The 288,358-nt window shown below is 46.0% G+C and overlaps 1 protein-coding gene across 2 annotated transcripts; it reads left to right on the top strand.

The window, feature by feature from the left end:
* The first annotated feature begins 49,928 nt into the window (after window positions 1-49,928).
* Window positions 49,929-195,986, top strand: LOC147701744 (beta-2-glycoprotein 1-like). 2 transcript variants are annotated; one of them, XM_086930364.1, is made up of 8 exons: window positions 49,929-50,043; window positions 126,327-126,476; window positions 135,721-135,906; window positions 137,835-137,946; window positions 138,783-138,859; window positions 145,749-145,928; window positions 168,624-168,821; window positions 195,009-195,986. In XM_086930364.1, exons 1-8 carry the CDS (start codon window positions 49,971-49,973, stop codon window positions 195,881-195,883), a joined length of 1,851 nt encoding a protein of 616 aa, XP_086786490.1. In that variant the 5' UTR covers window positions 49,929-49,970; the 3' UTR covers window positions 195,884-195,986. The 2 variants fall into 2 exon arrangements, with proteins under 2 accessions (XP_086786490.1, XP_086786491.1); XM_086930365.1 differs by lacking the exon at window positions 195,009-195,986 and adding an exon at window positions 173,149-176,521.
* The last annotated feature ends 92,372 nt before the right edge of the window (window positions 195,987-288,358 follow it).

Genomic DNA, 288,358 nt, shown 5'->3' with positions numbered 1-288,358 from the left:
CCCTGACCTGCTAACCCAGGTCTTCTCTGAACCGGAAACAAGCATCCTGGGACCAGTTTCGGGGTAACACCCCCATTCAGCCAGGCTAAATAGAATCCAGGGGCAAAGTGAGCAAGGGACCCACTTTTGGGCATACCCTGCCAACTTAGGGTGAACAAAGCAAACACAAGGAGATGATGGACGGGGTGCTGAGACTTTTCAGACACTCACCCCCCAGTCACAGATCTGGGTTGAATCAATCTTCATTCTTTAGCTCACTTCGCAACCCAAGTTTAGACCCAGCCATTTGCAAATCAATCTTAACCCTGTGCCTTATAGGAACAGTCCAGTCCAAACTGCCAAACCAGGTCTTCCCTGGAACGGAAACAAGCATCCTGGGACTGGCTTTGGGTTAACACCTCTCATCAGCCAGGCTAGCTTGAATCCAGATCTGGGCATACCCTGCCAACTGAGGGCGAACAAGGCATACAGAAGGAAGCCTGTAACAATTGCCAACGCGAAGCTCTGGTGAATCTGCTATTCATGCTACAGCAACAACCAGCAATGCAAGTTCAGCACATCATGCTGCAGCAATGACAGCCAGTGGAGACATCAATGTGAGGCTTTAAACAACCAACACCCGGCTGAATCTTCGTAGTACAGCAACTACCACCTGCAATACTCCTTCATCCTCGTTGCCTCCTCCACCGTGAACTGGACTCTTTGCGCCGGACTTTGAGAAGGTAACTTTTTCAGAAGGACTAACAGGTCCTTGTATCCAACCCTTGCACCATCATGGTCAGGCTGAATTTGTAACTTTGACCCGGTCTAGCACGACCAGATGACATTGAGAGGCGCTTTGTGCCAATAAGTGCTATATCTACTTCAAATATTAAAATTGCATATCTCTAGTTCTACTAACTGGATGTTTATCATTCTGGGATCATTTTTCATTAACATTTTATTCCATATATTTTTCTCTGTTTGTTTATATTGGTGTGCGGTTTTATTTGTGTTAGTTTTCACTTTATTACTTTTTGTGTGCTGCATAAATGCTTTACACAGGGGTTCCAAGTTAAGGCTGACTGCTTTTGTGCCAAGCTACTGGAAGGTTAAGTTCAGGTTCATTTAGTGAATTTTGTGGTTCACCCCGACAAGGATTGCGGTGGTTGCTTGAGTATGGTTTCCACCCGTCCCTTAACCAATAACTTGATTTCTTACACTTGTGTATATGTCTATGCATCTTTATTATGCATTTCCATTTCATTTTGTCATCAATTATCATTTAGCATTTTTGTCAATTTGCATTTATCTTTTATTCTATTTTTCCATGAATCCATATTGTAATTTTCTTCATGTTTCTTTGTAATTAAAGTTTCTTTATATTTGCTGTCATTGTGCATGCATATTTATTGGTTATGTCAGTTCACATCTGCTGCTAGTGCACCTATAGATTTATTATCAATTATCAATTATTCCAAAACATCAGTGTCATCTATTTATATTTATTCCTGTAGTCAATCAGGATGCATCTCAGTAAGCAATTTTGGGGCATATCTACAAAACAAATTTGGACTGCGAAGCTGCGCCAAATTTGGCAGTGCCATGCTCCGACATTTTCAAAATGCAGGGATGCGCTGTATTCACAAGAATATGGCACACCCTGTGTTTCCCCCTAGCTTGTGCAAAAAAAAGCTGCCTAGCGCCAGCGCAGGCACCCTGCCGCCAAGTTGCAAGGGTGCTTGCGCTGCAGGGACAATTGTTTATGTGCAGGAAGGAAGACCTTCCTGCACATAAACAATTAATAATGGCGATTTATACCTTCTGTGTGTGCTGCAGAATGCAGCACACTTGGAAGAGCAAAAAACGAGGAGAAATTAATAACTTCTCCTTGTATTGCCATTCTCATGCCTGGTATTCCATGGCATTCGTTTTTGGCACTGCCTCAGCCTTGTAAATCTGGGGCAGTGTCAAAAAGCAATGGGTGTTGCGGTGGAATGCTCACAGCAGCACCCATTGCACTAACCTTTGCCACAGTGGAAAGGGGCATATTTACGATGGGGCGTTAATCCACGCAAAGTGGTTAGCACCACCTTCTAAAATCGGAGCATAAGAAAAGTGACGCTCGGGTGGTGGTGAGGACTTGTAATTATGCCCCCCATGTTATCTTTGCCATTAATATCAATGTATCTTTGTCATTTACTCATATTTATTTTTCATTTCATTTTATCCCATGCTTATTTCACTCCGTCTAGAGATGCTTGAAATCTCTTGTCGGTGATGGCTGGACCAATGGTTCTAGGACTGTAATCTCACACACCTGCTCTAAGCAATTGCCCTCCATCGCCAGCTAACATCGGACTGGCGTCAGCTTACGCTGCGCGGAGAAACAGAGATCAAGAAGGAGTGATTGTATGTCAAAATATTGAGGAAAAAATATTAAGGGAAAAAAGATCAAGGCCTAATTATCAAGAACCAAAATACTGTGAAGGTAATTACACATATGTAGTTCCTCAGTATTTTGGCCGCATGATGTTTTTGTCCTCCATATTCTGGTGAAACACTGATGGGAAACTCATCTTGGTTAGGATGTGCCCAAACCACCTCCAATTTGGTCTGTGTTTGGCAAGGGGCAGTGAGCAAATCCTAGAATTTTGGTGCAGTAATTATCTTTGCTATTTGACATTTGCATAGCTCCCATGCTGTGGCATCTTGGCGCTCCATATTGTCTATCTTATTGCACGCTGAGTCATGCATTCAGAGGGGGTGATTAGGATGGTGGGTGAACTTAGTCCGCCCGCCACACTAGCGGAAATGTGAGCGCCCGCCAGCCATGAGGCAGTCTCGCCACCCAAATCATGATGCGACCAACACAGCGGCTGTCGCATCAGGCATTCTCAACATTGCAGTTAAACAAAAATAGGGTGACCCTGTGTCTCTCAGAACCTGGGTATGAATAAATATACAAAAAGTGGTTCTGTCGGGTATGAACCAATTGCTTTGCAGTGCACTTGATGTCACACAACTATGAAGATTACAACTTTCCATAAGTATCTCAACCACCTGAATAGAACAGACAATAAAAGTCTTGACTCAAGGGTAGTAACTACTGTTTATGTCATATCAGAATTAATTTATATACAGAGTGATCAGGGTTTATATACATAGGAGAAGGGGATAAAAACATGATGGTTTCTCCCCCCCCCAGTCCACTGACTTGATGAAGCGACCTTGCAGGACGGATGCCTGCTTGTCCCCCACAGTTCTACTTACTAGGAAATCACTACGCCAGGGCCCCCAATGATTCTACTGGCAGGTGCCCGCCACTCTAGCCAAGATGCTTTCTGACTGACAGAGGGCTGTCTTTGTACCCCCCCCACCCGTCCTGATGAAGACCCACGTGACTACCTAACAGAGCACACCACGGGTTGAAACGTCGACAATTGCATAAGGCCAAGACTGAACAAGGCTCTGCACACCCAGGGAAACAGATGTACCTACAGAGTCTTTTGTCTAGCACACCTGCCTGGCTAAACCCTCATGTTTTTCTTCCCTCCTCCTATGTATATAAACCCTGATAACTCTGTATATACTGTACACTCATTGAGCACAGAGCACAACTGTCACATACTTCACATTTTATGTATATATTGTATTGTCTTGTCACATTTCAGGAATGAACTGAAAACTAGACTGTTTCCTAGATATTAGATCTCTAATTATCTTGCTCTGTCCTCGCTGGTTGGTAATTTAAGCACCAGGATACCCTTGGGGTGACAGCCGCGCTATACAAGTGTACATTACACTGTATTTTGACAGCTGTAATCTACTACATGTGTAAATATTGACAAATGAATTAATTCTGATATGACATTCTCAACATTGCGGCGGGTACTGCTGGCTGCCGCACCGGCTGCAATGGTGAAATGCCAGGTTGTGCATTGCCATGCACAACGTGGCAGGCACAGCGGGGTGCCTGCCACCTTGTGCAGGGCAATGTAGGGCGATACCATAGGTACCCCCCAAGTGCAGCCCCCAATAGGGGCCCGCAACAGGACCTCAAAGATAATCCCTGCCAGCCTTTCCATAGTGGCATCACTGCCATGGAAAGGTCTTGATTTCCACACATCCTGATATGGATTGCGGTGCCTGCTAGGCACCGCCACCATATTGTGGCACAAGTCCGCCCGGCCGGCAATCGGAACGATTGCTGACCGGCAGAAAAGCGGCTGAGGCACTTTTCGTCTGCCGCGATACCGCCCATCATTATAATATGGCGGGGGTAAATCAGGTTGCGATGGCGGGGGGATCGCCACCGCTGGGGCGGCGGGGGGGATCGTCACCGCCGGCACGATCCTAATCAATCCCACATGCATAGAATGTACTCAGATCACACTCATGCCAACTAAACACATATAAAGGATCAGCTGGTCGTAACCTTCACAGGGACCAGTCCTGCTGCTTGCTCCTGTTATGGCTCCCATACCCACCATGTTTTCATTCCAGAACTGAGAAGGAGAGGGCTCCCTATAAGTATTATTATTAAGAAAGTTTATAAAGCGCACAGCTACTCCATGGAGGTTTCCCAGTACCAGCATCAAATAGGGACTTCAGAACAGCAGGGTTTTTAGCTTTCTTCAAAAGATTGTGAGTGAGGGACATTGTCTCAGCTGATCTGGGAAGGAGTTCCACAGCTTGGGGCACTGATATATAAACAAAAGCCCTCCCGTACATGACCGTTTTACTGTTTTATGTTTTACCTAAATAAGGGGAAAAGGCAGTGTTGCAGGGATCCTGCACAAACACAGAACTATGCACAGGATTATGGGGCCTTGGTGTATAGGGACTGTGTCTTCCTACTACCTGAGTGCCCATGAGCCAGGACTGACTAGCTATAGTGCCTCATTTGCTCTCCTACTCACTCACAGAGAAGCAACTGATTAGGCGAACCAGCACACAACACTCCCAGATGGGGAACAGCCATTAAAACGCAGGTTTTACCACGCATTGCTTTTATATCGCATGTGTTACAACGCATGCGATGTTACAACATGTGGTAAAACCACGCATACCATTACATTGCATGCGCTTTTACAATGCATGCAATGTAATGTGTAATGGCGGAGGAGGAGGGGCGGCTATCCAAGTCGTTGTGAGGAAACTTAGGCTGTTTCCTCACAACGAAGTCAACCAAGCAGGAAGGAGGAAGCAGGATCCTACGGCGACGCTGGAGAGGAGAGAGATAAGGGGGTATGCACATGGGGTGGGGGTTACTTTTGTAGTCTTTAGGGTAGTGTAAAAGTAGTGTGGCAATGTTTGTGTTGTGTGTGTTTTAAAAAAAACGTTTTAGTGTGTTTTGTAGTGTTGTCGTGTTTGTTTAGTGTAGTGTATTAGGGAGGGTAGTGTAGTGTAGTAGTGTTTATGTAGTGTAGTGTAGTGTTTGTTTAGTGTAGTGTATTAGGGTTTAGGGTAGTTTTGTATTTATGTAGTGTTTATGTGTTTATGTAGTGTAGTGATTTAGGTTTTAGGGTAGTGTAGTGTATTAGGGTTTAGGGTAGTGTAGTAGTGTTTATGTAGTTTAGTGATTTAGGTTTTAGGGTAGTGTAGTAGTGTCTGTGTAGCAATTTAGGTTTTAAGGTGGTGTAGTCGTGTTTGTGTAGTGTAGTGTTTTAGGGTTTAGGGTAGTGTAGTAGTGTTTGTGTAGTGATTTAGGTTTTAGGGTAGTGTAGTAGTGTTTGTGTAGTGAGTTAGGTTTTAGGGTAGGGGTGGGGGTAGTGTGATAGTGTTTTTGGGTTAGGGGTAGTGTAGGGGTGGGAGTAGTGTGTTGTGTAGGTGTAGGGGTAGTGTTGTAGTGTTGTAGTGTGGTAGTGTTTTTGGGTTAGGGGTAGTGTAGAGGTGGGAGTAGTGTGTTGTGTAAGTGTAGGGGTAGGGATTTTACTTACCTTGCAAACTTTTACTGCGAGAATGGCTTTACCACGCATGCCTTTGCGTTGTAATGGCATGCGTGGTAAAGGCATACTCGTTGTAAAAGTATGCGATGTAAATGTATGCAATGTCATTGACATCGCGTAGTAATACCCGCGTTGTAATATCCGCGTTGTAATGGCATGCATGATATTAGAATGCGATATATTGACATAGATCCCTCCCAGATCTCTCAGGAATCGCGGTAACAAGACACACCCTTTCGCTCACAATGTGTATTTGTCCACAATAAGATCTGACAGAGACTCGAAACAGTTCAAAATATTTATTTTAACTAACATGCCTTAACATGCAGTATACGTGCAACAACAAGCAGGAAAATGTATAGTACAAATATAGTCAACATAGCAGCCATTCCATAAATCGATGAAGGGAGATGTCATCATAACAAGACAATGCAGCCTAACTTCCCTCCTCTTGCTAAGAAGAAGTATCATTATACGTTATAAGCTTTGTCAGCAGACCTTATACCTTAGCCTATATATGGTGGATCTACAACATAGGTGCTGTCTCGCCCTTCTTCCTGAAAAGGTACCTCTCCAAGGGTGTCCCACCTAATTTGTGCACCCCACTAAAAACCAAAGTATGTTGTCCAAACAAAAGCTGCATCGGTATGTTTTGTCTAAAAGCCAAGGTCTGGTCAGAACAAAATAACAGGGGGCATTGTTGTTCGACCTTGCACATAATGGTCAGTCAAAATCCCAGGAACATGTAGAGTGTGAACACAGCGATGAGTTCTCATGTGAAAGCAGTCATTGAAATATTGCAAAAATAAAGACGTGTAGTAACGTGCGAAAAAGCAGCAGGCAAGCTGCAACGTGCTCATGCGAAGTTAGTGGATAAAAACAATGTCCTTATGGGCCTCTTGACACCAGAAGAACCAACCTCTAACAGGAGAGTGTTCAATCAAGAACACAGACAACCCTGGAGGAGCTGGAGGTCTAGACTCAGGGCAGGCAAGAAGATGGCTGAGTGGTGGGAACATGAAGTCCTGATGCCCTCCTTTTCTTCTCCCCAGGCAAGTACTTCCATGAAAACTATGAGGATTTTCTGGATGGTGAGAGGCCAAAGAGGGAGGGCAAGGGGAAAGGAGGCAGGTTGAAGAGGGTATGGAGTCATTATGTCCTCCTTTTTCTCTTTCTCTGGTACAATTCAGGGAATACCCTGACGTGCTAAAGACTCATACAGAATCATGAAAGTCTACGTCCTAAACTAGATGATAGGGTCCCAGCAACCAAAAAGAGATTGTGACGATGTATGGAACGTGATAAGGTGGACTTATTGTCATGCATGAGGGTAACTATGTGATGTATTCCAAATCCGAAATGTTGATGTCTAAAATCTCTACAATCAAAGCAAGATCAAGAAGTTGTGAACCAAATGGAAAGGTTTTCCCACTAAATGTCATGTTTGTTGAGTTGATAAGATAATTCCCTGCAGCAGAAGACAGAAGGTTTTTCCAGAACATGGGACCTATCTATGAGAATGACATGAAGTGCAGCGCAGCAAGTCACTTTGCTGCACTGCATGACAGGGCAGAAATACACCATACTTAAGGCAATGCAGCGCCTTCCTGCCTTTTCCTCTGTGATGGTGCCCTTTTGGCAGCCTAGAACCAACACAGGCACCCTTGCGCCTTGGTGCAAGCTGCCTGCTTTGCATGTAAGATTGTTTTTGTGTAGGAAGGGGCACCTTCCTGTACATAAATAATCCTGAGAGGTATATTCCTCTATCTTTGTGTGCTGCAGAATGCAGCACACATAGAAAAAGGAAGTAACAACGAGAAATAAAGATTTTTTTCCACGTAACACCTCTCCTAGGAAGGCATATCTTTTGAGCATATTCCCAAGTCTATCAGTTATGGTAAATCTGGGAGTGTGTCAAAAACCATGAGAGCTGCATGGGAACCCCCACGCAGTGCCCAAGGAATGCCTTCCCACGGCAGAGTGCGACAACACAACAATATCTGCTGCGTTGTCTTACTCCAGAGTTATGGCGCCACTGAGGGCCATGCAAGGTGGCCTTGAGTGGCTTACTAAATCAAATGTAAGGTTTGTGTTGCTCTTGCACCATGTGGCGTGGTGCAAGAGCAAAGCAAACCTGCTCATAAATAGGCCCCCATGTCTCTTCTGAGATTTGCTCAATGGAACTGGTTATCAGTGCTGATTCCAGCATTTTGGGGAAGGCATAACAGTGACAAACGTTGAGCTTAAATATAGATTCTCTGCTGGACCATTGCTAAAGTAACCAGCTACTTAGAGAAGTCTGCCTGGTTACATTTCATTGACCCAATTTATTCAAAAAAATCCAAAATGTAAACCTGTACCCTTTGTATGGGTTGAGGTTTACCACATTTGTCAAGTCACAAGCATTCCAGTAGTACATCTGGAAAGTTGCACCAGCCACAGTTTTTGGGCATGCTCCTAGAAGTTGTATACACTAGGTAGTTGCGCACGGGGAAAGGCGGAGTAGTGATTTACCTTCTGGGCCCACTTTGTTCACCCTTAGTTTGACCTTTTAGACATTTTAGGCTGCATCTGCTAGCGCTGCATAGGCACACATAAAATATTTGTTTTTGTAACATTATTTTGAGAATACGCTGTATATGTTGGTTTTTTTCAGGGACTTTTCTTGGGATTCTGTCTACACACTTTGTACAAAGTTGCAGGGAATACATAACAACATATAGTGTACTGTATTCTTTGCACATTCAGCAACAGCTCCTAAAGTTCAGACAGAACACGAGCGCACAGCTGCATCTCCAGCACAATAGTTTTCTCATATAAACTGTGTCCCTCCCCTTTGGGGGCTAGAGACGAGGATTCCAGCACAAACAACTGTTCTAGAATTGCAGCAGTGCCTGACATGTAGCCCTGCGTAAACTAAGTTTACACTCATGATGTGGACCACATAACTGCATACACCAGTTATGAGGTGCTAGGCCAATCCCAGAGATTGCAAATATAGCCCAGTGCTCTCACAGTAAGGGTATACCTAGACAGATATATAATTTGCCATGGTGGGGTGTTTGTCCTGTGTAGTCTGTTAGTAATGCTAATTACTTTGTTTAGTTGCATCTGCCTAATGATAACAGAACAATTACCTCACAGTAGACTACAGTAGTTTCAATAAACATATTGTAAACTTTCTCTGTGTCTTTCTTATGTTTCCTACGGGCATACATAAGTAATAAGTGAGTAATGAAAGGGAGGATCTGTTTCTACGGTTCCCTTCGGCACTAAAGGGTCATATTCGAGATTGCCAAAATCACTTGTTCTCCTGGGAAGGTTAGGAGTTCAGATGAGGCACTGTGAGCAAGCCAGGATTGGGCCAACAGGCATTGACACGGTAGAAAGAGACCCAGTCCTTAAACTCTGACGTCCTGTCATCCTAACACACAATTCTCCTTACTGCAGAATCACTGCAACAGTGGCAAAGCTGTGCAATTGCACCTTTTTTCTTTTTTATTTGCTTATCTATATTCTCTTTCTTGTAGGTGGGGCTGTTCCATTCCCCTTCCCAATGTGGGAAGTGATTACTGTAGTCCTTTAATAGTGCAGATCTTTGACCATCTCCAGGATGGGAATAGTTGGACAGGTTTTTGTGTAGGATCGCACACTGATGTGTTTGTGGGTGTTCCCAAACTTTCAGGCAAACTACACTTTTATTGTGATATTATTCAACCACTGGATAATATTATGTGGAAGTAACTGGATCTACGCCTGCAAGGTTATCTTTTAAGAATGTCTTGCAGGCATAAAAGTACTTTTACAAAAAATATCTTTGAGATTTGGGCCCATTAAGGATTGCACTTCTGTGTCACATTTACTGAGTGCAACTTGTCATTGTTGCCCCTGGAAGGGGAAATGATTTACAAACAAAGGGATCTAGGATACAGTACCGCAGTTATTCATGGAGTGGGAAGGTTTGTAACCATGTGATGCATTGACCAAAGTAAACCAGACCCTTTTAACTTCCTATGTTGTGAAACCTTTCACAACAGACAAATACAGACAATATTTTGGTCCACACACAACAACCAAGGAGTCCGTTCACAAAAGAAGATAGTTCATACAGGTCTTTATTCCTTGAATCTTTATTTTCTTTTTAATTCTTCCCAGGAGCCAACACGTTTCGTCCTATTGAAGCACTTCTTCTGAGCTACAAAACCTAGATAATATACAACAAATTATTTTAAATTCTTTTAAAAGCATATTTAAAACAACATTTTCTAAGTTTAACTCATCTATTTACATATTTACATTATTCACAGAACCAAACATTCAACTAAGTTTGAGGCCATATTCATTCTGCAAATACAACAGTAAAGCTTATCTGTACAATCCGTGGCGATGTTATAACAATCAATCTCTGTTAGTTCAATACCTTACACACCCAATAGATGACAGAAAGACAGTATGGGAAACTTATTATATAAGTACTGTCTTTTACTACTGACATGACCTATCTGCACATTCATGTTTAAAGTTCATTTTCATTGAGAGAGGATATTTAATCATTCAAACTTTAAATACTGAATCATTCCACATAGAATTCATAATAAGAAGACAGGAAAACACCTATTACATCAACCATGTCTTATAATGATGACAACTCTTTGCCTTTATCATATAAGCACATAAACCAACATATTCGGTATTAAGTATCTGATAAAGCCAGAGGGACTTTTACACTATGAGTCAAAATGTCAATAATGGAGAGCATTAAAATAATTTCATAACGTTATAATGATATAAGCATGTTAGATCCTAGGCCTCTTTGGACATCCAAGAATGTAGCTATTTATATTCTACCCTTATTAGGTCATCAACTAACAGCCATATTCGATATTGAATATCTGATAAAACCAGAGGGACTCTTACATTAATAATCACAGTGTCAATGAAAAAAGGCATTGGGATAATTTAAACAGATTATGATGTTTAGGGCATGTAATTCCAGGCCTCTTTGACCATCTAAGAAAGCTGCTAATTGTGTTCTAACCTCATTCCGTAATCAATTAGTGGCCATACCCAGTATCTTATCCAAGTTGTGATTATATCAATTAAATCACAGCAATGCGTAATTACCTTGTTTGTCTACATATATCTTCCAATGAGTGTCCCCTCCTCTTTAGTTCAAGCAGACCACTCGGTCCTTTTTCTAGGAGACAATAAGATAATATCACCACATGGCTAACATCATATATCTTTCTGACATCTACTGGGCTTGTAAGGTTTTGAACTAATAGAGATTGATTGTTATAACATTGCCACGGATTGTCTAGATAAGCTTTGCTGTTGTATTTGCAGAATGAGTATGCCCTCGTACTTAATTGAATGTTTGTTTCTGTGAATAATGTAAATATGTAAATAGATGTGTTAAACTGAGAAAATGGATGCCTCACTCAAAGGTGACAGTTAAGACTGGGATCAAACAGCTTCTAATCTTTAATGTGCATGTAGTAATCAAGCTGGCACACACAAATGTCAGGTAAGTATGTTAGCGGCACGCACAAATGTCAGGTAAGTGCTTTAATGTAAAGAGCTGCACCTAAAGGCAGGCAGACCGCAAGAACCAACTGATACAATACAAAAAATAATTTAACAGCAGAGAATACAGGGATACAGAATGTAACAGGACATTACAATAGGAAACATTCTACTTACAGACTGCAGGTGACAATTCTGTAGGTTCAACACTTTCCCTCACCTATAACATGAAAAAGAATACATCATTATTGATTGTCCATGACAAAATCTTGACATTTACTAGGTAGCACACGCTTCCTCGAGCAGCAGCGACTGCTTTCTACAACAGATTAAGGTGAAGTCAAGGCAGAATAACCTTGACTAACAATAGAAGAATTTGCACACCTGAGTTTGATTCTTAAGTAATTAAACCTGAAGTAGATACATGAATACTGTAGGGTGCTTCTTGAGTAAACAGACAATAATCATTTGACCTGGTGAAACTGACAGCATTAACAGAATCTTGACCTGCATCAGCATAGCCATGTTTGTCACAAACCAGAGAACAAAAATCTTGAACATTACTTCTAAAGCTGGCTAGGCTGGACAACCTCCAGCAGGTACCATGGTTTACCAAAAGAGATGGTTTACCTAAACGGACAGTTTTAACAAGTCTAAAAAATGTTGATTGCCTTTTCCTCACAAAGTGAATTTTTTGTACAACAGCAACTGTATATGTCTGATTTTATTTTTGATTATAAGCCGGACGCTGTATTCCTCACAGAAACTTGGCTGCATGAGCATTCTATGCCTGACATTAAATCTACCCTCCCTACGGGCTATTGCATAACCATGCAAGACGAAAACTGGAAAAGGGGTTGTAGGCTTGCCATTATCTTCAATTCTAACTTTTCAAGCCAGATTGTTAACCTGGCCTTTCAGATTGTGAAGAGGTTTTCTTCTCCCTAGGCATTTCTAAGAACTTGACTTTTTCTGGCTCCTTAATCTATCGTGCCCAGACCTAGATGGTAGCTGGAATGTAAAGATGGAAGAGGTAATATCCCATTATATTCTTAAATGCGCTGAATTCACCATTTTAAGGGCCAGATGTATCAAAGGTTTTTACCCTTTCTGAGTCTATGGGAAATGTGTTCATACATACCGCCCTAAATGGTTTAAATATTCATCTCGATAGCTCAAACTGCACCATTGCTACCCTCATCGGAGATTTCAGTGCTCTGGGCCTTCAACATATAGTTAACGGACCCATTCATGAAGCAATGTATGCCCTCCTGCCCCTTGGATCACAGAGGTTACTCTAGTTGTAAAGAAAAAGCATAAGCCTCTTCAGCGTGTTTGGCAGCATTACGCAGCAGAAGATAAAATGAGGCTGATGGAGGCCACAAGAATATATCACAGGGCTCGTAAGTCTGCATGTGCTGCTTAGTATTCAGTGAAAATAGCTACTGCTAGTAATGCCCAAAAAGACATTTTTAAGATTGAAAAGTCCTTATTAGCTCCAGCAAATGTATCTACACTGCTCCTTAACAACATGATTGCAATGAATTGGCTGACGTTTTTGCAATTGGGTGGCTTCCATGTAGTCCAGCTTCGATAATTCTGCCATAGATGGCATACAAAGTGCACTCACCCCCATCACCATTTTCTCTCACTCTCAATAGAGGCACCTGAGTCTTGTTTGGTTTTCAAAGTGTGTACATTTTTATTAAATTACAGTTCTAGGCCAATTGCTCCATCAGCCTCTTTTATTTATTGTAACTTCTTTAAAACTTTGTTTATCAACATCACAGTATTCAGATACTCACACGTATATACATAGTCATTCTATTTACAGCCCGTTCTCTAGCGGGCCTTGCTTGACCTTCATGCTGTGCCAGCAGGCCACAACCAAGTTACCCTGCTCTCCTTAAGTTAACCGCCCTCAGGTCAACAGAGCCGCAGGTAAATAATCTGACACCACTTGTGGCAACCAACGGCTTCCAGGATAGGGCTAGAGAATCCAGGGCCACCAGCAGGTCAGCCCCAAATCTCCCGCCAGGCCAGAGCCCATGATGATTTTTAAGACCTGTTCTGGGGTAAAAAATGGCACTGACCAACGGAGTCCCTGTGATACCTCTTGTCCAGGACCCCGCCACAGGGCGAGGCGCTTACTGGCGGACTCGACCTCTCCCCCTGCCCTCAAGAGCTTCCGAGATGGCCACTAGTATGGTTTGTATGAAAAGTTCATTGCCCGCATCAGACAGGTGTACTCCATCCGAAGCGTATAGCTGCAGCCTAGACGTCTGTATTAATTTGTGCCTAATGGTACGAATGCTCGATTTCTGAAGTATTTCTGCAACTGACTGATTCAACCTTTTCACAGACATATTCACCGCTTTTGCAGGCGCGCCCCATGCCCATACCTGCCTCGGAATGACTTCGGACCATAGCAAGATCGTATTCGGCAACATATTCTTGATTGCTGCTAACGCAGTGAACAGTGACTCTTTTATGCCCCTTCTTCCCGCCGGGATCATGTCGTTGCCTTCAGAGTGCAGCACTAATAGGTCGGGGGGAGGCATACCTATGTTCATGGCCGCCCGCAAATCGTTAGGAGCGTCGGCTAAATGTTGTCCACCTATCCCCACCCAATGGTGGTCCCATCGATTAGCCTCCCCCGCTTTTCCCGCGTGTGATTTCGTGAAGGCCAACCCCGCCCTGCGAATAAAGGAGTGGCCGCACCAGCATATTTGGGGTCTTTGAGATGTGGTACCTAGAGCAAATTTGAAATGAAAAATAGTCAACACTACCAGTGTACGATAGGGGAGGCACACTGCGACACTCAAACTAATTGCGGGCGAACGTAACGCTCATAACACGCTGACTTCCACCGACCTAACCTCTTATTCGTTTCCTCTGGGAGCCCCAGGCCTGCCGCTGTAGTTGCTGCCCCGATACGGAATGAATGGGATGTGAAGTCGGTTGAATCTACGCCAAGGTTTGTCAATGCCAGCTTAACCACCCTTGTGAACTGAAATCTGGTGAGGGGTAAACCGTCCCTGTGCAACAGGACTCTATCATCACCCCCTTGAGGTCTCATTTGCAGGAATATCCCTGTTAATCTTACTGGACAGTATGACCCCCCCCCGCTACTCTGCCTAGTTGCAACCATGTCCCCTTGCCCAATGGATCTGTTTTTGATCTCCGGACCCTAACTCTCAGGACGTCTCCTGCCACAATCAAATCCCCGCACCTTATGCCCCCTTCTCTATCCGCCTTAGAGGCAGGGTGCAATTCCGAGATCATGAGGGCACCGCAAAAGGCTAGAACGTAGGCTACCCTGAATAACTGAGTTTCGTATGGGGAGAAGCAAATCTTGGGCAGGGCCTCCAGGATATTTACCAGCCTGCTCACGTCTATGGGTCTTCTTGAATCCTTCACCCCTGGGGTTAAACGTTCCCATCCCTTCACAGCTCTCCTCACTCTCTGGTCCTTTGTAGGGTCTGCCACCCCCTTTAAGGCAGCATAGAATGCCATTGCCGCCAATTGTCTTTTCATCATCGCCACTGATTTCCCGCTAGCACTCTGTTGCACCATAAAGCCCAAGACGCTCAAGGGTGAGAATGTCTCTACTAAACCCGCCCCTCTTAAGTAATCTTGGTAAAAATGCCACGACTTCTCATACATACTCCAAGGGCCCCATTAGGATGACGGGCGGACATTGTCCGCCCTCCACCCTATCGTAGAACAGACCGCCCGCCATAAGGGCGGGGGTCCCGTGGGGGAATTAGGATGTGCCCGCCACAGTGGCGGGCACACCCTGTAGTGTTTGCATTGTGGCGGGCAGTGCACTCTGCACCGCCCGCCACAATGTAAAAAATGCTCTTTTGCATTTGCATATGCAAAGCGGCAGGCACCGCGCGGTGCCTGCCGCTTTGCCTATGCAAATGTGGGGGGGTACCAGAGGTACCCCCCATGTGCCACCCAGACAGTGGCGCCAACCTGGGGGCCCTGCAGGGGGGCCCGGCAGCAATCACCGCATGCCTTTCCGTGGCGGCATTGCCGCCAAGGAATGGCCTCTGCTTTTTGCAATTGTAATATGGCTGGCGGTGTCCATTGGACACGCCACCATATTAATCTATTACCGCCGCAAGCCGACCGCAGCGGTAAAGTGGCGGACGGTTTTTCCGTCCGCCGCTGTCCCCTCCGCCATCCTAATCAGGCGGAGGGGAACAAGAGAGTGGTTGTCGGGCAGATTGCCTCCGCCTGGTGGAGGCAATCCGCCCGATATCATAATGGGGCCCTTAGTCTTGGGGGCCCAGGATGCCGCTATCAACTCAGGGGCTGCGGGGCCGTAGCCCCGCCAGGAAGTTCGTCATCTCTCTGTCTGCCTGCGGCCAGTGTGTGCGGAATTCTGCCAACTTAAAACGGGACAAAGCGTCAGCGGCCTGGTTGTCTACCCCGGGAACATGCTTTGCAGTAAAATGTACATTGCGATGCAGGCATTGCAACACTAATTCTTTCAATAAGCGCAGCACCCATGTGCAAGTTGCTCTCTGATTGTTGATTGCCATAACCACTGACATGCTGTCTGACCAGAAAACAATGTGCCTGTTTGCTAGCGTATCTCCCCACAGGTGCAATGCCACAACTATAGGAAACAGTTCTAAAAAAGTAACATTGCGTGTCAGACCCTGTTGTGCCCATTCCTCTGGCCAATGCTGCATGCACCACTAGTGGCCCAAGATTGCCCCGAAGCCTACACTACCTGCCACATCAGTGAACAATTCAAGCTCTGCGTTCGAGGAGCTCTGTCTTTGCCATATCACGGACCCATTGAAGTTCTCTAAGAAGTCCTTCCAAATGTTCAGGTCATTCCTCACTTACGCTGACAGCCTAACTCTGTGATGCTTAGCCCGCAGCCCTGACATTGCCCTTGCTATGCTCCTAGAAAAGGCCCTGCCCATCGGTATGACTCTCAAAGCAAAGTTCAGTTGTCCTACCAAGACTTGTAGCTGATGTAATGTGACCTTCCTTGTCTTCAAGCAGGCGTCAATAGCATCCTTGAAGGCAGACACCTTCGACCTGGGTAGCCTGCAGACCCCTTCTCTAGTATCAATTTCAATGCCTAGGAATGTTAGACAGGAAGTTGGCCCATCAGTCTTTTCAGCTGCCAGCGGTACTCCCAGGGCTTTTGCCAGGTGCTGGAAGCCCAGCAGGGCCTTCCTGCACGACTGCGAACCCTGAGGTCCCATGAATAGAAAATCGTCTAGATAGTGTACTACCGCATGGGATTTGTCTGTAGAAAGGAATTGCTCCACCGCCCATTCTAGAAACCTGGCAAAGGACTCGAATACTGCGCAAGCAATTGAACAGCCCATGGGCATGCAAAGGTCAATGAAATAATCTCCTCTGAAGGTGAAACCCAAAAACTCAGTATCCTCCGGGTGTACTGGGAGGAGCCTAAATGCCGCATCAATATCGGACTTGGCCATTAAAGCACCTTCCCCCATGTCCTGCAATTTTTTTATTGCGGTGTCAAATGTTGTATAGCGCACCGTGCAAAAGTCTGGGTCAACCTTGTCATTGACGGATAACCCTGGGGGGCTTGACAAATTAGGCTTTTTTAGGCACTAACCCTAGCGGGGAGCAGACAAGATCAGGTTTTGGCAATTGTTTGAGGGGACCCGCCACCCTCCCCAAGGCAACTTCTTTCATTATTTTCTTTTCAGCTGCTTCCATGTTCTGGAGCACTGAGCTCAGGTTGCGCGGGGGACATTGGTGGGAGTAGCTGAAGAGGGGATACGGAAACCAGACATAAAACCATTTAATAGAAACTGAGCATTTTGTAGCTTGTCGAACTTGCTAAGGAGATGTGTCAGCACATGTCTCTTAATGGGTGTTGGCAGATTTTTCAGATGTCTGAGAGGGCCGCCCTTTAGCTGGAGCCTGAGTCGGCTGTTCCTTTGGTCTTCCTGACTTCCTAAAGCATCTGACCTCTGGATGAGACGGACCTCCACAGAAGGAGCAGCAATGTTTGAATCTACACGTAGTCCCTCTGGTACACTCATTCTTGTTATACAGCCAACAGGCCTGCTTCTTATCTCCTGCCCCCTTGTCACTCCGAAAGGACTGATTGTGAGAAGGGCAACTAGTCTTAGACACAGGTGCGGAGGAACACCGCATGCCATATATTAATCTCGCGTTGGTCCCATGCTATCTCGGGATGTACTGCCTTCATTTGCCAGAACTTGGTGTCGTATTGCAACCAGCCTGTGCCTGGGAACTCAGAGGCCGCCCCATGTATCAAAGATATGTAACTGATTATCTGAGGGGCCACTGCGGGATACCTTTCTACCATGATGGCAGCGTAAATGGCGAATCCTGTAATCCAATTCCTTATAAACCATTCTACATACACCTTCTTCTGTTTGTACGCGCCTTCCTTGCCTACCCTAGTCTTACCTGGAACCACCCCTGCATTAATGAGATCGAATACGTCAATATATTCTCCCTTTAGAATCTTTTCTTTGGTGTCCGAGGGTATATGCCATGTGATCTCTGCGGATGGCGATTAAGTCATGGACGAGGAACCGTAAATTAAAGGGCTGAAAGCTAAAGACGGCTGCCCCGTCTGCACCGGCCCTCCCTGAATCTGATTAACTGCTGGGCCTGCCAAATTTGCGCCGGTGTTTGCTGTTTGCCCCCGCGGGCACAAGTCTACTACATTCGGGGATGGACCCCCCATAACAACTGGTCCTACCAATCCCGGGTAAGCTGTGGAGAGTACCATTGCGCTAGCAGGGCAATTACTAATTGCCTGCCCGTGTGAAGTTGATGCTAATACACCTGGAGATTGCGCTACCCCCCCCAGACTGCACCCAGATTTGTGCAATTCCACTACCCGGCTGTGCGACCACTGGGGGCAAGGATGCTTGAGTACCGGGCGCCTCCTCATTAGCGACGGGCGCCGCCCCAGGCTGCGCAATCTTAAACTGAGTGTTACTTCCCCCACTTGGGCCCGCCTTCGGGATACTGTTTTCTTTGGTTGTGTTAGGAATCAAGTCTATTGTCTCGAGCACCTCCTTCTCACCTGAGGATGTTGGTTGGGGCTCCACTGCCTTGGGCCGCTGTTCTTTCGAGGCCTCTTTAAAACGTTCGGGTGTGCGACGAGCTCGCTTGCCTCGCCCTCTTTCCTCTTGGGCATCCGCTCTTGCCCCTCCTCTCATTGTCTTCAACGCCCAATCGACGCCTTTTTCCTTTGTGAACTCCAGCAGCTCCGTCAATGCCAGGTAGTCATCCTTTTTGGACGAGGCCCCTTTGCCCTTCGTTGGCCGTTTTGGCGGCATTCTGCACTTAATGAAAATAGAAATGTGTTAACTTCCTTTTATTGACAAAACACACCTTTCCGGATTGGCCACCCTTTTGTTACCTGGTGTCAAGATCCTTATTTTCATTAAGATTAAGGCAAGTTGAGCGCTCTGAGAATGCAGCTAAATGGCGCTACCTTGCTTCGTTTTCTAGTTTGCATGCAAAGCCTGAGCCCCCGGTAGCTGCCCCGTCCGTTTTTATGCAAGCATGAACTGGTGCACTTAGGGTTAAAAACGCAGCGCTAGCATAGCCCAAGATGATGGAGTAATTTTTGTTTGCTCGGGTGTATCACTATGCTCAACTGAATGCCATTTCCCTGACCAGTACTGGTATCGAAGCTGCTTGCCTGGCGTAAACAACCTCTCGCTCTAAACAAGCGCGCTAACCGGCCACTGGAGTGCATCCGATGCGGACCGTTCTGTTATCCCTATCTAAACCAGGGAGCCGCGCATCTCGCCAGCCTTCACATTGGTTTAAGCCATTAATTGCGAAGCAGTAAAGAAAAGGGGGGGCATTCGTGCAGCGCGGTTCGCTCTCCCTACTTCAAAGGATCCGAGCCGCATGCCTGGACCAGCTCAATCACCGCTGCTCCGGATCAAACCGCGTTTGCCCCCCTACTCGGCACCAACAACCAAGTCATACCGCCGATTCGTCAAGCATACCGGGACCCGATACGGGCACGCACCCCCACTCGGTGAACATTTCCTCTCATCCGCATGCCCGCTCGCATCGACCAGCCCGACGCTCCATGCAGGTCACATTCGGCAGGCATGGATCACGCATATTACATTCAGCAGACTATCGCACTGCGAGGCCCACTCACCTGCACCTAAAGTCGGGACTTTCGACGCGACCCAGCTGCCGCGACACGGTTCACGGGTCCACCAGGACTTCCTCTGCGACGTCCGACTCTTGGGAGGCGAAGTGGACAAAAGAGGGGGCGTAACTTGAGGCGCTGGCTTTTCAAGCCTCGCGCCTCCGAACTGCTTCCGGGTCACTTTGCCCCTACCTCCTGGCGTACTTCCTGCTTTCCTCTTTACTATCCCTTCCGGGTTGCGCGACCCAGAAGGGATCCCTTTCCTACACGGCCCTTTGGATGCCACTAACGCCGCCACGCCCCCTATGTGGGGGTGGCTCCCTGCATTCTCACAGTACAGCTATTGGAATGGTTGAATCTATAGAGCGTATGGCCTCCTTCCCGCCTCTGGAAGCCACCATGTTCATGGATTTATGTAAAGCTATCAAGTCAGGTTCTCCCACTAACCTTTGGCCACTGGACAAGCTAAATCTACTAAGTACTACTATCTCGCCCATCCTTATTGATCTGATGAATACATCTTTATCTTGTGATATGATCCCAAAAGCGTGGAAGTATTCTATGGTATTATCTTAAAAACCCAGAGGCATATTTACAAGGAAGTGGCTGAGCGAGGAGTTAGCCTCCTTGACTTAACACCGCACTCTGCCACTTTTGAAACACAGGGCTACACCGTATTTAGAAGAATATGATGCAGTCTCGCGTTCCCCCTGCGCTTGCGCTAATTTTGCTGCCTAGTGCCATTGCAGGCACCTGTGTTGAGGGGAATGATTATTTATGTGCAGGAAGGTGTCCCTTCTAGAACATAACAAATCTGAAATGGTGTTTTGATACTTCTATGTGTGCTGCTTAAGGCAGTAGACATAGAACTTACGAAGATTCTTTTTTTTAATGATTGTTTATGTGCAGGAAGGGACACTTCTTGCACATAAACAATCAACTGCATTTTGCTGTTTCTATGCGTGCTGCATAATACATTTCTCCTCGTTGCACCATGGTAAGACCAGGTTTTACCCATTCTTAAATTTGGCGCTGCTCCATATTTACGCCACCCTTGTAAATATGGGGCAGCGTCAAAAGTTGAATGATCAGCTCATCTCATACCTCCGTTCAGTGATATGTCTCAGCACCGGGAAACCCTTTTTGGGTAGCTGTGCGCCATACAAGTGTAAAAAAAAAATAAAAAATCAATGGATGTTGCAGTGGAACGACCACCCCAACACTCATTGCCCACCCCTCACATACTAAGTATTGCGTGAAAGGGTGCCCTATGCACAAGGCGGCATTTAGCCACGTTAAGTGACTTAACACCACCTTGTGAATAAGGCAAAGCCCCTATCACCACTGCAACATCAAAAAAAGTGAAGTTGTGTTGGCAATAGTGGTTTGTAAATATGCCCCTTATCTGAAGTCCTCAAACTGGACCAACTATTGCCCAGCTTCCCTGCTGCCCCTTTATGCTAAGATCTTAGAGAAGCTCATTAATGTCCAGCATTTTGCATTTTTGAAATCCCACTATAAGTTACACTCTTCCCACTTTGGATTTCGTGCTCAACACAGCACTGAAACGGCATTGTTAGGGGTAAGCATGGGCGAATTTTGCGAATCTCGCGTTCGCGAATTTTGCGGATTTGCGAACTCGCAATCCGCAAAATCCGCGAATTCTCGCAAATTTGCGGATTTTTTTTTGTGTTTGCGCGGGTTTCTGCCAGTTCGCGAGGATTTTGTACAATGTCGCAAATTGCGAACTTACCTGTCGGGTCGCAAGTTTCGCGAACTTGTTGTTTCTACGTGTCCAGCCTGTTTGGGACACTCTTCTTCATCACTGCCACTCTCTGTCACCACTGCCACTCTCTGACTACTCATGCCACCCTCTGGCCCACCCATGCCACCCTCTGTTTCATCACAGCACCCTCTGGTTGTCCAGTCAGTGTACATTATTGTGGCAACGCAAGCACACCTTCCCTGCCTCAAGTGACCTGAATTAATTTGGGGCTGATTAATGTGTCACAGAATATTTTTTTAGCTGGCACCTGCTTCCTTAGTGCTTCCTGATTAGTGATCTTTTGCACTTGCTAAGTGCTTTCATTGTTGCAAAATTAGTTACAACACCTGCCCTGCCCCAACTGACAATAATGAATTAGGGGCTGATTAATGGATTTGAACTTCCAGCCTGGCTCCTGCTTGTCTCCCTTAGCTGTAATTCAGGACCTTTGTGGCATATGTGTAACTATTCTGAGGTTCAGAGCAGGGTCACATAATAGTTTCAACTGGCAACTGAACTCTGGAGAGGCCCCTCAGGAAGCACTACAGGAAATGGCTACTAATGATGAGCCTGAACTTTTGAACCATGGTAAATAGTTTCAGTTTTGCTAAGATCGTATTTCCGCAATTTTGCACTTATTCGCCGGGCGCGAACTCACGCGAACAGTGCGAACAGTGCGAGCAAATCCGCTGCTCGCGGATTTGCGGATTTTGCGGGAGATTCGCAAAATCCGCGAGCGAAACGGATTTTCCGCCCATGCTTAGTTAGGGGTTACTGAACATGGTAGGTAGGAGCGGGGCACAAGAGGGTCTGTGGCCCTTCGTTATTTTGGACCTAAGCTGCGCATTTAACAACATATCTCACCAGGTGCTCCTCAAAGAGTAGCATTGGCGAATGTCAAAGGACTCGTACTGTATTGGTTTCAATCTTTTGTAGACAAGCGCTCTTTTCAGGTTATTGCTAAACCCTATGAATCATCGGTATGCAGGTTACCTCATGGAGTTCCTTAATGTTCATCATTGAGCCCAACTTTGGTTAATATTTAGGTCTGTCCTTTAGCAGACATAGTGGAAGATCATGGCCTGTCTCTTTACCCTTATGTGGATGACACTCAAACCATCATAGCATTTATCCCTTTTCAGACAATAGAACTTCCTCAGAACAGGTTCACTGTATTAAGGAAGTATTGAATTGGATGCGCAGTAATTGTCTTATATTTGTGCCGGTAATACGATGGATTGTTCCGATTGATTTACTCACGGTAGTCCTGTGAATGAGAATAGATTTGTATTGGATATTGGAATAGGTGAACGAGTGAGCTGATTGGAGCGCTCTCTCTAATAGTTGGATGTGGCACATGATTGAAGTTGGAGCCATTTACCCTTCCCCACGATTATTTCGACTTGCCTGGTGATCACCTTTGAAATATGGATTTATTTTACATAAGTATTTCCCTCACCCTTGTCCTGAGGAGGCCAAGATTGTTTTGGGGGTCGAAACGCATCCGCATCGACACATTATAATACGAGGAGTCTGATGACATTGTTTGATTGAATCTGGAAATGTATTATTCTTTTGCACAATCTTGAGATTTAGGTTCTGGAGAAAATAGAACCAATTGTGTTGATAAGACTACCTCGGAGTGTATTTCCTATACGGAATAGGTGAAAGGAGTTGATGAAGTTTTGTTTATATTTTGTGATTTGTATTGGAATGTTGTATGTTTTTAATGTTAATTGTATTGTTGTATGGCGTTTTATATTCCGAATGAGTTTTCCTGTTTCATGCCCTTATTTAGGAACAATCCATGTTGCCTTTATATAGGCATAGAAATCAAGCCCTTATTTAGGCGTAGCCCATGCTACCCAAATACAGTCATGGCTACTTCCATCCGTTCATCAACGTCACAACGATTTCTTGGAAAACCAGACTCTTAAGCAGAAGGGAATTCCCTAGCCTGGAAATTGATTTCTCTGTCAAAGCTGGCCTTCCTAAACACCTTCAAGGTATAAATATACCTTCATCTGCTATAGCAAAGCACGGTGTGGTTTGGTGCAGTTCGACGACTTACTTGCCAGACACAGCTCGCTACAGCATGTGCCGAAGGAAGCTGACTCTCCAGCTGACGCACTGACAAGAAGATGTGCTGCTCTGCCGAGAATCCAGCTTCAGTGTTTCTGACACCCCTCTTGAGCGGTGTTGGGAGATCGAGTCCCGAGACAGCGATACCAGACCTCCTTCATTCTAGTGTATGGAGCTGATTAGAACCTAGAGAAATATTTGGCAATTCTTGGCAGATCTAAAACTTATGCTAAGCAATACTTACTTCTTCCCTCGTACTAGACCTAGGTTAGGTACATTGGGGTAGGCGTATTTTAGAAGCACCAGTTGAGTATTTTTGCCTGTGTTATTTATGTATGTATTTTTATATGGCTTAGAAACCATACAATGCTATTACAGTATTATTTTATAATACTATTCTCGCTGTACACATTATACTTTGCATTCTGTCTAACGATTGTAGCAGTTCACCTTTCTTGCATGAGAAAGAAGACTGTTCAATAAACCTTTTATTGAAAACGCCCGTCTCACTATTTCTCTGCAACTCTGTAGAAACGAAGCATACACGATTGAGTAAAATAGTTATCTATTGTTTCTACGACTCTGAAGATATTTTCCAGTCCTAGGGAAACAAAGTTTTCATGTTTATGCGGTTGTCAGAAACTAATCCCTTCTTGTGTATTTGAGAAAGTTTATAGTGACCTCTGAGTTAGCTGGCACTCACAATTAAGTTTCGTATATCCGATAGAGACCTACTGACCTAAGTCCTACATCATATCTATAGGATATATTATTCCAATGCGCAAAGCCTATTGGGAATATAGGAACTACAGTATATAATTGTTGTACATGTGTGTATATATGTATATAGTGTTTTTGAAAATAATCTTTAAAAACTGGATGAAGTAATTCCGGATTACAATAATTAAAATATGTAATCTTGTGTATTGCGGTATGTGATTGTTTTTTGTTTAAACAAAAATGAACATGATTGATAGGACATTGTACTAATTATAGGAGAATTTATAGTCCCCTATTGAAGAGTATTCATATATATTGATTCCTCCTTGCCATCTTGTGAATTTACTATTAAATTAAATGGAAGTAAGACAGAACATTTACTATTAGGTAACCAGCCCAACTTGTGGGGCCCTCACTGTTGGTCAGAGGATCTAGCAACTGTCCTAAGCCAGCCAAAGCAAGTGATTCAGGATCCGGGTTTTTAGCTGGATAATGGAGAGATGTGCACGCGCCCGGACAGGCGATGTGCACGTGTACACTCTGTGCTCTCTAAGTTCAGCTCCCTGAGCCCGGAAAGGCGGTGCTCTCTGAGATCATCTCCCTTTCAGTGCCTCACGGTACCGGCCTCTATTTGCTATTTGATAACCTTCAGTTCAGTGCCTGAAAGCCTTCATTTCTGTATGCGATATTACCTTGCATGATTTTCACTGCTTTTATTCTTCTAAATCTGTGCGCTCCATAAGATCACATTCCTCAAAGCGGCTTGACAAGCCAGCTTCTATGAGGTTAGATCACATTAAATCAATTGGATCAAAGCCCCAGCGCGCTATATTTAACCATATTAATTTTCGCTGGTAGGTGCTCTATCTCTGTTTGCTATAATCAGGTTACACCAACGACGGTGCCGGGAAGCACCGGCTACTGTGCGCTTAATTTCATCACTTCTTTTCATCGCTTGATACCACTGCCTCTGCGCTAGCTGGCACACGCACACACGCACACGCGCACAGAGCTCTACTTACCTGGTAGCATGAGAGGCGCGAGAGGCACCTGTTCACACAGCGGTGTTACTGGAGGGATGTGACATTCCTTCACAGACACGAAGACAGGGGTGCGAGCTGGGTCTCTGTGCTATTGTCCTTCTGTCTCCTTCACCTCACTCACCCATTCATCCTCCTGTCTCCTTTAGCTGCCTGCTCTTTAGTATCCCCATGTCACCTCCGTGTCTTCTCTCTCTCTAAACCCCTGCTCCCCTTCCCTTCATACCGATGACATGGGTTTGTCTCTTTTCTCTCCCCCTGCACCCTGCCTCCCTGTGAGATGTCTATTTTGTCTCATGGTTCCTTGTGCACTCCTACCTTTCTCACACACCTGCTTCTTTGCCTGTGCTTTCTCTCTCATGCACTCACTCCCTCACTTCTCTCTTCCTCCTCTTTAATCTCGCTCGCATCCTCCTTGTGTCTCTTCTCGACACCCAGCACTCAGTCACTGACTCTCCTCTGCCATCCTGTCTCTCCCGCTTTCTCTCATTCTCTTCTGTTCGTGCATTTTCCTTATCTTGCTCCAAGACCCAGAGCCACCCCTTTGTACCTTCTACCTGTGCCCCAGATGTCTCTCCTTTGTCTCTCTATTTCCATCCCTCCTCCTCCCTCTTTTCCTATTTGTCCTGGCATCTTTTCCTCTGAGGCATCATAACACCCTCCTCTCTGCGCCCTTTTCTATCCCAGCCCTTCTGTCTCCCCTGCACACCGATACTTCTCATGTCCTCCCATTCTCCTCCTGTGGCTGGCCCCGTTTCTATCCCCTTCCCTCGTCCCTCTTTTAGCTGTCTTGTGAGGCACGCACTAATACCCCTGCCATGCCCCCTGCACAAGTCTGGAGCACCCGCGTGGCCCTGGAGAACACGCACCACTGGTCCACGCTCATCTCCTGTGACCACACTGTAGGTTTTTATTCCCCTAATAACAACAATACAATCTGGTGGTCTGAAAAGGCTACAGAAAAAGAAAGATAAAGCAGCTGTGATATCTTCTTAACAGGTCACATCCAATTTTGAAGAGACAGTAAGAATGAGCTGTCATTATAGAGGGAAGATAGAGATAGGATTTCCATCAACTGCCCTCCCTGGCCAGTGTCATCATTTGGAATTCCAGCTTCCCTGTCATAGTACCCCATCCACACCAGGGGTGACACCATGACCTGGGAGCAAAAGGCAGATGACCAGAACCCAATGAGGACCAGTGTTCAAGGACCAACAATTTCTAGTCCAAAAAACACAGGACAAATTAAGTGCAGTGCAAAACTGGTGAGGAATTTTAAAAAGGACATGGCAGTAATCCAAACAATTTTATTAATGTTTGCTTCCAAACCTATTAAAAGGAATGCAGATACGGCTGCCAACAAATGTGCCGTAGATCTCAGGTCTTTTTGATTCCCCCTCAGTGAGCAGGACATTGGTGTGTGCCCATTAAGGACCCTCTACGTTTATTGGCCTCAGACCCACAGCATGGCACCCAAAGTGCCCCCCTCTTTGAGAGAGTACCTGTTGTCCTTGTTGGCCATACTTTGTGGGACCGGTGATGATGTCACTGAAGCTACTAGTGAAGTGCAAATCTTTACTGTCTCATTCACTGCGCACCAGCCTTTCCTGGTTAAAAGGTTCTGGCAGCTTTCCACCCCCATAACCTTTCACCTCCATGTGTGTCAGAGGCGAACCTGTACTGAGTGTGTGGCCGCGGACAAGGGTAGGGTTGTACGCATGCCTGTCTAAGTGCAGCAGGGAATTTATTTTGGCTTCCCTGCTTTTGAAAGGCAGCAGGAGATAGTAAAAGGCCTTGGGTCTTTTTGTTGTGCTCAGGTCCTTTGTTAACCTGGGAGCCTGCACTCGAATATTTCTTCCTTGTCTTCGGTTCCTAATGTAGAGGGAGGAAGAAGAAACAAGCAGGGAACAGCACCAGCACAGGGGCTATTATCAAACGGCAGCTGTGTAAGTCACTACAGTGAGTAACTTGCACTTACTCCCTCATGGTCTCCCACATGAAGACTAATGGAAAGGTTATGCAGCATCCACTATCCACCATCAAAATGGAGGAGATGCAATCACGCAGATCATTCAAGGCTTTTATTTGATCTGCTCTACACATCCAGATTTTGAAAGGTCCCATTACCATTCAATGAAGTTTTGAGAAATAAGATTAGATGACAATTTTCTTGTTAATAAAACAATCCAACAAGCAATTGCAATACAATAGGTATTGCATGTACGCGTGTTTTAGCTATTGACATTGCAAATAACAATGCCTTTTATTTTTGTTTCAGTTTTTAAAACATAAATAAAAGGCATTGTCATTTAGAATGCCATTAGTTTAAACTTGCATAAATGCGAGACCTATTGCATTGCAAATGCTTGTTCATCTTGGGCTAAAGTTACAGAATACCTCGCCTCGCACTCTTCGCCTTTGCAACTCGTATGCGCTGTTCAGAAAGAGACTTAAGACCTTGCTCTTCTAGATGATGTCTCCTTGTTCTGTTCCTATTTCGGTAGCACTGGGATACCATATTCAGGTAGCCATGAGCTCTACATATCTAAATTAAATAGAATTTTGACCTTCTCAAAGTCACCAAAATTAAATGTTTAAGTGGTACCGGACATTGTTGCATAATCTTCTTTAACACTGCTCTTGTTTGCTAGAACCATTCAATGGATCTGGTTTATACAAGTTCTTAAGAGACATCAACTATAAAGGGTTGGTAGTCAAAGAGAACTTAAACCTGTTCAAGGCTTTTTCTCTTTAAATAATTCAAAAAGAGTAAAACCAGTAGTGGTATATGGAATGCAACGATATGACCATGTTTTGAAAATGCTGCACTGCTTCTAAAGCTTACTAAACATCTTCCACAATCTCTTTGTTAAACCTTTCCAAGATTCATTCATTGTATGACCATATAAGGTAGTACATTTATCTCTTATACCAATATTTTCAAAACAACTTTGATGATGTGAGTTCAGCCCCATTGTCAGAAGTGATAGAGCTGGGAATACCTTTGACTCGAAAATACTCATCCAAATATTCTATAACTGAATTAAGGCATTACACACATTGTTGTACAAAACAAGATATTCATCATCCTAATATGGTCAGAACACAGCCTTAACCTGATTCCTCAGAAAATACATTCCACACTTTCCAAACAATTTGTAGTTCAGGCACAAGATATTTTTCTCTAGACCAACCAACACAAACATACTCATTCACTTTATTCAGAATTACATCTTGTCGCCTGGTATCAGTCCAGAGTTTTTCACAGATATCTTCATTTGCATTATGAATGGCATCTTCAATAGTTTTGCCAATACAATCTTCCACACAATCTTGTTCAACTGATTTGAATTTGACCATAGAAAGGTTAGATAAACAATCTGCTTTTATATTAAATATTCTAGGAATATGAGATACAAAAACATTATACTCGTACAATTTAGACAAGATTTTGAGAAGTCAAATAAATGCCTTTCCTGTAACATTACATTAAGCAAGGAACATAAGTGTTTATGATTTGTTCTAGTTCTAAAATCCCAATCATAAGTATTAAAATGTTCAACACTCTGAGAACATGCTAGTGCTGCTCTATCAATGTTTGAATACTTAGACTGAGTATCAGCTAATGATCTTCAGGCAACTTCCATAGTGACTTGTTTGAGCTGATGAATGCAGAGTATGAAACCATCAAAGATAGCATTCACAACAATGATGTATCTTGCAGACTGTGAAAAGGACTAACTAGAGTATCCTCCACAATAGCATTCCTACACATGGTGAATGCAGAGTATTTCAGACTACCAAAACTTGACTCATTTATAAGTAATAAATTAAATCTTAACAGTGCAACAAATGCTGAAGATGGTTAGCAAACATTAAATAGAAGTTATGTAAGTCTAAAAAGATCTTAGCTGATCGTTGTTGTTTGGGGACTTACTCTCTCAATAGCCTGAATCAAATTCTCCTAAAAAATATCTTTATTGATAATTGTATTCCCTTGAAACTCAGCTCAGCTTTTCTACAGAATCAGCAACTCTCAAGATGGCATCATGAAATGCTACCACCCCTTTGATTTTTCCAACAGTATACACATTAGCTTTTCGAAAACTGAAGCTGCAGAGGCAAAGCAAAATAGAATTCTGGTATACCTGGATTAATAAAATATTGGTCAGTAAATTCAATTTGGTAATAAACTCGTTGGCGATCACAGGTGATAGAAAAAATTGTACTGTCCGCATCACCAACATTCATGGAGACATGGTAGGGGATGACTATCAGCTACAATTTTATTATTAACAGATCTTAGGTCCACACATGTTTTCAGATTTCCTGATTTATTCATACCAGTACAGTAACAGAAACCCATAGAGCATCATCACTATCTTGTTTACACGTTCTGAACATGTGTCGAAAATCGATTTTGACAACTCTGTTCCTGCACTATTAGGCACATGTCTGAATGTATGTTTACACTGAATGTTGTGTGAGAAGCCCACTTTTTCCAATACTTTGTGAACAAAGGACTTATGTTAAATATAGCAAACCTTCCAGGTGATCATATTCCACCATCAAACAGTATGCAAGTATTTCCGTATCCACATAAAACACAGGGGGCCTCATTTATGAGCCCTTGCGTCACTTTTACGCCGCCGGTGCATCACTTTTTGTGACACACTAGTGGCGTAAAAAATGCGCCTTGTTGCGCCATATTTACAAAGTGACGCATCTAGGTAGATGCGTCATTTTGTAAACCCATGCGCCACATTATACTTGCGCCAGGTATAATGTATGCAAGGGGGGCAGATTGATGCAAGAAAGGGTTGTAGAAGTGATGCAGTGAAATCTATGAGATTTCATTGCGTCACTTCTAGGACGCCGTTGCGTCAAAATCTTGCGCCTGCCTTACAGCAGGCGTAAGACTGACGCAGGCCCTTTCACATGGGGCTTGCACCATGTGAAAGGGCGTCAGAAATACTGACGTATCTGTAACTCCTTGCACAATGATGCGTCATAATGTAAATATGACGCATCATTGGTGTCGCAAGGAGGGTACAATGAAAAGTGACGCATCGCTATTTTCATGCAGCGATGCGTCACTTTTCATAAATGAGGCCCAGGGTTTTTAGCATTGGCATTTAATGAAAATCCCCTGTTGCCTTGAGGTTGCCACCCCAAAACATCTTGTCCATGGTGGCAATGTATAGTTTTACCTATGATGCACCTTGCTGTAAAAGAAATGGTGGTGACAAAATACTCTATAATATTTATCTTTGCCTTTACATTTGCAATCGCTAATACATCATTAGTTTCCAATATCTAATATATCAATATATAAACATCTGATGAAATAGTAAAAGAAGAACCAGAATCCACCACAATATCTTCATTCTTACCACCTACTTTAATCTCAGTCAGTCAGTCAAAGATTAACTTTGTTTAGTTTATCACAACCCTAAAGTGTACACAATAAGAAAGAGAATGGCAATCTAGATAAAAATATAAAAAATACATTTTCTTAAAATTTTGCGTTTAAAAAAAAAAATCATCTTTCCAGTCCCAGCTTTGACTATTCATTTTTTAAGAGTAAAGTCTCTACTAATGTCATGAATATTACACCACGGCATATTAGAATGTTCGAAGTGGCACCCATCCAAGTTGTTACCGCCTGTCTGCAGGTACAAATTTTTAGGTTATTTAGAACTTGTTTCAGCAGTTTTCTTCTTTCCTCTTTTACTGGAAGGTATTATGGATGTTTTCCGACAATGGGAAGCACCAAAGCAGTGTTATGTTTTCGAACTTATGTGTGCATTCCTCCATGACCAATGGATGGATGAAGTGGGTAGAGTTCCTGTAGAATTGTCCCGATTGCGTTCGGAGTTTGCCAAAGGAACGATTGTGAGTCTACCCGATGTTGGGAAAGCGGTTTCAACGTTACTGTTGCTGCAAAGCGACGTTCAATATCCGATGCGAGAGGTTCCTCCAGTATGGAGACCTGCTGATCCTAATGCCGTTCCACCGACTGATGCGCACTTCCAGCGTGTGTGGGTACATGTACCATGGAAGCGTGCAGAAGTTCTAGCGCTTAAGCAGACTTTACCAGATCCACGAAAGAACCCAGCTGGGTATTATAAAGAACTTGCCCAAACTGTGAGTTCGTGTGTCATGAATTTGGCGGACATAGATATGCTGTTTGGGAATGTTGTTCCACAGCCCATTTGGAATGTCATTCGACATATAGATCATGATAATGAATTGGGCGATACGTGGGTGAATCTCGCTGCAGCAAATGATAGACAAGTTGGAGGTGCTAAGCCTGAAGATGTTATTACTGAACTTCCTGGTAGGATTATTACTTTCATGAAGACCTTAATGCCTGAAGTCCGTGTTAATTGGGATAAATTGTCAGCCTGTAAGCAGAAGAAAGAAGAGTCTGTTTCAGACTTTTTCTCGCGTTTCGAGGAAACGTTTGTGGATCATAGTGGTCAGGATATGGCTACAGAAGGTGGCCAGAGATTGTTTGTTGATAAATTTGTGCACAATCTTCTTCCCGAGTTGTGTACTAAGTTGAAAGATTCCGAGAGTTCTTGGCCTGTTTCTACTTCGGCGCAGATTCTTGCTACGGCTCAGTACTACGAGAATAGGCGTAAGGATGAGTTAGAGAAAGCGGATAAGAAGACTAAGGAATTGAAGACTAAAGTTCTTCTACAACAAGCTTATCCACCTCGTGTTAATAATCAGCGTGACTATCAGCAGCCTCAACAGTATTCGAGGAACTCGCAAAGAAACGAGACTCCTCAACAACAGCGTATTCCATACGGGCCTAATCAGTGTGCATATTGCAGAGAAGAGGGTCATTACAAGAATAGTTGTCCCGTTCTGTTGCAACGTGCAAATAGTGCTCCTGGTATTAGAGGTAGAGGTGCTCAACAAGCGCCTAGAGGTAGAGGTCGCGGACAGAACGCGCGCCCTTTGCCTCCCCAAAATTCAATGAACAATTTTGATCAGCAACAGAGTTCTTCCGGTAGATCTACACAGTACTACGTAGACAAATTACTATGTTGAGGGCGATGGAAAGCAAGGTAATGATTATTAGGACAGCCATGGACAAAGAGAGGGAATTGTTTCAGTTCCGGTAGATCAGAGTGGACCTTACGTGGAAGTGATTGCATCAGGTGTGTCAGAGCCTTTTCTGCTAGACACTGGTGCTACGAAGAGTTCTATTATGCATTCGAAACTCCCTGGCGCACCTTTGTCTGGCTTAAATAATGTTTCTATAGGTTTTTCTGGCGCCCCCATTATGAATCCGATTTCCATTCCATTGCCTATTTCTGTTGGTCCTCGTAGACTTGAAGCACCCCTTCTTTTGACAACGGGTTGTAATGAGAACTTACTAGGCCTTGACTTGTTGAAAAGATTGTATGCGACTGTGTACTGTTCTCCGTCAGGAGTACATCTTACGTTGGGTGAGAATGTGATTTCTCCGATATATGTTTCAAAGGATTGTCTTCCATCTGAATTGTCTTCTTTACCAGACACGTTGTGGGCTACGGGTCCGAATGATGTGGGCCTGTTAGACATTCCTCCATATGTTGTGACGTTGAAGGCGAATGCTCAGTTACATCGCATTCAGCAATATCGTATTTCGAGCGATGGTGAACGAGCACTTTTAGCGATCATTTATGATCTGATTGACAAAGATGTTATTGAAGAGACTCGAGGTAATGTGTGCAATAGTCCGGTTTTGCCTGTTCTAAAGAGAAGTGATTCTTCACAGCCTCCTGTATATAGGTTTGTTATCGATCTTCGTGAAGTGAACAAAATAGTTGTTCCGCAATTCCCTGTTGTACCCGACATTACTGCGTTACTGACATTGATTCCAGCTTCTGCCACTTGGTTTTCGGTGATTGACTTGAAGAATGCTTTCTTCAGCATCCCGATTGCCATAGAGAGTAGAGATATCTTTGGATTCTCTTTAGGAGGACGAAGTTTCCGCTTCAAGCGCGCTCCTCAAGGTTATTGCGAGAGTCCATCAATTTACAGTCAAGCTCTGAAGACGCAACTTGACTTGTTGGCCTTACCGGAAGGTGCGGCCCTTATCCAGTATGTAGATGATTTGTTAGTTGCTGCCGATACTGAAGAGATATGTAAGGATGCCACTGTGTCCTTGTTGTCTCACTTGTCTGAATGCCATCATAAAGTTTCTCTTTCCAAACTACAATTTTGTCGTCAAGAAGTTACCTATCTAGGTCACCTCTTATCGAAGGAGGGAAGGAAACTGACCCTAGAAAGAATTCAGACCATTGCGAAAATGAGTGTCCCTACGACACAGAGAGAAGTACGTGCGTTTTTGGGTATTACGTCGTACTGTAGACAGTGGATCCCGAATTTTTCTCTTTTAGCGAAACCTTTGCTAGATCTTACGGTTAAGGACACTCCAACTCCGATTCCTTGGACTGAGGAATGCCAAAAGAGTTTTTCTGAACTACGAAATGCGTTGTGTTCGGCTCCTGTGTTGGGTACTCCCGACTACAGTAAGCCTTTCACATTGTATGTCCATGAAAGGGAAGGATGTGCATTGTTGGTTTTGACTCAACAATTTGGCGGGAAGCAACGCCCATGTGCGTACTTTTCATCAACTTTAGATCCTGTGGCTAGAGCGTTGCCGAGTTGCTTGAGAGCAACGGCAGCAGCGGCTGTTTAAATTCGACAATCTGCTGGTTTGGTTATGGATAATACGCTAGTGGGTATGGTTCCACATGCAGTGGATACCTTGTTGAATCGGACGAAGACACAGCACTTGACTAGTGCTCGGTTGTCAGGGTATGAGCTTACGTTGTTAGCAAGCCATGTGCACATCAAGAGGTGCAATACCCTAAATCCGGCTACATTGTTGCCGATTTCGCTTGAGACAGACGATGATAGTGAAGAGCAACATGATTGTTTCTTGAGAACTGAAGAAGAGACAAAAGGGAGGATTGATCTGAAGGATACTCCTCTCCCTGATTGTAATGATGCCTTGTGGGTCGACGGCTCGTGTTTTAAATTACCAAATGGCAATACCACTGCAGCATATGCCGTGACGACTTTATATACAGTTGTCGAAGCTGCGCGCATACCATATAATTCTGCTCAAGCGGCAGAATTGATAGCACTTACAAGAGCATGTGTGTTGTCGAAAGGGAAAAGAGTGAATGTATATACTGATAGCCAGTATGCGTTTGGAGTGGCCCATAGCTTTGGACGATTGTGGCGTGAACGTGGATTTTTGACATCGCATGGGACGAAAATCCAGCATGGGCAACTGGTGAATGAACTTCTTGAATCACTTACGTTACCTTTGCAGATCGCGATTGTGAAATGCAGTGCCCATAAAAGGGTCACAGATGATGTTGGTCGTGGTAATGCGTTTGCGGATGAGGTTGCAAAAGAAACTGCAAGGAATGTGACGAGTCGAATGTAAGTTGTGGGTCCAGCTAGATGGGTTCCGGAGAAAGGCATGTGTGAAGACACTATTGAGAGCGTGAAAATTATTCAGAGTGAGGCCACTGAGAAAGAGTTGGATGAATGGAGAGAGAGTAAGGGTAGGTTGGATTTGAATGGTTGTTGGACTGATTTGTCTGAACATCAAAGATGGTTGCTGCCGAATGCATATGTGCTTCCAGTTGTTACAATGGCACATGGATTGGCACACATTAGTGTGAAAGGGAATTGTAGCTGTTTGCTCCGGTTTGGCAGAATGTGGGAATACCTAGATGTGCAGAGAATTTGGTCAAGAATTGTATGGTGTGATTGATGCATAATCCTGGCAAGGGAACTCCAACACCAGCTGGTCATTTTGCTCCTCCTACGTATCCGTTCGAGGCTTTGCAGCTAGATTTTATCCATATGGAAAGATGCAACAACTTGAAGTATGTGTTGGTAGTTGTTTTTTCTTTTTCTAGATGGGTAGAAGCATACCTCCTTAAGGACAACACTGCTTTGTCCACTGCCAAAGTTTTGATAAAAGAATTTTTCCCTAGATTTGGATTGCCAAGAATCATTTGGAGTGATAACGGAAGTGAGTTTGTGGGACGAGTGATGAAGAGAGTGTGTGAAGGTCTCGGGATTAGGCAGAAGTTCCACGCTGCAAATCATCCCCAATCAGCTGGTTTAGTAGAGTGCTATAATGGCACTTTGAAGTTAAAGTTGGCCAAAATTCAAGAGAGCACTGGTTTACAATGGCCAGATGCGTTGCCATTAGCACTTTTGTCCACCCGAATGACTGTGCACTCGCGAATGGGTTTGAGTCCGTATGAGGTTGTGTTTGGTCGCCCGGCGAATATTTGGGGCGTACCAAGACAAACAAAGTTTAGTGATCTTGAGTATCCTGTTTTGCTTGATTACTTGCGTGAACTGACAACTAAAATGAGTGTTTTACGCCAACAGGTGCACAACTCTCTTCCACAAGCTGTCGAAGATCCAGGTCACGTTATTGAACCTGGGTCTTGGATCTTCGTGAGGAATTTTCAACGCACCAAGAACGAACAGCCCCGTTGGACCGGACCTTATCAGGTCCTCTTGTCGACGAGATCTGCGGTACGAGTTCGTGGAAAGAAACACTGGATTCACGGGTGCCACACGAAGAAGGCACCCTTACCTTTACAGTATGATAAGTGGGTTCAAGACGGTGTTGCAGACTCTGAGACAGAAACTGTTCCGAAATTTGTCGCATTCAGTGATGCCCGTTTGATTGGTACTAATTCAGAACTGGAGAGCGATCATCTTTTGCAAGCTTCAATACCTCCTGCAAAGCGGTTGGACACTTCTGAGCCACATCTTTTGTTCACTGATCAAGAAGTACCTGGAAGAGACAGATATAATTTGAGATCGAGAACTAAGGACAAATAAATCTTAAATAAAGTTGATTTTTTTATTGTTTGCAGGTTAACTCTCCACCAAGGATCTACGTATTTTTGTTTTTCTGAACTGCCATCCGGTTCCTGCTGCTAGGGTCGCGGTTGCTACCAGTCTTGGGAGTGCAAGCCTGAGACACTAGGTCTTGGGTTCTGTTGGTCTGAGGCAGTCTTCCTGGGTTCAGCGGAGGCCCTCTCAAGCAGAATCAACCAACCACCGCGGGCAGCAACTTTAGTTTAGGATGGATTTCTTTGAGTCGGAGAGACCTGTGCAGACACTGACTTTTAGAGAACGCATTTACAAAATAATGTCGAAGAAATGTTTTTTGATTCCGTGCATACTTTTACTACTGAGTTTTGCAATCTTCAAAATTGGTTATGTAGCATTTGTTTTTAAAGTGACGTCTGATTCCACTGTGCAATCTACACCTTCACCTACTATTTCCTCTCATTTTTTCCACCCTTTGCCTGAACATGAGGTAGTGCGGCGTAAGGAATTCGTTAATAATTCCTTCATACAGCTTTTACACCAGCATCAGTTAGTGATTAATACAACAAACTGTTGGATTTGTGGTTTGATGCCTCATACAGCCGATAAGGGAATTCCATATTTAGTTCTGCCCTTTAGTTTAAATGGCTCGATTCGAGCTTACAGAACCATGTTTATATATGCCCATAGTGTTGATCCTTTACATTCACCGAGAGATAACCCGAAGAATAGTCCTATAGCTAGAGGCGTAGTCGATATGTTCCAAGGGACTAATGCAGTAGAGACTATTCCGAAAGACGAGAGGCAACCATATAGTGGTTGGAGCGTAAATGGATATGGAGTAAGACTGAGTATTAACCAGCGTGCGAAAAGTCCTCTACCGTTCTGGATAGTGCCCCATAAGGGTTACTATTGTCTACAGGGCAACGGTAAGAATCCGAGAGCTCAGTTAGGGAAGAGCGTTTGTGCTGAGACTTACGTGTTTCCGTCTCGGTCTTCCCCAGCGTTCTTAGCTGCCAATGGTACTTATTTTGTTTGCTACGACAAAGCATACACATGGTTGCCCCATGATTTTTTGGGCACATGTTTTGTTTCCTTTCTGTTACCCCCCACTTTTACAGCTGCGGCAGATTATCACAAGATGAGAATCACTAGAGGTGTCTTTAGCCAAGAAGACACTGCAGGACAAGAATTGGGTGATTTCTTCAAGGGTTTTCTGCCGTTTTGGGGACCTATGGCTAACAGTAGGAATATTCGTCAGCTTACGAGAGTGGTTGAGTCCACTATAGTTGAGACTGCCGGTGCCCTTGGTAATCTGACTGCTGAGCTCCAGTCGGATAGACTTATGACACTTCAGAATAGAGTTGCTCTAGACGTTATTCTAGAAGATCGAGGGGGAGTTTGTAGATTGATTCAATCGAGCTGCTGCGTTTTTATTCCGGATAATGCTCCGTCAGTCTTCCAAGCCATTTCCAAATTTCATAAGATCTCCGATTCTGTCCATCTGGACAAAGGGGATTGGTCTTTGATGGGATGGTTATGGGGATTGATATCCACTTGGGGTTGTAAGATTTTGATGGTCGTTAGGATGGTTTTAGCGATTCTGTTCATGTTCTGTCTCTGTGTACAGTGTGCTCCGGCTATTTGTGGCCTTTGTGCTACTTTGTGCGTACGGAAGCCGGTCCGGAGAGAGATTCATAGTAATAAGATGATGCTACAGCAGCATATCGATGACCTGATGAATATAGATCCGGATTCAGATTAAATTGAGTCTGGGTTTATTGCCTATGATAGGGCAAAAGGAGGGTCTGTGGTTCCGTGATTCCGAATTGGGTTCGATAGTACTGAAACCCGATTTATAAAGATCGTCGGAAATGGACGATTTTGGTCTCTACAGACCCCAAATGACGAGTGTAGCGTGTCTGAGCGTTTTCGTATGAATCGATATAGGAGAACACTCTGTGTTTGAGGATTTAGTTTGAACCCTCGGGTTCCATTTTGTAATGTGGCAGCCATCTTGTATGGTTGCCCTAACATAGGCCCTATGATTGTGGCCGAACGAGTCCTTGACACGTACGCCTTAGCTGACTTTTGGTTGACCTGGCCGAACTGACTCCTCGCCTGGGGCGAATCCTGCTGAGCCAGTTCCTTGGTTAGCAGCTGCACTGATAAAGATCAAAGAACAGGACGTGGTCCGACTTTATGGCCCACCGTTCCCACTCCTCTATCTCCTTTCCATCTGTTTCTGCCTTTCCTTTACGACATGTTCATCGATCTGAGTTGAAGGTTTTATGATGGGTTTGTCCGGCCTGATCGAACAGGAAACTAACATATGCCCGATTGTTTTTGGTGGGCTGGACAATGGAAAGTGGGATTAACTTTGACTGTCGTGATTCGTTACTTTTTGAAATGCTACTTGTTCATTGGTTCATTTTGTATGCACCAAATGTAAATTGTGATGTTGCCAGAAGCGTAATTTTCGGCATAAAAGACCGAGTTTTGTTCATTGAGGTGGTGCAGTCTCTTTCGAACTACCCGTGTATACTTCGTAGACCTCTGTCCCTGGTTGCAACCATTAAACTTTGGTCTTTGACGTCATCGAGAAGTATCCCGTGTCTCTGTTTGCCAAAACAGGGGAATCCGGGGTCTTTGGGTGTTGCCCTGACACCGCTGGGTTCTTGTATTAGTATTGGTTCCGAGAAAACCCAGTACCTCAATACGAATTAATTACGATCCATTAATCTCATTGTTGGCTAGCTTAAATGTTTTATCATAAGTACCAGCAGAGTCAAATCACATTCCTCTAATTTACTCTTTACCACACCTATCATATTATTACACTTCAGGACAGTGGTGTAACTTTCACTATTAATAGTTGCAACATTCACTATCTCTGAGGAAGCAAATGACTATGGATCCTTCTGATAATTATTCGTAGACTTACCCACGTTTACCTGAGATAATCCCTTATCAAACAAGGAAACAACAGCCAGCACACTGCACCCCTCCAGCATGAATATTAGCAGATGCACACACATCCTGATGACACAATTTAAAACATTCTCCCCCAAACACACAGCACACAGGTATTGTTGTATTCTTCTTGCACTAATTATGCTGTCCTTGGCCATGATTTCATGTACACATTTGAATAGTACCCTATTTTGCTGTGATTCCAAGACCCACAATGGGGACCTCTACACTTGTTCTTTACGCTGGTATTATTTAATGTATACATCTTGATATCAGATGGCATTTTTGACTTGTCCAGTTTGCTTCTATCATGGAACGTTTTTGTTGAAAGAACAGCTAGTTCAATAACTGAAGAGTCTTCATTTAAGGTTTTGAAAGAAGCAACCAGTCTCTCTACACTTTTAGCAATGTAATTTATTTCTTGCGCTGTGTTAGTGTTGTTTCTTAAAATATGATCTTGTATTTTGTTTGTTAGAACAGTAAATGATAACTTGATCTTGAATGTAGAGATGAACAGTATTGCCAAACTTGCAGATGATAGCCAGAACTCTTAGAACGCCAAATACAAATGAACTGGTTCATTTAAATGTTGCTGTGGTATTTAACAAGAACATCTCTCCATCACCTGAAGGGGCTTCTGTTGATTCATGCAGAACACAATTTGGCCCATCCCAGCCTTATTTTTCCCAATGGGAGAAGATCAAGATGAGGGCAGAGTTTGACTACAGAACTGGAAAGCGTGAGTATGCATGCTAAATGGACTCTTTGCTGCAGAGAGTCAGCCAAATATATATTGTAATTCACATGCAAGTTAGTCGATCACCATTTTCTATCTTGCAGCTTTTTTACTATTATGATTTGTGAGGAAAGCATTGATTATCCTAAAAAAATTCGGTCTGTCTTGAGGAACAGGTTCCCCAAGAAATATCACTAGTGGGTGCGAAAAATATTTGATCCCAATATGAAAGTTACACTTGTCGGAAAAGCAGAGAGCAACATTTAATACGTTGGCTACGTCAAACAAAATAAATAATCTTTACAGCATATGCACAAAAAACAAAAAAAGGGCCTAATTCACATATTGTTTTTGAAGTATGCAAAGTAATACTGCTCATGAACTACAATGTGCAGTTCCCTAACCATTGGCCAGAGACCTCTGTCTCTGCCTTCCTATCTTTGCAGTACAGAGCTCCCCAGGACTGCAGCGGCAAGCTCTCCACACATTGGTATATTAATTAGAAGCAAAGGTGAGAAGGACCAGGTATAGTGGTGGGAAAATGGGGAATAGTTCCTATACTGGGAGTGGGAAGGGGTTAGGGAAATTTAAGGAGGGGTGAGAAGGGCCATGTTAATGCAAAACACACACTCCCAAAAAATAACAAGCATTTACAATGCAACGGTCTCGCCTTTTGAAAAGTTAGAGCTATCGGCATTGTAAATGACAACATTTTTATTTATGTTTTGTTTTTGAAAACAGATAAATAAATGGCATTGTCATTTACTATGCCAATAGCTTAATCTCTCGCAAATGCGAGAGCTATTGCATTGAAGTAGAGAGAAAAGAGGTGCAGATGAGGTAAAGAGATGAGGCTCATACAGAGGAAGAGCGAGGGAGAAGTAGAGAATGGTGAAATAGGGAGAGAGAGACAGAGGTAAGACAGGTGTATTAAATGAGCGAGACATTGGAAGCAGAGAGAGTGAACGGAAACAGTGAAGGGAATAGAAAGAGAGATGAAAGCAAAGGGAGTGATAGATGGAGCAGAAGAGGCAGAGAGAGCATTGTAGAGAGAAAGAAATAAAATAATGGGAAAACGTGAGGGAAAGAGGACATCAATAAATAGAGAGACATAGAAGGCCAATAGGTGAGGTAAGAGAGAGGCTAATGCAAGCAAACACTCAGGATGTGGTAAACCAATGCGTGCTTCCCAAATTATAACACGAGTAGAAAACTCATGGCTGTGCAAACATCATGCTTGACTCAGACAGACTTCCTGTAGCAAGGGTAAGAAAACAATGCAGCCACCCTGCATAGGCAATAATGCAGGTGAGCACCAAGCAAGATCAGCAGATATGCCACACCATGAAGAGTTTAAAAACACACTAACCATCCACTGCACATGAATATATCCATTTTTTGTACAAATAAACAATCTGTTGCAGCCGGGCTCATAGATCAGAAGAGTGGACAGGACATCCCTTGCAGGTGAGCACAAGCATTCCCTGGCAGCGAACACATGCACTAGGAGCATGGACAAACCATTCCTAGCAGGCAAGCACCATAACAGTTCAACCTGAATGACATCACAGAAGTTGTGCATTTAAGGCGAGGGGAAGACTGCAGTGAGGGGCCAGAGAACATCTTCCAGGGCTGTGAACATTCTCAGCTTAAAAACGGAACTTCTGTGCACGGAGACTTTATTTGGGCTAGGTGTATAGGGCACACAGAACTCTTCGACCCTGCATCTCCAGCATGAACACTGTACAAAGAGGGTGAGTGTATGAATGATAGAAGTGGCAGAGACATATCAATCCATCAGGAGTTGGTAAAGCACAACTACGCACCGGTCAGGGTCTCAAGGCACTGGGTCACCCCCTCACATGAGCTAAATGACGGGTACAGACAGGCCATGCCAATGTTAATTGCGAGTTTGTGCATCATGTCTGGGGCTTGTGTGGATATGCACATACAGCATGTAACCGATAGATCAAAGTAAGATCGACCACAAGGATGGGGATGAGATCAAGCACAATGTAGGTAAAAAATCTTTATCTGAGCAGTTAAGTATAACCATTGGAATTCAGAAAATAGGTTAAGGAGGACTACAAATGTAAGTCAATTCATCAAGGCATTTGTCACAATTATAAAACCAGAAAAGAGCTAGGATTATAAAGTCCATGGCATCGAGGAAATAAATTCTTACACAGCTAAAAACTAAAAACACATACAACAACAATTGGTGCTTACCTCCTCTGAATCCCGCTTGGATCTTCCTTCCCTGATTTTCATTGTAATATTCCAGATGAAAGATTTTCTGCACGAATGTATGCGACTGTGCAGAGTTTGGGGGACAGACAAGGCACATACACACAGTCCCCAAGCGCAATTTTTGACAGAGGGTGACCGAGACAGAAACAGGCAAAAAAGGTTATGGTGACCCTCTCACTATGAAAACCGATGAGAGAATAGAATCCGCGTGCACCGCACTATCCCCTGTTGAAGATCAGTCCAGGAAGATAGAGACGAAAAGAAGCAAGGGAAACACGGCACAACTCCCTAGCTCCTTTTAAGCAGCCCAGATATACACGGCAAGCAGACAGACAGACAGACACGAAAAGAGCCCTGAAAGCAGCGAATCTTAATCCAAAACCACCCTAAAAGTAACACAGTGACATACTGCACAGTGCGATCTGTAGACCCGGAATCTGATTTGGGAGTGAGGAAGCATGCTCAGTGATATTTTTGTTCGCAGCCCTCAGATCCTGCTCATTACCAAGATGCTGTTTATATGCGCATGCTCAGACGAGACATGAGACTGCCTGGGAAAGGTGGATGTAGTGAATACGGTGCAGCGTGTCCCACGTGCGAGGCACAATAAATTTAGCAGAGTGACAGAAACAGGCCTCAAGCCCAAAGGCAATTTGTAGTGGGTCCCCAAAAATTGACCCTGCCACCAAACACTAGGAATAAAGAAGGCCTACGGGTTAATTGGGTAACCCCTGTAGTATATTCCTGCCACCAAACACAGCACCTCCCCCGCTACCGGCCCACGCTCGCCACAACAGAAATGTAGTCTCCTATACCCCTGCCCCGGCCCCTATCCCCACTCCCACACATAAAATAATGCCTTTACCCCCGTATCCATGGGATCCCTTTTCTCTGACTCCCAAGTCGCAGGGATTTCTAAACTCTTTCTTCAGTGGTATGGTGCATCTTGCACATTATCAAGGGCTCTCTTCTTTCCCAATCCAGCGTCAATAGGTAATCCTGTTGTGTCTGTGTACTGACGAACAGATTTTATACTGGGGTACACAGGACTGCAAGTCCCAGATAGCATCAGGCTTGCCTGGTTGAGGTTCTGAAACATACGCATGGGAAACAGAAGAACTCTTCTACGAACTCAGACTACCCGCCCCCAAGCTCCCACCAGAAAGCAGGACTTTCTCTCTCACTCACCTTTCCTTTTGTTGGCTTGAACGTCATTTGTACTGTCAGAAAGGGCCGGGAACAGAGATATCGCTAGCCCTCAGTTTCAGCTACCGTAAACAGCACTCCACGTTGCGCAGAATGTATGTCAACTTGCCAGCCACGGAGCGTGAAGGGATAAGTAGTTCTAGCGGTCTCCTTCTGTCAGTGTCCGAGAAGGCAAGTAAAAAGCGGGAGTGTAATAAATAACAAGCGTCCTGCAGAATTTCGGGGATCGGGACCTAATTACGCGGCTATTCTAGTCACAAAAATAGTAGAACACAATACATGCATTTAATTATAATAAACAAATCCGGTACAGTCAAAGTTTCTTGTTTTCTGAAACACATTGCGGCGCATAAATAAAACAATTATAGATGTTTTCTCTACTGAACAAGACAAAGCTGTTTGGGGAGCTTCTTATGCGCTGTGAGTTAAACCCCTAAAGAGGCATCGAAGCGCATTAGTGATTTGCAATTATAGGGGAATTCATGCGGTCCGATGTTTTGGAATAGATTAGAGAGAGTTTCAGGAAAAAATGCAGGGGAAATTCTTTTCCTGATTGACTCGGATTGAAGAAAAACATTAATTCAGCCTGCTCTTTCCTGCAAAATCGGTTGAAAAAATATACTTTCCTGAAGGAGCCTCCTCGGTCACCTGATGCAACAAAGAAGAACTCGGTGGGATTTAAAGGAACATTGGGCAAAAAGTCAAAACAGATAAGTTCGTAAGTGTTCGAAAACAATGTGACTCCTCGTTGTAAAACGTCAATTATTATTTAACGGTTTTTATTTTATTTTATTTTACCTTAACAGTGGAGCACAGTGTCCAAGCATCAATCGGTAACAGGGTACTCGCCGTAAAGGAGGAGAGCCAAATATATGCAAGAGAGTTGTACAAACTAGTGGAGGCGGGTCTGAGAAGAGGGCAAGATCTGCCTGTCAGCAACACAGAAAAGGGACAAATAGGCAACTTCCATGCACGCATGAGAATGAAGGCGGTCCTTTCGTGTAATGATCGTCATGAAAGTGGTGCATCTTGTCTTGTGCTCGCCGGTTTAGTTCTGCGTCAAAACTGAAATGAAGCACTTATATACCCAGGTATTGTAAATGTCCGTGTAATTTTCTAATTATTGATTCTGTTGTTCAATGTAAATTTCAAGCAAACTTACAACATGTAGCAAATGCAACATGTTTTTGTTCTTGCTCATAAATTCACATTAATTGCATTAAACAGATAAACGTTGCAACGTTTGCTTTCTTACCGGTAGATCTGTATTGACTGGGCTTGGTATCTAGTTCTTCCAAGATGGTGGCTTTTGTAGCGTCCTTTCAGTTCCGATGTAAGCCAATCGGAAGGAGCACAAACGAAAGGGGTGTGTGAAAGGGGGTAGACGCACTCTCCAATGAGTGTGCAAACCTTATTTGCATATAGCCAAGGAGCATTTTGGGAATGTAGGAATTCGCTTAAAACGCGATATCTTAATACTAATTATGTGTATATACTTTTATAGGACAATTTCTTTGTCCATAATTTCAACTCTGCCCAGAAATCATTCATATATCTGATAAGTACTCACTCTAACATTACTAGTTTCCTAAACATGAACGATATATACAAAATTGGACTTCTCTACGTTCGGATGTGAGGGGGATCTGGCTGCGACATCTGTCACCCCATTGATCGCTGGCTGATCTTCTTGCAGAGGAAAGTTAGCAGCTAGCTAGGACGGGAAACGACACCGAAGAGATAGAGGAGCACCGCCGCCCACGAGACAGAGAGCGGAGCATGGAGAGGCAGGTAGGGAAAGCACCCGGAGAGAGCCTTGGCGAGAGGGAGGACAGTAAACTTCAGATGGGGAGGTGAGAGAGGCGGAGGGAAGGGGACGTGAGAGCAGCGGAGGGAACGGGATAGGCATGGCTGCGAGATATTGCAGGTTCATTCATTGAAGCGCGTGCACATTCTCTTTGAAGAGAGCGGATGTGTGCGCGCCCACGAGGTCCAATCTCGGCAGGAAAAGCGCGTGGCACTTTGCTGTCCACATTCCCCCAAAAGTAACAACATAAGTTGTCTCGCCCTAGACAGCAAAGCTTCGCTTTGCTTTCGTCTAGGCGAGACCAAAAAACTATTGGCATTTATAAAATACACTTCTAAAATTACTAGGATAGTTTAAGTTGTAAAAAAAGGATCAATTGTGTCAAGCTTCACACATGGCCAAACACTTGTACTGCAAAACACTACCATGTTCCCATTCGTTTTGCAATTTAATATTGTTTATATATACTTATTTAGCTCACACACACAGACATATATTTATACAATTTAAATTATGTTAAATTGCAAAAGGAATTAAAGCCTGGTAGTGCATACATATATTTATATATGTGTGAGTGTATTTACCTTTGTGAATAGGTCCCTTAATAATCTGGATGGGGTGCAAATTATGACCTCGTTATATAGCAATTTAAAGATTTGCTCAAAAATGAATCTTAGTCAAAGACATAAAAACGTTAAATAGTTCTTGGTTAATAACATAAAGACAAAGTATAAACACAGCGTGTGAAACAGGCAAAGGTAAATACATCCTCTATATGTTCCTAAATACTCTCAGTAATTTCAAGAAAAGATGGCAAACATTTCTGGATGCATGTAAGTGAACGTAGCTAGGAAGAGGGTGGGCGCAGGTCTGTGAGGACCATGAGATTAAATTGCTTGCCATACAGAAGGAGGCGGCCTATGAAACTGAGCCCCATAAACTTGTGAGATCACATATTACGTTGACTGGTGTGAGATTTTAATTTTGAATTTTAATTGTTTGGGTGCCTGTGGGCCCAATTGCTTAATCTCTGGTGCCCTCGTTTAATTAAATTACGTTATTGGGAGTAATTCTATTTGTTCTGAAATGGGATCACTCTAGGCAATTTTTAGGAAACATGATGGTCGTAAACCTAGACGTTATCGCTTGATAGCATGGCTCTATGCTGAAGGCAAAATATTTGCATGCTAGCTGTAGAAACACTTCAAAGGATTATCCATGCATGGCAGTAGCCCAACCGTAGTTGCAGCTTGAGAACCACGGATTCGATCCGTGTGTATGTTGATCGGTTGAATAGAAATGAAACAGTACACTACCTTTGGGGATGCTTTGGCCCCCATGCCCTATTTATTTCTCTTTCTATGTGTGCTGCATTTTGAGGCACACAAAAGCAATCCTGCATGCAGCATAGGCACCCATGGTGCAAGGGTGCCTGCCTTGGTGCTAGGCTGTCAAGAGGGCGCCAGCACAAGGGAAAGGACAGGATTGCACCATATTGACTTAAATACCGAGGGAGCATTCGTGCCACACAGTGCCGCACAGCAAGGTGACTTGCTGCAATGCGCTGCTCAGTGTCAAACCTCATAAATGAGCCCCATAGTGTTTAAGAAGCTAGATGAAATTTTGATGGTATGTGGTGAGTTAAAGATTAAGCATATTTAGGAATTCTAATTTTAGGTATCTTAAAACAAGGATAAACTCTCAAAAAGGATTTCAGGAAATGTAATTATAAATTTTAGAGATACCTCCACCATGGCGGCCTTTGACTGGTTCACCCAATGTTGGTGAAGATGGAGATTGGTCCATTGCATTCCCACTGCCAACCTAGAAAAGAGTAACCCTGAGCGTAGTTCACGGAGTTGCACTACGCGGAACTCCGCAAAGTGGCAAACTCCGTCGCACCATGTGGAGCTCCGCAAGCGGCGGAGTTCCATTGAAAAATGTTGTTCGCGGTGATTGCACAGTGCCGGATGCTTGTCCGCAATGTGCAATCATTGCGAACGGCTCCTTGCACAGCGCAAGCGGTCCCTTCTTTCCTTTTCTGCGGCTCGAGTAGATTTTTACTCGAGCTGCAGCTTTTTCAAAGCGAATGGGCAGTTTCTCAACGCGAGTGATCACGAGCATACGCGGCGACTCGCAATGAGAAACTGACCCCCCGAATTGAGAAATCTCACCGGGAGATTTATTTTCCACGGTCGCACTCCCCAACTTGATGTTGACAATCGCGAACGAGGAAAAATCTCGCCGGGAGGTGGATTTTCCTTGCTGGGGCTCCCCAGCTTGACGTTGGTGAACGCTAGCGAGGAAAAAAAACCTGCTCCGCTGCGCTAAGAGGAGTTTTTCGGAACTCTGCAAGCTCTGCGTAACGCAGAGTGCTGAAAACTCCATCTAGGGTTAGAAAAGAGGTGCCTAGGTTCAGTGAAGTGGTGCACATTGCGTACCTGAAGATATGCACCTTCGATTTCACCTCAAGTGTTGTATACCTAACTTTCTGTGGGATCAGCAAATCGGGGAATGATTGGCTGTCTCATAGCTTTGATTTAAGTCAACCATCCAGGTCAAAATGTCCTCCTCCAAATGGCTGACCACTTAGAGGTGCAGCCAGAGGAAGGAGGAGCCTGGGAAGCGAGGCGCCGCACGCATCCCTGCCTCACCGCAATTCTTGGTAACATGCTAGCTATCCCTGTGTAATAGTGGCCCAACCATGGCTTATTTCGGGCATTCATTCTGATACTTTCTGCATAATAGTAACTCAACCACGTAGGAGGTAAAACTGACTCTTAGAAACCCTAGTTTCTTTTCATTGCAGCATCTGCAGTCATGACCACCGAGAGGAGGATTACCAAAGGGTGTGATTCGAGTACCAATGTGTAAGTTAATTGCTACCCAGGGCTACATCTATTTGACTTCCAAGAAGTCCCCACGCTCTGTAAATCTCTTTAACACCTTGGGGGAAGCCTGTCCCCCCTACCTCCGTTCCGTTCATTTCACTGCTTAGATACCAGAGCAACACAGCTTGTATTTGACAAAGGGTGCACTTTACTCGTATTAGATTCTTTTTGACACAGCCAATCGAGCAATCAGTACAAAATACCTGTTTTAACTCGAGAATGTATCCCTCGCAATTGTTGAAGAGTATGATGAAAACAAAGACTTCCGCTCTGACAAATGGGGGGAAATCCGTCCAGGGGGACCCTGGAACACTGTGACCCCCTGTTCAATAAGAAAACATTGTAGCTAAAGCTGAAATGGCATTCTTGTACACTGCAGAAAAAATAAATCACCAACACGCTCCACGTTGTCTCTTTCTATGAACACAGCGTACATAAATTCTATGCAATGTAGTCCAATGGTTTACACACTTGCTGGTGTGATGAGAAGATTAAGACCCCCAGAATGGAAAACTCAACCACCTTTCCTGCTTCCATTGCTGCCCTGTAGCGTTCTATTACATTTTGTAATTAGGGAGTCAGTTACTTACAGTGCTTAGAAACTGAAAAACTGTGGTACGAAGCGCTATTAAAAAGAATGCGTTTTATTCTATACTAGAACCACAAGAAGCACAAACCCTGGGGGGCAGATTTACAATAACTGGCGCATCCCTGCGCCAGTTATTGTGCGCCAAAGCTCCGCCAGCCATGGTGCGCCGCATTTACAATGCGGCGCACCATGGGGCAAAAACGCGTAGGCCAAGCGTGACACAGCTCCAGCAATGCTCTGGGGGGCCCTATCTGTCCAATGCTGCATCAAACCTTACGCCTGCTTCAAGCAGGCGCAGGGATTTGACGCAGCATTGGCCTAAAAGTGACTGAGTGAAAACTTGTAGATTTCAGTCAGCCACTTTTAGGAGGCGTTCCTGCGTAGGAACGCCCCACCCCCTGCGCCGGAACGCCTCCTTATGGTGCAGGGCTTTACAATGTGACACATCTCCCAGATGCGTCACGTTGTAAATACCCCACACCATGGCGCATCTTTTGCGCCACCGCTGCGTCACAACAGTGATGCAACGGCAGCGTAAAAGAGGCACAAGGGGCTTGTAAATCTGCCCCTTAATCTGCACTACACCATGGTGCGTTGTGGCTGATGGACCTTTCCAACTAATGCTCATCATTAGCCATGAAGAATGTAGTGCCTCGTGCCACAAAGTGTCCAGAAAGCTCTCATATTCTCAAGTGTCTCATGAGCAGTTCCGGTTGGAAAAGGCAGCTTCCTTTGCAAAGTTAATGCCACTGCAATGATAGTTGGTGAACAGTTGCACAATTCACACAGCATGGCGGCTCCTAAAACTACACTGGGTGTTTTTATAGAGTTCAGGGGCTGCCCCGAGAGCATGGGGTCTCTGAAAGGTCATTAGGGCAGGTGAAGAGTTGCCTGGAATGTGAGTTTTACTGGAGGGAAATGTCTCTGATAAGCTGGTTATTCAATGCAGACTCTTCTGCCAGACAGGGCCCCTGTGACATCACACCAAGATAGTCCGATAGACAGCACGCCATGCAGTACACAGGTAGCCTCAAAAAGCTCAGGACAGTCCCTTTAATGGGAGAGTCCGTTCCACAGCTTACAAGAAGCCTGTGATGTTCTGTGTGACCTTCCCTCTGTACTCAGCAATGTGGCGTGGCCGCCTGTTGATGTTTCTGAACACACACTGACCAAAAACATTCCTACGTGGATCCAAGGTTCACCAGGAAACCGTAAATGTCGCCCACCTGTCAGCATGGCCTTTGGCACGTCTTCCTCCCTGTCCTGTCAATTAACCCCTCCCCAGCGCGCTCCAGCCAGCCCCCTTTGTAGTCACTCATTAACTACCCTCTGTTACAAATAATCCAGATTTCAGAGTTTGGGAATGTGAAGTCCTTCAGCTTGTTGGTCATCCAAAGAACCAGGAGGATGTCTCGTTGCGTCAGTTTTCTTCTTTCCCTTAGCTCCATCCTCCTCACCATCTCTATAACGAATGGGCAAGGTAAGGGATGCTTGTCTGGCGCTCTGAAAACCATCATCAGAGCAACATTTATATAGCGCTCACTACCTTTATGAGGGGAGCTGAAGCGCTTGCCTACATTGGTAGCACGCTACAGTGTGTAGGGTGTGTGGCTGGAAGGTTGCTGTCTTTGTTTACACCCTATGTGGGATGTGTTTCTATATCACGTGTGATGTCAACTTAGGTGCGGTTATTGGACACAGGGCTTAGCAGTGCGATGGATGAAGACGTGTAAGAGATAGGTGTGCAGTTTATGTTTTTCTATAAGTCGGCTTTTCATAGTCCATTTAGCAGGTTACTGCACTGGGTTGTCCATTCTCAGATATCTTATTCAAAGTTTGTGGTCCTGAACAGGTATATAGGTTGGGGGAAGAGATGGATCAGAGATCTGTGGTGTTGGACTTTGCAACTGTCTTCCCATAAGTGATTACCATTGTGAGCTGTCAAAAGCAGTCATAGTTTTATCGAGTTGATACCCTTGGTGGTGAACTAAATAGCCTTGCCTCCACCTGACATTTAAAGCTGGAGACTTTCCAGTGAACATGTATTGGCAGCAGGTAGGGAAATGGATGGATGGGCTTGTTTTTTGTCCTTTTTATGGTGGGTGCTGTGTGGATTTTTTTGCAGCTACAAAGGTGCACTACTTTACAGAACTCTGGGTTGACAGGTGGAAGAGGTTGTACATTGCAAAGGTCTTGTTCAACAGACGGAAGAGGTTGTACAATATATAGGCCGGTCTTCACCAAGATATGGGAGAGGCTGCCCATCGTAGAGTTCTTAGTAAACTGATGGAAGAGGCTTTCCATAATAGGAGTTGATTTTTGTCCGCAACCAGAAAAGGTTGTACATTGCGGAAGCCCTGGTTAACAGAAGACAGGAAACAGCATTGTTGTGTTCAAAGTCAACAAATAAAATAGCTTTTCTATTGCGGAGGTTGATCATAGTCAACAAAACAAAGGCTTTACATTGTAGAGGTCAATGGATCGGAGTAGCTATATGCTGCAGAGGTCTGTGTTAACAGCAAAAGGGGCTGTGGGATGATGAGATGTTGTGTACAGACGGGTGGACCCAAACTAACCAAGGGACTATGCAGGCAATATAATTCAGTCTTCTGGTCTTACTCACTAAAATGAAAACTTACAACTTATTAAAACCCACCCTACTGAACGCAAAACTCCACAAAATCTGACTCCGCTCCATGATGGAAATGTTTGTAAGGTCCTACCCTACGAAAAGGTGCAGCAATGCCATATTAGTGGCATTTTGTTCAGTGTGCATGAGCTATTTGAAAACAAGAGGCTTGACCAAGCTAAAGAGTAGTGGCATTTTACTCTGCCCCCTGGAGAAAGTGATAGTACTGGAATGAAGTGCAGGAGAAGGCCATTCCAGGAAGAGTCCCTGAAGGAACTAAAAGTAAGAATAGCAAGCAGAGAGGTACAGAGGACCCCTACTCCCCAAAGGGACGCACAGACCCCTGGAGAAGGGTTGGTCCTTTCTCTAAGGATAACTCCTATAGGCCGTACCAAATCAAAGGCTTCTTACACAGGTTAATAGAAAAGATATGGTGAAACTATCTGAATGAGTGGTGACACTGGCACAAACGCTAGGGTAACCAGGTGTCCCGGATTTGCCAGGACGGTCCCTGTTTTTCATCAGCTGTCCAGGCAGATTTCGAGAAATTTAGCTCATATCCCGGTTTTTGGAGAGGGTCGACTAAAAATGGGGGAAGGTGTTTTTTTAAAATGTTTTACGAAGCAGTTTTTCCAAGAAAGCAATTTAATTCGCAGGCAAGCCACTGGGTTTAAAAATCGGATCTTATGTATAATGTTCCTGTCTGTTTTGTAATTCTCTGCTGAGGAGAGCTGTCATTCTTTGCGCTCTCTTGATGTAAAATTATAGTCCTTCTTCTATTTTTGTGAAATGTCCCGTTTTTTTGCTTTAAAATTCTGGTCACCCTAACAAACGCTATCAGGTTCAACAGGGATGTGGAAGACAATAATGAGAGGGAACCAAAGATCCATCAGAAAACAGTCATCCTTTGCAACAAAACCAGGGTCCCTTCACACGCAAAATAGAGCAGCGAGCCACCCAGGATACCGCACCTCCTCAATCTATCCAATAATGTAATTTTACTGCATGCACCAAACCAAAGCACCTGCCACTCTCAAGGTGCGACCAGAGGGTCAAACAGAATCCAAAATACATAGATGGCGGTGCACCCCAAAAGTGAACGTTTATTCATATACAAGACCAACTCCAGGTTGTATGTAATCCAGAACAACTTTATTTTTCATTGATGATAGCATCGACAGCCAACACGTTTTGTTCCTATTCATGATGGCTAGTAGATGGAGACATAATATCCGACCCTGGCTGAATTATTCATATCAGCAGGAGATATGAGGACCGGGTTTGCAGCGTGGGGAATTTGGAAACCGAATACCATATTTGAAGGATGTGCAATTCTACTTGCCCTGATAAACTACACTATGTTGTGAACGAAACGCGTTGACTGACTTTTGCTATCATCAATGAAAAATAAAGATGTTCTGGATTATGTACAACTTGGAGTTGGACATGTATATGAATGGACTTTAACTTTTGCGGCACCCGAACACCCATGTTTTTTTAACAAAACCAGACCCATCATCATGGAAAATAGATCTCTGGCGGCTAGAGTCAAGGACCTCAGAAGCTGCTGATGCAGTTCTGGGTGACAAAGATAAGGGGTGCATCCTTTAATCAATAAAGGTGAATGCAACAATGTCTTGCATAGACAATAAAATGAACTGTAATGACCTGAAGCTAGAGATTATAAATACGTGGAGACTGATGAACAAAATAAAAAAGAGTTTAATTAAAAGAACGTATTTCAATGACTCTCCCCTCCAGAATGCATCCGGTGTCTTCCATGTAAAGGACGGAGCCAGCCACTTGCGGACCTACAGAGATGGTAGCAGGCGGTTTGCATGAGGAGTTGTGAGGTTGCCGGTGTCAGGATGGCCAACATAGCACTGTCTCCTGTATACCCTCCTGTATACCCTTGACACACACTCCTTACTTGGTCTCCACAACACTCTTTGAACATTTAATGCTCTATCACCCCATATCTTCAATTTAATATTGGTGTGTTTTTTAGAGGATCTGTCCCACGGTTCTCACGGTCTTCCAAGTAGCTTGTTTAATAAGTTACCTTCCTAAAAAGCTGGAACTTTGAGAGTAGTATATAAGATGCATCGCACATACTGCTTTGAAGTTGGTGCACTTGCTCATGGGCAGCAAATGAAGTTGACGTAAGGCCATGGGGCCAGTTGTCAAACTTCCTTAGTGTTGGGAGAATTTGTGTGCCTGTTCTCAATGTATTGAAGCTTGAAAATTCTGTTCCTTGTAAGAACAAGATAAACAAAGCTAACAAAATCTATCCCCGGCGAGCCGGGAATGCGTAAAAAAACATAGGCGGTGCAGGAAAACACCCACACAACGCCTGTGGAATGCATTCGTGGTGCAGATTAAGCAATTTGCGCTGTGTTGCTTCACTCAAGATTTATGAAGACAGTCTGGGCCACGCAAGGTGGCCATATGTGGCTTCATAAGTCTCTTTTTTGTGCTGCATTGCTCTTATACCAAGTTGCATGGTGCAAGAGCCATGCAACGGGCCTGTAAAATACCCCACTGTGTGAAACCCTTGATAATGGATGCAAATTGTGCGAAAAATGGAATGGCGCAAGTACATCCAGGGTGCCACAGAAAACGAGCTCACTAAAGTCACATACACCCGACTTGCATAGTGTATTAGAGTCAAATGAAAACAGGCACAATTATCAAAAGAAGTGTAAGGTAAGATATTTTCATACGTAATATGTGTAATGTTTGCAATAACTAATATATATGACAAAACTGACCTTTGACAATGCAAAGATTTTTGGTGTTCGCATAACATAGCATCATGTTATTTTTGACTCTTGGTAAATCCGATTTATGGTTTCTAAAGCCCTTCCAATAATCCCAACTCCCCCCCTCTACTGGTCACAGTCACTCTTCTGTTGTGCTTAAGCACATTTTAAATTTTCAGTGTAGCAGGGAACCATCAGGTGAGCTGGAAGACACCCTCCTACCTCCTTACCCTCCCGCACAAGCCCCTTCCCCGCCTCTTCTGTGTACATATGATTAGACACAGGCCTAGGGCAAGGTTAGAGCCTTTGATGATGTGGCCCCTCTGCTGTTATTCTATGATAAGGCTCGGCTCGTGTCATAGTCTTTTTTCCTTCTCTATCTAACCTCAGTGACAGGTCACAAGTGACGCATCGTCACCTGGTGATTTGTGGCTTTGATCTGTGCGGACGGGTAGCTGGTGTCTGGGACAGAGGGCAGGTACTTCCTCACACAAGCCAAAGGAACGAATAACCACAGAAAAAGTTCAATGAAATAATGGCAACCTTTTGACAATTCCGGCAAAGGGGCCAATGTCTTGCTTCATCTCACAACCACCCGAGCGGTGCTGCAGCACATAATGGCCAATCTGCTAGGCTTCTGTCATTACAACACACTTGCCGGCGCCCTTAATCCGCACGGACACGAGACCCATGATGATGAATGAATGAATGATGTATGAATGAATGTTTGCATATGTTTCAAATGACTTTCCGCAATGATTCCAAAGCTGCTAGAGGTGACTCCTCTGAGGTTGGCGCTAGATATTTGACTGACATTTCCTCAGTACGACCACCCTTGCTGAGGCAACGACTTTTGGGGATTTTAGACTGATTTCCTAAAAGGCATGGGGATACGTTTTTGCCTATTTAAATAGCATTATCCACAAAGTGACGTGGAACTTTCTTCTTCAATTTAAGGTCTTGTTATTACTCGGCTTAACTGTACTCATTTTAATAAATGTGCAAGGATAAATTAGCCCTGTTTGTGTTCGTTACTGTTACCTACACAAAGATCTCTGAAACAGGCACCGAAACCACTGAGCTATCTTACCAGCTGTAAGAGCAGAGGAAACCCGAGCCTCTGGCCTAGGCCCAAACCTAGTCAGGGGGGGATGGAACGGTGGTCTACAGAAGTGTGATACCTTAGCTGTCAATCAGAATGATATGTAGAGGATCCATGTCGTTGAGACATTAGAGGTCTGAATGAGACAGCTCATTTGTCACCTTTTGGCCACATAAGAATGATAAAATCACCCAGGAGGAGCAGTTGTGGGGTGACAAGGCCTATTAACATTCCAATGTTTGTTCACAGCAACAGCTGTGAACAAAGGCCTCAGGAAGCGCAAAGGAATTTCAACCCCCTGACTTCTTTGTTTTTGCTAATTAGAACATTCTGCTCTCTAGTGGGAGAATGTTCTAATAGCCTTAGAGCCCTCTGTAGTGGGCTCTACTGGCCATTAAAGGTCCGCTCCCTTGTCAGCGACTCTTGTCTTCGGCTCGGGCCTTTAATACTGGAGCGGAGCATTTATGGCCAGTAGAGTCCGCTACGGCAGGCTCTGATGCTATATTAGAACATTCGAATGCTGTGAGCCCCAGTGAAGACAGTGGATTTTGCTCAGGGCCAATAATGGCTGGTACAGACCTTCTGCTCCAACATTCAAATGACATATTTCTGTTTCCCCCTGTTGATTTTACAACATTTTACTCAGTAGTGAAATGCTTTAATAGCATTATAGCCCTTCAGTCTCAGGCTATAATGCTTGTCAAATGCCCTCTCATGTGTTATAGGTCCTTGCCTGCGGCTCAGGTCTACAAATCATAAAAAAGGACTCTGATAGAAGCTATAATTTTCGGCAATGGGCTATATTGCTATATTAACAATGTCTTCAGAATAAACAGTACTTCACTCAGCAGGAGTTAAGCCGTAACAGACTACCAACTGACACTGATTCACACCATCATAGTATTCCATATATGAAGCTTCCAACCTGCTTTCAAGACAAGGAGGCACAGGTTAAGACATTCTCCTCTCTCACAAATACATCAAAAGGCAAATAAATGCAGTCGTGTATAGAGTAGCCATCCGCCCCCTCCGTTCCCTACCCAACTGCTCCTCTGCAACACCCCCATCTCTCCTCTTCTTCTGCTCTCTATTTCATTTCTATCTTTGTCTCTCTTGCTCTCCACTCATCATTCTATCAACTAGGGTACCCCACACACCTGCCTCACTAACCTGGTTCACTCTCTCACCATAGAAATAACAGATAATATTACTTCATTTTCCCACACATATTCCATTAGACCTGTCCTCCGATGTTAAATGAAGCTCATTCATCATGTATTATTCTGTTGTATCCATACGACCTTTTGGTACCTGTTAGAAATGGGGTTTCTGGTTGGCTAGGGTATGCTCCTAAGCCAGGCCGAACCCCCTACTCTAGTCAGGGCACGGGAGTTACACACCGAAGATAACCCTTGCTCAACCCCTCGGTAGCTTGGCAGAGCAGTCAGGCTTATCCCAGAGGCAATGTGTAAAGCGTTTGCGCAGCACACTCACACACCAGTGACACACTAGGAACACCACAAAAGAGACTCCACACAATGATATATAAAAATATCCTTTGTATTATCCATAAAAAAACATTAACCAATCAATCAATCAGATTTTTGTGAAGCGCGCTACTCACCCATGAGGCCCTCGAGGCGCTGGGGAGGGGGGAATCGTGCAGCCCAGTCTCACCCAAAGAGCCATGTCTTGAGGCTTTTCCTGAAAGATTGCAGAGTGGGTGAATGTCTGATGCTGAGCTGGAGTTTGTTCGTTCCACATTAGATCACAACCACATATATTACTGAGCCACCAGGCACTTGTCATGAGTTCACAGGGATTACATAAATAACTTGGCCAATCAGGCCACTGTCATAAACATTACAGTTAGGGTCACCAGTAACTACTGGTATGATTGCACTTAGCGTAAAGCCTTAGGCATTAACAACATCATCAGCCGTACACTATAGTAAGTAATAGTAGATTGCACACATTATGGAAATATCATGCCCACATCAAGCATACCACCATTACAGTACACATGAAGCAGGTGATAGGTAAACCCACTAATCACCAAGACACAGTACCATATGCATATTACCCCATCCTCCTCAGGCGATAGGGCCCCTCACTCCTGGGCCTCTTGCAGGGAATTAAGTGCTTTTGTCTCTCCCCCGTAGGCTCCTGGGCCACCTGCCCACCTACACCCGGGAATGCCGTAATTCCTGGGCACCCCCTTGCACACCTACCCTTCCAAAAGCAGGATGGTGCTCTGCTTTTGTGCCCCCCTCATAGGCCACCAGCTGTCGGGCGTGTCTATCCGGGCAAATGTGGTAGGTCCCAGTAACGGGGCCACCGTCGAGGATCCGCCCCATGGTGCAGAGTCAAAAGGAACAAGAATTGCCCCCTAGGTAGCTGCCCGTGATCATGAGATGCTGTTGCCTGCCAAATGCAGGGATTGATGAGGATTCCACACCGGCCTCCTCTGGCAGGGACCTCAAGAGAATCGGATCACTCACCCGGCAACCTCGCGCTGCAGTGGCTCCAATCTGTGCTGCTGCGGTGGGACATGCAGCGAAGTCTCCGTCGACTTTGCTCTTCTCCGTAGGCAAAAGTCTGCGGCATGCCAGGGCCTGCCACCCAGACTCCTGGACCCACGGCGGCCCGCAACCATGTGGTGCAGCTGCTCCGCTTTGGAGACAAAAGGGGCAGGGCACGGAGAAAACTCTCTGTCGGGCCTGCTGTCTTCAGTTTACTTTGGGAACGCGGTCCCGCTTGGCCCCGCCTACACCCAGGCTTAGCCATGCGATTGGTTATTTCTGCCTGGTTTCCAGTGGCAGTGGGGGCTGCCTGCTGGGACTGCAGTGAGCCACAACTCCTCCCAGCTCCATTGAGGGTGTAGAGCAGCCCTTCTTCCGGCACAATAATGCAGGGTAGCACCTGCACTGACTTTGGATCTAAGGCCGCACGTTAGAGAGTGAGCCCACTTCTCGGGCTCTCTCAGCACATCCAGCCACCACCCCACACCTCTGTCTGGTCCTCACAGCACGGGCTACTTCAGCAGAGACCCCTGCTCTGTTTTAATTGGTACATGCCGCACAGTGCTGGAAAAGTAACCAGCACTGCAACTGTTTTAAAACCACAACAACAGCGCTCTCAACACATGCTGATCAGGGAGCTGAGTCAAAAACACTCCTCCCAGGTTTTTAAAGTGAAGTGCTCACCACGTGCTTGCTGTAAAAATAAAGCGCTTGCCCGGTGCTAATTTCTCCCACCCACAGGGCAGGCCAGTAAGTCTCAAGAGATCACTGGGGGGCAGAGAACAGGGCACAGGCAGGCCAGCCCACTGGGTCACCCAGCAGAGTGGCAGTCCCTTAAGCCACTCAGCAGGCAGCCGGTCAGTCTCACAAGCAGATAGTCCCAAATGGCGGTTTCTCCTGGCACACAGCAGTCCTATAGATACAGTCCACGCAGTGTCTTCTCCCTCACATGGAGTCACAGCCCTTTTACTTATAGTGCCCATGTCTTTGTTTTGTGGGCACTTTAAAACATATTTAGAAGTGCGCAATACCCCAATTCACAGTGTAGGCCCTGGCCCCAGATATACCACAGCGGGGTGGAGCCAACATTGTAGAAGGCAGACACAGCCCTATTCGGGGGCAGGTACTACTCCTCCCACCACTCCAAATGCAGCCCAGGCCTATTCAGGTGTAAGGCAAAATTCCTCCCACTACTCTAAATTCAGCTACGATCTATTCAGCCTAGCGCTGAGACACCCAGGCAGGTCAGGACACACCTCAACCCCCTCAGGGACTGGCTGGAGTGAATGCACCTCCTCTCTATATAGTGAATAAAACAGACACCATATCTCCACTGGTAAAAAAAACTATCCTCGGCACTTTGTTAAAAAAATCTGACATTAAGCGATGATGCAAATCATGTACAAGTCTAGTCATCAGTGACATCTACGTACTAAATAGATAATTAAAGCTTTATTCTAAATTGAACACATGTTATACAAAATTAGGTATGTGTAGGTATTTATCAATCTATAGTGCTTGAATGGGGAGGAAAGTGTGAATAGGATTAGGTCATTTAAGAATCGTATCTTTTAAATGAAATGAGATTTACTGCATTTTAAGTTGGATATAAATAATGAAATATAAATGTTGTTTTTTCAGCACTAAATAATGGCAAAAAAATGAGAAATAAATAATAAAAATATTTGTACACTGTAATTGCATCTGTTATCTATATTGTTGCAGATATTTTAATAGTCTACTTAATATTCTGTTTCCTAAATGTTTTTCACTCAAATGTTACTTCCGCCCTGATTTTCAGGGGTACCCCTTTTTTGCTCAAAACAAGGGACTAATAGGTTAATTAAATATGCCAAACAGGTGTAGACCAATCTTACCAAGTTTACAATAGAGAGCACATGCACTTTAACACTGATCAGCAGTGATAAAGTGCCAAGAGTCATAAAATAACCAAGAACAGGTAAGAAAAAATAGAGGAGGTATGCAAAAAGTTCAGGGATGACCCTGCAAAAAGGGCCAAGTCTAACAGTACATCGCCATGGATTGCTTTTTCGAAATATTTTCAGCTGTAGTTTCCTGCTCATACAAAATCCTAATAAAAACTTATTTGAAATGAAAGAAAAAGACAAATAAACGCGAAAACAGCATACATCACAGTTTAGGTATTCAGATATAGGTTAAATGAAGTTTCGTACTGTTACTCTGACTGAAAGCGCGGTCTAGTTCTCCCGGCATGCTCAATAATCCGGCATCATCTATCTTCCCCCTCTTTCGGTGTCCTGTGGTTAGCCAGAATGAAATCGCCCAGGACAGGAAAAGGGCCGGAGTGCTCAAGTTAGCTGTTTCATCAGAAAATGCGCACCTGGAGGTATAAATTATAATACCACCATTCCAACGTCATTCAATTGTCTGGCATAAATATTGTGGCTTAAATATTTTTTACATAAATGCCAACCCACTGTAGTTAATATAATCTACACACAAAGGGATGACATTTTGATTGCCTACATGTGGGACATGTAATTTACGTCAGGCAATAAATATGTTTGTATATAAAATCCTAAATGGCGGCCAGGCAGGAGCTCAGCCCAGCTTCGGTCGTGCATCGAAATAGCCTTGCAGCTTGCAGCCGCGTTTTACTGCATGCACAGGAAGCGGCCCCCGCACAGCAGCAACAAAGCTGAGGCTCCCCCTCAAGCTGTGCAGATTATTTCCAGTTGCAGCACTTTGAATGCTCCCTTGTCTTTGAAGCACCATTAAACAGATTAAAAAGGCAAGGAGAGCTCTACAGGGGAGTCGCTGCCCCTTGGTTCTTTGTCCCTGGCAAGGCAGCGTTGTGATAGCGCCGCTGCTCTCGTCCTCCATTGCACGCACTCAGGGTCGCGCTGCCCTATAGGGCACTTAGGTTAGTGCCAGATGGGCTGGTCTGACAGGTCAGTGTGTGGGCCGGTTTGTGTTCTTTTTTATGGTCTGCTGGGCCTGTTTTTACTGTTGATTTCTCTGATATTAAAACAAACATTGCCTGCAACATGCATAATTTCGTGCATTCGTCCAGACCTTGCACAACACTTAAACAGCATGTCTTTGCAAGTTCAAAACTGCCACAGTTGGCAAACATGGCCCACTTTCGTTTTAGCTATGTAGTTCATTAATCAAGGTCACTTTTATTTTGGTGTCCAGTCCCACTTTCTGTCCCAGTCAGACCTTGAACACACCTAACAGCACTAGCAGCGCCATAGCAAGAGTGCCATGACAATCCAGGGCACCGTTCACTATTTCGTTATAAAAAACATAGGGGCATATTACCAACAACTAGCGATAATTATCGCTATGTTGGTTTAGCGGGGATATTTTTATCGCCGAGCTGCGGCGATTTTTATCGCTTAGGAACCTTGCTATTATTAAGGTTTATCTCCTAAGCGATAAAAATCGGCCGAAATGCATGAATATCGCTGAAAAGTCAGCGATATTCATGCATTACCGAGCTAATGCTCTTAGCCATGTTATCCACCTACCATTGGATAACATGGCTAAGAACTGCTCAGGGGCAGGTGTTAGCTTTTGGAAATATTCGCGCTTAGCGCGAATATCTCCAAAAGTTGGTAATAGGAGATAGCGATGTTAGCGACTGTTTCCAGTCGCTAACATCTTGGCACGCCCACTTTGCATGTCATTAGTGATAAATATCACTGACATGCAAAGCGAGGCCCAAGATGGTCGCTATCTCCTACTAGCTGTCGCTAACTGGTGTTAGCGACAGCTAGGTAATAGGGAGATAATTTTATCTCCGCTTTCTTGGCTTTTAAAGCCAAAAAAGCGGAGATAAACCCCCTTGATAATATGCCCCATAATGCTTCTTTGGTTTTAGGTATAATGTTCAAATATCATGAAATGACCATCCATGTGACGCATCAGATGGAAATAAACATTTCCACGGGCAATAGGTCTCTTCTTTTTCACCTTTTTGGCTTTGACAGTGCTTTATTCCCGATGCTATGCAGCATTTGCAAAAAACAAAAGTCAGACACATCTTGAATTGGTAAATAAAAGAGCTGTAAGTGGTAGGATTGCTGCCGGGACCACTAAATAATTTAAAAACTGATCAGAGGCGCAGAGGCTGGCAGGATGCAATATGGAGTGGGCAGGAAGGATTAGTATTGGGGGAGGGTTAAATGGGTGGCAGTGGGGAAGCACAATGGAGCGGGAGGGGACATTAAATAAAGATGAAGGTGAGTGGAGGAGAAGAGAAAAGCAGCACATGAGGGAGAGGGTAACACAGAGTGTCAGGGGATTTGTCGGCAGTTTAAGCACACAAATAGAGAACAAGCAGCACACAAGAGCGAGCAATGTGGAGCATGGGGGGGGGCAGATATTTGACTGTGGCAGAGTCACACGGGAGAGAGAGCTGGAAAACACATGCAATGTCATGGAGTGCTTACCTAAAAATAAAAAAGTAGTTCCCATTAAAGTGAATAATGGAAGGATACAAGTCAGCCATTCAAAAGGATAGTAAACAGGCCATGCTCCAGGGGAGGGCAACCACATGACGATATTGTAAAGCAATTGAATAAAAAGCAAGCAAATGAGGGTGACTATAAAGCCGGTAAGCATTGGATGGGACCTAAGTGCAGTAAGGGGATTATTAATGAGAGGATTGCGCTGCCAGAGTGTCACTTTTTTTGATGCTCCATCAGCACAGGCTCCTCAATCATATCTATGAGGCAACGCACAGCCACCCTGCATGGCTTTGCATGACCCCCAGATATGGAGTAAGACAAAGCAGCTCAAGTCACTGCCTTGCCCTACTCTGTGGCAAGGATGTGTTCCATGAGCGTTGTAGTTTGTTTTCACACGAAACACCCATGGATCAGTAGCGACTCCTCGAGGGAGGGCTGTGGGGTGGTGGGGCGGGGGAGGATCAGGGTGGGGGTAGTAAACTCCTGCACACGGCCGACCGGAGGTAAGTAAAGAAATAAATAAATAAAATAAATTACATTGCGCGCGCTACATGGCCATTTGGCGTTGCAGTGTGCGCAATGTAATTCGTTTCATTTATTTATTTCTTTACTTACCTCCGTTTGGCTGTATGCCGGAGTTTACTACCGCCCTAATCTGCCCCTCCCCTGCCCTGCTCCACTGCCCCGCAGCACTCCTTCGAGGAGTCGCTACTGCCATGGATTTGGACATTGCCACAGATTTACTTAATCGCATAAACTCGGGAGAACCAAAACCTTGCGCCTCCCCAAAGCAAGTGTAACAAAGAGAAATATTTTTATTTCTCCTCGTTTTTTCCTCTTTCCCCTTCCTGCACAAAAACAAATCCTGCATTCAACGGAAGCACCCTTGCACCATGGTGCACGGGTGCCTACTTTGAAGCTAGCCAGCAAATTGTGCGCCGCACAGGCAGAAAGGACAGGAATGCACCGTATTTCATAAATACAGTGCCTTCCTGCCCTTTCATATTGGCATAGGGCAGCGGGGCAAGAAGACGTGCCGCGCTGCCCTTTGTCAATTCCTCATGAGGCCCTAAGTTTTTGTTGAGATTATAATAGGTTTTTTGCAACCACACACCTTGTGCTGTCTGGTAGATGAAAGAGCAATAGAGAGAGGAATGAAAAACAAAAGAAAGGAAAGTTAGGTATTAGGGAAGTTAAAACGAACATAGACATCAATGTGTAATCCCTGGTGAATAGGATGTTTGGTAGTCTTTCTGAATTCTTCAGTTCATGGTAGTTTGGATTTCTGTAATGATATAGCATGTCTCACAGTTTCCGACTAAATAGTATTACATCTTCTAGCGGAATATACGTAGACCCACCTTGTGTGACATGGTACTTAATCAGAGTTTTTCCATTTGAAACACATTTATTGGAAGCTATGTTCATTTCAAGATAAATTAGGTTGATTTATATTAATTTTGGCTACTAGGGTTGACACATGACCATGCAGCCACGATCAGTAACAGTGTTTCGAAAATTAAAGTTAGTTCATTTTTGGGTTTCACTTCAATATTGGAATACTTTCGATCATCTAAACATTTGATGGGATGGTATTCCATGCGCTGGATTGTAGTGCCAGAAGTGTCGTTTTTGTGCAGACCTATGTTGAGCATTTGGTCGAAGGCCCATGGTGGGCATGTGGCTATACCGAGACTGCTTTCGTTTTGAAGATATTTTCCCTGTAAAAATGTAGAGATCCTGATTTTGCCAGTTTATTTGTAAATACATGAACACACTTTAACAGTATGTTATAAGCTTTTTAAAAGTGATGAGTGGCTATTTTTCTGTTTTATCTTTGCCATGTTTGATGTAAACATTACGAAATTGTACACTTCAGAGTTAGGAGTACTATCTTTTTTGCATATTTAGGCAAATGACAAAGTGTTACCATCTTCCCATAAATCTGCTAAGAACACTGTCCGAGTTCATCAATTGTTCCAATCATGGTCATGTGATGAAATCCTTGAAAACAAGTTTTTTTTTCCGCAGAGGGTGGGGGACATTTTAGTGAACTGAGCTATGTGTTTATTTATCTAGTTTATCCAATAAAACAACATTTTAAAGGTAATGTTTATTTTTTGGGATCCTTCTAAAGAGTTGTATTTTTTAAATCATTTAATGCCATGTGTAGTAATCTGCTTCACTTGTACAAAGGCAGGTATAGAGTTGTATATTTAATTGTTTTCAATTTCAGAGAGGAGGCGGGGAAATCTTTGATGGAGTATTGAAAGGGAATAGTTGATGGTGCGATTGTCATTTTAAAGGCTCCATCCAAATTTAATATTTTGGCCACTAAGATTCTGTCAGAACAGAAAGGTATTGAGTGGTGTGTTTAGCTTTATTGCCGATTGTGTCTTTATCATCTGATTCAAGGAGGATAACATAGGACCTCATTACGATGTTGGTCAGAGTTGCCTCCGACCGCATTGCCTCTGATGTGGAACTGACCAGCCTCCGGTCGGCGGTCTCGACAACGCAATTAGGATGCGATTGCACATGATGTGCTTGCAAGCTTTCATTTTATAATGGGAGCTCGTACCACGGTCTGAAACCGCCTGCAGCGCAAGCTCCCATTGTAGAATGGAAGTTTTTGCACATCCCTACAGGGATGTGAATTGGGACACCATAGGTGCCCCCCATGGCCACAACCATAGGGCCAGGGGAAAAGGGGCCCTGCTAGGGCCCTCCAAAGTCACTTTCCGACAGCCTTTCCATGTCGGAAAGGCTGACATGGAAAGGCTCTCGGAATCCGACATCATAGTCCCGTCGGCAGAAATGGCATCCTTAAGGGATTTTGAGCGGTTTCCGACTGGCCAACGGGCTCCTTGAGATCGTCGGAACTGAGTCAGTTTCCCTGACCCATTTACACTCCGACTCCCGATTTTGTATTTCGGTGGTTGGAATGTAAACCTTCCATGTCAGTCAGAAAGTCAGCCGGCATCGAAATAAGGCCCCAAGTCAATTGATGGGGTTTTAGCTCAACTCAAGGCTTTTTCTTCCATCATTGCTTTGATACAGCTTATATCAACAATTGTGTTATTTATTGTAATTGAATAACCAGAAACAGTAGACTATCTTGCAATAGAATTTAATATCGGTGGGTTAGGCTCTTCAACATCTGAAACAAAGAGGATGCCATATTCAGTCAGCTGCAAGTTCCTATGGTTTATGTACACTTTCAATGCTTTGAAATTATGTATTCCTTCTAAGTGATGCCAGTAGTGTTTGCAGGCAATGAGGAGCAAGTGGGATGACACTAGGACCCCCTTGTAGAGTTCTAGAAATTTGGCTTACACCTAAACCCCTAAAACTATAGATATATACATCAGTATGAAAAAGGTGTAAAACATATTTTGCATCCACATCAATTGGAGGTAGTCTGGAGTAGCAGCTGCTACCCCTTACCTACCCTATTGGCCCATGACATTGCCTTTGCTCCCTCAGACAGTGGTGGCATCGATGAAGTAGCAGGGATAGAAATAATGAAGACGGTTTACTTCTTGTGGTTCCTTTACCTCGTGCTCCAGCAGGCACCACAGAATCAAACAGGAGTTTGTACAGGACTATGGTTGACACAATAGGACGACCCAGTGATGCCCCATGCATCAAGAGGTGCTTAATGCTGCCAATAGCCTGTTAGAGCGTCTACAGGGTATCTTCCTTGATGCATAACACATAGTTGCACCTGATTTACAAATGGGTCCTTCTTCCAAGCACAAGAAGTGAGTAGTGGGATGTAGTTAAATGTGACTGTTTTACACGATGTACATTCATTTTACTATTCTACAAACCAGCCAGAGATCAAGACACCCTAACTACTTCCCTTCATAACAAGTAGGTGAGCATGTCCTTATTAAGCCTAAATAAGGTCTACATTAGCTTCCAGTGGTCGCTACTTCCTGTTTCAAGTTTAGATGAAACAACACAAAAATTGATTTCATGTTAATATCTTGTTTTAAGTGAATGTTTTTCACTACTGTTGTCTCCAGTCCAGGCCGTGTGAGCGTGCATGAAGCGTCCATTCAGGTTTTTAACAGGAGTGAACATTTTTCAGATATGGCGAGAAGGCTATTAGTTGATTAACGTGATCCCATTCTCTTTCAGCTTTTGTGCCCTTTGTTTCAAGAGTGTGGTACCTTTCAATAAAACACCTTTTCCATTTATAAAAGTATGGTTCACACTCGCACAGCATGGCCATTTCTCTCCATGTCACCAGGACACTATAGTCCACTCTTCCGTTTTCAATTCACAACCGATTGTGTTCTGGGATCTGTAGTCATGAGTTGACTCTGTTGAACCAGTTGGACTGACATACTGAGTAACAAGGATTCAGAACAGAAATGCTTATGCAGCCAGTTGGCAACCATACTCTAAAATGGCATATGCTCATGAAATACCAACACAATTACTAATCATCAGAGTCCTACAAGTGTGACAATTCAGACTATTCCTGGCCCCCAATGCTATATAAATGGCTTGTGTGGCAGTCAATAGTCATTTTTTATATATATTTTCAATACATATTGAATTTATCAACGACTGTTGTTGGGCTCATCTTCATATTAGGTAGACAGCGCCACCAAGTGGCAGACTGCTACAAGCGTTGGTGTTGACAATTAAGTGCTAGTGCCAAGCACCAGAAACCACTGGTTGAAATTAAGCACTGTTTTTTTTATCAACCACACAAGTATGTAAAACTCAATGGATCCACTAGGTTAAAACATATGACCTTAAGGTTTCACAGAGACCTGTGCAATGAAGGCATTACTATACTGCACTATCTTACTGAAAATTCTAGCAAACTTCAAGCTAGCACGAGTTTGCGCATATAGCGCACAGTTAGATCTACCTACTATAGGCGATGTGTCACACTCGGGCACAATTGCCTCATATCAACACAATATATTTGTACACTCACATTCTTCCAAGCAGTTTAGGGCTAAGTGACCTGGGGCACGAGCATTATAAAAAAAACTGAAAATGGTCTGAGCCCACCATCAAGACCGATATACTTTGCCTTCTGTTATGATTTGTGATGAAGGCAACAATCAATTTATTTCAATTGAATATGTGTGTGTTTTTGTCTGGCTTTACACTGCCAGTGGCTTGGTCCCAAGACCCGCCCTTTTGGCCACACTTAAATCTCCCCCTTTGTACATATTGACACATCCACTTCCACAAAATGACGAATTCCAATAATCCTTGCCCAATTTTAGCAATCTTAAAATCTTTTGTTCCACAAACTGGACCTTAAATCATGGCTGTTGGAAATGGCCCTTTTTGCAGGGTTATCCCCAAACTTTTTGCTTCTTCCTCCCTTGTTTTTCCTGACCTGTGGTTGTTGGCAATAGGACTCTGTGCCCTTTACCACTGCAGATCAGTGCTAAAGTGCATATTCTCTCTCTGTAAATTGGTATTGTGATTGTGCCACCCACATGAGTAGCCCTAAAATGGTGTCTCAGGCCTGCCACCGCAGCGCCTGTGCGCAGTCTGTGAACTGCCATGCTGTCCTGACCAGTGTACACACTGACCAGGCCTGACCCTTCCCTTTTCTTACACATTGGACACCCCTACGATAGGCCCAAGGTACCCCCCTGGGCAGGGTGCAGTGTATGTGAAAGGTAGGGCATGTACTAGTGTGGGTGACATGTCCTGATAATGAAATACTGCCAATTTCGTTTTTCACTATTGAACGGCCATCTTGCACATAGGATAGAACGGGGATTGCTGTGTCCCATGTTTACCTGCATATCTCCCCATAGGAGCAAGATGGGAAGCGGAAGTCTGGTATCCCTGAACTCAGAATTTGATAATGCATCTTTTAGGAAAGATGGTTTTTAGATTCCTTGTTTGAAAATAGCACTTTTAGAAAGTGGCTATTTTCCTGTTCAGCCTTTCTGTGTGCCTCTGCCTGTTTGTGTATTGACTGTCTGGTTTGTGAGTGACAGTGGCTAGGGGTGGCTGCAGGAGGCTGGGGGTCAGCACTAGGATGAATAGACCTTTCTACACTTAGAGTGGTGGGAGGAGTTGCACCTGGGCCTGAATAGGACTGCTCCTTCCTTCCACAATGCTGGCTCCACCTCCTGAGGTGCGTCTAAGAGCCCTGGCCCACACTCACAAAGGGAGAAGACCTGCCCTGGCAGAGGGCACCCAGAACTGGTTGGGACTGGATCCTGGGCCCCTCACACACGGTGAACAAAGACTACTTTGGAACCAAGGAGGAACCTCTGCCCAAGGAGATCAACTGAAGAGTCTCGAAAAGGAAGACTGCACTTGCTGTGTGTTCTGGGGCTGACTGGCAGTTTGCTGAATCTACTAAGGGTGAGGACAAGGGAATTTGCTGTGTGCTGTGTCCCCCCTCCTGCTTGAAAACCAAGGACTTTGCTGTGTGCTGTTTCCTGAGAGTCTCCAAGGGCCAGAACAGAGCTGGCCTCCTGTTAAAACTCAGGAACACAAAAGTTTGCCGAAGAAGACTTCTACCATTAGGAGGAAAGGGGACTTTGCTCTGTGCTGTGCCCCCCCACCTGCCTGAATACCAGACTTTGTGCTGTGTCTGCAACGGAGTCTCCAAGGGCCCAAGTAGAGCTAGCCTCCTGTTTAGGGAACACAGGGTTAAAAAAGTTCCCAGAAGAAAATTTGCCAGCTTTGTGCCGCCTGCTTGATGTGCACAGTAATTCCTGAGCCGGCATGAGCCCTTCGTGCTGCCTGCCTGACATGCACAGTTATCTGTGTGCCAGCGTAGAAGTGTGGAGGGCCGGCACCTTGTTCTCGCCAGCTCCCGTCTTGCCCAAAGCCTCGTGGCAAGGTTGGGATCACCGCCACTGGCCCAGGAGGTACGAGACCGTGGAAATCCTGAGATCACTGCTGCGGACCCAGAGTCCGCCTACGTCATCGTACTCCCCGCACTGTGATTGGTCCTAGCGGGAGAGGCTGCTCGGAAACCAAGGAAGCTTTCCCCGAGTTCACCGCCGCAGGTCCTGTAACCCTATGATGTCACCTATCCGCCGCGCTGGGATTGGCCCAGCGGGAGGAAGAGGTGCCTCGTGACTAGGGGCTCGACCAGCAGAGCCGCACTGGGATTGGGCCAGCCCCTAGCACTGCAATCGGAGGGGATCTGCACCGCCCGGAGTAACCAGAAAAGTGGCTGACTCCCTTCCGCGCATGCACGAGGTAACTGACTTCGGTTTTGGAAATCGAAGCCAACGCGGGGAGAGGGAGCCGTGACCAGTGCAGCGGCGACAAGTGTGGAATACAAGGGTTGGGAGTCCTTGAGAGGAGAGCATTGGCAAAGCAGGCGCCCTGCCCCTTGAGCATCCTAGTCCCTGCTTCTACCGCACAAGAAGATGGGAAGTGTTACAAGAGGCTGCGGTATTAAGATCACCATCTAGCCTGATTTATTCATATAATCCAGAAAAGGAACGTGACATTGAAACTGTGCGTTGGACTTGGCCTTCTCCCCTGAAACTTTTCACTTTTGACCCCCTTGACTAGGATGTCTCCCCATGGTAGTAAACCTGTATAGGCCATGTGTGGTAGGAGTTACCCTGTTTTAAAAATGTAATGTCATGCAATGGTGTGAGCACTTGTCAATTTCCCCCATTGTAAAATGCACCCTGGTAAAATGTTGTGTTTTTAAAATGGCTGCCATGGCTGTCCGTTGTGCCACCTGACTGCAGGAGGTCAGCCGTCTAATTGTTAGGATACCCAGCCACCCCTGCATTTGGTGGGAAAACCTGGCACCCAGTGTGCTCTAATCCTCCCTCTGAGCCAGTTAGAACTAGTTCGCCTCTCTGAGGTGGGTTAGCGGTCTACTTGTCTGGTACCCAGCAATCCCAGCATTTGGAGGGACCTTCTAGAAGCTTCCAGCCTTTCTGGTACAGGGAGAGCAGCAGAGATGTGATGAGCAGAGAAAGAGCTGGGACAGGAATGTGAGGGGACCTGCTGCAAGGGGATACCGCCACTTGGGCCTGTGTGCTGGACCCTGCACCCATCTAAAACCCCTCTCCTGTCCCCAGGGCTTGTAAAGCCCCACTTCAGGAGTTCAGGCAGCCGTGTGAGAGGAGGGCCACGCTGCAGTGGGGATGGTGAAAGCCTACCACCCTGCTTTGATGATGTCCCCGCTACCTGCTGACCTGGCCCAGTAGTGCTACTGCTCTGTCCCCCGGGCTCCTGAGGAAGGAGGGCCCCCCTAGGTACCTGGAGCTGCCGGGACCCTGCGCTACGCAAGCGCTGAGCCAAGAAGAGCCGAGAAGGGAAGGAGTGTTGTGGACTGGACCCCCCCAGGAGGTGAGAAGAGTTACCCTGGGACCCCTGGATGTGTTACTGGGACTGTCCGCCCCCCTTGCGCTGTGTGCCTGGAAGCGTTGGCCTGCAGAAGACTGCTTGCGTCCCCAGAGTGCTGTGACCAAGACTGCCCTGCTGATTGCCTGCCAAGCGCTATAATCTGGAAAGCGCTGTGCTGCAGAAGCGCTGTATGGGGAGGATTGTACCCCCAAGGAGCTGTGCTGTGAGGAGCTGCCTGTTAAGCGCTATAACTTCAAAGCGCTGGAGAAGTGCTGCTGGCCCTTTGAGCCCCAGGGCCCTGAAAGCTGTGTGGCCCGAGAGAGGAGCTCAGCGCCGTGAATAGCACTGTGGATGCCTACCCCATGTGTTCGCACCCTTTTGTGGAGCAAATAGCGCCGCGGGAGACCACCCCGCATGTAGGTGCACTTATGGCGTGTTTAAAATAATTACCAGAAGGGTGCATGGCCTACCGCAAAGGGAGGAGCCCCGGAGTAGCCCGGTGAGTGGGGCCCTATTCAAACTGTGTGAGGGGGTGGAGAGGGCAACGGGGCACAGGGTCGGTGTCCGCCCCCTCCCCACCCCCCATGACTTGGAACATTAGAGACCTTGGATGGTAAACATACCCTGAACTGGACAACAGCTTGAAGTGCGAACTGGTGTAGTCTGGTTGTCAATGCTGTGCCCCTGGGTCCCCCAAGGAATCATTAAAAGCCCAAGAGCTAGGGCCAGGACTTAGGTCAATGCTGGGTTGATGTTCAGGCCGATGGTTTCGCGCCCAGTGTGCTTATGGCCTAGTGTTAATGCCCCTGTTAAAAGTGGGCATCCCCATGCGTTATACTGCTGAGGCCGACTGCCCCTCTAGGGAAGTGTTAGTCCCCCGAAAAGATATTTAGGGTTGCCCTAATGAAATGTTTATTCCTGCCCAGTGACCCGGTTATAGGAAATGTTTGATTGGTTGTGACCGGTTATTACCGTTACTGATGCCAATGTATATTGATGTTTCACGCCTGCTAGGTGATCCTACGCTGATTCCAGGCGGTTATACAAATAAGGTTGTGGGTCCCTGCGGATGTTAATTACCTACCTAAGTGAGCCGAATGTACGCACTGGTGAGGTGCGCAATGTGTTGGATGCCTAGGGTATTGCTCAGGAATAATGCGCCAGTGCTGATATGCTTATGGTTAAATGCCTAATGTCACAGCGTAATGTGTATGCCTAAGGTTCTATTGCATACAAGGTGCCTACTACCCTGATGAGATGGTCATCTCCCTGGCCTAAGGTGATGAGACCGATATCTAATGTTGATGTGGCCGTTTACTACAGGTGTCCTGCCCCTGTGCTGGCCTGACGTGTCATTCCAGGCCCCGGTTTACATCCCATGCTTATGAGAAAACCTGCTGCTTTATTACAGGTGCTCCTGTCTGTTGGGATTTGCTGCGATGCCATGAAGTTTTTTTCCTTTACAGGGGTCGTGTTGGAGTTATTCTGCATGGGGTATCCTGATGCTAATGTTGTATTTTGTAGTTACAGTCTACTGCTAAGGATGAGAGCCTGAGTTGGCCACGCCATAGTGACCCCAGGTTTAATGACAAGTTTAATCACCTTCTTTATTTCAGCTACGGACTTAAAGACTCAGCCCTTACTTCCCATGTAAATAATCCCCCTTGATACACCTGGCTCTGGTGCCAGTTGGCGCCGTGTTGTGATACCGCTGTTGATGCATTTTTTCCTTGCAGGTTGGAGATACTAAACTACTTACTAATTTTCCAACTCAAACTGGTGTCCTGCCTCTTTTGTGGTGTGCCTGGTGTGTTGTCTGTGGGTACTGCGTGAGTGCTTCACATGTCCTCCGAAGTTTGGCCTGCCCGCTTGGTTCCATGCTACCCCCTGGAGATTTGGTAACCCCATTTCTTACACTATTGAAACCTTATCAAAGACATTCCTAAAGAAGAGCTGATTATGTATGTTGGATTTACGTTATTTTGGTCTTGCCTAAATTCATATAAAGATATCTATTTTTTATAGATACCTGTGTGGAGTCCATTTGTGGTGTTTCACAGTGTTATTGAGGGTGTTGGTGCAAATACTTTACACATTGCCTTGGGGATAAGCTTGTCTGCTTGTGCCAAGCTACCAAGGGGGTGAGCAGGGGTTATCAGCAGTGTGTGCTTCCCCCTTACCCTGACTAGAGTGGTGGTTTCTGCCTGGCTTTGGCTGAAGCCTCAGCCAACTAGAAATCCCATTTCTAACAATGGCCGTTTCACCAACCCAGAAGCCTCGTTCTTTTGCTCACAGTTCATTTTCATTATATTCCTTAATTTGCATTTGCTGCTCACGGCACGTGGCCTTATGTTTTACTGCTTCCTAATCTATGATAGACAGCACACCCACACTTCTGGTTTACATCGCCACTGATACAATTCGGAACCAGCCTTTCTCCCTCTTAATAGCTGAAATTATGACTATAATGTGTCTTTTGTATTTTTATTCCATGATTGCATCTTTCAAAAGTACACTACTGTAGTTGCCCAGTGGCAAGCACACCTTGAGGCCCATGTTGAATATTTCCACTTGAGCATCAGCTTTAGGGTGACCTAAACCAGTGGTTTTGTGTGTAATACAATTTCTCTGAAATCCCTTATTATTTCAGAAGATGTCAAATGGACACCTTTATCAGTTTTAGTTCTCTTTTCATCAGGCAACCTGACCTCACAAAACATATTTTAGAACTAAAATAGCCCTGCTAGTCTTGTCTATGTACAATCAATCAATCAGAACATTTGTAAAGCGCACAACTCATCCATGAAGGTCTCAAGGAGCTGTGGGTGTGGATGGCTGCTACTGCTCGAATAGCCAGGTCTTGAAGAGTCTTCGGAAGGTAAGCAGGTCCTGGGTCTGCCATAGGAGGGTGGGGAGGGTGTTCCAGGTTTTGGCGGCTAGGTGTGAGAACGATCTGCCACCAGGGGTCGCTCTTTGGATGCAGGGGACGGTGGCGAGGGCGAGGTCGGCGGAGCGGAGCTGGCAGTTGGGGGTGTAGAAGCTGAGTCGTCTGTTGAGGTATGCTGGTCCGGTGTTGTGGAGTGCCTTGTGTGCGTGGGTGAGGAGCTTGAAGGTGATCCTCTTGTTGATGGGTAGCCAGTGCAGGTCTCTCAGGTGGGGTGTGATGTGGCTGCGGTGAGGGATGTCGAGGATTAGGCGTGCAGAGGCGTTTTGAATGCTTTGAAGTCGTTTCAGGAGTTTGGCCGAGGCTCCTGTGTAGAGGGCTTTTCCGTAGTCCAACCTGCTGCTGACGAGGGCCTGGGTGACCGTTCTTCTTGTTTTGGTGGGGATCCACCTGTAGATCTTGCGGAGGGTGTTGAAGCAGGAGGACGAGACGGCATTGTCCTGCTTTGTCATGGAGAGGTTAGAATTGAGGATGAACCCCAGGTTGCGTGCGTGGTCGGCGGGTGTTAGAGCTGTTCCCAGTGCGGTCGGCCACCAGGAGTTGTCCCAGGCCGAGGGGGTGGAGCAGAGGATGAGGAATTCCGCTTTGTCCGAATTTAGCTTCAGTTGGCTGTTCTTCATCCACTCGGCGACAGCTTTCATTCCTTCGTGGAGCTTGGTTTTGGCGGTGAGGGGGTCCATGGTGAGGGAGAGGATCAGCTGGGTGTCGTTGGCATAGGAGATGATGTTAAGGTTGTGCAGTCGGGCAACGTGGGCGAGCGGTGCCATGTAGATATTGAACAATGTTGGGCTGAGGGATGAGCCCTGGGGTACACCGCAGATGATCTTGATGGCTTCGGAGCAGAAAGGGGAGAGGCGGACGCTCTGGGTTCTACCGGAGAGGAAGGAGGTGGCCCAGTCCAGAGCTTTGTCTCGTATCCCGGCGTCGTGGAGGCATGTGCGAAGGATGTGGTAGCAGACAGTGTCGAAGGCGGCTGATAGGTCCAGGAGGATGAGGGCCGAGGTTTTTCCATTGTCCAGCAGGGCCCTGATGTCATCGGTGGTGGTGATGAGGGCAGTTTTGGTGCTGTGGTTGCTGTGGAACCTGGACTGGGATGGGTCCAGGATACTGTTCTCCTCGAGGTAGCAGGTCAGTTGTCTGTTGACGGTCTTCTTGATGACCTTTGCCAGGAACGGGAGCAGGGAGATGGGCAGGAAGTTCTTGAGATCCTTGGGGCCAGCCTTGGGTTTTTTGAGTAAGGCGTTAATCTCGGTGTGCTTCCAGCTTCTTCAGGAAGGTAGCTAGCTCGAAGGAGATGTTAATGGCTTTTCGGAGATGGGGTGCGATGGAGGTGCTGGCTTTGTTGAAGATGTGGTATAGGCACGGGTCTGACAGAGATCCAGAGTGGATGGTGTTCATGATTTTGATGGTGACGTCGTCGTTTATGTTGGTCCAGGAGACCAGGGGATCGGTGCGGATGGTGGCCGTGGGACGGAGGTCTCAGTGGTTGTCCAGGAGGTTGTGACATTGAAGCTGTTGTGGATGTCTGTGATCTTGCGATGGGAGAAGGTGGCAAGGGAGTCGCACAGGTCTTGGGAAGGTGGGATGTCGTTGGTGTTTGAGCTGGGGTTGAAGAGTTCTTTCACGATGTAGAAGAGCTCTTTGCTGTTGTGTGCGTTATTTTCTAGGCGGTCTTTGACGGATCTGTTGAGGTGATGGTGTCTGCGGGTGGTGTTCTTGAGGGCTGCGTAGCTTTCTGGTGTCTGTTCCCGTGCCATTCTTCTCTAGCTTTCGGCAGGTTTGCTTTGAGGCCTGGTGGTCCTCAGTGAACCAGTTGGCTTTTTTGCTGGTGTGTCTGTTGGAGGGTTTCTTGATCGGGCGAGGGTGTTGGCGCAGTCGTCGATCCATTGTCTGCGGTTGCGTGCGGCGGTGTCAGGATCAATGGGGTCGGTGGGTGGGCTCCGGGTGAGGGTGGTGATTAGCTGGTCTTCGGTATTTTTGCTCCAGCAGTGGCGGGGAATCTGTTGGGTTTGGTGGTGCGTGGTGGGTTTCTGGAAGGTGAAGTGGATGCAGCGATGGTCAGTCCAGTGGAGTTCGGTGGTGTGATTGAAGGAGACGTGGGAGCTTGTGGAGAAGATGGGGTCAAGCATGTGGCCGGCAGAGTGGGTGGGTGTTGTGACTATTTGCCTGAGTCTGAGGTTGGCGAGGTTGGCGATCACGGTGGTGGAGTTGGTGTTGTTGTTGTTCTCGAGGTGGAAGTTCAGGTCCCCGAGAAGGATGCAGTTTGTGGAGGCGAGAGCGTGTGTACTGATGAAGTCTGCAAAGGAGTCGCTGAACTGTGGTTGGGGTCCCGGGGGGTCTGTAGACAAGGGTTCCTCTGAGGGTGGTGTTGGGATCAGTATGAATCTGGAAGTGCAGTTGTTCAGCGGTGCTAAGGCTGTCGTCAGTGTTGGTCGAGACTCTGAGAGTGTTCCTGTGGACAATGGCGATTCCTCCTCCTACTTCGTTGGTGCGGTCCCTGCGGATGATCTTGTAGCCGTCTGGGATGGCTATGGCAATGTCGGATGCCGAGGAGGGGTTCAACCAGGTCTCTGTCAGGAAGGTGACGTCTGGGGAGGGTGAGTCGAGTAGGTCCCAGAGTTCAACGGCGAGTTCGCAGGTGGAGCGAGTGTTGAGAAGAATGCATCTCCTCCCTCCCCGCTCCCCGCTTCCCGCCACCGCCGCTAACCACGCCCCCTTTTCTTTCTGTACCCTCCCCGCTCCCGCCTCCCAGCTTCTCCGCCCTCCCTCGCACTTGGCCATATATGGCGACCGTGCGACGCAGGTGAGTGTGACCTAGTCTAGGACACCCCCCGCGCCGCACGGCCACCAGCTGCTGCGTGTGCCTCCCGCCTGCCTGCCTCGCTGCCCCTGCTGCCGCCGTGTGACCACGCCCCCTGCCACCGAGCGGCGTGGTCTCCTGCATGATAGCGCTGTGCTCGCCTGCTCCACAGGCTCCTGTACCCCGTTCTCCTGCTGTGTGCCCCCCTGCCTGCTGAGTTATATTTTGTTTATTTCTGTTCTTTTTGTACATTTGTATTGTGCTTGTATTTTCGCCTGTCCCCCTGTTTCTCGGTCTCCTCCCTCCCCGATCCCCACTTCCCGCCACCGCCGCTAACCACGCCCCCTTTTCTTTCTGTACCCTCCCCGCTCCCGCCTCCCAGCTGCTCCGCCCTCCCTCGCACTTGGCCATATATGGCGACCGTGCGACGCAGGTGAGTGTGACCTAGTCTAGGACACCCCCCGCGCCGCACGGCCACCAGCTGCTGCGTGTGCCTCCCGCCTGCCTGCCTCGCTGCCCCTGCTGCCGCCGTGTGACCACGCCCCCTGCCACCGAGCGGCGTGGTCTCCTGCGTGATAGCGCTGTGCTCGCCTGCTCCACAGGCTCCTGTACCCCGTTCTCCTGCTGTGTCCCCCCCTGCCTGCTGAGTTATATTTTGTTTATTTCTGTTCTTTTTGTACATTTGTATTGTGCTTGTATTTTCGCCTGTCCCCCTGTTTCTCGGTCTCCTCCCTCCCCGCTCCCCGCTTCCCGCCACCGCCGCTAACCACGCCCCCTTTTCTTTCTGTACCCTCCCCGCTCCCGCCTCCCAGCTGCTCCGCCCTCCCTCGCACTTCGCCATATATGGCGACCGTGCGAACGCGCAGCGGTCACGCGCAGCGGTCACGCGCAGCGGTCACGCACAGCGGTCACGCGCAGCGGGCACGCCGATTGTGCGCCGAAGGCGCGCCAAAGGTAAGCCCGTCTGTGCCCGTCCGCGCCTGGACCGCGCCCAGCGCCAGGACCCCTGGCCCCCACCGACGGAAGACGACCCGACTGTCCTACAACGCCACCGAACTCAACGCACTCAACACCGGCGGGATCCCTGGATGCTACCGAGCCACCCCGAGGCGCACCCACGGACCCTTCAGCTGCCACGCCTGCAAGTTCACCTGCATCCGGACCTGCCCCACACCAGCACCCGCCAAGCCGAACACCAGCAGCAACCACCTCAAGTGCATCCTGCTCAACACCCGCTCCGTCCACAGGCACGCCATCGAACTCTGGAACCTCCTCGACACCACAGCTCCTGACGTCGCCTTCCTCACGGAAACCTGGATGAACGACTCCTCAGTGCCCGACATCGCCATCGCCATCCCAGAGGGCTACAAGATCACCCAAAGAGACCGCGTCAAACAGACTGGAGGAGGCATCGCCATCATCCACAGGGACACCATCCACATCACGACCAACACCGACGACACCCTGAAAACCGCCGAACACCTACACTTCCAGATCCGCACCGACCCGAAGACCACCCTCAGAGGCACCCTGATCTACTGACCCCCGGGACCACGCACACAATTCAGCGAGGACATCGCCGACTTCGTCAGCCCGCATGCCCTCCCCTCCGCTGACTACATCCTCCTGGGGGACCTCAACTTCCACCTGGAGAACAACAACGACCGCAACACCACCACCCTGCTCGACAACCTCGCCAACCTCGGACTCATGCAGCTGGTATCCACCCCCACCCACCTCGCCGGACACACACTCGACGCCGTCTTCTCATCCAGCAAAGACATCGCCTTCAGCCACGCCACTGGACTCCACTGGACGGACCATAGCTGCGTCCACTTCACCTTCAGAAGAACGACGATCCACCACCACCAGCAACCGGTTGCTCGAAGAAGCTGGAACAAGATCACAGCCGACCAGCTCGCCGCTTCCCTGAGCCAGCTCCCCCCCGCCAGCTCAGCGAACCTCAGCCAGGCCGCCGACAACCTCACGAAGTGGATCAACAACTGCGCGGACGAACTCGCCCCACTGAGGACCCCGCCTAGCAGACCCGGCAGCAAGAAGGCCCCATGGTTCACCGACGAACTCAAGAGCTCCAAGAAGAACTGCCGAGCCCTTGAGAAAGCCTGGAGAAGGGAACCAACACGGGACAACATGACCGCCCTCAAGCTTGCCACCCGGAAGCACCACCAACTGATCCGCGCCACTAAGAAAACTGCATTCAAGGACCGGCTGGACAACAACGCACACAATTGCAAGGAACTCTTCAACATCGTCAAAGAGCTCTCCAACCCCAACGCCGGAAACAACGACATCACCCCATCGCAAGACCTCTGCAACTCCCTCGCCTCCTACTTCCACAACAAGATCGCGGACATACACAACAGCTTCAGCACTCAACCGACGCACGCCACAACCGAACCACCGCCCCCCACCACCACCCTCCGCGCCTGGACTCCGATCAGCACCGAAGATACCATCTGCTTGATGAACTCCATCCATTCCGGATCTCCGACCGACCCCTGCCCTCACCACGTCTTCAACAAGGCCGACGCGGTCATCGCACCCCACCTGCGGGACATCATCAACACCTCCTTCGACACCGCCACCTTCCCGGAGAGCTGGAAGCACGCCGAACTCAGCGCCATACTCAAGAAACCTACAGCGGGCCCCACCGAACTCAAGAATTACCGCCCCATCTCGCTCCTCCCGTTCCCAGCCAAAGTCATCGAGAAGACCGTCAACAAGCAGCTGACCGCCTTCCTCGAGACGAATGGATCCCTCGACCCCTCACAGTCTGGCTTCCGAGCCAACCACAGCACCGAGACCACCCTCATCGCTGCCACCGATGACATCCGAGCCCTGATGGACAATGGAGAAACAGCGGCCCTCATCCTCCTAGACCTCTCCGCGGCATTCAACACTGTCTGCCACCGCACCCTAGTGCAGCGCCTCAGCAACGTCAGAATCCAGGAGAAGGCACTGGATTGGATCATCTCCTTCCTCGACGGAAGAACTCAGAGAGTCCGTCTACCACCGTACAAGTCAGAGGCCACCGAAGTCATCTGCGGCATCCCGCAAGGATCCTCGCTGAGCCCCACCCTCTTCAACGTCTACATGAGCCCCCTCGCGGCCATCGCACGCCAACACAACCTCAACATCATCTCCTACTCTGACGACACCCAGCTGATCCTCTCCCTGACCAACGACCCCGCCGCCGCCAGAGCCAACCTTCACGAAGGGATGAAAGACGTAGCCGAGTGGATGACGACCAGCCGCCTAAAACTGAACTCAGACAAGACGGAAGTCCTCATCCTGGGCTCCTCGCCCTCCGCATGGGATGACTCCTGGTGGCCTCCCGCCCTGGGCAGCGCACCCAAACCGACAGACCACGCACGCAACCTGGGCTTCATCTTGGACTCCTCCCTCACCATGACCAGACAAGTCAACGCCGTCTCCTCGTCATGCTTCAACATCCTGCGCATGCTACGGAAGATCTTCCGGTGGATCCCCATCGAGACCAGGAAGACGGTCACCCAGGCCCTCGTCACCAGCCGACTGGACTACGGCAACGCCCTCTACGCCGGAACCACCGCCAAGCTCCAGAAGAGACTCCAGCGGATCCAGAACGCCTCAGCCAGACTCATCCTCGACATCCCACGACACAGCCACATCTCCGGACATCTGAGAGACCTGCATTGGCTCCCCGTCAACAAAAGAATCACCTTCCGCCTCCTCACCCACGCACACAAAGCCCTGCACGATCAAGGCCCTAGCTACCTCAACAACCGCATCAACTTCTACGCTCCCAAACGACATCTCCGATCAGCCAGCCACGCCCTCGCCGCCGACCCCCGCATCCGAAGAACGACAATAGGAGGAAGGTCCTTCTCCTACCTGGCCGCCAAGACCTGGAACTCCCTACCGACCGACCTGCGCCTGACCAAGGACCACCTCTCCTTCAGGAAGAAGCTCAAGACCTGGCTATTCGAGCAGTAGCAGCACTCCCCCCCCCCCCTAGCGCCTTGAGACCCTCCGGGTAAGTAGTGCGCTATATAAATGCCTGTGATTGATTGATTGATTGAGGTGGTTGTGTTCTTTCCCGGTGGGTAGCTTTGCGAGTCGGATGCTGGTGAAGCTGCTGTTCCGGCAGGAGAAGGGTCCTTGTGTGTGTTTTGGGGTGGCCAGGAAGCAGGTGTGTAAGCGTCCTGCGTTGAGTACGTGGAGGGTGCTGGCATCATAGCGGTGTTGGGCGGCGTGGCGTTCGTGGAGGCTGGGGGTTCTGGAGCTGGGCGCGGTCCAAGCCCGGATGGGCTCAGACAGGCTTGCCTAAGGCGTGCCTTTGGTGCCCCAGCGGCGCGCCCGCTTCGCGCGTCCGCTCCGCCCGTCCGCTGCATGGCCACGCAGCAGCTGCCATATAAGGGGAGGTGGGAGGGAGGAGCAGCTGGGAGGGCGAGCGGGGCAGCGACTCGGCTAGCAGGGGCCGGGCCGCAGGGGATGCAGCGACGGGAAAGCAGGTGAAGGCGAGGTCACAGAAGGCAAAAACAGGGGCGCACAGGTAATGGAGGAAAAAAGCGAATGGAGACAAAAACACAGGGCAGCAATACAGTACGGGTGAAGGCAAAGGTCACAGAAGGCAAAAACACTGGGCACCTGTAATGGAGGAAAAAAACAAAAGGAGACAAAAACAAAGGGCAGTAATGCATTGCAATGCAAAATACCATAGGGCAGTAAGAACACAAACCGGCAGTACCGGCCAACCGAGGCAGAGGAGCCTTCAACCTGCGGCAGCGGCAGTGTCAAGCAGTAGACACACCGTCACACTGGTGGAGCTGTGCAGCGTGGGGGAGCAACCTGCCTGAAGGCAGGGTCAAGAGGCCACAAACTTTATTTTGGGTCAAGGGTCTTTATTTTGGGCCATTAAGTAAAGGTGGCCATCAGGTCCATCGCATATGGCTATATCTTGTCATGGTGGGCAAAGGTCGATTACTATCCAGATTGTGCCGACACCATGGGGTACAATGCTTCGGTTTCATGGAATCCACAAACATTTTTAAGTTGTTACCAGTGATTTTATGAGCCAGAACTCTTGCAATATGAATTTAGGACCCCTGTAGATTTCTGGGCACTATAATTCGGCACGAAAGTATATGATATTGCAGGAGCTTTACATGTGCACAAAAATCAAACGTCACAGTGGTACACCTGATGGGTTCAGTTGATGAAACATGATTAAACTGTTTTATAAAGCGCACAGATGCTCCTAGGAGTGACCCGGCGCTAATCCAAGAGCAAGTCAGATTACATGGTGAATAACAACGTTTTCAATCACTTCCTAAAAGTAGGTTCTGACGTTTCCGCATTCACCATCTCCTTCCAGTACTTGTCGACCAGGCAAGCCCAGACTAGATTGTGGACCGAGCACAACATGGTGCTCCTCAAACCCTTGGGTGGGGTCGCTATGAGTGTAAGAGGTCAAATACTTTATTGAGAGTATTGTGAACCAATCTAGTACTACTGCGTTTCAAGCAATTGTATTTCCATAACCACTAAATGTCATTTTATTGTAAATGTAGAGTAGAATGCGATATAACATACACAGACAGTGCATGCACGTTTTTCCTGCATCTCTAAATGTGAAGATAGGGCCTTCTTTTTGCTGGTGCCAATGAATATGGATTTCCAAGGCAAAGAAGTGACATTACCATATTTTTCGATGACTTACTAGAGACAGCTCTTTCTGTGTGTTCCTATGAGGCTACTGGCCTTGCTTTATGTTAGCAGGGCATTGAATCCATGGAGTGCCTGGCCTGGTGAAAGTATAAGATCTAAGAAACAGGCTGCTTCTTTTCTAACCAAAGTCATGCTAATTGTGCAAACGAATAAAATACGTTTATTTGGTTCGATTTCTGAGCTTTAAGTTATCAGATGAGAGAAGGGAACTTTTTCATTTTCTGAAGCTCTTTAATAAACACAGCAACTGAAACGAGGCTGAGAGTAGTATTAGCCTTGTGAGTCCCATCTTGAAGAAGAAGAGTATTACACTATGCTTCTGTGTACTTCCTAAATGTGAGCCTGACCCCTGCTTGCGCCATAGAGAACCAGGCATTAGAAAGAGTTATAAGATACTGGTATTTGGGGCAGAGTAGACACATAGGGGCATTGCTGGAGCGATGCTCAAATATGAGTTCCGATTTCAGTTCCAATGTCATGATTCTTTGCCTGCCACCAACAGGAAATGCTATGTGTGAATGGACAACATTAATGCTGTATTGTCAGCTGTTTTAGAGTTATTTTACTCGTTTTTCTTGTGATTTTAAAATTGTACTTTTTCACTCTGTGTTTGCAGACAGCATACCCCTAGGCCACCTGCACACATTTTCGCCACCATTTGAGGCTTTTAGCTGCCGTTTTTGAGCTAAATTGGGGTTAGGGAAATCTTCCCACGGCGGCCATCTTGAGTGTGCCCAGAGTGGTGTGAGCGCTCTAGTGGTACATATAAAAGGAGCCCTGTGACAGTGCTCGCGAGATTCTTTGCCTGCCACCAACAGGAAATGCTATGTGTGAATGGACAACATTAATGCTGTATTGTCAGCTGTTTTAGAGTTATTTTACTCGTTTTTCTTGTGATTTTAAAATTGTACTTTTTCACTCTGTGTTTGCAGACAGCATACTCCTAGGCCACCTGCACACAATTTCGCCACCATTTGAGGCTTTTAGCTGCCGTTTTTGAGCTAAATTGGGGTTAGGGAAATCTTCCCACGGCGGCCATCTTGAGTGTGCCCAGAGTGGTGTGAGCGCTCTAGTGGTACATATAAAAGGAGCCCTGTGACAGTGCTCGCGAGATTCTTTGCCTGCCACCAACAGGAAATGCTATGTGTGAATGGACAACATTAATGCTGTATTGTCAGCTGTTTTAGAGTTATTTTACTCGTTTTTCTTGTGATTTTAAAATTGTACTTTTTCACTCTGTGTTTGCAGACAGCATACTCCTAGGCCACCTGCACACAATTTCGCCACCATTTGAGGCTTTTAGCTGCCGTTTTTGAGCTAAATTGGGGTTAGGGAAATCTTCCCACGGCGGCCATCTTGAGTGTGCCCAGAGTGGTGATGGCGCTCTAGTGGTACATATAAAAGGATACCACCCTATCGCGCTAGCGGTCGCGTTTGCGGAAGCGCCATCCCTAGCGCCGGAGTCTCGTCTGAGTCAGCCCGTCTGCGCTCCGACGGGCTCTGGGCTCTGGCAAGTACTCTATACATCATCTGTGAGTAAGTTGTTTCTGATCTACTGTATTGCATTATGGTTCTTTCCTATTCTGCTGCGGAATTACACTCATGGCGCCGCTTTGCTAGCAAGACCTGCTCTGTATGTACATTGCCCTTCCCCAAATACAAATGTCACCAATGCGGTTTCGCTCTCGGAATACCAGCGAGCTGCAGATCGCTTAAGCGCTATGTCAGACGCAGCAGGCCTGTTAAGTCCAATACTGTCTCTTCACATTCCTCTTTACATTTTTGGAGTATTAATTGTAGATCTCTCCCACAACACAAATATAGCATCTGTGACTTCATCACTGATGAACAACCGGATGCTGTGTTTCTTACAGAAACCTGGTTGCATGACAGCTCTGGCCCCGACATTGCTGCTGCAATTCCCCCTAATTACGTCATTGTAAGAAAGGACAGAGTTCTAGGCAAAGGGGGGGGGGGATAGCCATGATCTTCAAATCTAAGTGCACCTGTAAATTTGAAGACATTCATTTCAAAGGTTGCGAGGCAGCCCTTTTTAGGCTAACTAATAACCCTCAGTTCACAATGACAGGTCTATTAATCTATCGCCCTCCTGGGAATGCTAATCCCTGGGGTTCTTCTTTGCCAGATTTCCTGGCCCCCTTGCTGCTTAGAGCAGCCAACTTTTCGATTCTAGGGGACCTAAATATCCATCTCGAAGATTCCGACAGTACGTCCACTAAACAGCTTATTTCTACTCTCGAGGTTTTTAACATTCAACTCTTGAACTCTGCCCCTACACATCTTGCTGGTCACTTATTAGATCCCATCCTGTCAAATCTACAGTTGGACTGCTCTCAGAAAGCATGCCCAATAGAATGGTCTGACCACTTTGCTGTTCCTTTTTCATTGGATATTACCAGGACAGCATTACAGATCGGAAAGGAAATAGATAAACGGACACGCAGTTGGGGGAAAATTAACATGCCAGAACTTAATAAACAATTATTAAGGACACTTCCTAACACCGACCTATCTATCTCTGCACTAAATTGTGCAGTTGGTCAGTGGTTAAATAATGCTGTTGATTCCACGCTTCCCTTGACATATAACAAAACTATGCCTCATCATCCACCTGCACCTTGGTTTTCCGACAAGCTTAAGTGCCTTCGCACTCAATGTAAGATTTTAGAAAGGAAATGGAGGCGCAATTATTCTCCTACACGCAAAGTAGCTTACAGAGAAGCTCTGAAGGGCTATCATAACAGCTGCAAAACAGCCAGATCAGACTATACTAAAAAAATAGTTTCAGATGCACAAAACTGCCCTAAGGTGCTCTTTTCAGTTGTAAAAAAAACTGACAAGAGCGGACTCTATTCCTACGCCTCCCGCGCTTGACAAGGTTCAATGCCAATCCTTAGCTTACTTTTTTGTTAAAAAAGTCGATTTGATCTATGATCTTTTTACCCCGCCACAGATGGTAACACCTTTTGCATCTGGCGCTGTGCAGTCATCTGCTAATGTTGACAACGTTGCCAAACTCTCTGTATGGCAGCCATTAGACAATAGTTCCTTTTCTTCTTGTCTAAATAGTGTGCGCTCTGGCTCTCCGTGCGATGCACTTCCGGCTAAAATACTCAAACAATTACATCCCTCCACCCATCAGATTTTTGTTAAATTATTAAACGCCTCACTTACTGAGGCATATGTACCCCAGCCATGGAAACACGCTATGGTAGTGCCCTTGTTAAAAAAGTCTGGTGCTGATATCTCAAATCTTGCCAACTTTCGTCCAATATCCCTGCTACCCATCTTCTCTAAAGTGTTAGAGAGACACATTAATACCCAGCTCACTGAACTGGTGGAAAGTTCTGGTTTCTTACATTCCTCCCAGTCGGGTTTTCGGTCCTGCCACTCGACCGAGACAGCCCTTCTTGGGGTGACAGAGTCTCCGACACGGTGTCGACCAGGGTGAAACTATGGCGCTCATCCTGTTGGATTTGAGCGCAGCTTTCGACACCGTGTCACATTCCATCCTTCTTGACTCTCTGCGGTCACTCGGCGTGACTGGTAGGGCCTTAGCCTGGGTGGCCTCCTTTCTTGGCGAGCGAACCTTTCAAGTTTTCTCCCCTAAGGCGGCATCAGCGGTCTATTCCTCAGCGCGGGGTGTCCCCCAGGGGTCCATACTCAGCCCCCTATTATTCAATCTTTATGTAAAACCCTTGGCTAACATCGCAGAGCAGGCAGGGCTGACCCTGTTCTCTTACGCTGATGACACCCAGATCGGCTTCTCCCTATCAGGGCGAGACGAGAATAAACCCTCTGCACTAAAGTCGGGCCTCATTCTTGTGGCGGACTGGATGCAGAGGAACTGTCTCAAACTGAATGGGGAGAAGACAGAGGTGGTCATTCTGGGGAAAAATAAGAACCTCTGGGGCCCTCAGCATTGGCCAAATGAGATGGGTGCACTTCCTGTACCCACACATGCTGTACGTAACTTGGGCGTTCAAATTGACGACAAGTTAACAATGAAGCAGCAGGCCACTAAGGTCGCAGCAACCTGTTTTTCTACTCTCAGGTGGCTACAAAAGATCTTATGGATGCTTCCCATTCCTTCCCGTAGAACGGTTGTCCAGGCATTGATAACATCTCGCCTGGACTATGGCAACATACTATATTTGGGTGCTGATGTAGCCACTGTTAAAGTATTGCAGGTTGTACAAAATGCAGCCGCGCGACTCTTGAAGAATGTCCCTAGAAGAACTTCTGCATTATCTGCCTTGCATGATCTTCATTGGTTGAAGATCTCCAGCCGCATACAGTTTAAGGCATTATGCTACATGTTTAGGATCAAGCAAGGCATTGCACCTACTTACTTACAAAAACTGGTGCAACTTTACAGGCCCAAACGTACCTTACGATCCTCGGAAATTGGCAATTTCTCTATACCAAGATTTAAGCTGGCAAGGATGGGGGGACGTTCCTTCTCCTATCTTGGTCCCAAATATTGGAATGCCCTGCCCACCACCCTTAAATTAGAGACAAGTCTTCTTCGTTTTCGCAGAGCACTGAAAACGCTGTTGTTCACATAAGTAGTTGGATCCTGTATGCTGGCTATCTGATATCTTCTTCTCCAGTCTGTCCCTAGCGCCGGGAAACCCACTGTGGGTAGCTGTGCGCGGTAACAGTTTAAATAAATAAATGATAAGGTGTGCAGCGAAGCGTTATACCACTTGGCATATGCAAATGAACTAATAAATATATGCTGTTACACTCTGGTTATAACTCATATAGGGATTAGGCGAATTAAGGATGTGTGATACATTATGATTGAAGCATATCTAACCTTTGCCATAATGTATATACTACTTCCTGACAATATTTACAATCATTATTATTCACATTATATTTAGATGTATAGTGTATAATAAATTGCCGTACAATGTAAAAATAAGGCAGTGTGTGCGCATGCGTGTGTGCTTTATCATTCCTTGTGGACCTCAGGAAATGTAGCCCAAAAATTTTGGGCTGTCATAAGAATGCTCAAGTTTCTCCAAAAAAACAAGCACACATATTTCTTAGACATTTTGTAAGTTTTTTCCTACTTCCCGACCAACTCTAAATGAGGGACCTAAGGTACATTTAGAGAAAACTATTATGGGGCATATTTACAAGCCTCTTGAACTGCCGGTACATCAAGTTGAGTGGCGAACCGGCGGCGCAACCTGTTGCCCGATATTTACAAGGACACGTAAAACCACCCTGCGTTGCTTTCCGCATGCTTGTAAATATCGCCCCTTCTCACGTAACACTTTGCGTCTAAGGGGCATGACATGAGTGTTATTGTGGGTGTTCCCATGCAACACCCATGTATTCTGATGCATTTCCAAATTTACGAGAAGTCGTAAATCTGGAAATGCGTCTGAATGCCCCAGTGGTGGTGTAACGAGGCGCAACGACGAGAAATGTTTATATTTCTCCTAGTTTTTTCCTCTTTTAATGCGTGCTGCATTCTACAGCATGCATGGAAAGAGGAAATCACCTCAATTGATTGTTTTTGTGGAGGAAGGGATACCTTCCTGCACAAAACAATCTCCCCACGACGCATGCATATTTGCACTATGCTGCAAGGGTGCCTGTGCTGGCGCATTGCAGCCGATTGTGCGCCAGTGCAGAGGAAAGCAGAGGATGCGTCATATTGCTGTAAATACGTCACATCCCTGTGCTTTGAAAGTGACAGTGCGGGCCGCAAGTCATTTGGCTGGGCTGCACTGAGTCACTTTCATTGTAAATATGGCCATTTGTACCCATTAAGCTCATTAGTCGCGAGGTGGAGACCGGCTGGGCCTAATGCTTAGAGATGTAAGTTTTCAAAATGGAGCTGCCCTCTGTTTTCATGAGTGTATTCACTCACCTGCTCCTTTGAATAGGCTCTCTGACCTATGGCTGTCACCAGAGCTTTTTGTAAAAGGGATAAACCTTCTTAATTAAGTTAAGTGCATAATCTGCCTCTTGGTCAAGGAGTTATGTCGGCTCAGCAGATGCAGGTGTAGGTCAGGGGTTAACCTACGTCAGCTCTGCAGGGTCAGATGTCGGGGTGTAGCGCTACAAGTGGTGCAACCGGTGTACATGCGCCAGGGCCCAGAGGAGTGAGGGGGTTCTTTAGACCTTCACAGGCTGCAATGTTATTTTATTTTATTTATTTATTTATTTATTTATTTATGTATTTATTTATTTATTTATTTCTTATTTTGTACTCACTACAAGATTTATTTATGTGTTTTTATATAGCGCGGAGTTTCCCCGAAGGTGTCAGAGTGCTTCACAATAGGAACAGAACTGATACATGAGAACATTACAAGTGAACAAATTACAAAAGCAAGCATCCACCAGCTTTCTTTATATGTGCCCGTGTTCCTGCTCTGTTTCCTCTCGGTGGAAGGTGGGGAGGCACCGGGCACGGAAATAAAAGCATCAGAGCCAGGCTCCAGCAGAGCATGGGATTCACAGGCTGGATTCCCGGCAGGAGAGGGCTCCAGGTTGTCAATGGCCAAGTTGCTCTATAATAGGATGACTGCATCATCAGTCATCCAATTAGAAAGCAGCTCCGCTCCAGCACGCGGGAAGGCTCGGTGCCACGAGGATGAGGCAGAGCTGTGACTGCAAAGAGTGCTGGTGCCTGGCCAGCGTGATCCCCTATGTGCACACGTGAGTGTCAGAGGCAGAGCTTTAAATGGGATTAGTTCTTCCAGTGTCAACACCGGCAGTAATTAAAAACGGACTTTGAAATGAGTGCTTACCGGGCGGACCCTATATTAATGTCCTTAACTTTACAAGTGAAAACACCAATCGATTTCCAGGAAATGAGTGTAAAAAATTTTGAGGAGATAATACTCGCCAGTGATGCAATCCCTGTTTACATTTCGAAATTTACACTGTATCTTGCATTCTCAATTTTTTTTGCTGTTTCGATATGTTGATGTCGGCATTTTTATTTTTCCTTCAATCATCATTCTTGTATAGTGTAAACAGTCATGGCCTGTGCAGGTAAGAGAGGTGGGGCAGGGTTTGGGCGAGGATGGGGTGTGGTGAGAGGGGCGGAGGGGTAGTCGACAAACGACAAGGGAGAATACAAAATGTAAAAAAAAGAAAACCACTTACCTTGCACCTGCTGAGTCGGCAATGCAGCGATCGCAAGGTAAGTGGGTTTCTTTTTTTAATGTTATTTTCCCTCGTCATGTTCTGGTGACTCCCCCCCACACCCTGCCCCACTGCCTCACCGCTCTTAACTGCACCGGCCGCGACTGAGTGCTAGCAGAAAACTGTATTGCCTCTAGGCACCAAGAAACCATCATGCATTGGTGTGCTTCATAAACAATATCAATATCTGGGTGTCTGGGTGGAGTCAGTTTGTGGGTGGGTGTTGTAGATGGGGCTCAATGAGTGCTCTGGCACTGAGGCTGAACGCTGTGTGAGTTTCTCACAGTCCCTGTCAGTTGCTCATGAAGGTCTTCAGAATATACTCATCCAATCCTTGGCCTCTCTACAGAGCGCACAGAGCAATGGTCCTGCGTGTGGCAATTGTAATCAGCATTCTATAGAAGAGGAAGTAAAGGAGAAATGCACAGCTGCTGAAAGATTGAAAGTGTCAATAGAAAAGAGAATGGTGTGCATGTATGTGTCGGAGAATCTATAGGGGTCTAGTGGGACCGGGGCCAAGAGGTGGGAGTGCGCCCTGCATGCTCTGGCCTCACTTCAGATTATTTAACTGCGACCCCAATCTTTACGTGTTTTTGCTAGTATCCACCTGGGGTCTGGCCCTGTGTTTACTCTTCCTGGAGCTAGTGCTTTAGTGTTATGAAGGGTGAGACTTGGAGGTGTGGTAGTAGCTTCCAAGGCTGTGATGTGTGGGGCTGCAAAATGAAACAGATTTTCCTTATTATTTTTCATTCCGTATTAAGCTGTTGGCAGCACGTTGGTCTTCTTGGAATCAGAAATGTTTAGAAGCATCTTATGCATTGATAATGATGGCAGAAGGTACTGAAAACTGCAGAAGACTGATTGTGTTCATGAACATTTCTTAGTGAAATGTATTTATATATTTGTGGAATTTTATGGTCTGACTTGACAGCGTAGCGTCGCAAGGCAATTAAGTGAGGAACACTAGAGAGGGGCTTTTGCTCCACCCATATGTTGGGAGCTAGGAGTATATTTTTTAATTTGGGCTGACGTTGCTTGCTTTCACCAAAGAAAGTGCATCCCTCCACGCAGATGTGATCATTTTGTTTATTTATCCAGCTAATTAAGTTTGAATATTTATGGGCACACAAATGACATTGCAAAACTATTCAATTGCTTAGATAACTAGAACATGGATGGTGTTTTTCTCTGCCAGCAGCACAGGTGGGAGTTGGGCAGTCATTAACCTACATAGATTTTTAGGTCTGGCTTGAAACTGCAAAGGTCACCAGACCTTTTAATCTTAAACAATATTATTTTATATTTTCTTTCACACAAATACATATCCATTCCTATGCTAACTCTTGTAATGCTTCAAATTACCATACAACACTCATTTAACTCCTTTACCGCAGCGCAAATTCTGCGGCGGAGTGGGCGGGGCCGTGTCGGCCAACGGACGTGCGCAGCACTACAGAGGTAGTGCTCGCTACGGCCGTTGGACGACGCGCACGCAAGGTGTTAAAGCCAGGCCTATTGACATTGCCAATGCTGTTTAGAGTGAAATTAGCCACATGAGTGAGGATGCACTTTGTAAACTGCAACAAAAGATGCATTAAATCAACTGATGAGAGAGCAGTTATGTTGCATTATTGAGGCAGTTAGCCCTGGGAGCAGATTTTGAAAAGGTGAGTTTTCCATTTTTTTCTGAAGGTGAGCTTGAATATTATATAACACAATGATGTGGGATATAATGTGGGGTATTGTTTTTTTTTTCTTTTAATGAAATAAACATTTACAATTTCAATCAGTAACCCAATTTGGAAAGATGATGATTTCTATCACGATGACTCATCTTTCTGTTATTTGAGCTTTTATTTCTCATCACATTAAAAAATGTCACTGTCATGGCCATTTTATCAGTTCCTTCAAATGAACACTGGCAGAGCAGAAAGTCAGTCTGAACACCAGTCTGACATGAGGCATTAGCACAATGATGGCATTGCACAATGTCTTTGATTTAGGGCAATGGCTTTGTGTCTAGGGAAATTCAGAGATTGCTTTAGAGTAAAATGCTACTTTGCCAAGATAGACATGAATCTTCACTCCAGACCTGGTGGTCACAAGAGGCACTATATCTCAGCCACCCTCCCTGGTTCTCGCACCATTCTCTTGTCTCTCAGCTCATGAAAGGCTTGAGTTCAAGATGGATGAAATCCTGCTTCATCTCTTGACAGAGGCCCCTGCAAGCATCGATACCGCAGCACTGTTGATCGCAAGATGTCTCATTCTCATGCATGCGCAGTGCAGATATTGCTTCCTTGCAAAGCTCCTTGACAGAAGGGCTCTTGTTGATAGCGGTGAATGGCTGAAATTGAACCCAGACAAGCCCGGAAATAGTGGCTGTAGAGGCAGAGTGGCACATGAAAATGATCCCCAGAGTGTGCAATCACCAGGCCCAGATTGTTTATTCGCTATTCCAAAAATAGCTGGACTCAAATATATTTGGTGACCGACCATGCTAGTGAGGGTGCAAAAGTGGGAGCAGGACTCTTGGCTGCATCCAAACTAGGACTCTTAAATTTCAATGCACTCTTACCTGCCTGCAATGGCAAATTAATGGACAATGCGTCTAAAGTGACTATGATCACAACTTATATGTGCTGCTACCTCTTGAGGAAAAGGTCCAGCTAGCTCAAGCACAGTTCCGGTGCTTCTCTCTTCACCATGATTTTGGCAAGATTGGATCTGCGCAGGTGTTCTGCATTATTTCTGATCCAATTCCAGATGGTCAGCGGGACCTAGTAAGGGTTTTGGATATAGACACTTGTAATCTTGTTTGATTTACCTAAGGCTTCCTCTGTGACCTCAGTGACGCAAATTCAGAGATGTGTAATCAGAGGAGTGATATACCATCGGATGAGGCTGAGCAGCATCCTTGGTAGTTGAGCAAGTAACTCTTGAGCCACTTGTCTTTCTCCTCAATATTCCAGTTTTTGATACTCAGAATCAAGTTTATTGTATTTTGTTTTGTACTACAGAACATCTCACGTTTTATGAACACATTTTTATGGTGCACATAAAATTAACACTCGCGATTATGCCGAAAGCAGATTAATGATTCACCAGATTGTAGATGGGTACGCGTTTGTATCATTCATGGGACTAAACCCATTCCAGTAACAGGACAAACCCTAATTTAATGTGCTATGTGTATTGTGTGTACCAGAGAAGTGTAGCACACCTGCCACATATAACAGACCTACCTTCAGTTTTTGATACTAAACGTTGGGCTAGGGTTATGTGTTTGGCTCCCATGTACTTCTCAATAAATGACAGTCAACAAATTCCCAAGGTATTCCATGTGGCTGACTCCACAGATGCTACTTTGCAATTTTTGGTCCCAATGATTAATGTCCTCAACACCAAACATGCCAGAATCAGTGTTTAAGACACATTAGACATAGTAAACCGTGGTGTTCACTTGCATTCCTCTTCATCAAGCTTTGTGTAATGTGGAAGAAGCCGGATTAGACTTTGATTAAAGAATGTTGATTTGTACTTACTGAAATGATTATAGTGAGGGTGGCCATCAAACTAAGCTTAGCCAGACTACATGCATTATTAATACTGTGCTAAATAAAAATAAAAATACGTATAGGAAAGTATATGGTGGTCCAAATGTTAGATTTGGAGATGGGTTTCCCAGAGAAAGATACCTTGTACTCTCAATATCTTTTATTTTAACCTAGGGTTGTTAATCATGGAAGTGTGCCTACATCTCAGGCTTCTGGAGAGGATATAATGGGTGTTGGTATTTGGGTCTCCTAAACCAAAAAGCTCTATCCAGACTACACAAAGTATAGCTTTTGATTCTACTGATATATTGGGATCAGTTCAGTGACTTTAGAACAGATGAGATGCAGTCCTTCTTGCCTAGTTTGAGGTGCATCTTCGCCGACTAGTGTGATTGACTTATTGCCCTGTGTATTTTTTGTCTCTGGGATGGTTTAGTTCAGGTGCCTGTGGTAGCCTGGGACATATGTCCAGAATCTGTTTCAAAGATAACACTGAATACACTCCTTAAAGTTGTAATGTTGGGGAAGGCCAGTGCTAAAATTCAAGGAAGACACTTTGGCTTGTGAGGCGCTTGCTTTATCTGAATCAAGTACACAAAGCTTTTACTCTATACAGGAGCTCTGTACAGGAGCTCTCTAGAAGTCAGGAGCAGGTGAAGATTGCAACAGAGCCACATCAGCCTGCTCTCTTGTCTCGGGATGCTCTTGTCAAGTAGCCCTTCTGGTAGGTAGGTCCCTACTCAGACTGGATGAACACTGAACAGGACACTAGCTGTTTGCCATGGTTATTTTGAAGACACCACAAATGTGTACCGCTATGGAGTGAAGTTCTGCAACCCAAGCTGGCATGGCAGGACAAAACAGCTACATGTCAACATGGGAATGGGAGGTTGGGCAACTATTACTTTGGGCTAATGATAGCCCAAACAATGATGCTCAGCAAGTCCAGTCTGTCCCACTCACATCGCTTGATAATAGAAGCCGGCTTGGGATCAGCCCACAGGGCTGTGGATTCTAGTTATGCATATGAATGCTTTTTTATTATCTTGGAAGCCAGACTTCGAATTCTAGGCACTGTCCAATGAATGAAAAGTCTTCTCTGACAAACATGAGTATTTGTGTCAAAACCTACCTGGTTGGCAATGGAAACTTAGGGTTCTAAGAAGTGTGTTCTGCCATGAACAAGAGGCAGGGAAGGCAAGAAATGAAAATGAACTTGTATAGCGCTCTTCTACCCAGAGGCATCTTGCTCCTGGCGCGTGTACTTGGGCTTTTGAAAGAAGAGTACTCAGAAAGAGAAGCCCAGAAGCAGCATCTCTTTTTAACTCCAAAGCCGTTCTGAAACTTCATAATGGTTTCTTCATTTCCTGATCCACAATAAGCTATGCCCCAAACGCACATATTAATTCCTGTTGCAATGTTCAAAGTTCAGTGTTCAAATGAATCTTTGACAAGTATGTTTAAGAACAAACCAACCATTATCTCCCCAACGGCCTCACTTGAATAGGGAACTGATGTGTTTTAAATATCAGCAAAATATTAAGGCATGGGGGTAGATCGCTTATCAGCCACCTCACCACACGACTAACCTTGGCCCCCTTAGAATATTCAAAGGGATGCACATCTGGCTTTCTAACATGAAACCCCTAAACTGCATCAATCATCTAGCAATTCATCCCCCCATCTTTATCAGTCATCTAGCAATTCATCTTGTGCTCGTCCTGGTGAGACAAGGACAAGTTGCAGTGGCTTCTGCAGGATTTTAAGTGAGGCATTCAGTATGCTTTCTTGCTTTACTTGGGGGGTCTCTGTATGTTCTAATCTAGCTAAAACCTGGGCCTACAGGGAATGGGACTTTTTCTTTATTATTAAGTTTTGTAAAGCACTGATTGTCATCTTGCGATAACTTTGGAGCTGCATCATCTTGCCATCAAGACAGCTCCATGGATCACAGCCCTCTGGATAAAAGTCAGAAATTATGCACATCAGGATAAGCACACATCAAGAACATCAGAATGAAAAAGCACGTACATCAAGATGGGTAAAAATCATGTACATCCGGATGGGGAAAAATGCAGGGGAGCTGTAAGCGTCTCAAAGCTCATAACCGTTTGAGTCACGCACCGAATGTATCTGGCTTTAGGGATGTCTTTAAGTTGAACTGGACAATTTGACATTTTCTATAAGCCACACCAAGGTTGAACTCAGACCACAGATTGACCATATATTGGGGGATTGGGTTAATGTAAGACAGTTCATTATTCCGGTGCAAATGTAGTACCAACTGTTCATGGTATTGGTCCAGACTGAGAATGCCCTCGCCAGTAGTTATAGGGGGGAAACAGCGTTTACAACGCTGTAGGTACAACACGATGCCATAACAACGCGGTCAGTACAACAACCATGTTGTCACAGCGCATCCCATTACAACGCAAGTCATTAGAACAACTTTCTGTAGGGGGCTTTAGGTGATGGATTTCAAATTCAACACCTTCCCTACTGTTGCACAGATTGGAGTTGGAATAATAAATTATTGTATTGCATTGTAATGACTTGCATTGTAATGATACGCATGGTAACAACGCAGTCATTGTACTGACCGCGTTGTATAGGCATGCGTTGTAAAGGCATGCGTTGTAAACATATGCGTGGTAAAGTCATATATTCGTTATAGGTCCAGGGGGAAATTGACTAAGTTTTCATGCAACACAGAGCAGCAACAAAAGTTGCTGTGCTACATTGCATGAAAAGAAAGAGAGCAGAACAAAGATATGGTGGTGTTTCTCTGCCTGCCTGTTCTGGCACACTTTTGGCTGCCTTGCACGAACATACCATTGTGCAAGAAAACGTGTGTGTTGTCAAACATCGGTTTTGTACTGGAAAGGGTGCCCTTCTACCACAAAATACTAGGCTTATGCAATGTTTAACACTTTCCCCACTTTATTTGTGTGCTGTACAGAGCAGCAGACATGCAAATATGGAATTGTATTGAGAAAAGAACATTTTTTTCAAACTTTAGGCAGGCCTCAAGCTCGAGGAGGTATTTATGTTTGGAATAAAGCCCTTCCTTCCTTTTTTTAGTAAGTTGGGCTTTGCATCAAAATTCACAGGTGGTTGCATAGGAACACCCATGATGCACCTACTGAACTCCTCTCTGATGCAAAGTAGCATACATCGCTAGGTGTACTTTGCAACTCAAATAAGCATTTGCACTGGAATGTTAAACCCATAACCACACATTGCACCAGAATGCGTCACTTTTGTTTGCAGACTACTGTTTTCTTAAAGGACTGATGTGCACCACATAAAATATGTTGCTATCCCCCATTTCATTTGGTCCAGTACTCCCTAGCTGTCCTTCTGAGCCCACCCCAGCATAGGCATCCTGCAAAGCGAATATAACAACAATAATAAAAAATAGAAGCATAAGTAAATTAGCTTTGTGATACAATACCACTTTGCTAGACATGCTTACTATCCTGAATTGATCATCTAAAGAGCATATCTGCTGGTGTATTCACTTTTACCCCACATCTCCTTTGATTGAACCTTTATCTCTTGAAGGTAAGATCTGTCCTCCAGCCCCTAGAAGTAACTTACCCTCGCCCTCTTCCATGGAGACACAGACCATCTCAGCAGCCACTCCGCCCCAGCCCTGATACCGCAGAGGCACAGGAAGAGTGTTCCTCTCTTTCCTTCTCTTCCCATCTGTTTGCAGGAGAGGCACTGTGCCCAGCAGTACAGGTCTCAGCCAAGATGCAGCCTCAAATAGCATGTATTAGCATGACAGAAATATGAAAAGCAGGGTGCAGCTGAGGGCACACGCATAGATGGAGTTTCTTTACAGACTACTTCTTCTGAAGGCCAAGAGGGCTGGAGCAGAGACCTGACAAGTGGTTTACTTCTGCTAAGATAGAAACAACAAATGGGGCAATCCAGTATCCCTAGGAACCTGGGTGAATATATGTTAACATGTAAAATGGCCTTTTGCTGCTAAAGAAATACAAGAAATACACTCACAGTCACTGGATGATGTCATTAGTTACGTCATTTGGCATGTCATCAGTGATTTCAACGACCATGTCATCAGTGATGTAACATGTGAGGTCATAAGCTATGCATTGCGTGGGTGCAAGTTATAGTTAGCTCAGCTACAACTGCTGATTTCAGTACAATTCAGTCTAAATATACCATCCCCTTAACTTTTGTTTTTTTAAGTGAACTTTTAAGTTCTATTTTATTCCATTTCCTAACTCTAACATCCCTGTAACCGTAGATTTTTTCAGTGAATTTCTAAGGGCGTTTTAAAGTGAAGGAAGATGCTCATTGCAATGCACAGGGGGGCGAAGTTGAACGCAGGGCCTGGCATTGTGCTGCCCCACCCAAGCTTCCTGCTCTTGCCCCCACCCCCTCCTTGCCATCCATTGTCCATGACCCTGCTCCCTCATTAGAGCACTGTGTGGCTGTTGTTCTGTCACTGCCCTTCCTGCCTGTTCTAAACAGTTAGCTTGTTGCCCCATCCACTTCCTCCTACCTGCTGTTATCTGAGTACGTGCACCAGCCCCTCCATCCTGCCCTGCATGATCCAGTGTACTGCCTCTGCCTTCCATTTAGCTTGATGTCCCTGCCCACTCCTCTTGCCCTCTGTTCACCAATTTCTTTGCAGCATCATAGTCCTCCTGCGTAGCCTCTGTGCTTAGCTTGCTATCCCTACTCTCATTTCCAATGCCCTCTGTTGTCTGTGTTCATGCCCCTGCTCCTTCCTTTAGGCTCACCATATGCTATGGGCCTGCCACCCTCCTATCTCCTCTGAGTGTTCTGTTGAGCTGCCACTGCCCTCCCACCTGCCTAGCAGTGTCAGATGGTTGCCCCTCCCATTGTCCTGCCACTAACCCTCCTGCTTACCATGCATTGTCTTCTGTGTTGCCACAGCCCCTCCCACCTGCCCTGTGTGGTTAGCTTGCTGTCCTTGACCCCCTCCCAGCTTCCCTCCATTGTCTCTGTGTTATGCTTTCAGTGCCCATCCCACCAGCCCTCCATGGTCAGCTTACTGCTCATGCCTTGCCCCCTTGCACCCTGCCCTTTGTTTTCCATGTGCAGACCCATATTGCCTCTGTCCTGCCTTGTTTGATCTGCTGTCATTCCCCTGCCTCCTCCCTCCTGCCCTTCATGGTCAATTATGCTGCAACTGTCCCTCCTGTCTATCCACTATGGTTAGCTTGCTGCCCTTGCCTCTTTTCCCTCTGCTGTCTGTTGTCCTTGTGCATAGCCCTGTTCCCTCCCTATCGTTCGCTTTCCAGGGTCTGTTTGCTGCACTGCTGCCCGCTTGCCTTGTGTGATGTATTGTCATGCTGCTAACATGGATGCCTGCCCGGTAAGATTAGTTTGGTGCCCCTGCCCTCTCTTATCTGAGTCCATGTCCCCGCCCCATTCCTCCTGCCCTCCGTGATATAATGTACCAAACTTGCTGACATTTTGAACTTGGTAAGAGGGAGATTTTGAAATAACCTGGGAATTTGATTTTCCCCATTGACTTACATTGAAAAAGACGAGATTTTAGGCAGGAGATAAATAAAATAAAGGCCCTTTGGGCTTAACAATTTTGGGAGTCTCCTGCATGAATCTGGTCTGTTGGCATGTATGGTTGTACTGTCTCTGCTCTCCATGGTCCAATTTGCTGCCACTGCCCACCCAGCCTGCACAGCGTGATCAACTTGTTGCCTCTGCACCCTCCTCCATGAGAGGGTCTTATTCCAATAGAAATCATGGTTAGTGCTTTTTTTTTTTTTTTTTTTTTTGAAAACCTTTATTGTATCTTCACAGCTTTACACAGCATGCCGCCTACAACCCGAGAGGGCCGGCCGCTAATCAGGAGTGTCAGAATGAGAACGACCTTCAGAAATACAGTCAGTGTAGGTTATTGCAAAAGTCATATCAGAGAAGGCCGCCAGCGAAAGTAGTGAAGGTCAGAAGCAAATGTTCCATGCAGGATGATCGAGGTTTTCATTTTCTATTTTCAAAACTAACTAAAGGAACAGTCGAACATAGGGAATTCACAGTACGATCATTGTCTTTGTATAATGCTAGATAGACGTGAGAGTACACCTGGAGTAAAACAACGTCTTATGCATCCACAAGTTAACATCGGGTGTAAAGGAGACATCGCCCCCTCCAACCCTTCCTGAACCCCACCCCACAATCAACCACCCTCACTCCAACCCGTCATCCTCATCCGAGTCTAATGGGTCATCCTCTGGCAGCGGGTCGCAGATGTCACCCCGGTAAGTGTTCCACGGGGACCATACCTTGTTCCACTTGCCAGGACAAGCTCGGTTTAGGTATACAGCCCTTTCAGTAACCATCCTCCTGTCCATGTTAAGGCACCACTGTGATGTTGTCGGGAGGTCGGCCACCCCCCAGCGCTGCGCAATGTCTCGCTTTGCTACCATCATACCCAGTGTCACCCAAATGCTTCCATGCCGGGACAAGTCTGTCGGCTCCCAAACATTGAGGAGGCACCGTCGTGGTTCCGGCAATACCGAGACCTCCAGCACCTGTGATACAGTGCGCAGGACCTGACGCCAGTAGTTGTGTATGCGTGGACAATCACAGAATGTATGGAAGAAGGTGCCCTCCTCCCCGCAGCCTCGCAAGCAAATGGGATCAGGGGTCCGTTGTATGCGGTGTAGTAGTGTTCTGGTGTAATATGTTCTGTGGAGAACTTTGAGCTGGAGTAGCCTCATCCTGGCCGATATGCCTGCCTCCTTGGGGAAGCCAACGCCTCGTTCCACTCATGTTCGTCAAGCGCGCCCACCTCCTGCTCCCATTTCCCCTTAAGGGACACCAGTGGATCCGGGGAGTTGTTAAGTAGCTTCCGGTATGTGAGGGAGGTCGCCTTTTCTACCATATAGTCCGTCAGGAGGCGATCTTCCAACGGGGAGGACTCAGGAAGAGTCGAACCAGTCGGGATGGCCGCTAGTAATGCATGGCGAATATGTACATACCGGTATGTTTCGTGTGGTCCCAGATCATAAAGCTCTTTCAGACGGGCGAAGGTGATGACACCCCCTCGCTCCCACATATCCCCCACTGTGGAGATTCCTATGTCATCCCATCGGGAAAACCCCTTACTGACCCGAAGATTGCCCAGGGCACGCGCGTCCCAGAGCGGAGTGAGTTTGGTGAGCGTATCTTTCCACCCCAGCGCAGCGGTGGCTGCGTGCCAAGTGGCCACTGTGAGCCTGGTGGGGCCCACCAGTGGTCTAAGTTTCCTCCGATCATAAAGCGGTGCCAGTATGGTATTGGCGCCTAGCTGAGCTCTATCTGCCTGGAATGCCGGGTCGGATTGCGATGCATGCAGCCACTGGTTAATGAGCCTGAGTTGTGCTGCCCAGTAGTATAGATGCAGGTTCGGGAGTGCAATGCCGCCCTCATACCAGCTCCTGCAGAGTTTGGCTTGGGCTATACGCGCAGGGCGGTTGCCCCACAACAGCCCAGAGACTACTGCTGCAACCTTCCTGAAGTATCCCGCTGACACTGGGAATGGAGTGTTGTCTAGGATGTATAGGAAACGGGGTAAGGACTTCATTTTAAACAAGGCAGCTCTCCCCAGCATCGTCAACGGCAATCCTGCCCAGAAGCCTGCGTCTTGTTTGAGACGATCCAGTGGTGGCAAGAGGTTCAGCCTTTCGTGTTCGGTAGGGTCTTTCGTGACATGGATGCCCAGATATTTGAAGGAGGAACCGGCCAGCTGTAGAGGGCAGTCCGGGCCAAGTGTCGGGTGGTTCCCTGTCAGGACATACAACTCTGATTTGTTCCAGTTGATGGTGTAACCTGAGGTTTCGCCGTGGTCGTTACAGAGCTGCAAAAGAGCTGGTACGCCATGCTCGGGATCCGTTAGGTATACCAGCATGTCGTCTGCATACAGAGATATGCGGTCCTCCCATCCCTCCCTCCATTTAATTCCTTTAAGTAAGGGGGTAGTTCTAATGCGGATGGCCAGAGGTTCTAGGGAGAGTGCAAAGAGAAGGGGGGAAAGAGGGCAGCCCTGCCGGGTACCACGTCCAAGCGAAAAAGAGCGTGATATGTGGCCGTTCGCCACCATGTGTGCCAATGGTGCTGTGTAAAGTAATCGTATCCATGAGATGAAGTTTGGGCCAAAACCCATGCATGAAAGGACTTCAAAGAGGTAGGCCCACTCCACTAGATCAAAGGCCATTTTCGCATCTAGCGCCAGTATAGCCGCAGTCTCGCCAATGCAGTCCGCCCTCGCCAACACCCCGTGCACCCTTCTGAGATTGAGCGCGGTGTTTCTGTGGGGCATGAATCCCGACTGGTCCGGGTGGATAAGGTCGGGCAGGTGAGGCATCAGACGGTTAGCCAGGAGTTTCGCTAGGATTTTACTCTCCGCGTTAAGCAGAGAGATAGGGCGGTAGGATGAGCATTCCTCGGGGGGTTTGCCGAGCTTAGGGATAACCACAATCGTGGCCGTCCGTTGGTCTAACGGGAGCATCCCCTTATCTCTACATTCCACATACATTTTAAGCAAGTGCGGTCAAAGAGCGTCAGTACGTGCTTGGAACCATTCTACCGGGATGCCATTCGGCCCCAGTGCCTTGCCGGTTCGGAGGGCTCCGATGGCCACCCGTAGTTCATCTGTGGTAAACGGCGCCTCTAGATCAGCTACGGCCTCCTGCTGCAGCGTTGGAATGTCTATATTGCTTAACGCGCATTGGGCCGCAATCGTAGTGACTACCCGGTCAGGGGTGTATACTTTTTCAAAGTGGGACGCCAGCGCCTCTACCACTCGATCAGGGTCGGTCAGAATCCTGCCCTCGTCGTCCCTCACCTGCTGGATACCTCTGGAGCTACCCCCTCTTTTGTCGAGCCAGGCCAACATCTTCCCCGCCTTATCCCCCACATCATACACCCGGTTCTGTGTGTCGGTGATGTGTCCCTGTGTAATGTGTCGTGCATGGTCTGCGTACAGTCGCTGTTCAAGTGCGAGGGTGTGCGCTGTATCTTCCGTGGGATCGGCTTCATGGGCAGTGGTGGCTGCGCGCAGTCGGAGCTCGAGGGCAGAGTGTTCAGCTGTCTGTTCCCTTCTGTGTGCTGTTATGGAGCCTATCGCCTGTCCCCGCAACACTGTTTTATAGGCCTCCCAGAGAACCTCAGCCAAGGCCGCGGTTGGTTCATTTTCAGTGAAATAGTGTTCCGTGGCCTTCTGCAGGGCCTTCCTGACTTTCGGGACCTTAAGATAAGAGGCGCGAATGGGGAAAATGCGGCGGCGGGATCGTGTCCGCGAGGTGACTGTGAGAGTCAGTGGTGAATGGTCTGAGATGCCCCGAGGGTGTATATTCACTTCATCTACGCGCTGTAGCCCATCCCCTAAAGCTAGGAAGTAGTCAATGCGGGATAGACTATTGTGAACGGTGGAGTGGAACGTGTATTGCCGAACCATCGGGTGAACATGGCGCCAAACGTCCACCAGCCCCAGTGCCTCTAGAAATCGCCGAAACCGGGAGGGACCCCCCGGAAGGGCGGTCGCCGGGAACTTGTCGAGCTGCGGATCTGCAGTTGCGTTGAAGTCCCCACCTATGAGCATGTCTTCCTCCGGGAGGGACAGCAAGAAGTCACCCAGGGCCGGTAGCATCACCGAGTGTAGTGATGGTGGGATGTAAACTGAAACTATTGTTAAGGGGCGTCCGTCCCACTGTCCCGCCACCGCTGCAAAGCAACCCTGTGTGTCGGTTCTAGTGCTAAGGGTAACAAAGTGGGAAGATTTTCTGATCAGTATGCCCGTGCCCCGGGAACCAGTGGAAAATTCGGAGTGGACCAACATTCTATACCCCCTTCTGTCCAAGGCCTTGGTCGCATTACCCACCAAGTGGGTCTCCTGCAGGAGTATCAGGTCTGGTTTGTAGCGTTTCACCTCGGACAGAACGAGGCCGCGTTTCACCTTATCACCCAGGCCTCGCACATTCCAGGCGAGAAGTCGGAGGTTGGAGTCGCTTACTTGCGTCCCACCCGCTCTCGTTGTATTGAGCTGCTCACCCGCCATCAATAGGGATTAGAAACAAATACCACCAGTACAGACTCCATCGCACCAGCAACATTACAATAGCTGTCAAAGTACATTGTACAATTTGAGATCGATTCTGTGAAGTTCCCTTAACGATTAACCAACCCCCCCCCAACCCACCCCACCCTGCCTCCCTGCCAAACGGACTCAGAACTGCCCGCCACCCCAACTCAGCAGAGCGCTTATCCCATGCCAAAAACAGAGTACTTGCACGTCAGGGGAGAGTGTCCCCCAGAGCAGGCGGTCCCTCTGCCGCCCTCGGGATGGCCGGGCCAGCGTCCAAGAACGACGTGATAAGCAATCTTCATGGGAGTATGTCAGAGTCCATTCAGTCCATCACGTGCGGGTTTCATTCACCCCCAGCGGCCCCAGCGTGGTCCTGTGACGGCGATTCGCTCGCGCTTCCCCTGGCTGAAGATTGTGAGCCCATCCGGCCCTCTTCATCTGTCCTGTTGCGTCGACGATTGGAAGAGCGGTCCACCGTGCGCCATCCCTCCAGCCATTCTCTTGCTGACTCGGCCGAGTCAAAAAACCAGACCTTCTTGTCGGCCACCACTCTCAAACGGGCCGGAAACAACATGGAGTACGGTAATTCCTGTTCGCGGAGTGTTTTTTTTACCTCCAAGAAAGTTCTCCTTCTGCGGGTGACCTCCGCCGTGTAGTCCGGGAAGAAGGATATCCGAGAGTTCTGGATGTGGATAGGGGGTGCCACTCTGGCCGCTTGGAGAACTGTGTCGCGGTCTCTAAAATTGAAGAGCCTCGCCAGGATGGGACGCGGGGCAGCCCCCGGCGTAGGAGTCCCGCCGGGTACTCGGTGGGCACGCTCCACCGTGAAGAAGTTGGAGAGTCCCTTCGGGGCCAAGCGGGTCTTTATGAGCTCCTCCACGTACAGGTCCATGGCCCCTTTCGTTTCCGATTCCGGAACCCCCAGAATGCGGACGTTGTTGCGCCTGGAGCGACCCTCATGGTCGTCCAACTTGCTCTTTAGGAGTTTATTGTCCGCTTGTAGTCTTTCCACAGCCACCTGCAGGTCGGAGACATCCTCTATCAGAGATTTAGTCACCACTTCCACCTGCTTCACCCTTTCGCCCATCTTCTGGAGGTCGGCTCTTATGAGGGTCACCTCGGTAGCAGTCGAACCCACTGTGGCCTGAACCTGTTCCAGAGCACGTAGGACATCGTCCAGTGTGGCCTTTTTTGTCCCATCGTTGTCTGCGCCCTTGCCAAGGGATTTGCGCTGCTCAGGTTGAGAGAGTGTCTGATTATCGTAGGCGAATTTGCCGAGTTTCGCCTGAGCGGCGGTTTGTCGTGGCCCTTTCCCCGCCATCTTGGTTCTGCGGCGAGACACTGTTTATGGTGAAGCGGGCCGATCGCCCGTAGCCGATCGTGCCGAGGCGACTGTACAGGAGGTTCAGTTCGGGAACAGGTCGGTGGTCGCTGACGATGGCAAGGCACGGCCGGTAGCCGCGGATCCGCTACAGCCTCGGCAAGTCAGGGCAAGATGGCGGTTGTTGCGTAGCAAGTTGCGAGTCTTGTCCGAGCGTCGTGAAGGGGCACCACTGTGCAGCGCCACTGGGCAGGTCGCGTCGAGGATTAAGTGTTCGTAAAGGGGGACCGCCGGTCCGGCAAGCCGCTGGTGTCGAGTGCTATCTTCAACGGTTACTTACGGTCGATCGTGCCGAGGAGGGTCGACTTCCGCTCGGCCAAGGGCTCAACTCGACACCGCGGCTGCCCTCGTGTCACCAGGCCCCTCGCCAGCGAAGGACTGAGATGAAGTTTCGTCCTGTTTCCGAGGTCTGAGTGCTCCCAATTTTCTCCTGCGGACGCCGTTCGGTCGCCGCACCCGGGGCACCCCTTCTGGAGCGATCAGTGAACGGATAGGCATGCGGATTGTTGCGGGAAGCCGCCTTGCTACGGGAGCCTCTCTAGGTTGCTGCCGCCATCATCGGCTGCTAGCCACGCCCCTTGGTTAGTGCTTTAAACAACTAATATCAGGACATATTTTCTGAGTTCTCAAATTGCAACAAAGCACTTTTAATTAATGTACTATCTTTATGTATTGTTTATCCAGTTTATCACTTGATTATATGTTACACTTAAGGGAGAGGATGTGGTGCTACGGCCAGAGCTGCAGACTTTGCACCTGGGGAGCCAAGTTTGAGTTTCTGCTTCAGCTTGACATCCTGTGATTCTGGGCAAATCACTTACTCTCCCCATGCCTAAAACTAAAATGAATATGTCCTTGTGTAATATAGCTGGTGCTCATGTAAACTCTATTACCTTTGGGTCAAGTCTGAGCTATATAAAGCTGCAAAAAAAGAAAATAATTAAGGGTTTCCCATACTTCTGTCATTGGACCACACTTAGGCTACATTTGAGTGATATTTGAGTTCTTTTTTCTCCGGTGGCCATCTTTAGAGACTTATTTGTTATGAAGCTCCCTAATTTTATCATCTACTTCAGTATCCTCAGTAGAAAGTGCTTTCTGTTTTATACTTTGATTCCATCAAGATGGCGTTCATATGTGCAACACCTTTGGCATAAATTCTGAATATTGCACTCTAGCTGCACATTAGAACACTGTAGTAAAACTGCTGATCACCAGGGAGTTAACTGTCAGTCTGCTGCTGGTGTTGACTATGCTGGGCTATATATATTGGTCCCAAGATGGCTGCCAACACTTACTGGTTGAAGTGTTGGCAGCCAATCAAATTTCAGAAGGATTTTAGCAGGAATTTGGGCTCTCAGATATCTTTAGGCCAGATGTAGGTAAGTATATTTTACTGATTCATAAATACCGAATTTTACCGATTCGGTATTTATAAATCGGTAAAATAGAAGGGGGGAGATGTAGAGAGAATCGGTAATAGAATTACCATTTCTGTAAGAATCTGTATTTACCGAATCGGTAAATACCGATTCGGTAATGCCCATTGATTCCTATGGGCATTGAAGCCCATAGGAATCACTGGGCATTACCGAATCGGTATTTACCGATTCGGTAAATACCGAATGTTGCAAGGGTGCAGGGGGTGTCACTTTGACACCCTCTAGCACCCCGATTTCAGGCATGTGTGACATGTGGCACACAGACATGCCCTAAGGGCATGCCTGTTTGTCACATGCCATAGGTGTGCATGCACACATGTGCATGCACACCTGGAATCGGTATTTTACCACCCAATTGGATTTTGTGGTACAATACCGATTTGGTAAGGCCTGTGGGACTCAGAAGTGTCCCACCTACATCTCAAAATTACCGATTCGGTAAAAATACCGATTCGGTATTTTACCGATTCGGTAAACTTACCGATTCGGTAAATTTACCGAATCGGTAAAATAGGCCACCTACATCTAGAATAGCCATTTACCGGTCGGTAACGGCCGAATCGGCCGTTACCGGTGGGTAAATGTCGACCTACATCTGGCCCTATATCTTTTAAACCTAAATATCTCTGAAACTACAGAACAGATTTACACCAACTCATCAAAAGCACACTTTCTGAACTAGCATCTTGCTTTCAGCCAAATTTACTGTAATTCCATTCAGCGGTTCGGGCTATAATCGTGTTCAAAAAATGAAAAATCCCAATAGACATAACATGGAGAAAACGTGTTCTGGGACCCCCCCTTTTTTGTCGACCACGCTAGACAAATCACCAGGAAACTTTCAACACAGCAGGTGAAATGATAAAGGACATTTTTTGAAAATTTCGTGAAGATTCATCAAGCGATGCCAATGTTATTGGCAAAACAAAAAAACGTTTTTCCTGTGGAAACTTTGGCCCTTACTATAACTTGCCAGCAGTGGCGCATTTTAAGTTGGGGGATTAACTCCCCTTAAATCCTGAGGTTCCCTGGGAGCCAACTAGCCCACCAGGTACCTCCAGTAAGCGCCACAGAGCTGCGTTGCGAGAGGTGTAAAAAGGGGAGTGACCTCCGAACACCTCTCTGCAACGCAGCTCCCTGGTGCACACTGGAGGTTCCTGGTGGGCTAGTTGGCCCCCCGGAACCCCCAGTATTCAAGGGGAATTCGTTTCCCATCTGCAAAACCACCAGGGGGCGTGTTTGCAGAGAGATGAAAGAAAGGGGCGTGGCCTCCAGCGCAATGCCGGTATTTTTTTTAAGAAGGGGGCTGCATAGCCCCCCTTCTTTTTCCCATTTTTGGGCCCTGGGGACGCCATCCACCAGGGCCTGCCCCCTATTTAAAAAAAAAACATTGGGAAGGGGGCCGCGTGGCCCCCCTCCTGAGGCCTTAATCAGCCCCGGGGACCCCATCCCCGGGGCATGGCCCTTTTTTTATATTGTTTTTTGGGAGGGGCGCTGCCTTGCCCGCTCCTAATGGCCCCGGGGACCCCATCCCCCAGGGCCGGCCTTTGTTGTTTTTCTCATTTGAGGAGGGGGCCCGTGTTGCCCCCCTCCCGGGCCACTAATAGCCAAGGGTACCCCATCCCCAGGGGCTGGCCCACTCCGTTTACGGACCGTGGGGGGTCCCCAATCCTCCCACAGTCCCGCCGGCTCCCCGCCTCCTGCGGGAACCGGCATTGCTTTTGCACACGGGGAGCTGCTAAGATGCAGCTCCCCCGATGGGAAAGCAAATTGCTTTGCTATTTGGAAGAAAGAGAAGGTTTCCTGCTCTCTCTTCCAAATAGCAAAGCAGTTTACTATGGCAGGGCGCGAGCCCCGGGACACTTCATGAGCCGGCCCTGGGTGGTGGCGGTCCCCAGTGCCCTCGAGGGCTCCAGGAGGGGGGCCCCCCTCCCACCTGTTTCAAAGCTCGCGGGGGTGTTGATCCACAGGGCTGGGGGGGTCTGTCAAGGACCCTTCAATTTACATTTTTAGAGCCCCTGTGGCATGTGGGGGGCTTAAGCCCCCACCATTCTTTAAAAAAAACTCTGGGCGTCGCAGTCCCAGGGGCTGGGTGGCCTGAGAGTCCCCCCACACAATTGAAAGAAGCCCCGGAGGGGTGGCGGTCCTCGGGGCTGGGGGGGCCTGAGAGCCCCTGCACATAATTAAATAAAGCCCCAGGGGGTGGCAGTCCCCGGGGCCCCTCTTTACATGATTATTGCCTTGGGGATTTGGCCCCCCCGGGGGCGAATTACCAAAGAAGAGCAGGAGCCCGCACTTCGTTTTTCTTTTTTATCAGCAGGATCTGCGCATTCTGCGCGGATTTTGCAGCTTTAAAAAAAAATTTGGGAGCCTTGAGGGTCAGGGTGGGACCCCCTGAAGAGGCCAAGGGGGTCAAGGTGTTTCTACCCTGCCCCCTTTTCACGTTTTACGTGTTTTGTATTTAGGTTTCTTGTGCCTTGGTTCTACCGAGGCACAAGATGGCTGCCAACACTTCCTGGTTTCGAATGTTGACAACCACTTGACAGCCAATTAGCTTTCAGCGGGCGATCAGGACGGTGCGCTTAGCGTGCGCGCAGGATGCGCGGATCCACCGTGGCCATAGATATATATGTACTTTTAAATGTCATTTTCTCAGTAACTACTGAACAGATTTACACCATTTAAGCAAAAGGCACAAGTCTGCACTAAGGACTACCTCTTTGCCAAACTTGGTGTAATTCCGTTCAGCAGTTCGGGCTGTAGCTGCGATGAACGGTTCCTATGGAAAATTGCATGGGGAAAACCCGTTTTGGGACCCCCTTTTTTCTCAGCCCCCACTTGATGAATCACCTCGAAACTTTCAGGATAGGACCGGCCCGGAGTTGGCCATTAGTTTTAAAAATTTCACAAAGATTCGTAAACCGGCACTAGAGTTATTCCAAATAGAATGTTACGGATTTCCTACGGAAAGTAGGTCCTAACTATAACTATCTTCTGGCGACCGCCAGTAGAATATATATATATATATATATATATATATATATATATATATATATATATATATATATATATATATATATATATATATATATATATATACATATATAATCACCGTACACCCTACTCCAAAGGAAGCAGGCTGGGGCCCAGAGAGGAGTCCAAAGGTAAGCTTTATTTCACAGGTACAGCAGAAAACAGTGGCGGCGTATGCATTTTGGGCGAATGGATGTGCCCTCATCAGCGCCCTTCACAGATAGAGTGCTTGTAAACCCCGCTCCCCTTCACAGATTAAAAAGAGGTGTGTCGCTCCTCCCCCGCCGGAATATCCAACACCTGTAAATTCGCTGCAGTCCAATGTTGCCTACAACTCCCAAAATGCTGTGGAATACACATTCAGGTTGGTGATGACGGAGGTCAAAAAATGTCAATTGATGGAGCAATAATTGAACTTCAAACTGGTTCACTCGTGCTGTGTCCTATGTTACAAAGTGTTCCCTCGGGTCCCCTCGGACTGTCGCAACCATTTGGCACTGGAGGAAATTTGACAGGGGCCATTTGTGCAATGAACGCGAGCCTCCCGGGGTAAATACCTCGGACCTAGTCGGTCCCTCCAAAACGTTGTGGTATATATAATCTACTGCCAGTTCCAATTCCTCATACGAATCAGAGATCCACACCGGGAAAGACACCACATCATTCCTTCGGTTTTCGCGCATACATTTTTATTATTTTTTGCTTTGATAGATAGATAGATAGATAGATAGATAGATAGATAGATAGATAGATAGATAGATAGATAGATAGATAGATAGATAGATAGATAGATATAAAATCATTAGCACTATAGAAATGCCTATGTATGTATGTGTGTCTGTTTGTGTATATACATATGCAAATATACATGTATACGTATATATACACACACATAGATATGCAAATACAGACACACACAAACACGAGGCTACACTGAAACTGGGCAGGCCAGATATACTGTGATCATAGGTAGCCTTTAGTCCTATTTCTGTGTCTGACCTGTCCAGGTTTTTGCTTCTCAGAATCCGGTCACCCTACCACAGACTTAACTCCTGCTAGACAGCTATTTGTATGCCTTTCATTTTATTACTTTTGAGCCTCATCAAAAAGTAATATCTTGTGACCCTCTGTTGTAGAATCACTCCTCTCTTGCAACATATTTTTTGTGTGCATTTTTATATAATGTGAAATCAACCCAAAGGTATTGGAGCACTTTACATGACCTCCAGCTACATTACAAAAGGACACATTCTTTTTTGTATGCACAGGAAGATTAAGTGATTTGCCCGGAATCACTGGATGTTGAGCTGACCCCAAGACCCGAACCTGGTTCTCTAGCTCCAAAGTCAGCAGCTGCCAACCGCACTGCATTTATGCCCGCATATATTCACATATATCTATCATATCTCATGCCTCCAACTCTACTGCAGGCATACCATTCTGATATCTACATATGTCTGGCATGTTCATCCTGTCCCTCCAGCGTACCGATTGTCCTGTGTTATTTTATTCTCTTTATTACATATCCTCTCATCCTCACATGAGCGTTATTTCACCTAAATGCCACATTCTTACACATACACATACACACATTCACCTTTGTAGCATATCAATATGATGTGTATTAGGACCCTGAAAGTGCAAGGCGTACTCCGGGACAGGAACTACGTAAGATATGGAGCTGGCGGTTGGGCTGTGTTTCAGTATGACGTAATGGTCACTTGGTGCATGAATGCTAGAGAATAAAGTTATGCTCAAATGAAGCTCCTGTATGCGTTGCTTAATCTATATTTCATGCGCCATGCCTGGGGAAGGCGCTACAGCTCTCAGTCTCAAGCACGAACACAACATACAAACACAACATACATTTAAAAGCATGTTTTACTTAGCTCAGGGAGGGTCGTATTCTTCTTAATTGTGCTCCATTGTTTATTACACTGATAGTAAATAATATATTATTCGTTATGAGTGTAATACAATTCTGACAGAAAATAAGGAAAGGGGAACTCCAACCGACACTCATGGGGACACGCTGTTCCGGGCACTGATTTTGCAACGCCTGAGGCCCGGGGATCACACAAGCAATGTCTGGGGTCACAAGGGGCAAGCCAGGGGTCACAGCTGTGACTCCTCGCACCCCCTAAATGACGGCCGTGCACCCCCCTTTGTAAATGTTTCCCATCCAATCTCTGATTATACCAAGTGGGCATTCATATAAACATTTCTATCACGTTTCCCTTTCTTCCTCTCTACTATATTCATAGCCCTCTTGTATTTCACTGGCCCTTCCCTATCTATCCACTTTGTCTTCTCTCCTAATCTAATTACATCTGTAATGTGCAACCGACACTTTCTTGTATCTCATCTCTCTCTCCTCGGCAGTATACCCAAGAGGGGTTTCAGTGCCTCCAAGCCCCTTCTCTCCTCTGTTCCAGACACTTTGGTCCAGGGTTTCCTTTGGCAAAAATTCTTAAGTGATGATCACAGCTCGACAAACTTTGTCTACACAGTCAGCAAAAAGTGTGTGCTTCATTATCTACCAAGTGTCCTCAAGGAATCCGCACAATTAAACCAGCTAAAAATACAGTTCTGGCTGACCTCTGAGCTGCTGCTGCCACCGTGTGGGTATTTAGGAAACTGCAGCAAAAATGTTCACCCACAGCCGATGTATGTATTTCTTTAAACTGAAGTTTGCTGTGAAGCGCTGCAACCACAAGGGAGATCGGATCAAGTTCTGGGTAATGAGGGGCAATTAAAAATTTGCGAGCATATGTGACAAGAATTTTCAATTCTATTAAGGATACGGAGACGAGGATTATGCTTTTCTCATTTCTTTACTAGAAATGTTCAGCAGCCAATCAGAAACAGTAAAGAAAAAAGACTACTACTATACCCATGAACACTCTGGGTATCACCTGATAAACCATAGAGTAACAAGCATTTGCAATGCAATAGGTCTCGCATTAGGAAAGTTTGAGCTATTGGTCTTGTAAATGACACATTTTTTTATTTATGTGTTGGTTTTGAAAATAGCGAAATTAATAGCTTTGTCATTTACAATGCCAATACTTTTAACGTTTGCAAATGTGACACCTATAGCATTTGTAATGCAACATGTTTTGTATTTACGTGACTTAGATGTATTGATATTACAAATAAGAATGGCTTAATTTTTTTTAATAATACTTAAATAAAAGTTATTGTAATTTATAATGGCAATAGCTTAAACTTTTGTAAATAACTTTTGTGAAGATTATATTCAGTGTATTTTATTGTGACGAAAGTCCAAGAACAGAAGTGAAATATTAACATCAATTCAATTCATAAAGCTTTATTCGGAGCATAAAAAACATGTCCATAAAAGCACATACAATTACAGATACAAAACATTTCATCAGTTAAAAAAGAAACACATAATACATTTATTATCCAGAAGGGGATGGAATAAATAGTTAAAATGATTAAAAACCACATACTTTTCCTGGCACCAATTGCCTTAAGCAGGAAAGTAGCCGTAAAGAAGCAAATGTCCGGATGGTGCAGATTAAAAAGCAGTTTCATATAGTCAGTAATTGTTCTTACTCCAAATCTTTTCAACATGGGCTTTAAGAAGATTTTCCGTAACTCACTATACAATTGGCATGATAAAAGAAAGTGCGTGGTGCTCTGTTCCGCATTATTATCACAAGCACAGGGTCCAGTAGGGCGCATTTTTACATTGGGACACGCGACCAGATAGTGTACTGTTCCCATCCTCATTCTGGTCAGTGCATCTTTTTGTAACATTTGTAATAAAGCTTGAAACATTGAGAGAACATATTTGAACCAGTTGTTGTTGAATGGTTGCACAGATTGATACTGAGGTGGCGCGAAGTGATGTTGTGTTGGCGACGAGGTGATGCTGTGGTGCCCCTGAGTGATGCTGTGGTGCCCCTGAGTGATGCTGTGGTGGTGCGATAGATAGAGTGAGGGCGATAGATAGATAGATAGATAGATAGATAGATAGATAGATAGATAGATAGATAGATAGATAGATAGATAGATAGATAGATAGATAGATAGATAGATAGATAGATAGATAGAGTGAGGGCGAAAGATAGAGTGAGGGCGATAGATAGATAGAGTGAAGGCGATAGATAGATAGAGTGAAGGCGATAGATAGATACAGTGAGGGCGACAGATAGATAGATAGATAGATAGATAGATAGATAGATAGATAGATAGATAGATAGATAGATAGATAGATAGATAGATAGATAGATAGATAGATAGATAGATAGATAGATAGATAGATAGATAGATAGATAGATAGAGTGAGGGCGATAGATGTGTGTGGTTGTGTGCGTGTGTGTGGTTGTGTGCGTGTGTGTGTGTGGTTGTGTGTGTGTGTGTGTGGTTGTGTGTGTGTGGTTGTGTGTGTGTGTGGTTGTGTGTGTGTGGTTGTGTGTGTGGTTGGGTGTGAGGTTGGGTGTGGTGTTGGGTGTGGGGTTGGGTGTGGGGTTGGGTGTGTGGTTGGGTGTGTGTATGGTTGTGTGTGTGTGGTTATATGTGTGGCTGTGGTTGTGGTTGTGTGTGTGGCTGTGTGTGTGGTTGTGTGTGTGGTTGGGTGTGGGGTTGGGTGTGGGGTTGGGTGTGTGTATGGTTGTGTGTGTGGTTATATGTGTGGCTGTGGTTGTGTGTGTGGCTGTGTGTGTGTGTGTGGTTGTGTGTGTGATTGAGTGTGTGGTTGTGTTTGTGGTTGTATGTGTGGTTATGTGTGTGGTTGTGTGTGGGTGTGTTTGGCTGGGTTTGGTTGTATGTGTGTCGTGGTTGTGTGTGCGGTTGTGTTTGGTTGTGTGTGGTTATGTGTGTGGTTGTTTGTGGGTGTGGGTGGTTGTGTGTGGTTGTGTTAGGCTGGGTTTGGATGTATGTGTGTCGTGGTTGTGTGTGTGGTTGTGTTTGGTTGTGTGTGTTGTGGTTGTGTGTGGTTGTGTTTGTGGTTGTGTGTGTGGTTGTGTGTGTGTGTGTGGATGTGTGTGTGTGTGGTTGTGTGTGTGGTTGTGTGTGTGTGCGTGTGTGGTTGTGTGTGGTTTTGTGTGTGTGTGGTTGTGTGTGTGTGGTTGTGTGTGTGGGTGTGTGGTTGTGTGTGTGGTTGTGTGTGTGTGGTTGTGTGTGTGTGGTTGTGTGTGTGTGGTTGTTTGTGGGGTTGGGTGTGTGGTTGTGTGTGTGTATGGTTGTATGTGTGGTTATATGTGTGGCTGTGGTTGTGGTTGTGTGTGTGGTTGTGTGTGTGGCTGTGTGTGTGGTTGTGTTTGTGTGTGGTTGTGTGTGTGTGGTTGGGTGTGTGGTTGTGGTTGTATGTGTGGTTATGTGTGTGGTTGTTTGTGGGTGTGTGGTTGTGTTTGGCTGGGTTTGGCTGGGTTTGGTTGTGTGTGAGTGTTGTGGTTGTGTGTGTGGTTGTGTTTGGTTGTGTGTGTTGTGGTTGTGTGTGTGGTTGTGTGTGTGGTTGTGTGTGTGGTTGTGTGTGTGTGGTTGTGTGTGTGTGGGGTTGTGTATGGGGGGTTGTGTGTGTGGCTGTGTGTGATTGTGTGTGATTGTGTGTGTGGTTGTGTGTGTGTGGTTGTGTGAGTGTGTGGTTGTGTGTGTGTGGTTGTGTGTGTGTGTGGTTGTGTGTGTGTGGTTGTGTGTGTGGTGTGGTTGTGTGTGTGGTGTGGTTGTATGTGTGTGTGTGGTTGTGTGTATGTGTGTGTGCAGTTAGAGAAGGATGTCTGTCGAAGAGCAGCAGATCAGCACAGCAGAAGATAACAGGTGGGTAAAGAAGGAGGCGTGTGGAAGAGAGCGGCAGGGGACACAATATTCTGGGAAAATACTCTCACCATATGGTCTAATAGCAGTTGTGTTTTGTGGACTCCACTTGATTTTTGGAACATCGCCAGAGTTCCTTTCTTTTTTTACTTCAAGCTGTAGAGTCTGGAGGAGATTGGATTCTTAACTACGCTGCAGCTTAAAAATATAATACAAGAGAAGCGCTTATTCGGCAGAGGTGTGGTTGTACAGCATGGGAGCTAAAGATAATAACTGTGTGGGAGGAAGGAATCTCACGAGTCACGAACGTGTCTCTACCACCTCTGGGTGGTGGAAAGAACACCCCGGAGCCGGGAGAGGCACAGGCAATAGTAAAAACCCACCGAATCGCCATTTAACATTTGAATGTGATCCCCCATTCACCCCGCTGTCAGCATTGCGCCCCTGAAAGTGTCACCGTAGTCTGTTGAATATTGACAGCCGAACACCACACATAAAACTGTAAAAACGACACAACAAATGTTAAGCCCCTGCTGGCCAGGGCTGAACGTGTGCCACTGCATCAGCGGCTCGCACTGCAGCCCATCAACTTGAGACCTTTATAACTGGACTGCGCATCTTCTACAAGAGGCACCAGATATTGAAGGTGTCCCTGAGCGAAGCCTCCATTCACAAGTCAGAGGCTAAACATCTATTGACCCATGCTTACCAACCAACGCTGATAAGAGGTACTCAACACCACCTTATTTGGATAATGTACACAAAAGACTGCCCTTAGTGAATGAAAGTCCTCCATTGGACGACAGGCTCTAGGTGACGTTAGGCATGGATGTTCTTCTCTCCCTTGCAGCCACAAGCACACCATGGAACATGACTCAGAGCACAGCTCACAAGGGGCATTTGGGGGGCAGCCAACCACAAGGGGTGGTGCAGTCCAAGAACTGCCATTTTGATTTGGGCTACATGTGTAGCCCAATATAGCCCAAGTAATATAAGGGGTTCAGTTGGGCTCCCTGCCACCAGTTTAGGTTCAGGCGACCTGGTGGTTGGTGACAGGGAGAGTTAAGGTGTTTTTTCAGAGCTTGTGTTTATAAAGATGTGGTGTTGGAACGCTTCATTACAGTATCCTTTCAGCATTGTTGAGAACAATGTTGGTGGCTGCCAGCAGGGTAGCAGAGGCGATGAATCTCCTTAAGGAGCACAGACGGGTTGAACTCATATGTGAGGCAGTGGTGTCCGCAGCCCATCAAGCATCAGCGCATTTGGCTGCTGCAGTGGTGGTATGTTCGCCGCAGTGCATGTGACAGGCACAAGCTACTGTGAGGCTAAGTGTGAGGGACCAAACAGTGTTCAGGAGAGCAGCTTCTCAAGGTGCAGAGAGAGGAGGAACGTCAGTGTCTGAGGCGGGCCCGAGCACACCCCAGCTACCCCAGCGACCCAAGGGTTAGTAGAGGGCATGGGGGTTTCATCGCGGCTAAAGGAGATCTGGGCGCCTGGACAGTCACAGCAGTAAAGACCGCAGCCTGAGGCACCCAGTAATTGGGTGCAGCGGCCCCTTCATGCAGTCTGCCCATCACCGGAGCCAAGGGGAGTCGGATGTCTGGGAAGTGGGCAGCATCAGAGGAGCCGCCCACAATCAGCATTGCAGACATAGCGGCACTCAAGGCAGCAAAGGATGCCGGAGTCTGTGGGAGGGTAGTGCATGCCCGGGAAGGCACGAAAGGGGGGAGAGATGTAGATGGTCGCTGGGGGAACTGATGCAGATTTAACTGCGGGCTGTGCATGGTGCACCGCCCGCTGCTATAAATCCAGCAGCAGGCAATATATTGCCAGAATTGAGGAGGGAGCACATGAGTCCTGTGAGGCAATAGGGTAGTACAGAGGCAATGCAAGGCACCACCTTTTGGGATGACTCAGAAGTTAAGGGCACGGGGTGTATGAGGGTGCGGCCGCACAAGGGGAGGTATGTCACAGATATAGATGCAGGCACAGAAAAAAAAACACATGAAAAGAAAAAGATGTGAGCACAGTGTGAGGGTGAGGGGGCAACGCAGGGGGCAGGATTACAAACGCCACGGGAGAGGGGAGCAATTGGAGTGCGGCAGAAGCATCAAAGGGCTGGGAATGCGTGGGGGGAAGGGGCGCAACACAGTGACAATGTCACATACTTAAGATCAATTAACACAAGTTGTGAATGAAAGAAGGGACAGAGAGGAGGAAAGGTGGGAGGGAACACGGCCTGGGGGAAGCTGGCTGGGGAGGGGGAGGAGAAATCCAAGTAAGGCTGTTTGCGGGGAGAGAGAGGGGAGGTGCTGGAGTGGGGAACAGATGGCCGTGAAAGTTTATGGCCCAAAAGCGTGTGCCTGTGGCCACGTGAACTCGAAGAAAACCCCACCAAAAAACCCTTGGTTTCACGAGTATTTTGAGCACTTGAATTCTCTCCATTTTCCATTCCTTCGGAATGGAAAAGGCGAGACCTAAAAACTATATAAAGTCCAATAGAAAATACCATATCCTCTTTCTTTGGTAACTTAAAACAGTTCAATTGAAGAAATTTTCAGACCAAAATGAAGAGCGTGGAGGAAAAGAAACACTGTGATAAACAGCAGACCACCGGGATGGAAGACATGATGCCCGCATCCGTAGAACAACACTGGAACTGTAGATAGCCATCAGTCAGGTCAAAGGGCCGTACAGGAAAACTTCATTAAGGATCAGAACCGGAAAAAGACATAGGGGCATATTATCAAGGGATTTATCCCCGCTTTTTTGGCTTTAAAAGCCAAGAAAGTGGAGATAAAATTAACTCCCTATCAGCAACAGGGTGCTAACACGCAAATTTGCATGTTAGCACCCTTTTTCTCTACGCTTCCCCTTGCATCTCTAACGAGAAAAATAATAGGAGAAATGTTGTCAAGGATTTCACTAACCCTGTTAGTGATAAAAAAAAGCAGCGCTAACCGCGGTTAGCACTGCTTTTTTTACACCTGGTATTTTCCTGACTTAGCCATGATATCCTATGGAAGGTGGATATCATGGCTAAGTCTGTGAGCCCCTATCATCAAGCTAACGCCAATCTTTGAGAGATTATCGTTGGTTTTCCAGCGATAATCTCTCAATTGGCAGTTAGCGTGAGGATTTTTATCACTTCTGAGATAAACCTTGCTAATAGCAAGTGATCCCTGCGATAATTTCCGGCGATGCTTAACGCAAAAAAATTTGTTGCTAAGCATCGTTAGCGATAAATATCGCTTAACGTTGGTAATATGCCCCATAGAGTCGTAATATACCCTTCCTCCATAGTAGAAATATGCAGTAGAAAAAGGGGGGGGACAATGAGTAGATATAAACAATACACAAGATGCAGTTGTAAGAAATGGCAACAATGTCAACACTTTTGAAAAGCATACATCTGGGTGGGATAATCCTCGCCTCCGTGTCCTTAATAGAATTGAAAATTCTTGTCACGTATGTTCGCAAATTTTGAACTCTATGTCAGGTCTGGAGGATCTGAATATGCTTGTTTAAAGCTGTGCCACCGCCAAAGATGCAATATCTACAATTGGTTTATAATAGAAAGATTTAAACATAGAATCAGACGACCAATCAGCGGCTTTCATAATGTCAAGTAAACTCACTCCCATAGAAAAAGCTTTGGATGCCAAAGCCCCACGTGCGGAATGTGCACCAAATTTGGACACATCAATACCTGCTTCATGCAAGAGCCATCTTACCCATCTCGCTAACGTAGCTGGGGTCACAGGATCAAAAGGCTTCTGCAGAGCAATTAACAATTGACCATGCTGATCTTGTTGAAAAGGATCAGTACTCACCTCATAATCCTTAATACATTGAACCACATAAAGCTTTGGATTATTTTGAAAAGACGGGTACGTAACCGAAGACGTATTACATTTAGTGCGTCTGGAAATAGCAAAAATAACACCTTCAGGTGAAAAACTACGACCTGCAAGATCCAGAGCACGAACATCGGAAATGCGTTTGCACGAAACTAAACACAATAACATAGAAAGTTTTGCTGAGATTTGTTTGCGGAATAATGAATTATTGGACAGCCAAGCCTCCAAAAATCGCAAAACAATGGAAACATCCCATAAACCCACATAGTTTGGACAGGGTGGTTTAACCAGCATTATACCCTTGAGTAACTTAGAAATCACAGGATGCTCACCAGCAGGTTAGCCATCGATAGTAATATGTCCCGCAGAAATGGCAGAACGAAAATTCTTCACTGTCCTATAAGCCAGACCTGACGAAGCAATAGAGGCCAGAACATTCACAATTAAAGAGACATCCGCGGAAGCAGGATCCACCTTCTGTTGACTACACCAAATACACCATAGTTTCCAAGCTGACGCATAACGGTGTGTGTGTTGGGAGACCAAGCCTCACTGATAAATCTGGTAGCCTCTCGTGAAAGGACTGGGATTTGCCAGCGCTCCCTGAAACTCGCCATGCAACCAGGAGGAGCTGACCCAATTCTATGAGGGGATGCGGGTTGTGGAGAGGGTCCAGAAACTGATTCCATCTCTGGGGAAGAAGGAGCGGCACCGCAAAACTAATTTCCAGAAGAACTGGGAACCAAGCCTAAGCCCTCCACAGAGGAGTGATCAAAATCAGCTCCGACTAACAATGCTTCATGCGAGCCAAGACCCTGGGAATCATCACAAATGGTGGAAAGGCATAACACAGGAGAGGCCGCCAGACCTGGAGAAAGGCATCTGTGGCTAGGGCTTCCGGATCCGGACACCAACTGAAAAACAGGGGAGTGTTGAGGTGAGAGGCGAACAGATTGATCAGACACTGGCCCCAAACCCGGGACAGAGACCGGAATATGCGAGGATGAAGCCTCCAATCGTTGAAATCCCAGAGATGACGAGAATGCCAGTCTGCAATCAGATTGTCGCGACCTGGGATATATTCTGCAATAACTGTGATCTGCCTCTGAAGGCAAAAGTGCCAAAAATCCTTGGCAATTTCTGCCAAAATCCTGGTCTTCGTGCCCCCTAATTTGTTGATATACTGAACCGCTGAAACATTGTCCATGTGGAGGAGTATGCAACAGTTCGTCATGCGCGGAGACAGACAACGAATCGCAAAAGACCCTGCAAGATGCTCCAGGCAATTTATATGGAGAGACAATTCCTCTTGAGACCACCGGCCTCCCGTTAACATTTGGCCGCAACGGGCTCCCCATCCCCTGGCATCTGATTCTATCACCACGTCCGGGGATGTTCCAAACAGATCGCCTGAATCAAAGAAGCCAACAGTCCGACAATCCGAGCTAAGGACCTCAATGATACACTCTGTTTGGACAAAACCAACCTCAACTCCCTCTTGATGGATCTGATCTTCCGATTGGGCAATAGGAGTTGGCAAGAGAGGGAATTGACAAGGAAACCCAGGAATTCTATCAACTGAGAGGGACTGAAAACAGACTTCTGAGGATTCACCAGAAACCCTAGTGACTGTAAAAGATTTATTGACCAATACAAATGAGTCATCAGCAGGAGAGGGCAATGAGCCAAAATGAGAATGTCTTCCAGATAAATGATCAGACAAACACCCCGGGGTTGCAGAGATTCTACAAGAGGCCTCAGAAGTTTTGTGAAGCACCAAGGTGCTGACGAGAGGACGAAAGTGAGAACTTTGTATTCAAACCAAGTCCTTTGCCACTGGAACTGCAGGAATCGTCGATGAGGACCGTAGATTGGAATCGACAAATATGCATCCTTCTGGTCGAGACGGACCATCCAGTTCCCTTCCCGAAGAAGATCCCTTAGAAGATGGATGCTCTCCATCTTGAAGTGGCGGTAAACTACGCCTCCATTGAAGTCCTTGAGATTGACAACCAACCTGGACCCGCCCCCTTTTTTTTGGACCATAAAGACGTTGATGGCGAAACCCTGAGGATGATGGGAAGTCTGAACTATGGCCCCTTTGGACAGTAGAGACTCGATTTCCGCAGAAATTACCTCTTGATCTGGAAGGGAAAAAACTAGGGGCGAAGGAGGATGGGGCTGATGCGGACAACTGTAGAATTCTATTTTGTAACCTAGGACAGTCTCCAATACACATGCATCGCTCGAGATCAGACGCCAATTTGGAAGAAAATACTGAATCCTGCCTCCCAACGTGACCTCTGAGGCCGGGATCAAGCTCACCTGAATTCGAGGAATTATGATGTCTTCCTTGATTACCACTGTAGCGTCCTTTTTTGAAGTGACCTCTTCCCTTGCGGGAGGGATAGAAGTATGACGTATTACTGTTGTAATTGGAATCCTGACCACCTCCTCGCTGGGACTGATATGCACGCTGGTTATGTTGGTCAGACCCACGGCCAAACGATCGTCCCCTGTATTGTCCGGCCCTTCCAAAAACCAGGGGAAAAGCCCGCCGAAGAGAAGATTGAGCCTTATCGAGCCGACTAAAGGTTGCAAGAAATTTTATCAACTCCTTAAGGAATGGCTGACCAAATAATAAGCCTTGAGAATGAGGGCCAGACTCAGACGTTGACAATTCAGCCGATTTGGGGTCCAGTTTCAATAAAAATAGAGCGACGGCGCTCACAGGACATTGCACAATTGGCATTCCCTAACTGGCAGATGGCCCTCTGGGACCAACCAATCAACTCGTCAGGATCAGGGACAGTTGAAGACTCTTTGGCCCGAAAGCCTAAGTCTAAAATCTTTGTGAGAGGACCCAAAAGATCCAACAACTTATCCTGACACGAGCGCCATGCCCTGTCGATACCTTTTTTAGGATCCTTGGCATATTTCTTAAGATACGTCACCATCGTTGGATCCACCTCTGGAGTATCAGCCAGCTTGTCTGCCAAATCAGGACACGGACACTCGGACCGAAGAGAAGACCGCATGTCCGACCGAAGAGGGGACCGCACCTCCTTTTCAAAGGGCTGGCGAATATGTGCCTGGACATACTCTGTCACCTCCGGGGATGGAAGCCAAGAAGAGGAGTTTGGGTGCACAATATCAGAAGGATCGAATGTAAGAAGTTGGGGGTGCGACGGCGCATCCACAAAATGCTCCTTATGAGCTTTCTTAGATGGAGGAGGAACATCCTGATCAGAGGACGAAGAAGAAAATGTGTCACCATCATCGGTCTGGAGAGCTACAGATGCCCGAGCCTCCTTGGATGATTTACCAGAAGCATGCTCAGAAGAAAGCGCCTTGGCCAGCTTAACAAAATCAGACTTGTGTGGGTTTGTTGGAGATTTCGAAGAACACCCAGAAGAGGAAGGCAACCAGCCTTGCTGCAAGATATAGTTGGAGAGATGACGCTTCAAGGGCTCAATAGCGCAAACCACCACCTTTTTAACAGAATGCTGAACACCTTGGTCCAGGGCCTCAACCAAATCCTCTTCCATGGAGCCAGAGGCTTCGTCATCGTAATAATAACCATCTGCCTCATAAGTCTTCCATAATTACACCAAGAGTAACAAATAATGCCCACTAGAGGAAGGAAAATGAAATGCCGAAGGCTAATATAAGGGGGAGTGACAAAACCCAAAGCAAGCCAATAGGAGACAGGGTGTAACCTGACTGAAATAAATACATAAAGAGTGGAGGGAGCGCATGCTGAAAACAGGCCACTCTAGGCAAGGCCTATGAGAATTATGCAGCCTAAAAGCGTAATATCTGAAATTTGGGCGTAATTGGGGACCAGAAACGCAGGCTGTGGGCAAGAGCTGAAATAAACGCTGCTCCGGCGTTAATTCTCCGTGTCAGAGCGGAGATAAACAAACAAAACGGCCGCCTGCAGGAAAACAAAGAGGGGATTGCGAGAGCAGCTCGCGTAGCCTCTCAGCTCCCAAAACTTCCGCTCCACTTAAAACAGGCTCGGGCGAACCGGGGAGGTGAGCACACGCACCCCGCAATGATGGCAAAAGTACAGAAAGAGTAAGTAAGCCGGAAATAATGCGAGGAGTGCAAAACCACCTAAATGAGCGCCGGACTGCCAGAAACGCCGCAGCAGCAATGCGCGAGCAAAGCGCAAATGAAGGCAGCACATGAAATAAGTACAAAGTGTAACACAAGCCATAAACAGTATTAACGTACAATAAATTAAAGCAGTAATGAGGTAAATGTACTTAACTGGCTGGGGAGCAGCAAAGAAAGAGGATATGGTATTCTCTATTGGACTTTAAATAGTGGTTACTCCATGGTTTATCAGGTGATACCCAGAGTGTTCATGGGTATTGTAGTAGTGTTTTTTCTTTACTGTTTCTGATTGGCTGCGGAGCATTTCTAGTAAAGACATGAGAAAAGCATAATCGGAGCTTCCGGTCCTGACATAGAATTAGTTGGCATGGTAGGCTCCATTGATAAATTGAATACGCCCATGTATAGCCTTGGAGAAAAATATACCAAACCTGATTGAACAAAAGTTAAAGGCGATTTTGAGGGCCGGATCCATGCCAGATTTTTAAAATTACTACATGTATCTCAATGGGGATATCCAAAAAATCTGGCATGAATCCGGCCCTCCAGGACCGGTTTGGGGACCCCTGAATGATGGTACCTTGGTCCAAAGTAGGAGCAAGCGCATGGAAGTCTAATTGTACGACTGCTCGAGGATATGGGGTTTCAGCAACCACCTCAGCTTAAATACATCAGATGTCATTTTGACTGCGATAGAAACACCCACAGAGAAAACCAGTGCGTCGAGAGTAGGTTTCCTTTCCTTGTAAATACAGACCCTTTTTACTCAGCACTTTGCGTGAAAGGGGCATGCCATGGGTGCTGATGTGGGTGACCTATAGATTCTGCTGTATTCCCAGATTTACAACGGTTCATAATCCTTGGAATGCATCAAAATCCTATGCCTCCCCAGGGGAGGAGTAAGGAGGCGCAACGAGAAGAAAAACTTTTATTTCACCTTGATTTTTCCACTTTCTATGTGCGCTGCATTCTGCAGCACTCATAGAACAAGGAAAACACCTCTTGTGATTGTTTTTATGCAGGAAGGTTTTCCTTCCTGCACAAAAACAATCCCCCCTAAAACACAGATACCCTTACACCATGGTGCAGCTCAGGGGAGAGCTCAGGGATACCTCATATTATTGTAAATATGACACATCCCTGTGCTTTGGAAGTGACACAGCACGGCGCAGCCAAATGGCTTGCAGTGCCGTGCTGCATTACTTTCTTGTAAATAATGCCGAGAGTCCTTTATCGGAACTTCTTGTAGCACGTCAGCAAAATAAACAGGAATCTATGAGGCATGTTTACAAGCCCCATGCACCACCGGAGTGTTTTTTGTTTAAAGCTCCAGTGGTGCTAAGTGCTGGCCCATATTTACAAGGCCACGCATGGTAATTTTGATGGCTTTAGACAGCGCTGTAAATATAGCCCTCTTTCACACAATACCGTGTCAAAGGGTTGTGAAATGGGTGTTCCTGTGGGTGTCCTCATGCAACGCCCATGACTTTATGACACTGTCCCAGATTTACAAGGATTCATAAATCTGAGGTAGCGCCAAAAATTTACATATTTTCAGGGGAGGTGTTAAAGTAGCACAAGGAGAAATACTTTTATTTCTCTTTGTTTTTTGCGCCTTCTACGTGTTCGGCATTCTGCAGCACACATAGAAGGAGCAAAATGCCATTAATTATTGTTTTTGTGTAGAAAGGTGTCCCTTCCTGCACAAACACATTTATTCCTGCAACACAGGAACCCTTGCACCATGTTGTAAGAGTGCCTGCGTTCACACACGGCTCCTGCTTGTGCACTGGCGGAGGGAAGAGAACAGGCATGTGCCGTATTCTTGTAAATACAGCACATCCCTGTATCTTTTAAATGATGCAGCTCGGTGCAGACAAATTGCTTGCGGCGCCAAGCTGAGCCATTTAATTGTAAATATGCCTCTATGTTTACCAGTTGTTAAGAATCTTGTTAGAAGATAGGGAGCAAAAACATGGGCAGTTGGTTAGCCACTTGATCATGTAAGTGTTTTTCGACAAGGCAGACTACTGGAATTTGACTCTTTCCTTTACAGCAGCCAGTGGAGACATTCCAGTGCAGGCTTGTTGTAGTTGTTTTATTTCAAGCCAAGCATGAGTTTGTGAGATGATTTGTTTGGGAGGCTGTTACAGTACTTAAGACTGGAGATAATCTGATGGGCGTGTTTTCCTAGACAGGAGGTTAACACAAATAATGCTGTTTTTCTGATACCTCTAAAAGTGACAGGTTTTCAAAGATAACATTCTGATAAATTATGTCCAATGCGCCAGAGACATTGAAAAAAATTAAGCCACATCATAGGCCTTCATCCATGGAATACAATGGCTCCTCCTGATATTTAGAAGAATTAAATGAGTACCCTGTGAGGACTTCAACCCAGTTAGTTGTTAGGAAGAAGGCACTTTAATTGCAGAGGTGGGGAACATTGGGAAGCAGCAACTGTTCCACAGTAGAGATAGGTCAGTAGATGAAAATATTGTCAGGGTGGGACAAGGGTTTTATAGGATGGGACAAGGGTAGCATGCTTCAGGGCATAAAGGTTGGACCCCATCAAAAGGCAGGGGGTGGTAAGACTGATGAATAGACGTAACAATGAATTGAAAACCAAGTTACTCCCTTTTTAATGGTAGGCCACCTATGACCGTGAAGATTTTTTGAAGGCCTCACGATTTTACATTATTTTCCTAAGTGACTAAAGTGAACTCCTGAAATGGGGTGGAAAAATGCATGAGGTGGTGCGGCAGGCAAGGCGACAATAGGTGAGCTACAGTGAAGCCTGAGGCACAGTGGTGCATATTTACAAACCCCTATTGGGGCATAGTCACAATCAATGGGTGTTGCGGTGGAACACCCAGCACAACACACATTGCCCACCCATTTCACGCTAATTATAGTATGAAAGGGTGCCTTATTTACAACAGGGCGTTAAGCCAAACAGCACTGCATTGTAAATAGGCGAAGCCCCTATCGCTACAGGAACGTCATTAAAAGAGACATTCCTGCAGTGAAAGCAGTGCTTAATTTGTGAAATAATAAGTGCCAGGGCCCTGGGCAGGAGGCCACTGAAGCTTGCACTACCCATTACCCATCATCGCTATCAATGACAGTACCAAAACTACTCTTTTGCCAGTAGGTGCGACAGTGTACATCATTCCTGGTACCAAAAACGAAAGAAATGCCTGGGGAGGCAGGTATTAGTAATTTCTAATTTATATTGTATTCATAAACAACTGTTCTTCCACTCATCTCTAAATTAGATGAGCAGCGCCACCATGTAGCAGACTGTTATAAGTGCGGTGTTAGCAATTAAGTTCCGGTGCCGAGCAAAGGTAACCAATTAAGTGCTGGTGCAGACTCTGGAAACTACTGGCTCAAATTAGACACTGGCCACTGCACCACACCCTCTCCACAATACAGTGTCAATCAAGGAGTCACTGCTTAGGAAGCTGATGGGTCCTGCTCTTGTACTATTCATATCCGAACCAGTAGCGGCTCGCAGAGGGAGTGCTACGGGGTGGTGGGGGGGGGAGGGGCAGGGTGAGGGGGTAGTGGAGTTAGACATATGACGGGAAGGAGTAAAGTAAGTAAATAAATAAATAAAAACTATTTACCTTGTGCTCGCTGCAGCAAGGTAAATAGTTGTATTTATTTACTTACTTTACTCCTTGCCATCGTATGTCTGACTCCACTACCCCCATCCTGCCCCTCCCCCGCCCGCCTCACCACCCGCAGCACTTCCTCTGTGAGCCGCCACTAATCCCAATGTTAGTGTTTTAAAAAAGTACGGGGTGTTTTCAAATTGTCAGAGGAGTAATGTGCAAAATTTGTTAATGCTGCAATTGCACGAAAGTACAGTTGTCGATTACACAGAATTTTACCTGCAGAAATAATCATCCATTTTCTAATTGTTACCTGACCTTCTGACATTAACTACAATGAAGCCTTTAACCAGATGATTCCTGTATATTATGGTTGGACTCACCGAAAGTATCTGTTTGCCCCTTACAGAGGTTCCAGAAGCTTGCCCACCACGGAGAGAGGACCTGACTGCTGGGAGAGGCCAGACATGCCTGAGGTCCTGCCTCCAGGATAGAGACTGCTCGGGGAAGAGACGCTGCATGTGCGATGGCGACTGCGGCATGAGCTGCGTTATGCCAGGTAGGACCAGAGTGGTGGACATGCCCAGCTGTCTACTCTTCTGATGGTCAAATTCTGCAACTTGACTTTCATGAACCAGAGAACTTTGGTATTTGTTTACAAACATAAAAAATATAAAAATACAGAAGCATGGCCCTTAGTGCATGTTTGTCTGACAATAATTGAGGTTGGCGTCAGTTGAGGACCACTAGGTCCTGCTCTTGGCACAAAGACAACATATAGTCCACAGATTTATTGCGTGGGTTGCATTACAGGTGTCTGTAAAGATCACTGATCAGCATCACTATTTTGGAGTAACCCATCGTGCGAACTCTGGAGTTAAGTGCTTAATTTAGAGTGGGGCAGAAGCACGTCATTCCATTGTAAATCTGAGAATGTCCAATGACACTACACACATTGGGGCATATGTACAAAAAGTTAATGTTGTGGTAGAGACCATTTTTTGACGTTACGGCAGCTTTTATTTTATCGCTTTATTTTTGGCATAAACGTGAATTTTTTAGATCGCCACTTCTGTTAGCAGGACTTATCGAAAATTAGTTGCAAGGGGGGCGTTCTGGTGCAAAAACTGCTGCTGACCCAACTTTGCGATATTTACAATTTAATTCCCATACGGCGATAACCTCCGAAACTGCTGTTTAGTCGAGCTAGAGGCAGTTTTTAAGACCAAAAAATAGCTGGTCTTAAAATTGGTGCAAACACTTGGGTCCACATATTAGATGTTTGGGGGCTGGACAGTGCTGCAAGGAACATTGCTGCGCTGCCCCACCCTGCGCCAAAACAAAATGACAGCGATGCACCCTATCAATAAGATAGGACTCATTCCTGGGCCCATTCATGAAAAGTGTTGCATCGCTGTGACAAAACAGTGTTGCAACAATTTACACTGTGCCCTCCTTGCAACACCATGAATGCGCCGTATTCAATGTACAGTGCTCCATGTCGCAATCAATGACAGATACGTCTGGAATCCTGATGTATCTGGCAGTGCTAAAGTCACACATTGTTACAGTTGTGTTGCAAGCATCACGCAACTCCAGCAATACATGGGGCCAGCTGATCCCAATGGCACTGTGTCACCCTTATGCCTGCCATGAGGCAGGTGTAATTTTATTTATTTAGTGGCGTCCTCGAATTGTCGCAGTGAAATCTGAGGGACTTCACTGCACCAATCCTACAAGGCTTTGTTCCGTGAGAATGCCCACCCTGCATACATACATACATACATGTGGCACAGGGCTCAAAAGGTCACGCATATGCTTAGATGTGTAACTTTGTAAATACAGCGCAATGTGGTGCAAGATTCACGCTGCAAGTTCGTCAAGAAAATGATGCAACAGTGGCGTTAAACTGCCGGAAGGGGCTTAGGATTAAGCCCCCCCTGTCTTTTTCCTATACAATGGCGCACACTGGCTGCCATGCACCAATGCGCCATGGTGCAAGGGTGACTGTGTTGCAGAGTTGATTGATGTTGTGGCTCCATCTCACTTCGAGTTGTCTGCAGGTGCGTCTGAAATAGTGAAGGGTGGGAGTGAAGCAGTTGGCCTTCTCGGAGTGTTGTTTGCCTGGTCTTTTCCTAAGGGGTGCCAGGGTGTCGGCGCAGTCGGAGGTCCATCGGTGGAGGTTGCGCGCTGCGGTTTTGGCGTCTATAAGCGTTGGCGCTGAGGGAGTTGACGAGAAGTTCTTCGGTGGCCTTGTTCCAGCTGTGACTGGGGTCTATGATGGCGGTGGTGTAGGGTGGGCATGTTGAAGGCATGAATTATACAATGATGGTCGGTCCACGAGGGTTCTTTGGTGTGGCTGTAGTTGAAGTTTCCGCTGGCGGAGAAGATGGGCTCAAGCGTGTGTCTAGCTGTGTGAGTTGGTGCGGTGACTAGCTGCTTGAGTCCCATGTTGGCTAGGTTCCCCAGGAGGGGGTGGTGTTCTGGTCACTGGGGTTGTTCAGGTGGAACTTGAGGTCTCAGAGTAGGATGTAGGTGGTGGATGAGAGACCCTGGGGTGCGATGAGGTGTACACTGGCATCAGTGAATGGATGTTCATGGCCTGGGGGGCCTGTAGACGAGGGTGCTGTGGAGAGTGGTGTTGGGGTTGGGTTGGATCTGGAAGTGGAGGTGCTCCATCATCGTTCTTGGGTCATTAGAGTGCGTGGTCAGTCAGAGTGTGCTTTTGTAGATGATTGCAATGCCTTCTCCTGGACAGTTGGGGTGGTCCTTGTAGGTGATTTGTAGGCATCAGGGAAGACAATGGCGATGTCTAGTCCAGAGCAGAGGTTAGTTCAGGTTTCAGTGAAGAAGGTGATGTCTGAAGAGGTGGCATTGAGGAGGTCCCAGATTTATGTGGTGTATTTGTGGAGGGATCGCATGTTGAGGAGAATGCAGTTGAGCCAGTGCAAGAGTTGCTGGTGTGCGGATGTGGCAGGAGGGGCGTTTGTAGTTTTGGCAGGTGCAGGGTGCAAGGGTATTCTTTAGTGATGCGAGATGGCAGGTAGCGTGGCATCCAGAGTTGAGGGCGATGAGGGTGCTGACATCATAGTGGTGGAGGGTTCGAGAGGTAGGGTCCCTGGTGTTGGGGGAGGTACAGGGGCAGATGGACGCAGATGGGATTGCCTGTTTCTTACCTTTGGCGCACCAGTGGCACACCCGCTGCGCATGGCCTCACAGCGGCCGCCATTAAGTAGTGCTGCAGGGCTGCTGGACAGCTGGGAGGTAGGAAATGTGAGAAATGCGGGAAAGGACACTGGAGGGGGCGGGGACCCAGGGATTACAGCGCCAATGAAGGAGAGGATAGGGAAAAAGGAACTGCAAAAAAGCACAGGAAAAACAAAGCCAAACAAAGCAAAGATTAAAAAAAGACAAAGGTAGAAAAGCAACGGAGAAGAGCAGCAATATTACCAGGAACAGCAGAAAAGAGGCACAAGAGGGCTGTTCAAGCTGCAGAGCAGTGATGCTCTACAACTGGACCACCAGGGATGAGGCGCAGGCAGGAGCCTGCGGGTGGAGGAGAGACTTGAACACCTGACCTCCGTGTCAGAGGAACCAGCATCAGCGGATTGGGACAGCAGCAGCGGCAACCAGACGGTGCAATGCTGTGGGAAGAGGAAGTCCACTAAGCGTTTGTCCCCTGTACATGCAAAAGCAGGGGGCACGGAAAGGCAGCACCACCCAGTTGCCTCTTCCGATCTAACATTGGGGGACAGATATGTGATCCCCAGTTTCCCCAGTGAGTCACAGTGAATCAAGCTGCATACTCAAGGGCCTGGGCCAGAACCAGCCCCATTGCCCCTAGCACCCACTGCCACCAATGGCTGAACTCAGCGACTTGAGCCAGTTAGTGGAGTCCCCCACCATTCTTGTGCAGTACCCTCGGTGATGTAGGTCAGCCGCAGTGTAAGGATTGCTCAGGGTATGGTGTGCGTCACCCACAGGTGCTAGGCCTGGGCCCTACTCCCCCACGGGCCTCCTCCACAACGTGTCCCACCTTCTCCTCACCTGGACATTGATAACGGGGATCAATTCATTGCACTCTCTTTAAATCTGTACCTCAGTCAGCATGAGCCTTATCCAGGTGGAATTTCACAAGCCTGGGTATTGCAGTCACCACCAAGTCTGCTGGGGAACCTCCAGATGAAGGTGATGCAACAGGGCCTCCTTAGGCATGAAGTTGCAGTGCTCCCACCACACAAGTTTTGCGCAGCTCAGGGGTCTCACCCTCCACAGCATCCGGCCAGTGCAACATCCTCGGCCTGTGATGCAGAGAGGCACGGCCCACCATTGGTAAGCTCCTTCATGCACCCCGGTGTAATGGTGGAACCTGGTATGCGATACAGACCTCCCTACATTGATGCTCAGGAGCACATGTACCATGCACAGCTCCAAGTTGCAGCAGGTTGTCTTCTCACATAGGTCAGCAACATGTCTCCATGCAACCTGCCAAACTTCACCACCATGTAAAGGTGATCGGCGATGCCTCAATGTCTACCCCCACGGCCCAGCAACTCCACAGCAACTCTGTCTCCCACTCTGGGTCACAGATGCAGGCCTAGCGAGGCCTCTGGGCCCCGGAGGCTGTACCCGCTTCCAAGGTTTTGGCTGCTGTGATGTTGCAAGGAGGGTGCTATGAGAAGTGATGCATCACTGGTGTGTCCCAGGGATGCGCCTTGTTTCATAACTGTAGCCCTGAATCTGCATTTCCTCTTCCCCTGGGACTCAGGCAGGTCCTCCTGGCTGTTAGGGGTTTTGGTGGGGTTGTTGATCTGTGCTGCACTTGGCCCTGGCTGCTCTATTCTGCATTCCATTGGTTATATTTCCTATCTTTCATTGGAGGTGGAAGTATAGTCAATTTTTGCCTCTAGAGGCAAATAAAGTCACGTTGGGCTGACTAACGTGAGTTTTCTTTTGCCACTAATGAGCCTTTCGTAACTTTTCTCTCTCTCGCTAACGTGGTGGGGGGTTCACTGCTGGGTGGGAGAGGGAGGGCACACCGAATGCCAGCAGTGTGTTGTACTGTCTGTAAGGGGCTCCTAGGTTACTGACCACAGATCCTGGAGACCTCTGCTCCCAGCTTTTCCCCTTTATCAAAATCACTTTATACTCGCAAAAATACTTAATCACTCTTTATCCAGTACCTGCCAATTTAAGTGATACACTGACCACCAGTGTAATGTCCTCTGGGATAGAATAGAACAGAATGTAAGCATCAAGAGACATGTGTCACATTATAGAAGTCTCCACACTCACTCGGTTTGGGTTTTCAGTTAATGCCAGTCACATATTTCTACCTTCAAACATCTGGGACATGGGGGCAGATCCTTGGGCGCTCCGGGCTCAAGACTCAAATCAACTAAACTCAAAACCGAGAGATGCATAAATTACACGTGATTCAGAAAACACCTGAAAACTGAACTCTTCAAACTTGATTCTAACTAAACTTCATTCTGGAGAGGGTACCTGATTGGGGTTGTACGCCAGACCTTACCCAATCAGACTCCAACCCAAACCCTGCCTGACGTTAACCTCTTTGCCATATAAACATTCATCACTCTGAAGCAAAGCAACCTGCATAGCTTTATAAAATTACTAATTAAATGATACATTGTAGGTCTAGGTTGTAATTCGCCTAGAGTGTGAGAGAGAACCCAACGAGGCCCTTTACATAATCCTTAGTTAAAGTCAGATTTTTGACAGTAGAAACACCACGGGGCATATTATCAAGGGGGTTTATCGCCGCTTTTTTGGGTTTAAAAGCCAAGAAAGCGGAGATAAAATTATCTCCCTATTACCTAGCTGTCGCTAACACCAGTTAGCGACAGCTAGTAGGAGATAGCGACCATCTTGGGCCCCACTTTGCATGTCAGTGATATTTATCACTAATGACATGCAAAGTGGGCGTGCCAAGATGTTAGCGACTGGAAACAGTCGCTAACATCGCTATCTCCTATTACCAACTTTTGGAGATATTCGCGCTAAGCGCAAATATCTCCAAAAGCTAACACCTGCCCTGAGCAGTTCTTAGCCATGTTATCCAATGGGAGGTGGATAACATGGCTAAGAGCATTAGCTCGGTAATGCATGAATATCGCTGACTTTTCAGCGATATTCATGCATTGCGGCCGATTTTTATCGCATTTGCGATAAACCTTGGTAACACCAAGGTTTATTTGTGATAAAAATCGCCGCAGCTCTGCGGTAAATTTTTGTCTCTAACCAAGCAATAGCGATAATTATCGCCATTGCTTGGTAATATGCCCCCACATTTTCCCTAATTGCCCACCCACCACACTATTCCCTCTCCCCATTTAACCCCTTCCACGCTGATGACGAGCTGGGCTCGTCATGGCGTAGCCTCCTGGCACGCTGATGACGAGCCCAGCTCGTCACGTAACATGCGTTTTAAAAAATCTCAGCGCAGGAGCGTAATTCCGCTAGCGCGCATGCGGTTAAAGCTGCTTTCCTTTAAAACATTTCTGCCACAGGATCAAAGCATGTGCACGTCCCATGAGAGTGCAGTTTTTTGTCACTGAGCAACATCCTCCTTTTAGACAGGGGATCATAATGTTGTGGTTCAAAGTAGTAGCCATTGCTATGCAATGCTACTGCTTCTAACCCTTCTGACTGATTTGGAATCCAAGTAATGTAGCCAATTTGACAACTTATCCTTTAAAAGACTACAATATCTAGGTGGGAGAACCTTCCAAGTCAAGGCAGCACAACTTTGGAACAGGCTGCCAACCTCCCTCAGAACAAATTGAAATCTGAGCTTTCGAAAGAACCTAAAATTATGGTTCTTTCAAACATAAACAAGATAGCCTATGAAGCTTTTTATCTTAAAAAAAATAAGAATGGTCACTCTCGTAGTCGACTGGTGGTTTCTGATAGTGCCAAGATGCCTGTTAGGTGAACGCTGCATTTTACAAATTGATAATAATAATCTACTTGATTTGAAGGGGTATGGGCTTGTTGATCAATCATGGGAACCTGCCTTCTTTTGTGCATGCTCCTATCTTGATTCACCGGTTTCACTGCTGATTCTATTCCAAACCCCGGGGCCATTTTGTGGGGTGGGGACACCTTCACTACTTACCAGGATAAAATAAGATAAAACATAGAGTAGCTGGGATGATCAGTATTTTTTGTTGAGCCAATCTCTCCGCATTATTTAAGATCAATACCATGAAGGAAAAATTAGCAGAGTTTGGAGATTATAGAAGTCAGGCATTCCTGAGTGTTTGAAACATTTATGCCATTAAGATCACTTTTCCAAGATGGAGGTGTCTTCAGTTTACCCCTGTAGTGAGTTCCCAATGCAAGATGGCAACAGGAAACAAAACATTTTTTCTTTCCAGTGATCACTAGAATCATTATAGAAAGAACTGGAAGGCTTACATACCTTGCCTGTCAACTGTGCATGTTGTAGGTTCTTCCCTTTGGAATGCCCTTAGTGATCTGATCAAGCACAACTCTCTTCTAGAAAGCTCCCGGCTCCTTCTTCAAGTGCCCATTTGTTGGGTTCTAGTTTTCCCCTTCGGTTCATATTGTAGTCTATGTTTTACATCCTACAATGTGCTTTGAAGACTGAGAAATCCAAACTCCTTCTCTTTTCATGAAGTTATCAAGAGCATGGCTCACCTCATGTCCTATATGGGTGATTGATTCCATGTATGTATTGGAAGTCGTCCAACTCAAGGTCACTCATAATCTTGCTGATTTGTAGGCTTAACCTCCACTCCATATTTCATTACAGTCTTAAGTGCCAGTCCTCCTTCTGTATACCAGTAGGGTGGTATATGTACATTAGTTAGTGATAAAACCTATACCAGTGTATCTCCTTTTCTTGTTTCTGCCATAGCCATTGTCAGGGTGCTATTGTGTGCTCTGACAGTCAGGTAGCAGTGTTGTGTAGTTCATATAAACCTTTATAGGATCTGTGCATTTTGACAACATAGATTGTGGGATTGGTGTCCAGACTGATTCAAGACACCCCCACAAGGTAAGTTCGCTTGTATACCAGCTAGCTCACAGTGCCACTATAAGCACATCTTACCTAGAAGAGAATAGTTCTTGGCAAATATTGAAAATGACAACTCTGTCCCATCAGGGATCGTGCAAACAATACAGTCTTTTTCGCTCAGTCACTCGTGCTCACTTTGTCTCAGAGAGATACACAAATTAAACTGTGGGGACGTTTCTCAAAAAGCATTTATTGAACCAGCGTCTACTGGTGTGAAATAGGTGCACTGCAGCAACCATAAGACAGAAGCAGATATAAATGATTATAAGCGTCAATAGAGTAAAAGGATAGTAGATTCCTACCATAGTGCTAAAACAATGAATACAGGCAGGTATATAAATACATGGCAATAAAAATGTGTACCCCTACAATGCAACCCTAACTAAATGTATCTATGTGTAACCTAGCATGTATGTAGGTGTAGAGCCAAGAATCCCCTAGGCTGAAACTAACCCCATTTCCTGAAATGAGAGACTATGGGACCCCATCTTGGTCTCGAGATGGACACCCCGCGAGCGATAGCAGACCACTGTGAGCTGGAGTATCTGCGTGCAGGAATCTCAGAGTCTTGCGTCAGTGTGTCAGCATATAAGTCTTTCTCCTCTACCATGCTAAAGGCCTTCATATTACCATAAAGCTATCTTAAAGTCAGCCGGTAGGTAGATCCAGGATTAGGAAAGTTTGAGCACTAGTGCAATGGGAGGGCCACCTGCTGGCATTACCACCACAAATTGAGTTTAAGACTTTCTGTTTTATCTTTAAATCAGTCCCATGGGGCCATTCTCCTTGTATAAGTTGTGACCTTCAAACTTCTACACGTCAGTACAGCCTTCTAAGTTCCCAGTCCAGGTTCCTAGCAATTGTTTTAGCAAGAAAATGTGCTTCAAGTCTTTTACTCTAGCCAACAGAGGAGGAATTAGGAAACATTTCTGATGCCATCTCAGAGCAAACTAAAGGCTCTGTTCTTCAGAATTTATTGAGACGACTTACTCACCACACGGACTCTTAGTACTCATTTTGGCACTGGAGGAATGTTTATTGATCTGAGAGTTGCATTGCAGTATGAACTCCAGAGACGGGGCGTTGTCGTGTGCCTTGACTGTCAAAAACATGAACTGCATCGTTCTCTTTGTATGCCTCTTGCCTTAAGCTTGATGTGGCCCTCCATGAATTCTCTTGATTGACCATGGGCAATATGCTGGGTTTAAGTTAAGTGTGCACGATAATTGCATTACTAAATAATAATCAAACAAATTATTACCTCGTCATGTTACATTATGACATCCTTTGGCACGTTTCCTCAGAATTTTGAGCAAGATATCTCAACCACCCTATTACTAGTTTCAGTCGAGTTAAGGTGGCCAGTTCCCACCTCTGCCACGGACTACAACTTGTACTACCACCTTAATCATAAAACGCATTCTGAAGATTTTGATGAATGACACCCTCGAATTTAAATGTATGAGATGGGTACTCATAACCTGAGGTGTTGGTGGCTCAAAGGCCTTCAGAAATCAATGCTTCAGCTACTGACAAATGATCTCACTTACATGCAAAATAAAGCAATATTTGTGCTGTTTGGGGTTCAGAGTCAGCCTAGGACAGCTTGCGTAATTGATTAAATGTGTGTATTGGTGGGTGGTGCAGCAGTGAACAGAAACAAACAGGCCCACAAAGGTCACTGCACAGGTGTACTTGGTAAACAGAGCCACCTACCGTGATATTCTTTGCATCTTAGGTCGCAGCTGCCAATGGCCCTTGACACTTGACAATGCGGAAACAAGTTTGGTGAACCAATCGAAGTTCTTTGGAGCTCAGATGAAAGTGGCTTGCCATGCGGGATTCAAGATGGCTGACGGTCAGGAAGCAGCACTCGTTCGCTGCCAAGGAGACAGAAAATGGAGCCAGGCAATGCCTTGTGAAGGTACGAATTTGTGTGATGCCATATTTCAATATAGACAAGTGGGAAGCGGTGATTCTTTTGTCTTCAACAGAGTAGATGCCAAGATTACTTGACATTATGACACATTCATCCTTCATGACCAATTACAACCACACCAGACTCTTGCCCCCAACTTCAAAATGGCCACACTATGATCTCTTTAGTTGCTGGAATGTCTGCATTATGATTCAATGTCTACATATTGGAGAGTCTAGGTACTTTTCATGCTACTGCTACTGGACAAGCAGATTTTCTTTACTCTTTCAAGGAGGTGCCAGATTCCAGAAAGTAATTCCTTCTAGAACACATTATTGGAACAAATCTAGCATTGCATGTGTTTCCAGGTTAATAGCCAATGTATTTGTTAAGAATATGTGATGTTATTCCGCAATCAATTACTCCGCATACCATCACTCCGCATTTTTTATGACGCAATTACAATGACCCCGCAAATTATCACAACGCAAACTTTAACAACGATCAGCCTTTACCACGCATGCCATTACAACGCAAAGGCATGCGTGGTAAAGGTATACTCATTGTAAAAGATTTAAATGTAAGTGAGAGTACCCTACCCTACCCTACACCCTAATGTAGTACTCCTGCATGACCCTCCCTCGACACCCAGTTCTTTTCCTACATTTACACTACCCAGTACGACCCCCCCAACACTACTATAAACCACTATTCTGCACTACACAAACACTACAACACTACCCTAAAACACTACCCCCAGCACAACCCTACACTATACAAACACCACAACACTATCCTAAACCCTAAAACACTACCCCAGCACGACCCAACACTACACAAACACCACAACACTACCCTAAACCCTAAACACTACCCTACACTACACAAACACTACAACATTACCCTAAATCACTAACCCCCAGCACGACCCTACACTACACAAACACTACAACACTACCCTAAACCCTAAAACACTACCCTGTACGACCCCCGATACTACCTTAAACCCTAAAACACTACCCTACCCTACACAATCACCAAAACACTACCCTAAACCCTAAAACACTACCCCCAGCACGACCACCTACACTACCCAAACACCACTGCACAACCCTAAACCATAAAACACTACCCCAGCACAACCCTACACTACACAAACACCACAAAACTACCCTAAAGCCTAAAACACTACCCCCAGCACGACCCTACACTACACAAACACTACAACACTACCCTAAACCCTAAAAAACTACCCTGTACGACCCCCGACAATTCCTTAAACCCTAAACCCCTACCCTACACTACACAATCACCACAACACTTCCCTAAACGCTAAAACACTACCCCCAGCACGACCACCTACTCTACCTAAACACCACTGCACTACCCTAAACCATAAAACACTACCCCAGCACAACCCTACACTACACAAACACCACAACACTACCATAAACCCTAAAGCACTACCCTACAGCACACAAACACTACCCTAAACCCTAAAACACTACCCCAGCACGACACGCCACCCCTAAAAAATTTACCCCAATCCCCCTTACCTCTCTCTCCTCGGGGTTCCTCTCTCCTCCTGGTTCCTTCTTCACAAAGTCTGTCATCTGTCTCTGAGGGGCGATGCACGTCGTAGTGAGGAAACAGAAGAGCCTCTGTTTCTTCACAACGACGTTTTTTGCCCAAAATGTTTTTTTCACAATTCGTTGTAAAGGCAGCGTGATAAATGCACACACGTTGTAAAAAAATGCGGAGTGATGGTATGCGCGGTCAAAGTCCTCGCGGAGTAATGGTATGCAGGGTCAAAGTCCGTGTAGAAAATGTTTTGTTGTAAACGTGGTTACCATTTGTCAAGAGTGGAAAACTATGTCTAATCTGTCCTTTGATTCAATGTCCTATGTATGATGGCGTGTGTTTTTTTCCTACAGAGGATCTAAATGTGCCCGCCTCCTGCGACCCTCCAGCGAGGGTTGAGAGTGGATTTTACACCGGCTCCTTCTTCCGGGTTGGAAGTTCAGTCCAATATTTCTGCAAGGAAGGGTGAGTGAACTCTGCGACAGGAAGTAGACAGTAGACATGGACATTGACACTGTTTTCTAGGGCAAGGAAGAAGAGGGCATTAGGAGGACCTCATATAGATGGCGCAAAGTGGAAGTAGAGTATTGGGACAACCAGCCCAAAGAAAATTGTGATGTTTCCTACTATTACTTCTCTCTGGGGTGGAAACGGAGCTAAGCAGATGTTATGAATTTTACACATTGTTGAACCGGGATCAACCAATCAGAGGCCAGGATATAGTGCATTTATTATGCAGTACTCTACATTTAATCCCAACTCTTACCCTGATGGGATGAGTCTAAAGCCCAAAAACTAATCCTGAACAGACTCCAAATAAATGATAAAGCGCAGAACAGAATCCACCCTAAATGTATATATGTGAGTTGACATTACTGTCAATTCATTTCTGCAAAGAAAAGAAGAAATATTGACCTGCCCACTCCCTTGCTCCTTAGCGATCGATTAATGAACATGACAATGTCGATGGGTGGCAGTGGTAATCAGTTGGGTGTAGAGGTTTTCTGCACATTAAAAAACAATAGGCCAGATAGATGTTGTTCAGCACATTGTATGTGCCAGAAACCAATGTGAAACCTTATACTGTTCCTCAAATGCTGAGCAGTAGTCAGTGGAGGGTGGGCGAACCAGGGCAAAGTGGAAAATAGAAGCTAGGACTTGTGTATGACCCACATGAACCGACCGTGTGGAGAGGGGGGTGGGTATTGATCAAATGTGTACAGTAACTTTCATGTCTAGCTCTGGTGTTCTGATAAGTGAAGGTACTCACTGACATATGCTACCCTTTTCACATGTCACAGGTATGCTCTGGAAGGATCTGCTGTCAGTACATGTCAAGAGAACCTGAACTGGTCCCCCGCTGCACCCACTTGTAGACGTAAGTTGCTTTGATTCTCAGTCATGTCTGCGTAAGCAGGAGTCTTGATAAGTCTCCTGTGTTTGGCTTCATGGATCCTTAGGCCTGCTCCCTTTCCCAAATGATGGCAAATATCACTATGTTAGCATCCGTCCCTCTAATGTTTCAGGAGGAGGGGCACAGCTCCCTCTAGTCGGAGAGATGAGAGGACCCTGTCCCCTTTATTGACAGCCAAGCAGTGGTGTCCCTTGGTTCTCCTCCGCAATGACTGCTATCATGCCTATCCGCTGTAAGTTGTGCGTACACTTTCAGTGGGTCCCATATTACCTGGCAGCATTCACTTCATCTCTCTCTATGAGGATCCAGGAGGAAAGGCCTCATTGGAACTCTTATCTTTATAGAGAGGGAACTTGTCAGAATATATATTTTATGTGTTGTATTCGTGCTTACATGAAGCAGGGAGGCTTTCTAATGGGATGAGGGACTTTTTGACATCATATTTAACCTCCTGTACTAATTGGTCTAAGAAACTGGGTGCCCAATAGGTCGGGCTACAAGGAGAATCTTTCTCCTGAGGTGGTTCTGATTTACAGGTGTTAATCCAGATGGTAGTGAGATAATCTTTGAACAATTTTGATGCAATACACTGTTTCGGTGCACTACTCCCTCACCACAAAATCTGGATCCCACCAGTCAAAAATGACCCAGGTCCTAGCCGTACACTTTGTCTGGTTGAGGGTGTGAATTATTGTTCCTGGTTCACATTTGAGAAAACGACTCATTTGTTTGTAATATTATATACCTGTTGCTAGAATGCTCTTTAATCCAAATTCCTTGATGATGAACATGTGTGATGCAGTTATTAAAGCTCAGCTTAACCTGGTACACGTCACCGCCCTGGGAAATATGGAAACATCAATACCCCTTGCTAGAAGCTGAACATTTGTCATTTAGGTCTACTTAGATCTAAAGAGTCAGGGGCATATTATCAACAACTAGCAATATTTATCGCTAAATAAGCTTAGCGACATTTTTTTTATCGCCGCGCATCACCGAATTGTATTGCAGAGATAACATGCTATTAGCAACGTTTATCTCCAAAGCAATAAAATATCCGGCGATAGCAGCAAAATGCGTGAATATAGCTGGAAATTCAGCGATATTCAGGCATTATCACTAATAGGAGCAAAAACAACAGTTGATGGACAGAATGCAGAACAATGTCATACATTCACCCCAGTACAGAGATCTGGTCCTAAATCCATCATTTATTTGCACTCCACACCACCCCAGTTCAGACATATGCAAATCAGCCTTGACCCTGTGCCTCATGGGAACAGTCCAGCCCGAACTGCCAAGCCATGTCTTTCCTGGACCGGAATCAAGCATCCTAGGACCGGTTTCTAGCTATCAGCCGTCTTCAGCCAGGATAGCTTGACTCCAGTGGTGTGGAGAGCATAGGACTCACGTTATGTTATGTTATGTTATGTTAGTTAAATTTTTAATGCGCACAGCTGCTCCAGCGAAGGAGCGTCCTGGCGCAGGGAAAGGTAGACACAACATAACACTAAATCCAGCAACAAAAAAGCAGAACACTTAAAACAGGGAACATTAAAACAAGAAGGTTTTCAGGGCCCTACGAAAGGATATTAAATCATCCAAGAGGCGGATTTCCAAGGGGAGCGCATTCCAGAGGGTTGCAGCTTTCACTCGGAAGGAGCGCCCCCCATCCGACTAAGTCTAAAACGGGGGACAACCACCAAGGATTGTCTAAGGGATCGGAGTGAGCGGGTAGGAACGTAGGGAGAGAGCAGTTTGTTAAGTATCACAGGTGCCGACTCTCTAAGAATTTTAAAAACCAGGCAGAGAGCCTTGAATTGAATTCGCTTGTTTATCGGGAGCCAGTGCAGGGACCGCAGAGTATTAGAGGTGGGGCAGGTCCGGGGCAAACCGACCACCGCCCTAGCCGCAGCGTTCTGGACTCGCTGTAAACGAAGGATCTCAGCTTGGTTCGCTCCTAAAAGGAGTGAACTGGCGCAGTCCAGCCGAGAGATAATCATTGCTTGAATGACCAGCTGTCTTGTAGGAGCATCAAAAAATCTGAGCAGGGGTCTTAGCCCGCGTAATACTCCAAAACAGCAGGCCGCCACTCTCTTCGTGTGGGTCACAAAGCTTAACGTGTGGTCAAGCCATACTCCCAAATTCCTGAGTTCCAGGAAGGGGGCCGGCGCTGATCCCAGCTCAGGAGGCCACCTGAGCATACCCATCCCACTCGGAGTGACAAATGCAAAAACAACAGTTGATGGACATTTTTTTTATTGCCTCGCATCGCCGGATTTTATCGCAGAGATAACGTGCTATTAGCAACGTTTATCTCCAAAGCAATAACATATCCGGCGATTAGCAGCAAAATGCATGAATATCGCTGGGCATTCCGCGATATTCAGGCATTATCGCTAATAGGGACTTAACCTGAATATCCACCTCCCATAGGATATACAGGCTATGAAGTGGTTTGAGCATGCATTAGGATCTGGCGATATTTGCGCTTAGCGCATATATTTTAATCGCTACCCCAGCGTTGATAATAGGTGATAGTGATGTTAGCGACATTTTTTTTATCGCAGCGCATCGCCGAATTGTATTGCAGAGATAACGTGCTATTAGCAACGTTTATATCCAAAGCAATAAAATATCCGGCGATAGCAGCAAAATGCGTGAATATAGCTGGAAATTCATCGATATTCAGGCATTATCACTAATAGGAGCAAAAACAACAGTTGATGGACAGAATGCAGAACAATGTCATACATTCACCCCAGTACAGAGATCTGGGCCTAAATCCATCGTTTTTTTGCACTCCACACCACCCCAGTTCAGACATGGCCATATGCAAATCAGCCTTGACCCTGTGCCTCATGGGAACAGTCCAGCCCGAACTGCCAAGCCACGTCTTTCCTGGACCGGAATCAAGCATCCTAGGACCGGTTTCTGGCTATCAGCCGTCTTCAGCCAGGATAGCTTGACTCCAGTGGTGTGGAGAGCATGGGACTCACGGCTGAGCATACCCATCCCACTCGGGGTGACAAATGCAAAAACAACAGTTGATGGACAGAATGCAGAACAATGTCATACATTCACCCCAGTACACAGATCTGAGCCTAAATCCATAGTTTTTTTGCACTCCACACCACCCCAGTTCAGACATGGCCATATGCAAATCAGCCTTAGCCCTGTGCCTCATGGGAACAGTCCAGCCCGAACTGCCAAGCCATGTCTTTTCTGGACCGGAATCAAGCATCCTAGGACCGGTTTCTGGCTATCAGCCGTCTTCAGCCAGGATAGCTTGACTCCAGTGGTGTGGAGAGCATGGGACTCACGTCTGAGCATACCCATCCCACTCGGAGTGACAAATGCAAAAACAGCAGTTGATGGACATTTTTTTTATTGCCTCGCATCGCCGGATTTTATCGCAGAGATAACGTGCTATTAGCAACGTTTATCTCCAAAGCAATAAAATATCCGGCGATTAGCAGCAAAATGCGTGAATATAGCTGGAAATTCCGCGATGTTCAGGCATTATCGATAATAGGGACTTAACCTGAATATCCACCTCCCATAGGATATACAGGCTATGAAGTGGTTTGAGCATGCATTAGGATCTGGCGATATTTGCGCTTAGCGCATATATTTTAATCGCTACCCCAGCGTTGATAATAGGCGATAGTGATGTTAGCGACTGCTTTCAGTCGCTAACAGGTTGGGTACGCCCACTTTGCATGTCATTAGCCATAAATATCGCTGACAAGCAAAGCGGGCCCCAAACAGCTTGCGCTCACCTAAAAGCTGTTGCTAACTGATGTCAGCGACAGCTTGCTAATAGGGCGAGGAAATTATCGCCGCTTTGCGGCCGAAAACGGCCGCAAAAGTGGCGATAATTTCATTTCGCCTGCCTTGGTAATATGCTCCTTAGTGTTTAATGCACTACCCGTTATTAAAGCATGTAGGTGAGCTATCCTTGCTAAAGGTCTGCCTTATTTGAAAGGAGGCCCTTCTGATGCTTTTCAGGCGGTGGTTCTGTTTGCCGTCCTGGCTGACATTTGGTACCGTCTCCTGTGCGTCTTATAGGGAGTCATTTCTTATTCAGTCACTGACTTGTGCCATACCAAGCTGTGACTGGTTCATTTCAAATATGTTTGCTATTGGCCTCGGTGCTCAGATTGGTTTCCCTGTTCTCTGTCTGTAAGCTAGGCTAGTGTGGTGAATATTGTGGTCAAGATTTTCTAGCCTGACTGCAGAGTCTGCATCATCACTGGATTCGTCTTACTCTGTAGGCTTCCTCACACTGCACACAGCTGATATTTCTAAGAGTATCTAACTAGAGTACCTTGTGTGTCCACCCTGCTGTCAGTACTGAGCAGTATAGGAGCTCTTAGAAGTGGATGGTCATAAGCGAATGTTCCAACCATATCTGGAATTGCATCGTCATGTTACGGTTTGTATGTTGTGTGTGTGCGCTTTGTTAAGAGTGTCCTTTACTGAGAATTTTCAGCCACTCATTAATTGGCAAAATTCTGGAGCTAGCATATTTTTGATCCATTGCTAATTTTGGTTACGTTTCATGGAGTCAAAAGTAAAAGTCTCCTCTGATCACAGACTGCAGTTGGAGGGTCAATTCAAGGAGTTGATCCAATAATGTAATCTTGTATCATAAAGATGGTGGATCTCCACTGAGATGAAGAAGTTGTTATGGTTGATTATGTTGTGGGCCACTAAATACTTGGGGGCATATTACCAAGGGCATTATCGCCGCATTAGCAGGACTTTTTCCCGCTAATGCAGCGATAATTTTATCGCCTTACTACCAAGCTGTCGCTAACACCAGTTAGCGACAGCTGGGAGGCGATAGCGGGCATTTAGGGGCCCACTTTGCATGTCAGCGATAATTATTGCTAATGACATGCAAAGTGGGCATGCCAAGATGTTAGCGACTGAAAACAGTCGCTAACATCTCTAACTCCTATTAACATGAATGATTTTTCAGCGATATTCATGCATTTCGCAGGATTTTTACCGCTTTTGAGATAAACCTTGATAATATCAAGGTATCTCAGCGGTAAAAATCCTAGGTGCTCGCCGATATTTTTTTCCCGCTAGCCAAGCAATAGCGATAATTATCGCTATTGCTTGGTAATATGCCCCTTGATCCCTAGATCTACTGGGATAGGTAGTTCTGTGCAGGTTAACGCAGCAGCGTAGACTAGTTTTAACGAGCCACCGCTATTAATCTTTCTATAAAATTTTTTGGATCTGTGGAGGAGGGAGTCCTAAACTATGGCAGTGTAATTGCTGAATCGTGTAAATCCAATTGTATTACTGTTAACCTTCACTCATTGTTTACCGGGTCCAGGTCGTGCTTTTGGGCAGAGAGGATGTTGATGAGATCCTGTTTTATTTGAGGGCTGCTTTCCAGGGGAGAGTTGAACTTGTTCAGATCTCTGAGGGCGTTCCAGCACTTCAGTGTGGTTACCATGGAGATAAGAGGTGATGCTTAGGGGGAGCCGAGTGTAAGTTTGCTATGAGGGTGGTTCGTAGAGAGGACTCAGGGGGTAATTTAAGGATGAGTTTGTAGGCTTTGGGTTGGCGCTAATGTAGCCTGTGTCGTGGTGATATCCGCCCGGCCGTCCCAAGACGCCATGCATAGGTTGGTGCAGGGGGGCAGCGGTGCTTTGTTTGGCTTCTTTAACAATATGGAAAGTCCATTCAAGGGCAGGCACATCTTTATCATTGGCCGGATTCACAAGTGTTCCATTGACTTTGGCTATCATAGTGAATTTTGTAAAGAGAACTTTCTGGAACATATTTTGCCACAGCTTTGGGTAATTCAAAAGAAGTATCTTGGTTTCAGACTTATTTAGGGCGAGGGTCAGGCTTTCTGTCAAAGATGTCAAAGTGGAGCTTTTCAGGCTTGCAGTCGTGTTCTTGAATATTGTAGTGAATAGGTAAGGAATTCAAAATCTCCCCAGGAAGCTGCTAAGAAGCCAGCGTGCTGTGTCACATTTTCCCTTGGAACGGGCATCCCATCTGGCTGGTGGCAAAGCAAAGAGAACGTTTTTTGCTTAAATTGTCTTTCCTAGGTCCTGTGCTGGTTTACAATAGATGAAGCAACAGAAACTGTAATGCAATTGGCTGCTTCATTCATCTTCAAAATACCCATTAGGTCTTCTATTCAATAAATGTGGTCTGTGAGGCATTGTTTTAGCACCGTTCATTTTCCCGGCATAAACAAAGGTATATGTGTTAAAATAGACCCTTTTTTCTAATTAGCCCACATGCGAATTACATGTGGTCCAATTAGAAAAAAAGTGCTTTGTACAACAATTTCACACTGCTGGCATGTCGGCACCAGTCCCCCCAATACATAATGATTGATGCAATCTTAGGCACAAGTAACTCTGCCCTATTCTGTGACAGGCTTTGTGACCCTATACCCAGTTCTTTAAATGGGCAGGTACTGTCAGGTACTGAGTACCTGCAACTGTTTTATTCGAATGGATGACTAAGAAGGGGATGTAATACTATCAATGTGAGCTTAGTACTCTGGGATGGTGAGAGCTGGCACTTTCGTATTGCAAATTCAGGCACTGCCTATGCTCTGGTAAACACTAGTAGCTAACCCGACCACTAAAGTGCCTATGGCGTATAGATCTAACTTGTACTGAATACATAGGGGTGATGGAAGCTTGAAGATAGTATAAAGGGTGCAGGCTCTATATGTGTGTGGACTAATGCAGCAAATAATGTTGGCCGCTGAGTCAGGGCTATGTTTATAACTCTATGCCGTTGGTCACAGATGTACAAATGAAAGTGTCATGGATTCGCCCTCATGCATTTCTGCGCATTGTTTTAGAGCTGTTCTGCCCCCCTCCGGGTGAGATCACCAATGGATACCTGGTAGCAGTTGAGAAGCCACAGTACAGAGTGTACGAAGTCATCTACTACTTGTGCAAGAGGAACTTCTTCCTGGACGGGGCCAACAAAGTGTACTGCCAAGCAAATGGGCAGTGGTCGGCGAGTCCTGCCTGTAGAGGTAAAAGCGGGTATTGTGTAGACAAGGGGAGTTCTAAGATTTTATTTCTGCAGCGATACATTGACCATTCTTTGGATTCTGCAGGCTGATGGCCTCTGAACTGTCTACAACCACTAGAACTGATGCGTTTGGCAGCAGCAACGGCTAAGGCAGAGAAGCATCGTCCCACTGCTTTTCAGTAATGCAAAAAAGGGAAAAAGTATTATAATAACACAATGTTATTATCGTTTTATTTTTCAGTGCAAGCCAAGTTAAGGCGGGGATGTCAGAGCAGCGGGAGGAGGAAATATGTGCACTTAATTGCGCATGAGTTTGGCCGACCGTCTTGGGCTGGCCGAACAGTCATACACCATTCGTATGTTCTCCTCCTGGCTGTATTCCACAGAATGGGTGGAGAACATGCACAGGCTCCCACTCCTTGTCTGAGCGCTGAACCAGGCTGCTCAGACCAATCACGATGCTGCTGTTATGCTGGTGACAGCAGTGTTGTGATTGGCTTAGAGGAGCCTGTGTGCTTCCTGCTTCCAGGAGTCAGCTGCTGTGTCCAGGAGTCAGAGACGGCTGCTGTGCAGATGTAAGTGTTATATTTTTCTTTTCACCCCCCTGTCCCGCCACCACCATTCCATCCCAGCCACCACTGTCTTACAGTTAAATTACATCATATAATTGTATGGCTTTTAATGACTTTAACCTCTAAAAAGGAGAGTTTTCTACATAAGCTTAACCAGAACGAGCCTCTGTAGGACAAAGCAATTGGATCTATTATAAAAGGCCTACAAGGTTGGCAAGTAAATTTAAAGAATACTTTGCTTGATAAACATGGTCAGTAATGACAGAGTTTCTGGCTTGGCCTTTAGGTCCAGGGGAGGCATTAGGAGACTCAAGGCAGCAACAACACCTGCATTAACCCCTTCGATACTGGTGACGGAACCATTCCATCATCAGACACGGTTGAGCTGTGCTGATGACGGAATGGTTCCGTCACGACCACACCCATTATTAATATCAACAGCAGCGATGAGGTTAAGTATGTTGATCCCAAAAAGCCTCTGCTAAGACTTACTGGCACATCATGGCAGAAATGTGGCAAACCCCTGAGCTTCAAAGATGGACAATTTATAGATGAACCTCTGTAAGAAACCTACAGCAAGTTACAGATTCACGTCTGCCGTGAAACATGCTCTATATGAACTAACATACAGAGAACAGAAGATTCCCTCATTGTCTCACCCCTAATTTGCTGGTGGGACTGGATGAAGATATTACTCAAGAGTTATAAGAAGGTGCCCCACATTTAGGCCGATTTGCAGTGCATAGAGCTTGGAGCTTTGCTTTAGTGAGTAAAATTACCTAAGGACTTTGGGCCATATTTCGAGTTTGGCTGACAGAGTACTACATTGGATAGGCGATGGAGCATCCTCCCGGTCAAAAGGAAGGTCTGTCCACTTCATTTAGAGTCAGGCGGATCTTAAGCATATCAGCACAATAGGCTACTCTGTCTCCACTTCTGACATACACCTCAATGGCCTGACAGACTAAGGGCTGTTGGAGGTGTTTCCATTTGCCCTCCTGCCCATTTAGAGTGGGCGGACAAATTGGCAAGTGTTCACTGCCCGTCACCGACATGTAAAACCTAGTGGTAAGTGGCAGTGCAAACTGTAAAATGACACCCATGCCATGGGAAAAAACTACAATGGCAAGGTTTTTTTTTCCCTTCATTTTCAGAATCAAAATTCCAGAAACAAAATCCAGCTTCGGGATTTTGTTTTTGAAAATAAAAAAAAACATTGAAAATTTGCCATGAAAGCGGTTCCTGCCTATGCAAGAGATGTCTGTGGAGCCTGTAGACATCTCTAAATTTGGTGGGTGGCTACTTTACTCTGTTGTCCTGATGGAGTAAATTGCATCCGCCAAACTCAAAATGAGGTCCTTAGTTATTTCTGCAATGTTTAAGCTGCACCAGTAGAGAGCCACCATAGTATATCAGATTGAGGAACACACGTTACTGCAGCAGGAAGGAGAAGGCAAATATCAGAGTCCAATGCTTAAAGCAGCATGGTTGTCACCCTCAGTCACTGTCAAAAACCCTTTCAGAGAAACACTGGGCAAGCAGGAGTATCTGGGTCCAACCGTGATGGTTGAGGCCTTTTACTCCTAAAGTTCTGGGGCCTGGTCTACTACAGGCTCTGACCAACTGAGCCAAGTACCCCTTCAGCACCTGACTCTCAGTGGTAGCATGGGTTGAGTAGTCCCAGACCTCTCAGGGAGGAGGTAGGTGTAAAGCAGATATAGATTCACAACTCGAAATGCAACCAGCCACCCCATTAAATTATTTTCACGTTAAATACTTAATTTTATGTAAAAGGAGTATTTATCTGCTACGCAAAGTGCAACACAACACGTTGCAACTAATATACTTAGCCTTCTTGAGGAAAGCCCACTCGTGTTACTAGGTTACCCACTTTTGTGCACATGGCTGATGGTTATTCCCTATTCACGTGTGGCAAGTTCACCAGGACCCAGTGGCTCAACTGTCAATCTTACTCGTACTTGAGGAAGGGCAGTTCAGAGTCCATGGGAACACCTCAACATCCTGACTGTGCTCGGATGGCAGGACCTGTGGTCGAAGTGGCTGCCATCCTCGCTGCTCCTACGATGCGGTAAGACTCTCCTGGGAGCAGGTCTTGGATGCTCCTAGACAGGGGAGTTGAAGCAGTTGCTCTCACTCTCCACGGGTCAAAGCCAGCGGTCTCTTCTCAGCTGCATGTGGATTCAGGGGAACCACACTCTTTCTCTTTCATGGCCTCCTTTCGCCTTAAACTCAGGTAGAGTCGCAGCAGCATGTACAATGTGAGAGCCCTCTCTCTCAACCACAGCCCCACCCGACATATTGGGGTTGTGGCCTACAAAAGATTTGGACAAGTGGCTGTTTTGAATCAAGCACAAACAACCTGCTTAACTTATAGCAACATACAAAATGTAATCTTTTTGAATTTTTACTTGTTTATAACACTATATTTTAGTGCATGGAAATACAAACAATTTTATATACAATATATACATTAATAACGTGAATAACAAAAAAGACATTTACACACTACATACATACTTGGCCATTCAGTCATACACAACACATTCATACAAAATGATCTAAACTAAAAAAACAACAATGGGTCCACGTATCGGTCGTGAATAAATGGAAGCAATCCCTTTGTGATTTCACAATTTTTTAGAGTCTTTGCAGATCGCAATTCAGAAAGAGTATCCACTTCTCTTGCTGATGGTGAAGAGACCGTTGTAACACAAAGAGTATGAGCCAGATACGGGACTAGGGTGGTCGACGCGTTTCGAACCCCTATTAGTGGCAGGGTTCTCCTCAGGACCAAAAAGGGTTCTGTAACAATAACAAAAAACACTACTTAGGGAGGTCTTTTTATAGGAAAAAGAGACGTAACCCCTGAGTGAGACAACAGCCGCACCCTACCTTAACCACTTGGTCAATGATCCAAACGTGAAAAGATAGAATTTCGGGCACAAAGAACCAAAGTATTTCCAACATTGAAGTACACGCGGGGGCTGCAGGAGAGAAAAACAGACAAGCGCGCTACATTTAGTCACAAACACTCTCAGTCGATCACTCTCACTTAACCAGGTATAGGGGGGGTTGTGTTGTTACCTGCTAAAGCGGTGGCTTCTAACTCGCCAAGGGTTCCATAGCTCTCCTTAATCCTGGAGGGGAGGGCTGCTCCGCCGCTGAAATGTAACGGACAAGAAACGTGAGTCTATCGGTACCATGGGGCTGGTCCTCAGACGCCTTTTTTAGGGCGAGGCCAACAGAAACCCCGGGGCCGAACCCGCTTCACCCAACCATGGGAGATGAGAACACGTCAAAAGTTCTACAAGAGTTAAATAAATCACTGATTTTCAACCTATCTGACAGGACTCTCACACCAGCTGAAACATCTATTTTAACCAAAGGGCTCAATTTTGTTCCATCTAGACCCACTGATTTTGTAAAGATGAAATTGGAGACATTGGAATTTTGTCGCAAGATCCGTTTAAAAACATTCTTCCATGAATCAGAAGAAGAACAACAAGAGGAGGCCACAGGTCTTAAAAGAAAATCGACCTTCTGTCCTAAAGGGCCAAAAATTCCCAAGGAAGTCACAACGTTCGAACGTACCGTACTATCTGGAATATCCTCAATTGAAAAAAAGAAAACCTTTGTCAAATATAATCTACCAAAAGCTGAGAAAGATGCTCTATTGACTATAAAAAATGACAACACCATTGTGGTCAAGCAGGCCGACAAAGGCGGAGCTATTGTGATCTGGGACATTACCAAATATAAACAGGAAGTCCACCGACAGTTAAATGACCAAAATTGCTACAGATGCATTGGAAAGGACCCCACCTTAGAGATAAAAAATCACATTTTTGAAGTGATCCAGGGAGGCTTTGACCAAGGATTTGTTGGGCCCAAAGAACTAGCTTTCTTACAAAATAAAAATCCTAGAACCCCAGTGTTCTATGTGCTCCCTAAAATGCACAAAGATGAGGTCAATCCGCCAGGTCGCCCTATAATCTCTGGCTGCGAGTCACTTTTTGAACCGGTAGCAAAATACATCGATTTCTTTTTGAAACCCTTCATTGACACCATCCCAGCCCATTTGCGAGACACCACTGTAAAATGTGAGTCCATACTAGTATCGATGCCCGGATGGCTGGCGCAAGTCGCCTCTTAGTTCCCATTCTGAATAGTTACCAAAATAAAGAGACGGGCGCTGGCAGCCGGAGTCACAAGAACAGGATTTATTACTCATGAGGAGAGCCTGTCATTTCGGACACGAAACACAGTGTCTTTCGGGAGGTGCTCTAACAAGTGAGCTGAAACGTCGTCTTTTATACCTTACAAAACACTTAGCATTACAATCGCGACATTGTAAAAACACGGAAAAGATATCCCCATGATCCACGTGTCAATCCTACCCCACATATGTTCACAATAGGGACCCTTGACCTGCTGATAAGAGGGGAGGGTAATCACGCAGCTGAGTGTTCCGCCAACTTTTAGGATGTGTGCGCCTGATCATAACCCAGGGGGTGGGGTGGCCAGGATCAATAGTGGGTCCTTTGAAGAGGAGTGATTCCATACAATAAGCAGTAAACAGTATCTCCTGGCTTAGGCGATGACCTCAGACATGTGTGGACAGTCAATCGCGGAGGGAGGGTTTACTAACAGAGGGGTTATTCATGACAGGAAAGGAGGTGCTGGTCAGGCGCGGCCGTGACTCCCAAGGACAGGGTCTTGTGGAAGAAAAAGGGTTTATGACTTGCCCGTGTGAGGGAGAAGGGAGGGGGGAGCCAGGGTGTGCACAGGGACAGAGTCGCATAGAGAGAGAGAGATCTTATGACCCGTACATGAGAGAGCGGGGCAGTCAGGTGCAGCTGGGGAGGGCTATGTCAGTTAAGGCGAAGGATGCCTCCTCAAGAGGGAATGGGGGGTTTGCGTGGGTCAAGCAGGAGGGTTGCCTTTCAGGGCAGGGTCGCGCAGAGGGAGAGGGTTTCATAGTCTATGCATGTGAGAGAGGGGGGGGTTCAGATACGCGCAGAAGGGAAGCCGGTGATTCTAATGAGCAGGCAAAAAGGCCAGGGTGCCTAAAGTGGCTGTCATGTACATATGGGTGCGGGTTTTTACTGGCGGAGTGATGCGGTCAATATTTTACGGTATTCATGGTGCTTACAGGGAGAGGAGCGGGAAAATGGAATAATGAACGCTGTTTATGTACATCAATTTCTCAAATTTCCACAGTCGCCCCTTTTTACATTACAGAGTTCATTTTTGTAATTGATGGGGGTACAAGTAAACAGGCGTGGTTGAAGAATTAGCATTTGTCAATACTAACATTGGCATATAATCATGGACAGTTGATGTGATGGGCAGAATGCAGCACATAGGAAATTGCATTTGTCGAGTTCCTAACATTCAAACGCACTACATAGCATAAATGTATCTGACTTAAAAATGTGACCAACGAACATTTTGACCAAGTAGTTGAGGGCGGAATTCAGTTCAATACACAAGATCTCTTCGTCACAGTGTCTTTTTAGCAGTGAGCCATCACTGGTAGGCTCTAGTCCGTATCCTTTCGTTGGCGCTGTTGAGCACCGGCGGTGGAGCTATAGGTCCAGCTCGTATTCAACCTTTCGCGTTGCAAGGTGCGGTCTGTCCTCTGCTGTTAGACCACAGTCCTGTTCCCTAACCAGTCCTTTTAGTGGCGCCTTATGCTCGGCACCTATATTTCCGTGGCAACACCCTATTCCCACCTGAATGCCGTTCTTCCTTTTGGCGTGAAGTCACATGGAAAAGAGGGTGTGTGTGGTTCAAACAGTCGATAGGAGAGAGGGCGGAGTTGGGTCAGAGTTCCTGGGACACACAAAAGGGACCAAGGGAGCAAAGGATAACAAGCAGGCAGGCCCATCAATCGGGCCCAAAGAAGGGGGACGGAGACTCCAGGCACACGTGGGTTAGCAGACGGAGGGCTTCAGGGCAGCCTGTCAAGTTTCATTTTCCACGTTTGAAATTGCTGTCTCGTCCCGTATCTCGTTGCTCTGCAGCTCCACCTTTGGTCGAGGACACATGTGTCTCAAGATCTGCAGCTAGGCTGTACGTCACGTCCGACCCTTCTCCTCCAGTGATCGTGAATCTTTGAATAGGTACAAAACAAGCTTTTAGAGAACTGGTAGACGAAGACATTTATGCATGTGAATTCCTCCCTTAAACCTACGCACTTGGGAGATACGTTCATCGGTCACAGTCAGAGGTCTATTACCAAGCAGTGCATATGTCGGCATTCCTACTGAGTTCATGCCAAGTTTATTCATCGTCCTATTTATAACTCAAGTGGGGATAAATAAGATTCCCATCAACTGTGCATTTCATCATATTCAACATTTCGGAACATTTCCCTTCAAGGCTGGCTAACCTTTTCAAACAGGGCGGGGGCGCTATCATCGAGACTCAGGTAAAACAGTTTTTCTCGATGGACGACAGTTACTCATGGTCATCATCCTTATATCCGGGACAGCAGCTGGGGTCTATCAAATGGAGCGGGGATGCTTCGGGCGCTCGCGCTTGGGTGCAAAAAGGGGGGTGGGGCAATCAGGGCATTGGGGGTCAATCTAGACGTTGGCGTTCGTCTCTGATGAACAAAACAATAAGGTGCCATGGACATACAGTTCCCCTATAAAGGCCAGATTGGGGGACCTTAGTCGTCTTACCTGTCCTTTCCTTCTCAGCCAATTCGAGTTCATTCATTTTGCAGAAAGGAGAGGTAGTAATATGGCGAGATACAATCATTTTAGTTTCGGTCAATTTCGCTGAACACCTTTGCGTTCAATAAGTATCCAATCAGACTGGTGCCAGAGAGGCACGATTTTTACCAAAAAGGAAGAGGAAATAGGGAGACTCTCAGAGAGTGAGAGTCGTCCACAATCTAAACGAGCCATTCGGTACACGTATGACATGTAGAGAGAGAGAGAGAGAGAGAGAGAGAGATAGGGAGAAAAAAAGGGGGGGGAGAGAGATAAAGAAAGAGAGAGACGTGTACAAAAATAGGTCATTTAGTACGTTCACAACACAGAACAGCAGGGGGTCAGGTAACGGAGAGACGCAAGCAAAGGGAGAACATAAACCCCTACAGTACACACACACAAACTCAGACGAAGGAAGACAGTACATGTATTACATATATAAGACATTCACAACAAAACAGAAAACAACAGTTGGCCAACAAAATCTATTTTTTATATCCTACTTATCTTTACTATCCTATTTACCTACGTGCTTAGTTCTTTTTACCTCTCCCTCCTTTTCCCTCTCGCTTGTTATCTCTTCGAGCGTTCTCAATTGCCAATACTTACACCTCGGTTAGTCGATCAGAAATTAACCTGGTCGCGCTATTTACCCATGGTTGGATCTTAAACCATTTTTCAGTTTCTTCCTATGGTGGGAAGTTCTCCAGGCTGAGGCAACGGTAAGTATTGATCGGGAGAACAGTCGGACAGCTTGGCTAGATCTATAAGAGTGTGAGAAGGGGGCAGTACATTTTGAACATCAACAACATTTCTAACTTCCCAGACGGGTGGTGCCTTGGTAACCCTTACCCGTGCACTTTTCTTTGTCCTTTCCCTATCTAGTCAAACGTCTAGTTACATTATCTAACGTGTTATTTCGAGTCAATTTTCGTCATACAGTACCCGTCAAGTCTCTATGTCAGTCCATCCTCCCAGTCGCTATGTTCTAAGGAGGAACAGTCATATTTAAGTCTACGTCTTTTAAAAACTTATCGTCATAAGGACTATGCTCATATTCCCTTCTTCCCTTGTCGTCGGTGGTTCGATCATCGCTCTCCCATACTTCAGCCGATGTTCCGACGTGACCTGCAGAAGGGAGGAGAAAGAAGGGGTGGGGGGGGCAGCATTCAAACCACATCAGCATGCAGTAATCCGAAAATGGTTTTACCTACCACATACTTGACCTATCTCCACATATTGCATTTCTTTACCATCTCGGCGTTTAAGCCCAGAGGGACCAGTAATGTCAGATAGATAATCATTGACGATCTGCGTATCTACATGAGTTACTTGGTCGCGACCCCTTTTGGTTATGTGCAAGGGTGGCGGTCAGGCGGCATTTCTGTGGTGTCGTTTTAAGGGCGTCTAAAACACTTTTCCGGCTGCCTGTGACACGTAATGTAGCTGCTAAATATCGGGTCCTTTTTAACCTTCAGCCTTCATCATACTTTCTCGTTGCTCACAGTAGTAATACATTCAAACCTCATTAATGCAACCGTTACAACTATGCTTTCTTTTTCAAAATACTTTTAATAAAAAAGAGTTGGTGTATAAATACAGGCCTACAACCCAGTGGACCGGCCACGGAGCAGATTGGAACTGTACATAAGAAGAACGAAGTTGGTGGCAGTTCATTGCATAAAGTGCGGCAGTGCAATAAAATCGTATCGAACTTTCCTACAGAGCAAGCATGATGCATGTCAAGAATTCAGTTTTTCAATTAATTCATTAATTCATTATCCAGATGCTCATTCACCGTCTAAATTACACCAATTCATTGTTCCCAATCATAATTAGTACCCACGCTAAATCAGTTCATTGTCCAAACATATGATCAATATCTGTATTGCTTTCTTCTCTAAGCACATAATCACTATCCATCTTATCGACTTTCATTGTCCAAAAATGCATACATATCTCACAGCATCAATATTCGAGCAGTCCGGGTGAACAGGGAGTTCGAAAGTTTCGTTTCGTGTATCGGCGCCGTTTTGGGCGAGGTCAGGCAGGTTCCAGTATAGTCAGAATGTCTCCAATGACTCATGGTTGGACCAGAACCTTCCGTTGGTAGTTCAAAAAGTGTTTCACAATGTGGTAACAGTCTAACAATATGGACCATCAGTCAAAGAGTGGGGAGGGCGGCAACAATTTTCCTACCGGGTCATTCTGGTGTTCCACCGGAACTGAACAAGTCTGTACCTTGGCTGTGTTTTAGCCATTTCCAAACTGAGGCTGGCGCCGGCAGGAGTGCGTCAATGTCGCGGGTCCCAGTGAGGGGGACGGGGGCGCCCATGCAGAGGGGTCGGGGGGCCCCCCGGCTCTCATAGAATCTTCAAAGTTGAGGAGAGAAGGCATGGGGCGTGTGCCCGTCCCGGGCAAAAGACCGCTTTTCGATGTGGACCCTCTTTAAGCAAGAGCGTTGGGGTGTCGCTGGAAGCCTCCACCTGGAGGGAGGTGGGGGAGGCTCGTTCGCGCCGCCTCCCCCTTCCAGCGACCCCGCGCCGATCCTCGGCTCCGCCGCTTCGGTATTGGCCGTGCCGGCTATTGAAGATGGGGGGGGGTGGTCGGTGGCTGAGGCAAGACAGCCCCCCCCCCCTTGACATGTGGCGGGACTACCTGAAACTATCCAGGGGTTGACATGTGGCGGGACTACTTGCAATTGTCCAGGCGTCGACATGTGGCGGGACTACCTGTAAGCGCCGCCGTCCTCGCCTTGGCTTCGGCCTTCTTTGCGGGCCGGATCAGGCGAGAGAGGGAGAGGGGGGGGTGGTTGGTGGCTGAGGCAAGACAGCCCCCCCCGTGGCCTGCAGGGCAGCAGAAGAGGAGAGAAGGAGAGGCCATCACGGTTTTCTGGGCCGTCCGCCCCACAGCCTCCCCTTCCGACCGAGGCCAGGCGAGCCCCGCATGCCTCGAGGCCTCGCCTTCCGGATGGGCGTAACCGCGGACCTGTGGCACTTCGGGAGTTTCCGGAATGGGGGTAGGTACCTATTGATTTGTATCTATTTCATGTGACCGTTATTTGGGCGTGGTGGGCAATGAGGCAGACATGTTTGGAGCAGGAGTAGGCAGCGGAACCTAGCTACCTCGTGGCTGTCTTGCTGTCAAATTTTTCGCCATTTTATATTTCTTATTACGAACTGTTTCTAATGTTTCTTATTTTTAGTGAAGTCAAAAGCTCATCAGGGGGTTACTGACTTAGCCTGATTTCTTTTTATTTTTATTTTTCTTTTCCTTAGCGTGTTTCGAGCTAAAGTTTCTTGTTAACAGGGTACGGTGATCACTTCATATTTTTATGTGTCCTTTTCATTAGGGGTACTCCTGGACGGACCAGACGAGTTACCTCCAATAAATGGTCCGGGGTGGAACTAGATTATCGATCAAAGGGGAACATATATTCCTTCATTAGGGTATCATCCTGGACAGACCAAACGATGTACTTCCACTTACTAGGGTAGCCTCCTGGACGGACCAGGTGGTCTACTTCCACTAAATGGCCCATGAGTGGGGAGCATATGTCCTCCATAAGGGTAGCCTCCTGGACGGACCATGCGAGCTACCCCCCAAATAAACAATCAGTGGGGAGTGGGTAGGACTGACGAATTCACAAAGGGGCATAACCTACCCTTTACTACTTGCAAAGACTAGACAGAATATTTCTATTCCACGTTGTTTGCAAATAGAAAATACCTCAAACGAAACAATTCCTGGAACAACAATGTCCAGGCAACCAATCAATCAGTGGGGAGAAAAACAGGCATGACGGATTACAACGGGGACAAACGTCTGCATTACCTGCCCTTCGCTATCCATAAAGGAAGACAGAATATTTCTATTCGTCTCTGTTTGTAGACAGGGAAGATCTCAAAGAGCAACAATCGATTATTAATCGATTCCAAACAATCAGTGGGGAGAAAAGTAGGCATGACGGATTACAACGGGGACAAAAGTCTGCATTACCTACCCTTCTCTATCTGCAAAGAGGGGCGAACGTTCCTATTCACCGCCGTTTGCAAACAGAGAATGTCTCGTTCTCAAGAAGAGAACCAATATTTCAAGTAGCATCCAAAGCTAAATGAACCAATAACAACAATATCAGTATTCAAATACCGATTCCAATACAATCAATCAGCCAATCAGGTGGATAGAACCACCCTACCAATCAGGTGTAAAAACACCCTACTTAATCTTACCCGGACCGGACCATGCGGATAGTTCTTCGTCTTCCCCTTCCAGCGCCCGATCGTTCTCTTACTCTATGCAGCATTCCTGTGGGATTCCAGTCAGGACAGTAGGTCACTCGAGAGAGGTCCGTTCAGAATCGGTGAAGTTCATTCAATCGGCAGCCGGACGAGGGCCCTCTCAAGGCAGGTATACTCCGATCATTTAGATATTCACCTCATCGTCTGGATCTCTCTTACTGGACCTCATGTCACTGATGGACCCCGCGTTGGGAAGCCAATTGTAAAATGTGAGTCCATACTAGTATCGATGCCCGGATGGCTGGCGCAAGTCGCCTCTTAGTTCCCATTCTGAATAGTTACCAAAATAAAGAGACGGGCGCTGGCAGCCGGAGTCACAAGAACAGGATTTATTACTCATGAGGAGAGCCTGTCATTTCGGACACGAAACACAGTGTCTTTCGGGAGGTGCTCTAACAAGTGAGCTGAAACGTCGTCTTTTATACCTTACAAAACACTTAGCATTACAATCGCGACATTGTAAAAACACGGAAAAGATATCCCCATGATCCACGTGTCAATCCTACCCCACATATGTTCACAATAGGGACCCTTGACCTGCTGATAAGAGGGGAGGGTAATCACGCAGCTGAGTGTTCCGCCAACTTTTAGGATGTGTGCGCCTGATCATAACCCAGGGGGTGGGGTGGCCAGGATCAATAGTGGGTCCTTTGAAGAGGAGTGATTCCATACAATAAGCCGTAAACAGTATCTCCTGGCTTAGGCGATGACCTCAGACATGTGTGGACAGTCAATCGCGGAGGGAGGGTTTACTAACAGAGGGGTTATTCATGACAGGAAAGGAGGTGCTGGTCAGGCGCGGCCGTGACTCCCAAGGACAGGGTCTTGTGGAAGAAAAAGGGTTTATGACTTGCCCGTGTGAGGGAGAAGGGAGGGGGGAGCCAGGGTGTGCACAGGGACAGAGTCGCATAGAGAGAGAGAGATCTTATGACCCGTACATGAGAGAGCGGGGGCAGTCAGGTGCAGCTGGGGAGGGCTATGTCAGTTAAGGCGAAGGATGCCTCCTCAAGAGGGAATGGGGGGTTTGTGTGGGTCAAGCAGGAGGGTTGCCTTTCAGGGCAGGGTCGCGCAGAGGGAGAGGGTTTCATAGTCTATGCATGTGAGAGAGGGGGGGGTTCAGATACGCGCAGAAGGGAAGCCGGTGATTCTAATGAGCAGGCAAAAAGGCCAGGGTGCCTAAAGTGGCTGTCATGTACATATGGGTGCGGGTTTTTACTGGCGGAGTGATGCGGTCAATATTTTACGGTATTCATGGTGCTTACAGGGAGAGGAGTGGGAAAATGGAATAATGAACGCTGTTTATGTACATCAATTTCTCAAATTTCCACACCACTGCTTTTCTGAATCGAATAGCCACTATCAACTTTGACAGCAATAGACAACTTCTAGTCACCCTAGACGTGGTGTCTCTTTACACACAAATCCCGCAAGAACAAGCTCTGGAAACTTTAACAGTTTTCCTGGAAAATCGGGAAAGACCAGTGAGGGTCCCCACGGATTTCATCCTTGACTTGGCCCGCTTTGCATTACAGAAAAATTTCTTCACCTTCGATGCAGAGTTCTTTTACCAAATAAAGGGGGTAGCGATGGGGTGCCCCTTTGCTCCAGAGCTAGCTATAATGTTCATGGGACTGTTCGAAGAAAAATTTATATATAACGACAATCCATACAGTAACTGCATTTCCAACTACATGCGTTACATAGATGATGTGTTCCTTATTTGGACAGGAGGCCATGAAGAACTGAACCAATTCGTGGGTTGGCTTAACTCAAGAACAAGTGACATCAAGTTCTCAGTTACAGCATCCAATGAATCCATCACATTCCTGGACGTGAAAGTCGAACCCCACGAAGAGGGCCTAAGTACCACCTTATTCCGTAAGCCATCTGATAGGAATAAAGCGCTGCACTTCACCAGCAACCACCCACGTAGCTTGAAACAAAACTTACCATATGGACAATTTCTTAGGATCCGTCGAAACTGCTCAGGAAAAGAGGATTATTTCAAACACGCTGGCCACTTAAAAGACCGTCTCATTCAAAGAGGTTATCCTAAAAAACTATTAAAGAACTCCCTCAAACGAGCGTGGTGGACCCACGAGAAACCCTACTTCAAAAGAAAATCAAACCAGACCTGAGGAGGATGGTGTGTGTCACCACTTTCTGTCCAGCAGCAAACCAACACAAAAAACTCATAATGTCCAATTGGCATTTATTGAAAGATCTCCATGAAGATTTCTCTGCACCCCCATTATTTGCGTATAAAAAAGAGAAAAGTGTAGCCAACCACATCGTAAGAGCTGCTCTCCCGACTGTCAAAGCTCCAACACTGAAAAGTCTATTTGGACTACCCCCCACCAAAGGACATCACAAATGCGGGACGTGTACCTGCTGTAATGAAACCATTGAGGACTCTGTGTTCACTTTTGAAAACATTCACTGGAAGCATGATACATTCACAAACTGCAAAACCAAAAATGTGGTGTATGCCATTGTTTGCCCGTGTCCTTTGGTCTACATCGGTAAAACCACGCAAGAAGTCAGGAATGGGATTACGCAACATAAATCCCGAATTCGGAGAGGGGTCGAAAATGCCCCGTTAGTCAATCATTGGACTAATTTGAAACATGAGCAAACTGACCTAAGATGGACAGTCCTCTCCAAAATTGAAAGAGACCCAAGGGGAGGCGATTTGGACGCAAAATTAGCCCAGCGTGAAGCGCTGTTAATAATGAAATTCAACACAGCACTACGGGGCTTAAATGAAATTTCTGAAATTTATAAACCCAGCTCCTGATCCCCTCCAGGTCACTGTCCGTTAACACTGCAGCAAGTAACAGTGAAGAGACCTCCAGGCATTCCACCCCACTGGTTTCTCTTTGCCAACAGCCGTTTAACTTGTACATCAAACTACAAGTCCCAGAAACGCTCTGGAGGTTTTTTAACCAGGAAGTCCCAGCCACGTTAGCAAGCAAAGGTGATTCATCCTGTGTGCCTGAGTGAAGTACGGAAGCCTTTTCTCCACCGGTATGTCTTTTATCAACTCCTTACCAGCTACGGCTCTGAGGACCAGCCCCATGGTACCGATAGACTCACGTTTCTTGTCCGTTACATTTCAGCGGCGGAGCAGCCCTCCCCTCCTGGATTAAGGAGAGCTATGGAACCCTTGGCGAGTTAGAAGCCACCGCTTTAGCAGGTAACAACACAACCCCCCCTATACCTGGTTAAGTGAGAGTGATCGACTGAGAGTGTTTGTGACTAAATGTAGCGCGCTTGTCTGTTTTTCTCTCCTGCAGCCCCCGCGTGTACTTCAATGTTGGAAATACTTTGGTTCTTCGTGCCCGAAATTCTATCTTTTCACGTTTGGATCATTGACCAAGTGGTTAAGGTAGGGTGCGGCTGTTGTCTCACTCAGGGGTTACGTCTCTTTTTCCTATAAAAAGACCTCCCTAAGTAGTGTTTTTTGTTATTGTTACAGAACCCTTTTTGGTCCTGAGGAGAACCCCGCCACTAATAGGGGTTCGAAACGCGTCGACCACCCTAGTCCCGTATCTGGCTCATACTCTTTGTGTTACAACGGTCTCTTCACCATCAGCAAGAGAAGTGGATACTCTTTCTGAATTGCGAACTGCAAAGACTCTAAAAAATTGTGAAATCACAAAGGGATTGCTTCCATTTATTCACGACCGATACGTGGACCCATTGTTGTTTTTTTAGTTTAGATCATTTTGTATGAATGTGTTGTGTATGACTGAATGGCCAAGTATGTATGAAGTGTGTAAATGTCTTTTTTGTTATTCACGTTATTAATGTATATATTGTATATAAAATTGTTTGTATTTCCATGCACTAAAATATAGTGTTATAAACAAGTAAAAATTCAAAAAGATTAAATTTTGTATGTTGCTATAAGTTAAGCAGGTTGTTTGTGCTTGATTCAAAACAGCCACCTGTCCAAATGTTTTGTAGGCCAAAGGAACTTCTCAGCAGTGGTTCTTGTTTTGTTATATAGTTCTGGTTTGACTCAGCCGCGCTGAGTTAGGAGTCAAGGCCCTTGTGTGTTTTTTGATATTGGGGTTGTGGGCAGCACAAATATAGTGACGGCCCACTTTGGGTCATATCGCTATATCTGGCACCGACTCACCTTCTCTTGCATCCCCAATGATGGTAACCCTTATTTTTCTCTGCAGCCTACACATGGCAAGTGAGTTATGGACTTTGGAACAAGGGACGCTCAAACACTGCGGGTGTCCCAACATACCATAATCTTACACTGAGGTCCACAGATCCACAAAACAGAATGCCCTCAGGATCCTGCCCCCTCCAAGTGATCTCTTTAACCTCACAGGATCCACTGGTCATGGGCCAGGCAGAAGCTGGTGCTACAGACTGCAGGTGAATGTTACTGATCACAAGATACTTGTTTCCAGTTCAGTCAAGACCTGGCTTGGCAGTTCGGGCTGGTCTGTTCCCATGAGGCATAGGGAGACTGATTTGCATATAGCTGGGTCTGAACTGAGGTGGTGAAGTGAGCCAATGAACGATGATGGATTCAACCCAGATCTGTGCATGGGGGTGAGTGTCTGAAAGGTTTCTGCGCTCCATCCATCATCTCCTTGTGTTTGCCTCGAATGTTACTGAAAATCTTGGGTGATTGACCCTAAAGCACCATGGCAGACCCATAGTCTCCAGTCCTGGTCACAACAGGCAGAACTTGTGCTAAGCTTTCCACACTGATATACAGGTGCAGTTTGACAATTTTGTAGTCTCAAGCTCCCTTATATATAATCCATTTCCAGACACAATTGTGGTTCAGTGTCTTTGAAGTTCGTCTTCTTGGGGTTGCCCACTTTGAAGTGCTCCCTTCTTTGTGGCAAATCTTCCGCTAGAGAGTAGTCCATCACAGCAGGAAAGTGTCCAATCGTGATAGTCCCAAGCACAGGCCAAGGGAGTGACTAGAGTTTTGTTCCTGGATATCAGTGATATATGCATCAAAAATGTTGCTAAAGGGTCAATGATTCTGTTATCAGCCCCACCTCCTTCCTCAGATGTGCTCAGGCCCTGTTGTGAAGTGATCTCCTTTTATAATATAAAGCACCTATCGATGTGCACCAGATAGGCTGGCTTTTCCCTCCTCCACTGTGTGTCCTACCCAGTTATTAGGAATGCAGCAATCTATAAGTCTGTCTGGGGGAAATCTCTTCCTCTCCCTGATCCTCCATGAAACCCTGGGTCTCCCAAAGTAGAACCCAGTGTCTTCCATATGTTAAGTTAATTTGCAAACACACATATACATGTGCTTAGCCTCCAATGTACTGTGTCCTTGCATAGCTATCCATGCATGCCAGCGCGCTCAGACAACACCACCCTCTATCTCCTACTTGCAGTATCAGCTCATAGGTCCACATATATCCCCAAGCACGCATGTAACCACACGTGGTACTTCCTTATGCACTATACCTTCTCAGAGGCACATGTGTCCCAACTTGCACATGCAACCATGCTCTCTATTTCCTGATGGACTGTCCTTTTTAAAGGCACACAATATCCCAGCATATTCACGTTATCATGCGATCTGTTTACTGATGCACTGTACCTTCTCACAGGCACACATAATTCCCAGCACTGCAAACAATTCAATTGCGGCCAAGGGTGAGTTAAGCACACAGCATTTGAACTTTAACCAGCTGGCCAGAAAGCGCCACTCCAGTGACACAGGTCAAAATGGCCTGTTCACTTTACTGATCATGAAAACTTAAAACACAGTATGCTGCCACCACTGTGCTCATGCTTCTTAACTCCAGTGAAGCTGTAGCCATCCACCACTTTCGACACCCCTTCCTGTCTAAGTAGAACACATTCCAGGAGACAGGCCAGGTTATGGTCTGCATGCATGACCTGTGTACGCTTATGACCAAAAGTCAATACCACGGTCCAAATATCACCACAGCTGGGACACTCAGGGGAGGTGAAGACGTCCATTACTGTGCAATGGAATTTTTTCGTCCTAACAGTCAATTCTTTTGTTGTGGCTGCTCCACCTCTTTTCCTAGACCAGCTTGAAAGGGCTGCAGGCTCATGCTGATCATGACTACTCAAGGTTAGATCAGGCTTACATGGGTTTGAAGGGAGGAATTTTTTTAGAGATGGAAAACAATCTGAGTGGAACAAACTATTAAAAATGGTCAGTGAGATTGTCTTTATTCCTGAATTGTTCAGGTACTTTGCTACAATCTTCTGAAGGGTCACACAAACAATTCCATGTTTTTGAGCATCATGATTTTACCTTTGAGCAGTGATGAACTTTGCTGACATGAGTCCCACAGTTGAAAGTTTGCAGAAGGATTTCATCTGGAAGCTGTTTGCATTATGATCAATCCTATGATGCCAGTGGACTAGTGTGTACCGTTGTCTCTCTCACTCATCTCGGAGATAGCCAGGCACTGTCCCTCAGGGCCACACAGGGCAGTGGAGGAACAGTGGCACCCCAACACACTGAGAACCTTTCACCTGAGGTGAGGGATATCCAGCCCCTGGACACAATAGCTTTGTGCCCCAACATTTCCGGCACTTTTTGGGAGAACATTTTGTGTCAGGACATCACCTGAAGGAAAGTTGAGAAGCGTATCCTGCCTCAACATATGACAATAATACCTGACATAACTCAGCTGCTTAGTGAGAGGGACATTTTAAGGTTTTACTACCACTTACCACCAGGGGTTTCCTGGCAGTGAAGGGCAGTAAAAACAGCTATATGTCAAGTGGACATATAGCAAATTCTCCAACGGCCCTTACTTTGATGGACCGTTGGAGAAGTTTGACCACGGAGAAGATAGAGTAGTCTCTGCAGCCACCTTACAAAGGTCTACCTGCTTTTAAATTTTGCGGGTGGACCATTATGTTGGCGCGATGGATACTATTGTTATAAATCAAGCCCTTAGCCTCCTCTTTAGTCAGCTGTGCCCTGTGGGAGTCAATAGTACTTCTGCTTTTTGTGTCCCTGAAGAAGGCAAACAGGAGGCCAACCACATGACCTTTGGAGAGCAGTTCTAATCTCTAATCAGGGGTTCTTGAGTCCTTGTGGGAGTTCTTCTTCCGCAGGAGCCAGAGTCAGAAGTAAGGATTCTTCTTTCAGCAGTGTCTTCTTCTTCAGATGGAGTCTTCCCAGGTCCAGAAATGTTCAGAGGAGGTGGTCATGGAAGTGCCATATTTATCATGTGCACTAGTCAATGGTTGGAGGAATAATACCATCCAGTCCTAACAAGTGTATTGCAGCACTTCCTCTTTATCTTACTTTAAAATTACTCAGATGCTCCTGTACCACCAGGAAGGCCTGTCTTCTGCTTCTTGGTGACTCCCCTCCTTGATAGGGTCGAGCCTAGTTTTCCTTTTTACTGTAGCAGGAGCTTAAGTGACTAGGATGTCCAGTCCTAGGGATGAAAGGAATAAACCTTCTCTGTATCCCCAAGTCCAAAGAGATAGTGCTAAATCTTCCCTTTGTTCTACCAACCGTTTCTGCCCACTCCCAAATAGATAGCTCGTTCTAAGTGGTCAGCAGCAAGTGATAGTGTGCTTTCTAAATACACATAATATAACACCAATTAGCCTTTCCTGGGCCCAGAGGTATGTCATTGTCCTCTCAGCCAGAGTCTTTATCTCTCCCAGCCAAAGATGTATGTTCCAGCTTTAAAAGTGTGATAGGTGGGTGGAAGAACTGGGTTTCTCTCCTATTGTGACTAGGGATGGGCAGGAGGGTCCTGGAAATTAATAGGAAAATGCCTCCCTGGCATCAACAAGTCAAAAGAGATCATGCTAAAGCTGTGCATTGTTTTTCCAACTGTTCCTGTCACAGCCAGATAGCTAGTCCCTGCTACATGGTCAGCAATTAACACCCATTGGCCTTTATATAAATTAGCATCCTTCATTGTGGGCCTAAAAGGCACATTTTAGGGATGACATAGATACATACATAAAAATAGGCATTTGCTATATGGCAAAGGCATTCCCCTGCTATATGCCGCTGCAGTGCATTGAAACTGTAGTCTAGCCAGAGTACATTGTTGCTCCTGGCAGAAATATATTTTTGTCATACATTTGGGTGGTGTAAGTACACACAGCAGCCCACATATGGCATTTAACTTTACATGCCATAGATTAACTCAAGGCACCATTTACAAGGGACTTATAGGGAAGTTTAACAGCTGAAAGAGGTAATGCCAATGTAAAGCACATTATAGAGGGGAACACACATTCACTATGCTACAATTCAGCAAAGATAAATATGCAGAGTTCCAAAGCCGACAGAAATAGTGCTCAGAAAGTAATCTGGGATGATGATGCAGAAAAGCTGGATTTGCTATAGAGAACATATGTCCCCTTCCCTCTGGGCACCACACCAGTTTTTCAACAGGAGCCAGCTCTCAAAGCTGCATGTTTGACCGAGGCGTTCTTACAGAAACACAACTCCACCATCTAAACTTCTTTGCTCTCAGGATAAGAATACTCTTATTCCTGATTCCCAGGTTTACAAATGAGAACATTGGCGGTAGAACCAAGTGTGTACAGACAGCAAGTGCTACCTCTGAAAGTCTCTCCCCATCAGGGCACACTAACCGGTGATCATCTCTCTTTGAGATACTCCCTGAAAACACTTCTCTTTAGACCCAGGTTGCATTGTCACTCCCCACTGCTGTGCTGGGTCATGCAGAATAAGTCTCCGGCAATAAAGAGGATACATTGGTGGGGAATGTTATACTCTATACATGATCCATAACATAACACAACATAACATAACATATCACTAGGCTTTCCTGTTTTCAGTTTCTATTTTTGGTCTATTCTGGTGTTTTTTTTATTACTGTTTTCATCCTTAAAAAACAGTATTATTCAGTGGTTACAAATTTTCTCTCCATTTTAAACAATAGAAACAGTGGTTTTACGGTGTTTATGGAACGTTTTGCTTTTATTATTGCTTGCTTTCTTAATTGATAGTGCATGTGTATAGACAGTGTGCATGCATGGTGTATGAGGTTCAAATGCATTTTTTAAATCAAACTTATTGTAGTGCACTATACAACATAGTGAGTCTTTGGTCATGCACACTCGCTCTTTCCTTCCCAGGTAAACATTTATCAACCTTGCTACATGAGACAGGCAATGCCTAAACAGCCCGTAAACAATTTGCTAACTCTGACCACTGACATAGCTTTCCTTGCCAATACTGGTGCTCCTGAAGATTGCAATTCTCTGGGACGGGTTCTGCACAATATGCGTTAAACTGGGCGCATGTGCCCCGAGTTATTAAAGCAGTCAAAAATTAAGCAGTTCTTTACAAAGTCTGGAGAAAATTCCCATTTACGGAAAGGATCTAGAACTTGTACAGAGTACATCAGTGAGGGTTAATTGACTTCAAATGCCACGGTTGGTGAAGGGACATTTCTATTCATCATTGCCAGCCATTTCTCATGTACTGTAAAATTAAATTTCCTGAATTCCTCCTCAACATTTCTTTGCTTACCAAGTGGCAAGAATCCTAACATGGAACATGTTGCAGTGCCAAACTCACTAAAAGTGTTGCATAGCCAACTCACAATGAGATGCTTCACAGCTACACTAATTAAACTGAATGCTTGGTAGACAAGGGTGTTTTCAGACTATAGTTGTTTATTATGTTCACTACAGCAATCATGTTTTCCTGTAAAAATCTAGCAATGCAGTAGAGTGTACTTCTTTTCACATCAGTATAAATATGCAACCAAAGAAGGTCCTCACATTTCTTGACCTTTGCCTGTGCAAAAATTCTGTAAATGTTCACCAAATGGATAATATAGCATTCATGGCCTCTAGGACTGAGAATCACTGGCTAAATTACACAGTTTGGATTACTCTTTCATTGATGCTACTCAAAGCACAAAATGAGACATATGAGCGTTTCAGTTCCCCCGCTTAATGAAACAGTGCACCAGAATGGACTACAAAGTCAATAACATTTTTCATTAACTCTGATGATTGTAAAGATGCTTTCAGCATACCATATTGCAAATGGAAAGGATCTCTTACAGCAAACTACGTCAGCTCAGGTATTGATGTTGACAGGTCATCACACACCACCTTTTCATATATACGTAGCTGAATTACTGCACATACAAACAATATCGTCCTATCTTTATTGAACTTAGTAAGAACTTTTAGCAGCAGCATTCCCAACTATACCAGATGCTCGGTGACAGCACTCCTTTCACATATACCTGTCACCCATTGAATGTTTAAAGCCTAGGGTGTTTGGCAATTCACCTACTATCAATAATGACTCGCTAGAAAAGGGGGCTGATGTATCAAAGGGTTTCACCCATTCTTTGTCAGGGGGTAAATGTGATGGTACATACTGGGAAAGATTTGTATGAACCAGCCCTTTTACCTAGCAGTGAAAGAATCAAATGTATTTCCTGATTCTCTATAGAATATAAAATAATTAAATAAGACCTAAAACATGCTTTTAAACCCTGCATCATTTGACCAAAGATCGCAAAACTGAAAAAAAACAAAAGGAAGAAGAAACATTATTTTAGTGACATCCCTAAACAACAAAACTCAAGCAGAATAATGTTAGCCCAGCCTTTGTTGCTGCTACCTTATGTAACAAAGTTACATTGTATTGACTCCTTCAGGAAGAAATAAAAATGGCTCTTTCACTCACCTTTTCCTTTCTTTGAATTGCATTTAGTTTGTGGTTGTGAAGGTGTTTTTTCAGTGTTTATATGTTTACACTGGTGAGGACTATTTTCCTTTTGGTGGGGTTTTCTCAGTTATTATAGGGTTAAACCTAAAACCTGACTGCTTAACATAGCATAACATGCTATAGCATAATATTTAGAATAACATAATGTAACATAGCATAACATGCCATAGCATAACTTTGCATAACAAAGCACCCCATAATGTTGAGATGCGCTGTCCAATTATAGGGTTAGCTAGAATGTCATATTGTGCAGTCATGCTCGGCTGGATGCTGAGTGGAGGCAGCAGTACATATTCCCAGGTGGGCTTACACTGTCCTTATTCTGCTCTCCCTTGCCCACAGACCGGTGTAAGATCACAGCTCAGCGAAGCCGGGTGCTGTACAAGGGGAAGAAGCTGTGGATCAGTGAGGTACCAGAGGGGCTGGTGCACCACCAGGAAACAGTCACGTTTTTCTGCCGCAGCCAGAACAGCAGCTGCAGCTACAAGGTGCCCTCCCAGTGCTTCGATGGCAAGCTCCCTTTGCCAGCATGCTATGATGGTAAGAGATCTGCAAAGTATGTATGGTACATGTTTATATTTCAAGAGATATTCATATTTTTAAAGACTAGGAAATGTAGTCTCTAGTAAATATTTACTGGAAAATCAAAACTCACACTATAATTTGATATTGAGTTTCAAATTGATTTGATTATGAGTTCTGAAATCATAATTCACAGTTTATGGAGCACCTAAGTAAATATATTGATGTACTTTATTAGTTTGCTTATTGTGCTCTAAACTATGACTACCCGAACATTAAATGATTGCCTGCTATTGTGTAGCAGAAAATACATTCTACATTTTATTTTTGTGGCATGGACATGTTTGCTCCACTCTCCCAGATGTAAAAACATTGCTAGCAATTTCAAAATCTAGTAGAGTATGTCTGAAGAACCAGTTACTTACCTTCGGTAATGCCTTTCCTGGTAGAGACTCTATCTAACTTCAGATTCCTCACATTGTTAATTTCCCCAGGCACCAGCCTGGATCAAGATACTCTAATTGCATTTCCATCACACACAGACAGATGGCTTAGTCTAACTCCATGTCTGGTCCGTCGGTTTCGGACGTGATGTTGGAGCCACTATACGACTGCCAATTCCTCACATTAATATCAGTTCCTTTTTATCTGCACCTACCGATGTGGTACCAGAGCGGACATTGCCTGTCTCTGACAGACTTTTTTCCCTCAGGAAACATTTCTTTGGAATGGACTTCATCAGATGTTATGCTCGGACTTTTTATTGAGTGCACAACTACAGCGGACAAACTCCACCAGCCGAGAGAGGCTCAGGAGAAAATGTTTAATAACCCACCAGATCCAGCTGCAGCACCTTCGGGTGCCAAGAATCCCAGCTGGCAGCCTGTCGGAGGTCCGTAGACAGATTCATCCTCGATGCTGACTGCCCCACTCATCCCCCATCATTGAGCAAGTTGCCACCTGCTCCTGCTTTAGCGCAATGCCCGTTGCCTTTCACGGGACTAATACTGATGCCATGGGTTTGAGCCCCACACTGGCACTGATATCACCGTCCTCAGACCCGCATCGGATAGTTTTATCCGGCCCAACCCTTCCCAGAAAACAGCTTTTCTGAAAATGGCTTATTACACTATGAAGATGATGACAATTGCACAATTGCTGTTAAAGTATCCTGATCAAGTCTGGTGCCTTGGGAAATTCACAACAAGGTGTGGAATCTGCAGTGAGAAGTCTCTATCAGAAATGTGGTCTACATTTTAGACTCTCTGTCTCTCACTATTTGACACACAGCACACATACCTATGACACCTGCCTCTCAGGTGTCTATGTTGAGGTCTGACCTGCTACTAGAAGGGCCGACAGGAACCACCACAGACATGTGGTAGGGAACTAACCCAGTGCAGTCCCATTGAGATGGCCCAGAGTCCTGGTGGTGGCTCACATGTCTCTTCCGCTTATAAATTTCCTCCAGATGTCCTGTGTGTTGCTGATCTTACAGGCGGGAGTTAGTGCAATGTTCGGAATTGTACACCAATACTGACGTAATCAGGGGTGATTTTAGCCATCCCTTCTTTTATGCACCAATTGCGGCTCAGGCTCATAATTTGGGGAAGGCCGCACTTAAAATATGATAGTTTCTGTTCTAACAGGCAACTGCACAGTGGCGGCCGGTGACATATAAAACGGTGAGCCGGTACATACAAAAAGAAAACTCATCCATTATGAAAGCACGTTACATTAAAAATGCCAAGAAGGAGAAAATCAAACTTCCACTTACCTTATTCTGCAGCATGTCCTCGATGCTCTCAGTCCCTGACTACAGACGCCTCCCACCAGCACGACTTGATGTCACACAGCCAACTACTTTATCCAATCCAGACGTTGCTCTCATGCTGTGGAGCAGCATGAATTAAAAGTGTCTCGATTGAATGGAGCAGGTTGTCTCAGTGCTCCAAAAGGCACTGGAGGCCTTTGCCTGCTCTCCAACACTGCTGTCTAGGACAGCTAGGTTGGAGTGGTTTGAATTGCGCATGTCAGGTTGGCTGTAGTAAGATAGCCGTACAAACTTACAAGCGTACTTCAAACGAAGAGGCCACTCCTCATTGCTGTCAATCAACAGCAATGATGCACTGGCCCCGCCCTGACAGTCCTTTTGGTAGAGAGTAGAAAATAAAATGGTAATAAAATCATGTATTACCTTTTTATGTTACACTTTTTCTACAGCAGTGTGGGGGGTGCTGTAACTCCACATAAGTTTCTTTTTTTGTCAGTGTCGAAAATGATGAGTATAGGATTCCTGGTGGCAGTACTTCACTTGTAACAATATAAGTGCCAGGTCCAAAAGCCTTCCACTGCAGCTGGCACCATCTACAGTAAGCATGGGCGAATTTTGCGAATCTCGCGTTCGCGAATTTTGCGGATTTGCGAACTCGCAATCCGCAAAATCCGCGAATTCTCGCGAATTTGCGGATTTTTTTTTTTTTGTGTGTTTGCGCGGGTTTCTGCCAGTTCGCGAGGGTTTTTTACAATGTCGCAAATTGTGAACTTACCTGTCGGGTCGCAAGTTTCGCGAACTTGTTGTTTCTACGTGTCCAGCCTGTTTGGGACACTCTTCTTCATCACTGCCACTCTCTGTCACCACTGCCACTCTCTGACTACTCATGCCACCCTCTGGCCCACCCATGCCACCCTCTGTTTCATCACAGCACCCTCTGGTTGTCCAGTCAGTGTACATTATTGTGGCAACGCAAGCACACCTTCCCTGCCTCAAGTGACCTGAATTAATTTGGGGCTGATTAATGTGTCACAGAATATTTTTTTAGCTGGCACCTGCTTCCTTAGTGCTTCCTGATTAGTGATCTTTTGCACTTGCTAAGTGCTTTCATTGTTGCAAAATTAGTTACAACACCAGCCCTGCCCCAACTGACAATAATGCATTAGGGGCTGATTAATGGATTTGAACTTCCAGCCTGGCTCCTGCTTGTCTCCCTTAGCTGTAATTCAGGACCTTTGTGGCATATGTGTAACTATTCTGAGGTTCAGAGCAGGGTCACATAATAGTTTCAACTGGCAACTGAACTCTGGAGGGGCCCCTCAGGAAGCACTACAGGAAATGGCTACTAATGATGAGCCTGAACTTTTGAACCTGGTAAGTAGTTACTTTCAGTTTTGCTAAGATCGTATTTCTGCAATTTTGCACTTATTCGCGGGGCGCGAACTCACACGAACAGTGCGAACAGTGCGAGCAAAATCCGCTGCTCGCGGATTTGCAGATTTTGCGGGAGATTCGCGAATCTCGCGGATTGCGAATTTACCGAAAATCCGCAAAATCCGCGAGCGAAACGGATTTTCCGCCCATGCTTAATCTACAGTTCCTGCCATTTCTGCCAAAAGCCAGTGCTGACCTCTTACGAATCGTCACACTTAAATAAGTGTGACCTCTTGGACAATTCTAGGACACTCCAAGCTCTAGGGAAGGCCTGCAAGTGATAGTTTTGTATATGTTTGCAGTATATTGAATTGTTAAACTCTCTGACAGGCATTGATCAAAAATAGGTTGGGTAAATCACAAGATGGGGTATTCAGAACAGTGTTGGCGTTTAAAAATAAGTGCTGGTGTTGAGCACTGCAAACACCGCCACAAACTAAGCACTTCCGGGTGGGCATAAATGCATTTATCAGTGCAGCTTTCTCGATCACAAGTGTGAAGAAAGCTGCAGTGGTAAATTCAACCTGATGGAATGTACAGGGGCATTCTAACGCATGATGTGACTTGAAAGTTAGGGAGCGCTTAGAAACATGTGCAATAGTGGGCATTCCTAAACTTTGATCCAACCCATTTCCACCTTGGGTATTGTTGAAGATTTGTTCCAGCCAATGGCTGAAGTCATATTTTTAAAGTATGGAGCAGAAAAGAAAGGGATCACCCACAGAACTGATGAGGATTTGACGTCCTAAAAGTGGCATAGTGAAATCTCATAATTTCACCGTGTCACTTCTACGAGGTTTTGATGCCGGGGAACGCCCACCCTGCATACATTCTACCTGAAGCAGGTATAATGTAGCGCTGGGGTTTACAAAGTGAGGCATCTACCTAGTTGCGTCAATTTGTAAATATGGCGCAGTGTGGCTCATATTTTACATCGCCTCAATGTCACGAAAAGTGAACCAACAGCGGCGTGAATGGCTCATAAAAAAGGCCCTTAGTTGCAAGTTCCGATGTTTCTAGTGCAATGACGTTGTGCAACCCAGAATATAGTCTAACGTGTGTATTTGCCTTCCCCTGGCCTCAAAACTGTGAAACACCTCTCTTTTCTCATGAACCTTCTCTTGATTTTTTTTTTAGAACCCACTGTGCTGCAGTACCATTTTTTTCCAAAGAAAGTGGTGTCAGAAATTGCTGCATGCTGAAAAACGAAGCACATTACAGTTTCTTGCTGAAAGAATGGAAACAGAGGCGGGCACCGCACATCCATCTCAGAGAGTTACGCCATTGTTTACCAGCAACACTGGGCAGCCTAACTTGAGGTTCCAGACCTCGCAAGAAGGCATTCTGCTGAGCTGGGTTCCAACTTGCTTGCAGTCTTAAAACTTTACATACCATAATGTTATACTGACATTCCATCACTGGCCTCAACTTGCCTTCTAACATGACTATTCACATACCTGGGAACTCTCAAGCTTTGTCCGCGGTGAGTCTTAGGGATTTCAGCCTAATGTTATGGTTTCAGAGACAATTTCTCAGGGTTACCAACATTCCTCATGTCATAACTGTGTTTATTACTGTTGACTTGCTTTAGTTTTACCATGCCGCTTTGCAAACCAGCCAGATGGTATTGTGTTGTAGTTGTATTACCAATTGAATCATATTGTGCATCTTTAGTCAAGACCAAAAATTATTATATTGATTAATGTCACCCAAGACCGCAATCGCCAAATCTAACAAACCACTCTATGATGTCACTCAAGACTACATCCATCACTTCTATGATGTCATTGAAGACCAGTTCCAACTATGTTAGTGATGCCACACACGACTACAACCAACTCCAATGATACAACTCTCAACTAATGGCAACCATTTGTAAGAGGCCACTCAAGATCAAAACCAACAACTTTTGTGGAGTTCCTAGGCACCACCCCCAACCATTTCTATTATATCACTTAAGAGCACAATCAACCACATCTATGACATCACAATGAGTAGCACTAACCGGTTTCATGATGCCACTCAGGACCAAGCCAACTACTGCTCTGCCATTCAATACCACAGTCAACCATTTCTACAGTGTCAATCATGACCACACACAATCAGTTCCATAATGTCATTCAAAAGCAAAGGCAACTACTTCCATGCTGTCTATCAAGGGCAGTACCTAGTACTTCAATGCAGTCTCCTGAGATCACAACCAACACATTCTAGACAGTCATTGTTGAGCACAATCAGCCACTTTTAAGATCTCTATGATATCACTAAGGGCAACAATCAACAACTTCTAGAATGTGTGTTACTCTAGTACAATCAATCATTTGATTATGTCGGTGGAGACCACACTCAAGCACTTCTGCAACATCATACAGGTCCATTAACATACTCAGTGACCTCACACACATACTCCTGAGGAATTACTGTATCACCTGCAAATGCATCAGTCAATAGTTAGAGTTCTTTTAAAGCGAATTGTATTATTATGAAACAGATTATATATATTGACATGAGTATTAGATTGTAGTGTGAATGTGTGATGGATGTCTGTAGTTAGGATGTTGAACAAATCATGGTCTCTTTAGGTCTATATCCATTATATTTTTATATTTACAATCGAATTATGAATTTTGAACAAATTGTTTTGTATTTTTCTAAATACTAGTGTCACTATTTTCATTCGACATGTTCTGATATTTTCATTATTTTGAAGTTGCCCTAGAATATTTACAACATGTATTTCCCTGTCTAGGTGAACTTCACATTATTGTATTGTATTGTATTGTGGCATACTTGTAGAGCGCAACCTGTCACCACAAAGGGCATCCTGGCGCTTAACCCGTACTCAGTTAGAAGCAATAGCTCAACCTATCCTGGGAAAAAGATAAGTTTTTAGAGCCTTTCTGAAAGGAAGAAAGTCTTCGAGGCTTCTCAAGGATAAAGGCAGAGAATTCCAGAGTTTGGATGCCGCTACTCTAAAGGAGCGGCCCCCCATCCTCACTCTCTGGAATCGCGGGACTACCAGTAGCCTGGATGACGAGGAGCGTAAAGCTCTAGCTGGACAATACCAGGCAAACATTCGCCGTAAGGGAATGGGGCCCAGATCATGAACAGCCCTAAACACAATACACGCTGCTTTGTATCGCACTCGTAGATGAACTGGCAGCCAATGGAGTTCTCGCAGTGCTGCCGTAGAAGAGCTGTGGTAGGGGCGAGAAAGGGCGAGTTTGTCAGCAATATTTTGCACCCTTTGCAACTTGCCCAGAAGTGTTACCGGGGCCTCCAGAAGTAGTGCGTTACAATAGTAGTGCGATACAAAATTACTACCTGGGGGCCCTTTTCTTTGCAGTTATATTTTGGTACAATACTTTTTCTATAAGGTTTCAGAGTGTATAGGACCCATGGGGTGCAATGAGTCGAATATATTAGAAATGGATGCTCAGCCTACAAAAATGGAGGAGCCCCAATACAGATTTGGAAAATATTACTATATCATTTTCAGCTCCCCAATTTCTCAGATGTATTGTTAAAAAGTTATTGTGGTTGATTGTAAGTAGGAAGAATGAATCAATAATCAGTTGTGCTGAAGATTGCTTTTCTGTTAAGTAATGATGTTGACGCACTGAGTAAGGCTTATCCATTCCTCAGTACATTGTATGACATTGCTCTTGAAATGAAACCAACCACACAAAACTAACACATCACAGTTTTACATGAACCTCCTGTAGAAGTGACGATTATTAGAATGTTAGAATTGTTCAGATTCAATAACTTTGATTGGTTGGGATTCACAAAACTGAACGTAGAAGAATTTCTGAACATTTTGCCCAAATTCTAGCCTAACATCTAAGTGAGTTTTTACTGAGGATGCCCTCTTTTAAAACAGTCCCACATTCTTTTTATTGCTCAACTCTAGAAGGTCACAAATATATGAAACCTTCATTAAAAATCCTTTGTTGCTGAGTGTTTCATAGCCGCAGCTGCACCAATAGGATCCCAGCTAAGGTTTGGGGGATGGATATATACAAGAATATATTTGACAGAGATTGTTTAGAAATATTTCAAAACTTCTGTGCTGCAATAGTCAATGGATTTATGAGTGTGACAGAGAAAATGTTGGTAACCCTTCTTAACTGTTAATGGACTGTGTGTATTTCACAACCAACAAATGTATTTCTTACCTTTTTGTAATTCACTTCTAACCATGGAAACTTCTTGGGATAAATTCCACCTGCTTCTCATCAAAAATACACCCAGCCATTCAGCCTCCTACCTCTGAGAAGCCTGTACTTGAAGACGCACTGAAACCCTGAAACTGATCTTGTACAAGTCTCTTCTTTTGTTCACTGGACTGTATAAAACAGGACACGTTCTCTTGCTCTGGGGGAATCAATGCAGTTTGGAGGCTCAAAGTGTAAAATAGGTAGAGTTTTTTTATTGATGTATTTATTTTTTCTTGATCTTGCAAAGAGCGACTTTTGTTGTGTACAAATAAATCGAGATGAGGACACTATATGAGTGCTGAGCTATTATTGTTTACAGTCACTGGTATTTCATAGATGCATGATCCGTGCAGGGGGCTTATCAGGATTAATTGAGCCACCTTCCAATATTTCTAATAAATGAGTACATATATTAAGCCGGGTTCCACCAATTCACATTTTCTCAGAAGCCCTTCCAACCTTCACAGCTCTGACTATTTGTTTTCTGTACAGGGCAGAGGTGAGGGGCTGCACTCCAGTTCCTAGATTTCCAGGGCACATACGCAGAACTTACTGAAACATCAACCTTGCTCTGTGCTTCTCTGAAGGTAAACTAGGGGTAAGTGACCTGGTGCTCACCAAACAAGCTGCACGAGACAAACATTACCTTTGGCAGTGAGCCGTGTCACAGGTCATATGACTCATGAAAAGGGAGAGTAACAACCCTGAAGCAATAAAAGAGTAAATGTTTTTCATATTCATTAATGCATTTATTTATTAGCATGGACTCATACCATGCAACACTCATTTATGGTCGCAAGCCCTGTGATTGGCAAAGTCATAGAGTTTGTGACTTCAAAAGGAATTTTTAGAATGTGCAAAGATCTAAAAATGACTTTTGCTATCCTTTCTGAATTGCAAATTGAAGGGGTGTAAAAGGGGTGTTCCCCTATTTCCAAATCAAAGAGAAAGCTATCATTGAGTTGTGACTGCAATTGGAAACCATTAATGAGTTACCGATCCTGAGTTGGCGTGAAAGGCCGTCAATGGGTGTTGCAGTGGACGTTCCACCGCAATATCCGTTGCTTTTTGATGCTCCCCATATTTGCAAGGGTGGGGCAACTCCAAAAACTAAAGCCCGGTAAAACCTGATCTTATGATGGTGATACAAGGAAAAATCATTAATTTCTCCTTGTATTTTCCTCTTTCTCTGTGTGCTGTATTCTTCAGCACACATAGAAACAGCAAATTGACTTTCAAGATTGTTTATGTGCAGGAAGGTAACCATTCATGCACATAAACAATCACCACTGCAGTGCAGGCACCCTTGCACCCATGACGTAAGGGTGCCTGCGCTGGCGCTTGTGCCGGTGGGAGGTACCTTTTTTAGCACCATAGCTTGCGAAATGGAGAGGTGCACCGTATTTTTGTAAATACAGTCCTTCACAGCATAAAAACATTTTTGGAGCACGGCGTTCCCAATTTTGGCATTATACCGCTCTGCAACATTTTATTGTAAATATTCCCACTGGTTTCTAGGCATCACTCAATAAAATGGAGGTGGAGGAAGTACAATTAACCAGGGAAGATAACAGCTCAAAAACACATGCAATCTCCCAGAGATTGTATTTTGCCAGGCTTAAGCAGGAGAGGGCAATGTAAGTTCATGGCGGCTGCATCCATGCCCATTTTTGGGGCTATACCCACATAAGGAACCTTTTTTATAAATATTAATTCTAAACGGAGCCTAAACACCTAGGGCCTCATGTATGAAAAGTGACGCATCACTGCGTGAAAACAGCGATGCGTCACTTTTCATTGCGCCCTCCCTGCGACACCAATGATGCATCATATTTACAGTATGACGTATCATTGCGCAAGGAGTTACAGATACGTCAGTATTTCTGACGTATCTGTATGGCGCAAAAGTGACGCATTGCTGGAGTGTGTCACAAAAGTGACGCAACTCCAGCAATGCGTCCTTTCACATGGGGCAAGCCCCATGCGAAAGGGCCTGCGTCAGTCCTACGCCTGCTGTGAGGCAGGCGTAAGATATTGACGCATTTGCATCCTAGAAGTGGCGCAGTGAAATCTTATAGATTTCACTGCGTCACTTCTACGACCCTTTCTTGCGTCAATACGCCCCCCTTGCATACATTATACCTGGCGCAGGAATAATGTGGCGCAGGGGTTTACAAAGTGACGCATCTACCTAGATGCGTCACCTTGTAAATATGGCACAACAAGGCGCATTTTTTACGCCACTGGTGCGTCACGAAAAATGACGCACCAGCGGTGTAAAAGTGACGCACAGCCTCATAAATGAGGCACCTGGAGGTTATCTAACAAACTGGTATGGAGCCGACCCTTCTAAGCCTCCATTGGAGACTCAGCCATTTTACCAATACTGGGCTCCATCAAAGATGGGCAACCTCAGACGTCCCCTTACCATGCTATTTCCCTCTTTCCCTGACGTTAACACTTTGGCAGGGACTCAAGTCATTCAGTCACCTCTGTATTTTTTTAGGCTTTGTTTAAAATAACATTTATTGAGTAGTTTTTCGGGTAGGATTTACTAAAATGTTTAGCTCATTGTTAAGCAATCATAGGAAAGTGAGACAAGGCTTTGTTAAACCTCATTTCACTAGAGTTAGTGTGTGAAAGAGGTACGTGTGAACTGGTTGGTGGTAGACTAATCATGAGGCTAGATTAGTAACCAATGTAGACCTATAAAGAGCTCAGAATGGAGGGAACTTCAAAACAAAACCCAGCGATGATGAACACAGTGTTTGCATAGATTGAAATAGAGATGCCAGGGTAAAGAAAAGGGCTACAAAGAGAGGAAAAGCTGTAAAAAAAGAGAAAGGAAATTCAATATATTTCTTGAAAAAAAGAATCTTTTTGGTTGTGCAAAATAAGGAGATATGGATGAAATGTATGTGATTAATATTGAAGATGTTAGAACAAAGTGTTTGTTAAATTAAGAAAGGATTGAAAAATCTATTTAAAAAATAGGTTTCTGAGTTGTTAATGCAATTGGTTGAATCTTGACGGATTTGGTCTCCCAGAAATTAACTGTCTCAAATTTATGAGATAACACGCTTTACAAAAATGTTCTGATTGGTACATTTTGGTCTTATGATTTAAAAAAATATGCAGCTGCTCTCTTCTTTATTCCATATTATATAGGTGCTATAATAGCGTTTCTAATGTTAATAGTAGATATGGAGATATGCAAAGGGCAACATGCTATTTAATACAATTGTTGATTCTTGGTAGGCGCCATGAATCGTGAGAGGCAAAGCCTCAAGTGAATCATGATGTCCTTCTCATCCCCTTCATATTATACACTGTGCATCTGCACACATGGTTGATGCCATGGTATGTCTTTTGTTTATTTGTGGTAAATCAACACCAGGATGCAAGGGGTTAAGACGTCTGCACTCAAGAAATATCATGACTATTAGGAGAGTTGTTTGCATCGACGGCCTTTGCAGGTAAGTGCAGTGGCGCGGTGGCGTGGTGGTGCCGGTGTGGGCCGGGTGGGAGGGGGGGGGTCAACAGACAGAATAGGTAAAATTAAATCAATAAATAAGACCTATTCCGTCATCTGTCGACTTACCCTCCGCCCCGCTCCACCACCCCCCAGGTCTTACCAGCACCGGCCTATACTGGTTGTTTCCAATGTGCAAAGTGTGAGAAGTTAGCCTGGCATATGATGTCCACTAGTTCTAGTGGGCACCTTGCACCAGTCTAATCGACCCTTATTGATGGTGGTTGTAAAGTCAACCTTATAGAAAGCTACCCTAGTGGCAGCATGGACCAGCAGTCATCAGGCTAAGACTTCAGAGAGCATATTAAGCAAGTTGTTTTACCAATTATAATCCCTTGAGTAACAAGGTATATAGCAAATATATGTGTTTATTCTAAACACAACCCCTCTGCACTCTTTATGAGGTCAGAGGTAAAAGCACAATACAAGTTACTCAATTAGCATACGATAAGTTGCACAGTATACTTTATGCCCTAGGGGCCTCACAAACCATATACTAAAATAGTGGTATAAGAACCACGTGAGAATTAGAAAGCAGGCTTGGTGCCCGTGGAAGAGCTGTTGCTACCCTAAACAACCAAAGGTTAGGAAGTAGGAGGCCCGCGGGAGCCCCGTGCAGTGACTTAACACAGCAGCAAGTTACCATTGACTTTCTACGGGAAACAAACAAGTTGCAAATTTACAATTTAAGGACACTTCTAAACAAACTACGATGGAACCCTTTTGGACTTAGACACTAGGAGGGCCAATACGCTCGAGACTTCCAGAGTACTCGTGTTACCTCACCCACGGAAGCGGGGTGCATAGTTCTCTTTTGGCGTCGGGTTTCATCGTCGATTTCAATGGAGATCTGCAAGCGACCAGAGGAATAGTGTCCAGGTGGATCCAAGGGTGGATCGAAGATCTGCAGAACCTGAAAGCAGAAGGGACAGAGTCTGGGTCACTTGCCAGTGACCAGGGTGGTGATAGAAAGATGCCACCAGATGTCGGGTGATTTCAGGTGAAGATGTGAAGCTTGTCTCTTCAGCCACGAGGACCAGAAGGCGTTAACGATGACCAGGAGCTGGATTCGAGCTGTCCCACAAAGGATCTAGTTGACTGCGGTGTCGGTATCTGGACTGGACCCAACAAGCCTTGGTAAACGCAACCCACGCAGGAAGTCGAGATTGGTTTCGGTGCAGACCAGCAAGGTCTGAGGAACTTCTCCTTTGTTGGAAAGTTGGAACAAGCCTGGAGCAACCAGGAAAGCAAATTAGATTCAAAGAAAAGTCTTCGGGGGCTCACTAGCCAACGAGCAAGGACGCGTCAAGCTGAAATGCAAAAGCGGGGCCCAGGGGTCACTCGTGGCGTAGGGGCCTCTGAGCTTCGGGGACCTGAACTTCCACCTCGAGAACAACAACAACACCAACTCCGTCACCCTGATCGACAACCTCGCCAACCTCAGCCTCAAACAACTCGTCACAGCACCCACCCACACTGCCGGCCACACGCTTGACCCCATCTTCACCACAAGTTCCCACGTCTCCTTCGAACACACCACCGAACTCCACTGGACCGACCACAGCTGCGACCACTTCATCTTCAAGAAACCCACCACACCAAACAGCTGCCCCGCTGCTGCTGGAGCAAAGTCACCGAGAACCAGCTGACTACCACCCTTTCCCAGAACCCACCCACTGACCCCACCAACCCAGATGACGCAGCACGCAACCTCAAGAAATGGATCACCGACTGCGCCAACACCCTCAGCCCGCTCAAGAGACCCTCATACAGCCACACCAGCAAGAAAGCCTCCTGGTTCACCGAAGAGCTACTGACCTCCAAACGAGCATGCCGGAAGCTGGAGAAGACATGGCTCCAGGAACCAACAACCGACAGCCACGCAGCCCACAAGAACACCACCCGCAGGCAACACCACCTCATCAGATTAGCCAAGAGATCCTCCTTCAAAACCCGCATGAACAACAACGCACCCAACAGCAAAGAGCTCTTCAGTATCGTGAAGGAACTCTCCAACCCTAGCGCCAACACCAATGACATCCCGCTCTCACAGGAATTGCGCAACTCGGTGGCTACCTTCTTCCACAGCAAGATCACTGACATCCACGGCAGCTTCAACATCTCAACCACCCCAAAAACACCAATCCTCACCCACCCGACAAACCCCACCTGCATCAACGGCCTGACCTCCTGGACCAACGTTAACAACGACAAGATACGCAAGGTCATGAACTCCACCCACTCACGATCACCATCAGAACCCTGCCAACACTACGTATTCAACAGAGCAGACACATCCATTGCACCCCAACTACGGAAGGTCATCAACATCTCCCTCGAGACTGCCACATTCCCGGAAAGCTGGAAGCACGCCAAGATCAATGCCCTTCTTAAGAAGCCCAAGGCGGACACTAAGGACCTCACGAACTTCCGGCCCATCTCCCTGCTCCCATTCACGGCGAAGGACATTGAGAAAATCGTCAACACACAACTGACCCGATACCTCGAGGACAACAACATCTTAGACCCGTCCCAGTCCGGATTCAGAAGAAACCACAGCACTGAGACAGCCCTCATTGCCGCCACAGACGACATCAGGCGCCAACTAGACAACAGCGAAACATCAGCCCTTATCCTCCTGGACCTGTCAGTCGCCTTCAACATGGTCTGCCATCGCACCCTAAAGACATGTCTCTAAGAAGCCGGAATCCAAGAGAAGGCCCTCAACTTGACTGCATCATTCATCTCCGGCAGAACACAGAGCGTCCGCCTCCCACCCTTCCGATCGAAAACCACCGACATCATCTGCGGCGTAACCCAAGGCTAATCCCTCAGCCGGACACTGTTCAGCGTCTACATGGCCCCCCTCGCACAAGTTGTCCGCCAGCATGACCTCAACAACATCTCCTAAGCCGATGACACCCAGCTCATCCTCTCTCTCACCAAGGACCCGCACACAGCCCAAACCAACCTCCACGAGGGAATGAAGGCTGTCGCCGAATGGATGAGGAGCAGCTGACTGAAGCTGAACTCAGACAAGATGGAGATCCTCACCCTCGGTCTGACCCCCTCAGTCTGGGACAACTCCTGGTGGCCGACCGCGCTGGGAACAGCACCGACACCCACTGACCATGCATGCAACCTGGGGATCATCCTCGACTCCTCCCTCTCCATGTCCAAGCAGGTCAACGCTATCTCCTCCTCCTGCTACAACACCCTCCGCATTCTCCGCAGGATCTACAAGTGGATCCCCACCAAAACAAGAAGAAAGGTGACTCAGGCCCTCGTAAGCAGCAGGCTAGACTATGGCAACGCACTCTATGCAGGAATCTCGGCCAAACACCTGCGACGACTGCAACGCATCCAAAACGCCTCCGCCCGACTGATCCTCAACGTCCCTCGCTGCAGCCACATCACCCCTCACCTGAAAGACCGGAACTGGCTCCCCGTCGACAAGAGGATCACCTTCAAGCTCCTCACCCACGCACACAAGGCACTCCACAATACCGGACCAGCCTACCTCAACTGCAGACTCAGCTTCTACACCCCCACCCGCCAGCTCCGCTTCGCCAGCCTCGCTCTCGCCGCTGTCCCCCACCTCAAACGAACGACCTCTGGTGGCAGATCCTTCTCCTTCCTCTCCGCCAAAACCTGGAACACCCTCCCTACCCACCTACGGCAGACCCAGGATCTGCTCACCTTCAGAAGACTCCTAAAGACCTGGCTCTTCGAGCAGTAGCAGCACCCCCCTTCGCACAGCGCCTTGAGACCCTCACTGGTAGGTAGTGCGTTTTACAAATTCATTGATTGATTGATTGAATGGTGCTCGGGTCTGGGGCTTCAAGCACCCCAATGCACAACTTCGAGTTACCTTGTGAAGTGGGTGCAGCTTGCAAAATGCAGGATGTCCAGGAGTTCCGGTCCCACGTCTCTCATGTCCGCCACGGGTCTCAGCTTTGCTGTGAGTGAAGGTCGGGGTCGGAGATGTCTGGCAGATTCTTTGGGATTCGGTTGGAGCCTTGAAAATGCAGACCAGCAAAGTTGCTGTTGGTGCCTGTTTGAACAGGGTGGTCACTCCTTGACCACAAGGGAGATATCTTCCGTCTTCCAGTCAAAATGGAATGTCAATGGTCCAGGATATATGTTTCAAAGTTTTGTTTAGGGTAATCCAAAGTCCCAGGGACTGGGTTCCTATAGTTATAGTAAGTTTAGGGGCTGTACTACCTTTAAGGTCCCTCCTATGGGTGGACCTGGGAAGGGGGTGGTTACACCCCTTTCCCTTTCTCCAGTTTGCCGCCAGAGCTGGGGCAGAGTGCCCCAGCAACTGGTTTGAACTGGGAAATGCATGGAGCACCTTGTGTACCCCAGGCAGTGTCTGGAAAGCATTCACTGAATGCAGCCCTCCCTGCCCCAATACACAAAAGCCTGTCTGGGGAGATGCCAGCACCTCCTTGGACAGGAGACCTATTGTCCAGGCCTCCCCTGCTGGAGTTCCATCCAGCAACAGGAGGGCAGACTCGTGTCTGTGGTAGCAGCATCCATTTTGTGATGCTGAGGCTCTGTTTAACTTTAACCGGGTAAACCAGTAACTACATGTCTTCTCCCTCTAGAAGGGTGGAATGCTACCCCCGCCGCCAGGACTGGCGGGGGGGAGGGTTAGTATTCCGAAGTGTTTGACACATTACACAACATGTTTTGATAAAGCCAAACCAAAGTTAGCACTAACCGCGAGAATTATAATGCACTTAAGAGTATATGGTATGGCTATATCATGGAACAGCTATAAGGAGATGGTTCTGAAAGCTGCAGAGGGGCTCAGCTCACATAAAACCAAGCACTCTGCCTCCAGGATTGTCAAGGCCTGCCATAGGAGTGACTTATAGGTGTATATGTGTCTATATGTATATATAGATATAGGTATACTATATCTAAGTAAGTGGGCATTACACCACCTTACCCAGGCTGTGTGAACAGACCTGTGGTGTCAGTTTGGAAGGAAAACCAGGGGTGGCACAATACATGCTGCAGCCCCTGGTAGGCCTAGGGTGCACCTATGCCCTAGGTACCTATGGTACACTATACAGGGGCTCACAAGGGTGACCCAGTAACCAATCTGGTATGCACCTAAAGTACATGGTATCCATTTAGAGAGAGAACAGCTGGGCTGTGGGCCTGATTAGCAGGTCCACAGCCACACTAAAGTTGAAAAACCAGAGAATAACAGCAAAAAGTGGGGTAACCATAGGAAGCAGACCCTATTGTCCTACACAAAGTAATTGTTACAAGAGGAAATGGAGTCTCACGCTCACGAATATTATTGAGGGGAGCTTGCTCTTAACTCTATGAAAATCCCATGCTCACATAGATCCAAATATGCATTTCTATATAACTATATACGTAAAACTATATGTGTGTGCGTGTGTGTACGTTTATGCATGACTATATTTATATGCTTAACTATTTATTTGCATAACTAGATATACATATAACTAAACATAACCGTTGATAGATAGAGAGAGAGAGAGATAGATAGATATATAGATAGATATTTTGCTTCCTTATGTGTTAATGCAATATTCTGCTTAATGTCATTATGGTAACGTTAAAAGTTAATTATTCGGTAAAACGCAAGATAGGGAATTGCTGAACTTAAGATGAACAGGGTGAATCGCATAAGCAAACAAAGTAGCTAGCCACTCGAGCTGTACTCTATATAAAACAAGATTCTGTTTATTAAACTTCAGTAGGTAATTGAACTTCTACAGTTCAAGGACGCTGTTGGACCAAACATTATTTACATCTGTGTTTTACTTGGCCAACCTCACACGTAACTCACCCTGAGATAACACTTACCTAATTAATTAACACAAATAGAACTTCTGTTGACTATATTCTCAGATTGATAACTATTCAATATTTTGGAAAACCCAACTGATGCAGTTAATGTTTACTTCAAATATTCATAATAGGTAGAGCCTGGTGTAGTTCTCTATTTTAGCTTTCGTTCGGACACAAAAGGTACCTCACACCTATATCCATAATCGCATTCATGCATCACTTTCTATCACTTTCACTTGATAGTCCTCTGACCTCTTCAGGTCCACAAGGTAATATAAAGCCTGTTGCCTGAAGACTAGTAAAACTATGAAAGCTTGGCAGCTCACCTGGAATACTATTTATCTTCGAGTCTCATTTGGCAGCCATCTTACTGAGGTATGGAGGTTGCTTCTCTGGAAACCATTTACTTCTCCATGACCCTGGGACCTCTCTCGGGATAACCTTGAGAGAAGCCCTGGGTACATCTTAAATGATGTGTTACCCAGTGGAGAACCAGGCCTTATGGGCCTGGCGGCGCAGGGCACGCCTTAAATCCCAGAGTTCACCTGCCTAGTCGGACAGAGACATGAGACACTCTGTTGTGCATAGAAAACCAGGTTTATTAGCTGCAGCTAAGCACAGTTGTCCCAGAAGCGCGGTGTATGTTCTTAGGAGACTTCCACTTTGTTCCGTGGCGTACAATCTTTTATAGCGCACACATTTACGACATATACCCCCAGTACATACAAAGCTAGCCAATAGGAAAAGTTGGAAAACAAACTATCAGGTGTCCCAAATATGCCCCTCTCTCAAACCCTGTGTGTCACCCCTCCCCACAAATTAATCAGTGCTAGTGCCTACAAACCAATTTGCAGGTGGCAGGACGTATTTGTGTGCCTCAAAGGATAGTTGTGTAACAAGAGAATACAAGGAGGGAATAGCGAAGGCCAGTCGGATAATATAATGTAAGGAAAGAATAGGGGAAACCAAATAGTCAGTCGAGACAGGGATCAATCAACCCAGACATGGATTAGTGAACTCGGCCAGACCCTGACATCGGTTTCGTAAACAAGGGCAGGGGATTACTTTTTAACAGAAGAGACACGTAGCAGCTGGAAAAGGCAAAAACACTCCGTTTGCCGTGCTGCCTGAGTTAGGGCAACACAAAATGGCGACTGGACACAAAATGGCGGCTAAATACGGGACAAAGTCAGAAACCGAAGAACCTCACCAGGGCTACCCGTACAAAGGCGTGGAGCAGGGTCACCTGTATAAATCAGTCAGAAACCGAAGAACCTCAGACCCTCCTTTTGCCATTACTCAGGCAAAACACGAAGGGCTCAAGTTACTCTGAGTCGATGTCAATGGCCATGAGATCGTCGAACTGTTGCTGCAACATCATTTTAATGTTCTCTGTTTTCTGTGACACAGGCCTTGGGACACACATGGTGGCACAAAGACCGCAGATGGCAGGGCCACACTGTAAACAAAGACAACAAGAGAAAATGATGGCCAAAACCATTACAAGGAAAGTTAATATCTTCGGCTGTCAGATTACTCAAGGCTCCAGAAGTTACATTTATGGTAGCCTCAACAACCCGAACTAACTGTTGTGATGTCTCTGCTGTTGGCTATTGGGCGCCAGAAAGGAAGTAACCCTTTGATAAAGTCACCTCCTCCTTGTCCTGCTGTGTCCTTAGAATCAATAACCCCTCTGCCATGTCTTTTTCTATGATGACCTGAAGGAGCAGTATATGTTGGAGGGAGAAGAAAAGCCACGTAACAAGTTCCTGAAAAGTAGGTAGGAAGCCACGTATAGGCTCTGTCATGACAGACAAAATATGTGCCTTGTGATGGCACTAACGGTGAAGAAATCTGGGGTGAATAAATGTACGTATGGGAACAAACACTCTTTTTCTGTTGGTTTTTAATATTTTGCCCATTTATCTGCGGACAGAAATTACCTTGATAGGGTACAGTCCAAATTGGTGGGGATATCCTTCGTCTAGCCTTATCTGTAAGGCTAGTAACATAACGAGTCACGTTCCATCCATCAAATGCTCGTTTCTCATGAACGTGAATCTTACTAATTTCAGCAATTCTAGCCATGGCCACTTTTCCCTTTTATCAAAAAACTGTGACTAAAATCTGCTCCACCACCATATGGACTACCAGGAGGATATTGAAGTTGGTTCTGATGTACATTAGAAAACATGGCCAAATAGGCCCAAGCGGAGCCTTCGTAGGAAAATGGAAGGACTAAATATGGCATCCCTCTTTCTGTGTTATGGGGCATGAGCCCACAAACCCAACAGTCAGTAGTATTGACTACCAGTTGATGCTGATGTAACAACTGGATAAATGAATTGTTGAAGTATTCTAATCTCCTAATTTGCTCATGTTCAGGGAGTGTATTGAACTGATGTGGGGAGGCAGTAGTAGGAAAGACAAGGAAACAGAAGTTGGAACTGGTGCTTTCTGTATAGTGTGAACAATCCAACTGACACAAGCCAATAGGATACATGAACATATTAAAATACATAATGTTACGCCACATGGACTAACCAACAATTTTTTTTATTTACTTTTCATTTCTTGATTCTTATCACTCTTTTCCACTTTAATATCCATTCTCTAAAGCGTTGCTCACGGCAATCTTCCTAGATCACTTAGCTGTGATTATTAGCCATCCTATGACACTGCAAGTCCTGCAGACCTACTGTCACTACTCAGGTCACAGCCTAAGACTCCTACCGTGACCCTGCAACTTGATGGATAGTGGAAAAAAGAAATGTCTCTCAAAAGTGTGATCAGAAAAGAAAAAGGAAAAAGTTCAATTGTCTTTCATCAATCTGGGTCTTAAGTTATACCGAGTCTTTTTAGGTATGTTTGCTCTCGAAACAAAGTCTCTGAATTTACTGTGTTCAATCGTAAATGTGATTGCTCAGCTTCTAGCAACACGTCGTCGTCTTCTTTTTCAGAGTTCATTCGATCCAGGCGTGCACTACTGAAAGGTACAAACCGAGGGCCCCTTTCACTTTCACTGTCACTTATACCCTTGCGGACCCACTGGTCGAAAGGCAAAGTCAGAGGTACCCTCTTGCAGTGCACGCCATGAACCCAATTCTTCTTCCCGACGACCTTTACCGCTGTACATGTTGCTAGCAGAACTTGCCGAGGTGGGCCCCAACGAGGTTCCAGATTCTTTTTCATCTGGAAATTTTTCAGACAGACCCAGTCTCCGGGTCGAATGGAATGACCTGGATCTGTAGAGGCCTCCGGCAAAGTGGTTTGAACCTGTTGGTGAAGAATATGCAATTTAGTGGTGAGATCATGTAAATAGTCAATCAACATTGGAAAAGGGATGTCAGAGTACTTTTTAGGTCGAGGGACTCCCCAGACATTAGCTGGGTGCCCAAAAACAACTTCATATGGGCTGAGTCCTAAACGAGAATGTACAGTAGTTCTTGTGGATAAAAGTGCCAAAGGTAATGCGTCAGGCCAAGCAAGACCCGTGCTGGCCTGAATCTTTGCCAGTTTAAGCTTGAGAGTGCCATTATAGCACTCTACCAAACCTGCTGACTGAGGGTGGTTTGCCGCATGGAATTTCTGCCTAATACCAAGACCCACACACACCTTCTGCATAATTTGGCCTACAAATTCACTTCCATTGTCACTCCAGACAATTCGCGGCAAACCAAACCTCGGGAAAAATTCCTTCAAAAGGACTTTGGCAGTAGACAAAGCAGTATTGTCCTTTAGGGGGTAGGCCTCTATCCATCTGGAAAAGGCACACACCACCACCAGAACATACTTGAGGTTATTACAACTTTCCATATGAATGTAATCAATTTGTAATACCTCAAAAGGGTACGTAGGGGGAGCAAAATGACCTGCTGGAGTTGGGGTTCCCTTTCCTGGATTATGCATTAAACAAACGATACAATGTTTCACCACATTCTCTGCACATTTAGGAATTCCTTCATTCTGCCATACTGGGGCCAGAAGTTTGCATATTCCTTTTGCACTGATTTGGGCTGGACCATGTGCCATAGTAACTACAGGCAGAACATAGGCGTCTGGTAACAGCCAACGCTGATGTTCTGACAAATCCGTCCAACACCCTGTCGAGTCCAACATTCCCGTACTTTCTCTCCACTTACTCAATTCCTTTTCAGTAGCCTCTTCTTGAATCATTCTCACACTTTCTATTGTGTCCTCACACATTCCTCCCTCTCGCACCCATCTTGCAGGGCCTGCAACACACATGCGACTCATAGCATCTCTCGCTGTTTCTTTTGCTACCTTATCTGCAAAAGCATTCCCGCGACCCACATCATCAATGATCTTCTTATGAGCACTACACTTCACTATCGCTATTTGGGTAGGCAAAGCAAGTGATTCGAGAAGGTCAGTTACCAACTGACCATGCTGTATCTTAGTCCCATGGGAAGTAAAGAATCCTCTTTCCTTCTACAAACGACCGAAACTATGAGCCACGCCAAAGGCGTATTGGCTATCCGTGTAAACATTCACTCTCTTTCCCTTAGCCAACACACACGCTCTCGTCAGGGCAATCAGTTCAGCTGCTTGGACTGAATTCTGTGCAATGCGTGCTGTCTCCACTACCGTATACAAGGTGGTAACAGCATAGGACGCAGTCGTCTCGCCATTGGGAAGCTTGAAACAAGACCCATCCACCCATAAGATCCCATCCGGGTCCACGAGCGGTGTGTCTTTTAAGTCTATTCTGCCTTTCGTTTCCTCCTCTGTTCGGAGAAAACAATCATGCTGTTCTTGAGTGTTTTTCTCTTCCGGAATGGGTAACAATGTTGCTGGATTCAAAGTATTACACCGCTTGATGTGTATATGGCTAGCCAAGAGCGTCAGCTCATATCCAGACAAGCGGGCACTCGTAAGATGTTGTGTTTTTGTTCTGTTCAAAAGAGTATCTACTGCATGTGGTACCATAATAACATGAGTGTTACCTAGTAACAATCCAGCAGATTGACGAATGGAAATCACTGCTGCTGCTGTAGCTCTGAGACAACTAGGCAATGCCATGGCTACTGGATCCAATGTAGCCGAAAAACAGGCACATGGCCGTTGTTTGTCTCCAAATTGCTGCGTTAAACGGACAACGCCCAACCTTCTCTTTCATGACCGTAAAGTGTAAAAGGCTTACTGTAATCTGGAGTACAACCACCAGAACATACTTGAGGTTATTACAACTTTCCATATGAATGTAATCAATTTGTAATACCTCAAAAGGGTATGTAGGGGGAGCAAAATGACCTGCTGGAGTTGGGGTTCCCTTTCCTGGATTATGCATTAAACAACCAATACAATGTATCACCACATTATCTGCATATTTAGGAATTCCTTCATTCTGTCATACTGGGGCCAGAAGTTTGCATATTCCTTTTGCACTGATGTGGGCTGGACCATGTGCCATAGTATTTACAGGCAGTACATAGGCGTCTGGTAACAGCCAACGCTGATGTTCTGACAAATCCGTCCAGAAAAACTCTTCTGACATTCGTCAGTCCAAGGAAGAGGTTGGGGTGTATCTTTCAGAGTAAGTGCCAATAGAGGTTTAGCCAACAAAAAAAAATTTGGAATCCACTGTCTACAATAAGAGGTAATGCCCAGAAAGGCACGCACCTCCCTTTGTGTGGATGGTACGGACATTTGCGCGATTGCTCGAATACGTTCTGGGGTCAATCGTCTTCCCTCCTTCAACATAAGGCCCATTCTGATCCACTGGAACTGATACGACTCCCTTACTTTGTCCATGGCTGTCCTAGCTAGTGTGAAAATCCTGAGCCTCACTCTTAATACAATAATCGTCATTGTAATATTGCGCAGACTGAGTATTCTGCTGATCAAAACAATTCAGAGAATTCTGAGGGGGAAAGGAACGCTGTCCTTGGGACAACGCACCTCGCCCTCTACCTCTAGGTGCTGATGGAAAACCACCACGGCCTCGCGGCCCAGAGAATCCACCATTACGCTGCAATAAAACTGGACAGCTATTCTTAAAATGACCTTCCTCTTTACAATAGGCACATTGATTAGGACCTAGCAAAGGTCGCGGAACTAAAGGTTCAGGTTTCTGTAACAACCTCTGAAGCTGGGGAGGCTGTTGAAACTGGTGCTGAACAGAACAAGGGGTATTATTAGCCTGTTGCAAAAGAAACTTCATTTTCAATTCCTTAGTCTTCTTCTCGATCTTATCTTTTTACTCCTTATCCCTTTTCTCATAATACTGAGCAGTAGCTAATATCTGTGCAGAGGAAGAAACAGCCCACGAACTTTCGGAGTCTTTCAATTTATGTGATAATTCTGGAAGTAAATTAAATACAAATTTATCCACGAATAATCGCTGTCCACCTTCAGTACTCATATCTTGACCACTGTGGTCGATGAAACGTCTCCTCAAAACGAGTAAAGAAATCGGAGACACTCATCTTTCTTCTGCTTACACGCAGCTAACTTATCCCAGTTAACACGTAAGGCAGGCATCATCGTTTTCATTAAAGTGATTATTCTACTAGGCAACTGTGGAATCAAATCATCTGGCTTAGCACCACCTACCTCTGCTGCATCTGCGGCAGTTATAGCAGCCCAATTACCACCTAAAGCTTGGTCATGGTCCTCCCTACGAATCTGAGCCCACAGCGCTTGTGGAACTACATTCCCCATCAACATATCAATATCGGCCAAATTCATAATACACGCATCAACAGTCTGGGACAGCTCCTTATAATACCCAGCAGGATTTTTATGAGGGTCCGGTAAAGACTGTTTGAGCGCCAAAACTTCAGATCGTTTCCAGGGGACATGTACCCATATACACTGGAAAAGAGCAGGAATACGCGGAACAACACCTGCCTGTGGAACCTCTTCTCTCCACACTGGAGGAACTTCCCTCATAGGATAATGTTTCATTTTCTGTCTAACCGCAGGATCTGGTTCAAGAATAGTCTGAGAAGAAAATAAAGACCTGAAAGCGACAAGTGTCCTAACGGCATCTTCAACTTCAGAATCCACGATAAGACCTTTATCAAACTTAGCCTGGACGTCCAACAGACCCTGAGGAGCTAGACCCAAACCCATATCCTCCCATCCTTTGACAAGATTGTCACACATAATATTAAAAACGTACCTTTGTGTGGGCGCATTCCACTGCATAAAGAAACTCAGGTTATCGGGCACGCTATACTGTGGACCACTCATGATCCATTTGTGAGCAAGAGAGTCCAACGCTACTCGCTCGTCGGAACCTGGGATTTGACTACGGGACTGCCTTCGCGACAGAGCAGGAGTCATGAAAAAAGACACAAAGAAGGGGGAGAGGAGGCCAGTAACAGTATCAACCAACCATTTACGAGCTGGAGGAGAATCTGACAGTAAAACTGGAGACAAGGTATTAAGCAAAGGAGGAGAAGGACTGATCGTTACAAGAGAAACCAAGGGTAAAGGAGACTGAGGTACAGAAGTTGGTGGGAAAGGAGGCGGGGGTGGAAATACTGGTAGAGGCAACTGTGGAAGAGCTGGATCAACTGGCTGAACAACAGGTTGCTGGACAGGTGGCAACAATGGGGGTGCCTTAGCACCAGGTACATAAGGCGGAGGCAATCTCAACAAATGGGACATTAAGGGATCTTCATCAAGATCCTTACTCTGTGGAGAAATAGGCAACACAGGGTAGCATCTATCTATTGTCATACGATGCTGTCTGTCTGAAACTTCAATCGCTCGATCAATCTCATTTTCTTTGAACTGCTGGGCAGCCTGTATAATCGTCATATCTTTCACCTTCTTGTCTCTTTTTGCCTGCTTAATTTCTCTCTGCTTGGCTTCTTTACGCCAAAGGCGGAAAGAGTCAAATATCGCCGGCCGAGCTTTTCTTTTGATCAAGATTGCTTCTAAATTGTCTAATATGTCAGGCTCAAAGCTACCATTTTGTGGCCACTGCAAAACACCATCTTTCTTCGTGTATCGGATCCATGCCTCGTTGAAGGCAATGTGGCCAACACCATGTTTGTAATAGAGCTCATAAGTGGGAGTTCCAACCGGAAGAATCGGACAAGAGTCCTCGAGCCGGGAATCCCTATTACAACCAAGACAACAAAACTTCCTAAATTTGCTAAAACCAGGCATCTTTAATTCACTGGTCCATTTACTAACTTCAAGGGGGTAAAACAAATAACACAGCACAAACGTACTCACCCCTTGGCTTCGGCTATTGCAATGGTCGAATAACAAAACCCAAAAACAAAACAAAAGAAGTGGGCACTACCCACGAATACTTAACTAACAGCCAGATTCATGAAGGTGCCATTCTGCGATTAGAAAATTGCGATTCGCATTTTGAAAATCGCAGAATGGCATTCATGTAGAAAAGCAATGCAAAAATGCAATTCGCAATCAATCGCAATTGCTAATTGCGATCTTGCCACAATCGCTCAATAATCGCAGAATCTGCATTTTTCCATGTAGAAATTGCGACCTTGCAATTAGCGAAATCGCATTTTGCGATCTCGCTAACTGCGAGATCGCAAAAATGGGGAGTCGCATTTTGAGCCCACTGATGACATCACAACCAGGAAGTAGGCTTACCACACCCACAAACTGAACACAGAGCCAGAGAGTGGAAGCAGGATACCTAAGAGCTCCAAACCTTAGACTGTGCAGCACCCCAGCAGGACAAAAATTCACCAACATGTCCCAGGATGCAGCAGTGAGCAGTGGGCAGGAGAGGAAGCGAAAACTCAAGTTTTCAGAACTTGAAATGGAGTATCTGATTGAGGGGGTCTCCAAGGACCATGCACGCCTCTTTGGCAAAGACTCCCGGAGGGTGCCAGAGGCAGAGAAGCGCAGGATCTGGCAGCGCATCCGCGCTAAAGTTAATTCGGTTGGGGTGACCCAGCGGTCAATAGATGACCTTAAAAAGCGCTGGTACGACCTGAGAGGTCATTCTAAGGAGCATATCGCCAAGAGGCTTGGGGAGCGACTGGCCACCGGTGGAGGGGAATCTGTAACCACACCAAACACCCCATTGGAGGACTTGATAGAGGACACCATTGCACCAGAAGCCTGCGTGGGGGTCATCCAGCTGGACTCGTCTCGACCCAGGCAACAATCTGAAGGTAAGTGCCATGCGACTGCGACCCTGTCCCCCAACAATGCCCATGACTCCTGAGCTAGCAATATGACATCCCCAACAATGCAGCCCATGCACACCTGAAATGCCCCATTGCTAGTTGCAGTGACATCTTATACCCCCAGTTAGCTGAACACAGCCAGAGCTGTAAAATCAAAGTAAATCCAAAAGCCAGTCAGGGAAAGCAAGCCTGCATGCATGAATCAACATTGCTTGTGCAAGATACATAACATTAATCATGCACCCTTTCACATTCCAGGTGCAGTTGAGCAACCCAGCACAGACAGCGAGGCCCTGCTCATCGCCGAGACTCAGGAGGACACTAAGGGTGAGGGCCAGTCCAACCAACGACCCGGTCCATCACAGCCACCAGCAGTTCTTCCACCACCACCACCCCGTGCGGACAGGGCCACCCCTGCAGCCACAGGTGTGCAGCCAACACCCCAACAAACAGCCACAGCAGTGGTACAGGCCCCACCACCAGCGCCTAGGAGGCAGACGAGATGCACAGCTGCAGCCAGATCACACACCGGCGCACTGAGTCGCCAGCAACATCAGGGCTCAGCAGGCACGGGCAGGGCACTCCTACTACCTGATCCTGGCCTGGCCATTGAACGCTGCATGCTGGCGGTGCACCATACACAGGTGCGTCACCTGGCAGCAATTCACACCCAGCTGCAGGCGACAGGCCAAAATTTTGCCCAGATGACCGCTGCTGTCAGAGAGAACAGCCAGCTGCTGGTAGGCCAGCAGGACATGACCCGCCGCCGCCACCGCCAACTACTGGCCCGCCTATCGGCCTACACCAGGTCAAACCACATAGTTGGGAATGCAACATCACAGCTGGCACGCAGGTCACTTGCCGTGCAGGGCAAGATGGTGCAGTGTTGCCAGGATGTGGCCAGGTCACTAGATCTGCTTACAGCAGCAGTGCTCGGCAGCCAGTCCACTGCCCATGGAGAACCAGAGGGGCCTGATGACGTGAGCGAGGTAGCCTCAACTAACAGCAGCGCATCCTTGCCACCTGTGCCTGTACGTCGCCACAGCAGCAGGCCAACAGCATCAACTAGGGCCAACACCGTCCCTCAGGACACAGATAGACGACTTGGGGCGGCTCGTCGTAACCGACAGTGACAACTCAGATACTCTCAGGGAGGCCATGCAGTACACTCCTGCAAGCCCACTACCCCAGCATGGGGAGGTATGGAGTAATACTCTCTTCATGAGACACCAAAATTAGTAAAGGCCAATTTATTGTACATGAACAATAAAGATTAATTGTCTGACTTGATTCACACTCATGTCATTATTACATTTGTCATGCATGGGTGCAGTGTTTTGTGAGGGGAATGGGTGCACTAGAAACAGTTAATAGTGATGTGGTTGCGGCGCCTGTGTCCTTCAGCAGGATTTTCTCCGCGTGCATGACGCACATGTGGAGGCGGGCGGTTGTCCCCTTCCGACTCACTGCCAGATATCTCCACTGGTATCCTGCGCTTGCTAGCAATGTTGTGGAGTATTGCACACACGGCCACGATGCGGCAGCAGACCTCAGGTGTGTATTTGATGGCCCCCACCAGTCTTGTGCAGTATGCAGAAACGACTCTTCAATAGGCCAAATGTCCTCTCAATGCAATTTCTTGTGCGTATGTGTGCAGCATTGTAATGCCGTTGCTGTGGTGTGGCAGGGTTGAGGTATGGGGTGAGGAGGTACTCACGTGGACCGTAGGCGCTGTCACCTGAGGGTAAGAAGCACAGGGTGAGTGCCTGTTCTGCGCAGATACATGATCACAGTGTACTGTTTGGGGGCATGTGTACTTACCTAGTAGGTGTCCTTCACCAAAGTCTCCCCTGGCCAGTCGTGTGTGAATGCCGCTGTGCCGGAAGATGAAGGAGTCATGTGTGCTGCCCGGATATTGTGCCACTATGTCCGTGATGTAATTCTTGGCGTTGCACACCATCTGGATATTGTGCGAGTGGTAGGACTTGGGGTTCCGTTTGTGCTGGTGGGAAGATGTGGATGTGGGTACAGTCAATGCATCCAATTACATGCGGGAATTGTGCAATGTTGTAGAATTTCAGCTTGGTGTCATTCAAGTCCTGTTGGGTGGTGGGGAATGATATGTAGTGGTGTAGCCGGGTCAGCATTGCATCCAGGAAACTCCTTAGGCAGCAGGACATGGTGGGCTGGGATATCCATCCTGCAACAGCGACTACCCCCTGGAAGCTTTCGGAGGCCAGTAGGTGCAGGCTGCACAATACCTGCACATGGGTGGGAACGGCATTGGTCCTCCTTTTTGGGTGCTGCATCAGGGGGTCTAGGTCCCGGATCAGCTTAATGATCATTGGCCCATTTAGGCGGTACTTAGCATAGATTTGCTCCCTGGTTTGACCCAGAAGGGGGACCTGCTGACGGAATATCCGCTCCTGGATCCTACGTCTGTTCCGTGCTGCTCGCTGTGGCCTTCGCCGCCTGACCACCATGTAGAGTCCTGGCATTGTGAAAGTCCTCAGGCTCCAGCTGCATGTCCTTAAGTGTGTTTGGTCAGGCCTGCACCTGTTTGTAGTTAGCTAAAGTTTTTTTTTTTTCTTTACTGGTTACCACCTGGCTTGGGTTCTCCTTAAATTGGACGTCGCAAATAGCGATTATCGGGTTGTTCGCAAACAGCGATTTTTCTTGAATGGCGATAGCGATTATTTTGCGAGTTCGCTAATAATTTCGCAGAATCCATGGTTTCTCGCTATTTCAAAATCGCTAATGGGCTTGTTCCAGGATTCTGCAATTTTATTTGCGAACTCGCAATTTTGATTTAGCGATTTTGCTTTTTTGCTATTTTCACTATCATGAATTCCTTTTACTCAAATTGCGATTGCAATTGCTAAATCGCAGCGATTGCGATCGCAATTTGGCTTCATGAATCTATCTGTAAGTGTTCTCTCACGCCAACAGAGGTCCGTCTAACGTCTCGCGATACCAGTCATCACCAAAGGGACCAAGGCAGGGTGGCAGTCAGGGCAGCAGTCGTCAGTAGCCGTCGGAAAGGAGTAGCCGCGCTGCAAAAGACCTTCGGTCCACTTCGACATACAGGGGTCGCTTCACGTGGTTCCCGAATCCTCCGGAATTTTCTTGCGAGGCTTCTCACGACCCTCGGGCTGAACCGCTACCACTGAAGCCGCCCCACGTTGGGCACCATTTGGAGAACCGGACCTTATGGGCCTGGTGGCGCAGGGCACGCCTTAAATCCCCGAGTTCACCTGCCTTGTCGGACAGAGACACAAGACACTCTGTTGTGCGTTGAAAGTCAGGTTTATTAGCTGCAGCTAAGCACAGTTGTCCCAGAAGTACGGCGTATGTTCTTAGGAGACTGCCACTTTATTCCGTGGCGTACAATCTTTTATAGCACACACATTTACGACAGATACTCCCAGTACATAAAAAGCCTGTGTGTCACCCCTCCCCACAAATTAATCAGTGCTAGTGCCTACAATCCAATTTGCAGGTGGCAGGATGTATTTGTGTGCCTCAAAGGATAGTTGTGTAACAAGAGAATACAAGGAGAGAATAGCGAAGGCCAGTCGGATAAGATAATGTAAGGAAAGAATAGGGGAAGCCAAATGGTCAGTCGAGACAAGGATTAATCAACCCAGACATGGATTAGTGAACTCGGCCAGACCCTGACATCGGTTTCGTAAACAAGGGCAGGGGGTTACTTTTTAACAGAAGAGACACGTAGCAGCTGGAAAAGGCAAAAACACTCCGTTCGCCATGCTGCCTGAGTGAGGGCAACACAAAATGGCGACTGGGCACAAAATGGCGGCTAAATACGGGACAAAGTCAGAAACCGAAGAACCTCACCAGGGCTACTCGTACAAAGGCGTGGAGCAGGGTCACCTGTATAAATTGCAACTCCTGACCTGTGGTTAACTCATGGCTCCTATTCCTTGCAATTCTCAATGGTGGCTCCAGCAATACACTCTCCCTGCTGACATTGCCAATGCTTCAACCCTGCCTGACACTGAAATAGCCGTTCCTAGAGTAGGAATACACTCCTGTTAACCCGAGAAATTATCAGTTAAAAATAGGAGCGAGGCAACTCCTAATCTGTAAACAATCCCATTCTGCTGCAAAGGCTGCCCAGACTACCTAGCACTGAAACACTGAATCATGCATCAGCAGTACTCTTTCCTATGCAGACTCATCCACATCCGAGGTGCAAATCGGTTAATGCTTTTTTTTGCACAAACAGGAAACTTTGACTTCCGTGCTTACACAAGCAGTGGCAAAGCAAATTGATCTTAGCATTGGGGGCAATTGGATTTGTCAATGAGTTTAGCCATGTTGAACAGCAGTGCGGATGTTGTGCAGCATGGCTAAAAATAAGTGCTATAATGTGGCCGCGACAGTGAGCTTTTTTAATTAAAAAATGAAGAAAGTGGGTTGGGGACAAGGATGAAGTACATAGACAACAGAGAGGGGCAGAGGGACTGAGGAAGCAAACTGACAATGAAGAGTGTGTGGGGCTGGGGAAGTAACCTGACTGAAGCAGGCAACTGAGGCTGTGCTTAGAGCCTGGGCATGCAAGCTGACAATGGACCATGGGCAAGAGGGGCTGAGGCAGCAAGCTGGCTATGGATGAAAAGCATAAAGTTGGAACTACAGATGAAGGGCAGGAATAGATGGGGAGAAAACTGACAATGGAAGGTGGGCATGAAGGGCAAAGGGGGCTCACAGACAACAAAGGGGCTGGGGCAATAAGCTGACAACTGAGGGTTGGAGGATACAGGCAACGAAGGCTTGGAGGAGGGGGAGCACATGAACATTGGAGAGTGGGGCTGGGAAATAAGCTGACATTGGAGGGTCGGTAGGAGGGGATGGAGCAGCAAGCTGACAACAGAAGGTTGGTGGTAGGGTCTGATGCATCAAGCTCACAACAGATCTGGGTCAGCAAGCTGACAACAGAGGGTTGAAGGTACAGGCAACGATTGGAGGAGGGGCAGGAGGATCACACTATCATTGGAGCATGGAGGAGTGGGGCTGGGAAGCCAGTGACAATGGAGGTTCCGTAGGAGGGGATGGAGAAGCAAGTGAACAATGGAGGGTGGACGGGAGAGGCTGGGGAAGCAATCTGGCAATTGAGGGTGGGCAGGAGGGGCTGTGACAGCAAGCTGACAACTGAGGGTGGGCATGGGGTGCTGAGGGAGCAAACGGACTATGTACAATGGAGGTCAAAGGAGGGGCCGGGGAACACACAGAGCAGATGGAGGGCGGACAGGGAATGGGAACACATAGGGGATGTAGAGTGGATGGGAGAGGTTGGGAAAGCAAGATGATAATGAATGGTGGACAGGAGGGGCTGCAAAGCAAGCTGACAATGGACCGTCAGTAGAAGGGAATTGAGGAGCAAGCTGGCAATGGAGTGTGTGTGGCAGAGGATGAGGAAGCCTATTTACCACAGATGGTGGGTGGTAGGGTATTGGGCAGCAAAAAAAATGGAGGATGGGCAGGACGTAATGAGGAGCAAGCTGTCAATGGATGGTGGGTGGGAGGGGCTGAGGAAGCAAGCTGTCAGCGTATGGTGGGTGGGAGGGTCTGGGGCAGCAAAGGCGGAAGGGAAATGGGGAAGCACACATGCAATGCACTGTGGGCAGCAGGGGTGTGGAGCAAGCTGACAACTGAGGGTGGTAGGGAGGAGTGGGGTTACCAAGGTTGGTTGAGGTTGGAGAAGCACAAGGACAACAGATGCTGGAAAAGCACACGGACAACTGAGAGTGGATAGTCAGTGCTTGAGAAGCACACAGACAACTGAAGGTGGGCGGGAGGGGCTGTGGAAACAAATTGATAACAGAGGGCGGGTGAGCCTGGGGAAGCAAATGGGCAAAGAGGTGCTAGGGAAACAAAAACAGCTAGGGAATGTGTGCAAGGAGGATGTAAACTCAGGGAGAGTGAGAAATAGACAGGAGACAGCTGGAAAACTGATTTAATGAATAAACAAAAATTTAAAAAGTAGCACCTGAAAAGCGAGCAGTGGAAGGACACACATAATGTGTCCATATGCCAGGCAGGGGCAAGCACAAGAAGAGGAAGCAAAGCCTATGGAAGCTAACGAATAATAACAAGCACTGGCGTTGCCAATAGGTCTCGCAGTAGGAAAGTTGGAGCTATTGGTTTTGTAAATGACACATTTTATATTTATGTGTTGGTTTTGAAAATCACGAAATTAATAGTTTTGTCATTTACAATGCCAATACTTTTAACTTTTGCAAATGTGACACTCATAGTATTTGTAATGCAAATGTTTTGTATTTACGTGACTTAGATGTATTGATATTACAAATAACAATGGTTATGACATTTTTTAAATAATTAATACTTAAATAAAAGTTATTGTAATTTATAATGGCAATAGCTTAAACTGTTGTAAATACCTTTTGTGAAGATTATGTTCAGTGTATTTTATTGTGAGGCAAATAAAATAACAGAAGTGAAATATTAACGTCTTTTTGTGACATTTGTGTAATGTGAGAGAGTGTGAGTGTGAGTGAGTTTGAAAAGGGTGATTGATTGTGATATGATGTGTGATGCTGATAGGGTGTGTGAGTGTGTTAGTGTGTGTGATTTTTGAGAATGTTATTGAGGGTGTGTAAGGGTCTTTGAGTGTAATTGTGTGTGAGGGTGAGTGTGTGTGAGGTGGTGTGAGGGGGAGGGTGTGTGTATTCCGATGGTGTGTGGTGTTGTGAGGATGAAGGTGTGTGCGTGTGCCTTTGTATGATGGTGACGGTGTGTGTGTGTGAGGTGAATTTCCGTTTAAAATCATGATTTGAATGTTTGTGAAAAAACACTTCTGGTTTCAGCACTGGCATAACAGTTTCAAACCATGAGATAAGATGATGTCCCTGTGCCTTAGTTGCTTAGTAGTGAAATGACAGTGTTTATAAACGTCCTCTCGTAGTAGGAAAGAAAGGGTTAAAGAAAGGTTAAACAGTTCAGTTCCCACGGTGCGCATTGACGTTGAATCGCAGTGGAATGTCCAAGGTGTGTATTTGTCATTGACGTAGGCACAATGTATTATTTGAGTCGGTTCTTTGTAGGTGTAATTTTACACCAGCATTTAATTGCATATTTACAAGAGAAATTGTGCCCACTGCATCGAGAGAGAGAGTGTGTGTGTTGGGGGGCAGGGGAGAGGGGGTAGGGGTGTGTGTGTTTTTCTCAAATCTGTCTGCTGGTTTGGTTGTCTATCAGTGAATATGCTTTGTGATGTTATCAGTGGCCATCAACGCTGCACCTTGAAACAAAGAAGGTGCGGTACTCTGACGTATGTCTGTTCCACCATTAAGAAGGATGTTGGGATAACTGTGGCCAGAAACAGATGGGGAAGCCTTTCAGAAGTGGTGATAATATTTAAATGGTCCAATTCCAGAGGTGGGCACCGACTGTGGGACAGGGCAGACTGAGCACTCTCACCGCCATTCACCCCACTTAAGCCTTGGACTGAACAAGGCAGGCTTGGCTGCATGGGCATCGGTGAATGTGTCTGGGTGCCATCAAAGCAGAGCTCTGTCTGCAGATGCAAAACTCCCCGCCAGTAGTTTGCAGAACAATTGGCCCCGTTTTGATGTCGGCACCTTGATAAGAGAGGCTGCAGTGGGAGGTGGAGTCTGATGCGTGTTGGATGGATGGGTTTCTGATGGATGATGAGGGGTAATTGGCACTCACTCACCATTTGTTGAGGCTCCCCGCAGGGTTGCAGCTTGCCTCCGCTTAGGGCCAATGTTTATGCAAAAGTCCCAGGGGGCGCTGTAGGGGGCAGAGACCGAGAGTGACTGTTGGCATTGCAGGCTGTCTCGCGAGTCCTGCTCGGATCCCTCGAGTGGCCCGAGTGCAAAATTAAGTTATGGGGCCCAGCAGCAGGTGAAGTGAACGAAGAGCCGTATGGAAGCAGGGCTCCGTGCATCAGAGGTGGGCAGTTTATTTTCAGCGACCCCTGATGTCATGGTGTGGGGTGGAGGTTTACGAAGCCTTCCTCTCCAGTTGAAGTACCAGTTTGCTGGCCATGGGGTGAAGCGAGTGGAGCACGGCGATGCCGAATACAGCTAACGTAGGAGCTGCTCTCTGGCCCAGAAGAGATGCAAAGAGCGAAGCACAAGTCACCTAGGCCGCCTGGACAAATTGTTGTTTCATATTCAGCTGTGCCGGGCGTATGGCCTTCTTCGCTTTCCATTTTAAGAGGATTATGTATGGTCGTTTGTAGCACTGAAAGAGGACGCCCTACCATAAATGACATGTTTTTAATACAGAACTTTAAACAGCACTCCTGCCATCTCTTAGCACAGCACGCAAGAGTATTAACTATTATTTAATTTACTGATAGCCAGTTTACTGATTGTAGGGGGATAAGTGGGCTGTGTTGTTTCAACATCAAGAGATTGAGATGATTAAGCCACCATGCCGACTCTGAGTGTTGGAACAGCAAAACGAACTCCAGAAACTGAAAGTACGGCCAGCCATGAATAATTAGGGGAGGAGAAGCCGCACAGCACACGCTGGGAGAAGCCCTTTGATGTGCTGTGTGGCCGTGAAAAAATGCAATGAGGAGGGAGGGAGGCTGATGCGCGTGCTTGTTTGGTCACGTGATTCACGTGAACTTAAAGAAAACCGCAGCAAGAAGCCCTTGGTTTGACGAGGATTTTGACCACTTGAATTCTCGCTCCGCTCCATGCGCTTGCACGCATTGATAGGTCGCGAGACCTAAAAAAGCAAATGAGAGTGACAATAAATCCAACCAATGGCAAGCAATGAGCAAGCTCTAATCTAACGGTAAGGTAACAATATGTCTTGCAACAGACAGTACATGCATTGTCTTATGGAAGACCTAAAAATTGGAAGATATGTGTTATCATTTACTGGCAGCCACGCCCCTATTCTTAGAATTGGCTCGTTTAAGAAAAGGGGTGCGGCCATAGTAAAAAAAGGAAACATGCTGCCGCGTTTGGCTCAGCAAATAAAGCAAAGACGGTGCCCCCACTATCAACGTGGAATGACGCTCTATGTCAAAAAAATAATAATAAAACGTTGCGAGAGAGTCACAGCAGGCGTACCCTTCCAGTACAAAATACTATCCATAGACTGACTTTAACCCGATTCCCTCTTTGTATTCGTGCTAAGTGCAGCACATGCACAAAGTAGGAAAAGGAGGGAGAAATCAAAGCATTTTTACTTCTTTTCACCTACTTCAAAAGGGAACAGTTTTATGATGCTAAACCCTGTCTACTTTATTTAGTAAATAGGGTGTAACGCCAGAAGCCTTGGGTGGCTGTATGGGAATTCCATGCTCCTCCCATTGCACGCCCCCTTGGCGCTAAGTATTGCAAAGCAGTGCTATGCACTGCTTTATGTTACTTTCTACCACCTTTTTTCCAGAAAGTAAATCAGAAAAAAGATTTTGCCCTGATTTGCGTCACTTTTGTGAAGCAAACACAGTGTAAAATCATAGTAAATCTCCCCCTTGATATCCTCAGGGGCAGACGTATAATTGGTTGTTCTCAGAAAAAAAGAGCTTTTCTTCAAAAAATGATCATTGCTCTAACAAGCATTGGCAAAGTCAATAGGTTTCGTGTATGGGAAATCTATTGGAATTGTCAAAGTTGTTTTACATGTTGCACAGCAGTTGAGCTGCTGTGCAACATGGGTTATTATAAAAATAAGAAAAGTGCTAAAAGTGCTATGGCACAGTAAAACAAGCATTGGCATAGCCAATAGGTCTCACCTTTTGGCCTTTATAAGTATTTAGTCATACAGCACATTATCCTGGGTGCTGCAAAATGTACTCTTATTTCACATGCCACTTGTAACATGCACACACACCCAAGGATGTGCCCATGCTACCTAATGAAAATGGAATTTATAATACGCCCTGACTGTCTCAACTAGTCTTGAGGTAAGGTTGCTACTTCCCGGACCAGGGTAGTGAATTCAGAGTTGTAGAGATGTGTCAACTCGATAATCGCACAGTTTCTGTGTACAATGAAAGAGCAGAATAATGTGTGAGTTTTAGAAAAGCTGTGCCCTTAGATCTAGAAGTTGTTATCACTTGGCCACGTGGTGAGGTTGTGACTCGTTCGTTTCGCCGGATGCCTATGGATGGCAAAGAGCTGCCAGTAAACAGAGACACATTTTGTGACCTTTCGGCTTTAGTTATCTAGTATTCAGAGGTGGCTACAGCTGTACTTTCTACTTAGGCAGCTATGAACATAAAGAGATTTCAACTTCAGCTCTGAAGCGACATATTAGCGGTGTATGTGCTATGTTGCAGACCACAAATAAATAATGGAGGGGTGTGGCTCATTGGTTAGAGGCGGCGGACCCGGGAGCCGAAGTCGGCCGGGACCAGGGTTCAATTCCCGACGCGGCAGGGTCGTGGACGTAGGTCAGCGGACTTGATAATTCTCGCTTCAGTGCCTACTCTAATCAGGGGTCCCACTCGGCAACTCTGGGCATTAGCTTGCCTAATCTCCACAACGGCCCCATCAACGTTGGGGATGCCTGACTCCCAGCAGGGACATCCCACAGGGAAAGCCAGGACGGGTTCCCCCGCGTTATACAGTGCTAGGAAACCTACGGGTAGCAGTGCGCTTTACAAGCTCAAACACTAAAGGTTACCACCCATGCGCTTAAACACTGCAATGCAATCAGTCTCGCATTTGTGAAAGCTAGAGCTACTGGCGTTGTGAATGACAATGTTTTTTATTTATTTTATTTTTTTGCAGTGTAGTGACGATATTTGCATAGTGCGATTGCCATTCATATTCCCTATAAAACAAGTCAAACATTACCGACATTGTAATACTCAACAAATTGTTTTCCCTTTACTATGACAGATTAAAGTTTGTGTCTTGCAGTTCCTGAAATAAGACATATAACCTGGAGGTTATGGCCAACAAAATGCGCACAAACCACTGTCTTACATATTCAAGTAAAAAATGAAAGGATATTTAGATCAAGGTTCGTACTACCTAAGCAACATTCATAGTAGGTCTGAAAAATGCATGAATAAAGAGGAGGTGATTGGTAGACTATACGTGGGTTGAGGGCATCAATACAATTCTGCTACTGTGGCACACTTTCTTTAATTCCCGAGCCAAGTGCAAATGCGCCCTTCAAAAAAATGACGTGCTATAGAGCCAAATGCATGTACAGCATTTCATGATTGCTATTAATAGTGGCTTAAAACGGAGTCGTGAAATTTGAATTTCATGATATGCTTCTGATGATGCAGAGTCAGGTGACTGCCGTGGGTGGGGGTGACCATTGACGCCCGGTCCTTGAATGCGCTTCCGTCCACAGATCACACAGTGCGCCCGTCTGCTCCCCTCACCCCCAGGCTGTGACGCGCTCTAGCAGACAGGCTGGCCTAAGTAGCGCCTAATCTGCATTCTCCCTGCCCTTCTGACAGCTTCCTGAGAGGAGGAGCTAGCTGGAGGAGGGTTTGCAGGGGGGGCACCTTGCATACAGCCACGTTCTGGGTGAGGGTTGGGGAGGAGCCAGGGGGCCCCAGCAGTGCATACAGCTATACCAGGGGGTGGGGCCCCAGCAGTGCAGCCCCCATGTAAACATGCGGTGACCAGGTGGCCGAGAGGGCCGGGAAGCCCAGCCTCTGCCTCACATCCCACATTGCATCACAGCCTCCTCCGAGGGCATCGACCTCCAGCCTGCCTTGAACTCTCACCCGGCGCCATCCATGCCCTCTGGGGCTTCGTGACGCATCTTAGAGCGGGAACTCGCCGACCTGAACTGTGTGCCAGCTAAGGACATCCAGGTGCTAAACTAGTGTCAGCCAGTGCCAGCGGCCCCAGGGAGACCCTAACTAGTGCCTACCAGGCCAACGAGCCGGGACGAGGCGCTAAGGAGTGATTTATCCGTGCCAGTCAAACCAGCTGAGGAGCTAAACTAGTGCCACTTAGCCCATTGAAACCCAAAACCATTCAGAACTGAGCGCCAGTGACCCCCATTTAAAAACCAAAACAAACCAGTGCCATCTACAAACTGCACAGAGCCGGTGATTAAAGAGTGACACGGAGGACTCTACTAGCGCCAAGAAGTGCCCAACAGAACCAACCTGCACAGAAGCCAGAGAGAGCCTACACAAGTGGACCATAGCCTTCGAAGCACCAGCCACACTGAAGGAGACGCTATGAGCTCTGAACACAGCTGGGGGAAAACAACGATCACCACTTGGTAACTCTGGCACCAATACGAGCCAGTGAGCTCAAACAGATGCACACCTAGGGCAAGGAAAGCCACACACACTGTCAAGAGACACCGCATTTCCACTGCAGTGCAGAGCAAAGAAGCCAAGCTTTGTCCTGTAACAAAATTAAGCAAATAGAAAAAAATGGCGGCCACATGCTTTTTTGTTTACTTTTCTATTACAATGATGGCACCCGCGCTTAGGCTTTGAACATCTTAAGCTAAAGCGTGGGTGCTTCAATTGCTGTAAAAGTAAAGATTTTTTTCTATTTCTTTACTTTTAAAGCTATTGCCACTCCCGCGCTTTAGCTTAAGATGTTCAAAGCCTAAGCGCCGTGCCATCATTATAAAAGAAACGTGAATAAATAGGCTGCTTCAAAAAGCACGACAGTGAAAGCTAATTTGAAACATGCGCGCGCGCGAAAGCAGCTGCAGCGTCCCGCGAGTAGTGCGCGCGCGCTCGCGAGCCACTGCTCGTAACTGCAAGCCATAGGCCGGAAGTCCAGAGCGATTCCAAGAGGTCGTTTGCCTAGTGCAGCGCATGCGTGCTGCGCTAGGCTCCACCAAAAAAAAAAAATTATGACGAAGCCAGCTTTGACTGCATCATAGCTCTTTTTTTAGTTAAAATCATGTTGCACAGCAGGTCAACTGCTGTGCAACATGTAAAAAAACATTGACAAGCCCAATAAATTTCCATAGGCGAAACCTATTGGTTTTGCCAATGCTTGTGAGTTTATTTCTAGAACACTACTTTACGAAAAACATGTTTCCCTCCTCATATTTTTGTGCTCACTCATGCTTGACTTTGAATACATATTTTTTCTCTAGACAGTAGAGATTCTACCGGTGAATGTGCAAACTGGTTGTATCTACCAGTTCCCTGTTCTTCTCGTCCTCACCCTCAACCAGCCCATTTTTTTCTGGGGCTACTGGCAGTTCTCTGGTACTGATTCAGGCTAACAAGTCCTTAACTTGGTTAACCAACTGCTGCTCATTGGTGGAATCCAGACAGTTCACCTAAAACACAGTTTATCTCAAAGTCTACCTCTCTTCTGTAGCATTACCACTGAGGAAGTGGTGGTGGTTCACTGAAACACATTTGGGATTTCATGAGCTCAGGGCCTCTTTTAGGATAAGCCTAAGAAGAGCGTCAGATATCTCTTACAATGTGAGCTGTCCAAGGGCTATCTTTACGAGAGCTTTTCACATGGTTACATGCATGAATGTGTGGCTCCTGACTCTCCCATGATCCACTCCTGACCTCTCTCTCAAGCCTCCTACTTTCACGATTCTGTTTGGAGCCGTGTGGGATGAGGGAATTCCGATGATAGTCCAACACTCTCCACCAGGAAAGAAGAGGAAATGGAGGAAAAGGGATCTCCTGCCTACTATTTGGTAATAGGCAGTGCTTATTTTGTAAAAGAATGAGTGCCAGTGCCTGATGCTGGGCTCAGAAGCCCACGCTCTATACTATTTAATGTCAGAATGCATATAGCCCTAAAGCTACCTGTTGCCTTTTTAATCCACTATCAGGCACTCCCTTCCCCTTTATCTCACTCTTGCAGGTTCCTGTTTTCTTCCTTTCTGACAATTGTTCCATCTTTCTCTTCCTCTATCTTTACTCTGTGTACATTTGTCCCTCTCTTGCTCTGGATAATGTCTGATGAAATAAAATAAGTGCTAGTCCCCCAAAATGAGTGCTGGTGGGACCTACCTTCAACCACTGGGTCTAATTAAGCAGTGGAAAAGGAGGAAATGGGAAAAATCTGTGGAACAGATATCATATCTTAACTTTAATGTTAACTGCTCAGGGTTGCGGTCTCTCCCTTGGAAATCTTATAGGAACTGCACACATCACTAGTACAGGAAGTGTGACTATAGACAAAGGCATACGGTGAGCAATAGCAGTTGTTTCAGTAGGCTAGGTACCTAACAGTCCCCAACTGTTTTTCTCCAAATGCAGGCGGTACCCCACAACCTCCCACAAGCTCTGCAGCCCCAGGAGTAGTGGCGATTGCCTCATATATCTTTCAGCAGGTGAAACTCAATTTGAATGCTAGGCTTAAGGGGCAAAGTCACAACAAGGAAGAAGCATGTGGGATGAAGGTAAAACAAAACAAAGGTGCAAGAAGACGTGAAAATGGTGATTGAACTAAGCAAGCAGAAAACATACTACTAATCACCTTGCTACTGCCACCGACCTGACTGCTTAAATTACCCGGGATGCAGTCCGATTGCACATCTGATTGGCTGTCCTTCTCTATCTGACCTGGAAGACGAAACTCCTCCCATAATCCAGTTTCCACAGTTTCCCGATCTTAACATTCTTTTTCACCAATATTATTCTCCCCAGTGTATCTAAACCTTGCCTACGCTTCCCTTTCCCTCAATCATGACAGTAGCCCACCTCACCTAGCAAGTACCCACCCAACCCTTTGGTGCTGCTCATTTATTAGGGAACTTTCTGGCGGTGGGTTTGTATAAAAGAAGTCCGCCTCTACTTCAAATTCCTGCTGACCCTATATAGTAATGATGTGAAGTGGCCTGGTCCTTTGACTGCCTTGAGCTGGCTTGAAGTTGCTGATCCTTGACCTTCACCCAAGTGCCGAATTTCGCTTTCCCTCAGTGCGGACCTGCTGCATAGCTGTGTCGCGCCGCCCGTGCAAAATCGTGTCGTTTCGTGGTTTACACACTGTTCTGTAACAATCTATCTGAATCTGCACATGATTTTTGACATTATACAATCCAATGCCTTATTACCGCGAGCCACTGCCAGCCACTTTACTGTAACGACGAGTCACGAAAGCGAGTGAGTGAAGTGAGAGTCTCTTACCAATCCTGGCGCATGCAGCGCCAGGATTGGTCAGGGGGGCACAGTTACTATCCCCCCTTTTTGACCACGGGGGCTGCGGCCCAGGCTGCTGTATTAAACAGCACCCTTGTCCCACTCTTTTTGAGGAAGGTATAGTATGCGCATGCTTGGGCTCGTGAGAGCCCAAAAATGCACATGCGCACTACTGCTGCAGCTGAGTGTGGACTGTCACTCAAGCTGCAGCAGCCCTGCCCAGCCTCACCCCTAGCGCACTCCGATTGTGTCGGGCGTGTCCCTGTGGCCGCAGCGTTCTCAGCGAAGATGTCACGCACGTGAGAGAGGATCACTATTTAATAATGTTTGTGTGCATAATATACTGACACTGCTTGAAGCGCGGTACGTCCATGGGTGGGGTTACGCCCCAATGGACGCACCGCGCCTGTTAGGTAGTGATTATATAAAGCCTTTACAGAAGGTATCTCATCCACGGAGAAACAGGAGGGCCATATTTAAGGAAGGAAACAGCATGTACGGAACAATGGGGAGAAACCAAGGGAACAATGCAATGAGTTGCTATGTACAGACTCTGCCAATGATGTTTAAAAGAATCCAATATTCCTGATGTAACGCTCTAAAGCAACTGAAATATTGCTTTATAGTCTGATTGAGTCTCTCAGACTACCCATCAGTCTGGGAGTGATAGCTGGAGGATTTAAAATGTGCCCTCCCCGTTATTTTAGCATATGTGTTCTATCAGTTATGAGAACCTTGGGCACCCAATGGATTCAAACCACTTTTTTAGGAAAGGTTTAGCCAAGTACACTACTAGAAAACATTTTCAAAATGATGCCATAAGGAAAAGGTTGGAAAAGTAATCTACAATAATTCATAGCACTGTGGGGCATATTACCAAGCAATAGCGATAATTATCGCTATTGCTTGGTTAGAGACAAAAATTTACTGCAGCGCTGCGGCGATTTGTACCGCAAATAAACCTTGGTATTACCAAGGTTTAACGCAAATGCGGTAAAAATCGCCGCAAAGCATGAATATCGCTGAAAAGTCAGCGATATTCATGCATTAGCGAGTTAATGCTCTTGGCCATGTTATCCACCTCCCATTGGATAACATGGCTAAGAACTGCTCAGGGCAGGTGTTAGCTTTTGGAGATATTCCCGCTTAGCGCGAATATCTCCAAAAGTTGGTAATAGGAGATAGCGATGTTAGCGACTGTTTTCAGTCGCTAACATCTTGGCACGCCCACTTTGCATCTCATTAGTGATAAATATCACTGACAAAGATGGTCGCTATTTCCTACTAGCTGTCGCTAACTGGTGTTAGCGGCAGCTAGGTAATAGGGAGATAATTTTATCTCCGCTTTCTTGGCTTTTAAAGCCAAAAAAGCGGAGATAAACCCCCTTGATAATATGCCCCTGTGTTTCCCTGGGGGACTGGTAACTCTACAATGAAGATCACTGATATGAAAGGCCATGGTGTCTGCAGTGTAGGGAGTGGTGCCAATAACCCTGTGGCTCTCTATTTTGCCAGTTACCTCTGTACATAAACCACACAGTTCTGAATAGAAGCCTCCCCGATTTTCTTTTAATTGGGTCACTAAAATGTTCTGGCTACTATTTCTTGGGTTCTTCTAACTCCAGGATGAACTCTCCAGGGCGATTCGTGGTAAATATAATTTTTTTGTTGTATTTCCTTCACTGGGTGAAAAAGTTGATCTTCATTGACTAATAATTTGTGAACTTTCTTTCTCGAGTTTCTCTTCTTCAGGAACCAAGTCACTTCCTCGTATTCCTGCTATTTCAGTTTAAACAGGTTCAACAATAATTCATCGGTTAATTGTAATTTTGTTTGCAAAGCAAGGATCTTAGGTCGAATCCTCAACTTGATTTTCTTTTTTGCACCTTGCCTGGATAGCACAAGAGTTTCCCTGTCTTGAACCAGCTTCATAACTAGCAAAAAACACAAGAAATCATTGGGACCACTTGGAATGCCTGGGATTAGCACACGTCATACTCTTTAGAAACTGAGGGGCATATTACCAAGCATTAGCGATAATTATCGCTATTGCTTGGTTAGAGACAAAAATTTACCGCTAAGCTGCGGCGATTTTTATCGCAAATAATCCTTGGTATTACCAAGGTTTATCGCAAATGCGCTAAAAATCGCCCGCAATGCATGAATATCGCTGAAAAGTCAGCGATATTCATGCATTACCGAGCTAATGCTCTTAGCCATGTTATCCACCTCCCATTGGATAACATGGCTAAGAACTGCTCAGGGCAGGTGTTAGCTTTTGGAGATATTCGCGCTTAGCGCGAATATCTCCAAAAGTTGGTAATAGGAGACAGCGATGTTAGCGACTGTTTCCAGTCGCTAACATCTTGGCACGCCCACTTTGCATGTCATTAGTGATAAATATCACTGACTTGCAAAGTGGGGCCCAAGATGGTCGCTATCTCCTACTAGCTGTCGCTAACTGGTGTTAGCAACAGCTAGGTAATAGGGAGATAATTTTATCTCTTCTTTCTTGGCTTTTAAAGCCAAAAAAGCAGAGATAAACCCCCTTGATAATATGCCCCTGAGTTTTTTATGATCTGTCCAAGACAGTGATTGTATGTTGTCGGCCCTCATGATAATGTCTTCAATGTGTAAATGCTTCCTTGATTGCTAATAACTCACAATTGTATATGGGACTGTTTTCCTGAAGAGCTGAATGGAAGTTTGAGTGTGGAGTTGTGCAACAAACCTACAGACTCTCAGAGTGACATAAAAAAAACTACACACACTCAGCCTGTCTACACACTCAATTTACATTCTTTAACGTGATGATGCTGTAGGAAGATGTAAGGAACAGCTGGAAACAGATTGTGGAATGACGAGGTTTATTAGACACAACTTCACAGGTCAAGCTCCAGTCAGGGAATGCCCCAAGCACCTAACAACATTCCCAACTGCAAACCTCCCCCATTTTGAAAGACAACATTCTTTCACAACAACACGAGACCGTCACGAGCTGTGACAGACAATCTTTTTTTTTATTGTAAACAAGCTGACAGAAAAAAAACATACATATATATATATCCAGGACAATGAAAATATGAGAAGAAATAATTAAATATACAGCAAATAAATAAGTAATAAGGGGCACAGAAAGTATCATTAAAGACAGCAGAAGATCCTATACATACAAGTTTATGGAGCATCCGGAAGAAACAACTAATACATTTCATGATGAGTCAAATAAAAATAGAGCGGCATATTATCAAGGGGGTTTATCTCCACTTTTTTGGCTTTAAAAGCCAAGAAAGCGGAGATAAAATTATCTCCCTATTACCTAGCTGCCACTAACACCAGTTAGCGACAGCTAGTAGGAGATAGCGACCATCTTGGCCCCCACTTTGCATGGCAGTGATATTTATCACTAATGAGATGCAAAGTGGGCGTGCCAAGATGTTAGAGACTGAAAACAGTTGCTAACATCGCTATCTCCTATTACCAACTTTTGGAGATATTCGCGGTAAGCGGGAATATCTCCAAAAGCTAACACCTGCCCTGAGCAGTTCTTAGCCATGTTATCCAATGGGAGGTGGATAACATGGCTAAGAGCATTAGCTCGCTAATGCATGAATATCGCTGACTTTTCAGCGATATTCATGCGTTGCGGCGATTTTTACCGCATTTGCGTTAAACCTTGGTAATACCAAGGTTTATTTGCGGTAAAAATCGCCGCAGCGATGCGGTAAATTTTTGTCTCTAACCAAGCAATAGCGATAATTATCGCTAATGCTTGGTAATATGCCCCAGAGTTTGGCAAAATCATATCATGTTAAGCAGCAAGTTCCCCAATTTCTTTCCAATTTGACCAGTGAGCGGCCACCTCTTATGTTTGCTAGGGCAAGTTCCATGGAGTATATTTCCATTACTAAAGCCCACCACTCCCAAACAGTAGGTGGATCCGTGGCTATCCAGGCTCTTGCGATAGTTAATTTAGCACAGGAAATTAATATGGTTGCCAAGGAGGAATGTGGGATTGGGGAAATATTGCAATCTAACAAAATTAAGGGAGCGGTAAAAATGGGCAGCCCAATCTTCTTAATTCTGCAAATATCTTGAACCTTATCCCAAAAGGTCTTAAGCTTGGGGCAGGAGAATAACATATGAACTAAATTAGCAGCTACTTCAGAGCATTTAGGGCATTTTGTACGATCTGTAAAATCAGGATTAGGGGACCACCTAGAGATTCTTGCAGGAGTGTAATAGAGCATACAAGTTGTTCTAAACCGCTGTAGCCTAAAACTAGAAGATCTAACTAACTTGTTAATATTAGACAAAGAGTTCTCTATTTGTTTCAAAGTAACATTTGAGCCGAGTTGGGCCCCCCATTTTTACGTTAATTTAGACAAGTCATTTGTTTTATATTTTAATAGTAGCTTATATGCCCCACTAATAACTGATTTGGTTTTTTTGGAATATAAACAAGTCCAAATGTCACAGTCTGTAATACTTCAAATCTTTTTTTTGTTAATTAGAAAATCATGAATCTGTAGATATTTATATCTAGCATTTTCCGGTAAATCATATGTAAATTTAAGCACATTGAAATCAGCAAATCCCTGTGGGCCATATAAATTGGCCAAAGTGTTAATTCCCTTCTCAGCCAAAATGTTATTAATATTGTCGGAAAATACTCTTGGGAGACCAGGATTGCCCCATAATAGTAGCTTTGGATGAAAAAATGAAGTCCTGCAATATGTCAGTACGTTCTTCCACATCTTTGTTATATCCCTGGCCGTCTTGAACCTTACCCTCTTGAAATAATTGGGGTCGTTTACTCTAAACAAGAACATGTTTGATTCTTGCTTCAGCATGAGATGATGAAAAAATATAGTTCCTTCCTTATGAAGTAAAGAACGTAATCGTATAAAAAATGAAGACCAAAAATACAACTTAAAATCTGGAAAATTAAGCCCTCCCTCGTTCGTAGTATTTTTCAAGTATACTTGAGCTGTGACAGACAATCACCACACTCGTGATAGCTCGTGTAATAGAACAGCAGTACCCACAGTACCCAACACACCTTCCCCCCACAAAACAAAAACAAAAAAAACCAAACAAACAAAACCTTATTATTATTATTTTTTTTAAAAATACGCCGAAATCGAAGATCCCGCCCGTCGTCAGTGTAGGAAGATGTAAGGAACAGCTGGAAACAGATTGTGGAATGACGAGGTTTATTAGACACAACTTCACAGGTCAAGCTCCAGTCAGGGAATGCCCCAAGCACCTAACAACATTCCCAACTGCAAGCCTCCCTCATTTTGAAAGACAACATTCTTTCACAACAACACGAGACCGTCACGAGCTGTGACAGACAATCACCACACTCGTGACAGCTCGTGTAATAGAACAGCAGTACCCACAGTACCCAACAGATGCGCTAGTACTCAGTTGTAAAGGAGGGACCTGAAAACATAAATAGATTGTTTCCAGAAATGCATTGAGTTTATGACAACATGCTGAATAATGATGCATTGTTAATCATCATGTGCTGGCGAAATAGGTCTGGAGTGGCATTTTTTATCAACTTGAACACTGGAATTACCATGTTGTTAAAACATTAAAGAAGGAAGAAAAACAGATTAACTTGGTTAAAAAATGGCTAAAACTGGACTAAGACTGTTTACTATGTTGGTCTATATCTTAGAGTTGTGCACTTGTGTCTGGTGCTCTTCAGGGAACCTGAGAGTGACAAAAAAACCTTTTGCCAGGCCCAAAGACATATAAGTCACCCCTTTGAAGGCCCTGAGCAGCCCAGAGGGCATGGTGCAGTGTTTTTAAAAAGTAGAACATGTACTTTTACATTTTACATGTCCAAGCAGTGAAAAACTCCTAAAGTTCATTTTTCACTACTGTTAGAAATGCACGGTTATACATATTCACACATTCAACCCAAGTATGAGAATCAAGCTTCTTTAAGTTCCTGAACTTCTCCCTTTACTTCTCCGGTGTGAGGTCATTCCTAAGGCACAAAGCCTCCTTCACGTGGGGTAGGTCAGGTTACACACCTACTCCAAAGGTGGCAGGATCTTCCACTCAGTGACCTCAAAGTGTTTCCACAGACTCACCCCCAATGCTTCTCAGGCACTTTATGCCTTCTCAAGGCTAGCTCATACGCTGTAAACCATGCATAAATATATTCACCCCCTAGTAATTCTGCACTAGGTCCTTGGGTATGTAAACCTTACCCCCTTGCACTGACTGTACCCTGCCACCATTTGAACTGGACTCCACTTGCTTGGCCTTATTGTCTAGTTCCCTCATGCTCAACTCATGAGCAAAAAGCAATTTCTTTTCCTCCAAAGCTCAAGCGGTGTTGCTCTTCTCTGCCATCTTTTCCTTCTCCATGGCAGCCTTTTAGTTCTCCATTTGTAATTGCTTCATTTTGAACCTTAAAATCTCTAATTCATGATCTCTAATCCTTTGGTTTTCCCCCAACTCCTCTGGGGGAAAACTTCTAGCGGAATGGTTGCTGCCAGCCCTAGTGGCTACTCTTGATACAGGAAGATCCTGTGACCTGAAACAATTCACTTATGCATCCTCATCCACCTCTTCATCACCTGTCTGCCCAGCCTCTTTGTCCTCCGACCATGTCCTTACGGCCTTCTGTAGCTCCTCCTTCCTGGAGCTGCTCTTCATGGGACATCCACAATCTTTGCAAAATTGCTTGAGCTGATCTACTTTGTAGGTATGAAACATTTCAATACCAAACTCCTATTCTGCCATCTTACTTGCTGGTTTACCCTTTTGAGACATAATGCTTGGATACTTTAAGGGTCACTCAAAAATAGAACCAATAACAAAACACTGTATGTGGTTGCATAGTGGTCTGCACTAAACTAGTTATGTCCACAATCAGGCCTAAATGCTGCCTGGCTTTCTTCCTGGCCACAGCGCTTGCTACGAGCAGAGTTGGAACCCCTTCCTCGGGCTCTGGAAATGCAATTTAGAAAAGGGACTATCACGCGCTGCTGGGACATGAGCCCACGCCAGGGGCTAAACACTTAGGAACCCTATCGTGTTCCAGGCCCAGGTCCAGGGCAATCACAGAACACAGCGCTCAGCCCGGTGCCTGGTTTCCAGGGTCCCACAAGGCAGGCCAGCACACAGGGCTTTCCAGGAGAGGGGGATTCCTTCCAGCACCCCCAGTAGGCAGCAGGTCAGTCAATGTGGTGGTTTCCCCCACACACTGCAGTCCACGCAGTGTCTTAGTCCCCAGCAAGTTCCAAGTAAGCACAACATTCATGGGGTCACAGCCCCAACAATTATACCCATGAAGTATTTGTTCTACCCTGACACAGGACTTTGGACCTAGTTCAAACCAGTTCTGGGGGCACTTAACAAGTGCACAACAGTCCCCATTGTTAGTGTAGGCTCTGGCCCCAGATACACCACGGGGGGAGAGCCAGCATTGTGGAAGGCAGGCACAGTCCTATTCAGGGTCAGGTGCTACTCCTCCCACTACTCCGAATGCAGATCGACCTATTCATTCTATAGCTGACTCACCCAGCGCCTCTGGAGGTCCTGCCCCTCCCAAGCCCCTGTCATCCAGAGCCAGACATGCAGTATACAACAGGCAGGCATGAAGACACACAGCACACAGGAATGCCCGCTTCTAAAAGTGGTACAAAAGGGGGCTTAAGATGGCTGGCATGCCAGAAACCGGTCCGCGGAAGCTTGTTTCCGGTCCAGGGAAGACATGGCTTGGCAGTTCGGGCTGGACTGTTCCCATGAGGCACAGGGTCAGACTGATTTGCATATAGCCATGTCTGAACTGGGGTGGCAGAGTGGGCTAAAGAACGGTGATGGATTAAACCCAGATCTTTTGACTGGGTGTGAGTGTTTGATTGATTCTGATGCTCTGTCCATCACCACCCCCTTTTGTACCGGTGCTAGATAGAAAGCAGTCCCATAAAGGAATCCTTGAATTTTAAGGGGGCAACAATATATAGTTTCAAAGCCAAAACAACATTTAATGGTCTTGAAATCTAATATTTATTAATCATTTTATTCAAGTTTTTTTTATTTCATGATTTTTCAAATTAGGTGAAAAGCATTACACACATTAAAACCTATACATGTTTTTAATAAATACAGCTAATATGGTCCCACGAAATCCACCCACATCACTCACTCAAAATCACAATAATATCAGTTAAACTGCCTATCATTCACACAATCTCTCATATACTCATACAAGAGAACAATTTTTTATAAAAAGGTACATCAATGCCTCTAAATGAAATTAATATGGTCAATAATTCATAAACAAAGAGGGGTGTGGGGCAGATAAGAGATGGAACGCAGGGTCATGAGATGCAAGGTTAATCCTTCCACCAACAAGAACCACGCCGACGCACGTTTCGGTGTACTGGCCCACACAGCCCACACCTTCGTCAGGGCGATGAGGTAATGTGGAAAATGGGGGACACAGAGGCTGAAAATACAAGAAAAATATATACATATAAAAGACAGTAGCGTTCATAGATCTTTATTGTGAAATACTTCATCAATTACATTGTGTCTTTGGCTTTAAAAACAGGGGTTGCTCCAATGGATGCAATATTCTTTTTAGAAAAAAACAAATAGGGATCAATTTGGGATACGGGAAACCAAACAAAACAGAAATGCATATAATCAAACATATTCTACATTGATTGACTCATTTATTCCTCCATATACACACAGTCTGGGGATTAAGAAACGAAGAATTAGGGAGATCACCACAAATTCTGTTTAGGTGCTAGCTGACGAAAAGAAGTTATGAATGCGAGGGGACCAGCCTGAAACCTGGCGATATCATTCCAGTACGTTATGTACCCCTAATACTTCAGGGGGGAGACGAAAAATAGGAAAAAATAAAAGGATAACTCACCAACACTAGATTTAATTTCTGCTTTATCAACCCACCCTCAAAACGGGAGGGGTAGAATCAAGGACAGGGCTCTTTTCATACACTCTCAGGAAAGATCGTATAGCGCTTGTATGATTTTCTGTACATTTCACAGGTGGGGATGGAAAAGGGCGCAACCTATAGGTGGATAAGAGAGGAAAAAAACAACACAAGTGTGAGGATATTGCAAAAACAGGGGCTCCTTAGGTTAAATTCCGGAGGACAGGGAGAGATAAATCCTACCGACCTAAAGTGTGTCACGAAAGCATATTTAAACCTACCTTAATAATGTCGTCAAGATGGAATGCAATAGCAAGACTTGGAGATTGCTGTAGTGAGGCAGTCACTAGCTTCGCGGCTTTATAGAGTCTTTATCTAATCACAGAACCTATGTGGGTTTCAACACCAAGAGGAAACATGTTAGATCTAGGCTTTAACAACGCCTGGATGCAAACAGCGGTCAAATGGCTAGTGGGGCCACGCTTAGGTTACAGAGAAAACCATTGCGCAATAATCAGGCCACACTGTTGTTAAGTGTAAAAGGCCATTTATTAGGACCAGGCTGCACAACATAAACCACAACAATAATCAACAACAACTAAATCTCCCCCCAATGCCAACACACCATCCTCATACTCTCCATTCATTCCACCTTCCGTTCTTCAACCTTACCTCCAATCTCTCTTCGCATCCTGGCACTACTCTCATGCCACCAGTCGCCCCTTCCATCATTCACTCCTCCCCCCCACAAGAGGTGGGTGCACCCGCTAGTGACTCCCCCACCACTCCCAAATACCGCCAACCCCGCAGCCCGTCCTAAACTGGCACGCTCTGCCAACCCTACCCCCAAATCCTAAAACTGTAGGGTGGGTGGGTGGCCACAGAAAAACGACTCCCCAACCAGCAATGCCAGAAAGCAGGAAGAGGAAGTCGCCTTCCTCCCCCTGCATTCTTATACCCACCCCCCAACCCCTGCCTGGCCCTTCCCTGCGCGAAAGACCCCCAGGGAAGACTAGACTGCGTCTTCGCTCCCCCCAGGGCCCTCCATTCGGCGCGCCTCCATTAAGATGAAGTAAACTAAGGGATCGGGACCAATTACCTTGTAAGCTGTCGAAGGGGGGGCCGGAATTCGCCCTCGAGGTCCAACGCCGCTCGTTATGCAGATAAAATATGTGCCGGAATTAGCAGTGGGCGATCTGGGAGAGAGATAGAAAATTAAGGTGCACTTTAGGGGAAGGCAACAATCCTCTTATGGGTAACCCCGTACTTTGAAAAACAGTGCCCAAAACTGTAGTCTCTAAAGCCGAGCGAGACAGGACCCAGGGAGATACCCTCGTCCAGCCTTTACAGATAGACACTCCGGCTAAAGCATATGTCTATCTCCTCCAAGGGGAGCCAGGAGATAGCCATTGTTCCCGGCTCCATTTAAGTGGGAAATCACCTTGAGCCGCCCATCAATTAACGGCTAGGTGAGCGGCAATGGAAATTAATGACGGGCTAGATCTCAACCTGGATAGCTCCGAAATATCGGCCATCTTGGAAGGGAGCAGAGGGAGATCCTGCTACACCAGCAAACTGGCCACAATTCGGATCTAGGGGATACACATACATACAGAACAGTATGGGTTCTGTTTCTATAATATCGATGAGGCTCAGACAGGAGAGGGGAAATGGCACAATAAACGGGGCACTACAAGAATGCTCAAATATTAAGGTCAACCTAAAACGGTCTAGATTGTGTCTCAGTTTCAATCGATACAGAGGGGAGGATCCAGATGTTAAATGACCACAAATTCCAGTTATAGGGGGGTCCATCCAACCACCTGTCTAGGAAGACCTACCCATACCTATTAAAACAGACTGGGGTGATTTTTCATAGGGGACAGGTTACCGGCCTAGGACACCATAGGGGACAGATGAACGGCCTAAAACACCAGGCTCATTATGGTCAAGTGCAACCAGATAGCCACAGTTGGCACTTTGTGCTTTTTGGCATTATTTTCACGTAAAGCTTTACAATTGCATATCACTGGTTCAACTAATTGGATTTATATACAAATCCTCTGCACATATTTAAAAGTAAATACATAAAGTTTCATAAAATATCACAATGATGCTTGTCTTTGTATTTTCAGATGTCTTTAAAGATCTTAAGCCTTCTTAGCCAACAAGTGTTTCGTAGCTGTTACAGGGGATTACCCAGCGACTTCTTCAGGGCTGAGGTCAGTTTCAAGTAGTCTATTAGTTCCTGTGATAATTCTAACCCGAAAGGGGTTCCTATAATTTTTGCGCTGCATGCTGCCGACCACACCTACACTGCTGACCACCCGCCAGATTACGAGTTTTCTTGTTGTCTGGCTGGCTGTCCTTTGATGGTCCTACAGCACTGCCTTTGAAAAATGCACCACAATTGGAACGCCAAAGCCCATTCCTGCACGGCATGGACTCTGCCATCCATGCTGTGAAGGAAAGGGGGGGGTGCATGCACACTGAGGGGAGCACAAAATGTGCCCCCCTGCATGCATCACCATGGCCTGATACACCAGGGGCCCTATATTACCGCCTAGGTTCCCCCACCACCAGCTTTTTGAAGGCAGGCTCACCACCATGAAAAGGCTGGCAGTGAGGAAACTCATAATATGCTTAGCATTGCCTCAATGGCACCAGCAACATATTACTGCCTCACACTGCTGCAACACCGCCAGGGATGTTTCCCCGCAGTTGCAGTGGGCCTGCGACAGTCCGACTGCCAAACTCAAAATAGGGCGGTCAGACCACTGGTGCGGCTGTAGCTGCTCCACCACCATGGGCACGCTGTTCCTATGGACTGCCAAACTCATAATGACGCCCTAAATCTGTATCTGTGGAAGATCCATGGGTACATATGTGAGTGTTGGTTTGTGTGTTCTAATATATGTATTTGTATTGCGTACCTAGAACCAGGGCCGGACTGGGAACCAAAACAGGCCCCGGCAAAGTGCTCGGCCGCCCCCCCCTCCACCCCCGGAGGGGGTGCGGGAGGGAGGTTGGGGGTGCGACCGAGCTCTTTGCCGGGCGGTCTTCAGCCGATTTTGTTACAGGGCCGATTTTGCAGCTATGCTGCATAAACGGCCCTGTAACAAAAACGGCCCAAGGGGCCCAAAACCGGGCCCCACCCTTGCAGCGCACCGGGGGATTGCCCGGTGTCCGCAACGGCCAGTCCGGCCCTGCCTAGAACGAGTATGGCAAATCTAGGCATATTGCGGGCAGCCAAAATACAATGATGCCCAACCCTGGTATGATACACTCCCTGGCATAAAGGTGGGTATTTAATGTTATTCTCTTCGGCCCACAAAAGTGTGTGACCCCTCTGCATTCCCCCACTCTTTCAGCATCAAAATGAAACTATTCCACAGATGAATAAACTCCAGGAAACATTTCAACTTCTTGTGATTTAATAGTTTCCTCCCTATATGTGCCAGGAGCTGAACCTTCGCGCTGCAGCTGTAAATGCGCTCTTCCTGCCCGTTGTTAATCATTGCTGTGTTATCGAGAATGCACACAGCGCGTCATTTTCAAGGTAAACCTTGTTTGAACCTATAATGCGGCAGAACACGTGTTTACCCAAGATTTCTCAACATGAGGCGTTCTAGAGTGCGAACACACACAAAAGAGCCTTGACATGCACATACGTGACCATCGAGGTAAGAGATCTGTCACTCAATAAGACACATGAGACCCTTCTGCAGGACCAAGGGACACTCCTCCAGTAATATGCTTGTTTTTATTTACTTACGTTTTAGAGTTTTAATAGCACGACTTGTAACAATGCAGAGCCTTCCGCACACTTAGCACCTGGCTGTGTTAATCGAGAGAGGGATCCACCCTTGCGCCCCACATTATTAGTGGGGTTCTGCAGGTTCACTTGAGTTGCTCCACTAGGCTCTCAAGGACCTCACAGCTTGTCACTAATTGCTTATCTTTGGTAAACATCCACGCAACAACATTGTTGCTGACTCAGACAAACATTCTCTGGGGGCTGCTCAACTTTGGCAACACTGCACACAGCTTTCCAAACGGTTACAATATTCTGATAATTTGGGCCTTCGTGATAGCACACTCCTGACCGGAAGCAAATGCGTTTGAGCAAGGGGAGCTGCAAAAACATGGCGATTAGAAACCGCTTGTGAGGTAACAATATTCAGGTTGTGACCAGCTTGTGTATTAACACCAGAAGATGTTATTGCCACGTTCCCCCCTACAACCTCTTTTAGAATGCAGGATGGAGGTGTCATGGCTTTATTGCCAAAGTCCAGTTCGTTTTGTTTACAATTTGCCAGATTTTCATTTCGAAGATGTTACCTTTGACTTGTGCTCCATCGCCTGGGGCACTGGTTTCCCTGAGGTTGTGGCTGGAGAGATAAATGAAACAGCATCTTCAATGGTGGCTCGTGTGGCATCGAAGGGGCATATTATCAAGGAGCGGTGTTAAAATTATCTCCGTTTTATCGGCAGGAAACTGCCGATAAAACGGCGATAATTTTAACACCGGTCCTTGATAATATGTCCCGAGTCGGTTGAGGATTCATCTTATTGTTCTTCCCAACAGGATAAGTAACCAGGTTGGCAGCAGCCAATAATGTTTCCATTTAGGACATCCAACGTTCCCTCTAGCAAAATCCGGAGCTGGAGCCCCGCCCACATGAAAATGACATTATCCTTTGCAGCACTTCAATTAAATAGCAATGTTAGCAGAAGTTATATCAGTCTATATGCTGCATGACAGCACAAAATGTCTGGCTGAAAAACATCTATTGTGGACTTACTAGGAGTTTACAGGGCCTTGCATCCCACTATTACTTACCATTGCTTGGTTTTATTGTCACCCTCATTTTCTTGCTTTTTATTCGATGGCTTTCCTTGCCCATCTTGAGTTTGACCCTCCCCTGGATTAGAGCCTCTGTACCATCCCCTTGACTGGTCGACTTCTGCCCTTCCACTGCTCACTTTTGGGAACTATTGTTAGTGCTTTTTTATTTGATAATTTTGGGAACCATATAGCACTATTGGATGGATTGAGGTTAAGAACTGGGGATTGATTAACAAATGAAACATTCAATAAATATGGAGCACTTAGGCACCGCAATACGGACAGAGAATACTTATGTTTCAAACCATGACATTTTATTAAAGGTTAATCATGTACTGAAGGAAAAAAAATCAGTCTAGCATCAGTTATCAATCAAAATGTGTATGCTTCCAATAATATGCAAATCAAAATATATCAAATCAGAGGAAGATCCTGTTTGGCATCGCCTCAGAGAAAGGACAAAGAAAATCAGTTTCTCACTCAGGAGAGGACTCTAAGGGGCATATGTACAAGGACTGGAGAAAACTATCGCTAACGTTAGTTAGCGGCAGTTTTCTTAACGCCATATACCGCTGAAAACTATCGCCATTTTAGCGGCGTATTTACAAGCCATCGCTACATGGCTATAGTTTCAGGAATTGGCATCGAAAACTGTTGCTAACATTAGCATAATGGCAATAGGAATTCCGGAGTTAGTGGGTGAAAACCAATAAAAAGCCCTTCAGCGGCAAAAAACACGTTAGTCAGCCCAACGTTAGGCTAATTTTTTTAATAGAGGCAAAAAAAACTATCAGTCGACCTCCAATAGAAAATAGGCACAAAAAAAATGAAATGCAGAATGGAGCAGCCAGGGCCAAGTGCAGCACACATCAACAACCCCCTCAAGCCACCCAGCATGCTGGATGGGAGCCTGGATGCCTCGCTGGACCTGCGTCTGGAGCCTGGATGCCTCGCTGGACCTGCGTCTTGAGCCTGTAGTGGGATGCGGAGGAGCTGTGGAGTCGATGAGCTGTGGCGGTAGACATTGAGGGCCCGGTGATTGCCCATACCTGGTGGTGAAGTCTGGCAGATTGCATGGAGACACGTTGCGGACCTGTGTGAGAAGATCGCCTTGAAGCCCTTGAAGCTGTGAATGGTAGAGGGGCTCCTGCACACCAATGTAGGGAGGTCTGCATCGTATACTATGATCCACCACTACACCGGGGTGCACGGAGGGGATTACCAACATCGGGCAGCTCCTCTCTGCATCCCAATGCCAGATGTTGCGCTGGCCGGACGCTGTGGATGTATGGCCCCTGAGCTGCGCCGGACTTGTGTGATGGGAGCGCTACAACTTCATGCATAAGGGGGCCCTTCTGCATCAACTGCAAGAGGAGGTTTACCAGCGGACTTGTCGACGACTGCTGTGCTCAGGCTTGTGAAATCCCACCTGGTTGAGGCTCCTGCTGGCTGAGTCACAGATTTGGAGAGAGTGCTGCGGATTGCACCACGGTGTTAATGTCCAGGTAAGGAGAAGGTGGGACGCGTAGCGGAGGAGGCTCGGGGGTCGAGTCACCCAGGCCTAGTACCTGTAGAAGACACACCCCCAGTGGCGGCTCATCCGATATAGCGGAAGAGCGTTGTCACACTGCTTTCAAGCAGTGCAAGAAGAAGAAAAATCATGATGATAACTTCCTGATGTAATCGCGCTATGTTTCCTATGCGGGCGGTAGGGTGGTTAGGGCTGCTCCACACTCAGAGCAGGGCAGGGGCAGAGTGGCATGCCCACTCAAGTGTCCAATGATTGTCAGGTCAGCCCACTCTGGCCGCCCAAAGCTGCCATGCATACTGTCCTGTAAGCAATGCAGGCTGCATTACAGCCTGCATGGAGAACATGCCCACCACTCCAGCCCCTGGCTGAACACCTTGTCCCGGCGCAAATGACCAATCCCAATGCCGCATTGCAGCGCTGTGATTGACTTAGGGGAGGAAGCTGGCTGCCTACTTCCTGTTCCTGGAAGCAGAATCAGGAGAGCAGGAGCAACGAAGACACTCGAGGTAAGATTTCTCTCATTCAAATATTTACAACACACACTCCCGCCTCCACACCCCATCCAGTGTCCTTTCCGGCGTTTCCCACCTCCCAGCTGTCCAGTCCCCCCATAGCACTGCTCAATGGCGGCCAGTGTGCGGCCATGCCAGCGGGTGTATCACTGGTGTGCCAAAGGTATATATGAACTTACGACGCATACCATTACAACCCAGTCCATTACAACGCATACTAATACTAGGCATATTGCAACAGTAGGGAAGGTAGTGGATGGCCGAGATGTAAATATTACAATTCCCACTTCAGTGAGTGCAACCCTAAAACGAACCCTTGCACCCCAAAGCAAACCCTGAAAAATAAAATTAATCCTTACGCCCCAAAAACACACCCTAAAAATCATATTTGACCCAAATGCACACCCCGATTTTCATAATTGACCCTAAAACACAACCCAATTTCAAATTTTACCCCATAATACACCTCAAATTTCATCTCCGACAACCAAAACCCATCCCCACCCTAAAACTTAAAAATATCCCATTACGGACCTCTGGCTCACTGGTTAGAGGCGGCAGACCTGAGAGCAGAGGACGGCCCGGGACCAGGGTTCGATTCCCGGCGCGGCAGGTTTCTGGACCAGGGTCAGCGGACTCGATAATTCTCTCGCCTCGGTGCCCACTCTGATCAGCGATCACACTCGGCAACTCTGGGCATTAGCTTGCCTCATCTTCACTAACGGCCCCACTGGACCGCCGGGGATGCCTGGTCTCACCCTGGAGATACCATCTCTCAGGGAAGCCAGGAAGGGTTTCGCAGCGGTCGAAGCGCCTTGGGACCCTATGGGTAAGTAGTGCGCTATATAAATGCCTATACATACATACTATACATTACAATGAGTTATAATGGAATGCGATATAAAGGCACCTGCATTGTTAGGGTTGCGTTGTTAAGGCATTACGATGTAATGCCTGCGTTGTAATGGATGTCTCCCAATCCAAAGGCAAGCCATAGGCAAGCTCACTTGCGTCCGTCTGCTCCTGGAGCGCGCTCAGCACCAAGCACCCTTCCTCTCGGATACTCCGCTGCTACAACGCCAGCACCCTCCTCGATATCAACCATTGGATGCCACATCACCTGCTGAAGGACCGAGTTTTAGAACCCAGCGGCGTCAGGGAGAACGCCCGATGCCTTCGAGTTCCCCTGTCTTGGCAAACAGAGACATGGGATACTTCTTGATGACGTCAAAGACCAATGTTTATTGGCTGCAACCAGGAACAGAGATCTACGAAGCACACACGGGTGGTTCGCTAGAGTCTGCACAAATTCAATGAGCGGAGCATGGTCTTTTATGCCAAAAATCAAGCCTCAGGCAACATTTCGAATTAACATTAGGTGCATACAAACTGACTAATGACAGTGTGACAATTCAGAAGTAACGTATGACGACAATCCCACTTTCCGTTGTCCAGCCCACCAGAAATGGCCAAGCAAATTCCAGATTTCCTGTTCGATCAGGCGGGACAAACTCATCATAAACCCTCAACCCAAATCAGTGATTATGTTGTTAAGGAAGGAACAGAAACAGATTGGAAGTGAGATAGAAAGGTGGGAGCAGTGTACCATAAACTCGGGCCTGCCCTACTCTTTGATCTTTATCAAACCAGCTGCTTTACAAGGAACTGGCTCAGTGAGGTCAGCCTCGGGCAAGGCAGTCAGTTCTGCCAGGTCATTCAGGAGTCAGCTAAGGCATACGTGTTTCAAAGACTCGTTCGACCGCAGTCTTCGGTCTATATGAGGGCAACCATACAAAATGGCTGCCGTACACAAAATGGAACCCGAAGGTTCGAACTAAATCCTTAAATACAAAGTGTTCCCATTGATCGATTCATGCGAAAACACTCAGACACACTACACTCATCATTTGCGGTCTGCTGACACCAAAATCGTCTATTTCCGACGACCTTTATTGAACGGGTTCGGAATCATCTAACCTCAATCACGAACCACGGAACTACAGTCCCTCCTTTTGCCCTTACATAGGCAACAGACCCAAACCCATGTCAATCTGAATCCGGATCTATGTTCATCAGATCATCGATATGTTGCTGTAGCATCATCCTATTACTTAGTACCTCTCTCTGGACAGGTCTCCTTGCACATGAAGTAGCACAGAGGCCACAAATAGAAGGAGCACACTGTACACAGAGACAGAACAGGAAAAGGATAGCTACGACCATCCCAATGACCATCAAAATCTTCCAACCCCAAGTGGATATCAATCCCCATAACCATCCCATCAACGACCAATCTCCTTTGTCCAAATGGACAGAATCGGAGATCTTATGTAGCTTGGAAATGGCCTGGAAAACTGACAGAGCGTTGTCTGGAATGAAAACGCAGCAGCTCGATTGAATCAGTTTACAAACTCCACCTCGGTCTGCTAGTATAACATCAAGGGCAAGTCAATTTTGGAGTGTCATAAGTCTATCCGACTGGAGCTCAGCACTCAAGTTACTAAGGGCACCGGCAGTTTTGACTGTGGTGGACTCAACCACTCTCGTCAACTGACGAATATTCCTGCTGTTAGCCATCGGTCCCCAGAACGGCAGAAAACCCTTAAAGAAATCTCCCAACTCTTGTTTGCAGTGTCTTCCTGACTAAAGACACCTCTAGCAACTCTCGTCTTATGGTAATCTGCCGCAGCTGTAAAAGTGGGGGGCAACAGGAAAGAAACAAAACATGTGCCCGAAAAATCAGGGGGCAACCATGTATATGCTTTGTCATAACAAACAAAGTAGGTACCCTTCGCAGCTAAAAATGCCGGGGAAGACTGGGACGTAAATACATAGGTGTCAGTACAAACGCTCTTCCCTAACTGGGCTCTCGGATTCTTGCCATTACCCTGCAGACAATAGCGACCCTGATGGGGCACTATCCAAATCGGTGGAGAACTTTTCGCTCGGTGGTTAACACTCAGACTAACTCCATATCCAGTAATATCCCAACCACTATAGGGCTGCTTCTCATCTATCGGAATAGTTTCAACGGCATTAGTCCCTTTAACCAAGTCGACTTTGCCTCTAGCAACTGCACTATTCTTTGGGTTGTCTTTCGGTGAACGTTGGGGATAAACACTATGGGCATAAATAAACATCGTTCTGTAAGCCCAAATCGAACCATTTAAACTAAAGGGCAAAACTAAGTATGGAATACCCTTATCGGTCGTATGGGGCATTAGACCACAAATCCAACAGTTTGTCTTGTTCATCACTAACTGGTGTTGGTGCAAATGTTGAATAAAGGAATTATTGACAAATTCCAATCGTCTAACTACCTCATGATCAGGCAAAGGATGAAAAGAATGAAAAGAAATAGTGTGTGGAGGTGTAGGTTGCACAGTGGGAACAAACATCACTTTAAAAGAGAATGTCACATAACCAATTATAAGTATCATCAAACTCAATAGCAAAAATACACACGGTATTATAAAAATTTTCTTCGATATGAGTTTGCATATCTTCTTTCTAAAAATCATTGTCCATGCAGGTCTCTCCAACTCGAAGAAATCCATCCTAAACTAAATATGCTGCTCGCGATGGTAGGGTGTTTCTGCTAAGGAATGCCTCTGTCAACCCAGGGCAACTCCCTTAGGCCAACCAGAGCCCTCGACCTAGTGTCTCAGCTAGCTCTCCAAAGACTTTCGGCAACCGTGACCCTACAGCTGAACCCGGATGGCGGTTCGAAAAACAAAAATGAGTAGATCCTCGGTGGAGAGTTAACCTGCAAACAGAAAAATCATAAAAAACTTTATTTGTCTTTATTTATTTGTCCATGACTCTCGGTGGCAAATTATAGCGGCTTCTTCCAGGCAATTCTTGATCTCTAAATAAGAGTTCAGGCTCGGTAGTGTTCAATCGAATCGAAGGAGGCACAGCTTCTATCAAAATGTCATCACTTTCTCTTTCAGTGTTCGTACCAATCAAACGAGCATCGCTGAATGGCAAAAATTGTGGAACAGTGTCTGTTTCGGAGTCTGGAAGTCCCTCCTGGACCCACTTATCATACGGTAAGGGCAAAGGTGCATGCTTACAGTGCACGCCGTGGATCCAGTTTGGTTTGCCTTGTACTCGCACTGCAGATCGTGTAGACAAGAGGACTTGGAAGGGTCCCATCCAGCGGGGCTGATCGTTCTTGTTCCGCTGGAAATTCTGACGAAGACCCACGAACCACGTTCAATAGCGTGGCCTGGATCCTCAGAAGCTTGTGGAAGGCTATCGTAAACCTGTTGGTGTAAAACACGCAATTTAGTCGTCAGTTCGCGCAAGTAGTAAAGAAACACAGGATGTTCAATCTCACTGAATCTAGTTGGTCTTGGCACACCCCAAATATTTGCTGGGCGACCAAACACAACCTCATACGGACTCAAACCCATTCTCGAATGTACAGTCATTCTTCTGGACAGGAGCGCTAAAGGCAAAGCATCTGGCCATTGCAAACCAGTGCTCGCTTGGATTTTGGCCAATTGTAATTTAACAGTGCCGTTATAGCACTCGACTAAACCAGCTGATTGGGGGTGATTTGCAGCGTGGAATTTCTGCCTTATTCCTAGACCCTCACACACTCTCTTCATGACTTGACCCACAAATTCACTCCCATTGTCACTCCAGATAATTCTCGGCATTCCAAATCTAGGGAAAAACTCTTTTATCAAGACTTTCGCTGTGGACAAGGCAGTATTGTCCTTAAGGGGATAAGCTTCTACCCATCTAGAAAAGGAGCAAACAACCACTAAAACATATTTCAAGTTGTTGCATCTTTCCATGTGGATAGCTGCAAAGCCTCGAACGGATACGTAGGAGGAGCAAAATGGCCAGCTGGCGTTGGAGTTCCCTTACCAGGATTATGCATCAAGCACACCATACAGTTCTTAACCAAATTCTCTGCACATTTTGGAATTCCTGCATTCTGCCAAACCGGAGCCAACAACTTACAAATCCCTTTCACGCTGATATGTGCCATGCCATGAGCCATTGTAACAACTGGAAGCACATACGCATTAGGCAACAACCATCTCTGATGCTCAGACAAATCAATCCAACAACCATTCGGATCCAATCTACCCTTGCTTTCTCTCCATTCATTCAGCTCTTTCTCAGTAGCTTCAGCTTGAATGGATTTCACACTCTCAATCGTATCTTCACACATACTCTTCTCTGGAACCCATCTCGCCGGACCCGCAACATACATTCAACTCATCACATTTCTCGCAGTTTCTTTCACAACTTTATCCGCAAACGCATTTCCGCGACCAACATCATCCGTAACTTTCTTATGGGCACTGCATTTGACAATCGCTACTTGTAACGGCAAAGTAAGAGATTCAAGGAGTTCATTCACCAACTGTCCATGCTGGATCTTCGTCCAATGCGAAGTCAAAAATCCACGTTCACGCCACAAACGTCCAAAACTATGAGCCACGCCAAATGCATACTGGCTGTCAGTATACACATTCACTCGTTTTCCTTTGGCCAACACACATGCTCTCGTTAATGCAATCAACTCTGCTGCTTGTGCTGAATTATGTGGAATACGTGCAGCTTCAACAATCGTATGCAAAGTCGTAACAGCATATGCCGCAGTCGTATCACCATTCGGCAACTTAAAACATGAACCATCAACCCACAAAGTACCATCACACTCAGGAAGAGAAGTGTCTTTAAGATCTACTCTCCCTTTCGTTTCTTCTTCAGTTCTCAAAAAACAGTGATGTTCTTCTTCAATCTCATCATCTGTCTCAACTGAAATTGGCAACAACGTGGCTGGATTCAACGTGTTGCATCGTTTAATGTGCACATGACTCGCTAACAACGTCAACTCGTAACCCGACAACCGAGCACTAGTTAAATTCTGTGTCTTCATACGGTTCAACAAGGTATCCACTGCATATGGAACCATCATCACTAACGTGTTGTCCATAACCAAACCAGCAGACTGTCGAATTGAAACAGCAGCTGCCGCCGTAGCTCTCAAACAACTCGGCAACGCTCTAGCTACCGGATCCAAAGTCGACGAAAAGTAAGCACATGGGCGTTGCTTCTCGCCGAACTGCTGAGTCAACACTGACAATGCACATCCCTCTCTCTCTTGAACATACAATGTGAAAGGCTTACTGTAGTCGGGGGTACCCAACACAGGAGCCGAACACAACGCATTGCGTAATTCAGAAAAGCTCTTTTGACATTCGTCAGTCCAAGAAATAGGATTTGGAGTATCCTTAACAATAAGAGCTATCAAAGGCTTCGCTAAGAAAGAAAAATTAGGGATCCACTGTCTACAGTACGACGTAATACCCAAAAACACACGTACTCTTCTCTGTGTGGTAGGCACACTCATTTTCGCAATAGCTTGAATTCTTTCTGGGGTCAGTTTCCTTCCCTCCTTCAATAAGAGGTGACCTAAGTAAGTTACTTCTTGTCGACAATATTGCAACCTGGAGAGAGAAACTTTGTGATGGAAATCAGACAAATGGCGTAATAACAACAATGTCACTTACCTACAAATCTCCTCAGTATCAGCAGCAACTAACAAATCATCAACATATTGAATAAGGGCTGCACCATCAGGTAAAACCAACAAATCAAGTTGTGTCTTTAAAGCTTGACTATAGATCGATGGACTCTCACAATAGCCTTGAGGAGCGCGCTTAAAGCGGAAACTTCGTCCTCCTAAAGAGAATCCAAAGATGTCCCTACTTTCCATGGCAATCTGGATGCTGAAGAAAGCATTCTTCAAGTCGATCACTGAAAACCATGTGGCCGTAGCCGGAATCAGGGTCAACAAAGCTGTAATATCAGGCACGACAGGAAACTGTGGAACGACGATCTTGTTCACTTCGCGAAGATCGATGACAAATCTATATACAGGACGCTGCGAAGAATCAGTTCTCTTCAGAACAGGCAAAACAGGACTATTGCACACATTACCTCTCGTTTCCTCCATAACACCCTTTTCGATCAAATCGTAAATAATCGCTAAAAGTGCTCTCTCACCATCACTCGAAATACGATACTGTGGAATGTGCAGTAACTTAGCATTAGCCTTCAATGTCACAACGTATGGGGGAATTTCCAGTAGGCCTACATCATTTGGACCTGTAGCCCACAATGAATCTGGTAAAGAAGACAATTCCGGTGGAAGTCTGTCTTTCGACAGGTACATCGGAGAGATCACTCTCTCCCCCAAGGTAAGATGTACTCCTGACGGAGAACAATACAGTGTCACATACAATCTCTTCAATAAATCCAATCCCAACAAATTCTCATTACAACCTGTAGTCAAAAGTAGGGGTGCTTCGAACTTACGAGGACCAACAGAAAGAGACAATGGAGCAGAAATCAGATTTGTAACGGGGGCGCCAGAAAAACCTACTGAAACATTATCAAAGCCAGACAAAGGTGTGCCAGGGAGTTTAGAATACATAATAAAACTCTTTGTAGCACCAGTATCTAGCAGAAAAGGTTCTGACACACCTGATGCAATCACTTCAACATAAGGTCCACTCTGATCTACTGGAACTGAAACAACTCCCTCTCTTTGTCCATGGCTGTCCTAACAATCATTACTGTTCGCTTCGTCACCTTCAACATAGTAATCCTCTACATGGTACTGTGCTGTTCTACCAGACGAACTCTGCTGTTGATCAAAACTATTCATCGAGTTCTGTGGAGGCAAAGGACGTATGTTCTGTCCGCGACCTCTACTGCTAGGCACTTGTTGAGCACCTCTACCTCGTACACCAGAAGCACCATTCGTACACTGCAACAAAACCGGACAACTATTCTTGTAATGGCCCTCTTCTTTACAATACGCACACTGATTAGGCCCATACGGGAAACGCTGTTGAGGAAACTCGATCCTTTGCGAGTTCCTCGAATATTGCTGAGGTTGCTGATAATCACGCTGACTATTAGTACGGGGTGGATAAGCTTGACTATAGAAGAACTTTAGTCTTCAACTCCTTAGTCTTCTTATCCGCTTTCTCTAACTCATCTTTGCGCCTATTTTCATAATATTGAGCCGTAGCCAAAATCTGCGCTGACGTGGAAACGGGCCAAGTACTCTCGGAATCCTTCAACTTAGTACATAACTCGGGAAGCAAATTATGTACAAATTTGTCAACGAACAATCTCTGGCCACCCGCGGTAGCCATATCCTGACCACTATGATCTACAAAAGTCTCTTCAAACCGCGTAAAGAAATCAGACACAGTCTCATCTTTCTTCTGCTTACATGCAGACAACTTGTCCCAATTAACACGCACTTCGGGCATCAAAGTCTTCATAAAAGTAATTATTCTACCAGGAAGTTCAGCAACCACATCTTCAGGCTTAGCACCTCCAACTTGTCTGTCATTCGCAGCAACAATATTAACCCATGTATCACCTAATTCATTATCATGATCCGTGTTGTCGAATCACATTCCAGATAGGCTGTGGAACAACGTTGCCAAACAACATGTCTATATCTGCTAAATTCATGATGCATGAACCCACAGTTTGAGTGAGCTCTTTATAATATCCCGCCAGATTTTTGCGCGGATCAGGTAAAGTCTACTTAAGCGCTAGGACTTCTGCACGCTTCCAAGGAACATGTACCCACACTCGCTAAAAGTGCGCAGCAACATTTCCATTTTGAGGTCTCCAAACTGGAGGAACCTCTCGCATCGGATACTGGCGCGCTTTTCTCCTAACTGACAAATCAGGCTCAAACAACCGCTCAGAAAGAGCATTATTACGGAACAACAACAACGTCGACACCGCTTTCTCAATGTCGAGAAGACTCACAATCGTCCCTTTCGCAAACTCGGAACGCACTCGATTCAATTCTTCAGGAGCTTTACCCACTTTGTCAATCCATTGTTCATGGAGGAACACACACATCATTTCAAAACGTACCGTTGCTTTGGTGCTTTCCATTGACGGAAAAAATCCATAATACCCTCAAGATCATACTGGGAGGTATATGTAACCCATCTAAGTGTCATATGATCCAAAACTGACCTCTCATCTGTATCAGGCAATTGACTACGCGATTGTCTACTCTCACTCACAGGAGACATACCCAATTGTCCCAACAAAGGAATAAAGAAACCAGAAACTGCAGCAGTCATTCGCTGTCTAGTAAAAGGTGAAGATGGAAAAATAAGGGAAGACGGAACAACAGTAGAAGAATCCAAAGTCAGAACAGAAGGAGCATTAAGAACAGGCGTAGAAGTAGCAGACAAAGGGGGAGGCAAAGTTGGCGGCCCCTGAGGAGGCTGCGCCAAAGGAACAGTAGCCAACGGAAGAGGAGCTGGCTGTGGAGGAATCACAGGTGGCACAAGAACTGGATGTTGCACTGCCACAACTGGTGGCGGTGGTGCCGTAGCACTCTGTGCATAAGGTAGTGACGAGCTCAATAGATGCGACATTAAAGGATCTTTCACAAGATCTTTCATGTCTTTCTGCTCTTTAAGCGGCAAAACTGGGTAGCATCTATCTACCGCTAACTACTTCGGTCTAAGCATCTGTTCGCTCTCTTGCTCTTCCCTATACGCAATGGCAGCTTGTACCATTGACATACCTCGTTCTCGTTTATTCTTCTTCGCTAATTTAATTTCTTTCTGTTTGGATTCTTTGCGTCATATGCGGAAAGAGTCAAACATTGCCGGCCGGGTTTTCTTCTTGAACAATTTCGCTTCAAGATTATCTAGAATCTCTGCTTCAAAACTACCATAACGGGGTCACTGTAGGACACCGTCTTTCCTCATATATTTTACCCAGATCTCATTATAGCTAATAGGGCCTACACCATGTTTCACGTACAAATCATATGTAGGAGTCCCAATTGGAGGAACCGGACACGAATCCTCTAACCGGGAATCCTTAGAACAACCACAACCAAATTTGTTTCCAAGTCTGCTAAGACCAGGCATCTTGCTCACTAGTCTAGCTTCAAACTACAAGGGAAATCTCAAAACGATAGTCTCGCGAATACACGAGTCCCTTGGCTTTGGGGCCTGCAGGTACCAAATCAAAGCGATCCACTTAAAGGATACCAAAACAAACTAAGGACTAGGAGACGCTCCACTCATACTTAACTGAAATGTTGATGGCGTCACCAGAAGACCCGTCAATCGTCTCGCTCTACAAACGTCTAAGGCTCCAACACAGGGCGACAGTCAGGGCAGCAGTTCTTCGCAGCCGTCGGAAAGCGGGGAACCTCGCAGCAAAGACTTTCGGACCACGCCGACATACAGGGGTCCATGAAGTGGTAGGCCTTCCTCCAGAATTTTCACACAAAGCTCCTCACGATCGTCGGGCTTGGACCGGTACAGCTGAAGTCGCCCCACATTGGGCGCCAACTGAAGGACCGGGTTTTAGAACCAAGCGGCGTCAGGGAGAACGCCCGATGCCTTCGAGTTCCCCTGTTTTGGCAAATAGACACGGGATACTTCTTGATGACGTCAAAGACCAAAGTTTATTGGCTGCAACCAGGAACAGAGATCTACGAAGCACACGGGTGGTTCGCTAGAGACTGCACAAATTCAATGAGCGGAGCATGGTCTTTTATGCCAAAAATCAAGCCTCAGGCAACATTTCGAATTAACATTAGGTGCATACAAACTGACCAATGACAGTGTGACAATTCAGAAGTAACGTATGACGACAATCCCACTTTCCGTTGTCCAGCCCACCAGAAAGGACCAAGCAAATTCCAGATTTCCTGTTCGATCAGGCCGGACAAACCCATCATAAACCCTCAACCCAAATCAGTGATTATGTCATAAAGGAAGGAATAGAAACAGATTGGAAGTGAGATAGAAAGGTGAGAGCAGTGTACCATAAACTCAGGCCTGCCCTATTCTTTGATCTTTATCAAACCAGCTGCTTTACAAGGAACTGGCTCAGCGAGGTCAGCCTCAGGCAAGGGAGTCAGTTCGGCCAGGTCATTCAGAAGTCAGCTAAGGCATACGTGTCTCAAAGATTCGTTCGGCCGCAGTCTTCGGCCTATGTGAGGGCAACCATACAAAATGGCTGCCGTACACAAAATGGAACCCGAAGGTTCGAACTAAATCCTTAAATACAAAGTGTTCCCATTGATCGATTCATGCGAAAACACTCAGACACACTACACTCGTCATTTGCGGTCTGCTGACACCAAAATCGTCTATTTCCGACGACCTTTATTGAACGGGTTCGGAATCATCTAACCTCAATCACGAACCACGGAACTACAGTCCCTCCTTTTGCCCTTACATAGGCAACAGACCCAAACCCATGTCAATCTGAATCCGGATCTATGTTCATCAGATCATCGATATGTTGCTGTAGCATCATCCTATTACTTAGTACCTCTCTCTGGACAGGTCTCCTTGCACATGAAGTAGCACAGAGGCCACAAATAGAAGGAGCACACTGTACACAGAGACAGAACAGGAAAAGGATAGCTACGACCATCCCAATGACCATCAAAATCTTCCAACCCCAAGTGGATATCAATCCCCATAACCATCCCATCAACGACCAATCTCCTTTGTCCAAACGGACAGAATCGGAGATCTTATGTAGCTTGGAAATGGCCTGGAAAACTGACAGAGCGTTGTCTGGAATGAAAACGCAGTTCGGCCAGGTCATTCAGGAGTCAGCTAAGGCATACGTGTCTCAAAGACTCGTTCGGCCGCAGTCTTCGGCCTATGTGAGGGCAACCATACAAAATGGCTGCCGTACACAAAATGGAACCCGAAGGTTCGAACTAAATCCTTAAATACAAAGTGTTCCCATTGATCGATTCATGCGAAAACACTCAGACACACTACACTCGTCATTTGCGGTCTGCTGACACCAAAATCGTCTATTTCCGACAAACTTTATTGAACGGGTTCGGAATCATCGAACCTCACTCACGAACCATGGAACTACACTGCCAGAAGCAACCTCTGTTCTGGACCGGACATTGCCATGGCAGGCATAAGGGTGACGCAGTACCACAGGGATAGGCTGTCTACATGTATTGCTGGAGTTGTGCATGTTTGTGACACAACTGCAGCAATGCGTGACTTTAGCACAGACAGATACGTCAGGATACCAGACGTATCTGTCATTACTTGCATCATGGAGAGCTGTCCAGCGAATACAGCGCATCCATGGTGTTGCAAGAAGGGTGTAGTGAAAAGTCTTGCAACTCTGTCTTGTTGCAGCACTGCAACACTTTTCATGACTGAGGCCCAGGAATGCACACTATCTTATTGATGCTGCGCATTCCTGCCCTGTAGTTTTGTCGCAGAGCAGCGCGGCTACATTGCTTGCAGCACTGTTCAGCAACAAAGACCTCGGAATGAGACCCCACGTGTTATCTCCATTTTTAAGACCAGCTATTTTCTGGTCTTAAAAAAACTACCTCTAACTGCAGTTAGAGGCAGTTTTTTTGTTCCTCCTACCTTCAAGAATTCCCTTGTAAATATTGCGGAGTGGGGTTAACGGCCGTATTTGCACGGAAACGCCTCTCTTGTAATCATTATCGCTAACAGAAGTGGCAATCTTTTCTATGGACGTTTTCGCTGGAAAACTGCTGCTAACAGAGGTTAGCGACAGCTTGTACATATGGTAATCAAAAATCGCCACTATAACGTCAGAAAAGTGCAGCTAAGACAGCGTTTACGTCTTGTACATATGCCCCTACATTTCTTACTATGCTCTTCTCTAAGTAGCATATAATAACTCTAAACTCGACTCTATACTGCATTAAAACACACAATTCAAACATTTTCACAAATACATATAGCTCCCATTAGTACTATCTAATCAGTTTAAGACAAGATGATACAATTGTGTGCTTGTTAGGATTTCAGGGCTCCTCACAAGACAGGCTTCTCTCAGCGTACTTTAGAATTACACTATCTGTAACAAGATGAGATAATGTACCAAACTGAACTCTGCACGTGTTTTCTTAAACAAGCTATTCATTGAAATATTTCATCATTATCAAAAAGAAAAGAGAACATTTCTTCAGATGGGAAGGAAAGGAAAAGAACAATGTGTTCGACAATAAGAATTTCAGATTACCTAGAAGTAAAATGTTCACGTGTTACACAGCAAGGATGGTAACTAATGGTGTCGATTACAAATGCAGGCCTACATAAACTATAATCAATCTAAACATGATTAAGTATGAGTTACATTCTACAAATAACATTTGCATCTTTACGTGTAAATTTCATGTTAATGCAAGACGTTTAATATATAGAAAAAACTTCATCAGATCCTTTTTCTTTCTGCCTAAGCACTCCATCAGAGTGCACGTGTTTTTCAGCTCTCTCTTTCTCGTGATTCTCTCCCTTCTCTCCATTCCAACTACCCCCATGCTCTGTCTTTGTTCTCTTTCTAGTGGCTGCTCACTCTCTCTCTCTCTCTCTCTCTCTCTCTCTCTCTCTCTCTCTTTTTAGTGCACTTCTCCCCTGCCACCCTGTGCTCCATTTTCCTGCCTTCCTCGTGTGCTTCTTCCTCTGCGCCATATTGCTTTCTATCTTGTATGTGTTTTTCCAACCACCCTGTGTTACTTTCTCCCTCGTACACCCCTGTCCACTCCGATCACCTGCTCTCCAATTACCCCCAAACCCTCCCTGTTCTTTTTTTAAACATATTTTTAGAGGGCAAGGCAGCAAATTGGGGTGGCCTCTTATGAAAAGTGTGTTGCGTGTTTCCCATTTTTTTAATTAATTGGCCAAAGTGAGGCTCACCACTTTAGATCAGTAAATAAATTAAATAATAATATTTTTTTTTGGCTCCCATGGCATTAAGTTGGCAGGCACGTGAGTGGGGATCCATGCCTATGCTTTCAAGTCCAAAAACAACAAATGATAGACGGAATACTGAACAAATGAAACATTCACCCCAGTCACAGACCTGGGTTTAACCAATTGTTTTCTGCTCACCACTCTGCCATACGTTTAGTCCCAGCCATATGCAAATCAGTCTTGACCCTGCTCCCCATGGGAACAGTTCAGCCCAAAACTGCCAGGCCAGGTCCATCCTGGAATGGAGACAATCATCCTGGGACAGGCCTCAAACCTGTTCTCCAGATCCAAAGTCGGCAGCTCTGGCTGCTACACCACATCCTCTCCCCTTTTTTCAATTGCATGTAAATATTTAGGAATTACTTTTACCCGATTTATTAGTTCTCAGTTTACCTATTTGGGAAGGGTGAATGTCTAAGTTCCCTTGCCCGGACTCAAATTCATGACCTGCATGCCTGCACAATAATGCCATAGTCAGGACCACTAGAATTATGTAATTTTCGTGCTGCAGCGTTTTCAGCCTAAATATGGATTTGGAGCATTTGACACATAATCGATCTTCTGCTGCACAATCTGCGGATTTTAACAAAAACAATTGTTTCCAGCTCAAAAGGATCAAAAGTCATTAAAAACGTGGCAACACAGATTCTTGAGTAGTGGAAGGCCCTTTGCAAAAGTGGCTTGTCACCTTTCTGTTGCTTTTTTAGGTTTTGACTGGCGATGCGTACTTCAGTACGCATGCGCCAAAAAACCTTTTGATGTGTGTGTGGGGTCGGGAATATGCCCTCTCCTCCCATTGGCTAGCTCCATAAATGGAGGCTAGCCATTGGCAGGAGGGGGCGTCCGTCAATCTCGGACCAGATTCGGGGGCGTTCCCGAGAATTTTTGGCTTTTGGCGACGTCACGCTACGTCAGCCAAAAGCCCTTGGCAACGCCCCCGAATCTGGTCCGGCATTGAGCCGCCACCCGCCTTCGGTGTTGCCGAGCAGGTAAGTGTGTACCCGTTCCCGCCCCCCCCTCCCGCTGTCTAATTAGTTTTTAACTTGGTTCCTGTTTCCGTTAACCCGCCCCCCTCCGCCGTTCCCGCCGCTGATGGATGGCTCTCGCCAGCTCTTCTAAGACTGCACGGACATGTCTCTTTCTCTCCGCGCTCCCAGGGTACACTTGCTGTCCCGACAAGAACCCTTTCACTGCAGCCGGCCCATCTGTCTCTTCCGTGTGCATTGATCGTGCTGCCTGCTGTGTGCGTTTCTTCTCTCCATTTCTCGTCAGTGGTTCAGCAGAGGTGACGTGCGGCCGCATCTTGATGCGCTTAGAGAAAGGGGGCAGCCAGCGCAGAATCCAGTCCGAGCCCTGGAGGAGTCCAGACCGTGTCTTGTTTTTTTTTGGAAGGGGTGGGGAAAGGGCTTGGTGAGGGGCAGAGTACCTTTTTGCTAACTCACTACAAGGGGCAAATGCTAACTGGCTGTCTCCGTGTCACCAGGGGCAGCGTGTTTATAATTCTGGGCTTTCTTTTTTTTAAAAACTGCATTATGGGAGTTGCAGTCTCGATTTAGCTCAGCTCAGTCAACACAATTGAAAACGACGATTTGCAAAACTAAAAGTGATGGACTAAAAAAGTGGTCCCTCAGTGAATGGCAAGGAGTGACGGCAGGAATAAGACTACCAGGTGCACGGAAACGGTATTGGAGCCCTGGAAACAGAGGGCAGAAGTAAACCTGCAGGACTCGCTCATTCCAAAACAAAGTGTCCCACCCAAGTGCATTGCTTTCTGTAGTGTGCATAGTTCTAAAGGGAGCGGTGGACTACAAGGTCCGTCGTACCATTGGTGGGTGTGCGTAGCCAGCCCTTCCCTATTGCGCTGTTAGGGGTCAGCGACCTGCGTTTCACCTGAGGCCCGGACACACTTTTGGGCTCAGAAACCTTTGTATAATCAAACTTTCAGTGGCTCCCGGTTCCCAGCGCTAGCCTCGTCTCTCCTTTGGCTCCAGGATTGACTGGTGGTCTGTCTTGATAGTGCACGGAGTCACCTGCCTGCGGGAAGCTTTCTCTTGTTTTCGTTTAGTTCGGTCTCCGTTTTCTCTCCCCTCGCCAGTGTCCGCCTCAACCCTGGAGGCGGCCTCGGGAGACTCCGTGCAGGTAAGGAGACTGGCCTTCGAGTCTCGTTCATGTGCAACAAAACTCGCCCCCTTATGGCGGGGAGCGTTAGTCATGTTTGTGATGGGTTGTGTAAAAGCCGGGCTCCGAACCATGCTTAGTGATGTCTTTTACAACTCGAAGAGCAGCGCGGGGGGCATTTCCTTCCTTGCAGTGGGGCCACGACACACTGGCTACGCTACTCTCCCCTATCTCACAAATAGTCATTGGTCTTCGGTTGAATGGGAGGCCCGGGTAGAGTTGCCATACCCCCCACCCCCACCCAGGCCCGGCTCCAGGAATTTTTATTTGGGTGGGCCAAAAGAGTGCATTCGGGTGGGCCACTGCGGCAGTCGCGACTCGCGCAAGGGAGTGGGGGGAGAAGAATAGTGAGTTGGCGGGGGGGTCGCGCGCCAGCAGTGGCTTTTCTTTAAATCCCATTTTTATTTCATTGTGGCATTTAAATACGCCTGCTGATTGCAAAGGTTTTCTCGCTCCTGTTGCAGCTGTGTGCACTGCTGTGCACAAAGTGGTTCAGACAGGTATGTATGCTGCTGTTTTGCTGTTGGAGGTAAGGCATTTTGTTTATTTTGCTAATCTTATGTTTATTTCTTTGTTTTTCAGGTCCAATATGGCCCGTGGCGTCTCCGTGCAGCTGTGTGCACTGCTGTGCACGAAGTGGTTCAGACAGGTATGTATGCTGCTGTTTTTCAGTTAAGGTAAGGCATTTTGTTTATTTTGCTAATCTTATGTTTATTTCTTTGTTTTTCAGGTCCAATATGGCCCGTGGCGTCTCCGTGCAGCTGTGTGCACTGCTGTGCACGAAGTGGTTCAGACAGGTATGTATGCTGCTGTTTTTCAGTTAAGGTAAGGCATTTTGTTTATTTTGCTAATCTTATGTTTATTTCTTTGTTTTTCAGGTCCAATATGGCCCGTGGCGTCTCCGTGCAGCTGTGTGCACTGCTGTGCACGAAGTGGTTCAGACAGGTATGTATGCTGCTGTTTTTCAGTTAAGGTAAGGCATTTGGTTTATTTTGCTAATCTTATGTTTATTTCTTTGTTTTTCAGGTCCAATATGGCCCGTGGCGTCTCCGTGCAGCTGTGTGCACTGCTGTGCACGAAGTGGTTCAGACAGGTATGTATGCTGCTGTTTTGCTGTTGGAGGTAAGGCATTTGGTTTATTTTACTAATCTTATGTTTATTTCTTTGTTTTTCAGGTCCAATATGGCCCGTGGCGTCTCCGTGCAGCTGTGTGCTCCACTGTGCACGAAGTTGTTCCGACGGGTATGTATGCTGCTGTTTTGCTGTTAGAGGTAAGCCATTTTGTTTATTTTGCTAATCTTATGTTTATTTCTTTGTTTTTCAGGTCCAATATGGCCCGTGGCGTCTCCGTGCAGCTGTGTGCACTGCTGTGCATGAAGTTGTTCCGACGGGTATGTATGCTGCTGTTTTGCTGTTAGAGGTAAGCCATTTTGTTTATTTTGCTAATCGTATGTTTATTTCTTTGTTTTTCAGGTCCAATATGGCCCGTGGCGTCTCCGTGCAGCTGTGTGCACTGCTGTGCACGAAGTGGTTCAGACAGGTATGTATGCTGCTGTTTTGCTGTTGGAGGTAAGCCATTTTGTATATTTTGCTAATCTTATGTTTATTTCTTTGTTTTTCAGGTCCAATATGGCCCGTGGCGTCTCCGTGCAGCTGTGTGCACTGCTGTGCACGAAGTGGTTCAGACAGGTATGTATGCTGCTGTTTTTCAGTTAAGGTAAGGCATTTTGTTTATTTTGCTAATCTTATGTTTATTTCTTTGTTTTTCAGGTCCAATATGGCCCGTGGCGTCTCCGTGCAGCTGTGTGCACTGCTGTGCACGAAGTGGTTCAGACAGGTATGTATGCTGCTGTTTTTCAGTTAAGGTAAGGCATTTGGTTTATTTTGCTAATCTTATGTTTATTTCTTTGTTTTTCAGGTTCAATATGGCCCGTGGCGTCTCCCTGCAGCTGTGTGCACTGCTGTGCACAAAGTTGTTCCGACGGGTATGTATGCTGGTGTTTTTCAGTTAAGGTAAGGCATTTTGTTTATTTTGCTAATCTTATGTTTATTTCTTTGTTTTTCAGGTCCAATATGGCCCGTGGCGTCTCCGTGCAGCTGTGTGCACCGTTGTGCACGAACTGGTTCCGATATGCTGCTCTTTTGATGTTCGAGGTAATCTATCTTTTTGATTTTGCTAATCTTAGGTTTTTTTCTCTCTTTTCTAGATACAACATGGCCCGTGGCGTCTCCGTGCAGCTGTGTGCACTGCTGTGCACAAAGTGGTTCAGACAGGTATGTATGCTGCTGTTTTGCTGTTGGAGATAAGGCATTTTGTTTATTTTGCTAATCTTATGTTTATTTCTTTGTTTTTCAGGTCCAATATGGCCCGTGGCGTCTCCGTGCAGCTGTGTGCACTGCTGGGTATAGAGACAAAATATCGACTCCAAAATATCGACTGGACATAATATCGAGTTTTAAATATAGACTGGACAAAATATCGACTGGACATAATATCGACTACAAAAATATCGTTTTTCAGGTAAGTGAAGTAATATCGACTGTATAAAATATAGATAGCAAAAATATCGATTTTTTAATAATATATAATATTTTATAGTGTATTTTTATGTAATAATATGTGTGAATAGTGTGTATTAATGTTATAAAATATTTTATTAAATGAATTTTGTTTTTATAATAATTGCGTAATGTAATTCTGTAGCGGGTTGTGGGTTTATAGGGGAATAGGGTGGGAAGTAATTTAATAATAATTAATTAATATATGTTTGTTAATATTTTTAATTAATAATTAATTGATAATTAATTAATATTAATTAGTTAATTGATTAATATAATTTTGAACATATTTTGTATTAGTAAATAATTGTTAATTAATTAATTGTTATTAGTTAATTACATTAATTAGAGTACATTTTTAATATATATAATTTTGTGTTATTTTTAAGTAATTAATTTGGAAAAAATAATATTAATTATTAAAATAATTACAGCTAATGTTCTAATATATTTACTTTATTGTTATTGTTAATTAATAATTAATTGGTAATTAAATATTATTGATACATTTTGGGTAAAGGAGCATTTTTAGGGTTCAGGGTCAGTTTTCAGTTTTTGGGTAAAGGGGCATTTTTAGGGTTCAGGGTCAGTTTTCAGTTCATGGGTAAAGGGGTATTTTTAGGGTTCAGGGTCAGTTTTCAGTTCATGGGTAAAGGGGTATTTTTAGGGTTCAGGGTCAGTTTTCAGTTCATGGGTAAAGGGGTATTTTTAGGGTTCAGGGTCAGTTTTCAGTTCATGGGTAAAGGGGTATTTTTAGGGTTCAGGGTCAGTTTTCAGTTCATAGGTAAAGGGTTTTTTTTAGGGTTCAGGGTCAGTTTTCAGTTTTTGGGTAAAGGGGCATTTTTAGGGTTCAGGGTCAGTTTTCAGTTTTTGGGTAAAGGGGTATTTTTAGGGTTCAGGGTCAGTTTTGGGTTTTTGGGTAAAGGGGTATTTTTAGGGTTCAGGGTCAGTTTTGGGTTTTTGGGTAAAGGGGTATTTTTAGGGTTCAGGGTCAACAAATAAGATTGTAAAAAATTATTTTTATTATTTTCATTTATTATTTAATTATTATAATTTAATTTAAGTCGTTTTAAGTATATTTTAGTAATTAAAATTTAATATTAATTTAATTTAACACTGTTTTTAATAAAGTCGATATTTTTTACATCTATATTATTGTTAACGATATTTTGTACTCGATATTTTTGTACTTACCTGTTTGTAGATACAAACTCGATATTTTGACTGTCGATATTTTGTCCACGATATTTTGGCAAGTCGATATTTTGTCCCTCGATATTATTTCAGTGATCCGCACTGCTGTGCACGAAGTGGTTCAGACGGGTATGTATGCTGCTGTTTTGCTGTTAGAGGTAAGCCATTTTGTTTATTTTGCTAATCTTATGTTTATTTCTATCACTCACTACTGCACTCTCTCCTCAGCCTCTTACTGCACCATCCCTTCACTCTCTCCTCAGCTCCACTATATCGTCTCTTCACTGTTGCATCCTCCTCAGTCTCTCACTGCACCATCCTTTCACTGCTGCACTCTCTCCTCAGCCTCTCCCTGCACCATCCTTTCACTGATGCAGTCTCTCCTCAGCCTCTCCCTGCACCGGCCCTTCACTGATGCACTCTTTCCTCAGCCTCTCCCTGCACCGTCCCTTCACTGATGCACTCTGTTCAGCCCCCCATTGCATCGTCCCTTCACTGCTGCACTTTCCTCAGCCTCTCACTGCACCATCCCTTCACTGCTGCACTCTCCTCAACCTCTCACTGCACCATCCCTTCACTGCAGCACTCTCCCCTCAGCCTCTTCCTGCGCCATCGCTTCACTGCTGCACTCTCTGCTCAGCCCCCCATCCAGGTTGCAGACCTCACTCCTCCACTGCACCATCACTGACTGCTGCACTCTCTCTCAGCCTCTCACGGTACTATCTCTTCACTGCTGCACTCTCTTCAGTCTCTCACTGCACCATCCCTTCACTGCTGCACTCTCCTCAGCCTCTCCCTGCACCGTCCCTTCACTGATGCACTCTCTCCACAGCCTTTCCCTGCACTGTCCCTTCACTGATGCACTCTCTGCTCAGCCTCTCCCTGCACTGTCCCTTCACTGATGCACTCTCTCCTCAGCCTCTCCCTGCACTGTCCCTGCACTGTCCCTTCACTGCTGCACTCTCCTCAGCCTCTCCTTGCACCGTCCCTTCACTGATGCACTCTCTCCTCAGCCTCTCCCTGCACTGTCCCTGCACTGTCCCTTCACTGCTGCACTCTCCTCAGCCTCTCCCTGCACTGTCCCTTCACTGATGCACTCTCTCCTCAGCCTCTCCCTGCACTGTCCCTGCACTGTCCCTTCACTGCTGCACTCTCCTCAGCCTCTCCCTGCACTGTCCCTTCACTGATGCACTCTCTCATCAGCCTCTCCCTGCACTGTCCCTTCACTGCTGCACTCTCCTCAGCCTCTCCTTGCACCGTCCCTTCACTGATGCACTCTCCTCAGCCTCTCCCTGCACCATCCCTTCACTGATGCACTCTCTGCTCAGCCCCCCATTGCATTGTCCCTTCATTGCTGCACTCTCTGCTCAGCCCCGCCCCCCATCCAGGCTGCAGCCCTCACTCCTCCACTGCACCATCACTCACTGCAGCACTCTCTCCTCAGCCTCTTACGGTACCGTCCCTTCACTAATGCACTCTCCTCAGCCTCTCACTGATGCTCCATCCCTTCACTCTCTCCTCAGCTCCACTATACCGTCCCTTCACTGTTGCACTCTGCACCCTCCCTTCACTGCTGCACTCTCTCCTCAGCCTCTCCTTGCACCGTCCCTTCACTGCTGCACTCTCCACAGCCTCTCCTTGCACCGTCCCTTCACTGATGCACTCTCTGCTCAGCCCCCCATTGCATTGTCCCTTCATTGCTGCACTCTCTGCTCAGCCCCGCCCCCCATCCAGGCTGCAGCCCTCACTCCTCCACTGCACCATCACTCACTGCTGCACTCTCTCCTCAGCCTCTTACGGTACCGTCCCTTCACCCTCTCCTCAGCTCCACTATACCGTCCCTTCAAAGTCTCTCTCTTACTACCTCACTCTCACTACCCCACTCTCTCTTTCACTAACTCACTATCTCTCTCACTACCTCACTATCTCTCACACTACTACACTATCTCTCATTCACTCTCTCTCTACCTCACTACTCAACTCTCTCTTTCGTGAAGTAGTGTGGCTCACTGGTTAGAGGCGGCAGACCCGAGAGCAGAGGACGGCCCGGGACCAGGGTTCGATTCCCGGCGCGGCAGGTTTCTGGACCAGGGTCAGCGGACTCGATAATTCTCTCGCCTCGGTGCCCACTCTGATCAGCGATCACACTCGGCAACTCTGGGCATTAGCTTGCCTCATCTTCACTAACGGCCCCACCAGACCGCCGGGGATGCCTGGTCTCACCCTGGAGATACCCATTAAGGGACCATCTCTCAGGGAAGCCAGGAAGGGTTTCGCAACGGTCGAAGCGCCTTGGGACCCTCCGGGTAAGTAGTGCGCCATATAAATGCCTATACATTTACATTTACATTCTCACAGCATCACAATATCACTACCACAGTAACTATCTCTCTAACACACTACTTCACAACTTCACTCTCTCTATCTCACTACCTCACCCTCTCTACATCACTACCTTACTCTATCTATTACTATCTCACTATCTCACTGCCTCACTATATCATGACTCTCAAAAATTCACTACAACACTCTCTCACTACCTCACAACTTCTCTCTCTCTCTCTCTCTCTCTCTAACTCACTGCTTCACTCTCTCTCTATCTCACTACCTCACACTCTCTCTATATACTACCTCACTCTATTTCTATCTCACTATCTCTCTCTCACTATATCACGACACTCTCTCTAAAGTTCACTACATCACTCTCTCACTACCACACAACTTCACGCTCTCTCTAACTCACTACTTCACTCTCTCTCTATCTCACTACCTCACACTCTCTCTCTCTCTCAAATACACTAACTCACTTTCACTCTCTCATACACTACCTCACTCTCTCTCTAGCTCACTACTTCACAACATCTCTCTGTTTCTATCTCAATACAGCACAACAACTCTCACCCTCACTACCTCATTCTTTCACTACCTCACTCTCTCTCACTACCTCACTCTATATCTACTTCACTCTCCCACAAAACAAAAATAACTACATCACTACTCAAGTTATATCTATAACACTATCTCACTCTCTCTCTCACTAACTCTCTCCATAACATCACTCTATCTATTTCCATATCACTCTCACTACCTAACTATAACACAAGACACTCACTCAAAAAATAACTACAACACTCTCTCGCTGACTCACTCTCTATCTCACTAGCTCACAAGTTCACTCTCTCTCTCCAACTCACTACGTCACTCTCTATCTCACTAACTCACTCTCTCTCTTTCTATCTCACTAAGTCACTTTCACTCTCTCTTACACTACCTCAGTCCTTCTCTATCTCACTATGTCACAACATCACTCATTGTTTCTATCTCACTACCACCAAAAATCACTCTCCATCACTAACTCACTCTTTCACTACCTCACTCTCTCTATTTCTATCTCACTAAGTCACTTTCACTCTCTTTCACTACCTCACTCTCTGTCTGTTTTCTTTCAGAGGTAAGCCATTTTTTTTGTTGCTAATCTTATGTTTATTCTCTCTTGTCTAGGTTGAACATGGCCCGTGGCGATTCCCTTCAGCGATGTGCACCACTGTGCACGGAGTTGTTCAGACAGGTATGTATGTTGATTTTAGTTTATGTTAGAGGTAAGGCATATTTTTATTTTTACACTGCACTGTCCTTTTACTGCTGCACTCTCTCCTCAGCCTCTCCCTGCTCAATCGCTTCACTGCTGCACTCTCTGCTCAGCCCCCCCCATCCAGGCTGCAGCCCTCACTCCTCCACTGCACCATCACTCACTGCTGCACTCTCTCCTCAGCCTCTCACGGTACCATCGCTTCACTGATGCACTCTCCTCAGCCTCTTACTGCACCATCCCTTCACTCTCTCCTCAGCTCCACTATACCGTCTCTTCCCTGTTGCACTCTCCTCAGTCTCTCACTGCACCATCCTTTCACTGCTGCACTCTCTCCTCAGCCTCTCCCTGCACCATCCTTTCACTGATGCACTCTCTCCTCAGCCTCTCCCTGCACTGTCCCTTCACTGATGCACTCTCCTCAGCCTCTCCCTGCACCGTCCCTTCACGTTATGGTTTCTGTGTGGGGCCGGGTATCCGCCCCCTCCTCCTATTGGCTAGCTCCATAAATGGAGGCTAGCCATTGGGAGAGGGTTCTGTCCGTCAATCTCGGACCAGATTCGGGGGCGTTCCCGAGAATTTTTGGCTGTTGGCTACGTCAGCCGAAATCCTCTTCTCGTCAACGCCCCCGAATCTGGTCCGGGATTGAGGGCACCCGCCTTCCTGCTCCTGTTCCACGCAGCGCCCGGGCCGTCACGTCCTGCTTCCAAAGGCGGGGGGTTTGTTACGGGCAAATTTGCGATGGCGCTTTAATCATGGCGCATGCAGCGCTGCCGCCTCCTGCTTCCCGCACCGGTCCGGGCTGCTGCGTGCAGTCAAAATCTAATGGACCAGCACCGCGCCTAATTCAGTTACAGCTGAGCTGCACGTCACACAGTGATCGGCGATTGCAGCGGCCGGTGGTCGGAACACATCGCAAAGAAAGAAAGAAAGCGGTAACTGTGTCTTACCCTAATGGATTACTAGTAAACTGTGCCCCTCCTAACTTAAAAATTGTTGCTTCTTATAACCCTAACTGCTGCCTTTGTCGGTGCTGCTCCATTGCGGGGTTTAGCGGGTAGAGTCTTCCGGATGTCTGAGAGCGTCAGGATGCCAGAAAGAAGTCTGCACATAAAATGCGTGCTGTTGGTTCAACTAAGGGGTGAGAGGGTAAAGTGTGCCCTGGTACATGTGCCCTGTTACAGCTGAAGTTACTCTCTGACTTAAGTGACATTAAGCCCACAAACTCCTGTTGAGACGGTCGGGGTCACAGTACTGATGGATTCTGTGACTATGAGTGGTGCCGCTGCCCGTCCAATTATTTTCTGTGCCAGTGGTGTCGCCAAAGTCTGTCAGCAAAGCCTCTGTGATAGCCGGTGGGTCATGTTGATGTGTGCCGATGCCTGCGGGGTTGGGCAGGTAGCGGCGCGCCAACAGGGGCGGCCGCTCGGGGTTAATGATTTCAATAGTGTTAAAATGCAGCTCGATTGTGATATTTACAGTTTTGTTAACAAGACGCTGTACTCATTTACGTAAAGTCTTATTTATTCAGCCTATACCTATTTCCCTCATTTTCATTGCTTGATTTTGCGCGTGAGAAAGTGTCACTCGTAGTCATTAAATGTCACTCATAATTAAAGTACAATTCTGAAAATGTCACACAAAGCAATCTGAAACCTTGGCAGCTATGTGGGTGGAAGGATGAGTGGGTGGAAGGATGAGTGGGTGGAAGGATGAGTGGGTGGAAGGATGAGTGGGTGGAAGGATGAGTGGGTGGAAGGATGAGTAGGTGGAAGGATGAGTGGGTGGATGGATGAGTAGGTGGAAGGATGAGTGGGTGGATGGATGAGTAGGTGGAAGGATGAGCGGATGGATGCGTGGGTGGAAGGATGAGCGGATGGATGAGTGAGAGGATGGATGAGCGGGTGGAAGGATGAGCAGATTGATGAGTGGGCGGATGGATGTGTGAGCGGATGGATGAGTAGGTGGAAGGATGAGTGGATGGATGAGTAGGTGGAAGGATGAGCAGATGGATGAGGTGGTGGAAGGATGAGCGGATGGATGAGTAGGTGGAAGGATGAGCGGATGGATGAGTGGGCGGATGGATGAGTGGGCGGATGGATGAGTGGGCGGATGAATGAGTGGGCGGATGGATGAGTGGGCGGATGGATGAGTGGGCGGATGGATGAGTGGGCGGATGGATGAGTGAGCGGATGGATGAGTAGGTGGAAGGATGAGCGGATGGATGAATGGGTGGATGGATGGATGAGTAGGTGGAAGGATGAGTGGATGAATGAGTAGGTGGAAGGATGAGCGGGCGGATGGGTGGGTGGAAGGATGAGCAGATTGATGAGTGGGCGGATGGATGTGTGAGCGGATGGATGAATAGGTGGAAGGATGAGTGGATGGATGAGTAGGTGGGCAGCTGGAGGGAGGGACGAGGGAGCGGATGTATGATGAGGTCGGCGGGCGCCTGCTTTGATAGATGAGTGGGTACCGGAATGGACAAGTGGGCAGCTGGGTGGGTGAATAAAGAGATTGGCAAACGCATGCGTAGATAGATGAGCGGGTGGATCAGTGGCTGGGTGTTCAGATGGGTTAGATGAGTGGTTGAATTTACTATTGTAAATGACAATGCCATTTATGTTAAAAAAAAACATAAATAAAAATAATGTCAAGAGCAATGCCAATAGCTCTAACTTTAACAAAGGCAAAACCATTGCATTGTAAATGCTTGTGCTGTATTTGGGGGTCAAACTAGTTCTAATGAGGTAAAACCTTTGCCCTGGTAGTGTTAAGATGTGTACAAGCAAATAAGGTAGTAACATCACAAAACGAGTCACATTATGCTGCATAATTTGCCTTTTCTTGACGCATAATTTAATAAACCTTGCATAATTTGTCCCTCCGTTTCCACATAATTCCAATGAACCTCGCCACAGTTTATTACACTAAATGTGCAAGGAATAGGCATATTTTTTTAATATTAAGACAGCACATAGCATACAAGACAGCTGTCAACCTCACTTTGCTGTTCTGGATTCATCAGAAGCATTTGGGGTCATATCATCAAGGACCAGCGATAATTATAGCTCAGCGCACTTAGCGCTAGGGTAATTATCGCCGGGTAACGTGGAATTTATCGCTGAGATAGCGTGCTATTAGCAACGCTTATCTCAAAAGCGATTAAATTCCAAGCGCTAACTGCCAAATGTGAGATTATCGCTGGAAATCCAGCGATAATCTCACAAAGTTTGTTGATACCTTGATGATAGGGCAAGCAATTCTTAGCCATGATATCCACCTTACATAGGATATCATGGCTAAGTCAGTCTTGAACAGAGGTTATCGCTACTTTGCTTGTCGCTCTGCAGGTTATAATGCATAATTGGAGACATGTCACTTAGCGACATTTCGCCTGTTATGTCAGGGGAGGAACACTCACTTTGCATCTCATTAGAGATGCAAAGCTGGGCGTTCAGAAAACAGGCGCTAATACAAGGTTTTACGCGATAGTGTGACTTTGCTGAACAGGCAATAAAATTATCGACGCTTTTCGCCCGAAAACCGATGCAAAAGCGGCGATAATTTTTTATCGCCTCGTTGATGATATGCCCCTTAGTTTGCAAACCATTTGTATTTTTAGAGAGAGAATGTGAAGTTCTCATGTTTCTCTGTATCTTGATCATATTTAGTACAGAGTGTGTCAAGGTGTCTGGTGTGTGGAGGTGCAAGGTGTGTGCACAGCTGGCCTTTGTGAAGAGAGCACCCTGGGAGAAACCAAATTTGGCACCTCCTCCCATTCGTCTTCTTTATCTGTCTGTGTGTTAAAAAACAATAAGAGGGGTAGATGATGGTGAGGGGATAAGAAAAAGGAGATCCATGAGAAGAAAAGCTATTCAAAATGCAGACAGGGGAATCTGCAGCTTCCAGAAATAGTGTTTAGAAATGCTCTTTTCATTGGAGCCATGTGGGAAGAATTCTGCTGCAGGCTGCTCCTGCTCCCCTCTAAAGGCCTGTGTCCTGATGTGGGCCCAGCTCACATATACCAAAGGCCAGCCATGCACACTACACAGATTCAAGTCACACTACACAGATTCAACCTACGCTGCACACACACACGTGCACCCCTTGATAATTGAACGGTTTGCCATTGGTAGAAAGCCCTATATAAATGCAATGTCAGTTAGAAGTTAGAGAGCACATGGAAACGATCAGAGGTGCTCTTTAGACAGCTGGCATCGTGGGCAAATGAAATCTGGTGCCCCTACCCACCTGCTGTCTGTATGTTGGAACAATCGATGGAAGATTAGAAGCATACGAGAAAGGATTGCGATGAGATGAAAAGCAGACAACATATGGCATGGACGCAAGTGTTTAACATATTTTTTAGGTCCAGCCTAGACAGCACGCAAGTGCTATCTGCATGACCTAATGAAAGCAGTATACAGAATGCAATCCGGCCTTCTGCTTGCCATTGGTTAACTCTTCTGTCGCTCTTCTTTCCTGGCTCCTTATGGTTGGCACTCCTGATGCATTACTTCCGCTGTATCTCAAATAACACCAGCTAACTACAGTTTTGTTACACTGTAAGTTTTTATGTGTTTTGTTTAGGGACTACTTCTTTTGTTTTGTGCTATTGATATTCTATCACCACGGCCCCTAGCACATCGCCAGATTTAATGTTTTTTTTTTTAATCATCATGGCGCCCGCTTCATGGGTCGCCATGCACATACCTTAAATATGTATGGGCCCACACTTTATATTTTTGCATGGCGACCGCTTTCATCATTATTTTTTAATTACTGTGCACTGGCTTTGCGCTTTATGTTTTAGCAGCGCGCCAACTTCTATATTTACAAAATGCGCTCCGCGCTTTATGTTTTGAGCACGGTGCCCGTTTTAAGAAAGCATTAGCTTTAAATCTCGCAAATGTGAGACATATTGCATTGCAAATGCATGTTTTCTTTGCATCCAGGTGAGGGGGAGACTGCTGCAGGCAGCACCCGTGGCCCTCTACATTTCGATGCCCTGGACGTGGGCACAAATTGGGTGTGTATGTGTCCAGCTGCGCTAACATACCTCTTGACACAAGGCGTACCTGATTGCCTTTCAAGAGATACAAATACAGAATAGGTTGCAGCTCTCCACTTTCTTTCACCAATCTGAGTTTGAAGTCCCAAGAGACAGCCTATAATCCGTACCAAAGAGCTGAAATCCTATCAGTATTTTAAAAATGACTACTCCAGTCCTCTAAATCCAGATGGGTGGCAAACCTAATTCAGCTTGGATGAAAAGGGAGGAAAGAGTAGGGGTGGGCTTAAATGCTATCATTTTTCCAGCGTAATTACTTCTACTTACTGTAAACTTACTCTCAATTATGTGTAATTTTGTGAGAAGGGTAATTCAGAATTAAGCACTATTTTCTTAGTGCAAAATGCACCCTCACGTCCAAAATGGGCCAGAGGGGGCATTTTGCACTAAGAAAATAGCCCTAAATGCTACAGGACACTAACAGCAGTGACCAGCAGCCGCTCACTCATTCTTAATTTGTTGTTCCTAGGCTCCAGCGATAGGATTTTTGCCCCAAATTACTCAAGCTGGAATGATAACGTAATTTCAGTAATTTAATAACACAAGAGTGATGCGGAATTACTGAAATTACACCAACGTCATTAAAATTTCTCCCAGGCCTAGACAAGAGTGGTAACTGAAATATGTATGTATTGGCATATCATATGTATTGGCATATCTGTAGCGAAGTATGCATTTCGCACATATTTCCGGATGGGTTATTTTTTGCTCCATTTTCTTTATATTTAAATATGGTGTAACTTATTGACAGCAATTCTGCTTGGGGAGAGTAAGTGTCAAGATGGAAGCTCAGTTTGAAAAGTGAACAGCCTTCTTCTCAATGTTGGCATTAAAAATGGCAGTCACACTCAAATGAAAGACTGTTCGCAAGCCTGGACTCCTCAGGGCACTGATGAGTGAAGATAGGCAGCCCCCTGGTCTGATCTTCCCCCAAACTGCAGCGAACTCACCTCCGCACTGTTGGTGGGGAGGACGTTGCATTTGCCGGTGCCTGTGGTTCCTGGCATCCATCCCTGATGTAGCGGCTCAGGGCCTTACCCCCTGTCATGCATCATGGGCCTCATGAAGCTGTAAATTAGTAGACGTGGATAGCTACCATGTGCTGCCAACCCCCTCATCACCCTAGAAAACATTTTTAGCAGGAGAAACAGTCATGATGCTGCAAAGGAAGCTTGTAGCTATCGCTTTCCTTTTTCAATTTTTTAAGATTCACGCCTCACAAAGCTCGTGAAGTTTAGAAAACAAATTCAACAAAGTTTTTTTAGTCTGAAGATTTTTCAACTAAGCTCACCGGTTGGGTTTATTCTCCTCAATCCCTTTACCCGGATTTGTTGTTTTGGAGGTGCAGTGGCTGCACTAAGAGATGATACCTACTAGGCTTCCCGTGGTCATTGAGGGGAGTGACCTGTAGAACATGGAGTCCATTCAAGGATACTAAGGATTTTTGGAAATCAATGATCGCAAACCTTGTGAGCATTGGTTTGGATAGAATTGTTGCGAACATAGGAAAGAATGCAGATGGAACACTGATCCCTAGCACCTTGGATGCTCTTATTGTTAAGGTTGCCCTTTCATGATAACAAATACCTTTTCAGTGTGTGAGCATGAGTGCAAGATGGAGGTGGTCGCTTTCCACAAGGAAACCTCAAGTAGAGCCCCATCCCCCACTGCAGTGCTTCCTGAACCTTGAGTGAATATTCTGTTTCCTCTAAAGCAAAAAATAGTTTGCCTCCAACCTTAAAGTCCCTTAGGAATTTAAAATAATGATTTTTGTTACTATACATTTGAACGCTGTGTATTACAAGTAACACTTGTAATTTTTTAACCAAAATGATATAGTAAAATGTATTTATTTCATGTAATGTTTCCATCTCCTCCCCTCTGAATGCTGCTTTGGCTTCTTGGCCCCTCATTACAACTGCTGCAAGTGGACAGCTGCATGCACATGTGAGACTGCCAAACATCATACAGATGCACAATGCATTGCCAAAATGATTGCAACCATATATGCAATCCCAAAATGTTACAGCTATGTATTTTATAACAAGCATTTACAATGCAATGGTTTCGCCTTTGTTAAAGTTTGAGCTTTTGGTACTGCTTTTGACAAATGGTCTTTTCTAACTTCTTTGAATTATGTGTAAAACGTGACTGGAAATAGAAATCGCAAGTACCGAAGCGCGTCCGTGGTCCTCTGTAGTATGAACATATTCGGCATTGGATATATTTTATTATATAGTCTGCCGTCATCCCTGAAGATGCTAGAGACATTATAAGTGCCCGCAGTTTATTGTTGGTTCCTGTCTGCATTAGAAGATGGGGCGAGTATCACCGTCCTGGAACTACACTCCTTTTTCCGGGGGTGTTGAAACGTTCCCCCCCCCCCCCTCTCCCCAGGCCTCATCCAACGCCCTCCTTCTCCTTTCCCTGGGGGTAGGAGCGTTCCCATGGTGTGCGCATCCGATGTCTAACTGCAGTTATGGATCTGGGACGCACCCCCTAATGTCCCTGCTCCGCTCTAGCCCCTGACCCTACCACCGGGGAATGCCCACCACCCCCGACCCGTACTCACAAGGGCCCGGGTACGCTGCATGGCCCGGATTCTCCTCTCTGGACTCCCTCTCCGGGGCTCCCTATTAGAGTGTTCACGGGCCCTCGGGTCCCTCAGCCACGGACCTCGGGACCCGCTCTGCCCATCTTGGATCACCCCTTGAGTGCTCCCCGCAAAGCCTTCCACTACGGGCGACTCCTCGGCGCAACTCCGACTGCGTCATCAACCTGCACGGTCCAAAAAGTGGCAAAGCATGGGCACCCCAAAGACGGGCTTGGGAGGAGCAGGAGCCACTGAAAGAGTCTGGCAAAGCAAAGCGTGCTTCAGAGGGGCATCTACTCCGAGATTAACTTTGAAGCGTGCACTAGGCTATGTTAACGCACGCAAAAATCCAAAGATAATGCACCAAAACACGCCATCCGTTATGGACAGACCAGTGACAAATACTGGAGAACCATAGTCTGTTAGCATTAAATACTAACCTGTGGCATTTCAAAAGCAGATAAACTATTAGATAAAATCTCTTGAAGCACCGATAACGGACAAATCTACTAACACTTAATAGCTCTCATTCTACACAACAACAAAACAAGGTCTGTGACAGGAAGGATGCATGCTAACATATTTATGATTATTTAAGTGCTGCACAGACTCAATGTTGTGTGACAGGGTGGGGCAGTGAGTGGGCAGAGAGGCAGTGAGTGGGGCAGTGAGTGGGCAGAGGGGCAGGGTGAGGCCGTGAGTGAGGCAGTGAGGGGGGCAGTGAGTGGGCAGAGGGGCAGTGAGTGGGCAGAGGGGCAGTGAGTGGGCAGAGGGGCAGGGTGAGGCAGTGCGAGGGCAGAGGGACAGGGCGGCGGGGATGGCGAGAGAGAAAGAGCCTTGGTGGGCAGATAAAGGAAGAGGGAGGGGCCCGGTGGGGGCACAGGGAGGGTGCCGCGCTCAGCCACGAGCTGCTGTCATTCAGCCTCTATGACGTCAGACACCCACACACAGCAGCAAGAGAGCCCTGGGGGGCAGATGCGGGGGCGGGAGCACACCGGAGGGGAAGACATGCAGGCGAGGAGGGGGGGGCTTTTCAAAGGACAGCGCGCGCTGAGGCATGGGAGGGGCTCCAGCCAAAGACTTAGGTGGAGGGGGGCATGGACCACATGGGGGGGTGGGGGGCAATGTACATTGTGGACCAGCACATCCTGGGGCGCCGGGGGGGGGGATGCATGGCCAAGCCCACATCCTAGAAATGGGGGCAGACCGCACATCAGTGATAGGTGGGGGGGGGGGTTACGAAAAAACTGAAGGAGGCGGGCGGCCCCTGGGGGTGGGGGTCGTCGGACGGATGAGTGACAGCCCCGCCCCAGCCTGTGAGGCACCGGCGTGCAGGCCAGTCCACTCTGGAACCCCCACCCCCCATTTTGGAGAGGTTTGAAACCCGGCCCCAGGGCAGTGGGACCCCCCAGATGTGTCGGGCAGGTCACTGGCTGCGGTGCCACCCGTGCAGAAGAAACATGTTTGCCCATCCCTGGTGCTAAACTGCCCCTCCACCATCGAGCAGAGCAGGCAGACACCACCGCCAGAGCAGGCAGACACCACCGCCAAAGCGGCCGATGGACCGGGGAAAAGGCGGGATTTCTGCTGTACCGGGGGTCAGTCCCAATGCAGCAGACTGACCCCGTCTCCTCCCTTCACGGGGGCCTAGGTTTATTTGTGCACCTGCTCTCCCGGACCGACTTCCAGGACCCTGGCTGCCTGCACCATGCCCACCTCTTGCACTGCTGCCTTGTCACTCTTGGGAGCCGCTAGAGAACGCCTGCTGTGGACACTTCTGCGCATGCCTGCGAGGTACCCCTCCATGGCTGCCTGTGCCCAGTGCAAGCCTGACTGCAAGTTACCCCATACGTAGCTGCCTATAGTACCCAATGCCTGCCTGACAAATTCCCTTTCATAGCTGCATGTACCCAGTGCATGGCTGATAGTTGCCACTCAATGGCTGCCTGTAGTCAGTGTATTCCTGCCAGCTACCCCTCCATGGTTGCCTGTACTCAGTGGCTGCCTGTGTGTTACCTCGCAGTGGCTGACTGTACTCAGGGGCTGCCTGTGTGTTGCAGCTCCCGTCCCGGGCTGCTGGCCGCTTCTTCTTGCTGCGTCAGACGGCCGATCTCCCCAGTCAGCAGGCGGATCGCCTCCTCCTGAGCGGCCATGTGGGCTGCCATGTCCAGGGAGGCCTCCAGAGCAACAGCCGAGAGCCCGGCCGGAGACGAGGGAGGTGGGGATCTGCTGTGGGAGGGGAGAGGGAGGCAGGGATCTGCTGTGGGAGGGGAGAGGGAGGCGGGGATCTGCTGTAGGAGGGGAGAGGGAGGCGGGGAGAGCAGAGGCCGTGTTGCATCGGGATCAGCTGCGGCTCGGGAGGCGGGGATCTGCTGTGGGAGGGGAGGGGGAGGCGGGGATCTGCTGTGGGAGGGAAGGGGGAGAGCGGAGGCCGTGTTACAACGGCATCGGGACCGGCTGCGGCTCGGGAGGCGGGGATCTGCTGTGGGAGGGGAGAGGGAGGCGGGGATCTGCTGTGGGAGGGGAGAGGGAGGCGGGGATCTGCTGTAGGAGGGGAGAGGGAGGCGGGGAGAGCGGAGGCCGTGTTGCATCGGGATCAGCTGCGGCTCGGGAGGCGGGGATCTGCTATGGGAGGGGAGGGGGAGGCGGGGATCTGCTGTGGGAGGGAAGGGGGAGAGCAGAGGCCGTGCAGATTTGGGGGCGTTCCCGGCTTTTGGCTGACGTAGCCAAAAGCCAAAAATTCTCGGGAACGCCCCCGAATCTGGTCCGGCCATGACGGACGCCTCTCTGTTCCAATGGCTAGCCTCCATTTATGGAGCTAGCCAATGGGACAGAGGGCGTATTCCAAGAGTCCCTACTGAAGACTAGAGATTTCTCTGGGGGCGGAGCTTACGCTCCATTCCCCAGTCGAAACCTAAAAACGAACCATTCACTTTTGTCTAATTCAGTTTGTATATGCGCACTAATTTGGGAGGGTTACCTTTTGTTTCTTTGTAGTGTTGTTGAAGCGCCTAGAACCATTTCAGTAAACAGCCCTGTTAATCTTGTCCTTATCTCATCACATTTGCTGTTTTCCGAGGGGGCATGTTTGGTCCATCCACCCTCTCTTTCATCGGTGCTTGCCTACTCCATCATCGGCCGCTCTTTGCACCTCCTCCCTTCTGAGTACCGCTTTAGCTTCCTGGCTCCCAGTGGCGGCTGGTGACATTTCGAAGTGGTGGGCGTAAAAGTTTGTGATGTATATAGAAGCATGCAAGCGCGACAAATAAGAAGGGCTGGGGGGTAGGGTGCGGGGGGGTCCTACAGGATACTATCAGACTGAAAACTAAGAAGTTTAAAAAGCAAAAAACAAGACAGTACAGCAGGCATCTCCCATCTCTGCACCCAGTATTTGGAACAATATCCTCATATCCATTAACACCACCCCAACAATGCTGCAATGTAGAAAAGATTTGAACACACACTTCTTTACAGAATAGTATATCACAACGCAGTAAATAAATTACAACCAGCTACAACTCCTATTACTCATTGACCGTAATAGTATAACATACACATTCATTGCTTGGATGTTTACCAGCCCATTGTAAGTGGCTGTGCTTATTATTGTGGACATCTGGCAAGGTTGTCATAACCCTTTTCTTCCCTTTATCAAAACACTACATGTAGCATGCCCTGTATTTCTTCACGTTTTTTCACTAACTGCAGCCCTTGGTTTCCAGCAGTCACAGAAAATCCATGACAGATGACATTTTAATCCTAAACAGTTTCAGAGGCTGTCCATGAAAATTATCATAACCAAATTCAAGGTCATTCAGAGACTTTACATTTCCACAAGAAAGCAACTTTTCTCAAGTTGAAATCTGCCACGATGGTAACAACAAATTTCACAGCACTGCCAACAGTACACAGATAGCAAAACGTTTGAAAGTGTTCAAAACGAAACTGCAAACAAAGTCCGATTTTTTTTTTAGATTTATAGCGGAGGTCGTGGAGTTTATTATGAGATGGTAGATTAGCCGCCCAAGCCCCACACCTGATAACGAATGACAAATGTTCCATATTATGTCAGACAAAACCAAGGCTCTTGTAAAACAGGTGTTACAGCTGGAAAAGAATATTTTAACACAGTTACGCCAAGGAGTAGGCAATCAGACAACCGCCTGCTCACTCAAACCTGCAATCAAATGACCAAGCACAGCAAACAGCGGGAAAAGCAGCCGAGCAGCAGGACACACAAGCTCGTAAAATAATGGCGCTGCAAAGGAGTTCTGTGCCCTGCTCGAAGTCAGGAAGCCAAAGTTAAATATTGTATCGCATATTGCCAATTAATTCAACAGTCGCCAGTTAGGCAAACCATTCGTTTTATTTGGCCTTTTGTTGCCGTCAGCGGATCAGCCATAAAAAACATTGGGAGGCACACGCACAGAAGCACGCACACAATCGCACTGCTAAAGAAAAACAAAATAAAATGCACTTTTGTACATATAGGCCACTGCAGCCATGGTTAATGTCACCTTGGGGTTCCACACTAAAAAAATGTAGACCTTATTTTAAGGAAAACAGAATGAAGCAGAAGCACCAGAGGGTAACTATGGACTCTCCATTTGGCATACCATTCTTTTTGGTTTTAACCCTCGTTCTCCTATGTTGCCACAGTAAAGGCTCCTTTAAAACCTCATGGTTGCCCTGGTTCTGCTCAGTTTGTGCCATAAACAAGTCTTTTTCTGTCCGTTAAGCACATTGCTAAAACCCAATGTTCTCTATTTTACACTTGCTGCAGGACAAGAAACTGATCAAAGCCTTCTTTGATGTTCTCGTACATCCTCAAAATTATTTCAAGTACACCGTCGCACCGAGAAAGAAACACAAAGAGATGCTCCCACGATCTTTCATCAAACTGCAGTCTGCTGAAATCCAAAGTTTCAAGCTTTCTGGGGCCATACAAATAGCCAAGTGGCACAGACAACAGCTACAGCCAAGGAACCCCGTTCTCGTCCTTTTGAATTCTTATCTCCCTATGCAGACTTTTCATCTTCCGCTCTAGTGGAACCAGTTGCTTCGCGCGGGGAATTAGTAGAATAAACAAAGAAAACTTACCTGACCGCCGGTCAGCGCCGAATCTTCTGGGACCTTGGCAAGTTGGCGCCTTCTCACTGGACCAGAAACCGTTACCCCGCCCTCCGTCCTCAGCCAATCCTGGCGCTGCCAGCGCCAGGATTGACACAGGGCATGGTTGCTTTCTGCCCGCCTGCCCATTAGGAGAGCGAGGTTTCGCTCTTCTAATGGGCATGCGAGCAGGCACAAGTGCGCATGCGTGGGGAAGCCTGAAAATGTGCCCTCCGTCCCCACTCATGCGCACCTGTGCTGCTGCCTGCCCCTGACAATGCCTGTCAGTCAACATGATACAGGACTGCCCACCCCTTCACTCTGAAGGGGGTGGGCGGTCCTGCATGCTGACTGACAGGCATTGCCCCTCTGCGTCATTTGAACTGAAGTAAACTGAGAGTTTATTTCAGTTCAGACTAGAGCAGTACGCCGAGGGAGCTGCGGGTGCCGGTGCGGACGGGGGGGCAATGCCCCAACGCCCCCAATGGACGCACCTCCACTGCTGGCTCCTCGTTACAACTGCTTCCAACATGCACATGTGAGACCGCCAATCATCACACAGAGGCACAATGCATTTACCATAATTATTGCAACCATATATGTAAACTCAAAACTTTACAGCTATATATTTTATAATAGGAACCTTTTGGTGCACAGTATTGCTGCTACCCCGCTTGTTCCAAAAGTAACATTCAGGAACAAGGAAAGCAATTCTGCGAACAATCTACTTCTTCTTTGCGGTGCATCATTGGACTCAAGTTCGCTAACGGGTTGCGCAGAGACAATGCTGCAAGTGGTGATTGATTTACAGACATTGATTCACACTTTTACATCAAACTACATCAACAATACTCCACAAACCAGAAACAACTTCTATCATATCAATGTTTTAATTTTCTCCCATTGGCAGCAAGAAAAACAGTGGCAGTGGCCCTGATCCTCTTGCGTTTAGACTACTGTAATAGCCTGCTCGCAGGAGCTAATAAAGCAATTTTCAAAAAACTACAGGTGGTGCAATATGCAGAGGCATTTGATTGGTGCTCAAACTCCCACGTAGATCGTCAGCATCTGCAGCATTGAAAAGCCTTCACTGGCTTCCGGTGCACAAGAGAGTCCTGTTTAAGATTCTCCTGATCACCTATAGAGCCAGGCTTAATCTAGGACTCAAGGATCTTGCAGCACAATTTGTTCCTTACACCACAACCAGGTCTCTCAGGTCATCATCAGCGAATCTGCTTAAACCCCCCACTTTTAGATATAAATTGAAAGGAGGAAAAACAGTGGCCTTCCTTGGGACTAAAGCCTGGATTTTGATCCCACCTCATTTAAGGCTATTTAACTCCGAGAAATTCAATTTAGGAAGGCTCTGAAGACATGGTTTTTCACTGCCCCAGAAGAAATATGTCTTTCCCTTATCTAGCATCTTGACGGTTCATTCTCACTCACATCTAATATAGCGCCAGGATACTCCTCACGGAGTGACAGTCACGCTCTACAAGTATTAATTTACATTACATTACATATGTTGGAATGGATGAATACCTTATACATACAACAACCGCACTCACGAAGTGAAATCTTGTAGATTTCACTGCGTCACTTTTACGAGGTTTTCCTGCATGGGAACTCCCACCCTGCACACGTTATACCTGATGCAGGTATAATGTGATGCAGGGCTTTACAACGTGATGCCCCTCCATAGATGTGTCACGTTGTAAATTGGCTGCATTTTTTACACCGCTGCTGTGTCACAAAAGTGACGCAATGGTGGCGCAAAAGTGTTGCAAGTGGCTTGTAAATCTGCCCGCTGTATTTACAATACAGTGCTCCATGGTGCAAAGATTACCAGATGCGTCATAAATACTGCAGCATCTGATGACACAAAAGTGACACATTGCTGGAGTTGCTCATGAAAGTGACAGAACTCCAGCAATGTGCCACAACAGATATGTGAGGACCATACAAAAATCCCTGCGTCATTCCTTACACCTGGTCTGAGCAGACATAGGGTTTTGCTGCAGTGACGGCATAGAGTGACGCAGTGAAATGTTGTACATTTCACTGCATCAGGTCTACATGGCGTGTTGCATAGGAACGCCCACCCTGTATAGATTATGCCTGGTGCAGGTATAATGTGATGCAGGGCTTTACAGCGTGAGGCATCTCCCTAGATGCATCACATTGTGAATTGGCAGCATTATTTGCGCTGCTGTTGGATCAAAAAGAGTGGCGCAATGGAGGCACAAGTTGGTGGAAGGGGCTTGTAAATCTGCCCCATACATTTAATATTGGGAGGGTCTCATTCCAGTACAAAACCAATGTTTGACAGAGCACACACTTTTGCACTGTGGTGCAAGGGTATGAGTGTTGGCGTGTGGTAGCCTGAAGTGTGTCAGTGGCAGGGGGAGAAAAATAGTGCGATATCTTGGCAGATTTAGCACAGTTTTTTTCTCTCTCTTTGATGTAACATGGCACAGCAACTTTGTTTGCTGCACTATTTTGTGCCAAAAGTTAGTAAATTTTCCTCTGCCTTTTCTTGGGGAGAAAACAGAGATCCTTCTCCTGGGTATAGCCAACCTAGAACAAGTGGCATTCTCTGGGATGGAGACCTTCAGCTCCCACCCCACAACCAGCATCTTCTAATGCCTGGAAATTGGCAGTCATGTTTGGCTGTGAGATTGCCTTCATATCCCCAGTAACTGTCAATGTCCAAATCTGCTTTCTGACACTGGCGTCTGCCAGACTGTTAGGAACATAGGGCCAGTTGTACAACCAATTACTTTTGCAACTCGCATATTGCAATAAATTGCGAGTCGCAAAAGCAAATGTAAAACGGTGTCAGAGACACTGTTAGTGATTCCCAATGAGGTTGCAAAATGCGAGGCTCATGAATATTAATATTCACTCACAATTTGCGAGCCCATTGGGAATGACTGGCTCTCCCAGGGATGTGGGCCTGCTGAGCTCACCAGACCTCCATGTCTGTAACTGCTTTTCAATGAAACTGTTTTTTTTTTAATGCAGACCGTTTTCCTTAAAGGATAATGGGCTGCATTTAAAAAAGAAAAAATGAAACGTTTTCCTGAAATCTTTTAAGGGCAGGCAGTGGTCGCTGGATCCACGGCCTGCCCTTAAAAAATATTTTTGGAACCAGTCACGAAGGGGAAGGGGTTCCATGGGGAACCCTTCCTATCTGCGACTCCATTACCACCCTCTTGAAAAGGGCGGTAATTTGCCAGTGTTTTGCAAGCGCAATTGCGGTCGCAAAACATTCTTACATAGGGTAGAGACTAGCTATTAGGAAGGGACGCCATTGGCACGCCCCTTCCTAATAAAGACTCACAATTCCTAATTAGCGAGTCACAAATAAGTTGCAACCCGCTAATTAGGAATTGTACATGGTCCTGTAACTTTTTTCATGCGCAAACGGCTCGCAAACCCGTTTGGGCATGCAATTTAGGGTCGTACATCTGGCCCATAATCTTGTGAAAGTCAAAAGGGTAATTCGGATACAAGCTTTCTCTTCTGGACTGCTGTTGCTTCTGTAAGCCACTAGGGGTCAGCAAAGCCGAATATTTTGGCGCGCAGTGTTGCAAGCATGTTGCATATAGGCAACCAGTGCCTCAAAGAAATTAGAAGAACATTTTGTATGGAAATCAAAAATATCTGATCTATGAATACTGATACTGTTGTATTTGTTCTATTGCGCTTCCTACATCGGTCGTAGTTCTTTGTAACACAGTTCAAGACTCAAAAGTGCTCCCTTTTGTGAGTATGGTCCTTCATAAACAAGGAAATTGCAAAGCTGTTTGCTGAACAGGCACACCTTTGATTCACTAGTGAAGTGGATTTGCTTTAGCTCGTCCTAGCATGTGCATAAGGACCAGTTTTGTCATTGATGTGTTAGCTTGAGTGTCCACCCGTCCATAATTTTTACAGACTGACCATAATTTCGCCCTAATGTCCGTTGTCCCTGTTTAATGGTTTAAAGGATGACATTCGTCTGTAATTTAAGCCTTTCAGCCAAAGACCAACATGATAAATTGATGGAGTCACTTGAAGCTTCCTGTGACAAAGGTATTTTCTTTTTGAGAGGGACTGTTAGGGTGTTCAAATGTGAGCTGTGGAGTGCAGTGCTTTTAATAAACAACAATAAAAAATAACATTGGCACTAGAAATAATCTACATATTACTGAAATCATGCCTTAGAAGCACTTTTTATCTTTAAGCTAAATGTATATGTACATTTTGTGGCAGCCTATATTATACTGTGTGTAATGCATGTTTTCATGTGTTCACGGTGCTTTCTGGGACCTGGTAGCACTAAAAAATACACAAGGCACTTTTTCCTGCTACACCAAAGAGGATTCAATTCTATGGGCCTCTGGTGGCATACATAGGCATATAGTGATCGGATTAACCAATAGAGGTTTCATAACATAAAATTGTGCATTTTCCACTGATTCGTTTAATTTTAATTTATATTTCAATTAAAGTGTGCATTATTTTAAATGTAGTTACTTGATGGTGAAAGATCCAGAAAGTTACAAAATATTTAGGGGCAGATTTACAAGCCCCCAGGGCCACGAGTACATCACTTTTTGTGACGTAATGGTGGTGTATTTTCCTGCCCCATATTTACAAGGACAGGAAAAGCCACCCTGTGTGGTTTTTCCTGTCCTTGTAAATACGGCCCCTTTACACGCAGCAGTTTGCGTGAAAGGGGGGTCCCATGGGTGTTGCTGTGGGTGTTCCCAAGCAACACCAATGGAACGAGACACATTTCCAGATAATCGTGAATCTGGAAACGCGTGTGAATGATATGCCTCCCCAGGGGAGGAGTAGGGAGGCGCAACAAGGAGAAATGTTTTCATTTCTCCTCAGTTTTTCCTCTTTCAATGTGTGCTGCATTCTACAGTACGCATTGGAAGAGGAAAATGACTGCAGTGATTGTTTTTGTGCAGGAAAGTGCCCGTTCCTGCACAAAAACAATCTCCCCACGACGCAGGCATCTGCTTGCACCGGCGCATGACTGCAGTTTGTGCGCCAGGGCAGGGGGAAGCACAGAGATGTGACATATTGTTGTAAATGTGCCACATCCCTGTGCTTTGAAAGTGACTCAGTGCAGCATATCCAAATAGCTTATGGAATGCACTGAGTAACTTTCATTGTAAATCTGCCCCAGAGTTCGTTTAGCCATGCCTTTGATTACACCTCCGCGTTCACTAACCCTTCCCCATTGCAGTATTCATACTTTTTCAATACACTTCGACTGCTGCTTTGAATAGTTATATCAGCCCAGATTTAAACTTTTTCACTCAACACAACAAGACATCTGTTAACAAAGGCCCCTGCAGCTCAGGGGGTCCTCAACCCGTCAATGGGCCCCGTTTTACACAAGGCAAATGCATATTTGTGACATATGTGAAACTCAGGGGTACCTCATCATATTCTGCTGGGGAGGGAGTGGGCATCATTTTGCGTTACGCCACTGGCCTTAGTAAGAATGAAGGAGAGGACAACATTAAGCCTGGAAACTTAGAATACTGTGGCATATTGACTTTCTGAGAGATTTCATAGACTGAGGGGCACATTTCTTAGGATATCACTCAGCGCAGCAAGTAATCTTACTGCCCTGCATTATATGGAAAGGTCAGGAATGCGCCGTACTTACTACACTGCATACTCCTGTCATTTCCCAGTGCTGATGCACTATGTGGTGCTGGCACCAACGCAGGCACCCTGGTACCATGGCGCAAGGATGCCTGTGTTGTAAGCAAGATTGTTTTTGTGCAGGAAGGCAATCCTTGAGGAATGTTCCTCTTTCTATGCGTGCTGTAGAATACAGCACACATAGAACGAGGAAGTAAAGAGGAGAAATACAGATATATATAATAAAGAATTAATTTGGTTAGGACCACTGTTTCTCTATAACATTGGAATTGACTTAGCCATGATATCCTATGGAAGGTGGATATCATGGCTAAGTATGTGTGGCCCTATCAGCAAGCTATCGCCAAAAGTTGTGCGATTTCCAGCGATAATCGCACAGTTGGCAGCTTGCACTCTGAATTGTATCACTTTGGAGATTAGCGTTGCTGATAGCACGCTATCTCTGCGATAAAATTCAGAGTTGGCCGGTGATAATTATCCTAGCGCTAAGTGCGCTTAGCGATAATTATCGCCGGCCCTTGCTGATATGCCCCTTAGTGCCCCTATCAATCAGTACTTAAAATGAAAAAATAGAAGTGCGGGTACTCTGTACCAGAGTACCTGCTTGTTTCTGAGAAGTTTCTGAGAAGTGCCTGTACTCTCCAATTACAAGTATTGCATTTCTCTTGAGAAGTGTCGGTACTCTCCCTCTCAAAATAAAAAGTGCTGGTACGCGGAACCTGACAGTAACGGTCTGTTTAAAGCATTGCTATCAATCCGCATCAATCTCCCTTTCCAGTGCCGCTGAAGCCCCTCTTGTGCGCCCTACTTGTCGTGTAATGGGGCATATTTACAATAACTGGCGCATCCCTGCAAATCAGCAGGGATGCGCCAGTTATTGTGCGCCACAGCTTTGCCATCATGGAGCAAAAACGGCACAGATGCGTCACGCATCTGTGCCGTAGCCACTTTTAGGAGGCGTTCCTGCGCCGGAACGCCCCCCCCCCTGCACAGGAACGCCTACATGTGGCGCAGGGCGGCGTAAATGAGGCGCAAGGGGCTTGTAAATCTGCCCCAATGTATTTTAACGTTATGTGCCGGCGTGATTGTTGGGAAATCTGAATCTCACAGCCCTGCCCCAATCTTACTGACCAAGCTACGCCCCTGACTGAAGGGTGTGCAGAGAGTACAACTCAATCTAGTCAGCGCTGGCTCGCCTTGCGCCTTAGCACAACAAGCATTGAATCTCATTGCCACAGAACTCTTTTATGGCAACGCTGCGCCATTCTAGTTCTACCGCCTTTCACACAGCACTGCAGATTTTCATGTAACTCTGCGTGAATGTAATTGACTTACAGCCAAAACCAAAAACATTGAGACTGCCAACAAGACATAAAGTGTGCCAAATGCAAGCAAACTTTGGCAATAATAACAGATTTTGAAGCCTACAATGGGGCTTATTTGTTGTGGATTTTTCATCAGTTCTTGTAAGCATAAGTCAGTGGGGGTGATAACCTGTGTTTCTTTCAGAACGACAGAAATGTATTTTACTGAACTTTGAAATGTTGGGCGTGGTCAAGTTACTCATCAGGGCTTGCCCGAGTGCTTATCTTTTTCGGCTTTCCTCAATTCCGCCGTATTCCGTCACCACTCGCATTTGCCATCCCTAACTTGCTGTTTATAAGCCCCTATCTCCCTCTACCCCCGGCCCCACGGCTCCTGCTCTCTTTCATTTTTCATAAAAGAGCGCGCAGAGCGGGAGACGTGACTTCACTTCACATAAAAACTCCCCAAAGCCCAGCAGAGGCGCAGCCCAGAAATGAGCACCGTTTTCCAGAGCGCACAGAATCTGACGCCAACAGGTTTACAAAAGAGACTCCCCCTTTCGTAGCCAAAATGTTGATTTTTTTCACTTTGTTTTTCTTTAGTTTCTCGTAAAGAAATTCCTCACTCTATTAATAGAAGTCGATGGTCAAAGAAAGTTTTCCGTCTCTAGGCTCCAAAAATCTCCCCTTTGGCTGTTTGAAATTGTTGGCATGTACGTGTTTGTGCAGTGGCGGCTGGTGACATTTGAAAGTGGCGAGGCGTAAATACTGCACTGTGGGGAACGAGCTTCTGTTTTCATTTTTCATGACAGATAACAGCATATCTGACTTATTAAAATTCCCTAGGAAGCAGAGATTTGTAGGTAGGCGAGATTGTAGGTAGGCGAGAGGCAGTCCAGCCACAAGGGAAAGGACTAAACAAAGAGGATGAGGTGAAAGGTCAAACGCCCAGTGCCTGGGATTGGGGGGGCGTGAAGGGGGGGTGGGGGGGAATGCATGGTCAGAACTCTCTACCTGTCTGTCTCTCTGTATCTTTCTTTCTCTGTCTCTGGTGTTCTGTTTGTCTCAATGTATCTCACGTTCTCACTCTGTTGTCTGTATCTCTTTCGCTCTCCTTTTCTATGTCTCTCTCTATCTCTCTCTCTCTGTTTCTCTTTCTTTCTCTCTCTATATATTTCTCTTTCTCTGTATCTTTCTCTCTCTCTAAATCTTTCTCTCTCTCTCTCTCTTTCTGTATCTTTCTTTCTCTCTCTCTCTCCCTCTGTATCTTTCTTTCTCTCTCTCTCTCTTTCTGTTTATGGCCCTCTCTCGCTCTCATCCCTATGTTGACCTCTCTCTCCTCTGTTACTTTCTCTATCTCCACCTTTCTCTGCCTACCCCCTTCTCTACCTCTCGCTACCTGTCCCTGAAGCTCCACTCTCTACCTTTCTACTGACCTCTCTTTTTGTTCCACACTCATTGCTGGTTGTTTCATCTCTCTCCAGGAGGAAGTCGCTTTATGTTTCTGCTGAAAAAGTAAGCTTAGGTGATGTAGGATTAGACCTGGAAACATTAGATTTTCTAAGTTTACTTCTGAGGATTTTTGTGAATCAAAACAATTAGCAAATCTATTAGAATCAGACACGGGTTCAACTCATAGACCAACTTTTTGAGAATCAGCTCTACAGTGTTACAGAGAAGAGTAACGGTGGGGGCCAAGCAGGACTAAAGCACAGCAGATTTTCAGGAGGCCAAACCCTATTACAGAAATATTTCCACTCAGTGATAGTTCCCGATTTAACATTGTGCAGGAAAGGAAGAGGCATAATACATATGCCTAAGCCCATTTGTCCTACACAATGCTGTCCTCCTATTTTACTGAGTCAACAATGTGTAAAACTGTCTCACTCCGGGCCATTATACTGCTGGACCGTAACCGGGTGCAAATGGGACAAATCGCGCGCTATGCAAGTTAGTGTACATTTTTCCCATTTGCATGCAAATCTGATTGAGCCTTTGACTGAGGTCTCTAAATTTCACAACAGACCCCGATATTAACAGATGGAATAGCCCTGCTGAACCTTTTCACAGGCCCTTTGAAAGTACCCATGAATGTATTTTGCTTATCTGGCATTGAGGCAGGGAGTCGTACACCTTCTGCTTTGCGCCACCAAACTCAATACAGGGCCAGCTCTAGGTTCATGATGGCCCTGTGCAGGGAGCGTAGGTGGGGGCCCCGGAAGAGGGGGTCCGGACGGGGCGGAGCTCAGGAAGATGTTTTAATAATAATACGTCGGCACTGGGGTAAGGGTAGTCCCAGTTGCAAGAGAACACTTTCCTCCGGTGTGTCTAGCAACTACGCCTCCACCCCCCACAAGCGCGGTGGCACTGCGGGATGGTTATTGTCCCCCTGTTTAGCTCCCTGGCAGTATTAACACTTTCTGCAGATAACCAACCCTCACACCTCCAGCCCTTTATGAGCTGTTAGGACTGAGGCACTTAAGGAGAGGGAGCTAGAGCTAGAGGAGCTGGGGCATCTATTGAGATGCAAGCAGCCCTGAATGTGGATGTCTGTGCAAATTATTAGGTGCCTCGCAAACTTGCTTTCTGCCCAGGGCCCCAAGAATCCTTGAACCGACCCTGTAATGATTTAATGCAGCAGATATTCTTGGAAGTAGTGTTTTGGGCTAGTCAAAAAATGAATACATATACTTAAGACTACTGCCCTTTTAGAAGCTCAGCTCTACCAGGGCATGAAAATGCATGATGGATTTGTGGATATTCTGCAAAATAGACGAAACTCTGGGATGGGTAAGGAGAACCGATACACACGTAAAGGAATGAGACTGCATTATGCGCACAGAAAGAGTTTGATGAGCAACGCTGTTAGCACAAGCACCACTTTAAATATCGGGTGTTCCCGCAGAGCCCAAAATAAATGAAGTTATTCCTGCCCTACATTACACATACCTGGGTGGAATCAGGGCTCCAATGACCAGACCTCTGTTTTGAACAGAAGTAAGCACATGGTTGGCAGTTCATACCAGTGTCTCATTGGCTCTCAGTGACCCTCTGTCTAAATAAATTCACTGCCCCGAACTCCCCGGGGTCTCGCGCCTAGGAGTCTGGGATCAAATAAGGAAGCCGGCTGCAGCGTGGGCCTGCATTGATACTGTGATTAGATCAGAAGATACTCTCTCCACAAAAACGAACATAGCTGCCAAGGTTTCAGATTGCTATGTGTGACATTTATATAATTTTGGTGCAATTATAACTAACATTTCAACGACTATTAGTGACACACACTGTCTCCCGAGCAAAATCAAACAATTAAGACGATGGAAACATATATATATATAAACAATTACAACCATTTGAACAACGAGAAACTCTAAGCAGATCTTAAAAGATTGAGTTCTGGTACCTGCAGGTCTGTGGGTTGATGCAGGGCTATAGCGGTTTCCGGGGCATAAGAACATAACAAGGACTGTTTTAAATCGTTTCTTCCACATTTATCTAGCAAGAATTGCTTTTCATTTATATCACTCAACAACACTAATGCAGGTTAGCATTTTAAGTGTTATAGTGCTTCGGGATTGTGAATTCAAAAGCTGAAACGCTAAATATAATACAGAACTTGCTTTAAATTAATTTAGAAAACAGCCACTGTACTTGGCACCTATTCAAGCAAAGCACCAGCATTTTCCTCGTAAAGCTCAAGGTTAGCACATCTCAGTATCCACATTACAATATTAACTACTTGTGAAGAAATTCTCTTACCATCATGCAGGTATGCTTCATGTCAAGTGCCCGCTAACGACCCTGGTCCCTGGACACCTTCAGAAGCAGAAGATTAGTTGCCGAGAACCTAAACCCTTTTAACCAAATGCTGAACTTTCTGGCCGCGCTCGCTCCATATTTGCAGGCCGCAACTTTGGTCTGCAAGGCTGGCTGAAGGCAGGCTTAGGTCGCGAGCTACTGCGGAGGTCGTGGCAATTAGAGTTTGCCGCCCGGTCCGCCTCCTGTGATAACATCCAGGCCTGCCCGCAGTCCTGTCATGCTTGAGGTCTGACATGGCTTAGCCATGACTGTCATGGCTGTGAACGTGCCCAGAGCATGTAAAGGTATTTCAGCCAATCCTGGTTTTTCAGCCATTGGCTGTAAGCGTTCTCTGTCCCACATGTTCATATTGCCTAGAACAGGTCAAAGAAAACAGACTACGGTTTGCTGAAAAAACAGGATGGATTAAAAGTTTCTAGAATGACTTGACCAACTGACAGCTACACTTGGGTAGCACAAGAGATACAAGGATTATAATCATAAATTGTCTTTATATAGTGCGGACGACCCCTGACGAGGCTTTGAAGCGTTTAACGTTGACATTTTCCTGTGGTGTATGTATGCAGCGTCGGACTGGATATGGCGTAACTGCCAGAACACCCAAATATGGAGCTAGGCAACCAGGTTCGAGTCTCGGTGTTGACTCAACATCCTGTGATTTGGGGCAAATGACGTAAGCTCCCCGTGCCTACCGAAAAACGCATGTGTCCTTGTGTGATGTACATGGGCTCATGTAAAGTGCTCCAATACCATCGGGTGGATTTCTTGCTATATTAAAATGCAAAAAAGAATAAAAAATAGGACTTGGCACAAAAAAAGTGTCCTCCATTAACAAATCAGCTAACAAACATTTATCAGATTTGCAAATCAGGGCAGTTGTAAAGACAAGCTGCATTAGTGATGTATAAGGTGTGGGAGACTGCGACTCAACCAGAAACAGCCACAAAGCCAGCCCGTGCACTGATGTGTGAGCCCAGACCTTCTGGCACTGCCATTTTGCCCTAACGGCCAGTACGAGCCTGTGTATGTACGTTTGTATGCATGTATTGTATTGCATTGTAATTGCATTTATATAGCGCTTACTACCCCTGACGAGGCGGAACCCATAAAGGATTAGTCGTGAGTTAGTGTAGTGAAATGTGAAAGTAATTTGAGCGATGGATATGTGAGTCTGTTATTTGTATAGCACAGACCTGGCCTAAAGGGCAGAATAGAGGCTGCACAGGTGCAAAATCAAATTCATTGTATATACTGCTCGTGGAAATAGTGCGCCTTCAACTGTGCAAAGCTCGGGGGGTTGTCTCATATGATGTGGTGCTCTACACTTCTGACAGGACCCCAAGAATCCTGCATCCGGATCCAGCACCACCCACTCTGTGATCCTGGGCAGTTTACAAATCTACCTAAATCTCTTCTGCTGCGAAGTTGGAGCTCTTCAAAATGTCTGAAGTGCTTTATAAAATGCTGTTTACATTAATTCATCATAACAAGGAGCCGCGTCACTTCCTTTCATAGCCCCTCGAGAAAATGGGGGGCCGGTCTTCAAGACTTATCTATTAATGACTTTAGTCCGACGTTGCAGCGGTTTTTTCCACTTTCCTTCTTATCTAGAGCACATATTCGGAAGTCATTTCGAATGAGAAGGAAGGGCACGGGATTGATGCAGTCTGACCATTATCTTCATTCAGCAGCAAGCAGACTAAAGTCAGACCTCTAAACTTAAGCAGTCTGGCTGTTTGTGGAATTGCCAGGAGATGTTGATTTTAGAATTTCCGAGGAAAAAAAATCTCGAAAATAATCTGCCCCAAATGTGAGACGGATGCATACAGGTGGCTGTCGACGGCTGTTTCTGATCTTTGAACACGTTCAGAGGGAACGAATAAAGTCAGATTCTGGGTTGAACTGTCCTTTAACGTAATCTGGTTTATGCCTGTGGACCAAGCTGCATTCATGGTTTCGGGGCATTTGTGGTCTTTTCCTTTACTGTGCTTATTAGCGCCTCTAAAGCTGTATTTTGTGGGCACCATGTGTGCTGCAGGCCCTGCCCGAGTCATCTTGTAAACACATGCGGACATCTCACAGGCAGCACGGCACAGCTCGCGCTCACAAGTGGGCGGGGTCTGCGAGATGGCCTGTGCATTTTCATTAATATTGAGCTTGTTAACATTAGGTTCATCTCAGCAATAGCTGATCATAATCAGTTTTCTCTTCCGGGACATGCGAATGTAAGACATATTATCTTAAAAAGGGCTTGGAGCCTGCTTATTGCTTACCAGCTGTGTGCCCCATGGAGGTGGGGGCATCCAGTGTCAGACGGTCTGTCATGGCGGCCTCTGATCTACTAAATCTGTCTTCTGCTGCGGTAAAATACTGAATTCAGGGAAGGTGGGTAGGGGTTAGTAACAACAGCTGGTATGCAGCCACGAGGTGGTCCGGACCGGTGCGAACTCACGGCCGCCACTGTAATTAACTGCAGTGCTCCCTCCGGGCATGATTATGTGCACGATTACGTGCCGCGCTGCCCCACAAACTAGCCAGCCGCCTTTATTTCTAACACCCAAAACAAATTCTCCTGGCGCCCAGGCAACAAGCAGGATGTGACGTCCCCCCACAATGACGTCAGGTTGACAGGAAGAGTTGTGCCGCGGCAGTTGTAATGTTGAAACATTGTTGCAGTTGTGCTAATGCTGCGTTAGAGCAGCTGCGAACCTTAATCCTGCTGGAGCAACGTGTGTAAACCACAGCCAGACAGTGCTGCCACAGGCTCTCACTTTTAGTCACTGCTTAAAACAACAACGCTCACGCGTCGCTGCCATTGCCCGGAGGCCGCCAAATCCTGTCAGGGGGCCGCCGTCGTCGTGGCGGCCCCTGGGGTTTGGCGGCCCTGTGCAGGTGCACACTTTGCACATGCCTAGGGCCGGCCCTGCTCAATAGCAGAAATCTAAACACAGTCGCAAAGCGAGGGCGGTAAATGAGATGTTCCATGTCTCGAACTCAAACTCAGTTGACAAACCCAATTAGGATCACCAGCAAAGCATGGAAAGAAATGTAAGTTCTCTGCTGGCTGAAAGAGGAAATCTCAAATGGACATTCAGCTAGAAAATATAGAGGCAATGATTTCATTACACCACATGGATGAGGCGGGAGGGTTTTTAAAGGGGAAAAAAAAGATATATAAAAAACAAAAGTAAAGTTTGAACTTACCGTTCCGGAGACTCCATGACTCCCGCCGTCCTCTTTTTCAATTCCTGCAGCAGTGCACGTCATCAGGAAGACGGCAGGCAGCCTCCCACCCCTCCAACGCAGCACAGCGCTGTGATTGGTGAGGCCGCTGCCCCACCAGTGTTGTTTACTCTCTGTATGCTGCAGCATACAGAGAGAACAGGGAGAGTGGGCGGTGTTTCTCGAGGGCAGGGGGAAGTGGCTTGCCCACTGTTCTTCATACTGTCTGCTTGTGTGACCTCAGGCTGCCCAAGCAGTCAGTATGAAGAACAGTGGGCAAGCCACTCTCCCTGCCCTCGAGAAACACCGCCCACTCTCATTCAGGAACTTCAGCTTTCTCGCCATGCGAGAAGGCAGAAACAAATGGTAGTTAATAACTACCATTTGTGTTTGCCTTCTCGCACGGCGAGAAAGCAGGGGGGGCGTCCAAATGCCCCCATAGCGGAGCAGCCACTGTGTTCGTGCCAATATGCCATGGATTTTCAGAGGTTGGTTAATATGAAATTTGGAAAGCACGTGGTGCCTCTAAAATGGGAGTTGGGCAGGCGGGCTCAGCAGTGAGGGCACTTCACCTCTAAGAACGTGTCCCTCCTCTTTTTGTGAGGTGGGCCGTATGTGAGGGTCGCACTGAACTTTCCTAATCATCAGTGGGTGTTTACTCCCCACTCAGCCGGCTTTAGGGCTGGTGGCGCCCGTGCGACAATCATTTTTGGCGCCGCCACACCCTATGACCACCTTTTCAGATTCTCTCACTACCACGGGGCAAAAGTGTCCCCCATCTCTCCAATCATGTTATTACTAAATACAGCGCACCCCCTGAGTTCAGCGCCCCCCTCCACAGGTGTGGCTGCCTGGTCACATTGCCCTACAGCCAGCTCTGTCCCACTTAAAACATCATGTGTGTATCAGAATATGACAGGGTGTCAGTACGCCGTACTCATGGATGGCGAGGTAAACAAGCATTTGCAATGCAATAGGTCTCGCATTAGGAAAGTTTGAGCTATTGGTATTGTAAATGACAAATATTTTATTTATTTTTTGTTTTTGAAAATAGCGAAATTAATAGCTTTGTCATTTACAATGCTAATAGCTATAACTTTTGCAAATGTGACACCTATAGCATTTGTAATGCAATGTGTGTTGTATTTACGTGACTTACATGTATTGATATTAAAATAACACTGGCTTTTAATTTTTTAAAAATAATTACTACTTAAATAAAAGTTATTGTAATTTATAATGGTAATAGCTTAAACTTTTGTAAATCACTTTTGTGAAGATTATGTTCAGTGCATTTTATTGTGACAAAAATGCAAGAACAGAAGTGAAATATTAACATCTTTTTGTTACATTTGTAATAAAGCTTGAAACATTGAGAGAACATATTTGAACCAGTTGTTGTTGAATGGTTGCACAGATTGATGCTGTGGCGGCGCTGAGTGATGTTGTGATGTTGTGATGGCGAATGAGTGATGCTGTGGCGTTCAGTGATGCTGTGGTAGCGCATAATGATGTTGTGGTGCCCCTGAGTGATGCTGTGGTAGTGCTGAGTGATGCTGTATGCTAAGCTATGTTTTGTTTTGCTATCCTAGGTCTTGTTTTGCTATTCTATGTTTTGCTATCCTATGCTTTGATTTGTTATGCTATGCTGTGTTTTGTTTTGCTATGCAATGTTTTGGTATGCTATGCTATGCTTTGTTATGCTATGCTATGTTTTGTTATGCTATGCTATGTTTTGTTGTGTTTTATTATGCTATGCTATGTTTTGCTATTCTATTATATGTTTTGTTTTGCTATGCTATGTTTTGTTGTGTTTTGTTATGCTATGCTATGTTTTGTTGTGTTTTATTATGCTATGCTATGTTTTGCTATTCTATTATATGTTTTGTTAAGCTATGCTATGTTTTGTTGTGTTTTGCTGTTTTGTTATGCTATGTGTTGTTGTGTTCTGTTATGCTATGTTTTGTTATGCTATGTTTTGTTTTGCTGACCTATGCTTTGTTTTGTTATGCTATGCTATGTTTAGCTTTGCCATCCTATGCTTTGTTTTGTTATGCCATGCTATGTTTTGTTGGGTTTTGTTATGCTATGCTATGTTTTGTTGTGTTTTATTATGCTATGCTTTGTTTTGCTATCCTATTTTTTGTTATGCTATGTTTTGTTATGCTATGCTATGCTAAGCTTTGCTCTGTTATGGTATGCTATGTTGTGTTTTGTTATGCTATGCTATGTTTTTTTGTGTTTTGTTATGCTACGCTATGTTTTGCTATGCTTTGCTATGCTATGTTTTGTTATGTATGCCATGTTTTATTGGGTTTTGTTATGCTATGCTTTGCTATGCTATGATTTGTTGTGCTTTGTTATGCTATGCTATGTTTGGTTGTGTTTTGCTATGTTTTGTTATGCTATGTTTTGTTATGCCATGCTTTGTTTTGTCATTTTATGCTATGCTATGTTTTGTTATACTATGCTATGTTTTGTTTTGCTATGCTTTGTTATGTTATGCTATGCTTTGTTTTGTTCTGCTATGTTTTGTAATGTTATGCTATGTTTTGCTATCCTATGCTTTTTCTGTTATGCTATGCTATGCTGTGTTTTGTTATGCTATGTTTTGTTATGATATGCTGCTGAGGGTGTGTGAGGGTGAGTGAGGGTGTGTGAGGGTGTGGGGGTGTGAGGGTGAGGGGTGAGGGTGAGGGGTTGTGAGGGTGAGGGTATGTGAGGGTGAGCGTGGGTGAGGGTGTGTGAGGGCGAGAGGGTTGTGAGGGTGAGGGTGTGTGAGGGGGGGTGTGTGAGGGTGAGGGTGGGTGAGGGTGTGTGAGGGTGAGGGGTGTGTGAGGGTGAGGGGGTGTGAGTGTGAGGGTGTGTGAGGGTGAGGGGGTTGTGAGGGTGAGGGTGTGTGAGGTTGAGGGTGGGTGAGGGTGTGTGATGGTGAGAGGGTTGTGAGGGTGAAGGTGTGTGAGGGTGTGAGGGTGAGTGAGGGTGTGTGAGAGTGTGTGAGGGTGAGGGTGTAAGGGTGAGGGGGTGTGAGGGTGTGAGGGTGAGTGAAGGTGTGTGAGGGTGTGAGGATGTGTGAGGTTGAGGGGTTGAGGGGTTGAGGGTGTGTGAGGGTGAGGGGGTGAGGGTGAGGGTGAGAGGGTAAGTGATGGGTGAGAGGGTGTGTGAGGGTAAGAGCGTGTGTGAGGGTGAGTGAGGGTGAGGGTGTGTGAGGGTGCGGTGTGAGGATGAGCGGGTGTGAGGGTGAGGGTGTGAGGATGAGGGAGGGTGTGGGTGTGTGAGGGTGAGGGTGTGTGAGGGTGAGAGGGTGTGTAAGGATCTTCCATTACCTGCAAAAATGTCAGTTTCATTTTAAGAAAATGCAGCCAATAATACCAGTCTCACTTCTAATGAGAAGGCAGCAAGCTTTCATTAATGGAAAACAAGTTAGTATGGAAGGCTTTACATGCTAGTTTAATAAATTCATGAGCCGCTAGGTGTTGCTGCCCTCTGCAGTTGGTCTTTATTCTGAAAACATTTAGGTCGTGAAAGTCAGTTTGCCAAAGTGAGCGAAACAGTTGTATTTTAATTTATTTAGATTCAACCTGTTTTCTTCTGAGACAAAATGGGCTCAGGGCAACACTAAACAAGGTTGACGAATAAAAGCACAGTTGAAAATCGTCTGAGAGACTTGGGGCACTAGTGACCTAGCTCAGTTGTTAAAACAAGCGCATTCCTTTCAAGTCTGATGCAGGAGGCGGTGAAGCGGCAGCTTTTGAAGTCTGATGCAGAGGCACAGACAAATGGTGGTGTGTGATGTGTGGTGTGGCTGGCGATGATGTGCACGTGATGGAGCAAGGATTCGCACGTAACGCGACTTGCTCTCTTCATGAACCTCGCCTGAATCATAACTGTACTAATTCCGATTGTTTGTCATTTTATTTGTATTTCCCCAACACACGGGTGTCCCTAGGAGGCTTGCCTATGTGTTTTTCATCATAATCAAGCTTGCACATTAATAAAATGGCCGCTTTGCAGAAATCCAGTCTGCGCATGCGTCGGTCATACCCATGTGATGTGACGCACTCGCAATCTGGAGGGAAAAGTTCGCTCATGCGCAGTGGTGTTAAAATGGCCGCTTGTCACTAATCATGCTTCATGCTATCTTAAGCCGCTTTTGTATATGCATCTTTTCTGCACTAACTCTTAATGCTATAAGTATTATGAAATAAGGGATTAAGAGTAGTTGGTCATGGTGTACAGTGTATTCATTTTATTCTGTGTTATTAATTTGTTTTCGCTTACTTTTCATGTACCGCGTAAATGAGGGCCTTGACGTGAGGTTGGAATCCATTTTGAAGCTGACGTATCCCTCATCACGTGATCAAAGATCTGGGACGTGCAGCAATGGAACCTGACCAGATTGGCCATTGAAAAGGGGACTGTCCTTTCCCGGCGCACCTTTGCCCTTGAAGATGTGCTATTTTTATTCTGAATGTGCAACAATGTTGCAAACCTTTTCTACACTATTGTACTTTCCCACACGTAGGCCTGGGAACCCAGGTGTTAGGGGGAGGGTAATGTCACGTGAAGTATAGGTGGTACCTATGATCTAACCACCTCCCTTGACCAATCAGAAGATGGGATTTTGTCATTTTGCAACATTTATGGGTGGTCTTGGGGACTTAAAACTGTATAAATAGCCTAGCTTAGCTTAGAGAAATTGTCCGACTTGTCCGAGTAGCAGACCTGTCACTGACCCTACGAACTCTATAGGTGCCTGATACAGAGTGCTGCGGAGCATTCTGCCTGAAACTTTCCACAAACTCCAAGGGGTGGAAATTAGTCCTAAGTGCTAAAGCGAAGCACTTTGCTGGGAGATTCGAAAACCCAATCGGGGTTATTGGCGAATTCCGTGCAGAAGAGGGGGTAACGCTGGCGTTACATCCGAAGCTGTGAGGGGTTGGTCGTGCCTTGGTGAACCCAGTCCTGACCCAGACCTGAGGGGTATCCTGTCCTGACTGTTCATGAGCTGTACCTGCTCACCTTCGGGTATTCCTGAATCCTTGAGGGTCCTTGTCCCGTTCTTTCCCAACTGACCCGTGACCAGGGTTAGTCCTCATTCTCACCTAGGTAACTATTGACATAGGTGTCTGTCTATATTATACCCTCAACTTTTCCTCCTCTGATTAAAGCAATCTTGCCTGTGATATTCTCCATATCTCCTTTGAATGTAATTGTATGCAATTGATTATTAGTAAATGTTCCACTTTTACCCTTCCTATAGGACATTGTTAAACCCGACTGTTTATCTAGCTTGTTCCACTTATTCCCCTTCCCTTAGTATGGTTGCCGTGAAGTTAGTAAAGATAGCATAAGGTTTAGGAATTAGTAAAACTATTAGGTCACACATTAGGTCCTCCTTACGTCCTTGCCCTAGTTTAAACCATATTAGTTGATATGTTTATGGTGATTCATGCCCTATAGTGTTCCCTTTTACTCTATGGTACTTACTTTACTACAGAGTTATATTCTGGTTCTAATATTGATCATTGATGTATTACTTTGCATTTGCCTACTTGTAATGGCATTTTCGTCCTAAACTTTTACTATATAAAACCCTTAAAACCATCAAGGTGTCTGTGGTCATTATACATTAAAGTATTGCTCAAAAGTATTTCATGTGTAAAGAAGTCTCTCCCTTTTAGGAAAACCCTTATCTCCTGTCCACTGCTAGCTCCTGATCCGTCAGGAGTAATGTGCCTGTGGTAAGTCAGGTACATGAATGGTAAGTGGTGTAAGAATCACCCAACCGATTACTCATAGGAGCGTGCGTGAAATCGCCTGGTTCACCCCAGTAAAACGTTAACATTGGAAATAATCACGCCAGGGCCCAGTGCGTGGAAAAGTTTGGTGAGCCGGGTGACCCGCGCGCTCTATCAGTAATTTCTGGTAGCAGAGGATGGTTAGGACTAGTAAGATAGGTAGATAAGATAGTTAGAAAATAAACCGTGAAAAATAAATGTGCTGCTTAAAAAATTTTTTTTTTGATTGTGTAACTTAATATTTTATTGCAAAAGAAATCGATTTCAAAATAGTTTTAAATTTTATATATATGTATTGCTGCTAAATATTATATGTTTTATTAACCAATTGTGTGTGATTGTTGAATGTTGTCTGAAATCCCCGGGGAATTGTATAACGGATGGTGAGTAGAATCCATCGCGTTCAGAGGTCATTTGTAGGGAGGAAAGATTAGTGCATGTTTCAAGTGGAACTGGAAGCACTAATTAGGTCTTTTTCAGAAAACTGTATGAATGAAAGTAACGGGACTGCTGATAGAAACCTTGGTCTGATATCACCTAGTAAGGGTCACACTAAGGGAGTAATAGAGTCATCGGAGCTTGTATGATAGCAAAGGGAAACGCTGACGAACCCCAGGCTTAGTATATATCCCGGAAAGAAGTGGATGAGACTGGGTAATAGCAGGTTTTCTGATGCTTGCGTGAGGGTAGGCAAGAGAAGTCTATCCGAAGTGTATGAAAAGTAGACAGAAGTGGTTTACTTGCAGTAAAAGAAGAACTTTCTATCTCTTTAGAACACTCCTACACAATGGCGAATGTTATACGTTGTTGACTAAAATTAACAATAGCACCTTAGAGAAAATACAAAGTTTCCGTTACCTTGTGAAGGAGGGAGTCAGTCGAAGGGCTGCTCTGATGTCACTCCGTGCCGCGCTGGGATTGGTTAAACCAGCGGGTGTGTAGTGAAGCCGAAATTGTAAGGGAGGGGTGAGTGCCTGAGCGTGAGAACGCGTCTCGCGAAAAGGCCGCACACCCATTGGTCAAGAACCTTTGCAACCTCTGCACTGATTGGTTGTTGAGAAATTGGAGTCGCGCTAGCATTGGAAGCACAAACGAAGTAAACATTTTCCGCACCGAGCTTATAGATTGTTACGAGCGGTGTATGTGGTACCCTGATTTTCTGCCTGATCCAAGAAATCTAGGGTGTCATAAGGAGTTGATGAGTAAAGGCAGACCTCACAACATGTACGGAGGAAAGAGAAAAATGTCATTTGTCAGTAAAATAAAGAATTTCTTCAAAACTGACAAACCCGTACGAACTAGGGAAGGTGTGATCATTCCTCCGCCAAATACTCCAGCGTCTTTCATGATGTTAGAAAAAGGGTATCATACCTGTGTATGGTTAGAGAACTGGGTAAAGTACACTGCGGAGGATGGAGTTTTAGCCTTTCCCATTGATGGTACTTTTAACGGGAGAATCCTATTTAACCTGAGGACCCGAATGAATGAATTACATCCCAGACCTAGATTAACTCAGTATGAAGCTTTAGAGGAATGGGAGATTGAGGCTCTAGAGCGAGACAGACCCCGAATGGACAAGGGAGTGACCCGATGGTATCCAAAAATGGTAAAGGAAACCAAGGAGCAGAAATTGAAACAGTGGAGACAAAATATGATGGTAGAAGGGTTATTCCCCATGTTCGGAGCTAATGAAATGGTGGGAGGGAAGAAATGTACTGAGAAAACCCGACACATGATGCCCCTGGGTGAATCGGAAGATGAGTTTTTAGAAGACTTATTCATGAAAAATCCCCCGCCTTATAATGAAGACACCAGATCTCAAAGCTTAACTACTCCAGTGAGACCTTCAGGAAGAAGAAGTACTAGTGAAGCCGATTCCACAGGGCTAGAACAGAGAAGAGCGGGAGGAGAGGGATTTGGTAGACCCGACCCCGTGGTCCCGAATTACAACCCCTTTGGTGAGGGACTAGTTTTGTCAACTCCATCAGCTCCGAATATTTATCCTTCTCTAGTACCCCAAATAATACAGGATCCCCCCATGAATCGAATATTACACGAGCAGGAACGAGATGCCCTGAGAGGACAGCGGAATGATCTCATACATGCCATAGCTCAGATTAATCCAAATCCTGAAGCCCTGACGATTCCAGTAACCATTGGTCCAGTTTTTCCTCTATATGGGGACAGAATGAATACTCCAAAAACTCCAGTCATAACCCCGATGATGCCCCCGCCCAGAAGGGAACCACTCATTATTGATGACCAAGCAAGTGAATGTGAGTCCATGGCTTCCTTGATGGATCTACCTAATAGGGAACAAGGACCTAGTATGTCTCGAACTGGAACTCAGACTGGGAACAAAGACGTACTAATAGAGTCTTCATCAGGAACTCAAAGTGGGACAGTAGTAACTCCCGAGGAAATAGAAAGATGGACCCGAGAATTAGAAAAGGGAACCCCTCATCCGAAACCACTAGACATTTATAAGCTAAGAATAGAGCTAGAGGAACTGAGCGCAGGGAATGTGAGTTTAGACCGATTGAATGTCCGGGAGGAAGATGAGTTGTTGTTCATGTGCAAACACCTTACTCGGAACGCAAAATCATACTATGACAAATTAATGGACACGGCAGTATGTATGGGAATAGATATCAGCAGATCCAAGGTACTACAGAAATCCTACAGGGTAGAATTTTCAGACAAAGATCTAGAAAACCTGAATACCGCAGGGAAGAAAACGCAGATTAAAGAACTGATAAACTTAGCACAGAAATGGGGAGATCTAGACAAGTGGAAAGCCAGGTGGGCAAAGAAAAAGGAGGATAGCAAGGAGAGACCACGGACTGCTGAGTACGTCCTACAAGAAGTTGACAAACCAGAAAAATTATGTCCCATGAGGGAAGTCCCAGGGGGAAAATATGTCCATGTCCCTTGGTCCAGACAAGATATAGTGTCATTTACCAATGACTTCCCTAAATTGAGGGAGAAGCCGGTTGAGTGGTACCGACAGGTTGAACGCTTCATAAAGGTTCAGAAATGTCTCCTGAAAGACCTAGATGGGTTTTTCGACATTGTAGTACCTGTAGATTTGTGGACCGAATGCAAAACTGAAATTGATTGGCCAAATGAGGAATATGCACGAGATGACAGAACAGGAGCTCCCTCACCTGAAGTAATGAGAAAGTATGATCAAGTCATACAATACCTAAAGAAAAAGGTACCTGCAAAGGAAACTGATTGGACCCGTATAGATAGAACTACCCAAGAGCGTGATGAATCAGTTCACTCCTTTTATGAAAGGTTACTACAGGTGTTCAAAACTTACAGTGGAATCGATAATGTGGACATGAAGGATATGACCCATTTCAGTTATCGATTCGTGTTAGGATTGAGACCTGAAATATCCCAGTGGATTAGAGATAACAAAATCAGTTGGCAAGGGAAACCCATTGATGATGTTCTCAAATATGCCAAATACTGTGAAGATGAGATCGAGAACAAAAAGAAAGCCCTAAAAGAGAAAGTAATGTGGGCTCAGGTAAAATTAGCTGAACAACAAGAAAAACAGTTAAGTAAAATGACTAACAGTAATAATGTTACAAATCCGAATACTGGGGGTGGAGGCAGGCCCCGGGTAAAAATGAGTAGAGAAGATGCTATGGAAAAATTCCCCTGTCACGGATGTGGTCAGATGGGGCATTGGAGAGATAAATGTCCGCACTTGCAGGCTGGTAATGCCCCCGTAAATGGTTTAAATCCACAGGTGCAGAAAGAGGGGATCCGAAAGACCCAACAGCAGGTAAATCAACCCCCAGTGCCACGCGCTCCTAGACAGAATTATAGGAATCAGGGTCAAGAGAATGAATGGGTCGAAGTGTGGGAAAGAGAGAATGAAAGAAATGCACCCATTCCTCAGTACCTGTTAAATGATACTTTCCTCTGCGATGATCAATACTGACGGGGCCTGAGAGGGGAGGACAAGGAGTGCGTGCTTGGCGCTTCCTTACCGGTAGACCAGACTGGACCATACATTGAAGGAAAGGTTGAAGGGACAGATGTCACCTTTCTGTTGGACACTGGTGCTACCCGTTCCACTGTGAGAACAGTGGACGTTCCTAACCTACCCCTCTCGGGAGATGCTATCCAAGTAGTGGGAGTTTCAAATCAGATAATCAGTACTCCGGTAACTGAGCCTATGGAAATCTCCATAGGGAATTTCAAGGAAATGCACAGATTTGTGGTCTGTGATTCTAGTCCCGTAAACCTATTAGGACGAGATTTGCTGTGCAAAATGCGTTGCACCATCTTTTGCTCACCAAATGGTGTTGAAATTCAGACCCCAGATGAAGATGGCCTGTATAAATTGATGTTACTGAGGCCCGACACAGATATTAAGCCCATGTCCATTGAAAGTCTACCTGAAGAACTACAATCGAGCGTAATACCTGAAGTTTGGGATTTTACTGGAAAGGATGTAGGCTTAATGGCAAATGTAGACCCAGTTAAAATAGCTATAAAAGCAAATGCTGTATACCCAAATACCAAACAGTATAAAATGAGTGCAGAAGTGAAAGAAGGAGTTGCAAAGGAAGTAAACAGATTGCTCAAAGCAAACATCATTCAGGAAGTGATGAGCAGTCCCTGTAATTCACCCATACTTGGAATTAAGAAGCCTAGCGGAAAGTACAGGGTAGTGCAGGACCTGCGCAAGGTAAACCAAATTGTAGTACCTTGCTGTCCCATAGTACCAAACCCTGCAGTAATACTGTATCAAATTCCTTGGGATGCGGAATGGTTCACTGTCATTGACCTGTGCCATGCATTATTTTCCATCCCATTGCACCCAGAAAGCAAATTCCTTTTCAGTTTTGAATTCAACAGCCAGGTCTATGTCTGGAATCGTGTCCCCCAGGGGTACACCGAAAGTCCATCGATTTTCAACCAGATTCTAAAGAAATGCCTTGAATCTCTAGTTCTTCCAAAAGAGTCTGTCCTGGTGCAGTACATAGATGACCTCCTGGTAGCGTCTAGAAGTCAAGACGACTGTGTCACTGATACCATTGCTTTGCTGAATCACCTAGGAAAGGGAGGACATAAGGTTTCACCAGACAAGCTACAGTTCTGCAAGACCTCAGTAAAATATCTGGGGCACCAGATAGAGAAAGGGATCCGAAAGGTCACTTCAGAAAGGATCAGGATCATTCGAGAAATGTCACTACCAGTAACCCAGAAAGAAGTAAGAATGTTCCTAGGAGTTGTTGGGTACTGCAGACAGTGGATCGTGGGTTTCGCGGCTATAGCTAAACCCTTGATTAACATGACAAAGAAAGGAGCAGAAGACCCAGTTTGTTGGAATGATGAATGCATGACTGCTTGGGTAAAATTGCGAAATTGTCTGTGCACAGCTCCAGCCTTAGGAATGCCTGACTACACTAAGAACTTTGAACTGTTCTGTGACACGAGAGACAATTGTGCGCTCTCGGTCTTAACCCAGGAACATGGTCTAATTAGACGTCCTGTGGCCTACTTTTCGGCCACACTAGATCCAGTGGCTGCTGGATTACCGGGATGCCTAAAAGCAGTAGCTGCTACCTGTACTAGTCTAGAGCAGAGTGAGAACATTGTGATGGGACATCCTGTCATTGTATTTGTTCCACATTCAGTTGTGATCTTGCTCACCCGAACCAAGACACAGTATCTCACCCCTAGTCGGCTGACTAAGTATGAGAGGATTCTCATTGGTGCAGAAAATGTAATAATTTCCCGATGCAACATTCTGAACCCTGCCACTCTATTGCCCCTTCCCATTGATGTAGAGGCAGGAGATGAAATTGAGCATAACTGCATAGACTTGACTGAATTTAGCACAAAACCCCGGCCTGATATCAAAGAAGCGGCCTTGGCTGATGAAGACCTCAAAATGTTTGTGGATGGTTCATGCTTGAGACATGAGAATGGAGGTTTGAGTGCTGCCTATGCTGTAGTCACTTTGGAAAAGACCCTGGAAGCTTCCTATCTTTTCGAAGTTAAATCTGCTCAAGTAGCGGAGCTCATTGCTCTAACAAGAGCTTGTAAAATTGGGAAAAACAAAAGAATAACTGTTTATACTGACAGTCAGTACTGTTACGGGGTTGTTCATGACTTCGGCCAGCTCTGGTTGCAAAGAGAATTCATGACTTCCTCAGGTTCTCCTATCCGAAATGGAAAACCAGTACAAAATTTACTAGAAGCCATCCAATTGCCCAAAGAATTGGCAGTGGTCAAGTGTGCGGCTCACCGATCTGGAAATGACGAGGTGACAGCCGGAAACAGATATGCTGACCAAATTGCCCAGTACTGCGCCCGACACAAAATGTCCCTCCTAATTAAATTATGGGGAGGTGAAAGCAGCTGCCAACTGATGTTGTTTGAAAGATTGGGAACATGGGATGAATTGAGAAAACTACAGCAGACAACAGACAGGAAAGAAAGGGACATGTGGAGGCAGGATGGATGTCAACACAGGAAAGGGGATGGTGTTGTGGTCAACAAGACTGGTATGCCTGTACTACCTGAACGACTGGTTACCGCAATGGCACGGATAATACATGAACCATTACACATTGGGAGGGATGCCATGTGCCGTATGTTTGAAAAGGTGTTCTACAGTCCAAAATTCAGGAGCACAGCAGACAAACTTTGCCAGAGGTGTTTAGTGTGTCAACAGTTCAATGCAGGAAAGAAGACAGTAGTGGAACAAAGTACCATTGGGAGAG

This window comes from Lissotriton vulgaris, chromosome 7 (genome assembly GCF_964263255.1).
Source record: "Lissotriton vulgaris chromosome 7, aLisVul1.2, whole genome shotgun sequence".
NCBI lineage: Eukaryota > Metazoa > Chordata > Amphibia > Caudata > Salamandridae > Lissotriton > Lissotriton vulgaris.
The sequence above is the reverse complement of the archived record's forward strand: the minus strand, read 5'-3'. Positions and strand labels throughout refer to the sequence as shown.

Coding starts and splice junctions, on each gene's coding strand:
- LOC147701744 (XM_086930364.1), top strand. CDS start 49,971: ATGTCTCGTTGCGTCAGTTTTCTTCTTTCCCTTAGCTCCATCCTCCTC. Junction 135,907..137,834: donor CCAGGCAATGCCTTGTGAAG/GTACGAATTTGT, acceptor TTTTTCCTACAG/AGGATCTAAATGTGCCCGCC. Junction 137,947..138,782: donor CAATATTTCTGCAAGGAAGG/GTGAGTGAACTC, acceptor CACATGTCACAG/GTATGCTCTGGAAGGATCTG.